The sequence below is a fragment of the Cheilinus undulatus genome, linkage group 3 (assembly GCF_018320785.1).
Source record: "Cheilinus undulatus linkage group 3, ASM1832078v1, whole genome shotgun sequence".
Taxonomy (NCBI): domain Eukaryota; kingdom Metazoa; phylum Chordata; class Actinopteri; order Labriformes; family Labridae; genus Cheilinus; species Cheilinus undulatus.
The window spans coordinates 15,132,536-15,420,893 of NC_054867.1; the positions used below are offsets into that span (position 1 = coordinate 15,132,536).

General features: G+C 38.9%; 4 protein-coding genes across 4 annotated transcripts; all 4 read left to right on the forward strand.

The window, feature by feature from the left end:
* Positions 1-1,893: 1,893 nt before the first annotated feature.
* Positions 1,894-140,545, forward strand: itpr1b (inositol 1,4,5-trisphosphate receptor, type 1b). The gene is made up of 62 exons (XM_041783677.1): positions 1,894-2,055; positions 4,068-4,181; positions 14,163-14,233; positions 24,352-24,467; positions 24,771-24,857; positions 25,695-25,853; positions 31,489-31,587; positions 31,758-31,841; positions 32,083-32,229; positions 32,464-32,568; positions 33,245-33,289; positions 33,400-33,429; positions 34,101-34,255; positions 35,975-36,074; positions 36,157-36,317; positions 38,643-38,784; positions 38,872-39,030; positions 39,117-39,289; positions 39,597-39,716; positions 39,796-39,987; positions 42,518-42,769; positions 42,855-42,996; positions 43,085-43,238; positions 43,436-43,629; positions 43,718-43,856; positions 46,618-46,672; positions 46,759-46,924; positions 47,040-47,207; positions 47,334-47,396; positions 47,484-47,621; positions 47,764-47,889; positions 48,052-48,252; positions 48,419-48,670; positions 52,750-52,875; positions 53,094-53,222; positions 54,223-54,343; positions 54,454-54,638; positions 57,947-58,095; positions 59,150-59,261; positions 60,240-60,275; positions 71,752-71,787; positions 72,670-72,717; positions 73,200-73,329; positions 80,510-80,694; positions 94,118-94,301; positions 94,620-94,882; positions 96,250-96,450; positions 98,302-98,412; positions 98,861-98,956; positions 99,049-99,183; positions 100,853-100,960; positions 101,449-101,680; positions 107,675-107,797; positions 118,007-118,182; positions 118,515-118,679; positions 119,806-119,995; positions 123,350-123,442; positions 124,363-124,511; positions 126,660-126,825; positions 127,795-127,955; positions 135,873-136,034; positions 139,323-140,545. The coding sequence occupies exons 2-62, from the start codon at positions 4,090-4,092 to the stop codon at positions 139,407-139,409; spliced, it is 8,346 nt and encodes a 2,781-aa protein (XP_041639611.1). The 5' UTR covers positions 1,894-2,055; positions 4,068-4,089; the 3' UTR covers positions 139,410-140,545.
* Positions 140,546-144,136: 3,591 nt separating this feature from the next.
* On the forward strand, positions 144,137-147,889 carry bhlhe40 (basic helix-loop-helix family, member e40). The gene is made up of 5 exons (XM_041783792.1): positions 144,137-144,540; positions 144,623-144,686; positions 144,774-144,881; positions 145,229-145,352; positions 145,470-147,889. Exons 1-5 carry the CDS (start codon positions 144,461-144,463, stop codon positions 146,318-146,320), a joined length of 1,227 nt encoding a protein of 408 aa, XP_041639726.1. The 5' UTR covers positions 144,137-144,460; the 3' UTR covers positions 146,321-147,889.
* An 11,924-nt stretch (positions 147,890-159,813) lies between these two features.
* Positions 159,814-165,384, forward strand: LOC121507025 (N-acylethanolamine-hydrolyzing acid amidase-like). The gene is made up of 11 exons (XM_041783145.1): positions 159,814-160,225; positions 160,601-160,765; positions 160,858-160,981; positions 161,129-161,219; positions 161,314-161,399; positions 161,487-161,659; positions 161,743-161,799; positions 161,875-161,941; positions 162,054-162,082; positions 162,402-162,471; positions 165,179-165,384. The coding sequence occupies exons 1-11, from the start codon at positions 160,041-160,043 to the stop codon at positions 165,194-165,196; spliced, it is 1,065 nt and encodes a 354-aa protein (XP_041639079.1). The 5' UTR covers positions 159,814-160,040; the 3' UTR covers positions 165,197-165,384.
* Positions 165,385-167,281: 1,897 nt separating this feature from the next.
* arl8bb (ADP-ribosylation factor-like 8Bb) lies at positions 167,282-177,597 on the forward strand. Its single transcript, XM_041783002.1, has 7 exons — positions 167,282-167,504; positions 171,377-171,457; positions 171,561-171,634; positions 171,905-171,998; positions 174,153-174,220; positions 175,581-175,651; positions 175,769-177,597. Exons 1-7 carry the CDS (start codon positions 167,382-167,384, stop codon positions 175,816-175,818), a joined length of 561 nt encoding a protein of 186 aa, XP_041638936.1. The 5' UTR covers positions 167,282-167,381; the 3' UTR covers positions 175,819-177,597.
* The last annotated feature ends 110,761 nt before the right edge of the window (positions 177,598-288,358 follow it).

Here is a 288,358-nt window from a genome sequence, read left to right on the forward strand (position 1 = left end):
ACAATCTGTGCATCAAACTAAAAGCTAATCTACTGATTAGTTAGGCTACAGACTGAGCGCTGCTCTTACAGTTTTTCCTCAGTCACTTTGGTGCATTTCTCACATTACTATTTACATTTGCACAACAGTTAATGCATTTCTCAAAACAATTAGTCCAAACTGCAAGTTGATAGTTGATAACAGCAAAAGCGTGTCATTTGCCCAAAATGGATAGTTTATTTCTCAAAAGCAAGTATTCATGTCAGTGAACGGGTCGGTTTCATCAAGATGAAAAGTCTTGACACCATTGTTTATGAACAAGATAGTCGAATGGCTTTGTCATGTTTTCATTATGACAGTTTACTCTGAAAGTGTTTTCCAATGCAAAAAAGTCAGATCTTGGTGACACTCCTTAAAAATGCTCAAGACAGCACTATATACTATTTACACAGCCATTTGAAAACTACAGTAAAGTTACACATTACTTTATTTAGTGAAGTAACTGAGTACAAGACACTGAATATGTATGTTTCACATTTTTACTGCATATGCTCTTTGCAATTCTAGTTTGTTCACAGCATCGTGCAAAAAATAAATTACACCCTTATTTACAACAAACATAAACTCCCTTTGGGTAGAGCTGTGCACAATTGTAAACAAAATTGCAGTACATATTGGAACTGAACATACAACATACACAGTACTGTAAATCATTCATGCACATCCAGATGTTCCTGGGCCCTCTTCCACCTCTGCAAGGTTGTCTTGCAATCCTATGTGGTGCAGAGTAAAATTACAGTAAAGATGGCACATCTTTAGTGTTACACTACTGTACACTACAATACACTAAATCTGTGCTGCAGTAAAGCTATAAGTCTAAATGTAAAATGTAAAAAGTGACAAGTTCTTGTCCCACTACAAGCAACCCCTGACACAATGACAGTAGTGCATTGCAGATTGTTTAGTGCTGAATTACTGTCCATCATACACACCCGTTCTCCTGATGAAATGTTTGAATAATTGAATTTACAGTGGTTTTCCCAACATTTGGCTGCACCCTTGACCATCCTCAGCCATTGTGAGGCTATGATTGACAACATGATCCACAATTGTGGCCCTGATTTCATCAGAAATCCACCTCTTCGTCCTCTTCCCCTGTTTTGTCCCCTTCCTCCCCGCATCCTCACCCCTCTTCCCTGAGGCCGACCTTACATTTCTGTGTCACAGTATTGTAGAAATAGTACACACTATGTCCTGCTTGGTTCATATATGCTTGTAAAGTGGGGGTTCATGGGATTCAGCTCTGAGTGACTGTGGAGAAGTGGCTTATCATTGGTTGCAACTAATGCTTCACACACCCCTTCTCATCAGTGAAAGCTGAGGTTCACCTGAGAGCAATTGTTCAATTCAGGAGACATTTTCAGGAAAAAAAAATATAAAATTTGCTTGACAGATTTTGACAACTGGTTCAACATTTTTATATGTAATGATGACTCAAGCAATGAAATGAGGATTATTAGTTTTATAGGGATTGATTATTCAGCATTCACAAGAATAGTTCATTTTGACTGACATGACATAAGCAAATTATAATGTTATAAAACAGCAGAGTTGTGTGAAAGCAATTGATGCATGTCCAAAAACATTTGCAATTTGTTGGAAGGAATGAAAAAGTGCTACTATGATGTGCACAGATGACTAAATGTTGTGGAGGTTGAACTAACTGTTGTGCAAATGTTAATAGTGATGTGATAAAATGCACCAAAACGACCGAGAAAAACTGTAACATGAATTTAAACGTCTGAAACACTACATTACCCAGAGAGCTCTGCTGCCTTATAAATAGCAACGAAAGAGGCGTTCCCTGCAGTGACATGTGGAGGAGGTAAGAAGCGGATTGTTGCCGAGGACGCATTCAGCTGTCAGAGATAACGCCGCTCAGCCTGTCCTTACCTGGAGTTTCACTAACATGGACTTAACCGAGGATAGCGCTGTGGAAATGATCCTGTGCTGACCCGTTTCTTCTCACGTTTCTTCCTCTATCTAGCTTTGACGCCTTCTGTCAGATTCTGCCAGGTAAAAATGATACCGATGTGTAGTTTTTCAGTCAGAGCATTGTTCATTTTGCCATTGAGCTGAGAGCATCCCTGTCAAGGAAGTAGCCCACGCGCTCATTTGTTGCTGTTGTTTTTGCTACAGCTCGTGCGCTGAAAAATGAGGTAGCATGAGATTAAATGTAGCTAGCAGAGAAGTTTGAGTCCCATTCGGCAACACATGTATCACTCGATGTTAGATTAACATAATGGAATGGTAGGTTTTATAGGGCAGACCTTGTCTTGTGTATGCTATTTGTCTCAGTTGGAAAGAGGAGTGTGAAGCATTTTTAACCAGGGAATTTACTGCACACGTTATAGGCTACAGAAAAAGTACAAATGAAGTCGCATATTTTAAGAAAATGTGGGCTGTTTTTGCTTTTCTTGTTTAAAGCTGGTTGGCTGGTGCTGTGAAAGTTACTTAAGCTGTTTTAGCAAAGTTGATGCTTAAATTAAGAAAAAAGCATTAAAAAGTTCATCCCAGAGATGTAACTTTGGCATGCCAAGCACCCCCATGACACTAACAGAGACCCCTCCTTAAAGAATTTCTTTACACCACAACAGCAGACTGAAACACACAACTTCTTAGCAAATGTCCATGGTAAACAGTTGCTTTATTTATTAATGTAATTAATTATATCTAGTGTACAGTCTTTTAATATTTTTGTTTTAACAATGATTAAAAAAGGTAGCATTTTGTTTAGAAATGTTCTTTTTATATCCATTTATCACATTATGTTTGTCCCTTGGTGTTGATTATACTCTTATTTAAGGATATGTGTAGAAAATTAACACATAGATTTCAAAATGCAATGATTTGTAACATCTAAAAAGACACATGTCACTGACATAAATTGTTTCTTCCCTCCCTACCCGCCAACTTTCTGTGACCCCCCAAATCCTTAAGGGGGCCTAACACCCCTACTTCGTAAAATACTGGTTTCACCAACACAGTACCTGGAGGGAAAAAACAAAGATGAATTGACACCGCGTCAAGCATAGGTTCCCCTTTGAATGGCTTTTTAGAACTTGGTTGTTTCCCTCATACTAAACCTCAAAGGTGACCAAAGAGTGGTGACCTAAATTTAAGATGTACATGTTTTGGGTCCTCACAACTACAAACACAGATACACAGGTTTTTTTTTTTTTTATTGTTTTATTTCACGTTATTTTAAATTAGTGATTTGCATATTTATTAAAATGCTTCAAACCTTACAGTAAAAAAGATTCATGTTTATAGGATTTAAACTCATATTGTGAGGCAATGAGGACAGACCCACTCATAAAATGCAAAATACCTTCACAGAAGGGCAAAATCAGAGGTTTTTTTGGCTATACTCTTTATCCTTGGTTCCTGAGCTGAGATCCAGGACCCACTAAGGGGGGTGCCAGGGATTTCAAGGGGTGCGATGCTCTGTGTCCTCTGAGTTTGTTTGAAATTAGATTTGCACCTATCAACTAAACTCACAGTACAATACTTATAAATAATTCAAACAATGGTGTTTAGGTAAGAGAATTTGTGTTTAGGGCACAATGTGTCATATTTTTTTGTGTCAGTCCTGGGGGGCTCGAATTATTCTTAGGTACGAATAGGGGGGACTCTAAGGGAACAAGTTTGGAAACCACTGCTGTAAATATTTTGTCATATGTACATTCTAGTAATTTCAAAATACATCTTAACAGTTATTTACACATGATCTTACAGTAGATGTTGCTCTGAGGATGGGCTCAAGTGATTCAGATGGTCTGAACCCAAATGACCATGACCTTTGCACTTACAAAGTTATTTACTAAAGTGTAATAACGGGCCTTCTTAGTAGCAGCTGGCACACTTTTTTGTCAATCAGAGTGTTCAGGATCATGAGGCAACAACCAACTTTGGTTTTAATGTTTGCTTGATAATTGACTCATGCTGCTATTGGGCTAACTTTCACTGAAATATTTGACATTAGTTAAAAAGTCAGAGATGATTTTGTTGTCTGTCTTTTTTTCCAGGTAGAGCTAAACCTGAGGAACCATGTCAGACAAGATGTCCAGTTTCCTCCATATTGGGGACATTTGTTCCCTTTATGCGGAGGGTTCCACAAGTGGATTTATCAGCACTTTAGGGTAAGTCTACTTACTTTTAATTTTCTTTTTCCCTTTTTGTTTGTTTATGCACATACTGCTATTTTTTTTTACAGGAAGGTCAATTAGTGAATGGACAATGTTGTCTAAAAATGCAGCATACTTAACTCAAAGAAAATACAGGCAACATAAACAATTGAACAAGATGTTTGCTGTGTTCGAGCTCACCAAACTTCTAGGGATGGGTGTCATTAATGTTTTTTTCTCGTACTGGTGCTTAACCGATAATTGGTGCCAGTGCCTAAAGAGTGTGAAGCGATACTGTTGAGATGGAAGAACGTTTGTTGAAAGTCAGCGGGAGACTAAAAGCTGTCTGGGTATCATAAATGATTCACAGAAATATCTTTATAAGGTGCCAGTTAAATAACGAAAGAAAACCAGTGTAAATTAACATGCAAATCATGCAAATTCCATGAGGATTATCTGGCCCTTCATTTGGGAATGGCAAATGAAGGGTCAATATCTGTATTATAATTTGTCATGGTAGTTATCATACATCCTGGTACCAGTATCATGCTGGTACCAGGTCTCAATACTCATCTCTACAAACTTATGTGCTGAGTCAATGCCATCATGTAACAGTTAAGATTCATCATATTAGGGATGCAAAACACTGGGCTTTTCCAATATCTAATATGCTGATATTTACAGATTTATTTTAACCAAGATCAATAGCCATATTTACGTATTTGTTTTTTACCTAAAACTTCAGTCCTTAGAACACCCGTTAAAGTTTAAGGAATGAAGAATAACCAAGAGGGACTTCAGCTAATGTGGGACTGTTAATCCTGATTGAAACTCCACAAACTTATTTGTACGTACACCAGATATTAACAGCCAACGTGGTTGTTAACATCAGCAGAAATTCTTACATCTGCTGATCTGATACCTAGATTTGTAAGGTAATTACCAATACTGATATCGTGCTGATCGTATCCTACATCATATGGATGTAACAGATGACTGGTGGAAATGATCAGTATACATTTTTCATGAATAAAAGCGTATCTGTTTTTATCTAAACCTTTTCACTAATTTTAAGATGTTTTATGAGAAAGGACAATGGAGAGAATAGGAAAAAAGATGAGAGCGGAGAGTGTCATGCGGGAAAAGAGCCACAGGTTGGATTTGAACTCAGGCAACCTGAGCACATCAGGGGTGACCTAACTGCCAGACCATCTGCACCCTTTGAACATTTTTGTCTGGAGGTGTCGTGGGACTAACTGACCGAAACACCAGTGAAGAGGGGTTCCCACGCGACAACCCCAGCAAAGTGTGGCTTCGTGCCATCAGTCGGCACAGTTGACCTGTGGAGGCAAATACTAAGGATGTAACCAGGTTTAGGGATTTCTTTGGTGGGCACTTATCCTTTCTGTAGAGCACAAGTTTCTTGAAAAAGTCTATTTAACCTTTACTGAAATGGGAGAAAAAAAAATTATTGAGTGCCCTTGCTAAGACAGGCAGTTGCACATTAAACAAAGTATCTGACAAGCTATGAGAATTCGTACATACAAATAAAATTTCAGACACATGAACACACTGAGAGACTCAGACACTTGTAAAGATTGACTACAGTTGAAGATTTATCAGCCAGAACATCCACAGGCAGCTGTCTCTGCCTCTAGGCTTTTCATTTCAAATCATCTTGTAATGAAACGAGTGAAAAAAAATTTCTGGAATTTAGAGTTAGGCAGATATAGAAATCGAATAAAACCAGTGATTAAACAAGAAATGGAAGTGAATGTTTGCAGAATACTATACTCTTTAAGAACTCACTGAAGACCTTTTTTCCTTATAGTGTATCTGAACTGAGCTCTTTGATAATTAGTGGGGATGCTGAGCATCCACACTATTGATATTTGCGTCGGCCATTTTGTTTATTATTCTTCTTCCACACCGGCTACCTCCTCCTTCATACTTTGTCGTATCAACACTGTTTAAACTTAAAAAATTCTGTTTCTTCGTCATTCAACTGCTATGACTTTTCTCATTTCTAACTTTTACGACTTTTAAAATATAGCTATCTTCATGCTATTTTCAGCTATTTATATGCTTTTTCAGCCATTGAATGCAATTTTTAGCTACTTTTGCGCCAAAATCAGCTATTTTTATGCTATTTTCAGCTATTTATATGCTTTTATAGCCATTGAATGCAATTTTCAGCTACTTTTAGGCCAAAATCAGCTATTTTTATGCTATTTTAAGGCTACTTTCAGCTATTTTTAGGCTACTTTCAGCTATTTTTATCCTTTTTTGAGCTATTGAATGCCATTTTCAGCTACTTTTATGCCATTTTATGCTATTTTTATGCTATTTTCAGCTATTTTTGTGCTTTTGGCTATTTTCAGCAGTTCTACAATTCAGCTCTCAGCATCCCCACACAATTTCAGCTGAAATTGCAATTTCGATCTAGTTCAAACTTAAGTTTCCATTTTTCCCACAGGGTCTGTTTTCTCTGCAGCACTAAGTTGTCTGCTTTGACAATGACTTTATTGCATTGTCACATTTAACACAGTTGCAACTAAATATAACATATCCTTTCCACTTGTTTTCAAATAAATCAGTACACCGAGACACTTCTTATGACTGTGCCTGCATGATGTTAAAGATGTCAAGTAGAATAAGGTAAAAAGTGACATGCAGCCATCATCACTAACCTTTTATTACTATATTGTACATTTTATGTAATACATAGGAACATTGTTTTTGCCAAAAGCTGTAAATGGTATGCTAATTGTTGCAGATATTTCCTGCTTGGTTGATACTCTAGCCTCAAATTACCTTGTCTCTTGCTGCTATTTACTTAGCAGCATTTATTTAAATCCTTGATGTCCTCCCACCTCCTTAATTGTTGGGATTAAGTTAAAGTGCATGCCATAATGGGTACTATTCAGCCAAAGCAGAGAGCTTAAGAAACGATGTAAAGAAAGAGGATATGAAAGCGTATCCTGCATGTCAAACCTATTTTTGTGGTTTTAGGTTATGAAAATTTGGTGTAACTGGTGACTTTAGTTTTAAAAACAATCTACTGTATACCTTATAACTGATATTTTGGTGACAATTATAGTATTGTTGATATCTCCAATAGTTACAGCCCTACTCAGGACTACCTTCTCTACGTGATGATTCTCTCTTCCTTCTTTTTGCTTGCTCGTATGAGCACAGCATCTCTTTCCTTCTGTTATCAAAGGACATCACTGAGTGCTGCAATCTTCCTCCTCTTGCCATATCACCCCTATTGTATTAGCCACTTACTACAGGCTGTACTGAGCCCAGCAAGCACTCAGAAACATTGCTCTTTCACAGTTTAGTGCTGTGCGTCACCCTGCATAGCAACATAGCAACAAATGTGTGCACAGCTTTGAAGACAGCAACCATGACAGAGCTCGTTTATCAAATTTCCCATCTCATACTGTCATGCCTAGCAATGAGCCACCTTCACTGCTCACTCACACACACGCTCACACACACATATCTCTCCGCTGTTGTTACTATAAATAGCTCTTTGGTACGAGGTGTTGCGTTTGCTGCCAGCGTTCTGAATGTGACCCCTGAGAGACAGCTGCATCCACCTTGAATGATGCTGGACCAACATCTTTATGCTTGGACTGAGATGAAGATATGGAGCTGAATCCTAGAATGCAATAGAAGGTTTTCTTCATGACTTTGGATACTTTTGACCCTTTAAAGATGGTGTTCTTTTTCCCCCTCTATCATCATAGTGGTCCTGTGTTGCAGTTTACACTGCATGAGCTATAAAAAGATGTAACTGACTGGACCAGCCAGAGCATCCTACGAAAGTGTTGTATTTGTGCTTCACTACTCTCAGATACTATCCCGAGGGGTTCTTCAGACTTACTCAGTATGATGTGCTATCACAGTTAAAAGAATGTTTTTAAGCATATTTTGTATATATAGAAATATAAAGACATGCCTGATTATGCTGCCACTAAGTAGTAAGATAAGTTGGCAGTGTTGCAATCTTTTAGGGTGACTGTGGTTCCCTTGTTATGTGCATGTGTCTTTCTGTTGTGCCCCAGTTAAGATATCTCTAACCTCATCCTCTCTTCTTTTGGGCAGTATTTTCTGCTGCTCTGCGTAATTATTTCCTTTGCCTCAAAATTTACCATCTTTTCCCTGATTAGAGTCAACCCTTGCTCCATAAAACTATTTTTGCCTGACCCTGTTAGGGGTACCACACAGTTGTTGGGGCCCTAAGACAGTTTTGGCAGCCTGATTTAAGCAGCCAATTCAAGTTCTATAGAGTATAAATGCTACAGCCTTCCTGTGTCTTCATCTTTGTTTTTATTGGCTATGAAATTAGGGATGTACAATGTAGGATTTTTGCCGTTATCTGATATTAGTGCATACTAATCTTTGCAAGTGATGTCATGCAATGAACTCCCCATGGGAGGCGAGCAGTGATTTCTGCATAGAGAAATGCTACCAAAAAAAGCTATGTTGAGAGCTATTCACAACTTTGCAAAAAGTTCAAAGTGCAAAAATGAAAATATTCTTAATTCTTAAAGGGACACTTCAACATTTTGGCAAATTCGCCCATTGCCATAATTCCTATAGTCTTAGTAATAGGTTCATTTCCTTTTGTTGTCAGTGCAAGCTGTTTTTAGATCTGGGGGGACCGTTAAACCAGCTGCACCGCTAACGCTATGTTAGCAGACGGAATTTTTGCTTTCCCTCATCAAACTCATCAAATACACAATCCAACAACTCCAAAACGCTCTCGTGATCAAGTTGTGACCTGCACGTTCACCACACTATGGTGAATGTGCAGGTCAGTAAAGGTGCCCCGGTACGTGATTTGCTGTCAAGCACAAGAGAAGAAGACGAAGCAGCCTCAGATCTAAGAGGCTAACAGCAGGGTGGAGTTATTCAGTATACGAGTGTCCAGTGTGGGCCCTTGGGCAAGGTCCTTAATGCCAGTAACATCTGTCCCAGATGTAAGTTGCTTTGGATAAAAGCGTCTGCTAAATAACATTGTAACATTGTAGCTAGGGATGTAATGATAACCGGTATCACTATAAACCGTGGTAAAACTTATGACGGTTAGTATTACCGTTTCAAATTTTAATAACCCTTAAAACTGTGTTACTGCACTTTGAATACTCACAGTGATACTGCTCAATTCCTGGAGAAGCTGCAGCACTCTGTGGCAGTAATGCAACTTCATGGATGCCAGCTGCTGTTAAACACCATAGAAGAAGAAGGAGCAGCGCTCTCTGAGACTCTGGTGTGCGTGCACAGTTTGAAAACATGGCGAGAGAGAGAGCGAAAGAGAGAGAGAGAGAGAGAGAGAGCAAGAGAGAGTGAAAGAGCGAGAGAGAGTGAGAGAGAGCGAGTGAGAGAGAGAGAGAGAGAGATTGCACACAAAGGTACATGAAACAGTGAAAGTGTTCTTTTTGTACCAGTTTTTCTTAGATCTGTAAGACTAGATCTAGTCTTGAACACTGAATGTAAAGAAAAGTATTTTTAGATCTTATCTACAATTTGTACAAAGTGCAGCTCCCTCTTATGGCCATAAGGTGCCATCTTTAATGCACGTTTGTATGTTTGATGTTAACATTTTAATGTTCTGCCAACAAAGTACATTGTGTTATTTTATTTTATTTAGAAAAAAAAAACTTGGTTAAATGATTTCAGTGTGTGTATAAGTACTTTTTGAACATTTTGAGTACATTTCAACAATACCGTGATAATAATGATAACTATGATAATTTTGGTTATATGAAATTTTCATATCGTTACACCCCTAATTGTAGCATAACATGTCAGTGTTTGTAAAATTTGCCTCGCAAATTTCCTGAAGAGTGGAAAAAAGTCCTCGAGTTTTAACACAACAGATCTTACATGTCACTTAAAAGTCATCATTCTAACGACATTAAAATGAAGAGGCAGTAGCCGCTAGCCTTAGCTGCGGGCATTAGGACCAAGCCAAAGGCTAATACCTTGCAGAGTGCTGATTCAGCAGGCATTTGAAATTGTAGAAAGTTTGCTAGAGCCAAAAGATGCAACGCTAATAATGACAAAAATAAGTCTCACAGTCTCCTGATCTACCGCGGCTTTCATAGACGTATCCCTGCCTTCTCTGTTTGATGTGGTTTCATCAGTCTGATCGACATTAGGAACAGAAGTTTAGCTACAGACCGCAGTGTACCTAACATTTAGTCAACAATCATTGACACAGATTAACATGTTGCATTATAGGATAATTAGCATAAGCAAAGTTTTGCTTAATTTAAGATTAGTGCATGATAAATGATTTACTATAGAGTTTGCATAAATGTGAGTCAGAAGTGTTCAGGGGGTTGGAGGTGGTAACTGTAGTTGTAAGTGTGGCACTGCTCCTGTAGGGTTCTGCTCAGTAAGGGCTCTGGGGTAAAACTGTTTCTGAACCTTGATGTTTGAGTATGCAAGAAACTCCATGTGAAAGCCAAGTGGGCTGTCATGTGTTTTGCACTGAAGAGAGGCTTCTGTCTAGCCACTCTGTTGTCCATCTGAAACTTTGTCCCACACAGGATCTATGGAGCTCAGTAAGAGTGACCAGGTTTTTGGTCACCTCTCTTACTAAGATCATTCTCCCTTGATTGCTCAGTTTTGTTGGGGGTACTGGAGCCTATCCCAGCTGTCAGTGGGCGAGAGGCGGGGTACACCCTAGACTGCATCGTCAGCTTTGAGGCCTTCTGTAGAGAGGTGTGTGCCTTCCCAAATTTCCCACAGGTGGACTCCAGTCAAGGTGTAGAAACATCTCAGCATCCTTTCAGAGAAATGGGAGGAACCTGAGCTAAATTTCAAGTGTTTTTCCAAAGGGTCTGAATATTTATGCTAATATGATGTTTGAGTTTTGTATTTTTAATACATTTGCAAAACTACTCCCCCATACTTTCATGATGTAGAATTTACCCTTCGCTTTACAAATGGCATTATTATTGACTGAAACACATCATAAATACATGAAACACAACTGTCTATACTCTGATAGACAGAAAAAGATGGCAGCTTTGCAAAGGGAAGAATTCTCCACTGCTGTATTGTAGATATACTGGTACATAAAAACCACAAATGCAAAGTTTTGGCTGGGGCTTTTCTGTTTGTAGCATTTTTAGTAATGTCCCAGGTGCTGTAAAGTGTCCACAGTGAAAAACTGTGGTTGTCTGGTGATGTTATTGAGCCATTTTGAAAAGATAGAGGATAAGATGCCGATGTTTCAGTGCCACATAGTGCTCAGTGGGTTTTATTTATTTATTTAATTTTACCCACCAGTGCAGCCAAAGAGATTTTATAGCAGGAAAACCAAACATGTTAACTCTCGTTAAGTATTATCAAACCAAATATTTTCTTTTGAACACCAATTAAACTGGTCCAGCATTTTTCCTTCCATATTAGAAGCTCTCAGCACTCATCTTTTGCACTTTCACTTGCACATTGCTGTATATTTTCATATCCTGTCACATGTAAAGCTGTGAATTTGAAACTGACACAAGATACTTTTGCCCTAAAAAAAGGTCATTGTTTGGTGAGGAAACTCCATCCTAATTCTGTCCTCATGCACTACTGATAAGTCATCTAACCTTTCATGTTGGGCTTACTAGCCACTCTTACAAAAATAGCTATGTCACTCTTAAAACCGGCCACTGTGGATTAGGGATGGGCGATATGGACTTTTTGCTGTATTTATTGTGGTAACGATAAATCACAATAAAAAATAGCACCATTCAAGACAACCGTTTTGGCTAGGTAAAAGGTATCAAATGGGCTGCTTAACTACACCAGCTACATATAAATTAGTGCTGGCTATTGCCATTGATTACCTGAATCGATTAAATTCTGATTCTTTTTCAAGGCCCTGATTCTATTCAGTTCTCGATTCAATATCAATTCATGTTGGGATGTTTTAGTAAAAAAGAAAACTAAATTGCATTTAAGGGATTCAAAGAGAAATTTAGTTGGAAATAGTACAAAGAATGTTCCAACTTGGCACATTATTAAAAAATAGGGTTTGCATTAAAAATTGACCCTAAACTACAAGTATTTACGTCACTATTTTACCTCCATGTGGCCCATCCTGGATATGGCCTCTTTTGTCCAGTTTGCCTCTGTTTTTGTAGTGTTGAAATCCAAAATACAGTCTGATATTCTTTTTTATGTCTGGAGTGTCTTCAGTGGAGCAGAGCTGCCAGGCTCCACCATGTTTGTTTTTACAGAGATAAGTCACTTACTGCAAATCCAAGTTGTAACTCTTTTTGTTAAATTGATAAAAATAAGATAAGTAAATTTGATACACTATTTTTAACTAAGTTTGATTAAGTCCATGATGTTTAATTACACTGAAGCTTATGATGTGGTAGTAGTAGTAATAGTCACATTTTCAGATATAGTGCATGCAGTGTGGTGCTTTAATGTTTATCTGTCCCTCCACCATGCACTTCTGTCTGTCTGCTGTCTGTGAGGTGTGTACTATAGATAGACACCTATGCAAATAAAAGAGAACCCACAGCGCTGATAAAAACAAACATGCATCATGTTATCTATCATATTATGTACATTGTATGTTGTTGTAAATGTTACATTATGCTGACTTTATATAAAATCTCCATGAGATGTGAGTTTATTACTCATATATTTCTAAATATTAGACTAAGCGCTCCGTTATTTCCTTGAGTAAAAGGCGGGGCTGTGCATAATTTGCATGGCTGTGAAACGGAGGAACAGAGGGTCATAAAATAAAGCACAATGTGAAAATTACCATTGTCTGCGCCACGTCTAATTTCCTGTAACCAACCCATTTCCACATAATGGAGGTAGCTCCTCTTTTAGCAACAAACTCATCCTCTATTTCAACTCCTCCTTCCACCATGTTTGTTATGCTTCTGCACGTGAGTTACAAGTGCGTCGCAGTGATGACGTATGTGTGCGCGATGGTCACAGACACATACGCAACCATAGTTTATTGTTATTATCGTTGAATGACTGTTTCTCATCGTGGAAAGTTTTTTTCCGCGGTATATCGCAAACCAACCAGCACCTCAAGGGGTTCGATCCCCAGGTCCTGCAGTCACATGTTGAAGCGTCCTTGGGTGAAACACTGAACCCAATTACTCCCATGCTGCATCAGTGGTGTATGAATGTGTAAGAATGGGACTAGCTAATTCTGATGGACAAGATACAAAACAGCCAACCCTCCACTATTGGTGTGTGAATGGATGAGTGTGACCTGTGGTGCAAAAACAATTTTTGTGGTCCAAAGACTAGAAAAGTACATTTTACCATAACAGAACCCAGCTCCATTTATCTCAGTGAGCTAGGCTGTGTCATACTATTGCACATAAGTGAGTTTGTGTTCTGGCAAAATGAAAGTCATCTATTTAATGATAAATGTTAGAATTGGTATTCTTTCTTAAAAAAGCCTGATGATATTTGATTCAACAAGCCAAATATTATTTTTCTTGCAGTCAAAGTGGACTGCCAAAGGGCTGTAAGAAATATTGGCTTTATTTGGCAGAAAATACTCTAGGTTGCAATTTCATACCCCTGTTTACATGAGTTGTGATTTTTTTTTTTAGCTGTGACATGTTGCTGATGCTGTGAGACGACAGTGTACATTCTCTAGGATTGGATATTGCAACAGTGTTTCTCTGTTGGCTCTTATTAAATTCTTGCCAACTCAATTCATTTATATTTTATTGCAGATGTTTATTACTGTATCAGACTCTGATAAAAAGTTAGATTTCAGGCTTCCAGGCTGTGTAAAGAGGCCAAATAATTCATACTGTGTGCTACTTATATTGTCCTAATTATCACCCTGATTTGCATTCATGTTCTGTTATAAAGTGAATGACAGTTTCTATCAAAATTAAACCTGTCAAACGCTGTTCAGATGTTTTAGATGAATTAAAACTGCGTGTTTCTTGAATAATAAACTCACTATACTGATGTGTGCATTTCCAGGCTTGTGGATGACCGCTGTGTGGTACAACCAGACACAGGTGACCTCAATAATCCACCCAAGAAGTTCAGAGGTAAGGCTTTAAAAACACATGCTTGCTTTACCTTGATTGTACTGTATTGATCGAACTGCTGTGGTTTTATTTTTGTAGTTTGGGAATGAGCTCTGGTTTTATCCTCATCTTTTGTCTTAAGTGCTATTCACACGGGACTAGCGTTACCTGTGGACCTCTGATAATTTTTTAATTAACCCCTGGCGTCAGTGTTTGGTGCAGTGCATTTGCACAAGATAAGCAAATTCTGTAATGTACTCAAATTTACAGTCATTTCCAGAGGAATACATAAAGGTGCTGCATGGCTGCAGCAATGAAAATGCACAGTGTATTTTTACTTCTAAAATTCATACAAAAAAAAAAAAAACGCAATTTTGTGCACATCGTGTTCTGCAGGTGACATTTCCTGCATGTGTCCCTCACATACCGAAAACCAAGTTTCCACCGGACAGCATGGGCTAGAGTGTTTTTTCCCTCTCTCTCTGTATGTATTTATTTTAACATTTTTTAAATCAGTAGAAAGCTTTCCATAATCAGTAAACTAGAGAAATACCTTTTCTAACTCTCCCATTATGCATCAAGGTTTCTGAAAGTCACCTGTGCTTATCTGCAGCTGATCAGACAGAGGAAGAGAGAGAGAGAAAGTTAAGTATCTCTCCAGTTAATGTATGAGAAAGGGAGATGTTTGATGTTAAATACTAACTTCTCCTGTTACTTCTAACGGTTTTTATGCTGTTGATGTTATTCTGTGCTCTATAATTTAGGATCGTTATGCATCCACAACAACTCTCCTTGTGCAGGTTAGCTGTTGCAGTCCAACCACTAAATATTAAAAACACTTAAAATCATAAATTGTGTTATTTTGAAATGTACAGCTAAATAAGGCTAACATAAGATCAGGCAACTGCAAAGAGAAACTGTAGAAAGCAGAGCAGAAGCACAGTGTGATGAAGAGAGTAGCAGATGCATGCACATTTGGACAGCAGAGTTTAACTTAAGTAAAATAAAATCATTTTTACACAACAACTCAGATTTGCTGAAAGAGAAGCACTTTTTATAAAAATCTCTTACACTGCCTCTATTATTTTTCAGCGTAAAGCTGTAAAAAAAACGACATAACTACCACCATGAATTACAGAGAAGCTGATTCACACAGGATTAAAATGACCTGTGGACATATGTGTGTGCTGAAAGGTAGTGTTCCCCAGAATTTTTGCTCTTCAAATTACAGACAAGGTTGATTCTCACAGGATTAAAAAAACAGACTATTACAAATTACCAGAGAACCCTAGGTAATTCTTATCCTGTGCGAATAGGGCATTAGATGTGTTTCAGGGTAAGGAGTCTGGGCTTAGACGTGTAAATTACAAGTGAGTCAATTAAATGATCACAGAAAAAATAACAGGCTAAAAAAGTTTATGCAAATTAAATGCAACCTGGTGTTTACTGTCACTGTTCATGCAAGAAGGACTTTTACTCATATCTTGACTTGATTTATTACCTGTAAGTGAGAGTATAATGCACACAGTCTGAGTGGCTTTGGATGACTGTACAACTTTAATTCTTTATCTATTTATAAAACTCGTCATGGTGCGCTAAGTAAGTTTTCAATCAGTTTGATTTCATGCACCATGTGTGTACAGCCTGGCTTGGACAGATGTTTTAATGAAACCCTTTTCAGTCACTGGGCTCTTTAAGCCCCCCCCCTCGAATGAATCATCTAAGTGTAACCTTTTTTAATATAAAGTTGAAAATATGAATTATACTGAAATGTTAGGCTGATTAGATCATACAGGCCAGAGTTAACCATGGCTGCAAACACATCTCAATACCAAAACACTGTGAATCTGTGCATAGTTGGCTGCTAATGCATCAAATACTCTTTGTTTAGCTGTCTTAGGATCCTGAGTGCAGTTCCGTCGGTTTCTTGTCTCATAGATGTTAAACCCTATGATTGCAAATGATCTTGGTTATGAGCTTCTTGAAGCTTAGTGACCTGATGTCATGATAGCAGGTTATGCTCAGAAATTTGACTCACTGCTTCATGGAATGTGACCATAATGTCAGCTGCTTTTTGTTCTGCTGGTTTTGCATTCCTCTTCTACTTCATGCTACAAGTTGAATGTCCATAAATTGCATAAGTTGCCTGTGCTGCTCACTGCAAGAAAACATAAAAAAGTGACTGTACTTCATCTCCTTGCAGTTCACAGGTTCTCCTGTTTGAGGTGAATATGGAAATTTGTAAAGAAGCAGTTTTTCTCTGACAGTCAGTCAGGGAGTCCTCTGTTCACATGATTTTATGGGTCCAGTGACTGAGCTCTGTTTGTGGTTAGTGTTGGTTCACAACAGGTTAACATTTTCCCTTCATATGTTTCAAATTATGTAACATATGAAGGGCAAATAAATGGCAGGACAACTTGTGCTGAAAATGGTGAACAGTATGTAGTGGCAGAAACTACAGTATCTTGAATACATCAATAAATCAATAAATAAGTGAACAGAATATTACAAGAAAACACAGTGGAGCAATATAAGGTATATGAAAATGTACCATACTGATGTTTCTGCTTGTGATGATAAAATTCTAAAATATCTGCACCACTTGATAGTGTATAGAAACCTACAAAAGAAGCCTACATGTAGCCCTGATCATCCAACAACATCATGATTAAACTAAATGCCACAAAGCTGCAAAGCCTTTGTAATCAGTAGACTCTAGCACTGTGATAAACACTGCAGCCCTGCAAAATGAGTCCTTTCACAATTTTCAAAGCAGTAACACGTTCATGCAGGAAAAAACAGCCACTCCAAAACAAGATAGCAGTGCTACTATGACTCAACAAAAGTTGTGATACTTAAAATTTAAAGAGCAGAGAGAATGCTTACCAGCTCCCAGAATAATCCTGAAAGGTAAGTACGCTCACAGAAGAGAAGCAAATCCATTTAAATAAAACCAGCACTCTCATTTAAAGGAAGTCTGCTAATCTAAAAATGTAATACATTTTTACTTACTTAACAACAGTTGATAATAACACTAGTCTGGGATACCTTTCATAAGTCTGTCAGCCAAAGAAATACTCAACTGCAAATTCACACTCTGCCTGTGTCTTTATAAACTCTTTCTAACGGCACAATGCTTTGTGATAGAGATGTCAGTATTCTTATCAACATAATACATTAAAAAGTTAGTTTTTGTTTTATTTTTTGGTATTGACAGACATGAAAAAAAATCCAGTTACGTTTAATTTTTTATTTTAGAAGAAAGTGTTTCTTAAAAGCCTTTTGCCATTGTTGTTTAAGGGAACGTTCCTGTAAGCCTGTCAGGAGAAGTAGTTTTAATTTGAAGGGGAAGTTTTTATATTCTAGAGTGTACAGTGCTGTTTGTAGCTCCCAAAGAGGTCAGTGAAGCTTGATTTTACTGGTACTGTTAAAATATATTTTGCACATAATGGACATTTAATCCACGGTGATTTTTTTATGTTACTGAAAATCTATATTTGAAAATCATTACTTCTGCCATTAATGACTGATTCTGATCAAATGTTGTTTGTATTTCTCTAAACATTCAGACTGTGAAGCATTTATGTCTGTATCAGTATCACTGTTTGTAGCTGAGCCATCTAAATCCTATTTAAAGCTGTGGTTTACCTCCACAAAGCCAAAGTTGCCTTAACACATTCTCACTAAATCATCCCTTTAGTCTTCTCAGTCTTCTCTTTAGTAGGTAAAATGCTCTACAGTGTTTAAGTCTGGAGATTGACATGGCCAGTCTAAAACTTTCCACTTCTTCGCTGTGTTGTTTGCCAGTGTGTTTTGGGTCATTATCTTGCTGCATGATGAAGGATCTCCCAGTCAGTTTGGTTGCATCTTTCTTTAAATTGGCAGACAAAATGTTTCTGTAGACTTCTGAGTTCATTTCTGCTGCCATCATGTGTTACACCATCAATGAAGATTAATGAGCCCGTCTCAGAAGAAGCCATGCAAGCCCATGCCATGACATTACCTCCACTGTGTTTCACAGATGAGCTTGTTTGGGATCATGAGCAGATCCTTTCTTTCTCCAAACTCAAGTCTTTCCATCACTTTATCTCATTAGTCCATAAAACTGTCCCAGAATTTATTGTTTGAATAATCAGTGTTACCAGACACACCTGGGCAACAAAAGACACCTGTCAGTCACACGTGACAATACTTTTACTCACATGAAAAATTGGTGGGTTCAAACAAAAGGTCTGTCTTCAAAGTTGTGTATCAGATCCAGATGTAAACACCTGCAAATTAAAGTTGAAATGTTCATATTTTAATGTCAAACTCAAATGTTTTCAGTCTACAGCAAAAATAAAGGAACTGGCCTAAGTGTTCCAGTACTCTTGGAGAGGAGTTTATGTCACTTATGAAGTGCCACTGCTGCTTCCATAGACAGCATCATTCAAGAACAGATAATGCCATAATAAAACGACAGAGGCAGTTTATGAGTTGGGTTGTTATTCAGAAGGTCTGTAGGTCACTTTTGGGAATGATGTGCATTCTCAACCTCTTTAGTCAGAGCGAGAAGAGCAGTAGCGAGATGAACAGCACAGGACTAAGTCCCACCGTTCCTGTTGAGTATTAATAGCACACTTAAGCTATTTAAAAGGTGTGCTGTGCTGTGCTGCAGAGTGCAGTAGCACAGCAGTTTAAACTCTGCTTCTCTCGCTCTGATACGACTGCAGGGATGTTGACAGATTTTCACTGTAGCGACCCCTGGACCCACAGGTGTGGATCTCTGTGGGTCAGGTCCCATATCAATGGAATGAGTACCCAGGAAAGTTTTTATCCTTAAGGAATAAATAATTTTGGTAATTATGTTTATATGTAAATACATATTAATATTGAAAAATATATGTTTCCTCTTTAAAATTACATTCATAAGAAGAAAAAAAGTGCTAATTTAGTCAGTGTTTTATTAATGGGTCTTGGGGTATTCACTGAGTGCTTAATTTCTTGTACAGAGAATCCAAAAACTAAGTATACCATTAAAGAGTGAACATTTTCCCCTAATTTAATCTACAAAGGGAAACTTCATTAGACCCTAGACTGATCACAGAGAAAGTTAAATATGTCAAGACTTTTTTATGTTTTAATCTTAAGCAAATAAACGATTCATATTACAGAAATGTGGAGCCTCTAGAAATGCTCATTTAACATTTACTTAGGGTTTATTTACTTATTGCATCAATGTGACGTGGCATAGAGGTGATTAGTCTGTGGTCCTACTGGGTTGTTATATGGCCAGGGTTGCTCTGATAGCAGCCTTCAGCTCATCTGTATTGCTGAGTCTGTTGTCCCTTATCTACCTCGTGTAATTTCCTTTGAGGTTCTCTCTGGGGTTCAGGTCAAACCAGACGGCTGGCCAATCAAGCACAGTAATACCACGGTCAGCAAAAAACAGTTTCTGGTAGTTTTGGCTTTGGCAAGTGCCAGTCCTGCTGTACAGGAAATCACTATCTCCATAAAACTTCTCAGCAGATGGAAGCTTGAAGGTCTTTATGTAAATCTTGGGAAAAATAATGAACATGATATTGTAATTTTTGAGATAGACCAGTATGTATTAACATATCTAGAGCCCTGTCTCTCACCATCTCCTGCTGGATTTCTGATCATTACCACCCACTCCCATAGCGCGTGCCATCCACTTTAAGCCACATCCTGCAACAGGTGTGTCAGATTCAGATTCTGATAATCCTTGATAAATATTCAGAATAACAGACAGTTCGTTCAATAATAGACAATATTGATATCTTCACTTAATCACCATGATAAAGATTCCTCTGAATAAAGGAAACCCTAAGAAAACAACCACATCCCTGCCATGTGTAACGGTGCCACACATGGTTTAAAAGCAGCTGGGGGTCTCAGACTGATTTAACTCCTGGTTAAGGCTTAGTAATAGCAATGTCAAAGTAATATTTTCCAGTCTTATTTACATAGAATTTATTTTAAAGAGGTGGAATTGTTCCCTGATCTCTGGAAAGTTTGTGTAGAATAAAAACTGTAGCACACTATTGTCAGCTCTCGTGGACATGCCGTGCTGTTACCGTTCTCATTATTAGATAGGCTACTTGATGCTATAAGGCCAATTTGCATAGAAATGGGACCCCCCCCCCAAAATAACTGCATATGGGCTCAGCATCACTGCTTGCCTCTGTGTGCGGTGATAGGCTAACAACACAATAAGGGGAGCATTAAAGCTGTGCCTTTTGACTTGTTAGTTTTAGTGCACACACTTTTTAGTGATTTCTCAGAGAATGATTCTAACACCAGTGTGTGACACATTCCCTGTATTATTTTGTTCAATATGAGCATGGAGAAGTGCTTTAAAGAGAGCTTGCTTTGATCGGGGATCATGGAGCAGGTGTATCATCTCATCCAAACATGTTTCCTTGTGGGCGTGTTTCAACAAAGTCCAGTTGTTTTCCAGTGTCCGGACTATTTCTGCAGCTTTGTCGAATATTACAAAATAATAGCAGATACCAACCCTGTCCCTCACCCTAACCATTCACCCAATGTGCACAAAGGCAAAGTAGCACGTCTTGGTAGGTAGCACCTAACACCGTCTCCACCACTCACTTACTGAGCTCGTAGCAAACGAAACGCATCCAGCTTGGGTGTGACGTCCTTCCCAGCAGCAACATCTGACCTCTGAGGTAAATGGAATGCAACAGAAATCCCTGAATGATGATTCTGCAACATTTTGGGATTTCATAGTTTCCAGTTTTGAACCAGAACACCAAAGAAGTCCTCTGAGGTATGAAGTTTAATTGGAGCAATGTTGCGACGTGCAACGAGAAATGCAGACAGACACGCCACCAATTATAATAGTAATATATTTTTTTACTTGTGCATGGTGAGCAAAGCTAACTTGAGTCAAATTCCTTGTATTTTAAATATCCCTGCAGAATAAAGTCAGTTCTGAGTGTTTCTGACTTCAGAAGCTGTTTTTCAAGTCATCCTTACTGCCTATCATCTGTTCTTGATGTGTTTATCATAATGGCTTATTGTGTAAGATGATTGAATGATTCTTTGTTTGGTTAGCAATTAGCATGGAGTCATAACACTGGAGACTAATGACAGCAGTGGTAAATTATGCAGAAGAAAAGGCTCAACAGCAGCACACAGTTCTGTCTTCATTCTCCCTTCAATGAGGTGATATTTGGTTTGGCTGTGTTTCATTGCAAGATTTGCTCACCAGTTTTCGCTTTACACATTAAACTTACCTTTTACCAAATACTTTCCAGTCTATGAATTCCCCACTCTCCATCCATAACCCCAGTTGCTCACCTGTCAGACAGACTTTCTCCCACTGCCCCATTTTCGGTTTTGACCTTGGCCTCATCTCTTCTCGTTCTCGTTTCCTCCACCCCATGTCTAATCCCTGGTGACTTGTGTGTTGGCTGTATGTCTAATGGAGGTTGCAGTAGTGGCTATTTTTATCCCACGTATAAATCACCTGTTTCCCTGCTCCAGTTTACATGTGGAGTAGTTAAGTTCACTTGGTAAAGATGATGCCTATAAATAATTCAATAATTTTAACAAATTAATATCAGGCGTGTTTAGTATGATTAATTTTTAACTGTAATCTTACATGGTATTGTTTCTTTGGGTATAAACACCAAAAGCGAACAGACAAGGTCATACAGTATTTTTATATTTATTACAACCTTGTTATAGTAATTTTATTTATTCCTGCAGAACAGCTGAACAAGTGAGAAAGCATTAATGTTTTGGTAGAATCTCTGTTGTTAAACCTTGCATCTGAAGGAATATATAAACTTGTTTGCAAACAGGCAAATTAGTAAGAGACAAAATCAGTTTTTGCAAGACTCTTCCCTGGTAAGCAGAACCAGTCTCACCTGCTCATCATGGCTTGTTCTCCCTCCTTTATCAGCTGTGATGACTCCTTGAGAGTTCAAATGAAGAATTGTGTCCTGTGGGACACATCAATGTAGTAGGGAGCCATTAGAGCAAATTCTCCTTTGGATTATTCTTTCTTTGCACAATTTGAACATTACAAGTTGAACTATTTTGCCTTGTTGTTGGACCTAAACACAGACAGTCAGATTTGTTTTTATCTAGGTGGATTGAAAGAGATGTCAACTTGAATAAACGCAGCAGTTCAGTGCTCTCCTTTCCAGTCATTCAGTTTTGTTGCACTTCTACAATGACAATAAAGTAGGGATGGGCAATTGATTAAGTTTCAGTGTCAATAATGGTTTTATCTTTCTGATCATGACAATTAGATCATCAGGATTAAGTGATTACTGTAACTCATGCTGCATTGGTCTCATTTTGTCCACAGGTTTTGTCATGTGTAATAAATATTTCAGTGTTTGTTGTCATGTATTAGCCACAAGTACATCACTGCTACCTCAAAAACATAGTTGATTTATTTTCATGTCTTTATTGTAAGTATTTAACCGGGCTTGGTAATGCCACTGATTGCCTGAATCAGTTGGATTACAATTCACAAGGTCCAGATTCGATTTGATATTTATTCATTTAGAGATATTTTAGTTACATGTTGCTTCAACATTCAAGAGATTCTCCAAGAACTTTAGTCGGATAAAAGAATGGTCTAACCAGGGACATTGTTGAAAATATCAGGGTTTGCATTAAAAATGTATGTTTGAGGAAGAGATATCCAACTTGATAACCCGCATAGATATCCAAAATAGGGCCTAATGATGATTAAGCCTAAGATTCAAACCTTAAATCTGAGTCTAAAGGCTTTTAGTAGCAAGTGCAGGTCAAGTTGCGAGCAGCATGAGTGGCGTATGTCTGAGACTGGTAGCACGAGGAGCCGCCAGGGGAAGGAAAAGATAAAAGTAGATGAAATAATTTTTAAACCCCCTTATCATCACCAACATACTCATCTAAATATATCAAGCCGAAAAGTAGCATAATTACACTTTTTTTATACCTTTGTAAGGGACCAGGGCTGGAGGCCTTATACTTTTAGGTTGTCTGTCTGTCTTTCTGTTAGTCCATCTATTTCTGTACGGTCAATTTTGTATATTTGTTTATTCATTTATTTATTCAAATGTATTTGTCTAGAGTGGCAGACGTGAAACATCAAACAAAAAAATAGATAGAAATAAAATAAAATTTTAAAAAATGCTACAAAGCACAGATTAACTAATACCGAGTCACATCAGAAAGCCATCAGTCAAAACATCTACCACCTGATGCATCTTCCTCCAGTGCCTTCAATCTACTTTTAAAACAATTTAAAGAGACTGGCTCCCCAGTAAATCCCTTTTCCCGTAGCTGATTCCAGGCTGCAGGAGCAGCATATCTGTAACTTTTTTTTTTTTTTTTACCCATCTCAAGACTTTGGGCACAGAAAGCAAAAGTAAATCTTGTGACTTAGTCCCCGAGCGAAGACTGTAGTTTCCAGAACTTTTCACATGAATAAAATCACACAAGTATGTGGTAAGCAATTTTAATAAAGCATAATAAATAAGGATATGATTTAGCCTATGTGTGGTCAAAGACGGCTAACCAACAGGATCATACAGAATACTATGGTATCTAAAGAATGCTCATGGTACACATTTTGACTCTGACAAAAGGATGAACTTATTTAAGTTTTGGTAGTCAAAGGTAAAGGTCATTTGCCCCTTTGTTAATTCTTTGCTTGTGAACACAACAACATCCTAAGAATTCTTTCCTCAAAACTTTCCCAAATGTCTCCTCTGACCCAAAGATAAACTGAGTATATTTTGGCGTTGCAAGGTCAAGATCAAACAGCTCTTCTATTTTTACCAACCACTGTCATTTCACTGTTTGGCATTCCTGGCATTTGTACATCTTGTAGTCTCGCAAGGTAACCGCCAGACAGTTGATCTACTTGTTTTAGTTTTTGTCAGACAAGCTATTACTAATAACTTCCAAGTTTGTAATCAGTAACATACAGTATGAAGTGTAAATGTTTACTGCTGGTGTACTGAAAAGATATGTTTCATGTTGGATTTTGTATTGAAGTTTTATCAAAATCTTGCTGTTGTTTTATGAGTTGTACCTTGTAATGATGCAATTCATTTGTCTGATATTACAATTTAAGACAAAGTTCTTTATGTCTGTTTTCTTTTTTTTTGCAGACTGCCTTTTCAGATTGTGTCCTATGAATCGATACTCTGCACAGAAACAGTTCTGGAAGGCAGCAAAACCTGGAGGCAACAGCACCACCGACACAGTCCTGCTCAACAAACTCCATGTAAGTCTCTTAAAAGCTGCTCTTTGAATGTTGTAATAGTGAAGGAAATGGGTGAATTTGACTTTCTTGCTGCAGCATGTTTATGTATTATTGAAATAAAAATCAAAAAGGCAGCTGTAGAATTTCAGCAAAGTCCAGTTGCATTTTGATAAAACTGTTAATTACCACAACTGGATGAGTGAGAATCTCCCAAGAGGGCCCAGGACATATTTATGTGGTAATGTTCTTTCTGTGCATTCCTGAAAAATGCTCAAATATCTGCCTGTGCTTTGAGGATCTTTGTGTTTTCCTGTTCTGTTTTAGCACGCTGCTGACCTAGAGAAGAAGCAGAATGAGTCTGAAAATCGCAAGCTGCTCGGAACGGTCATCCAGTATGGAAATGTAATACAGGTGTGTTCAGCAGAGATAAGGTGCTTTGGTAGATAGCACTGCTGCACAATGTGTGTCACTGTGTGCATAATAATCTTGTCTGTAGTTAAGGTTTTATCAAAGAAAAGTTTTGAATAATTGCTACTGCTAAAAAGTGTTAGATAAAGTTGTCTGTTTTAATTTATTATCTCCATTTGCTCTTTACAAATGAAGTTGCACACAGGCATGAGATCATGTTAAACTAAGAATAGTAGTGCATTCCTGCTGTATGATGCATGCAAAAAAAAAGACAGTGCTTACATTGTAAGGTGTCCTAGATACAATGAACTTTCATTTTATTTATAAAGGGAGCAACTCTGGGGCTTTGGTTCACCACAAAAATAGATCTAGTTTAAACTAAAGCTATTATGCTCATGCATGGGTAGTCTGTTTTCACAGTATGCTTTGCATTGAAGAAGAGATGGACACTTATTGTGCATAAAAGCTTTAAGTTGTTTGCTCTATGGTATAATGTTGGTGGTTCTGATGACTTAGATTTGAAAGTGGAGTCCCCCATAATCTAAAGAGCTTGTTTAATTCCAGAGGAGTTGTATCATAATAATAGGTATGTTTGGTCATGAGAAGGTCATTGTATTTTAGTCATGAGAAACATTTAAAGATAAGATAATTCAAGGATGTAAATATTTTGAGAGGAAAAGCACCAGAGTTGCATATTTCAGTGAGCAGTTCCCATGGGTCAAGATGTGCCAGACTGTCACATATTTCCGTCTTTCTACCATTTCTGTAATTCTTTCCACTGTGTGGATGATGTCCTTAAGAGTAGCCATGTGTAACACTACGTTTCTGTTTTGCCAACAGTTGCTGCACTTGAAAAGCAATAAATACCTGACAGTGAACAAGCGCCTACCTGCACTGTTGGAGAAAAATGCCATGAGAGTGACGCTGGACTCGGCGGGAAATGAAGGCTCCTGGTTCTACATCCAGCCCTTCTACAAGCTGCGGTCCCTGGGAGACAGTGTGGGTAGAGCGGGGTGTGGGATTCGAGATAATTATGCTCAGCAGGAGACATTAGGGATGTATTCTTAGATTTATTTCAGGGTTTGATCTTGTAAGTCCCTTTTAACTTTTTTTTCCCCTACAAATTAATCAAAGATGGAAAACATGTAGAGCCCCATCGCATGCTGCACAAAGTGTCTTGGTGTGCAGCACAGGTGTCTTTCCTGTTTTCTGCCTAAAACAGTTCATTTAGGACCACTCTTGCCATACATTAAACCATTTTTTTGCAAAATGGATGTACAGTTTTACTTGGCAGAGAAGGCTGTGGTCAAAAGATCCTCCATGGGTTAGTCAAGCACTGTTGCTTTGACTTTCCACACAGCGCATGGCTAAAAACCCCCATATGGATGGATACATTAATGACATTGTGTACTGAATACAATAAAATCAGTTCAAAAGCAATTAATCACTAGTAGTATGAATCTGAATGAGGGTGCAACAAGCTTTGTGCTATAAAGGAGGAGGCTAGGGTGGTGGAGGTTAAGCTTTACCAGCAGCAGCAGCATGGTGCATCAGCATTAATTCAAGCAGGGATTAGTGAGAGGGAAGTTTTATTTAAATACACTGCTGTGTTGAGAGAGAGAGAGCTGTGATTGATGAGTTAGGTGCAAATCTGGCATGTTCCTATCATCAGGATGCAGAAAATGACTGCACCTTAGACCACCTAAACCAAGTCTAAACTCCAAAGTCTGTGATGTAATTAAATATTTAGAGCATGCATTAGAAAGCCAGACATGCCAGCAAATTCACAACACCCCACTGATTTTGTTTCAGTTGCACAGGATGCACATAAGCATCGCTACTCCACACTTTATTAGAGGTGGGAGAAAAAAATGATTCTTAGATGCATTAGGATGTAGAGGTGGAAGTTCTGAAACAATTTATAGATGTCCAATAATCGATTATCAATATTATTTTAAATATTTAATACTCTGGAATAGCAGGAACAAAAAGGTAGAACTCTGACACGCAGTGCGTAAGAGCAAAATTTAGATTACCAGTTGTTCATCTTTGAAAAAATACATTTTTATGTATGTAATTTCAGATAATTTACAAGGAAAGGATCTGCTACCTTTGGTTCAATGCAATTGAAAATTTACAGTTTACACACATCTTCCATTAGAGGATGGTGGAAATTTGATTTTTCTCTTTTTTTCTAAATACAAATGTAATGTTTTTGTTAAATGTTTGACAAAGTGAGAACAAATGAAATGTAAAAAAAAAAAAAAAGGCATCAAAATCCATCAATAATCGATTAAGAATTGAATCGTAGCCCTGTGAATCATACTCGTAAATATTCCCACCTCTACTTAATATTAGTGCAATTATGGATGGATTTAGCCTTAATGTACAGAGGACTAAAAAAGTGAAAACCTTTGTGTTGGTTTCTGTTTTTATAAGCTCTTCTCTGTGTGTGTTTGCTTGTTTCTGTCTGATAAACACAGAAACACTCCCAGAAGCACACTCCACTGTAGCTCGCAACAGGAAGTTTGACTTATAATAAATCTTAACTTTGAGTGTCACCGACACATTTGTACATAGATATTCATACAGTCTGTATGAATATGGTGTCTCATTTTTGATTGTTTCTGATGTTTTCGGAATACTTCAGTGATTTATAACTTAAATCCTCTAACTGCATATTTTACACAGTGACTTATGTGTTTTCTGTGTGTTAACAGGCACAGTGAAAGAGTAGAGGTTACATGAGCTGACTTGGGGTTGGCATATTAAACAATAAAAACTAAAAGTAGCTAGCAGGCATACCTAGATCTTAAAGCAGGGTTAGCAACTTTTAAACCAAAATTGGCCACATTTAGCCAGTTAAACTACCAAAGGCCCAAAATGTTACAGAGTGAGACACTCTGAATTAGACATCTGTGTTATTTGTAATTTAATAAAGGAAAAAATACAGTATTTATCTTTCAACAGAATCTATTCCACATGATATGCTTAGTTTGATGACTTACACAGGATTGAGGCCAATTAAAGGTCTGTGTCCATACCTGGCTTTTTTCAGCGATGGCAGTGTCTATAACCTAGTTTTCAGAGCGCTTCTCACCAGTGTTCATTGTTGTTAGAAGAATCCCGTTTTCCTCTGTGGCTGTGTGCTTCTTATTTTCATATTTCAAGGAAATATCACACAGAAAACATGAAGACACTGTAGAGGAATCCTGTCCTGACACAGGCAGCAGCTGCAAAAGTGAAAAGGATACCCTCGAATTAAGACAAAGAGAGACTGGTCAGATCGATTCTCTTCTGCTGTTGTCAGAAGTCCTGCCCGTTCTTGATTTTGTGTGGCAAGTGAGGGAGAAGTGATGTTGACGAGCATAGCACTGCTCTGTGAGTTGAACAGTTTTTCTATCCTATTGCTTTAAGCATGGCGACAACAGCTGAGTCTGAGGGGATTTTTCTGTCCAGTGAGCTGATTGCTCAGAACGATGGACTACATCGGTTTAAAATGAAAATGAGAGCTGCTATGGTCACAGGCCCTACAGCTACTTTTTAATCTTATAAACACAGTTTTTACGGGTTTTCTAAATATATTCAACTTACTTTTCTGTTTGTTTTACAAATGAATTTAGTTATAAAATGGATTTAAATGTTTCACAAAAATATTTACAGCCATTTAAATCTACCCGTCTAACTCAGTTTTAGATCATTCATGGCAGATTTTAGCATGTTTTTTTAATGTTTACAATTTATTGAAATGACTAAGGGGCCACAGGGATTGAGGAGGGAGGCCACATGTGGCCCTCAGGCCACCAGTTGCCAACCCCTGTGTTAGAGGTAATGAGAGCTCATGTTGAGATTGTTTTTAGTGATTTTATGCTCAAAAAAGTGTATGTATAATCAAGACATGTAATCTGCTCTCTTTGCATTATGCATGGATAGAAAAATGTAGACAGTCGTAGCACCAATCACTTTGCACCATGCTTTTTTAGCTTTATGCATGACCACATCTAAACTTCTTGGCAATAAATCTTACACCGTTGAAAAGCCTGTTTATTTCCCTTTTAAATGGTGCCACATTTGTAAGGAACATGCATTTGTGGGATGAGCAGCAGAGCTGAGTATGTGGGTTGTACCCATGGAAAATGTGCGAAATCTTCCCTGCCAATGGCAAACAGCATATTTTGCTGTTGCTGTTGACTCTTGTTTTGAACTTCTGGTACCCCCAGGTGCTGCCAATCAAGTGCCTGATTGGCACTTGATTGGCAGCACCTGTGAGCATGGGCCCTGCTACAGCGGTCAGTAGGTGTCTGCTCCAAGAATTGGCATGCCACGTTTGACTGGTCTGGATAGGGCCCGTGGGATAGGGCAACTTTAAAGCTGATATTCCGCAAAACCAAGTTGCAGCATTGTTTGGAGTAAGCCCTAGTACCATCTCCAAACTTAAGGCCAAGTCCCATATAACGGGGGATGTCAGAGACAGGCCACGAAGTGGGCGTCCCAAGAAGACGACACCCCAAGAAGACTGTTTCCTCACCCTGTCAGCACTTAGGTACCGTAGGCTGTCTTCTACAGGTTTACAGTCAAGGTTTGCAGGACGATATGGATATGAACAGACTGCACGTAGCCAATCTCCAGTCTCATAGGGCTGCCAGGAGGCCTGCCATAACTGCCCTTCACCATCAGGCCTGTTTGCGCTGGTGTCGGCAACACATGCACTGGAACCTGAACATGTGGAGGAATGTTATGTTCAGCAATGAGTCCAGATTCTGCCTACAGCAGTTGGATTGTAAGGTCAAAGTGTGGAGAAGATGGGGAGAACGCTATGCTGATTGCTGCACCGATAGGGAAACATCTTTTGGTGGAGGCAGTGTTATGGTGTGGGGCGGCATCTCCCTCACTGGAAAAAATAAGGCTTATCATCATTGGAGGCAGTCTAAATGCAGAGAGATATCAGGATGAGATTCTGCAACCAGTGGCAATCCCATATCTCCACAGTCTGGGACCAAACTCTGTCCTCCAAGATGACAATGCTCGCCCCCACAGAGCAGGGTTTATCAGAGACTACCTCCAGTATTTGGGAGTGGAGAGGATGGAATGGCCTGCCAGTAGTCCGGACCTCAACCCCATTGAACACTTGTGGGATCAGCTTGGGCGTGCTGTCTGTGCCAGAGTGACCAACACAACCACGCTGGCTGACTTGCAACAAATGCTGGTTGAAGAATTGGATGCCATCCCACAGCAGTGTGTGACTGGCTGGTGACCAGCATGAGGAGGAGGAGCCAGGCTGTTGTGGCTGTGTATGGTTCTCCCACATGCTACTGATGCTCCTGTTTATTAAATGAATAAATTGTTAAGTTGCCAATATATCTTGTTTCTTCAAACTTCAATCATCCAGTCCACCAAATACCAAGCAAGAGTCAATGGCAGAATAAGCTGTTTGGCATTGGTAGAGCAGATTTGTCAAATTCTTCATGGGTGTAACCCACATACTCAGCTCTGCTGCTCATCCCATAAATGCATGTTCCTTACAAATGTGGCTCCATTTTAAAGGGAAATAAACAGGCTACCTAACGCTATAAGATTTATTGCCTAGAAACATTGTTACAACAAAGACATAATCTACCAAACACAAATTTCCTTACTTTTTGTGCTAAGTTTATGTTTGTGTACTCTCAGCAACAACTAAAGGCCCAGCAGTTTGGTTAGAATTGAAAATGGAAGTGCATTTATATTCTCTTGAGTTTGATTTTTTTTATATATAACTTGGAGGGAAACAGAAACAGAATACAAAACAGCCACTCCAAGCAAAGCTGGTTATCTACAGTCTCTCTACATTTTACTTCTAGCACACCTTGAATAAGGTGTAAGCATCATCATGGTTAACTTTCACCTTGCTTTATTGGTTGCAGGGATTGTGTTTGGCACTTAAAGATATTGAAAAATGTACAAGTGTTTATCTATGTTTGCTATATCTTGATCAATAACAGTGGGAAGAAAGTTCCTTTGATGGTAGAAATTTGTACTTTTTCTCATATAGATGTGGTACACCCATCTTTTATCTATGCCTCATACATGTTTACTTATTTATATATGAGACTAAAGTAAATTAGATTTCAATGGAAGATTGAGGTCTTCAGTTTAAACCCCTTTCTCACAAAGAAGGAAGTATTTTTTTTCCATTAGCATACCATGTTAATATTATGACAGGTGTACTTGGTGGACAGAGAAAATACAAATAATATGCAATTGACTGGAGCAAAAACATATGTTCCTTGAGCAATGGTCTGGGTCAAAGCAGCAGCTCAATGATAGTAATCCAGCTCTCTTACAGCATGGTCCACAGCTCCCTCTAGTGCTCATCCCGAGGCTAGCAGTGCTAACATATCTCTCATGCCTCTGTGTTCTGTTCACCTTGTGAGGAAGGGGAATTGCAGTGTTGAGAATGATGGCTAATATCATGGGACTTGACATACTTCTGGTATCGAGTTAAAATGGAGTTCTCCATCCAGCGCAGTGGTGTATTTATAGGACAGTTCTTGTGAAAGATACTAACAGTACCAGAATCCTGTTTATTTAATTGTATTTATCAAACATAAGGTTGTAATTTAAAAGCAACTGTTTATTTATGTTGAACCTACAGGTGGTGATTGGAGACAAAGTGGTCCTTAACCCTGTGAATGCTGGACAGCCTCTACATGCCAGCAGCCACCAGCTTGTTGACAACCCAGGATGTAATGAGGTGCAGAAACATGTGTGGCCTTACAGGGCTGTGCAAAAAATAAGACTCACAATAAACAATCATTGTTTAATTGTACAATCAATGTCAGTCTTAAATATATGATAGATTATAAGGCAAATGTAAACATTTACGTTTGTGTTGTTTGGTCAAGCACGTCTTGTGTCTTTTAGGTGAATTCTGTAAATTGCAACACCAGTTGGAAAGTTGTTCTGTTCATGAAATGGAGTGACAACAAGGAAACAATACTGAAGGGGGTAGGTGGCTTTTATGTGTGAAATCAACTTACTGTAATCTATTTTCATGAATCTTGTATGTGAAACACACCTTGATCACTCAACTTAATAAGACACATGACAAATGAGCCTATAAAATAAGTATGTAAGAAATAAATGCTATGAAAATTAAAAGAACAAGAATTTTATTGCATGTGTGAAACCGTTTTTCTTCCTGTCCTTCACATGGTCTGCATTTATGTGTTTTTGTGTGTGTTGGCAGGGTGATGTAGTCCGGCTGTTCCACGCAGAGCAAGAGAAATTTCTCACTTGCGACGACCACAGGAAAAAGCAGTATGTTTTTCTCAGAACAACAGGACGCCAGTCTGCCACCTCTGCAACCAGCAGCAAAGCACTATGGGAAGTAGAGGTTAGCAAAACATATCCTGAAAATAAAAGCTAATACACTGTTTGGTATTTGTCATTGGGCTTGTTTCTATCACCCGGTTATTTAGCTGATAAGATGAGTTGCCCTTGACATGGAGGAGGCAAAGATAATCTTTGCTGTTTTTGTTTAGCAGAAATAATCACACTGAGAAACAAAACTAAGTTCAGATGTATGCGCAGTTTATTTATACTTCTTCCATAACTTTGTCATTGCCAGGTGGTCCATCATGATCCATGCAGGGGAGGCGCAGGCTACTGGAACAGCCTGTTCAGGTTCAAACACTTGGCCACAGGGTGTTATTTAGCTGCTGAGATGGGTGAGGTATGTCAACTAACCCTCATACTGAGTTAAGATGATGGAACTAAGTCTACATTGAAAAAATCTGTGCTAACATTACTAATTTAAATTGTGTCATTTAATTTAATTTCTGTATGAAATGCAATGAAATGCCAGGTAAATGTGGTTCAACATGCATGTAACGAGATTTTTTGAAAAGAACTTAGACGAGAGCACTTGTTTAGATTTGAATTATTGCAATGTAGTTGGGATCACATACTGTATATGATCAGTCATTGGTGGTAGAAAGCTTTGATTCCCAACCTGGGGTGTGGGACCCCTGGGCAGGGCACCAAAGATCTTAAGGGGATGCAAGGCTTTGTCTGACCTGATTTGTCCGAAATCATGATAAATCTCCTATAATTCCTTTTTTTATATCAAGAGATTTTGGAAAGAAAAATATGCATAGGCCTATTTACTTGGGTTTTTATCAATGAAACAATTAAAATCAATGCTGATGATGCGTAACTTTTTTGCTGTGGGTCCTGGGGTACCTCAGCTCCTTTAAGATAAAAGTTGAGGGAGCGCTCCGAGGAAGACAGGATGGGAACCACTGGTCTAGAGCCATGTGTTGTTATAAAAAGGGAGTTAGAAACAAAGTTAGAAAATGTAGGATCATTTATGCTGAGGATGTTGATAAGGATGCCAGTGTTCTCCCCAGGTAAATCAAGACTTTGAGGAGGAGAGTGCGGAGCAGCGGTCCTCGGTAAGACCTGATCTTTATCCTGTGAGTGCTTTACAATGCCATGCCAGATGCCCCAGTGCTTTTGATTTAATCTGTTTAATTCTGTGCTGGATCTTTGCTCTTTGCTCTAGGTGGTGGACTTTACACCTTTTAATTTCCAGGTACTGTCCTAAAATAGCTGCAAAGATTACACATGATCATACTTCTGCCTCTGCTTTTTTCCTCTTTCTTTTTTATGGCACATTTACTCAGAAATATCAGTATCCTTTATAATTTAGATTGTTATCCAATGTTATTGACCTATGCATACACATCTTAACAGCAGTAGATTTCTGCATGAATTTCATTTAGTTAGATAATTTATTTCTAGATGGAAACCACAAGGTGGCAGTGTTGTCCAAACCATAATCATCCTATCCTATAAGCTGTGTTCTCCTGTAGTGGTAAAATTTATCAGGAGGCCCAACAACCTTCACAAGTTTGTTTTACTGATTTGTAGACTAAGGTGAAAGCTTATCTGTATCAGTATTGGTATCAGTCATGACAAGAAGGTTAATTTGAAAACATTTCTGTCTCATCTTATTTAAGAACACCTAAAATCATGGTCTTTATTATTTATCCAATGTAAAATTATATTGAAACAAGCATAGAGCAAGTAAACCATTGCCACACAATATAGCATTTGTAGTCTGAGCAAATTTGCAATACTCTTTGTATAGTCATACATGTCTACAAGACTGAAATCTCTTAAATGCAGCTTGTCTTTTGTAACTGTTGTTGCAGAATATAGCCTGTGCTCTGCTCCCTCTCACTGCATGTGTTCTTGCTCTAGCTTGATGCGGATAATGAAGCTTTACGAGGTCGTCTGCGAGCGCCCCAAGAGAAGATCATGTACACCCTGGTGCCAGTCCCTGATGGCATGGATATTTCCTCCATCTTTGAGCTGGATCCTACCACTCTGAGAGGAGGAGACTCCATGGTGCCCAGGTATAATCTAGATTTAATGTAATATATGGCATATAGACACACTTTACTTACAGTCCCTTTTTAAAATACACAAGATACACTTCAGGCTGAAAGCAAAAATAACAGTTCAAGCGTGAGGAAACTAATTGAAGAATAGTAATTAAGCATAGACTTTGCATGAATGTTATGCACTACATGTGTTATAGTATAACTGAATGTGCTTGTATTTCCTAGGTTTGTTTAAAATGAGTGAAATAGTGATGTATGTGACTTAGAAAAACTATTATGAAACACTTAAACTAGTTTGCAGGAAAATTATCAGTTTTATGTAAAAGCAGACTACTTGTTTAAATGTGATTGCTGGCCTGCAAACTTCTATTCTTACATTGTCTGTGCATCTTTTAAAAGGCCCTATTTTGTGTCTGACCTGGTGGTATTATGTGAGGGGATATACAGTACTTCTAAAGTTACAGAAGCACATATGTCTCTGTTGCTGCGTATGGCATTAAAACGGGCTCTTCACGTTTTTTTAGGCCTGCATTGTGTCACATCGTCAGGTGTGTGCATGCATGCTGCAGGCTACTACAGCTAGCACCTCCCATTGTTACCTGAAATAACCCTGCTCCTCTAACTGCAGCCAGGGGACTAATTATTAATGCCCAGGAGAACTGGTACACAAAGGTAAGCCTGTTAGCTTCAGTGGGCGTTTACATAACACCTGCCAAGAATATAGCTCCTGTCTGCTGTCTGTGTGTAAGTCCTGACAAGCTAAACACACACGCCTCATGTTGCACACGTGAAGAGAGTTCGACAGATGAAGCTGGCTCAGACTTTACTACTGTATGTGTAAAGGTTGAGTGCTTAATGATGGGGCCATGATACTGTGCAGGTCGCTACTGACTCACCTGTGATGTCACACACTTGGCTGAGGAAGTCATAAACAATGTCTTCCCTATCATGAAGCTTGTTTACATTTGTGTTTTTAACCTCTTATTACAGCTGTCTCATGCAATATGCAGTAAATCCTATCTTAATCTGCACGTGATCTTCATTTATTGTTTGCACCGTTTTGCGGTTTCATTATTTTATGATTGGCTTATCAACATTTATTAGGTCTTTGGAAATGTTGGTGTTGGAGGGACTTTTCTGCCCCTATTCAAGATCTAAATGTCATATTCATTGTGCATTAATACTTATAAAGAAAAAAGAAAATTAAGTCAAGATAAAGAATTTACAAATTGATGTCTTCATTTTTCTGCAAGCCTTGAATCTGTCTGGCTTTCAGCATTTTCTTGGTCATTTTCAAATTAGTCGATTAGATTGTGAGATGAACTGTGTGTTCAACTGGTACATTGGCTTGAGGATGGCTGTAGGGGATAGCACTTATATTCCATCTTAACAAAATACATGCTCGGCATATTATAGTGTTTTATGCCAAGTTTCCTTTAGAAAATTGAATAAATCTAGTAGCATCCATTCAGTCAAAGTCATCCTCTTAGCTTGTTAAACTTCTTCAGTTTCATGTGATAAAATTGAAAAATGCATGCCAAGCTATTGAAAAAAAGTGCAAAACTGGTTAACCCCCAAACTAGAATTTGATAGGATAACTAGTTAATTGCCATCCAGCTGTTTTCAGGGATGTTCACCATAACTTTCTGTCCTTCTGAAGTAAAATTGCATTGCCACCTGTAGCTTTCTTTACGATTTCTCACCCCAGACAATGCCCTCTTTTACTTCCAGGAGCTCCTATGTGAGGCTAAGACACCTTTGCACCAACACATGGGTTCACAGCACCAACCTCCCCATTGACAAAGAAGAGGAGAAACCTGTTATGTTACGGGTGAGTAGTTACTTGCTTCATCTGATTGTTTGACACTGATGTTATCTAAACAGAGAAACTTAGAGTAGTACTTATTTTCTAGATTGGAACCTCAGCAGTAAAAGAAGACAAGGAAGCTTTTGCCATTGTACCAGTGCCACCAGCAGAAGTGCGAGATTTAGATTTTGCCAATGATGCAAGTAAAGTGTTGGCATCCATCGCTGGAAAACTTGAAAAGGGCACCATTACTCAAAATGAAAGAAGGTAGGTAGGAAAATGTAAATGAAAGACTTGAAGTGTAACTTCATGCCATATAATGAGAACAATTACTGTGTGCTTTGCTATAATGATACTGTACTAGTATTTTCATTATGCCTCTGCACTGTAGAGATGTAACAGTGTTAAAATTTCATAGCAAGATCATCATGACAAAAACTAACATGGTAATCAGTATTATCAGGGAGCTGTTATAATTTGCTGAAAATCTACAAAAATTGTGGCTTCATCATTTAAAATCTTTTCATCAAGTTTGACATTAAAAAACACTCTTAAGTCTATTTAACAGCTCAGGGACTACCACACAGACTTTATGTTTGTATCGACCCTAAAAGTACACATGAAAATATTACCAAATGTACATTAAAAAGGTACTTTGTTAATAATGTTGTTGATACTTTGGTACTTTTTGATACTACATACTTTAAATCATTCATTCTCATCTGGTGGGTCGCTGAGCTATTTCCGGTGTGTCATGAATGTGTGCCTGGAGAATGCCATGCTGTCTCTGGAAAACTGAATAACAATAAAATGAAAGCATTCCCCTCTGTAAAGATGTGCCTTTTTAAACATGTTAATTATGTTTTGTTCCATCTGAGGTCCAACCTTCAATATTTTTAAATTGATAAATTTGTGTTGTTAAGAATTTTTAAACATTTGGGTCGTATATTCATGTTCATTTTCATTTCATTCTAGTCATGGTTAAGTTCACAATTTTTTCACAAGAAATATTCAACTACATTCCATTCCATAGCCAGAATGGAGCAGGGAGATGAAAAATCTTATTTAGCCTGCGCCTCACTCAAAACACAAATGTACAACAGCTGGTCTGCCAAGTTTACAATAAATGAGAGAATGACATTGCAGCAACATTCAAAACAGATATAGTAACAATTTCAAAGACTTTGACTACACCTACCCTTAGTAGTAAAATAAGAAAACAAAACAGCACCTTATTCTCCATGTTCATAATGTCTAATAAGTCTGTCTTTGTACATTCTCTGAAACTGAAGGATGTTCACACAGCTCTTCATATCAATTCTATATTTGACTCCAACCACAGAAATACACATCTGCTTTAAGGTTGTCCCTGCAAATTGATGCTTGAAATTAAATTTCCTTCTATGGTTCTCATCTGCTGAACTTAAAATAAACTTATTTTGTAAATTTTCAGGTAATGCTCAATTTTTAGCTCTTACCATAACTGTGTCTGCAACTCAATCAAATCTTAAGTTTTAACAATCCTGCCTTAATAAACAGACCATTGGTGTTCTCTCTGTAACCTGCTTTGTGAATAATTTAACAGTAGTTTTCCATTTCCCCAGATTTCCACACAATAAAAAGGTATGGCAAAATTAGAGAGCATCCTAAGGAGGTGGTGTTTGGACCTGATGCCCAAACCATTTGAGAAACAGTGTTTTAATTGGTGTATTATCCATTATTTCTAAATTTGATGGGACAGAAAAGTACCAAAATCACCAAAGACAAACACAGAATTGAATAGGGCCTGGGGCATTATGCTTTCAGGTTGTCCATCCATCCAGGCCATTCTTGTTGACACTTTCTCTCAAGAATGTTTTAAGGGATTTTCTTCAAATTGACACAAGTGTCTCTGACTCAAGGATAAACTGATTTGGAGTCCATAGGTCAAAAGTTAAGGTCACTGGACCTTATATCTATCACCTAATTCCCAGGCCATTCTTGTGAATAACATATCCCAAGAACATTTTGACAGATTTTCCTGAAGCTTGTTCCAATTGTCCTCTCTGACTCAAAGGTAAAATAGCTACAGTTTGGTTATTGGTCAAAGGAAAGTGAGCGTCATGTGCATCCTTTACTTTTGAAAGCGGTATCTCAAGAACACTTAAAAGAATTTTCTGCAATCTTTGCACAAATGTCGACTCTGACAGGATGAACTGGTTAGATTTGCGGGTCAGAGGTCAAGGTGGCTGTTTCAAGGATTCACTGAGTTTTTTTTTTTTGGTTAAATTTGACACAAACCTACAACTGGAATACAACTGGAATTGAGAGTGAACTTATTAGATTTTGGAGGTAAAATGTTAATTTTATGCATCAGTCTGACTCCCATTCACTTAACTTGCTCTCTGATCCAGAGTTTATTATAAAAATACTCCAGCCCTAATTCTTGACCCACCACTATACTTATTTTAGACCTTATAGAGGCATATAAACACATAGTAGCTCTAGCTTTTATGTATCTGATGTGAAGGATCGCTGAAGAAAGCTAAGTTGAAGTGGTCTGTTATGCTCTCCTGTTTATATTTGACTTGTATACTTATGTATTTCTTTCAGATTTGTGACCAAGCTCTTGGAAGATCTGGTTTTCTTTGTGGTGGACATCCCCAACAGTGGGCAGGATGTTTTGGAGATCATGGTTAACAAACCTGACAGGGAACGACAGAAACTCATGAGAGAGCAGAATATCCTAAAGCAGGTTGGTCTTAAACCTCAAAACTGCTTTTGGATTGATGTATTGTTATGAAAATGTTAAGGACATTAAGACTCTTAATTTCCATTTCAGATTTTCAAACTTCTCCAAGCGCCTTTCACAGACAGCGGTGATGGTCCCATGCTGCGGCTGGAGGAGCTCGGAGACCAGCGCCATGCTCCTTTTAGACATATCTGCAGACTTTGCTACAGAGTGTTACGCCATTCCCAGCAGGATTACAGGAAGAACCAGGTAGATAGGGGCAGTAATTTTACTCTAACTCCTGATCGTATGGTCTTCATGTGCAGTAATATTCCCCTCAATCTCACTCCATTCAGGAATACATCGCCAAACAGTTCCGCTTCATGCAGAAACAGATAGGATATGATGTGCTGGCTGAAGACACAATAACAGCTCTTCTTCACAACAACCGGAAGCTGCTAGAGAAACACATCACTGCCGCTGAGATAGACACATTTGTCTCTCTTGTTAGGAAGAACCGGGAACCAAGGTGAGGATTAAAGGAAAAGGCTGGCCTCAGCTGGTTTGTTTAATGGGCAAAGTTAAGCAGCTTTAGCTAGATTTGTTTGTGTAACAGTTCTTAAGAAATGTAAAGGTATGCAGATGTACTTAAATGTAGTCCAATGCAATGCTGAAATCCACTTATATATGTCGTGGCCTATATTTGAACTATTTTAGTAATTTAACAGTGTTTTCACGCCATATGCCTGCAATATAGTGACCATGAACGTTTCTTACCTCCTACTAAACTGATTAAAAATAAATGACACATTGAATGTTTTTCAACCTACCCCCAGGTTTCTGGACTATCTCTCAGATCTTTGTGTGTCAATGCAAAAGTCCATCCCTGTGACACAAGAGCTCATCTGTAATGCAGTACTGGACCCAGCCAATGCTGACATCCTCATTGAAACCAAGTGAGCTTTTTATTTTATTAATGATAATACCTGAAAAGTTGCAACTCGAATCTTGAAATGACATTTCTGTGGTCACCAGGTTAGTCCTGTCAAGGTTTGAGATCGAGACCCCTGCAAACGGAGAGAGTCCGATGGAGGCAGAGGACGAAGAAGAGGTCTGGCTTTTCTGGAAAGACAACTGTAAAGAGATCCGTAGTAAGAGTATCCGTGAGTTGGCCCAGGATGCAAAGGAAGGCCAGAAGGATGACCAAGAGGTGATTAGCTACTACAGGTGAGACATCTTTGATTCCACTAATTCAGTCTTAACATGAGCAGCCACACATATATGACTTTTTGTGAAATTAACTATTTATTTTTAAGAGTATCTAGGCAAATGTAACTGTCAGGGACCAAGCAGTAAGGCACAAGACACAAGAGTACTTATTAAGAAAATGTAGGGTTTTATTATACCCGAATCAGGGACAACCAAATTTATATTATTTTAACTTTAAGCAAACGGGACAAAAGGTAAGGTGTAAACTGAAACAAATGGGCCTGACACCATGAAGATATATAGATATATGGGTTGGGCCAAAACCAAAAGAAATACAGAGTGGTAGAAAACATGGACACCAAACTAAACTGATTTCAAAGCAAAATTGTCTAAACCCAAATCCCCCCATGACATCATGGCTGTTGGTCAGTTCCAACAAGCTGGCTGCAGCATAGAAGTCAAAGTCTGCCCTTGGCCACTCTTTGCTCAAACCAGATTCTCTCCCTCACCATCCCGGTATCTCAAAAAGAAAGAAAAAATTATTAGAACAAAAGAAATATGTTTTATCTTACACTGTACAAATTGTATGCACTAAATTTTAACAGTGTCAGATGAAATGCAAACTATGTGTAAATCATTTGGTGGTTGACTGAAATTTACCAAATTCAACTATGAAATGTAATAGTTGTTTGTTGCAAAATTACTAAGTGTTTGTGAGAAACTAATGAGGTTAGAGTGTGGGTCTAAGTGGCATTACCCTGAAACAATTTCAATTTTATTTTTTCTAATTTGATCTTTATTTTCCAGTTTGTATATTCCAGCATACATTAGCTGTCAGAGTATAAATTTCAACAATTTCAGCCTTCTTTTAATAGTTTATGTATGATTGTGAAAACATTTTATAAACAACCATTTCTCTTAATTAGTCGTTTTGTGTACAGGGTTGAAGCTGAACAGTGGGTATTCATATATGCTTTAAACACTTAACCTTGCAAAGCCAATGGATTGGCCAGATTCCATGTCATTCCATGTCAGATCCATCTGGCAAAGTTTTCTGAAAGTTTTTCCAGTCAGAGAATTAGTTGACCAATCATAGCATGGTTTAGTTTTACTGCACATTGGTAAACAATGGCTGCCGGTGAAAAGATTAGCGTGGATGCACCTATAGAGGCAGTTTATGAGAAATGGATGATTTTATTATCACAAAAAAGCAACAAACTACACTGAAAGCCTGTTTGTTGGAAAACATGTTTTCGTTTTTCTCCCAGCCAGCTTCACCATAAGTTTGATTCTCCAACTGGCTCCTCTAAGAGTAAACAGTGATAACGGCTGCATATCAAGCACGTGTCAGGTAGTTTACTCCTTAGAGAGGTGCATGCCTGCCATGTCATAAGTTTTGTTGCACAGGTATTATGTTAGTCCAATCACCCTCTGGGTGTTTTTGAAAGGTTCTGCCCCTCTCAGTCAGAGAATGTAGTGTAAGGTCTGTTTATCAGGTGGACATGAAATACATCCAGTAGAATATGCATGAAACAGCCTTATTAACAGGTTGTTTAACACTACAAACAATTCAAATTTAATAACAGTGATAGACCAAATATCTTTCTGTTTTTATACTGCCATCTTTGTGGTGACCCCATGCTAGCATTTACCAACATTTTGACCAGTTGCGATACAAATTCACTCTTCGTACTTTCCACATCAATCATTTGCCCACCAACAAGTTAACCACTGAAAAACATTGATATTGTGAGAATACAAGTAAAAAATATATTTTACACCTTTATTAAGTTAGTTATATGTAGAGTATAAGGCCATAAAACACAAGGTTATACTTGAGTGATTATCCTAGTTTTGTCCCCTCATTAGGACAATGATTCCTACAGGATATAAACATTTAAAATAATATAAAAGATAAATAACATGAAATAAGAAATAACTAAAACAATTGAAATTAATTTAATTAAAAAAAAAAAAAAAAGAAATGATAATAAGAAACAGTGACACCAAAAATGCATTGGAAAACTACTTTTAACATGGTTAATTATTGAGAAGGAAAGTCTAAATATGATCACATCACAAGTTCAACATTGTGCTGAAGTCTCAGACCAGCCTTAGATTTGTTTTTTTAGTAATGTTTGTGTCATTCATCATGCTATTCTTTCTGGAAAATACCTGATTAGGAACAGTTGTATTTTTTAGCATGGCAATGACCTTAAGTATGCTGTTGTAGTGAAATCATATTTGGGTAGAAAATAAGCTGGTAAAACACCTGCAGCCAGATGTAAATTTCTTGTTATCTGCTCTTATCTTAATAAAAAGACTGAGCAATAAGTATGGATGGTCATTAAGACTTTGCTTTAACGGCAGATCTGGTGGTAGTTGACCTATGAATGTTGAACAGTGCTGGAGAAACTTTGATATAAAATTTGACCATCTAACTAGCCAGCTCATGTGTTATATGTCTTTACATTTATACATTTAACTTTAGATGTCAGGTAGGACTCTAATCCCTATTCATTCCTCATATTTCCTTGCATCCTTGCAGGTGTCAGCTAAACCTTTTTGCAAGGATGTGTCTGGACCGTCAGTACCTGGCCATCAACAAGATCTCTGGCCAGCTGGATGTGGATTTGATCCTGCGCTGCATGTCTGACGAAGACCTCCCTTTTGACCTGCGGGCGTCTTTCTGCCGCCTGATGCTGCACATGCATGTGGACCGGGATCCTCAGGAGCAGGTCACTCCTGTCAAATATGCCCGCCTTTGGTCTGAGATTCCTTCAAAGATTGCCATTGATGAGTGAGTTTCTCTCAACACCTTACATGTGCTGGTGTAATATCTCTAAAGACAACACAGAGATGCATTTTTCCCTCTAATTATCCAGCTATGACAACGATGGAACCACCAGGGATGAGATCAAAGAGCGGTTCTGTCTCACAATGGACTTTGTGGAGAACTACCTGAGAGAGGTGGTGTCACAGAACATTCCCTTCTCTGACAAGGAGAAAAACAAGCTTACCTTTGAGGTAACTCCTCTTTGTGGATGATGACAGGCAAGAAATCACATCGGTTTAGTGTAACTATAAATCATGCCTTTGATTCTCTCGTCCACAGGTAGTGAACCTGGCAAGGAACCTCATATACTTTGGTTTCTACAACTTTAGTGACCTACTCCGACTGACAAAGATCTTACTGAACATTTTAGACTGTGTTCATGTCAGCACCATTTATCCCATCAACAAGATTGAAAAAGGAGAGGAAAACAAAGGTAAACACTCAGCTGCTCAGGTGGGATTCATTTGACTGTACACCAGTGAAGAGTGCTACTGTAATGTCAAAGTTTTAATCTGTTAAAATATGATTTTTTTGGTCATATTTTTTTATTGTGACCTCTCATACCTAAAATAAATAATCATGATCATATGTTACTATCTATGTGTATCACTATTTCTGCATGATCTAAAGCTGGCAGTAACGTAATGAAGTCCATTCACGGAGTCGGGGAGTTGATGACCCAAGTAGTGCTGCGAGGAGGCGGATTGCTGCCCACCACACCTACTCATCAGCCAGAGGGAGATGTGGTTAAAACACAGACTGAACCAGAGAGAGAAGACATCATGGTCATGGACACTAAGCTCAAGGTCATTGAGATTCTCCAGGTAGGAAATCAGGAAACTGTTCATTTCTTTGACACAAAGTTAGGTCTCACGTTCATACTCCATTCATACATGGTCTTTTGTTCCCTAGTTCATTCTGAATGTACGGCTGGACTACAGGATCTCCTGCTTGCTTTGCATTTTTAAAAGCGAGTTTGATGAGAACAACCCACAAGGCGACATCAGTGCCAGTCAGAATGGATCCAATAATGTCACCAGTCAGATGCCAGGTAGGATAGTACTGTGTAATTTGAAAGAATTCTTCAACAGTAGATATTGTGACTTTGTATTTGAAAAAACAGAGATTTATTTGATTACCTAAATGAGCACATTTTACACAGATGACCTAGTTTCAGACCCCTGGTTTTGATGCTGGAAGACTTCGAGTAACTGAGCCATCATTAACAACATTGTTTCAACCATGCTTTTCCCAATCTAAACAGTTTAAATTGTCGGCTGTGAAGAAAAGGCTTAAAATAACATATCAGTGTTATTGTTTAGATCAGTGGTCCTCAACTGGTCTAGCCTCAGAACTAGAGATGCACTGATTGTAAGAATTAAGGCTGATACAAAGTTTAAGATAAGAGTTTAGCTGAAGGCTGATGCCAATGTTTTTGTCATCCCTTATTTGTTGCAAAACTCCCACTGTACCAACATTTTTTCTCTTGGTTGATAATTACAGTTTGTCTCCTTCTGCCCTATAAAAAATAGATATTTATCTCAGGATGCCACATTATTTGCTGATGGTTGATGTTTGTCAACAGAGCTGATGTTGGCTCATACACTGATGTTGAATGGACACATTTCTGCATCCCTGCCATCACCTTCTTTTTTTTGCAATCAATTGTTTTTTTATTTAGCAAAGAGAAGAGCATAACATATTTCAAGGCAGTAGTGTAGCAGGTAGTGAGCACTTCCCTTTAGCAAACCCTCTAGAAGAACTTCCCCCACAAACTGGCGACATCACCCCTCCCTCCTTATCCCATCAAGATTTTCTATATTGTTACATAGGGTATATAGGTAATACAGTACATAATACAAAAGTCTCGTCAGTGTTAAGTAGGCCAAGATAAGAAAAACATAATGATAATAAAATAGAATAAATAAAATAAAAAATAAAACACACACAAAGATAAACAGAAAGTCACAAATAAGTATACATTCCTCATTCCAGTAAGTTTTTAACCCCTGCAGCAGCAGAGGTCCAGGTTCGGATTGTTTTCTGACCAGCCCCATGCATTTTTGCTACAGATAACTCCAAGTAGAGTATGGTCAAGAATGTTTGCAGCCACTGGGTACGTGTGAGTGTGTGGGGAGGCTTCCAGCGCAAGGCTAGCATTTTTTTTAGCTGCAGTCAACCCCGCTAAAAGAACGTGGGTTTGAGTGGAGGACAGGCTCAGTGATGAGGTGTCGTTAAGGAGCAGCACTCTAGGCAGACATGGTATGTCCATCTTTAACAAATCTGATAGAGTGAAAGATACTGCTTTCCAAAAGGACACCACATCAGGGCACTCCCAGTACATGTGCAAGAAAGATTGCACATGGCCCAGAGAGCATAGATCACAAATAGGAGAGGGTGTGAGCTTCATGAGGTATCGCTTTCTTGGCGTAAGGTACATTCTATGTATGAATTTAAAGTGTATAAGTTTATGATTAAGATTTTTTGATGTTTTGTCTAGATTATCCCAGACAGTTGACCAACATATCTCGTCACTGGATAGACCAAGGTCTCTGGTCCACACTTGATGGCCTGCCATCACCTTCTTAATGACAAATAATGACTGAAGTTTTCAACCTCTCAAACTGATTTGATGCACACTGTTTTAGTTTGAATCTTAGACTGGACTAAACATGATTGAACAAAGACACAGGATAAAACAAAGAGAACTGATACAAATGCCCTGATATGTATGCATGCATAGTTTTTATTTTACTCCAGCTTCCTGTGGTAACCCTCAAATTTAACAACTTAGTTTTCCATACATTATTGCTTATCAAGTCTGCCTTTTGAGCCATTACTCAGCTGGTTGGTTATGCTCATGGCCAGTGCTAGCTTGGACAACTTGAACCTGTTTTGTACTTTTTTCCTTTTCACCAATTTTTCTGCCACATTTGCCACTTTTTGACCATTTTTGTCAGCTTTAACTTTAGTCCATTTTTTTCACCACTTAGATTGTGGCTCATGCAAAACTATTTTTTCAACAATTTGGCTCTTCGGTTGAGCAGGGTTAAGTAACACTGTCTTCAACAAATGGACAGGAAGTGACATCTTCCCTACAACCACCTGTGACACTTGGAGTTGTAGTCCTTTAATTCCCAGGCTTCACCCAATACAACGTAAAACATAGCTGCTGCATCTCTGTTTACCACCAGCTCATAGTTTTAAAGGAAAACTGATCCGTAACACAAGCATCAATAACATGACTTCAGCTCTTTTACCATCCAGTGCTGGTAGAGTCTTGTATTGTGTCTTATATTATGGGGGAGAGGTTGAGTGTTATAGGGTGGAGCCCTCCATGTGGCTATATTGTGTACTGCAGACGTAAACGTCCTATTAAATATTGTAGCAAAGAAATAGTGACTCCCCCAAAAAAATCTCCCGCAACTCAACCATGGGACCCAGACTGTGGGAATGAATGTTCTAAAGACCTTGAAGTATCAACACATTACAATGGGAAAGCCAGCTTTGTTGTGACAGGATAAGAACATAGATAAATCAAGATCTCAAAAAAACAGCTATAATTTACACATAACATGCCAAATGGGGTAAAGTTAAATATATAAATGTATGACTGCTTAAGGCTTTTTTTTAAATCACAGACTTTTTTCCATGTTTTTTTTTTCCTGGCAAAAATTCGTAACCCCCTGAAAACAGCCCAACCCACTTTTGGGTTCAGACCCACCATTTGAGAACCACTGGTTTAGATAATTTTTCAGTAACAGAAATGTCTAAATCTGATTTCTTGTATTATTATGTTCTAAAAATCCTAGGAAATCTTAACTTTGAGAACATTGAAGAGCAAGCTGAGGGGATTTTTGGTGGAAGGTAATACATATTTTGCTTATCTTTTGTAAGCTAATGTAAAGCAAGATACCAGGATTCTTATTCATTTCCATCCTGTTGATATTCAGTGAGGAGAACACTCCACTAGACCTGGATGACCATGGTGGTCGTACCTTCCTGAGAGTCCTTCTCCACCTGACTATGCATGATTACCCTCCTCTCGTGTCTGGAGCACTTCACTTGCTCTTCAGACACTTCAGCCAGAGACAGGAGGTTCTCATGGCTTTCAAACAAGTAGGGCTTTTTGCTTTATAATCCAAATAAAGCTTATTACACAAGTGTAAAATTATAATATCAGAAATTAAAGGATTCCTGAGATTAAAATTGATATAATGTTCTTTATTTATAGGTGCAACTATTGGTGACCAGTCAGGATGTGGATAATTACAAGCAGATCAAGTCAGATCTGGACCAGCTGCGCTCTATCGTGGAGAAGTCTGAACTGTGGGTGTATAAGAGGCAAGGAGAGGATGGAATGGATGGAGATGGACCATCAGAGTCTGACAACAAAAAGAAGGCACAGTGGAATATTCAACATTCATTTAAATGTTTTAAAAATTCATCAAGAAGCTAAAATGCCTTCAGATAGACTGTATAAGTCACGCTATAAGAACTGTTCACCTTATTGTGGCTTATTTTGCAGGGAGACTCAGACAAGAAGAAAACAGAAAGCACCAGCAGTTACAACTACCGGGTTGTTAAAGAGGTATGCTCTTTTTTGTTTCATTTTGCATTCTTATGTTTTTGATTTGTCTCTTCTAATTATAATCCTGCTGTGTTTGTGAATGCACAGATCTTGCTCCGTCTCAGCAAGCTATGTGTTCAGGAGGGGAGCTCAGGGAGGAAGAGTAAGAAACAGCAGCAGAGGCTGCTGAGGAACATGGGGGCTCACAGTGTGGTGCTGGAACTCCTACAGATCCCCTACGAGAAGGTGCAGCATTGAAATTCAGTCTTATATAACATTCACAGCAGTAAAATATTATCAAAGCTCTTGATGTCTCTCAGGCATTGAAAGTTTACCCTTAATTGAAAGTAAATAAAAAAAGAGTCTGACTCTGTTTTCTCTTAATCAGGGTGAAGATGTGCGAATGCAGGAGATTATGAAACTGGCTCATGAGTTCCTGCAGAATTTCTGTGCAGGGAATCAGCAGAATCAGGCTCTTCTCCACAAACATATCAACCTGTTTCTCAACCCAGGGGTGAGTAGTATTAGGAAAATAAGTGTAAATCTAGGAATTGTTTTCTAAAGTTAAGGCATTTATGTTGTGAAAACCCTCTTTTAAGAAAGAGAAAGTCGAAAGTAACATGTAATAAGCTTGCACAAACTGATCTTTTTTTGATTCCTCATCCAACCCTCTCAGATCCTAGAGGCGATCACTATGCAGCACATCTTCATGAACAACTTCCAGCTGTGCAGTGAGATCAATGAGAGAGTGGTTCAACACTTTGTTCACTGTACTGAGAGTCATGGTAGACATGTGCAATACCTCAAGTTCCTGCAGACCATTGTAAAAGCTGAGAACAAGTTCATCAAGAAGTGTCAGGACATCGTCATGGCTGAGGTTAGATTTGATATTATCTACTACCATATTGATGGTGTTCAAACATACCAGAAAGATGTAATCTGAAATTTTATGTGGATAATGACACTTACTGACTGATTTATTGTTGTAACAAAAGAAGTTGGAAATAAGACTGTTCCCTCTGCTGGGACTCTTCCTCACTCAGCTTGTGAACTCCGGCGAGGACGTCCTGGTCTTCTACAATGATCGTGCCTCATTCCAGACGCTAGTCCAAATGATGCGTTCAGAGCGGGATCGCATGGATGAAAACAGCCCCCTCATGTACCACATCCACCTGGTGGAACTGCTGGCTGTGTGCACTGAGGGCAAGAACGTCTACACTGAGATTAAGTGCAATTCTCTGCTGCCCCTGGATGACATTGTACGGGTCGTTACCCATGAAGACTGCATCCCTGAGGTTTGGACTATGAGTTTTGTTTCATTCTGTTGTCCTGAAATTATCTTTTATAAATTTATATATTTCACATTTGATAAAGGCGAGGTGAAGAGAGGTGTGAAGGGCTTGGAACATACAAAAGGGTGTACATTTACTTGTTTTTGCTCTACACTTGAGATCTTTGGAACGGCTAAGATGACTAAAAAACAATACTAGAGTGAAGCCAGTGCATGTTATAAACAAATATTTAATGAAAATTAGAATAAATAAATAAGACAACCATCAGAGCTTTTACCTAAATATTTAAGATGCCCCTTTCACTGCTATTTTAGAAACAAGAAAATACAAATAAAACCTTGATCACTTTTACTCTGTTGTAAAAGCTCTGACAATCATACAGTAAAACGCAATAATTTGGTTTCCTATAAAGCATAGGCAATAACACTGCACTAGTCTTTACTGATAACCCTTAGTCTGTGAACCTGAGTCAAACTGATTGGAAATTGGATCCCGAGTAGTCACTACCAAAGTAGCAACTAATCTTCCTAAGGTCCACATAGACAAACACTAAAAATCCATACAGATTACCATGATAATGATGATGATATCATACTATGATATGATATTACTATGATAAAAGCCCAAACAGGAGAAACATAGAGATGTAAGACTGAATAAAACAGGGGTTATGATAACACTACAATTACAGTTACAATAGACATAAATAAAACCAAGATGAACCTACTGGCAGCCAAATATATAAAATATATCACACCAGGGAGTTTAACTTTTTCAACTTGTTCAGTGGACACATCTTCAGTGGATATATTTAACTGAGGATTGTCTTTTAATTCAAAATTTGATCCAAACACAATAGTGCTTGTTTTTTAAGAACAAACTTAATACTCCATACCCAATTAACGACAGCTTGTAGTTCCTCATCAAAAGCACTCAGCAATACCCTAACTGATCCTGCTGGTAAATAAAGAGTTGTCTCATCTGTGTGCAGAACCTCTCTCGCTTGATTTTTGGCAAGAGGACGGTCACCGGTGATGATAGAGAAAAGTAGTCGCCCCAAGCAGCTTACCTGTGGTACACCACCTTAGAAAGCATAGAGAGAAGTTAGGAGACTGTTACCAGTGCTTTGTCTTTGTGTTTTAGTTTAGTCAAGTATATTTGTCATTGGAACTGGCTTTATCATCATAATCTGTTAGGTATTCATAATCTGGTGTCCTGTGTATTTACTTATTCACTTATGACCAGCTGGTGTAGCCCTTTAAGACCCACAGTAGCGCCAGCAATCCCAGTCATTTCTATCTTTAACCGCGGGTGGAATTGCAACCAAATGAGACAGAGCAATAATTATTTTTGCATATAAAACCAGAGGAGTAACACTAACATATCACACCTTCAATGAGTCCCAGAGTACTGTTTCCTTCCAGAAATATCCTTCCTTCTTTTGCAGAAATGTCGTACTAAGCGCACACATCAAAAACAATATAATATAATATAATTTGGACCGTTACCTTTCACAGCTCTTCCTACTTTATGTCCACATGATGACTTATGATGACGTTTTGACTGCATGAAACCTGTCGTGTTGTTTTCTTGCAGGTCATGAATCGCACTTGTTTTTGTTTCAACATGGTCTTCTGCCAACATATGTATGCTCAAAAGTATCTGGCACACTTAGAGACTTGATTGCACTACTGTGAATAGTTTACTTTTTATAAACATGCAGTCTTTTTGCAAATTGAGAACAATTTCATTTTATCTTTGTTTTTGCCTTCTATGGTAGGTTGTAAAGGGTTAACTTCTTTCCACATTCATGCGTTCAGTGGCTGAGTAAGTTGTCTTTCATGTGGAAGGACAGGAGTTTGATCCCAGCTACTACAGTCACACTGAAGCATTAAATCTGTCCCCAAATTGCTCCCACTGCTGCGTGAGTGCTGTGTGAATGTGTCTGCAGTGATTCCCATAGAATGACACTTTACTCTGGCAGTTGGGATGGCCATTCCGCCTTTCCTCGGTCTGTACCTTTCTGTTTCTTGTTTCTGCTCTTTTCTAGCAGCAGTGTGTTGTGTAATCATGCTCAAATAACATTACCTGCCTCTTGAAATATTTCACTAGATATTACATAATCATAGCAGGTGAGCAGTGTGAATAAAGACTTATTGTTGATGAGATAACAAACCACAACCATCATCCTTAAGTACAGGAATATAGGGTTACAGCAAGAAGCTGGGGGAAATGATGAAGAATGATGATCTAAAACTTCATTTTTAAAGTAAGACATTTCACCTCATTCAATGCATTTACATAAGGGATGTACTATATTTGAATTTTGGTCATTTGATTGTATGTGAATTTTACAATAAGAAAAAATGTGCTCTGTAAATATGTAACCCAGATTCCAAAAACATTGGGGTGCTATGTAAAATGTAAATCAAAACAGAATGCATGATTTTTAGACCTATAAACCTATATTTTATTCATGATAGAACATAAACAACTTATCTAATGTTGAAACCTAGACATTTCAACATTTTATGAAAATATTAGTTCAATTTGAATTTGATGGCAGCATCACATCTTAAGACAGCAGGGATAGGGCCACGTTTACGATTGTGTAGCATGGATTTTGCCCTTTTATGATGTGCCAAATGTTTTCTCTTGGTGAAAAGTCTGGACTTCAAGTAGGCTAGTTCAGCACCCAAACTCTTCTGCTGCAAAGCCATGCCGTTGTGATGGATGCAGTATATGGTTTAGCACTGTCTTGCTGAAATATGCAAAGCCTTCCCTGAAAGAGACGTTGTCTGGATGGTAGCATATGTTGCTCTAAAACCTCTGTCTGTTTTTCAGTATTGACAGTGACTTTCTAGACGTGTATCCTGATCATACCATAGGCAACCCTATACAAACAGAATTACAGGTTTTTGAATTATGCACTGATAACAAGGTGGATAGTCCCTCTCCTTTTTAATCCACAGGACACAACATCTGTGGTTCCCAAAAACAATGTCACATTTTGATTCTTGTGACCACAGAACAGTTTTCCATTTTGCCTCAGTCTTTTTTGATTGAGCTTTTCCAAGAGAAAATTGTTGCATTTCCTGATTGTGTTCTCATATGGCTTCTTCTTTACAGTTTTAACTTGCACTTGTGGATGTAACAGTCATGATGGCCTACAGAGAAATCAGAGATTTCTCTAGATTTTTTAATCTTTTGACGATATTATGTACTGTAGATGGTGGAATATTCAAAGTCTTAGCAATTTTACATTGAGGAACATTTTTTGAAATTATTCCACAATTTTTAGATGCAGTTTTTCACAAATAGGTGAACCTCTTTCCATCTTTACTTCTGAGAGACCTTGCCCCTCTAAGATGCTCCTTTTATACCCAGTCATGTTACTGACATGCTGTCAATTAACCCAATAAGTTGGAAAATGCTCCTCCAGCTGGTTTTCATTTGTACCACTTACTTTTTTAGCCTTCTTATTGCCCCATCCCTACTTTTTTGAGATGTGTTGCTACCATCAAATTCAAAATGAGCTAATATTTTTAAAGAAATATAAATTTCAACATCTCATATGCTGTTTATGTTCTCTTGTGAATATAATATGGGTTTATGAGCTTTGTAAATCATTGCATTCTGTTTTTATTTACATTTTGCACAGTGACCCAACTTTTTTGAAATTGGGTAAGTGATGTAAAAAGAGCTTTGAGGGGTCAGATGTCTACAAAACCACAGTACAAGTCCATTTAATATTGGTCCTGTTTTAAAATGCTAAAAAAAAGAGTTATCTTTTCTGAAGATCTTTTCAAACAAGGATCCAAGGTGAGATATGACACCATAAAAGACTGATAGCAGCAGGCTATACAAATGAATGGGTTAATTTTTGATGCCGGCTTCAGTTTTCTGCGTTAGACCTCACAATCTTCAGATGCAGCAAAAGCTGCAGACAAACTTTTGAGGAATGATCACATCCTGCTAAACATGGTGAAGGAAAGATGTGTGTTCCCTGGAGGCTCTCAGAGCCTGCTGCTGTCAGTGTCTCTTCTGTTGCTTTTAAAGTTTGTTTGTTTGGCTCCCAATAGGTGAAGATTGCCTACATCAACTTCTTGAACCACTGCTATGTTGACACAGAGGTGGAGATGAAAGAGATTTATACCTCCAACCACATGTGGAAGCTGTTTGAAAACTTCCTGGTGGACATTTGTCGGGTAAGCCACTGCGTATTTGACATCTCAGACTGAGACTTGAGATAGATTCAAGGATCAATAGACAGGTAGAGAATGCTACCCTGCTTTATGTTGCGTCATGGGTTTAGGTGATTATGTCAACCCAGCGTGAAGTGACCATATGTTACCTGTCGCCCACATGCAGGAAGTGTGATCCAGTGGCTCGGCATGATGCTTATATCTTCTCTGTCCTTACCTAGGTGTGCAACAATACCAGTGACAGGAAGCATGCGGATACCACGCTGGAGCGTTATGTAACAGAGACAGTCATGAGCATTGTCACATGTTTTTTTAGCTCTCCTTTCTCTGACCAGAGCACAAGCCTGCAGGTAATCTAGATTGAGAATGAAAGCTTTCACAAAACATACAGTATTTCCCACAGTCTTACAACTGCTATTTCCTTTATTTTAGTTTTTTGTAGAGAAAAACCTTAAATATGTAACTGTACACTGTAAAATATGGTTCTTCCCTCTGCAAAGATGGCACGTCATATGTATGTAAGTATTTGTGACTCCCCCACAGTTGTTTCCCAACTTCGGTGCTTACCAGCAGTCTCTGAATGTTTCAGAGTATCTTCTCTGAGTGGGTTTTCGACATTGTAATAGCTTAGTCAGCAGGCAGACTCTGTTTTCCCAGGCTGTGGGTGTGTTGCACAAGTTTCTATAGGGATATAGAAATGATGTATGCAAGCATTGTGGTCACTTGAATTCTTAGATATTAATGTAGCAATGTCCTGTCACCCCACAAACTTCCTGGTAAACCCAAAGCAGTACCCTTTATAGTTTACCAAATTCCTGACAGTGAGTTTGTGGTATTGTATTTAAAACTTCTGCTTACTTTAAACTCTGTTCATAATCTGTCCCGAATCGGCCCCAGTAGAAATAGGTCATTTTTTATGTAAACCTTTGCAAATTGTGATAATTCTGCATGCTACAGTACAAACCTCTTTCTTTCAAAACAGGCAGCCATTCTTGGAAAGATAACTGAGGTATTTATTGTACTCTAGGGCTGCGGCTATGCAGCTGATCTTTCTTGGTAGCATCTCTTTATTTATGGTGGTAGAAATCAGTTATACCTGCTGTAAAACTGGGCTTGTGTGATATTTTGGGACTGTAGGTTTGTTAACAGCTGACCTTGTTGAATTAGAAGTGTAGACCCTTCCACTTTAGGTGCTGTAGTATCCTCACACTGACATTTCTCCCACACATTGGGTTTGGAGTTCCACCTGTTTTGGGGACAATAATTGTCTCCTTTTGGTTATAGGATTATGATTTACAGTTATCTGCTCACTACGTTTTCAGTATAATGTTATCTTTATCTGTCTTACAGACCCGTCAGCCGGTATTTGTACAGCTACTACAGGGAGTTTTCAGGGTGTACCACTGTAACTGGCTTAACCCTGTTCAGAAGGCCTCAGTGGAGGCTTGCATTAAGGTGCTCTCAGACGTGGGTAAGATACATGGCCAACACTAACCACCAAACTCTTATCACCCCTATAAATGGCAACTGAGCACATAATAAAGCTTTAATATCAACATTTACATTCTGATCTGTTTACAGCCAAAAGCAGGGCCATTGCCATTCCAGTGGACTTGGACAGCCAAGTGAACAACTTATTTGTGAAGTCCAATAATGTTGTTCAGAAAAGCATCCTCAGCTGGAGACTTTCTGCAAAGAACACGTCAAGACGAGACTCTGGACTGACGACCTGCAAAGACTACAGAAACATTATTGAAAGACTACAGGTGGGTAGCAAAACATCTTTTTTATAATGTAATGCTGTATTAAATTTGACTTTTCTATTTATTTTATTTCATTTTAAAATTTGGGTTATTTATTCAATGAATAAAAATAAATTGATTGAGCAGGAACAGCAGCTATGATAACAATGTTCCTTCATACAGTTTTTGGATATCTGAGTATCTCCTGTCAGATTTGTATCTGAAGAACAGTCTGCGGAGAATAAACACTTGAAGAAGATTAAACTACAGTCTTTTAAGACACCAAATTCTTTTAGTACTGTAAGAAAGACCCACCAGTGCCATAGTCATCAGCAGAGAAGAACTTTATATTTTTATTTATTTAACTTTATAAGTAAAGAAGTTAAATCATGTGTTTCTCCAGTCCGCAAGATACAGACAGCAAAAATGTCTTTTCAAGGCAAGACCATTCTTGTCAGTCTTTAACATCAGTATGCCAGTGAGCTGGAGTTGATTTTTTTCATTGCTCAGAGTCCTCGTAAGGATCTACAGTATATACGGTAGGCCTGTTTTCAATGAAGAAAGTGCAAGTTCTTTAGCCAGCCACTGCACAGCATGTCCATTCTGCTTTTCTTGGTCTTTGTAATGACTTCCAGAACCAAAGGACCCAAAAGCAAACTCCCAGGAGACAAGGTAAAAAGTCAAAATTCATTTAATCAGTCAAATGTGTTTAGTAACAGGAGGTCAATCAGAAAATCAGGTAGAAGTACAAAATCAGCAGGCAACACACATGCAGGAAACAGAACTTGAAATGAGACACAAAGGCAAGTAAAGCAAAATAAAACAGGAAATGACAAAACTGGGAAAACATGAAGGAAAAACAAAAGGGATTTATCAGAGTCAACCGGGGGCGTTACAGTTTTACACTGATAACATTAATCGATGGAGGAAAACCTAGTTGCCCTGTGCTTGCTCTATTCATTGAATTGGAGCTACATTAGGGCACAAATATCACAGTCAAAGGCTAAATGGTTCAATCAAAATCCCTGACATGTATGACTTGATAGATATTAAATCATCTCTGACCTTTTTCTATTTAATTCAGCTTGTATTTAAATTTTAGATGAAAAGCCAGGGTTTTAGACAAAGAGATAAATATTTTTCTATTAATCTAAACCAATGAAGTTAAAATGTTTTCATAGACTTCTTGTTTTTTTCCAGTAGAGTACATATTTGTTGTGTTTCAACACTTTGCATTGTCTGTCATGTTTCTTTCACTCACATGTAAATCTTTTTGGTCCACACCTCACAAAACAGCCCACACAATGCACCGTTAGAACTGCCTAACGGCCTTAATGATGCAACTACACTTATTTACATATTTTCACATTTTATTACCGTTTGGGCAGAAAGCATATAGAGAAGTGAGAAATGTTTGTGTGGCATATGAATCATTTTCATTTTTGAAGTACACTGCTTGTTAAATGTTGCTGTCTGGTCCTCTTATTTATTCATAAAGCAACCTTGAAAATATTTTATCATAGCAGTTCCATGTTTTCAGAAAGTGTAAATATTGGATGTAAAAGAAATATGGAGACAAAAGTCAGAAGTTGGAATGCCATGAGAGTAATGTTTATCTCTACAGCAAACATTTCTCCTAACTACTATTTTAAGAATCAGCACTAATGATGGTACAGCTGGATTCAGACATCTATCGCTAGTTTAGATAAACCTCCTTTTACATATTCTGTTTCATTATTACCAAGTTTGTTCCCTTAAAAACTGCAGGCTAAATATTACACACTGTACCGTTAAACCCTTATTATTATATAAAACTTTCATAGTTGTTTTAAGGTAAGCAACAAACAGGAAAATACAGAAACTGTAAAACCTGGGCATTTCAAAAAATTATGGGCCCTGGACACAAGTACTCTCTATGGACACTTGTCTGCATTGATGGCCATTTATAGCTTTGTATTCATGGGCATCTTTACCATGAGGGATCTGTATACTGAGAACTATTTCTCCCACTGACACAGCCCTCACTGGATATTCAGATTGATCCAGCCCCTACCTTTATTAACAAATTCAGAATAATACATTAGGCCTCTGGACTCATCAGCATTCAATATGTATGGTAACGAAGTCATACACTATTGTCAGCACCAACTTATAACACAATGCAGCTGCTTCCTCTATTATCCGGAAATGATAACTGTGATTCAGCACTTCAGTCCTAATGTGGCCTGTCAGGTGACTGGAGGCAAATTCTGGGGAAAGCTCAACTATCTGGCATTCTCAGATGATATCACTAACTGGATGTTATCAGGCCTGTCATCTTAATCTCTGAAACTGTGCCTTGAATGTCTTACATTTGCTGGTTTTCAGTTAGTTTAAAGGAGAGTCTCATGTTACCCCTTTTTTTCTGTTGCTGCTGACAAGCCTGAAGACTCAGAGTCAGAGTTCCTCCCACAGCAGGCATTATTTACAATTCAGCATTGATTTTTCTTTTCAGGAAAGACAAGTTAATCATTTAGTTGATCTGAACGGCAGCCAGTGAGCATGTCATCTCAAGATGTCAGTGCTAGCTCACCCTGCTCCTTCAGATGCTTCATGCCTCTCCACAAGCCTGTTTGTATGTCATCTGTAAAACACTAGTAACAAGCAGTAGGAGGAAAATCGGTATCAGTACCATCACCATTATCTTTTCTGCCACAAAACAGATTTTTGCAGTGCAGTCAGCACCAGTTTTTTTAGCACGTTATTCTGTGTGCACACACAAGGCATAAAAGTTGCAACCAATAGCTCCAGCTACTAGTCACAGTGGTGGGTAAATAAAAGTATTTTACTACTTTCAAAGTGATATGTGATGGACTCCAGCTCAGTTTGAGTCCCATCAGTAGCATGTGTTGCTCTGGCATTAAGCTTAGCCAGGAAACTAACTGAATGTTATCCAACTTTAACAGTGTAACTAAGGTGCAGCACAGTAATCAGGAGAAGTGAGCGTTCTTCCTCTCCCAGTTAGATGTGTGTAATAACAGTAACATAAAGCCAGTAGCTTGCTTTGCACAGTGTCTCTGTGGCCCTGTTGACTTGGTTTAACTGAGCCAACTGCAGTAATGATTTGCAATATAATGGCGTTAACAACTTTTTAAAGGTGTGTTTTAGCTAATAACTTGCTTGTTTTAAACTTTTTCAGTCAGAAGAAGCCTACGTGGATTGGTTGGCAAAGTACATTATACCATGCTCTTATTAAATGTGTTGATGTGAAGACTTAACATAAACCTGTCTTAAACCTTTTCATTAAGATGGGATTTGTCTAAGCTCTTTCTCTATTTCACAATGCTCTGTAGGACATAGTATCAGCGCTGGAGGACCGTCTAAGGCCTCTTGTCCAGGCGGAGCTCTCAGTGCTTGTGGATGTTCTGCATCGTCCAGAGCTGCTCTTCCCTGAGAACACCGACGCTCGCAAGAAATGTGAAAGTGGTGGATTCATATCAAAGTGAGTATGAACGTCCATGGACCAAGATATGATCTTGAGTTAGATTTTTTCAGAACTGAACTGATATTACGTTTTGCTACAAGTAATACATTTTTAGTGCATCCACATCCACATCATAATCGGGGTTGTCGCCATTTTTTTTGTTTTCTGAAATACCACTGTAGCCATCATTTTTGTCACTGTTAGACTTTAAAAACCCTGTCATCCTTCAGCTTTTCTGTAAAGAGGCTAAGATCAAGATGTTTTTAATCCCATCTGCTTTCCAGCATAGATTTTAGTTAACTGCATTGCAGTTCGTCAGTCATGTCTTAAAAACAAAAAGCTCATCCTAAATGCACTGACATCATATCAGGTCTTGAGGGTAAAGGACACAAATGTTACATCAGGTCTGAATGGGTTAACAAAGGATGTGACCCCTCAGAGGTAATGCTGATTAAAAAGCTGACCAGGGTGGTAATTCAATCCCATGTTTGTGTTTGATTCTATTAGTTTTAGACATTGAGCTCACCGTAATTATCATGATATAAAACTTTGCAGATTTTTATTTTCAAATTTTCATTTAATTTGCCAAATTGTGCAGAACTCTTTTAGGTCTTTTTAATGATAAGTTAGATTTTTTAATAGAGAACTGAACAAACTGTGGAAACATGAAAAAGTTATACTGAGATTCTCTGGAACATCCCTATAAATAGGAAGATTGCATTTTTTTTTTTTTTTAGATTTATTTTTGGGCATTTTTGTGCCTTTATTAGATAGAGGAGGACAGTGGATAGAGTCGTAAACAGGGTCAAGAGTGGGGGAGAGACATGCGGTAAAGGGCCTCAGGCCAGATTCGAACCCGGGCTGCCCGCGTACATGAGGAGCGCTTTTAACCACTAGGTCACCTGCTCCCCAGGAAGATAGCATTTTTTAAAAAATGATTAACTACCATTGAAATTATGGGAAGTAGTGTGCTGTATTTAGTGATACTATGCTGTAGGACACGGAGTAATTATCAGTGCAGGGGCTTTCATTACTCTGTATGTAATTAAGCTTTATTTTTTCTCCTGCCCAGACTGATCAAACACACAAAGCAGTTACTGGAGGAGAATGAGGAGCGTCTGTGCATCAAAGTCTTGCAGACACTCAGGGAAATGATGAGCAAAGACCGTGGCTATGGGGAGAAGGTATGTACCCTCTGTTCTGTTTTACATCATAGGTTTGTTTTTGTGCCCAAGATTCACCAACACAAAAGACAAAACACTTAATTCATATATCAGGATACAGCATCCCTGTCCCACTGCAGTAAACTCACTGGAAGAAAAACACTTTCATGAAAAGATGCATAAAGGCAGAGGTTTTGGTATGTATGTATGTATGTATGAACTGAATAGGTCAATACATGTATTAGAAATCACGGCAGCCAGGACAGTTTGTTGAGACTAAGGGTCTTTTTAAATTTAGAAATTGATATCTTTGTCCTTGTCTTTCCCAAGTTCCTTGTTAATTAGTAAGTAAATAAATGAAGTGATGAATATTAACATTACTGACAAAATTAACAACATGCTTGCACTCACTGTCATTCAACTATTTAACATGATATTCATTTGAAAACTAATCATCTGAAGGATTGCATGATCTTGATTATTTCAGCAGCAAGGTCAAACCATGGCTGAACCATAGTCCGATATTTTAAGGACAATTATTTTAAATGCTAATGTAAATGCTCATGTTATTAGCCTCTGATTTAGGAAATTGAATGAAAACTACTACTGGATTATGACAGTGATACTTTTTGACCATGCTGACCTATTTACCACCTTTGGTGTACGTTTGGTTGGTTGGTTGCCAAGTCAAACAAGACATCACAAGTGAAACATATAGATTATATGTTTGAAATAACAACTGTACATGGAGATTTACTACAAGCTTCTTTTATTGATAAAAAAAGATTTTTTTTTTTAACAATTATTAATTATCATCCCCAATAATATAGGTGAAAAATTTAGTTTTTGAGCTTAAACATGCAAACCTTTCACTGTTTGCACTAATCTGACATGCTTTTTGTGCATTTGTAACAAGCTCTATGTTTGCACTCTAACCAAGCTTTGACTAACTACTCAGGCTCTGCTAACTCTCTGCTCCCTATACTTCTTCTCTTGCAGCTGATTGCCTTTGATGATGAAATGGATGTGGCTGAGGTTGATCATTTTCTTATTATTGACGTGCATTTGACTAGTCTCCCACTAACAGCATAGACATGCTTGTGCTGCAAGTAGAGTTTTCCAGCATCCCATCCTCATCTGTGACATGTGTCAGTAGATCAGTCCATCCCTCCCTGTTGTTTGCCTGTAGGAGTTGTTCCTAAGCTCATTGTTAAAACGTAGCATATTGGTAGCATGTCTGGCTCATATTAGTCAATATGCTTGCCTGTTGTGCCTGTATGGTCATGTTGGTCATGTACTTACTTTTTTATTAGAATGCATTATTCAAGGGAAATTTAGTAGTGAGGAGAATTTTAATTTAACTTTTAGTGTGATTGAAATGTTGAACATACAAAAAAAAACAGAGTAATGACAGTCTGAACCAGAACAAGACAAATCTGTTACAGAATCTATTGTACTGTTGGGCTTTGGAGTATCTGTGGAGGGGAAAGACGGTCATTTTTTCTTTCTCTTTAGTGCGAACTTTTACTTTTATTGTTCATTATAACCACAAGATTGAATCCTTTCACTATGAATTTCATTCTTCTGTCCTAAATTTCATACTATACCAGTCACTCTCTAATCTTTCAGAATATACCAGTTTGGTAAATGTTATATTATCATACTCTGATAATCAGAGGTGGGCACAGTTAGACAAAAAATGCTAACCTTTAATCCAATAACACAGACGTCAGCATCAGTAGCAGATAATCAGTCCATTTTGTTCAAAATCAACAGAATTTGATAGTAATGGTAATGTTAAAACCTTCTCAAAGTCTCATGGCTGGCTGTCGGTGTGTTTTCTTGTTATTTTGATTATTTCTAAATATTATCCCATAAAAAAATTGAAAACAAAAATCATAGCCAGAAATTTTTTGGAACTGAAATGTTTATTTCACTTTCTACTGAAATCCCAAAAATCAAAATTTCCATAAAATTTAACATATATATTTTTTGTATCTTATTTGATACATTAGGTGTTTTTGGTAACTGATAATCCACTTGAGGTCATTTTTATCATTTATCAGATCGTATTGAGAAGGTTTTTTAGTCATTTATGATCATATTGATTAGATAGAGGTATCATAAAAGCATGTATCAAATATGATACAACAGGCTTTAAGGGGTTAAGATTCTTGTGATACTAATTATTTTAAGGTCCAGTTGACATTAGCATCATCAACCTTAGACCACAAACAGGCAAATAACAACCTATAGTCATTTTAAGCTCTCCTTTACATCCAATTTCCACATACAATGCGATCTGCCGGTAAAAGACATTAGGGAGCAAATTGCTCCCTCTCTAGTCAATTGGAGCAGTTCCCCTTCCCACGCTCTGGTCCGGCTCCAACTTGTCCCAGAAGCGCTACTCTGCTTCATTCGAAACATGCAGCAGATCTTTGTTCAGTGCCTGCTGCTGCCAAACCCCGTCAGTCCATGTAGAGCAGATTGATCCAAACAGCCAGAAAACCTGCAAACCATTTGGTTGGCTTCAAAATACACAATGCCGGACCCAAGATCGTAAATCATCACTGTGTCAACATTATGTCTCATTCTACAGCGCGAGTAAAAGGTTATCGGGAGGCACAAAGCTACAAAGGTGCCACTGATGGTGCCATTAACTTTTGAGGTAGAAAACCACAGAAGTTTAAATGAAACCACACATCCTTTGTAGCAAACATGAACCATTTATCTTCAAAATGTACTCACCCATGGCAGAAGCAATAAATTGTGGGATCATGTCGAAATGAAAGGCAGATCAACTGCAAAAAGCAACTTGGCTTTGCTCTGAGCAAAACGCGGCGCAGAAGAGTGCGGCGCAGCAGGTGTATGAGGAAATTTTGGTCTCATTGTAATATTTAAACCTAAGTGGTCATTCTGCAGCAGGGAAGCATCCCAGTCAAGGTTACGATAGTTTGGGATTTTTTAATTAGTTTTTATTTTGTTATCTCCTTTGTTTTCAATTTTGGTTTCATTTAACAAAAATGCTTCATTATAATATTGTTTTTATTAGTTTTAGTGTTATTTTTAGTTTTTCACTAATATGGGGTACTTGTCGGGGCAAGATTTCCAAAGGGCCTAAAAAGGTACAATTTATAAACCTTTAGAAATAAATTCAAATAGGCTTCTTTTCTCTAGTCATTTTTTTAATTAAAATTTGATACTTAAATGCAATTCAGGACATAAAATTATCACAGTTTGAAGTCTTGACTGATCAAATCAGGCCTTTTTACACTCCCCAAAGAAAGTAGGCAGCTGGGGACAGGGTTGAGTGGCCCAACATGCTACCTTTAATGCTAGAGGTTAAAATAAATATGATTATTGGAGATAGGCTGTAATTACAAACAATTCACTTATTTGTGAATGCAAACTTGATGCCACTCCTGCTTAAGTCGACAGGTCAGTGTTCAAGGTGTTCCTTAGTTCTTAAAAGAGTTAAAGAATATTGTTTGAGAAAAGACCTTTTCTAACTTCTGCAATTAACATATTCAACCAAAAGTAAATCCATGCATCTGAGACAAATTAAGACTAGCACTAAAGCTATGGATATTTGGTCTCGAATGCCATTTCATTTAACTTTGTTTTGTAAATATTAAACACACTTTTTGAAATTTTGTACAGATTTGTTTTTATTGTACTTTAAGTTAACTAAAAAGATTTGTACATTTTAGTTTTAGTTATTCTGCTGGTTTTTAAGGGATGCACAATTTTGGATTTATGCAGTTATGAGCTGATATCGATTTAAAAATACCTAAAACTTAAGTCCATAAAACACACTTTAAACACATTTTCATTTTTCATTTTAACATTCAAATTATGAACCAGATAAAGCAAAGCCAATAATGAACAATCAATGTGCTCAGCTCCACTAATAATAACTACAGTATATATTCATATATTTTTTGTTTCTATTATTCAGTTTCCTCAGTCTACCGCTTGGTCTATTATGATAGATGGTGTTGAGAGAGTGTATTCTTTTAAGCCTTTTGCCAACATTACAAGAGCAGCTGTGAGTGTATATATAGTAGGGGGTACTCCATCTAACAGATACCTCATAACACAGCGGCTCAACTGTGCTGTGGCGTGAGTGTCATGCCTGGGTATTACAAATATATGTTTGTGGTCGTGATCTTTGGCCTTAAGGAAGTGGATGAAGCAGGTTTCTCCTTTCTGTTTGTGATAATGAGTAGTCACAGGAATTGTGGGTGTGACTTCACAGGAACTGTATCTCACATGTCACTGCTGACTAATATCATAAGATGAGAGCTACCCCACACAGATCTATTTAGAGTTTGTAGGGGATTTGTTTACGTGACATTCAGTTAAAGTGTCATTTTGTCACTGGTCCCTTTTTGCCTTTTGCTCTTTTGAAGTGAAGTTTTCATTTATAAATCCCTGATTGGACGTTCTCCTTCTTATACAACATCTATGCTGAACTGGACTGCTGGATATTACAATACTCACTCTACTGACTGTTTAATGCTGCAGCTCCCAAGGGTTTACTCTGAATTTGGGAAATCTGCTTTTAGCTTTTATGCCCCTAAAATGTGGAACAGTTTACAGGAAACTCTCATTTTAGTTTCTCTTGGGCAATTTAGGAAAAGGTTCTCAAATCATTTCACCACAGTGATCATTCATCTGTTTTGATTGTGTTTTTTTGTGTCTATCTGTATCTTGACATCATTGTAAATGAGGGAATCTCAATGATTTTCAAGACTTAAATAATGGTTAAATAAACAAATGAAATAAGTGTAAAGTCAACCAAACAGTTTTAAATGTTTAGGATCCTGGGAAATTAATCCATAATCTTTATTTTAGGATTTTTTTCCTGAAGCTTTGACCTGTAATTCGGGGTCTTTGAACATTTCTTTAGTTGGACAGTAGCTGGTTTACAGCACCTTTTGTTATTTTTATTCTGAAGGCACTTCAGAATAAAAAGGACATAAAGGCACAAGACCTTTATGACCTTTATGTGTTAAGGTAAATCATAGCAGCTACTTTACTTAAACTGAAAGACTGATCTTCATGACTACTGAGTGAATCTGAGCAAAAACCATCCACTGATGAGAAACTAAAAATGAAGAGTGTTTATATTTTTCAGATCAGGCAACCTCTTGCAGACTTTTTATAAAAAACGAACATTTACATTTTTACGTGCAATGTAAACATGGTCTGTAGAAATTATTAGACAAAACCTGAGTGTCAACAGCCTTGTGCTTACTGAAGAAGGCTTTTGAAGCCATCTGTGGCAGCCCCCTTTTTTGAAAACGCCATCTCAAGATAACTCCAGATCAACCAAGTAACAGACAAAGAGGTGGAGCTACAGCAGGTCTTTAGCATGTAGTCCTATACACCATGCCCCATATTATGCATAACAGTGTGTGCCCATAAAGACCACTGTTGGGTAGCATTACTTTAAAGGTAACATGTTGGAGTTCATAACCAAGAACTGAAAGCGTACAACTTCTTGCTCGACTTTGGTTATACAAACAGTATGTGGCTGACTGTATGTCAGTCTTTAAATGTGTGGGCTCTATTGTCCTTCTAAAGCCTAGTTAATGGCCCATAATCTGTAACTCTAAAGCCTCATAACGTCACCAACAGGCATATAATCTTTTACAGTTATTTAATATACTCAATAGAAACTGGGCTGAGAAATATAGCGTTATGCAAAGGCTGTGTGTGATACTTTATGCCTCACTCGAACAGCTGCACAGCTGTTTAATCAAAGCAATACAACATCAGCATGTGAACTTGTCATTCACAGTGATGTAGTTCTTGTCCCTTTTTGTCAAAAATTCAACATAGTTGTGATATTTCCACAGCATTATGCTGTCTTCTGTGCCATCTCACTTCCTCAATAAGATGGCTCTGCAGACGCTCTGTCAAAGCTACGATTACTTTCCACACAGCTATGTGCCAAAAACCACTAACTACTACTTACTTGATTGCGTTCCCACAACTTAACATACCCATGCTTGGGATGCAGGGATATAACAGTCAAATTAATTGATTGAAATCAAGACATTTAAATGGCATGTTTTGTGTCACCTTGTGTCTACCTTTACCACTGTCACTTAAGTCAACAGACTTGTGTGTAGTTCCACCTTTTAGGGTCTGATAGATACGCTTGGTACCACAATAGAAGGATGCAAAAAATGAGTGCAGCACTGTACAGTACAGATAATTTATGTTGGTGTCTTTCCTAACTTTTAGAGTGGAAACATAAATATTTGCATAGGCTACTGTACCAGTTCAAACTGAACTAGACTGCTTGGTAAAAAGGCACCAAGGCCGTCATTTTGACTGTTTTCACATTAACATGACTTAAAATTTTGCTGAAACAAAAGTTACATTGCTGATAATCCCTGACGTATCCTAAAATGGTCTATATTTTGATTCAGATATTTCAACAAACTGGCAAAGGCAAAGAAAATATGATCACTTCTACACAGAGAGACCACATGCTGTCATTTTGACTGCACAGATCTTTCTGTTCATAAATTGCAGACAGGAAAATATCAAATAAACTTGATTGAAAAATAACATCAGCAAAAATTGTAATAAAAAAGTAATAGTAAATGAAAATACACCTTGATGTACCAAGTGTATTTTGCCATAATGCTGTAGCTTACAGGATGTATCTATGGAAAACTTACTGATTTCCAGGTTATTAGCAAGAAACCATCTTATCCACAGAAAAACCCCACAGCAAATCGCTCTGTGTTGTCGAAGTGAAAATATTGTTGAAACTGATGAGAGTAGGCGGTAACTGCACTCTAGCATAATATATAACTATCTACTATCAACTATAACTATCAGAAGTCAGTTTTAGATACTAAGACATTATTATTCTATTATAAAAGGGGATTAAGATTAAATAATTATAAATCCAATGAGATGGAACCACCTTTTATTTTCTTGTTCTGAGTTATGTTAGATCAGGGGTGTCAAACTCAAGGCCCGGGAGCCAAATCTGGCCCATGGTGCAGTTATACCCGGCCCACCAGATCATATGATATTTTGTTAAAAATGGCCCACCGGTATGAGGTTTGCAGATTTCCGCCAATATAAAAATGTAAACTTAACCTTGATGATTTATGATCTTCTTGTTGAGTCATAAAAATTAGAAAAAGTAAACAGTAAAAATAATTTGATTAAAAGTCAGTAACATAGGAGAAATTTGTGTTTTCTCTATATTTTCAATTTTACACCTCACAGTTATGACTAAAAGTATGGTTTTCACTTTTTATTTTATATTTTAATTGTTAAATCTCATAACTTTTAATTGTATCTCATACTTTTACCTTTTGAATCAAAATTTGAAATTTAATTCCCTATTTTGACCTTTTGAAGTCATGATTTAGACTTTTATCTCATATTTACCTTTGAAACTCATCATTTTAAATTTTATTTCATATTTCAACTTTTAAAACTCATGATTTTTAAATTTAATTCATATTTTGACTTTTAAAACTCAAGAATTTGGTTGATTTTATTTCATTTTTTTGACTGTTAGAATCATGGTTTCAGTATTCTATCTCATATTTTGCCTTTTAAAAACGTTATTTTGGTTTTAAAGGTAATATTTTTGCCTTTAAAACTTATTAATTTCACTTTTTATCTCAGATTTTAAGTTTTTAACTAATTATGTTGACCTTTAAATCTCCAAATAATTTAGGCTGACACTAAATGGTTAAATGTTGACCCTCTTAGGCCCTTAGGTTAGACCCAAATTCAGAATCCGGTCCCTGGTGTGGTTGAGTTGACACTCCTGCGTTAGATGAATTGTTTATTGAAAGATTCTGGTGTTTTCATATGGAACGGTTACAGTTAACTGAATGTGATGGCTAACTATAGTGAAAGTCTTCTAGATAAACTTGTTAAAATGAACATTTTTGTGTTATTCTATTTTTAAAAAGATAGCCTAACAAAATTAAGTGTTTTTGTTTATATCAGTTGTCTATCTTACGAATAATCCACCAGTCAAAATGACCTCATGGTTCTTTAGTAGGTTTGAGATTCTGGCTTTTCTAGTGGTAAACTGTATGTACACATTTCACTGCAGGAGAGTGTGTTAATGGAACAGTGAAGGGTGTAAAACAAAACACCACTTAGGGTGAGAGGAGTAGAAGGGAAGTGAACTGTGGTGTTAATTTGGAAAATGGAGAAATTGCAAGGGTCTTTCCAAAGTTGCCAGGAAGCATCACTCACTGCTTTTGTCTGTTATGTCTGTCTTTTTTCACTCCTCCCTCTTTCCTTATACATTCTTCTTTGTACTGTAGCAATGGAAATCCCCGACTTCCACAAAAACAGTGCTGTTCTCATAGAGCAGGGCATTGTTCCAACTACTTCTCTCTTGTGCATTTTAAGAATGTACACATACTGCCTCACCCCTGCAGCACATGCTGTGTGTCACTCATTCATGCACACTCTCTCGTTTACGACAGACAGCACCCTGACTGTTGGCTGGCAGAGTGACTGTGCATAAGATTCAGATGGGAGGCCAAAACCCCAACATCCTCTCAGCAGCAGCAGCAGCAAGATAAACTGCCATGATAGCTGTTATGTAACCCCAGTATTTAGCCTGCTGCTGCTCTCTGACCCGCGCTGCACCTCCCTCTCTGCAGCTGTCAGTTTCATTGCTGTTTGACAGACCCTATCATACTTCCAGTTCTTGCATGCCTAGTCTGCGGGATTGTTTGTGCTCGTTTATGTATGTGAGCCCGAGCATCCAGGGAAAGTGATGAGAGAGCAGAATAAAGCGGAGTGACGGTTCCCCTGTTATCAGAGGGCGTCTCACTCATCCAGAAATAGAAATATGATAAAAATGTGAACCAGGGGAGACAAGGCGTGATCAGAACGGTCCGCCTCGCATTGTATGGCCTGATCATGTCACTCACTGCGTGTGTCTGTGTTTCCTTCTCATGCATGTGAACTTCTATGTCAGAGGGATCATGAGGGGTTGAAGAGGTCAGGTGGAGATGATGTCTCTGTCTTATTCTGGTGATGTAATATGCTTTTCTGAGGATGGTGCTGAGCAGTAAGCACGTAACCCATACATGTAGTTCAAGTTATATAAGGGACTATTTCTATGCCAGTGTGGTGGTCTTTGTGTGTAGTGCAGAGGGAATGGTGTCTTTGAGCTCACATATATGTGTGTTTATGCAATCTGATTACAGTTACACCAACCAGGTGACTTTTTTTTTTTTTTTTTTTTTAGCTAGGGAGCTCTAGATAACTCTTTCTTTTAGCATTTCCTTGACTACCTCCCTACCAGTACTCTCAGAAATCCTTAGTTTTGTCCATTCACTTTCACTTTCCATGCTTTTTTCCTTCAACTTTCCTTCGTTTCTTGAAACTTTGCCAACATGTAAACCAGCTGCCACTCCCATCACTAACTGCCAAACTACCTCAGAAAGACTCTGCTTATCCTGGTTTATCCTTCCCTTTGCTACTGTGGATGAAGACGGGGGGGGGGGGGGGACACCCGGTAGTTTTCCTGTCGACCAACAGGGGGCACTGCAGACATTCTTCACCACATGCAGCGGCAGTGTCCCAGTTTCCTTAACTTAATACTGCACGATTCTTGGACTCTAGCCAGCTCTCGGGAAGCAGTTACATAAGAGCAAGCAATTTCTCTCTTTTTTTCTGCATTTTCCTGGAATTTGAAATGCTTCACTTATATTTGACCTTCAGTGGAAATCAGCAATACAAGTTAAGCAGGGATCTCTTCTAGGAGACAGTGGCAGTGATGAAACTCTATCCAGTCAATGCAAGTCAGATGAAAGGGCTGTGTGAAATTTATCATAGGTTGCAGTCCAGTCGACAGAACACCTATTTGAGGTCTATCTCTGTCAGAGGCTGATTTCCATATGGCACATTATCTTTAGTCATGCACTGACGGTTTATTTTATGACTTCCCTGTAGGGCTGACTGTTAAGGGGAGTAAGTTCATGATGTAAGTCATGATGTGGCACACAGAAGATTGACAAATTGCAACAGGAACAAGCTCTCAGGAAGGTTAAATGATTTTTCTTTCTAAGATAAATAACTAAGAGTGAATCACATGACTTTCATGTCTTTCTATGCTCAGATGGTCTGATATGATTTGTCTTGAAATTACTATATGGAGATATTGTCAGAAATTATGTGGATCATAAGCAGTGGAACTGATTTTGAGAAATATGGAGTTGCCATTATCTACTAGATGTTTTTATTTGCCAGTGCGACTTAATCAAACTTTTTGTGAAAGTCAGATGCATTAGCTATGGAGTTGCATAAGTGGTGCATCACCAATTTCTGTGGAAATCAATTTGTTGACGTACTAGGGGCTTTATGCAGGGAAATTCCTCCCCAGTTGCACAATTAATCAGCATAAACCCCCGCAGGCAGCAGAGGAATACAAATGCCCATTTTAGGCTGATGTATATTTTTAAGTTTGTTATGTTCACTGCTTTCTCTCCGGAGAGGTTTCCAGTATGAGTGTGTGAGTGGATATGTACAGTGCATTCAGAAAGTAGTCAGACCCCCGTCACTTTTTTCAAGTTTGCTATATTGCAGCCTCATGCTAGAGTAAAAAAAAAACAAAAAAAAAAATTTATTCTCATCAATCTACACTCAATCAATACCCCATCACGGCAAAGGTAAAACAGAAATTTAGACAAATTGCAAATTGATTAAAATGAAAAACTGAAATATCACATTGACATAAGTACTCAGTCCCTTTGCAACAACACTCCCCATTTCTATTGATCTTTGCCAAGACGTTTCTACACCTTGATTGGAGTCAACCTGAAATTTTTTGGACGTGATTTGGAGAGGCACGCACCTCACCTCACAGCTGACAGTGCATATCAGAGCAAAAACCAAGCTATGAGGTCAAAGGAACTGCCTGCAGAGCTCAGAGACAGGATTGTTTCAAGGCACAGATCTAGGGAAGGCTACAAAAATGTTCTGCTGCACTGAAAGTTCCCAAGAGCACAGTGGCACATCTGGGACTCTTCAAGGAGCTTTTACCCAGCCAAACTAAGCAATCAGAGGAGAAGGGCCTTAGTAAGAGAGGTGACCAAGAACCTGATGGTCACTCTGACTGAGCTCCAGAGATCCTATGTGGAGAAAGGACAAAGTTCCAGATGGACAACCATCACTGCAGCCCATCACCGCTCTCAGCTTTATGACAGAGTGGTTAAATGGATGCCTCTCCTCAGTGCAGATCACATGGAAACCTGCTTGGCTTTCATTTGAAGTTTTTTGCAAACTCCAATTGGAGAAGTGGGAGTATTGTGAACTCAATTTTAAGAGTTTTGCAAAGGGTCTGAATACCTATGAAAATGTGAAATTTCAGGGTTTTTTAAATTTTCTATAAATTTGCACAAGTTGCAACCTGTTATTTGCCTTGTCATAATGGAGTGCTGAGTCTAGATTAATGAGAATTTTTCAACTGTGGCATCAGCCTGCAACATTCAAAATTGAAAAAAGTGAGGGAGGTCTGAGAACTTTCTAAAAGCACTGTATTTATATATGCTATAGTGTATATGAGTAGGTAGCTCTTGAACAACTAGTTTAAATGATTCAGAGGTCTCTATAAAAGCATCCTATTTCACTGATTTACATTTCTGACAGTTCCTTTTTTTCTATAAATTGAGGAACTTAATTTCCCTAGAAAATTTGAACCTTTTCATGCATCTCATATTTTGTTTTTTTTTTCTTTATTTTCACAAAGTCCAATTTAATCATATACTTTACACTTATGTACTATTTGAGTAATTATTTTACCACTGTCTACAAACGAAGTTAAAGACAAATTTTTTTCCAGCTGTACCCTTTCTATTTTCTTTTTAACCTTTTTCAAACTATGTGTTTGAGGAATGCCAAAAACAGCCCTCTTTAAGACAGACAAATAGTAAACAATTTGCAGTCAGATTAATACTTAGTGGTGTGGGATGTGTCAGACACGTATTGCTGCCTGTCTAGGGAAAGGCAGCGGCACTTTGCAGTGAACCACAGAATACTAAACACAGTGCAGGGTAGCACTGCAGCCATAGTTTTAAGTATGAAGAATGCAGAGCAATATTTGAAGATTAGTTTATCTCATGCATTGTTTTTTCTTTTTTTGATAGTTTAATTTTGCTCAGTACCATTTAGGTCTTAACAGTGCAGCTTAATGAAACCATAGCACACTAATTAATCTTTTAATCTTTTGTAAATCACCATGTTCACAGAGAGCAACATGTTTTTTTGTCTGCTTTCTCCCGTGCCTGCCCTTTGCAGTCTTGAGCATTTATAATGTGCAGTTTGCATGTGACCTGCAGTCTAAGTGAGCAGTATACAGCAAGGCTTTAGTACATAGCAGCTTTTACGGAAATCAGGTTTGTTTAGTTGCATTTTAAGTCAGGGTGGTACGCTTTGGAGGAAGAAACAACATAACTAATCAAACTTTGACTAACATCATCCTTCTATTTCCAATCAGCTGGCACCTCCGCCCGAGCCTGAAGTCCCTGCTGAGGTGTGTTTAAGACCCATATTGCCTCACTGCCCGCCTATATGGGTCACTGCTGATCAGAGATCATGTCATATGCTAACTCCATTACAGTCATGTTAAGATTAAACTTCTCTAAATCAAAACAGATAAGGGTAAAACACATCCTTGTTGTATTTTTTTTCCTTTAAAGACTCTTTTGTAGATCTTAAATCATGCTTCATATAAGCCGTTGTTTGTGCACCTCCCTTCTGCGTTGTATCTGGGCAAAGTCCAATACCCTGACCTTCTTTTAGTGGGAAACAGGGGTGGTGGGGGGTTGTCATGGCTGAGGTGTTTTTCCATGTCAGATTGGTGCTTACAGTGTGTGTCAGTAGCTCACGGCTACATTATGTATTATGTAACCCGGACAGGGCTCTTTTTTTTTCCTCATGGCTTGTGTTTCTCTCCCCCTGGCAGCTTGTCATTCTCTTATGTAAATAATTTGTGCTCCTTTGCCACTGTGACTGTAATCAGGGAGCCACCAAATGCTGGGATATTTGAGGTTTTCCATGCTGGATAGTCACGAGTTTCATTCAAGTCATCAACGTTTTCATATGTTAAGAAAATGTGAAAAAATTCTGCTTTATTCTGAATTACTACATAGGTATAAGATGCTTTATAAACTGTCCTTTATTGCATGAACCATTGCATGGTCTTGAGTAAACTTCGCACCCTCCTTGACACAGCCACTTCCTTTTTAACTGCATGATCTAATTTGAACCTATTTTCTGCATGCTTGTGTAATAACTAATTTGCACTGTATTAACCCTGATTTTATTTCCATTTTCTTTTCCGATTTTCTTTCCCACTTTTTTATGTAATGTTTCCTTTTTTTATTGCTTTCTGCTTACTTACCTCACGTTTAAGGAGCTTGATCCCAATCAGCCACAGAAGCAACTGGAGGATCAAAGGAGGGTAGGTACTGAGTTTGGGTTTGCCACGGTCTAGTCCAGGTCTATCAATGCTCAACAACTCACTAACTGCTGTGATGCTCTCACAGTCACTCTGCTTCACAGCATGGCAACCTTTTCCTCTCTTGTGTAGAAGTTTGTAACATGAGGCATATTACCGGATTGGGCTATTCCCTCTTCTTTCATGATATGTGACATATTTGACCTGGAGAGTCCATTTACGGACTTTGCTTACTCCAAACTGCTCAAGAGACTACAGTGAAGAGTGCATATTATCGCTTTTGAACTTCACATGCTGGGGTCAGAGGGTAAATAAGAAGATGGTGTGTGTGAGTGATGAAGCTCTTTCAAGGGGGGGTATTTTTAATCAATTCCTAAGAGGAAGTGATGAGAAATTTACAAACAGATATGTGTTTTAAAGTTATTTTTCCTCAAAACGCTCAATTTTGTTTTGCCAACCTTACCAGCATCCATTTTCACAAACAGGGTGAAGCTCTGAGGCAGATCCTGGTCAATCGATACTATGGGAACATCAAACCTGGCCAGAGGAGAGAGAGTCTCACCCCTTTCAGCAATGGTCCGCTTGCTCCTGGAGCTCAGGGAAAAGCACCAACAGGTCTGCGTGACAAAACAACATTGGTGTCTTTACTTTTTTTCTTAAAGAGAGATAAGGCACTTTTGTGAAATGATTAAATCTGAGGAACTGCGGTGCTGCACCAGATTTTATGCACAACATAAACATTAGTAGTAGTTTATTTCAATCAGCATTTGAAAAGAATCCCCAGTAGAATACATTAGGATATTTACCTATATTAGAAACAAAAATACAGTGAATATATAAGGATTTTTAATTGCATTTTTGCACATGAGATATGCACTGTTACAATGTCATTTAGCTGATGATTTTGTACAAAGTGACATACATTAGAGAGTAAGTACAACACAAGCAAAGATCTAGACAAGATGTACAATTTGTTGTGACATTAAAAGATATTTCACAGAGAAAGAGTGAAGTGAGGAATGTGCTGGTGATGTAGGAAACTGAAAGGGCTTATAATTAAATCTCGCCATACCATGATAAGACTTTGGACCAAAGAATATACTCAAAAAGACATTGTGATAAAAAAAGAAGCATAAGAAGAGAGAAGCAAAAGAAAAACTCTCAAAAATCTGTGTCAAGGTGGCTCTCCTCTGGCAAAAACAAGGTAGACAGTCAACCTCATTGCAACGCAATGCATACTAGGGCTGTAGCAATTGATTCTTTTTGTAGTCGAGTACTCTGTCGATTCTTCTGGCGATTAATCGAGTACGCTAATAAGAAATATTTCATTTTTTTAAATCAGTCACTTTTGCTTTTTTCAAGAGAAGTAGTACTAGACAAATGAGAAAAGAAGATTGGTCCCTTAAATGAACTACGTCTGTATTAAAAATTGGTATTAACAAGTTCTCTAAAGAAAATACATTTTACAAAGTGCAATGAAGTTCTGATGACAATTTATATTTCTTAAACTTAAAAGGAAAGGAAGTTAAATAATTACATAAGATTATGCCATATTTGAGGTTTTAGGGATCCTAGGAAATTTTTGGTGCCAACACATTTCTTTCATTGTAGTTTATATTTATTTTCCAATTTGCCATTCAAGTAAAGGGACACTTAATCATTTTAATATCCTCTACTTTATGCATGAATGTAATATTTCACATTCTTGCAAGAATAAAGTTTCATCAGTCACATAGTGGTCTGTTGATGTCTGAAAGGTGAACATTTAGATTACAGGGATACAGTCTATTTTTCAAAGAGAGTTTACTTTTAATTCTTGCACATTTTTGTTTGTGAGTTCATCCACCATAAAAATATGACCTTTTAAGACCATCCACTGACCTGGAGAACACATTTTAAGAGATAAGGCTGCTTCTATGACCTGTTGAATCCTGACTGTATGACGATGAACTTTAACCTATTTAGTCTCTCTCTCAGTCACTGTCTGTGACAACAGAGTGCTTCTATTTAATTGGTGTCAATTCATTATCAATATAAGTCTTATCAGATCATTCAGGATGCTCTAACATTTTGAAAATACGCCGTAATCAAGACGTCAGTGTGCTGAATATTATATAATACATTTTATAGATAATTTATAATTAAATGTATAATGTGCTTACACAGAAGAGAGAGACAGAGGGGGAAAGCACAAAAACAGGACTTGAATCGTGAAGCCTGACTGTCTCCTGTGAAACTATCAGGTCAATCAGAGAAGTTTATGAAATTCCCTGAAGTCTGCAGACACAAACTGAGTGCTGATTCACACCAGCGAGTCAGGCAGGCAGGGTGTAAACTCCGAGATCTGCGTAGGTTCACCTGTGCAGGCATAGTGCCATATCTCCCATGAAGCCACGGCCAGTGGATGCGTAAAAACTCAGGATGCATGCCTGTCAACATCAATGCGACAACTTCTCTTCCCTCGTGATTTTCACATCTCACATCATGCATGTTACGTTATAGTAACAGCGAAAACAAGTGCAATGTGCCACACAAATAGCCATCCATCCAAGCTTACAGCATGGACGTATATGGATACATGACTGATTTAAGTGAAGCCTTGAGGCAGATAATTTGCCTCGAAGATTTTTTTTTTTTATCAAATCACCCAGATAATTCAACTGTGCTTTTTTTAGGAGCACCAAAGTCACAGGCAGGAACTCTAACTCAGTGTATAGCTTCACTCACTGTGCAACTGTGTCTCACATCAATATCAACATCAATGAGAAATATGAGCAAAAGAACCCCAGATCACTGTACAACAGGCAACATCTAAACACTGCCCAAGGGCATGATGGGAAACGCCGCCCACTCATCCACCCAGAGGTTAGATAAATTGACTCTCTACAGAGTAAAACTAACACTGGTGGATCAACACTGTCAAGTAATTCCAACACAAAACCATATAACTCCAATGAAAGGCCATATAACTAAAAATGAAGTTAAAATCAACTTTGAGTTGTTTGACCCTGAGATATCAACACTCCAGTTTTTGCTGTTTTATGATGCAATGTAGAATCATTCTCTCTCTACGTGCTACTGTGTAGTCAACAGAGGTGGCAAGAGTATTGTACTCAAGAAAATTACAGTTACTTTGGTTAGAGCTTACTAGTGGAAGTACTAGTACTGATCTAAAAAAACTACTCAATTACAGTTATTTAAGTAAACGTGTTTAGTTACTTTCCATCCCTGCATTTACATCCACACGTTTCTTAAACATGCATGTCAGCATGAAATAATAGATTTGTATCTGTTATTAACACACACCATATATATATCTTAAATAACATCAACTTTGGTATTTCTAATAGTATCATTGTCAACACCATATTTTATCATCGCCAACCTTTCACTTCGTCACATCATTTTAAATAAATGGTATCACTATTACTACTAGTGTTGCTGTTATTATTACTATCAATACTTGTTACTATTAATAATATCATAGTTATGGTCATAATTGTAAACATTTTCATTATTGCTATAATATATGTTATTAATACATATTCACAGTTTTGGTCACTACATGTTTTTCCACTTTCATATTTATTATTTAGTGAGCTTAACCTGTGAACCTACCTTTTTGCAGAACACATTTAGCCAGGCAACTCTTCACTTTATGATTTGAGTCACATCATAACATTTCTGAACAAATCTTTAAAACGTCTTAAAAAAAAAAGAAAAAAAAAAGAAAGAAAAGTTCCACATGATAATCAAACACAACCAGGACTTTCAGTATTTTCATTATTACTCTTCTTAACACCTAATCTTAATATCTTTTCATTACTTTATTTTTAAACATTTTGTAAATGAAAAAAAGTGAACTGCATATTTTCGATTATTTGTTACAGCTATTCCAATCTTAACCTGATTTATATTTGCTTCTGCAGGATTTTTTTTCTGAAAAAGTCTCTTTCCCTTTGTTCATACTGACTTATTCTGGTTTTCAACAGTTTCTGATTGCTGCACCAGAATAGGTTGTTGGGTTTGTACATTCATTAAGGGCCTGTAAACAAATTTTCATTATTAATGAAATCATTTTGACAGCTATAATTCAAATATGTAATTACAGGGTTCCTGCAGGTTCTTAAAAAGTCTTGCATTGGACTTTTTAAATGTAAGGCCATAAAAAGTCTTTAAAAAGTCTTATTTTTCATGGTAAGTGGTCTTAAATATAAGAAAGCGCTTTGACTTTGACACATTCAGTTGATTTTAGTCATTCTTTTTTGAGTGTATGCTTATGCATATGTGGGGATAAATATCCTTTAACCCTATATTGATCAAAAAGAGGCATTAAATGTGCCAAAAATAATCAAACTTGGGTGTTTATTAACAAAAATCTCTTTGTCCTGTGTCAATTTTCATTTTAATAACAGTGTATTTAACCAGATAATTCTGCTCTGTGTACAGAGACATCTCATATGCCTTTAATTTTTGACCATTTCCTGCACAAAATATGGTATTAATTTTATCAGCTCAGGCATGAAATAGGCTTAAATGTGATTGTTTAAAGTGTGTAGGAACCCTGTAATTAGATGGATGGATGGATAGCCGTGTTTGTGTATCCATTTGAAATGAAAGGACAGGCTTACCGGTTGTGTAACAGTTTGTCAAAAGTTGAAATTCTGTTTCAAAAAGTATAAACACTGCATCAGACACTCTCTAATGTAGGAATATTTGTGCATAGCTCACACAGATTACAGAGTAGTCATAATTACTCATTTAACTGACAATTTCCACTCAGTCACAGAAAACAAAGGAAAGCTTTCATGTGGGTCTGCATCGCCCACCTGTAAACCACGTAACAGAAGGTTGTCGATACGTGCAGGAACAGTTGTCATTATTAAACACCTTTTTTCCATATAGCATTCTCTTTGTAGTCAGTAAAGAAACACATTTCACAAATGTAGCTGATAGTTTTAAACTTATATTTTATTCAGTCTGAAGACTCACTTTGTGTGTCTGATCACAGCTATGACTCATCCTTAATCTCTAATTCCTCAGAGAGGAGGAAATATGATCTTATTCACAGTCATGGCCTTGTACCCATTTAAGCCCTTAGACCTCAGCTCAGCTATTGAGTATACTGTAGACCGTGTTGTTGCCATGCGACCAGAGAGCCAAGCTCCCTCTAGAATGGGATGTGTTGTTGATTCAGTGGCTTGCCCAGCCAGAGACGGCTCTGACGGGTGCTGTTATCTCACCACTACTTCCCTGACTCATTACAGTAGCCAGCAGCAACAGGAGTTGAAGTACCATCCCAGGTTACAGACACATCTGATGCTCTTTTACTGAAAGGATAGAAAAGATAACTGAGGCTTATTACATGCATCACAAAGTACTTTTTATGTAATGCTTGGTATGCAAATGAAAGCATGTCTTCAGTGAAAGATAAGCTTTATTGGGAAGATTAAATAGAGAGGGGATGGAATAGTGTCCGTTTTTGCTGTCTTTAAAATGTTAATACTTTTGGGGGTTTTATTGCATTTTGACTAAAATGCCATTGGGCGGCATTGGACTTCCTACTGTTAAATTACTAGCATGGCATTAAATATATATGTATTTTACACTGCAAGATAATTTAGTCTTGAAATTTCCTTTGATGTAAATTTATTGCCTCATTAAAAGTTGTTTGTGTTGCCATATAACATAATAATTAAATCGAGTTTTCATGTTTTGTTGTAAGCTCTCATGCCAGTTGTGTTGTTGCATTTTCCTCATAGAGACAAAAGATTTTTTCAATGCCTCAAATTTGGCAACCTAGGGCCAAAATGTTTTTTAATATAAACATTTACAATTGTAAATGAAGCCTCTAGTATGATGTAAACTAAACTTAAAAGCTTAAAATTCATTACTGTAGCATTGTATGTCCATATTTGGTAATGTACTGGTGGCAAAGCTTTTATTTTGTGTCTGGACAAAGAAAACATCAATATTGCAACAACATAAATGATTATTGTTATGTCCATAGTCAACCTGTCTGAAACCAGAAAATAACAATATGTGGATGATATTAATGCATACCTCCAGGGTGGCCAACCTGTCTGAAATCAGAACACATCAATATGTCCGTGATTTTAATCCACTTTTGTTTTAGCCTTGATCCATTTCCAGTTCATCATACCTGATATGAAATCTGATATGATTTCTTTTCAAATCCTGATTAACATTCATATTGTTTTTAGTGATATTTGTGTAAGGCTACACAAAACTTAAGTAAACTTCAAACTGTATTTCTTATTCAAAGATCAGAACATGTTTTAAAATGTATAGAACTGCATAAACTGTATTTATTTAAACTTTGTGCTGGCTTTATGTAGAAACATGTAGCAGCAACCAATGTAATGTTTTCAAAAAAATGTTTACAATTGTTGCTGCTATTTTTACAGTGCACTGAAATTTCAGACAACCATCTGCAGCACAGGGCAACTGCAGCAAACGGACTGTTTAAAATAATGAGGAAACACTGAATAAAAAGTGCATATGTAGAAATACATACCAACAAAAAACATCTTGGAGTCTCTTGGCTTTGAAGTATAAAGCCAATGATTTAACTAAATTTATACAACACATATCAGGGGACTATTGCAGATGGAAGCAACAGATTGACAGACTTAAAATTGACAAATAAAAGCAAGCTCCCACTGAAAACACTATTTCCTAATGTGGGCGTTTGCTATAAAAGCTCTCGGGGAAAACAACACCTACAGACTTTTATTGTGAAAGATTTGTTGGAAGTACCATGTTTACCATTTGTCTAACTTTGCCGCTACCACCGTAGTTCCAGTCAGCCTCGCTGTCTTTATTGTGGTGTCTCCAATCCCACTAAACACCACAGCCTGCTTCTTTGAATCATCGTAGTAGTCGATGTGTAAAAACACACCTTTAAACAGTTGTTAAAGCTGTGGTTGCTCCAGCTATTAAAACCAGCTATAGGTAGACTGAGAAGACTCCTTCATGTTGCAGTTAACACAGTCATCAAACTCAGAGAGGAGAAAAAGCACATTTTGCATGCTTACCATGCTTTACGTTAATCATACTGACATAAACAGATCACATTTGGGTTTTCAGACAGGTCTTTAGTGTAGGAGTAAATATGATAATGATGAGTCGACTCAGACTGAGCTGCTGTCTCTCACATAGCTCACCGCTAAGCTAGCAGTGGTGCCTCGAGTGAGCGTGTGCTGTGTTCACAGCCCAGTGACTGCTTCACAATTTTGATTGATAACATGTATGCCATCAGTCCAAGCTACAATATTTTAAAAGATTGTAAATATTTGACCTGGCACCGACATTGTTTGGATCTGGCCCATGCCCAATATTAATGTGTACTCCTGTACCCAAGGTGATTAAACCTGTCTAAAATCAGAGAATAGCAATATGTCCATGGTATCAGTGTTTACAATACAGTTGTCAATCTGTTTGAAATCAGAGAGCACTGATATTTAGACGATGTTAATGTTAACTTCTGTACATAGTATTTTAAACCTGTCTAAAATCAGAGAACATCAATATGTCAATGATATTAATGTTTACTACACAGTGGTCAGTCTGTTTGAAATCAGAGAAAATTGATATGTAGATGATTTAAATTTAAACTGCAGTACACAGAGTATTTTAAACCTGTCTGAAATCAGAGAACATCAATATGTCGATGATATTAATGTTTACTTCTGTACCTATGGGGTTTTGACCCATCTGAAATCAGAAAAGAGCAATATGTTGATGACTTTCATGTTTACATTTTTTCCTACAGTGGTCAGCTCTGGGGTAGGAGGTCGAGGGGAGCTCAGTTTGGCGGAGGTCCAGTGCCACTTGGACAAAGAAGGGGCTTCTGATCTAGTCATTGACCTCATAATGAATGCCACCAGTGACCGGATCTTCCAGGAGAGCATACTGTTGGCCATTGCATTACTGGAGGGTGGAAACACGGTCATACAGGTAAGCTTGGGTCACTGAGTTCAAGAAGACATGGCACAAACAGAGCAGACGGGGCTTGGTGTGAAGTGGAAATGAGGCACAACACTCACACATCCAGCCTGTAATTAACTGGGACTAGTAAAACCGTTCCCTTCAAAGAAGCATGAGCAGAATCTCAAAAGGGTGATGTTATCTCAGTGGTTTGAAGTTGCAGCGTGAATTATTTAAATCATTACCCTCCAGTGCGATCAAAGAAGAAAAATGACGTTACTGAGCCTGACCTTAACGTGACAAGGGAAATTCTTTATGAGTATGAGTTCACAGTTGGGTGCAGAAAGCTACCTGACTAGTTTGAACTTATTGACATTCTGAGTTGTATAACAAGGGAAAGTTCGTAGCTTGCATGCAAGTGGAGGAGAAAAAGGGAAGTTAGAAAGGAAGAGGAACGGTCTGCTGGAAGAGGTCAAAGCTATGCAGCCAAACACGTCATCACCACCCCACAGCAGGCAGGGGTTGCTAAGGCAACTCTTTGCAAACCTCCCAGGAAGGAGGTTGAGAAGGGACATAGCTGCTTCATTATTTCAGCTCTGCTGGGTGGTGTGGGTATGTTAGTGTGTATGCGTGCACGCATCTGCATGCCTTGGTGACGTATGTGTATAGTATATGGCTTTGAATCTACTGCTTGTAAGCCATCTATTGGTGTATTTTGGTTTTGTGGTTTCATGTGTGCTCTGGTGTGTTGTCTTGCATAAACAAGCCTGTTGCATAATCGGCTCTTATTTGCATTGCGTTACAAAGGGTGGAATCTTTGGGATTACTATTCCCACAGTTTGATATAACATCAGATCTTGATTTACACACTGAAACTTTCACTTGGAAGTATTGTAAAACCTGACTATATAACTAGAAAGTCAACTGAGTTAGCCAACAGGCCATAATTAAGGGTTCTTTCTGACTGACAAAGAAACCTACAAAGAAAAGTGTGAATTTAGGCTTTTTAAAACTCAATTGCATTGATTTTTAAGCATTCAGTAAGAATGTGAACATGATTTTTATATTGAATCACCATTGAAAATGTCCTCAAAACATTAAAAGATGTAATTTTCATCCAGCAAACAAAGTTTAACTTAAAGGTAACTCTAGCATATGATTGCAGTGGAACCAGGACTCGTATTTGCTCTAGTTTCCACATTGATTTATGAGTAGAAATCCTGTTTCTCATATGAAACAACTCAGCCCTATCAACCCAGCAAGGCCTGACCTCCCAGAGTGTACACAAAGGCACTCACATGACTCCTGTTACATAAAGTGCTGGTGCCTTTCTTCCTGGGTGAATATTGCCCTGAGTCCTGGGCCTCCTGACATTCCAGTTGGACTCTTAACTGGGTCATGTTTTTGCTCTTGAAAAGGGCCACAAAAAAGCACAACCTCTCACAGGCCTTACAGGAGATTCCAAAGGTTTCAGTCATTGTGTAAAGCTACCTGGGAGAAAAGCCACTCCCAGTAACCTCCATGAGAAGGGATTAGCTCATCTAATTTGTCGACTCAGCTTTCTTTTCATGTGCTGTGTGACCTGTTTTAAGGTCGATGCATGACGACGAAGCTCAGAGTCTAATGCTGAAAGTAGCTTGTGGTCCACACGTTCCACAGATCCTGGAACTATACTGGTTTGATTTAGTAAGTAGTATTTATAAGTGCTTTGGATATGATCTTAAGACCTTCTTTAAAGTTGTTGTGCTGTCTAGATTTATCAAGTTGCACTTATAACAAATAATCTTCAGGTACTATGTCTGTTCTACATTTTATTCCATACTGCAGCAAGGACATTTTTACTTTCATATTCTCTCAAAGTGAACCTAATGAGCAAATAAATTTCAGTGCAAAAAGTAGAATGAAAGACAATTGTAAAGAAGCTTCTTGTGTCATTTTTTTTACTATTTAACTTACTTTTGTTCACAAGTTACAAGGACAAGTGAGCTCTGTTAAAAGATCATGCGTGATCCAGGGTGAATTCACAACTTATCAGCAGATGCACCACATTTCCCTCTCTTACATAACCATGGGTTGCCTGCCCCCTTTTCAGGACAGAAGGGTTTCTGTTGTCTAAATGAAAAGCAGGACAAAAACATGCCCACAGTTTTTCCAAGCAGTCAGTTTGTGTTTGAGGTAATCCAGGGTCATAGCCTAGTCAACAATATTACTTGGAAAAACAAGCATAATGTTGTCAGTGAATTAAGCTGGGCGCCTAGCTCTGTGCTAGGTGGTCTTCATATGAGGGGCTCTTGATAAGTGTTATTAAAAGACTGAGACAATTAAAGTGTAACTCAGTGTGCTTTCACACCTGGAGAGGTTGTTCAAAATCAAAGGCCGTTCCCTGTTTGGCTTGGTTTGTTCGGACCTACAGCATGTTTTAGACAATTGAACTCTGTTTTGGTACAAACAGCTAGGATCACTTGGAAAAGGTGGTCTCTGCCCACTTTCAATCAGACTCTGGAGCCATTCATCTGCAGTGTGAACGCAATCAGCAGGAACTAATCACTGGTTGGCTCATTACGCTCCAGTAGAATAAGCAGCAGCAGCAGCAGTTCACCTGTCAGGCAACTCTGTTTACATCTGATGATAAAATAATGATCATTGGCAATCCCATAGGGTCTTCACAAGCTTTTGGTGTTTGTGCACGAATTAGCATCAAAATAGCGGCACACTAACATGACTCACTGTCTCATCAGCAGACCATCAGAGGACTGAACATCAGTTGGATCAGCAACTAGCTCAATTCCCCGAATTTTATCCAGTTCATTAAACCAGAGGAATTTATCCTTCTCATCATTAAAAGCTCAGCTTTATTCCTTTAAACACTGCTATAAATGCTTCTCTACTGACTCAAACAGGTTTTATGGTTTAAAGAAATGCTTCATTCACATCATTCTTACTTCTATTATCATTATCTTGAACAGTGAAATTATATATATATATATATATATATATTAAATTTTAGTTCTTTCTGTTTCATTACTATCCTAGCTGCTAATGCTAATACTGCATTCATCTGTTTTCTATCAGTCACAGCTGTTAGTGCTAATTTTTCACATATTTACACCATCATCAATAAGGTTTTAGCAAATTTCTACAAAACTGGATAAAAGTTTATGGCCACAACTGCCATATATTTGTCTTTCATTTGTTGTTTTTTTTGTTTCTCTTGCTCCTATCCTAATCCTGCTTTTCTCCCACCCCTACTGCCTCCTACTAGTCCTTATATACATATATATATATATATATATATATAAATATAAATTTTTTTTTTTTTTTTTTTTTTTTTTTTTTTTTGCTGCCACTGTAACAGGGCTTAATACTGCTGGTGCTGTGCTCCTGGTGATTAATGCTGGTCTTTATTATAATAGAGTATAGTTTTTACTATATTGATAAATACTGCTCTATTATAATAGGCCACAACAGACAGTACGGCCTAAATCTGCCCACTTTGTTAAGTGTCTCGAGATAACTTCAGTCATGAATTGGCGCTTGATTGATTGACTGACTGACTATAAATAGTTAATACAAATGTTGAAAAATTCATGAAAACACCAGTCAGCATGGTTACAAATTAAACGGTAACACCAGCTGAGCGATGAAAGCCCCTCTTGTTCATGCGCTGAGTTTGCTAACTTGCAGTTTTGTGAGTGGTGTCAAACTTTTGATAAATATGGCCACCGAGTGGCTCAGTGGATGGAGCAGGCACCCGTAGGCTGTGGTCCTCGGCACACTGGTTGCAGGATTGATTAAAGGTTTCAGTGATGTTTGATGTGTGTCTTCCTCCCAGTCTCTTTCCATGTTTCCTGTCTCTCTTTGTCTGTCTTATCTAGGTAGATGGGCTTTTTTGATAAATTTGCACATCTTCCTTCATGTCGATGTGGCATTTACAATCCTCACTACTGCAGGTCTACCCACATAGCATTGTGAATGCAAAGTGTGCCTAGAAAGGGAGACATGGCATTTGTTGTTGGCGTAACGGTGCAAGGACAGCCCGTCATTCAGCCCACTTTAGAATAATGTAGTGTGAAAACAAAATTACATTCTCATCACATGAATTGAAACAAAGAATACAAGCTATAGGTGTGAAGGCATCCTTACTGAGCAGGCCCCCATGACACCCCACAGAGATGTTAATCTGCTAACAGAACTACCACCATGATGGCTCACTGGTCCAGGTAAAGACTGAAATATAAGATTCAACAACATGTTTCATAAAGATGTCATTGACAACTACAACTTTTATATGTTGCTTTTGTTAATAAAAATTACAGTTACATATGAAGAGTACACCAGATGTTCTTTAAGAAGTATCAAGAATGTATTTTGGTTGCACTAAAACCTTGGTTAAAAACAGCTGATGTCAGGGCATGCTACAAAAAGTGTTTCTAAACTGGGAATTGGAGCTGACATGCTAACCAGAGAAGCACGAGAGCATGCATGGTCCTGCAGCAGGTAAATGAAAACTTAAACTCTAGTATAAAATGGGATGGTCTCTTTAATCACATAAAATACAGGCTACCAGTGAAACCAATGGGATTTTTATTTTCAAACAGATGGTAATGTGCTGCTCAATGGCATATTTTAATAGATTTTGGCAGAAGATTGCAGGTTATGCAAGGTTGCTGCATCTAAAGCTATTAATTGACCCACATAATTTTCTGTAAATATTCACCACCAACTTCAAGTGTGATGAGCATGATAGCTTCTGCAGCACCCTCATGCTCGTTCACTGGTATACAAGCATTAACTTGGGAAACTTACTTAAGAAGGCCTTAAGCACACACTGTGTATCACAGTATCAAACTGCACTGATGTAAACTTATCCGTACACACCATCAGCACATGCACAAACACACGGATACACTCCTGGATAAACTTAGAGGCTAGAAAGCTCATTCCAAAAACAGCCCTCAGAGAGAGAGTGTGTGCCTGTATTATGTAAGAGAAGAAGTGCAGAAGCTCTGCTCCTTCCAGCCCACCATCCATCTAGCCGACGCTGTCTTCATGACCTCAGATCCTTAACTGTCACAGGAGCAAACAGGTGCCACCACTCTTACTCAACAGGCTTGTCGTGGCACGCTGCTACCCTCAGACCCTTCCAAACATGATTTACTCCCTCCAGCCCTGCTCGGCTCAGGTTCTAGTGATGGGAATTATGGCTCGTTATAGTGATACGGATCATTTGGCTCAACTTAGTGGCAGACTGCTCTTTTGGCTCTTCAGTTGGTGCTGCTCTGACATTTATTAAATCAACCAAATTTAGCAAAGATTTATCCTGCAGCTGATATGTGTTAGAGATAGGGTTTTATAGTAACTTAATTACTTGAGTACTTGCTTGACCTTATGAATGCTAATTACATAAAAAAACAAATACATTGTGCACAGACCTGCTGGTGGTATGCTGCTATCAGTACTTCAAATCCCAGTAATAAAAAGGTTATTAAGGTTCTTGTTACCTCCGCCAAGGAGGTTATTTGATCGGGTGGGTTTGTTCGTTTGTTGGCAACATAACTAAAAAAGTTGTAGACGGATTTTGTCGAAATTTTCAGGAAATATCAGAAATGGCGCAAGGAAGAACTGATTATGGGAGTGATTTTGGGAGTGATCCGGATCACCGTCTGGATTCAGGATTTTTTTTAAGGATTCTGTACTATTGGGAGATAGGGCTAATGGTGGAGGTCTGCGCTGTTACCACTTTACACCAGGAGATGGCAGACATGAGTAATTTCAATCCCAGCAGCATTTTGGGTGTGTTTCTATTCAAAGTTTTAGAGTTCATAGACCTTGAAAGATGCACGCCCGGTCAAGGAGACGAGTCGGAGCGTAACAGAGAGAAAGACAGCAAATTGTAGGGAGAATACTCACAATGCTGGGAGGATTAGAGGAACATTCACCCTCTGCTATGACTTCCAGTCGTCCAGTGAGACCATGGGTGAGACTGTCAGTGCATCTGTTGTCACCAGCAGGCAATGCTTCTGCCATGACAGTCTGCCCATAGCAAAGGCAATGCTTTGCCTAACCGTGTTTCCACCCCTCCGGGGATGGAGTAGTTGGCGAATGCTGTGGTGGGGGGCACGGTGGACAGATCCTGGAACTTTTAAAAGGATTCTTCACTATTGGGAGATAGGGCTAATGGTGGAGGTCTGCGCTATCCAAGTGCTTTTCAAGTTTGTGATTAAACCATATAAATATAATTAAAGCATTAATATGAAGCTTTGCAGTATGAAAGTGATGGTACAGACTTTTTCCATGGACCAAAACATGCTCCTCTGAGACAAATTAGCTAACAGTAACATATGACTTCATGGAGAAATCTGTCCACTTGTCTGTAGTCACAGATAAGCACTTAGCTCTGCTGCCCTTTTACTCTGGTTGGATAAATACCATCAACTTGCTGAAGCCTTCTCCTTTCACAGAACTGAGCATGAGCCTATTTTAAGTCCTTATTTTTTATTATTAGCAGGCTACCCTTCTCTACTCTGGTGTCATCACTGCTAACCAGTGCTAACTTAAGGCCTTATTATTCATTTGCCTTTTGAGTCATATCTCCCTTTAGACTAGAGATAGATACCAAAAACCAATATGATACCGGTAGAGCTGGGTGATGTAGCCTAAAACCAATATCCCAATGTTTTTAGGCTGTATAGTGATTTTGAAATCTCCTCTAAATTACAGTATAAATGTTTAATTCAGCCATTCGTTGTATAAAATGGCACCAATATGATAATTAAAGTAAACCCTTCTGTAAGATTTTTTAAGATCTGTATTTTTAAAGGGTAAAATCAATATTAAGTTAAATTTGCACATTTTTAAAAGATAAAATATATCACTTGCAACCTTTTACTAATAGAAATGAAAGATACCATAACAGGCCTTCAGCTAAAACAATCATGAAATACTCTCTCAGTCTTTTATTGTTAATGGAAAGTTATGAAATTTTTTCTCTGTTATTTTACTATTATTGGTTATGAAAAAACACATTATGTTCCTCAATAAGGGTGCAGCAAACCTACACAAATACTCACCAATCACAAGATGCACCCAATGGCAAAAACTCTTGTTGACCTGTTCAGGCAGGTGCTGATGAACACCTGAGGATTTTCTGACAAGTTCCATGATATGAAATTGTGAAAGCTCACTTAGAGGAACAAACATTTTCACTAGTTGTCAAAGTTATCATCTGTCAGGTTGAGACCACAGATCTGTAGTTTTGGAGAAGCCACATTTGTTGGCTGCTTGTTTTCTTATCTACGTGTACAAACCTGGCAGGGAGTTTCCAGCAAAAAAAAAAAAAAAAGTGGTATATTTTGATTAAGTTTCTTTGAGATTTTTAAATCCTGGGTTTTTAACACTTACTGGCACCAAGTCTTTGGTGATTTATACTTTTACTACAGTTGTTATCTCAGTGTGATCTTGCTGCATATTTTATAAAATTTTGCCTTTTCTTTGAGGTCTTCCGTTTGAAATCTGAACCACTGCCAGATGACAGATTCACTGCTAAACCATGGCAAAACTGTCCTGAACCAAACCGGACCAATTCGTGGAAACAGACCATACATGAGCGACCATACATGTGACTTTGCTCGTCCAGGCTCTAGACATAGTTTTTTTTTTTTTTTAATTCCTGCCTGCTGCCATTTCTCCATGAGCTTTTTAAAACTTTGTTTTGCCTGATTATTTCACTACTTTGAGGACACAAAAGAAGCTTAAGACTTAAGAATGTTTATATTTTCACACTTTAAATGCTTGGCGTAGTCATTAACAGCTCAAAACATGGCCTTTTTGGTCTTAGAAATCATTAATTACCCCCCAAGGAAAATTCTCTGCTGCTGTGTGGTGCCCTCTGCAAAGAACCAATAGTGATGGCCATATCCAGTACTCGAGTACTGGAATACTCATACCCATCCCTGCAAAACATTAGAAAAATTTGAGTGAAATACATGCATACATTTCAAATACTTGGAAATCTCATTTGACTATTTTTCAACAATGATTCATCACCCTTCAATGTCTTGTGGGCAGGATGAAACCTGCTATTGGGCTGAGTTTTGACACTTCTGGAATGAAATAATATTTCAAACTATTGAGTACTAATTCTCTGTGCTTGGTGCACCTGTGGCTGAAAACGTAGAAGAAAAGATTATTCCCTTAAATAACAACAGTAGGAAAAAGGCAGCTGATAGACCAACAGGAACTGGCTCCTGTCGCTTACATGAAAAAGTCGGTTCTTTGTATCGACTCGTTCATGAACGACTCGTCGCTATCAGGCTCATTTTACAGCTGCCTCCTGGAAAGCTTTAAAAAGGCTCTGCATGAGTTTCCAGGCATCATTGTCAACAACATACCAGCTCTCACTCAGCTACAAAGAGAGCTCTGACACTCTCCTTTTCAAATTCAGTTTATAGTTTGTAGAATTTAATTTGTAGTCCAGGCCTGTACAGCCATTGGATGACTGGTTTTTAATTTTTTGTTGTTGTTACAACAGAGACAACTTAGACTTTGCTTTGCTGGATTTCTTCTCAGAATCTCAACAGCTCAAGTCATTTTTTCATTCTTTTTATAACCTCAATCGTCTTTTTGAAATTTTAGCTGTATCTTCAGACCAAATCTGTGGTTTCCAGTTGAGGCTGGGCGTGAAGTACGCCGCTGAGGCCCTCCAATGAGAACAGAGATAGCTTTGTCACTCACAAAGGTGTCAGCCTGAAGAGGCGGGAGACGTATAAAGAGAGAAAGTGAGCTGGTGGTATAAACAGGCCTTACATAACTGGCCCATGTTGATGCCAGGAGCCTGGGTGGCAGCTGACAGGGAATATAGAGAAAAGTAAAAGCATAGAATAATCAGAGAGGAAGCCCAGCTGTGCCACCATGTTGAATCTGTCGGGAGGGAGAATGAATTACAGCCAACCTTAACCTGCTGTGCTGAACATGAATGGCAGCCGCAGGATCAGGACGGCTCCCAGGGGGCTTAGTGGATCTGTAGTCGGGCACGTAAAGGGCTAAGCCGCCTCAGGGGGGAGAGCTGTGGCTGACTGACCATTTTCTTTAAAGAATGACTCAGCAGTTGTTGTTGAGAAATGTGGACTAAATCCAGTATTGTCTAAAGTGGTTGTTTTACAAACTTGTTTGTTATGTGATCACTGATCACTGTATCAAATCGCGTATCAGCTTCGCCACCAATAAGGGAAAAGAGAATAGCAAGAAAAATGTAAGAGTCTGTTTCAGAACTTCTATGTCTATGAACCTGTGCTCTTACCTGCTCACTACAGACCATCTTTACTACTTTACTATTTATTTTTGGTATGAATTAACAAGAGAAGCCAAGGCTTTTTCAAGCTTGTGGCATTATTTTGCAGTAATGCTAATACAGTACATGCAACAATATTTGCATCATCTTTCCAGTATTTTGAAATGTTAAACAGGCAGCCATGCAGAAATCCAGCCTGAAACAGACAAAACATTGTTAAATCCTGTTATCTAAAGAAGCAGAGTAACTTTCTGCACATGCACTGAAGCTGTCTAAAAAGTTTCACATTACTGAGGGTTATTTCTGCAGAAAGAGCCAAGGGAATAGGAGCTGTTTGTCACTCCTTTTTCCTTCTGCATATTCTCTCAGACAAGTGTTGACAGTGTAATTCCATTTGCATCAGTGAAGAAATTGAGTTTTTATGGCCACAGTCATGAGTTCTATTTAATATTGTAACCTTGTAAAACTGCTGTCCTCAAGCTGTTGTCTCTGTTTGGAAAAGTCAGCCAGCTTATATAAGTCTTCTGCTGACTCTTAATCAGATCACTATCAATGAATGACCCTATCTTGTCAACAGCATGTTAACATCTTGAAAAACAAGAGAGAAGAACTGTTGCATAAAAAGAGAAGGAAAACAACTCTAAATGCTTTTAGTGTTCTGCCTCCCTCAGGACTTGAGTCAGGTGACGCTGCAAAGATTATCACTGAATAGGTTTCTTATTTTCGAGATTTTCCAAACAGATAACGTCACCTCAGTCCCCTTGCACGGTGCTTGCATGTTACCTCTTTGTTTGCATGTCTTCCCCTCATTCAGAAACTTAATGGAGTTATGCTGAACCTGAAAGAGAGTTACATAACATGGTTTCAGAAGTGCCCCGGAATCAATCTATGTGATAAGTCCTGCTTGCATCAAACCCTCCTACCTTCTTTACCACTTTTGGACCCTCCCTCTCACACCACACGCTCACTTCGTGCCGTTCTGGCACTGAAAAGTAGGGCAGGGTTTTCCTCCCTCCCTCTCTCACTCTCCAGTGCTCACCCTCTGTGGACTGATGTAACAGTGTTAGAGCTGAGGCGCTGTATGCCCTGACTGTAACCACTCAGCTGATTACAGGTCTTATGTAAGGAGGGATTGTCGAGAGAAAATGGGACAGAACATATGAGCCTGTTGCAGGAAAACAACAGCTCCAGGCTTACAAGCCTTTAAAACAAGATTTTTGCTCACAGTCCAGTTACAGGTAGAGCTTTCACTTCCTCACCTGATCTCTACAAACCTCATAGTCATGCTGAATAAAGCTCCATTGTTACATAATTAAAAAACATCACACTCTTGCTGAATGAAGCCCTGCTGTTGCAAAGTTCAAAAGCTCATAAAAGCAACAATGTTTGATCTGCTGTAACTCATACTTGGTAGATTCTATTTTTCAATGTGCTGTAATGACACACCTTTGTTTGTACAGATGCACATGCATCCTGGTGAAGTTGTGCATGTTCTCTAGTGCATGTGTGGTTATGTCTGCAGAAGTAAATTTGTTTGGCCTTGGCTGCAAGATAGCCTTCAATTTTGTCGTCTGTTTTGCATGTGTTAACACAGTGCATAGTCGTCAGGGTGCCAAAACCATGTAACGCCAAGGGTGCAGAGAGCAGATGGTGTAAAATCAGGTGAGCGTGGTGAGGCCTTGCAGCGTGTTTTCCTAGGGCTGTGAGGAGTCTTATATAACTTTTCTGTTAGAGTCACTGGCTTTCTGCATTGCTAAGAAAGTGTGAGAAAAACAACACGGAAATGTTTAGAAAAGAGAGGACAACATGTTACAAAATTTAAAAAAGACTGACATCTGACCTTTTAAAAAGATTTTTTTTTCTTTTTTTAAATAAATGTTGAATCCTAATTCTGGCAAGGCAAAAGTTTATGGTATGAAAAGTGTGACAGCAGAAAGCATTTTTTAAACTGACTTGTTTCTGATCTTTTAGAAACTCGAAAGGGTTAACAAATGTAAATATAGGGCTGGGAAATATCTCAGTTTTGTCAATATATTGAGACATTTTTAAACCTGATATAGGGTAATACAATATTGCTAATGTTGCAGTTCAAGGGTGGGCAATGTAACACTTTCAAGATCATTTTTATAACAGCATTTATCATTTTTAAACTCAAGTGCAAATAGAAATTGTTATTTTATTGAGCCAGACAAAGACTTAGAACAAATTTAAGCTACCTTTCAATGCAGTGAACATACAAATTTTATTTGCATATCAATTTTTTAAGGTAAAGATGCATTTAGTGATGCATATAAAAAGTTATATATCCTTTAATTTCTTGAAAAGATCTAAACACAAAGAAAAATGTGCGCTATCAGCAGATAAACTTAATCTATGACAGTGTCCTCCTTGAACCCTCCTGGTAGTCGAAATGAACTTTAAACTAAGCATTTCAGGCCGTTAAAGCATAGCAGATAATTTCTTAATGTTTTCATTTTTTTTGTCATATTTATAATGGTAATAGTAAAGGCTGGCTTGCTTTCTGCAGGTTGGGGCGTTAAGAAAAAATTTCAGGGAGCATGACACATTTCTGCCCATCTCCCTTGCTATCTGTCTATAACAGACGCTAACATTTACATGTGCATTTAACAAGATCTAAAGGGATTTAATAAACATATTTGCTGACCGTGGCTAGTGGAGAAAAGGCTGTGATGGAGAGTGGAGCAGCGAGAGTGGAGCAGGGAGGACCAAACCCTGGTCCTCCCTGCACATTCATGTCAGCCTGTTTCCGAGTTTTTCCCAAAAAGCATTGCTACTAAGAAATAAAAAGGAAATAATACCTGATTTACCTGCATCTACCAGCACTCACTCTTTCTTGATCTTACATGTCTGCATGCTCCCTTTCTTTCTCCCTCTCTTTTTCATCGACCAGAAAATCAACAAACCAAACAGAGGGTGTCAGCCCAAAAGCACAAAAACATTATCAAAATTCAGAAAAAATAAGTAAAACTGGTGAGGAGGAAGAGCAATTAACATTTTGCACAGTGTTCCAACTTTTTTGAAAAGAAGCTTTGTCCTAGGCCAGGGTTCATCAGTTAAAGTTCTTGGAGGTCCGAGTTGACAAAATTTCCTTGAGCGAAGTTCCAGCATATCATCTAATCTGTTATATACATAAAAAAAAATACATGGTTCACATAAAAAAGCTTAATTTAGAAAAATTGAATAAAAGACAAAGTGTTGGTTCTCTCTCTGTTTTTTTCTAGATAGCAAAGCAAGTGTTTAAATAAAAAAAAAAAAATCAAAACATTAAATCAGCTCTAAATTTGTCTTTTCTCTGTCTCTGCCTCCTGTTCATCCTGTGCGTAGCATTTTAAATCTAAGCTGAAATCAGGCCTTTACCAGAAAATCCTGGAGTAATTAAGGGGTTAACATTTTGACCTGAAGCTAAAACACCTTTAAGGGAGCATCATTGGTCAGGAATGACTGTCATTGATCTGATCAGGCTATGGATGTTTATTTTCCACTTCCTCAGATCAGATATCAGTGTGGTTGTTAAAAAACGTGTGCTTTGACTCAGTTATATTTGACATAACCACATTTAATGATTGCAAGTGTACTGAAGTATACGAGGCATGCTAGTTTTAATCTGCCTGCGTGAGGAATGGACGCCAAACCCAATTTCAATGTCTCCACTCTTCTGTAAGCCACTTGCTCTGCTGTGTTTCTGAAACTTCCCCTGCCTCTCTGTGCATCTTTGCAGCTGCAGGCTGCTCACCCACCTGCCGTCTTCACCGGCAGTGCCTCCTCTGAGTGAAGTGTCTGATTGGCTGAGTAGTGTCGCATGTAGCTACTGCACAGACAAGAGAAGCTTGGCTTGGTTAAAAGAGATCCAGTAAATGTAAAAAAGCTGCACAGGGTGAGAGAGGAGTGGTCATCAGAATGATATGGAAAGGACGCACGAGTCTAGATCTGGACCACAGTCCGCTAATTAGTGGCCTCAGTCCTAGACTCATATCAAAGTTTCGAGCTCTGGTATTGTGACAAGCATTTGTCATTTCTTAGAGAAAAAATATTGAGATGTATGTATCGTGTCATTCAGCTAAAAAACATTGAAATATGATTTTTGGTTCACATGGCCCAGCCCTACCTAATGGTGTGTTTACCTTTCTTTTAATGTTTCTCCAGAGATCCTTCTACAACCGTTTAACGGGGGACAACAAGTCAGAAAAATTCTTCAAAGTGTTCTATGAGCGCATGAAGCTGGCTCAGCAGGAGATTAAAGCCACTGTGACTGTAAATACGAGTGACCTGGGCAGCAAGAAGAAGGATGAGGAACCTCCAGACAAAGACATGCCAGCACGCAAGAAAGGTGAAGGGTCAAGAGTTGAGGTCATGACATCATGGATATACCTTTGTTTAATTTTAATAAATGACATGCACTCAACTTAAAAGCTGAGATTTCCATTGTTTATTGTTGGTTTGTTGTTTTTCTTGCACTTTATGTACCCTTTTTTTCTTAAACCATGTCTTGGTTAAAAAAAAAAAAAAAAAAAAAAAAAAAGATTAAAGTGCCTATGAATGATCCATGCCATTGAGTTATGATGCTTATCAGCATATATGTATTTATTGAGTGAGCATTGTGTGTTAAGTTTAACAGGTTTCTGACTAGATCTTTACCTGTGCTCAGTCAAAGATGTTCCAGTGGTGGCAGTAGTGACAGAGGAGGTGAAGGAGCAGCTGGTGGAGGCTTCTGCAGTCACTAAGAAAGCCTTTAACACCTATCGCCGCGAGGTGGAAGCGGAAGAGCATCAAGCAGCTGCCGAAGGTACTCCTGTCCCGACTGCTGATAAGGGCCAGGAGGAAGGCGAGATGAGCGTCAACATCACCATCATGCAGCCCATCCTGCGGCTCATGCAGCTGCTCTGTGAAAACCACAACAGAGATCTGCAGGTCAGCCATTACACCCACTTGTTGTCTCTGTAGGGTTTTGTTTTCTGTCCTAAACACCCGCTCTCCTACCTCACCCCTGACATTTTGTGACCTGTGCTCTGAATTTCTATCACCACACTCAATTATACAGAAACGAAACAGTGTAGAAAATAGGCATGGAACTTCCTGATGCAGCTGTTTCCATATCTGGTGTGTCTTGGTCTGGTTTCACTATGAGGAGTGTGTCGGTGTTTAGTAATGGCAAGCTCCAGCAGCACAGACAGACGACTTCCTTTTTGCTCTGATTTTGTTTACATCTCAAACCGCTGCAGACCTTCATTAATGTAGCACTTGCCTCTGCTGAATCACTCTGTCTCTGCCATGACCCTGTGTGGGTGCAAGATATTGATTTTCTGCCGGCCAGGCAGCACAGATGATCAATTCATTGAGATGTAGCTGTTCCTTCCGGAGACATGGAGTAAATTGTCTGGCAGCTGTAGACGAAAACAAAAGTAGATTGAAGCATTTACCTTAGAACTGATAAATGTCTCCCCTCAGAGAAAGAAAGTACAAGTAAGGAAAAACTGCATCTTGGATTTCATTTGTTGAAGCCTCCAGAAATACTATGATAAATCCTGACAAATAAGCTGCCTTCAGCTCTCTGGTCATTATTTCCTAGACCTCAAGCTTATCAGTTTTGTTTCATTACTTGTAGTCTAGAATACTGGTTCAAAACTACAATCACTTTATCAGGCACATAAACGCAATTATGCCAGTAATGCACTGCTAATCACATGGCAGCAACCAATGTATTTTGGTATGTAGACAAGATATTGAGAGAGTTTTACATTTACGCTTGAGGATTATTAAGAGATAAAACATTGGACTAGAACCTGTGGTCAGTCCAATCTAATACCCTGTTTTGGGAGCAATCAACTTCTATTAATCTTTATCTGTGAAAATATTGGTGTCATCAGCATAGAGAATCAATTTTGATATTAAAGGGAAGTCATTAGTGACGGTCACATGAGAAGTTTTTCTAAAAATTAATTCTGATCAGAGACTTAAACTTCTCTGTTCACATGGACACTAAAAGGTACAGTCCAATTCAAATATGCATGCTGGACTATGTTCACTGTGAATGCTAGCGATGGTGGCACATGAAAATCCCAGAAGTTTCTGAAATACACAGACAAGCCCATGTGGCACCAACAACCATGGTACTTTCACTTAAATCCCCTTTCTTCCTCATTCTGATGCTTAGTGTGAACTTCAGCAGATCATCTTGGCCATATCTACACACTTTCATGTATTGGTTGCTGCCGTGAGATTGACTGATTAGACAGCAGTAATTATGACAGTATCATTAATATGTTTTCCATCTCCAGAACTTTCTGCGCAACCAGAATAACAAGAACAACTATAATCTGGTGTGTGAGACACTTCAGTTCCTGGACTGTATCTGTGGCAGCACCACAGGGGGGCTCGGTCTGCTGGGTCTCTACATCAATGAGAAGAACGTAGGGCTCATCAACCAGACTGTGGAGAGCCTGACCGAGTACTGCCAAGGTCCCTGTCATGAGAACCAGGTGATGCATGTGAACATACATCATGAGTGTTGAAGCTTACACTTTAAAACTGTTTTAGCAGAGCCTGCAGTTTCTTTGCATTTTAATTTTCCTTCATATGACTGCTTTAACAGTGCAGAGCTTCCTTCTCATTTTGATCTTAAGTTGTTTGCTTTTATTCAAACTCTGTCATTTTCAGTTTTTTTCAGAGTGGCCTTTTCATCTCAAAAATCATACCTTATCCACCACAAGCAGGATTCTCTTCATGCCCAGTTTCAGTTATAGCACTTAAAAAGTTGCAGTGTCACACCACCAGCTTATTCTGGGCATTGAACCCAGAATAAACTGGATTGTTTCTTGATATGGATTAGCTTTGCTTCTCACATGATGGTGGCATCATCTGTTTGGGCTGATGTGGGGTCATTTCTTGGCAAATGTCTAACTGGCATGACTAAACAATTAACAGTCATAATGCAGTCCCTGTTTGAACTCAGTACCCCAAAACATTGGTAGAAGGGGAGTGCCAGACTAAACAAATGCTTGGCTCTTGCCCCTTTTCAAAAGACAAAAACAGACTTGCTGGAATTACACATTTGTGTTTGTTTGTGTGATAAATGGTGGCTCTTGTAAACACGAGCTTTGCCCTTTTACTCTAAGCCAGTCAGTGTGGGAGCTTGTGTTATTTTATTGTCACTACCTCCAGTACATTATTATTAAATAAGAAATATAAGACGATTCTTTCTATAAATTGGTATCAGTTGACCCCTTTGTCAACCCCCTCAATATTTTCAGTTGTCTAAATGGTACAGAACCCATGGAGGTTTGATTAGCTAAAGTAACTGGGAGGATGGAGCTTGAGTACAGTGTTGTAAAGGAGCGCTCTCTGATTGGTGGGTCAGCAAACCAATCAGAGGATCAGTAAAGGGCCAATTGAATTTTTTTGGTGTAATGGTGTATATATAGTTAAATTTAAATACTTGGCTATGCAAAGTTGTTCACAGAACTAAAGAAAACTTACATCACCAACAACTATGAAAAATGGCCTAGCACATTAGTTTATGGCCGTGCACAGTTGTTAAAATTAACAAATTGGATCGTCACAGGGTTCAACTGAAGAAAAAAATGCCTGTTACAATATTAAAATTACTAACTTAACACATGCACATGCATGCCAAATTTAAGACTTCAGAGACAAATACTTAGGGAAACAAAACATCTCTACTTAAGTCGTTTCAGGGCATGACTGGTGCCTGCCGGAGTAGACACATGCAGCAGCTGCATGCAGCAAAACACTCTGCCAGTCTTCAATAGGTATAATGCTAATGCTTGGTTGTTTAGTGCAAGCATCCTTGTTTTGACTTCATTTTGTTGAACACTTCATCAGCAAGGATGCTGATGGCCTAGTGGTTTGATTACAACCCATGAGCAGAAGATAGTATTCCAAGCAGGCGGCCTAAGTTCACAACTGACCTTGGTTGCCTTCCCCGCTCAATCTCCCTGATTTCCTACACTATCAACCATTCTGTCCTCTCCGATTAAAGGCTAAAAATGTCCCCAAAAATCTTAAGAGAAAAAAAAGAATATAACTGGTAAGACTGTGACAGCATGTTCATTTTTCTTGAAGTCTTGGACATTTTTGCTTCGAAAAGGTCTTTCAAACATTCATATAAGTCATGTTGTTTAATTTATACTGAAATTCAAGAGTCTGACTGCTAGATTAAAGGTTAATATGTCTTAAAACCTAAACTGCATCAGAAGATTTGAAATATAAGTGACAGTATTTCCAGTTACCAGCATGTTGTCACTGGTTATTAACACTTGAAACCTTCCTATTCCAACATAATCTTGAAATGAATTTCATTTGATCCTCAGAACTGCATTGCCACTCATGAGTGTAACGGTATAGACATCATAATCGCACTCATCCTCAATGACATCAACCCCCTCGGCAAGAAGAGGATTGACCTGGTGCTGGAACTCAAAGTGAGTAATTATTGTTTGGTTCATGGAGAACAACACTTCAACACACTTGCAGTTGATATAAGATATCAGTACATTTTTGCAACCTTTTATTCACAGTGTTGAACCACTCTTATACGGATGTTTAATCTACAATCACTGAGTGTTCAATGTAAACAATAGAGAAAACTAACAAATAATTAACAAATAAATGATATAATTGAAGTGGATCTTAAAAGTCTTGAACTTTATGCAGCAATATTTCTCTCAGTGCATAATTAGCAATGTCTTCAAGAATTTCAGCCAAGCCCAGTTGACTTTTGGATCAACTTTTGAATTCTCATGACCTGAATGGTTGAGAATCTTCACAGACAAAAACATTTGATCACACTGTTGGTTAGTTCAACTCACAGTACACAAATGAAACCTGAGTTAATTATGGTCTTTTACCTGCACTCTCATCTTTCTACAGAATAATGCCTCCAAGCTTCTCCTTGCAATCATGGAGAGCCGCCATGACAGTGAGAATGCTGAGAGGATACTGTACAACATGAGGCCTAAAGAGTTGGTGTGTAACTTACCATATAAACTATAACACATGCTTGGGTCGATGTGATCTGCAATCACATGCTTGAGTCGATGTGTTCTGCAATCTTGCAGGTGGAGGTGATCAAAAAAGCTTACATGCAGGGGGAGATCGAGGTGGAGGAGCCACAGGAGGGTGAGGATGGAGAAGAGGAGCGATCTGCATCGCCACGAAATGTTGGCCACAATATCTACATCTTAGCCCATCAAGTAAGCTTGACACTGAGACAGACACATTAACAATACTGTGGCACACGTACAGTCACATATGAATGTTTTGAATGTCTTACCATTCCTGCATGTTTGTGTACTGACATGTGATACCTGCTTTTCTACATTCTGTGTGCTGCTCCACCATGATTTAGGTTAATGACAGTAATAAGTTATGCAACAACAATAGTCAATCCAAATGCTTCAGCCTTGGGCCTAAGAAAGCAAATGTCTTGCATTCGAAGAAAGAACAAACTGCATGTACTGTGGCCGGTTGTTTAAAACCAGTCATGCTGGCTAAATGATTCAGCACATCTCAACTGATCACATAATCAGATTTAAGTAAGAAAGTCAAGTTAAGAGTAGCTTTTACAGAGCAAGTCACCATAAATTGCTTTTTAAAACAACCAAACAGTAACAACATCGACAAAAAATATGGAATACAACACAATAACTGTACTCATAGTAATATGAAATCAGGTGGTCATAAGCAAATCTGAAAAAAAAAAATGTATTGGACTGTTTTTTTGTTTGTTTGTTTGTTTTTTTAAGTGTCAGTCAATACCACAGAGTGTAGATTTAAAGGAAGAGTGTTTCAAAGAGTCTTGGCCATCAAACGTCTGATCTGGTTTTTAGACGATGGACAAGTGCACAAAGTGGGTTCATACTGAGAGGAACTACAAGCACACTCAAAACCATCCAAGAATTGAGCGTGGTTGGGGAGCTAATGTGCTAGTAGCAAGGGTGTCACATTTCAGTTGTCATTTAAGGCAAAATAAGTTTATCTTTGAGGGAATCATGTCAAAATAAAATCCAACTTAAATGAATTCAATAGTGGTTGGAAATAACTTTCAAATTCTGATGATTATTGCAAAACGTCTGTTTGCAATATGCTTTTAAAACAGAAGTAGAAGAAACAAAGGAGACGGTTAAACTGAATTCACTTCTGCTAAGAACAGCCCAATTTTAGACAACAATATCCTGTCTAGAATCATGCTGTGTATTGTGGTGAAGTATACTAACAGAACATGAGATTTGGTGCACAGTTACTGAGCCAGGTAAAAAGGGAATTGCAATAATCAAGGCAGAAAGATACAGCATGACTTAACATTAAGTTATTGGCTTGTGCAGCAATATCCTTTACTTTAGCAATGTTTCCTAAATGAAAGAAATGCAAAAGGGTTAATGTCTGGTCAGTAATCACTTCAAGGATTTTAGATTTGATCTCAACATTGAACAGACCTAAATACAGTTAGAGGCAATTGTGCCTGAGGCAGCAATAAGGACCTCTGTTTAAGTGTCAGTTTGAAGAAAATGTTGATCATCAGCAGACATTCAGTTTAGTCTGTTAGTCTGTGTCATCAAGTTTAAGAGAAATCTGCATCTAAAAGTCATCTGTGTAAAAATCAGCCTATAAAATGTCCTGATGGAAGCACATACAGAGAAAATAAAATCAGCCCTAGGACAGAACCTAGAGGCACACCACAGGACAGAATAGAATATTAAGATAAGTAAGGGCCACTTGGCATGGAAAAAACCTATCTGAAGGTAGAGATGACCTTTTGCAGTGAAACCCAATCTTTGTGCTGATGATCATAGAAACACGATTGCAAAAATAAAATCTGTCATTACTCTTGTTTCAGTAATTTGATGATGTTTGACTTTCCAGCTGGCCCGCCACAACAAGGAACTGCAGGCCATGTTGAAGCCAGGAGGGACTTATGGAGAGGGAGACGAGGCCCTGGAGTTTTATGCCAAACACACAGCTCAGATTGAGGTTGGTTATTAGATCTGTGTAAGACCTATACCCCACCTGATTTTTCTGTTTTTTTTCTCTTTTTTGTTTTAAATTGTTCTCTTACTATTCAACAACAGGCCCTTTTTTTATATCTGCATAATAACTCACATTTATCATAAGAAATATTATGACATTATTATTGGCTTTTTGCATGCAGAGGTATTTTTCTTGGCTTTCTTTGAGTCTCATTATGTAACTTGACAGTATGACTTTGCATGTTTGCATGTTTCCTTGTGTGCACCTAGCAAGAGGAAGGTATGCAGATTATTAAAAGCATTCTGACTGAAGTTGTTGGCTCGGTTTATCAGCCCCTTTAAAAAAACAACTTCTCCCTTTGTTTCAGATCAGAGCAGTCACACCATTTAAATGAATGTTGTTTTTAAGTGCTTGACTTTATAGAAGGTGTTAATGAAGCTGTATTTCCCTACTACAATGGATAAAATGGTGGCTACTTCTGTTGCATCCAGATTGTACGACTGGATCGCACCATGGAACAAATTGTTTTCCCTGTGCCGAACATCTGTGAGTTCCTCACCCAAGAATCCAAGCTGCGTGTTTACTACACAACAGAGCGGGATGAGCAAGGCAGTAAAATCAATGACTTCTTCCTGCGCTCTGAGGACCTTTTCAATGAAATGAACTGGCAGAAGAAGCTCCGAGGTACTCAAGAGGCTACTGGTAACAAAAACACCGTCCCCTGTGCGTTTTTCTCCTCTATTCTTTTATCTCTTAGTTCCTGGTTTGCATGTTTTACCCTTGCATTCCTCCAGGCCCCCTGCTTCCTGATCACCCTGAATTTGATGCAGACACTAGAGCATCTTTGGCAGATATACTCAAGAAATGTTAGATTAGCTGCATAATAAGTCATGTTGACGCAAATTATTGTTTTTATATGAACATGGTACAAAGACACATACTACATGCCTACATTTCAAAGAAATATTAAAAAAGTTTGGCATGTAGACTGTCATCTTTGACGACAATTTCTAAGTGCAGTTTCAGTGAAGACAATAAGGGAGAAGTTACTTTGATGTAAATCCAGGTGGGTTCAGTCCAAATGATGTTGGAAGAAGAACAATGCGGTCTATTGACATCAATACCCAGAGTGCATGGAGAAATAAAGGCAGCCTAACTGTGAATGTATTTCATAAAATTTCTCAAAAAATGTCAAAACCTGATTAGTTTCTTTGTACCACATACATATAATAGACAGTAATGTGAAGTTAATAGGGTCAGTATGTCTTATCATGCAGGATTCCTTTTAAGTAAAAACCTATGTGAAAAAGAACTAACAAAAATTCCCCTGGAAATTTCTCAAATGGAAACTTGTCAAAACCTTCCTTCACATCTTTAGTGTGATTGAGTCATAACAAGCAACACAATGAAGGTGAACAGGTTCAGCCACAAAAGTGGAAATGAAACATCATTAGTGGACGTTATTAGATTCCTCTAAAGCTATTTATTTACTGTGTATGCTCAATGCAATGGACAGCAGCTGTATGCCTGGCATATTATTTGACTTTTAACTGGGAATCATCATAATAGACGAGGCTAATTTAAGAAAAAAATGTTTTGACATCTAGATAATGACTGAAAAATGGTTAATGTTAGAACTGTAGGACTATTGTTCTAGCCTGCTACCAGTCTGAATTAGGCAAAAGCATGTACAAGTCACAAAATAATTGTCCTTTAGCCGGCCTTAAATAGATCACTCTACTGACTTATTGTTCTTTTCTTCTTGGGCTGAGTGAACCAGCTGCGTGTAAATGAAGCCGGTCTTATCTCCCATGTCCGACTTTGCTACGACTGACTTTGTGGCTTAATTTTACACTGACAGCATCAAGTATAACATAGAGCAAGTGGCTTAACCCAGTCTTACATGAGCATTCATGTGAGCATTCTCAAAGAGGTGAGTTTTGCCGAGTAACACACTTCACTCCTGGTCTAACTTCTAGAAACAATCGACTGAAAATTATGATAACACAAACCTAAAGATAAGTCATAATTTCCGAAGAACCTTCTTATAGCCCAGCATGATATTAATGTGTCTTTCACTGGCCCTCATTTATCAAACTTACATAGAAATCAGTGCAAATTTGGGTATGGAAATCATCTTATGACAAGGCCCATGTGTGATATATGAATCATTTCTCAGTCACAGCATACGAATGAGTGGGCATTAATAAAATACAGAGGCTGAAAACAATCATAATTTAAATAACACCCCCGCCTCGCTCTCAGAATGTACAACATGGAGGTACCTAATACAGCAATGACGGCTGCCCTTATCACGGTTTCAGTCTCCAAGTCAGAGAAATAAAAGAAAATTAATAATTTGTTTTTTTTAGCCTTAACCCCTGAAAACACAAGTATTAGCCAGAAAATTCTGTTTTTTCGGAAATTAAATGTTTATTTCACTTTTTACTGAAATTTAAAAAAAAAACAACAAAATTTCCATAAAATTTAACATGTATATTTTTGTATATCATTTGATACTTTAGGTGTTTTTTGGTTATTGATAATCCACTTGAGGGCATTTTTATCATTTTTCAGATTGTATTGAGAAGTTTTTTTTAGTACTTTATGATCATATTAATTAGTATTTATCAAATATGTGACAACAGGCTTTAAGGGATTAAAAGGGACATTAAAGAAAATCAGAAGCACCACATGTGGAAGGAAATCACTGCTGTGGTTACCAGCGTTGTTGTGGATAACCAAACTCCAGCTGATATTTTGATATGTAATTATAAGCCTACATCTGTGATAAGTAACTTGTATGTGATATTATCACATTGCTCATATTCATGTTCATATTGTATTATAATCAATATTCTTTACATTCAGGTTTTAAGAAAACGTGGTCATCCCTTAAGATATCAACAAAAAAACATGACACACAGAGAGAAAAGATTTACAAATGTCGGTTCTCTCAGCAATCAACACCTGCAGGGCGTGGACAGCTCCATGTTTTTACCTGACACATCTAATAATGAGGGGATATTACTCAGTTTATTTAGAGTTTGCTAAAATTAAATCTTTCTATTATCTGACTGCCAGAGTAAACTTCTAGGTGTATAGTCTGATCTCAGATGATTCTCCGCCTCTCTCATCTTCAGGTCTTTTCATTGATAAATTTGTATCAAGATTTGCTTCCATTGTTTTATACATTTCATGATCTTCTCTATAGCCTGCATTTTACATTCATAAGTCTGACATTTGGAACGTACGCCTGCTCCATCCTAGGCGTATTAATTTCACCTAGGTGTAACATAAATAGAGCTTAACTGCACAGGGTATAACTTTAAGTTAGTCATAGTGTCTAGCTTTAAGTCAGATAAAAAGTTATGCCCAGGCATATGACCAGCTGGTGCACTCAGCCCCCAAACGCCTACTATAAGTGCCACTTCTGCCTCATGGCCAAAAGAATATTCGAAATGACTGATCCATCTGTAATGGTCATGCATATCTGCAAAAGTTTTTGAAAGATCTCAATCGAAGTCCACTGCTGATAACTGAATCCAGCAATATTCCAGCTTCAGTCATTGAGAGGGGATGCACTCTTCTCCCCCAACTTCAAATCCTGGAGGCATGGAAGTGGAGAAAGCATGTGAACCTTGATAAGCAACTTATGTCAATACAGTTTAAGTGTATTAAAGGCTGAGATCTCATTATGAAACATGTTCTTTGATGATGGAGAGAGTGCTGTCAGTTCTGAGCGTGATGTAATGGATTTTGTCCATGTAATATTTGGTAAGGAGATTACTGAACTGTGTCAGGTCCCTAGAGTTTGTTTCTTTGGGAAAGGGGAAACGGACCGGCAAAGGCAAACAAAAGTTTTCTTGCATGATTCCCCCATTTTGTCCCGTGCTACTGTGGAGGCTGATTTTAAGATAAAATTCTGAACTTGCCAGCGTGAACAATGGATAACTTGTGTTTGAGAAGTCATGAGTGTTAAATGGAATTATTATCTCTGGGAGAAAAGGGTTTGGTGTGAAGCCATCACCCTGCGTTTAATTTAAATAAGATGGCCCAAAGACGATGGCTTTGAAAAGGTGTATTCACGAAGTGTGGTCCTTGGGCAGGAAGATCTGAAAGTCAAAACAACACACAGACACTAAGGAAGTACAAACTGTGGGCATGTGATCACAGTCTTTGGCTTGTCTGTTTTAGCTGGCTGAAAGGCAACTTCCAATTTAATGCGATTAATGAACCTACAAATTTTACTTTCTTGTTGATTTGATGTAATGCTCCTACATTCAGTGCCTCTAATTTTGTGAATTCTAGAAACAGCAAGCCAGGAAGAAAGGGGAAAAAAAGCAGTGATGTCCTACAGACAGCTCACTTCTTAACCCAAACAGATACACAACAGTCATTCTGATCACAATACTACTTCCCCTTTGGCAGTCCCTGATTAACCCCTGACTGATTGTCTCTCAGCTATTAGAAGGAAGTGACTGGTTAGGAGCATGTTTTGGCCCGTCTCATGGGCAGGCTTTAAAGAAGATTGTTTATAGCATGATAACACGTGATGGCAGCTATCTCTTTCCTATCTGAATGAATCAGCGCAGCTGGAGGAGGTATTTTTCCATTGGCGTTTACCACTTCTGAAGTGCCTTGTATTGCTAAAAATCCCCGACCACAGTTCCACTTTTCAAAAAAATAACTCTGAGGCCCAAAATAGCATTGACCACAATTCTGATCTCCTGACCAGGGTCTGAGCAGCCTGAGTGACTATTTGTGTGTGTGTGTGTGCATGTTGAGCTGTATCAAGACAGTTAGAAATGTACAAGTTTGCTTGATGTTTATCAGCACTTTCCTTTTAGAGTGACAGTTTTGGAGTGAATACACCATGTTCCAAATTATTATGCATATACTGCTTTTTGCTCATTTTTTCTTAGTCTGTATAATTAGCAGTCAAGAGGATGTTTCATTCCTCGACAGCTATGTTGTAATCTGAATGTTATTCACCAAAATTACCAATGATGGCAATGGCTTTTTTTTTTTTTTTTTTTTGCAAAATAACTTTAATGCAGTGTTCCAAGTTATTAAGCAAAGCAGAGTTTCAAAACACTCAATGGTTTCTAAAGGAAAACAGAAATTTGTTGTATTTTTGCATTAGGAGGTATTTTTTCTTCAAGCTGTTTTAATCAAAACATCTTTTCAGATCAAGTTCCTTATTAAAATAGGAGCCCTTCTTTGATACCATGTTAACAACTCTCTCATCCATTAAACTTGTAAGTGCAGTTATAGTTTCTGCCTGTATTTCCTTTGCAATGCCAGAATTGCCTCCCAGAGCTGCTGTTTTGAAGTAAACTGCCATTCACCCTCATAGAGCTTTCTTTTAAGGATGCTCCACAGGTTCTCAATAGAGTTGAGGTTAGAGGATGATGGTGGCCACACCAGGATTTTTTTCTCCCTTTATGCCCATAGTAGCCAAGGTCTCAGTGGTATTTTTTTCGCAGCATGGTATTGTGCGTCGTCCTGCATGAAAATGATTTCACCCTGGAAGGCAGGGTTCTTCTTTTTATACCATGGCAGGAAATGGGCCGTTAGGAACTCCACATATTTTGCTGAGGTCATTTTGACACCTTTAGGCACCTTAAAGGGGCCTAGCCACTCACTTCCTGTGATTCCAGCCCAAAACATCACTCCACCACTTCCTTGCTGATGTTACAGACTTGATGGGACATGGTGGCCATCCACCAACCATCTAGAACTCCATCCATTGTAGAACAATATTTATCAGTTTACCCACATCAGCAAGCCTTGAAGATCCTGCATCGAGAGGTTTTTGGGACTCCAGAGGCACCAGCAGCTCCAAATACCTGTTTGCTACTCTTCAGTGGAATATGCCTTACATAAACTTTCCTTAATATGCCTTTTAACTGAACAAATTTGATGAGCTCTCTTAATTTTTCAGAATATATCCAGTGTGTTCATACCTTTTGCAAGGTACTATTTCAATATTTTACCTGCAGAAAGATCTCTTTTCCCCCACATTGCATGAAACCTGACTTGCTTAATATGTGGAGCAACCTCCTCAAGTAGTTTCCCTTTAATTAGGCTCACCTGGCAAACTAATCAATCCTGTCTGAGATTGATGTCAGTTATGGAAACTGACAGAGAAAGCAGCACAATTTAAAACGTTAATTGAAAAACTAAAATTCAAATGTTTGTTTAATTGGAATAGTATTTGCATATTAATTTGGAACAGAGTGTAGTTTGACTTAAATCCACACAGAAGCCTTCTGCTCTTGTTTGATAAATGTGTTTCACACCAAATTTATTTTTTTTAAATCTCTAAAAGTAATCTCCTCTCAACACTGAAGGGATAAGAATTATTTAAAAAATGTTTATCTTGTGGGGAAACCCATTAAAATTACAACAATGGAATTATTTATTTCTATTATAGAATGATATATTCACATAATTTTGTTGCTTATGATTATATTTTTCTTTGCCTGAGCTTTGAATGAAATTAGATGCATATTTAATTAAAAGCAAAAATTCTCCACTCTTCCTTTATTCTTGGTGTGAAGCACTGATCAACCAAAGCCCATTCCACTTTCATGGTGGAAGTTTTGTTTTGAGAAGTTACTGCATGAACTGTTTTTTGTTTATGTGCTGCTACGGTACATATTTTGCTTCCTTTGATGTAAAAGTAACCTGTGTTACAATTTTGTCCTCCAGCTCAGCCCATCCTTTACTGGTGCTCCAGGAACATGTCATTCTGGAGCAGCATTTCCTTTAACTTGGCTGTGCTCATGAACCTACTTGTAGCTTTCTTCTACCCGCTGGAAGGAGTCCGTGGAGGTAAGTCTGCTAACGGGACAAGACTGGTACAGGTGAAACCCTTGAAAATGCTTCAGTCTTAATGTTGTGATTACAAGTTTTGTGAGTGCTTTGATTTTGGGTTAAGTGCTTGCTTGTAATTGCATGCCTCTTGTGATAATAGTTGCTATCTAACCGAACAGGTCACTTATTAGTTAGAAAAACAGAATAAGGTAGCGAGGCTTTCCCGTAAAACAATGATAAAGTACATGATTAAAGAGATAATAATAGATATTTTTGAAGGTGGTATGTATGTGGTACTTGGCAATACTAGTGGCATTAGCCTCCAGTGATTTCAGTGACTGTTGCCCCTACAAACAGGACGTGCTTGGAGAAGCTAGGCTATTCAGTGTAGCAGACGGGTATGGTTTCTACACATTATTTTAGCATGTTTTTAGGTACAAATGGCCCCCAAAACTGCGTTGGCTACATTGTATGCTATGTTGAAAAGTTTTTGAGGTGTTGTGTTTTTCATCTGTGTTCAGCACTATTTTGCAATGCAAGCTTCATGCTTTTCCACTTAAGCTTTTCTGAACAGCTGTTTGAATCTGCCTGTTTCGTCAAAAGAAGCAAGTATCTAAACTAAAAAATGTTAGTTAAGCTCAGTTTTCCACTTCACCAGCTGACAGTGTTTTCATAAAGTAAACATATCTAACCGACTGTAGATTGTCTAATTATGAGGCATTAAAAGAATAAAGGGGCAGCCATAAACTAAGTTACCTTATACAACCAAACCTCAAAAATACTGAAATGTCCCTGTAAGTCAGTGATTTCAAACTTTTTTTTTGCTCTAGGCACACCTGAGATCAAGCCAAAATCTCAAGGTGCGTAATCTTCATATCAATGCAACATTGCCTCTTTAAATTTTCTTACAATAACTTTAGTTGATGCATAGCATCGTTAATTAGCATAGTTAATTAATTAATTAATTAGCATAGCATAGTTAATTTTGGCAGCTATTTTTAATTAAGGCTTAGTCTTTAGACGAAATGTCTTTTAGTTTTAATCCAATTCTGGTCATTTCTACCCTTTTTAGTTTTAGTCTAGTTTTAGTTGATGAAAACTCAAGACATTTTAGTCTAGTTTTAGTCCATAAAAAAGTCCTCACCTTTTAGTCTTTACTTTTAGAACAAGCATTTAATTTTCTTGCCTAAATCTGGTATCAGATCATGGTAGTGTGTTCTGTGCACTCTGCCAAACCTGGGGTCCCTGCTTTCTACAGCTGAGAGACAGAATAGATACAGCTGCATTGTTTTTTTTACAGATTTACCACCAGTGGAGAAATATCATGGATGCAAAATGTCCGACGTAAAACTAAATTACATTTTAGCCCAGTTTTAGTCATCTTGATGATAACTAAACTTACTTTTTGTCAGTTTTAGTCATTACAGATCTATTTTTCTTAGTCTTAGTTTAGTTTTTGTTAGGGAAAATAAGGCTGTCGACAAACATTTTTAGTCAGTTTTAGTCAATGAAATTAACACTGATGCATAGTTAGTGTAAGAATGCATGGTTGTTCAAATTCATAATGGTACACTGTTAGGGAATAACTTAAATACACAAGTACATGCTAGAATGTAAATTTTGCAGCATACTTTTCAGCCATATCAGCCTTATTTACAATTCTTGATAAAAGCGATCTATAGTAACAAATCCAAAACTTTTTGTACCTGATGCAAGCCATTTTTACATCAAATTATTAAAAAAGATGCATCTGAAATAAAGGCCACTGCTGTATGGTTGAGAGGAAGAATGGACTAGAAATACTACAGAAAACTCTAGTTTTCTAAGAGGTTTCCAATTTTTTTAATTGTTGTTTAGTCATTGTAATCACACATGGTTGAACAAATTTCCAGAGTACACCTTGAATTACATTGCCACACCATTTGAGAACCACTGCTTTAAGTAACATCAGGTCAAAAAAAATCTCTAGCAGCATATCAGGCAGTAACCATGACAAATAACAGTATAGGTAATCCTTTTTCACAAGTCATCATGTTCATGTTTTCATAAAGACTCTATTTAAATTGAGCAGGGTTTTCTTGGGCAAATTATTCATATGGACGTAGTTTTGTTTTCCATTAATGTCATCCATCCAAAGACTGCAAGTAAAAAACGTAACTTGGTTTTTTAGAGAATAATATCTGTTTTGAAATGATAATGAAGTAGAAATTTCAAATGTATTTGTATGAATATTGCATTTGCCACAGCTTAAAGATGAGGGAAAAGCATGAAAATGCAGCCTGCAAATGCTTACTTTGACTTTGATGAAGACCGTTAATTCAAGAGAAGAGTTCATACTAATATGAACTACTATGGAAATTCTTTTCATGTAAGTCTGACAGCAGTAGAGCTGTCCGTTACTGGGAGAATAATAGTGTTATGTGTGGGAAAGTTTCTGAAAAAATAAAATGACAAACACCAACTTTCTGCAGAACTTGCCAGGTGTGAAAATGAGCACACCTCTAACAAAACCACACTTTTCTATGCCAACGGCAAAAATACAACATGTTAGATTTAAAAAACAAAAGAAAGAAAAAAGAGGGTGCAGTTTTTCCTTATTTGACCCAAATGCAAACTGTGTTGTCAGTGAAGCACTGCAGCGCAGGTAGAAGCACTGCTCTATGAGAACTACCGTACGTATAAGCATTCAGCAGTGGTTCTCAACATGTGTAACCTCATGACTCACCACCACTTAGAGAAATTGCCACCTTAAATTAAGAAAAAAATCAATCAAAGCAAATGAAAAAAAATGCAGTTTGGACCTTCAATACAGCAAAAAATATGATTGAATAATGAGAGAGGACAAAACAAACGTGTTTTAAAAGTAGAACATTATGTAAACCCTGGGGGGATATGAATCAATCCGGATGATTTTGATCTGTTTTACCGTGAAAACAAATAGATTTATGTTTTCTTTGAATCTTAAGAAAATAACATCATTAAAGAAATGCTTTGTTGTTCCAAAAAATCAAGATAAGTTAAAATCTCAAGAAACATCCAAATTGCAACTATTGCAGTTAAAAAAAAAAAAAACATATGGATGTACTGTATATCCACCAAGGACTTCTATACATCAAAGGCTCGTGCCTTTATTTGTTTCCAGGCACATATTCACGACCCACTGAAGGCATTTCTGAAACCCACATTTGGGTCCTGACCCACCATTTAAAACCACTGACCTTGCATGAACTGTGCCAAGTGTGGTGCAGCCATCCAGCTCATGACTTGAGTCAATTAAATTTGGGTCTGATGATACAAATCTAAAGAAAAGAACAGCATCTGTGTTTGTGTGGCAAGAAAAGTCTTATAGGACTTATGTAGCTGCTCCTCAATATGAAGCTTACAGAAACATCATACTTATTGAAGCGACTTTAACAATTCACTTGTTGTCTGGGTTGAACCATAATCATAACATAACCAGAACCATAGCTTTGGTTATGCTTCGTATATTGTTTTTTCCTCTCTAACTGAAGTCTAGTCAGTTCAGAAGGCACAATGCTAAACCAGTGCAGTTACTAATTTAAGGATTCTTTGCCCCATCAACTTTAACTTTTCATTGGCTTAAAGCCCACTTTGGAAAACAAAATCCAAAAGCGGAGTGCATTCCCCACTAGAAGCTTTGTTGCTTGAATGCGTTCTTAAGTGATTCAGCATTCACATGCCAACATGCGTAGTTGCACATTTATTCATAGCCGAGTTAAGTGTATAAAGTTTTCACAGGACTAAAGAGAACGCTCTGTGCTCCCGTGCTTGTGGTTTGGGTGTCGCCTCACACCTCTCTAACCAGACTGTTTCATTAAAGTGGTGTGTGAAGAACGTAATCCTAGCGAAGAGATTTGGATCTCAGGCTGCAGTGCTGTCACAAAAGACCAAGATGGATTTGTTCTATAAGGGCCTGACCTGTTTACTGATACTTTAGTTTACCTGAGCTTCACTCTGACATGGCTTAACATGTTATCAGATATCTAGTGTCTCATGCTCTCAATCTTCTTTTACAGAAGTACTACTTCTGATAATTTATTTTGTGCTTCTGAGTGTCTTGTTTGCGTGCATATATGTAAATATATGCGGGTTTCCCACGAGGTAGAAGGTGCAGTAAAATGCTTATCATGGTGGAATATAAAACCACTGAAAGTAGCACCCATTTGAGAGGATGCAGATACCCACACGCAACAAAAACTCACTAGTTTGATGATTGTCAGAATATACCGCAGTATTTCAATTCTTAATCAGTTTTTATTTGTATAGTGTCGGTTTGTAACAAATGTTAACCCCAGTCGCTTTACAGAAAGACCAGGTCTAGACCATTGGTTTTCAACTGGTCTAGTAAAGGAAGATCCAGCACCCCTTCCTTAATGAGAAATCGTGACTCAAATTTCCACAATGTTCAACCACTCACACTTATTTAATTAAAAACTGTGCAGTTTGATGACCAATGAAGGAAGAATGCCTATAAACAAAGAGAAATAAAGAAAAGCCTGTTTCAAAAGTGAACGATTACAGATACCCTGGGAGGACATGCATGCATCTTTTTCATTTTATTCCATTTTCAGATGACAGTGTACTTTTTAAAAATTTTCTAGAGCTCTCAAGGAATATCTTATCATCACAGGAAAAGCAACTTTAGCATCTGGTAAAAATGAGATAAATACAGGGCTGTGAAAAACAATTCCCCCCTTTGTCTTGTCTAAATGTTTCAGGCCATCAAACAAATTTTAATCTTAAACAAAGATCACCTAATTAAATAAGCCATCCAAACCTGCCTGTCCCTATGGGAAAAGGTAATCACCACCCCTTTGTTAAATAATGAATTAACTTATAAGAAACAATATCATTGACATCTATCTGTCTGGTAAGGTTTACAAACCATTTCTAAGGCTTTGGGACACAGCGAACCACAGTGAGAGCCATTATCCAAGCCATTATCTAACTTTGAACAGTGGTGAACCTTTCTAGGAGTGGCCAACCTAGCAAAATGACTCCAAGAGCACATGAATGACTCAGACAAGATGTCATAAAAGAACCCAGAACAACATCTAAAGGCCTGCAGGTCTCACTTGACTCAGTTCAGGTCAATGTTCATGATTTAGAAACAAGAAAGAACTGGGCAGTTATGACATCTGTGAGAGAGTTCCAAGGCGAAAACCACTGCTGTTCAAATAGAACACTTGTCACATGCTTTTCCACAAACATTTTGATGATCCCCAAGACTTCTGGTGAAATATTCTGTGAACTGACAAGACTAAAGTTGAACATTTACAGGGGTGTACGTCCTGTTACATCTGGCGTGAAACTAACACAGCATATCATGAAGAAGAACATCATACCAGCAGTCAAACATGGTGGTGGTAATGTGATGGTCTGGGGTTGCTTTTGCTGCTTCAGGACCTGGATGACTTGCTGTAATTGTTGGAACCATGAATTGTGGTCTCAGCCATAAAATCCTGACAGAGGATGAGTTTCAGTTCATGATCTCGAGCTCGTCGCATTTTGGTTATGCAGCAAGACAGTCATCCAAAACACACAAGCAAGTCCACCTTTGAATGGTTTAAAAAATAAAATGAAGGTTTCGGAGTAGCCTAGTCAAAGTGCAGACTTACGTAAATCCAACTGAAATGCTGTGGCATGACTTTTAACAGGCTGTTTATGCTCAAAAACTCTGCATTTATGCTCAAAAGCACTGTGGCTGAATTAAAACAATTTTGCAAAGAAGAGTGGGCCAAAATTCCTCCACAGTGATTCTTTTAATTAATGAAGTTAAAAATTGTTTGATGATCTGGGGCGCACCGGTAGTCGAGTGGTTAAGGCACGCACCATATACGCAGGCGACCTGGGTTTGAATCCGGCCCCATGGCACTATTTCCTGCATGTCCCTCCCCGCCCTCTTCCCTGTTTCTGACTCTATCCACTGTCCTCTCTCTAATAAAGACACAAAAAAGCCCAAAAATAAATCTTTAAAAAAAATTTGTTTGATGATCTGATCTGAAACATTTAAGTGAGACAAATGTGCAAAAAAAAAAATAAGGGAGGGGAGCGAAATCTTGAGGAGATGAAATTCTTGTCATAAGAAAAACACAATGAAATAGAACATAGGGACGTAAATCCATTTAAAGCTTTCAAACATTATAGACTTCATGCAAAATTTCTTTGTCTTCCAGGCACACATTTACAACTCGCTTGAAGAGTTCTGTGACCCACTTTTGGGTCCCAACCCACAAGTTCAACCACTAGATTAACATGTTATTTAGTCCACATTTGGTGCATTCACATGCAGTTAGAAAAAAGCTGAATTATTATATTTGCATGGATTAAACTGGACTTCAAAATAAAATACATGCACAAAGTATGGTATTAGCAGGAACAAGAATGAGAATCATCTGATAGTAGAAGTCTGTTAAAGCTGAATTAGACTATGTTACAACTTCAAACCTCAACATTATATCTGTTTGAAATTTTTAGCCTCTGATAAAATGTGATGTATATTGATTTCTCTCATCATCAAGGACATTGAAAGGTCAGTGTTTCTCAATAATCAGTTAACTAAGAAGGGGTAGAGCATGCAACAAATTCTTAGTTTGACTCCCTGTTATAGAGATAAATTGGTTCCTTTGTAGGGTCTACATATTTGACCTTGTACCCCACACCATATTAACCTCTGGTCAGGACGTGTCATGTGCCCTACATTTAAAGGTTTAAGGTTTGGGAAAATCTGTCTGGAGTTGAGTCACAAGGTATGACAGATTAAATTTAAGGCAAAATATTCCTTCACGGGGATATGTCTATGTGATCCTTAATTCTGTCTGACAGGAGACTTCTACTAGCCAAAGGAATGAGTGACAGACCTAAGCACCACTTTATTTGCAGTTTCATTTTTCTGTTTGTTTTGCTGTCTCTAATTCCCTTTGGTTTCTCTCATTTCTCCTTGAGGGCAGTATTTGTGGGGATGTGAAAAGCCGCTGCCGTTAAGGCCTGCATTGTTCTAGTGCAGTGTAGCACAGAGAAGACACACATTGTGATTCACATACACTTTCAATTGTTCTGTGTGGGGTCAGACGGCGAGGTCCCTTTTGTGCTAACTTCCTAACAACAGAAGAGACAAAAAGAGGTTGTTAGCTAAGCTTTAGAAACTCCATGTGGTTTTCAGTGTCAAAGGTCTTCTGAGAGCTCAGAAGTTCATTCCAGGTCACTCTAATGTTGGCTGGAAACTGAAGGCAGTCCTATAGCTAAGGAAAAAAATGCAGCTACAGCTAAGATAATATTTGATGGCTATGCAAGGCTTCATGACCAAGAGGGAACTTTAATGAAGTAGGCATGAGGCTAATGGAATTATAGTCATCAGTTTAGAAATAGCTAATCATTGCTATGCACAATTGGCCTGTCAGAATCAAGTATTTGACCCGCCAGTGTGGTAGATTTTATATAACCCACACACTCAGATTAGATAATAGCAGAAAATTAAGTGTCGTTATGGACTGGTTTGATTTCAACGTCAGCAGGTTGTCATGCTGTGCTAAATTCTTCTAACAGGCCTTCCAAGAGATCTTTTCTCCAGCTTCTTTCTAAGTAAAGATGTCATTTTATTAGAGTAAGACGTCAGCACTAATATGAAGGTATCAGTGTCTGTGCTTACTGACCTAGCTGGTTAACAGGTTTATCTAATAGGGCTGCCGTCAACCAAAGGAGACTTGGTCAACCAAAATTATACCCACACACCAACCAATCCACTGGTGGTTCAGGTAACCCAAAGAGAGAGAGAAACCTTCCTTTTATCTCAACATCAGCTTAGTCTGTGTTGTTACACCTTTTTTGATTGTCTAAATATCTTAAAAATTAAAATAATATTTATGAAGTATTATTTTGTTGTACATTAATAGCAGCTGACACAGAGATGATCAGCATGCACCTGCCTTTAACCGTATGATTTCCATGATCATTGCACCAGTTTTTGAATGAAACACAAGATACTTGTGCACTATAAAGAGGATCAGCGCTCAGAGGGAAATTCAGGAAAAAAATCCCTAATCCATTACTATCTGCCTCCACAAGTCAACCGTGCAGACTGATGGGTAGTAAGAAACCCGCACTTCACAGGGGTTGTCAAGTGGGAACCCTCCTTCATCAGTGTTTCGTCCAGTTAGTCCCATGACACCTCCATTATTCCAGTTAATTAGTATCATAAAGACTACAAAATACCCTCTGATAATTGTTTGTATTAATTCATAATCATAACTATTAACATGAGCACTCGCTGTCATTACATCCTCGTGTTGCTTTAAGTGACAGTTTACAGAAGAGTTTGTGTTATGCCTCTAAAAAAAATGTGTCCTTGTGTCTTGCATCCATGCATGTTAAGTGGGAGGCACTAGGGAAAGAATGCAAGTGAGCAATGCATTGATGCAATTAAAGTAACTTGGATGCACTTATTTGCAAACTTAATACACTGTGTTCTGGATTCTTCCACACAAAATTCTCTCATCTATAATCAAGCTCAGTGCTTGCAAACCTGTATTAAGCAAATGTATTTCTTTGTCATGTCAGGGCTTTGGCATGACAAGCACTTTTGGCAAATTTGACACCAAGACAGTGATGTAGGTTAAATGCATGCTTGGTTTTTCATTTCAAACCTCATTCAACATCGTTGTATCTACTGCACGCCTCACTCATGTCTATCAGTGGGTGTATCCTTTAGCTTGTTTGTTTGAAGATGGTTGCAAACTTCTCACAGTTGGATAGATATGATCTAGTCATAAAAAAAACACCTTAAATAACTCCAGGCTGTGAATGACATATGTATGCTGTTTTTGTCATGGGAAAGTCATATAAGTGTTTAAACAATACTAGCAAAATCACTACAGTTTCCACATGATCATGAGCGTGCAAATTGCTGCAGACTCCAGATCTCCAAAGCTCAGTTTCCAACGGTGATTTAAACCTCACACATCAGCCTGTGTTTGCAGAATAAAGCTAAATTCAAACTGAAGTCATTCAGTGAAATGACTGGCCCATCTATCCCCTAGTTAAAAGAGAGGTGAATGGTCAGGGACTGTAGGTGTGTGGCGTCCAAGCTGCCGTGTCTGGGTTGGCTGCCAAGTCCAAGTGCACAGGCAGCCTGTTACGTTGCAGGACCATCCCTGATGAATTTAGCTGGAGCCCAGAGTATTTTTAGCCAACTGGGTTATGTAACGAGTACCTGTCATGTGATGTGTACACAGCAAGGCAAGAAAAAGACATCGGGGAGGGGGGGTCACTATAGTCATTTCATAGGAAAATTAAAATCTGATAGACCTCCTTTGATGATTGATAAATGCATTCATGTGAGAAACACAAAGAATGTGATTAATGTCATTGCAGTAACGCAGCCTTTGCAATGCATGCTGGTCCAGACTTGGCACAGAGCCAGTGACTGGTGAGCTAATGATAACGCATTGCTGACCTACAATAATGGATGTTAAAAGGCTAACTGTTATGTAAAAACAACACATGCTCACACACTCATGCTCACACATGGATACACACATAAACTTCTGGCTTTATAACAGGGACTGGAGTATTTTTGCAGCTGTAACACTTAATTTAGCAACACTCGTTAGAAAGGGGTTTAATTCTGATTTCCCTGCCTGTGTAATCTCTGTTTAATCTCAGTTTATTGTAATTTTGTGTAAGGAAAGTGTATATTTCAGAGTGTTGCCTGCCTCTACTGTGCATTCAGAAAGTATTAAGACTCCCTGCCCTTTTTTCAATTTTATTATGTTGCAGCCTGATGCTGCAGCTGCAAAATTTATTTTTTGTATTTCATGAATTTTCCAAAATGTCTTAAACTCTGTTTCTAATTTGACATGATGGGGCACTGAGTGTAGACTAATGAAATTTTTTTTCCTACTGTAGCATCAGCAACAAAGCAAAATTAAAAAAAAGGGAAGGGGGTCTGAAGACTTTCTGACTGCACTGTATGTCTCCTCAACCCATTCATTCATGTGTCCCTGCACTGATGTCAGATTCTGCTATAGGAAGTGTCTAGCTGCCCCTGAGTGCTTACCTCATCCAGAGGCTGATAGATATGATTTCATGGGCACCCAGGAGTCCAATGTCTTATTTTGTGTAATTGAATAAGCAAATCAGATAACACTTATTATATTGTAATAATTAAAGTAAATGTTCTATAAATAGCTGACTGCGTCATGTTTGCAGGTACCCTGGAGCCCCACCTGTCTGCTCTGCTGTGGATGGCCATGCTGGTTTCTCTGGCTATAGTAATAGTCCTGCCTCAGCCTCATGGCATTCGGGCGCTTATTGCCTCCACCATCCTGCGCCTGATCTTCTCCGTTGGCCTTGAGCCCACTTTGCTCCTGCTGGGTGGTTTCAATGTAAGTGTGCATCTCTGTCCTTATGGATATAACTATTTTAAGCTTTGATATAAAATCAAATTATTTTATGCTTCATTACCAAGAAGTTTATAAGGATTTTACTTTGCAAATAAACCATGTCACAAACCAGACATTAATTAAATAACACACTAGCTGACACACAACGTTCCACCTCATTTTTGATGCTCCTCACTAAGAGCATGTGAAAATCCAACATAAACATGCTATGATAGCCATGTTAGCCTTTCCTGTCTTATTTTAACAGCTATGTACTCCACTGTAAAAGGGCTGCGTTACCTAGCTTGTCTTCTCTGTGATTCTTTATTCTTTAGTTTCTTAATAAGGTCATCTTCCTCATGAGTTTTGTTGGAAACCGTGGTACCTTCACACGTGGTTACAAAGCCATGATCATGGACGTGGAGTTCCTTTACCACTTGCTCTACCTGATTATCTGCGGCCTGGGGGTCTTTGTCCACGTCTTCTTTTACAGCCTGCTGGTAAGTGGGTACACACAAAGGGTCTGAACCACACATACTGTATTTTTACTAATGGACAGCAGTGTTGAACTTGCCATCAAAAAATAAGACAACAGCACAGTGTACATTTAAACACTTAGTTTTTACTTTGACACAGAGAAATTTACAACCCTAATTCCAAAAGGGTTAGAACACTGTGTATAATTTGTTAGAAAAACAAAATGCAATGATTTGCAAATCTCACTCTCATCCAATCTTACCCATTTTTATTTATAGTTGAAAATAAAGAACATTATCAGATGTTGAAACTATAACGTTTTGCCCTTTTATAAAAAATGTTAGCTCATTTTGAATTTGATGGCAGTAACACATCTCCTAAAAGGAGGGTCAAGATAACAAAAGGCTGGAAATTAAGTGGCAGTAATGAAAAACGGCTGGAGGAGCATTCTGCAACTAATTAGGTAAATAAGCAACAGGTCAGTAACATGACTTGGTATAAAAGGAGCATTTTAAAGAAGCAACGCCTCTCAGAAGAAATGTTGGACAGAGGTCCAACTGCATCTAAAAGTTGTGAAAGAATTTAAGAAAAATATTCCTCAATATATATTGCAAAGACTTAGGTATCGCCATCATCTGCAGAACATGATACCATCAAAATCAAGCAAAGAAGACACAGGACTGTTGAGCAGCTAGAATCCAACATCAGACAAGAATGGAACAACATTCCTCTCCCATAACTCCAGCAACTGGTCTCCTCACTTCACAGATTTTTACAGACTGTTATTAAAATAAAAAGGGATGCTACACAATGGTGAAAATGGCCCTATCCCTGCTTTTTAGAGGCACTTTGCTGCCATCAAAATTCAAAATGAGCTAAAACTTTTCATGAAATGCTTAAATCTGATAGGTTGTTTATGTTCTATGTTAAGTAGAATGTGGTGTATGAGATTTGTAAATTAGTCAGTTTTTTTTTACACAGTGCTCAATTTTTTTAATTTGGTCTGTAAGATTTTAAAGGATTTAAAACAAATAAATCCTTTGTCCACTGTGGCCTTTATTAGTCAGCATTGTCACATTAACACACAATGTTCTCTCCTATTCTTGCCTTTTTTTCACAAGCACATCACTGAATGTTCTGTCTTTGCAGCTCTTTGATCTGGTTTACCGAGAAGAAACTTTACTGAACGTGATAAAGAGTGTGACCCGAAACGGTCGCTCCATTGTTCTGACAGCCGTGCTGGCTCTCATCCTCGTCTACCTCTTCTCAATTGTGGGCTATATCTTCTTCAAAGATGATTTCATTTTGGCTGTGGACAGGATACCCAACAAAACATTAGGTATGTTGAACTACTTTGCTAACTGAATAAACCTGCAGTGCCAGACTCAGTCAGTCATCATCCACGCAAACACTCACACCACTTGTTGGTAAATTGGATAAATATACCAGGTTAGTTCACGTGTATTTACTTGATGACAATGCTTGCCTTGCTTTTGACACCACTAATCAGTCACCATAAAATTGCATCAAAAATTGTTGTTAAGTTTCTGTTTACAGTGCATTGACAGGGATGTTATATTTATCTTTCAAGCATTTGGATAATGCTTAGTGGGAACAATCTGATAGCTCGGATTGCACTCAGAGGCGGTCTGTTGAAGCCTTCATCTGGGTTGTTTTGGTAGTGTAGATGCAACACTTAATAGCATGTATTGAGATCACCCTGTCACCTAACGTGATCTCTGCCTGTAAACAAAAGCACCACTCTATTTATAACCACCCTGCCTTGCTTGGATTGATGGGAACTTGTGGCTCTTTTAAGAGATGCAGATTATATGACTAAGTTAAGCAATAAGAGCTGGGGTCCATTCAAAAAGTTGAAAAAAAAGACTCCAGAAGTCCTTTCCTATACACATTTCCTAAACCCTGAAGAAAAACATCACATGATAAAGGGAAGGTGGGAGTTGAAGATAGTAAAGGGGAACTACGGTGATGAGGGAACCTGACTGCTATTTACCCAGATGGAAGTTACAGATATGACATGGATTAACTGTGGAAAAACTATGATTTTACGTTGATGGACTACAAAATGAGCATGTGTTGCTTGTGCTCTGTGTTGTTTAGTGTCCCAAATAAAACAAGATAGCCTTGATGATAAATATGAGCTTATCAAGGCTTTTATAGCGTATGTCTCTTAAAGAAGAGGCATTGTGATTGTGAGCATCTAGAACAGCTGAAAGGTTTAATATCGCTTAATCTGAGCCTTCTTTATTGTCAGTATGAATAGATTAATGATATTCAAGTCCTTATATTCTTAAACAGTACTCTAATTGGCGGCTTATCTGTATGTCTGTCTGTTTTGATTTACACGCCATACCCTTGCTCCAATTGTCCTTGATACCTCTCAGAAGACTTCTTGGGTGCACTGTTTCGACACTGGTGCCATGAAAAAAATCATAAATATGTACACATTTTCTAAAAAATCCAAAAATGTTGTGCAGAGCCATCATTTGAGGACTTCTGCGGCGTTCCATTTACCTCAGAATTCAGAGCTGGGATGACACCACAACCATGTTCAATACGTTCCATTCACTATGAGCTCTAAAGAGTAAGTGACAGAGCCGTTAAACAACTGAGCTTTGTTGAAACACACCCATAGGGAAACATATGGATGAGATGATACACCTGCTCCAAGATTCCTGACCAATGTTAGCTCTCTTTAAAGTACTACTCTGTGTTTAGCTTAAATAAGATAATACAGGAGATGTCGTTGTCGTAAACATGTTTGAATGTGGGTCTGTCGCCACATAGCAAGCATCAAGCAGCAGGTGGGTTGCATGATGCTTTTTACATCAAAAAGTCAAAAGGCACTGCTTTGATGCTTCCCTAATTGTGTTGTAGGTCTATCACCACACATATGCACTGGGGCACAGAGACGCTGATCAATTGTGTAGTTATTTGTGGGAATAAAAACCTTTCCATGCAAATTGGCCTTCTTGCATTGGGCATCTAATGACGAGGACCTTAACAGCTCAGCATAAATAGAGTAAAGATAAGTCTACCATCTGTGAGAACTGATAGAAGTGTGCTGCAGTTTCTGTGAGACACAAACTTTCCAGAGATCAGGGAGTAATTTCACCTCTGACATATTATGCAAAAATCACTTTTTCAGGCTTTTCTAACAGAAATATGTGCCCCTGACCTGTCCACTCCCCTCAAGTACCAGAAAAATTCCTTTACCTCCACCCCCTCTTTCTCCACCTTTCAGAAAATGTGTGCTGAAACAAGCCGTTCTCAGATTTTACCCTCATGATGTCATTTGGGAGTTAGCTCCACCCCCCAGGTTTAGTTGGCCCTCCCCTCCCGCTTGGAAGAAAGTCCCACGCTCCTCTGCTGATCTTCCTCTCAGATGGCAGCTGAGATGCTGAATAGCTCAGTGGTTTACCCTGCTGATTCTTATCTGGGAGATTGATGGTTCAAATCCCAGCCAGGTCCCAACTTTGGATAAAAGTGTCTGTAACATTGTAACATCAGGAGTGCCACATCCATTTCCTGGGAGGGGTGCATCAGGGGTGGAGTCAGACAGCTAATTACCATTCAAAGCCACAGACACAGAAATGGCTTGTTCTGAGATGGGCTGAAACAGAGTGGTTTTTAGACATGCAAAATATCCTATACTGGAGTGTTTTTTCAGCAACTTCACAGGCATGTTTTGGGGACCTCTGAGAACAATATAAACTTGTCTTAAAAGGCTAAAATATTTCCCTTTTAAAATACATGATATGTAAATAAAGTTGGAAAATATTACTTTGACATTGATATTACTAAACCATAACCAGGAGATTTCAGTGTGAGACTTTTTTAATCCATGTGTGACACCATTACACATAGCAAGACTGTGGTTGTTTTCTTACCATTTCCTTCATTCAAAGAGAAAACTTGATCAAAGGGGAACTTAAGTGTACACATCAATATTGCCTTTAACTTAACGCACTATTCTTCTTTAACATGGATTGTCAGAATCCGTGTAGGTTGTGGGCAGGATTTGACACACCTGTCAATGGTGCGGGGAGGAGTGGACACTAAAATACACTACATACTCCCAGAGCATTTGACTCACTTAGGAACCTTCCTAAGCAAAAAGGACTAGTCAAACAGACCCTTGTTCTTTTGAGCCCTATAGGATTCTTACTTTGGTAGCATTTTGCGTTTTTTTTTTTTTTTGTTTGTTTGTAAAACAAAAATGAAAAAAGGAAACTGTCTCACCGACTGAAGCCAGCTCCCCTAGTTCACAAAGGACCAGCTAATTTGTCATCTTGAATTAGGTTGGCATTTCAGTCTAACCAATACCCCGCAGGGTTCATTTACTAGATAGTAAACTTTGAAAATGTTTACAAAGAATGTTAAAGAGGCACCAAAAGCCTCTTAGCTCATAGCTAAAAGTGTATCAGCGGCCTGCACTGCACACAACATGCAGGGATACAAACCTGAAGTAAGATAGCTACAGAAGTGATGTATGGGCCGTTGTTGCATAACAGGTGTGAGAGTGACTTCTGATACCAGGCTGTCGCAGAAAACTCATTTTTAATGCATAGCATGAATGGAAGCACTGAAGTGCTGTCACTTGGTATCTTAATGCTCAAAACATATTTTTGTTACAACAGGATGATGATATCATGTCTTTCTAACTGAACAGAGCATGCAGCCAGTATGGTCGGAGAGTTCTTCTCTGGTGGAGTCTGCCAGAAAGAAAATGGGGAGAACTGTTCCACTGAGGCCATGATGGATGGTAGGTTGACAGAAGTTAAAAGTTAATTTGTGTGAAAATGTATGTTTGTGTGTGACAGAGCAATGGGGGGGTTAAACAAAGAGGTCAAAGGGTTCTTTAAGCTGGAATTCACGTGTTTGTGCATGCATGTGTGTCGGGAATTTCAGGTGTCTGTGTGGGACTAGGTACTTATGTCTGTCTGTGTGAGAGCCAGCTTGTACGCAAGGGTCTTTATGTCCTGGCAGACGACTGACTCAGCCGGAGGAGATTCGTCCCACTGAGCTGTAAATCTGGGCAGCCGGTTGGTCATGGGATTAAACCTGGCGGGGGCAAACGGGGTCTTTCAGGGTGCTCTGTGAAACCTTGTTGGAGTTTATACTCCTTGTACTCAATGCGCATCTAAGGGGACAGGGCCAAAGAACTGATGTAGGGGCCCATGGGTGAAAGTTCATGGATTAATAACCATAAGGTAGGAGCAGGTCAATGGGTCCACTTGGGGTGGCTCAAGTGACTTCTCACAGCTAGTTCTCGCAAACCTGCTGACCTCGATGGGAAAGAAGCTCCAATCATTCACAGCCATGCTGCACCTTAAAATTGATCAGCCAACCATGCAGAATCCCTAAACTGCTGGGGGGCTGACCTTGTCTACCCCCCTCCCATCCCCACACAGACATCACCAGCAGCTCAGCCTGTGATGGGCGTCTGGTGACTTTTTTTAAGGAAACTCTCAGCCCCCGAGCCCTCACAAAACTCTTAATTGGATCAGTTCAATTAACCTATATTAAAGCATAAAATGAGAGGTCAAATGCATGTATAATGCCATTTGTACATGGAATCTGAGGTTTTTAGGTGCATCCCTGTTTCAGTTTGAAGGCTGTATTTGCAGGTAGAAGCACTGCAGCTGCAAAGACATGACTAACTGTGTTTGTGTGCCTCTACAGCTTCCCTTTCTGTCCAACCTTCAGCAGTGGTGATTGAGGACAAGGAAAGAACCTGTGACTCCCTGCTCATGTGCATCGTGACAGTATTGAGTCATGGTCTCAGAAGTGGAGGAGGTGTTGGGGATGTCCTGCGGAAGCCATCTAAAGAGGTAAACAGCACAGAAATTGAGAAAAAAAGGTGACAGATGGCACAAAAGTCAGTCAGAATGGTCCTATTTTCTTTGATCTGCTGTAAGAAGGTAGTCCACAATATAATAGATCAAAGTTGAATGAGGGCATCTTACTATTTAAGTAAGTGGAGTAAGTCCATGTTTTTATTTAATTTCCTCAAACTTCAAAAGCTGCCTGATGTATTTGAACCGAAAAGCAATTGGTTGATAAATTTAATCTCCCAAGAATGAGATAGTTTTCATATAATGAAATAAAGACTTGAAGACATGAAGCCTCAGCAAGTAAAGGTCATAGAGGTTAAACTTGGGGCTTTCATAACCCCCAATATGCCAGAAAAGCATTAAAGGTACTTATCCAGGATGAAGGCAATCTTGTACACCGCCATAATGTGTGTTAAAAATGAGAGCCTGAAACATAGAATGGGGCCATAACTCATTCATACTTACATGAACTTCAGCCATCATCCTTGAGAATTCTCTGCATAACACCGTGTATGCATGGAGCATGCTGTGAGTCTCTAAACTTTTTATTTAATTAAATATCTACAATCTCCTTTTAAATTCATGTCAACTTAACTGCTAATTTATTTATGCAATAGATCATGTAATGTTACATATCAAATTCTCACATACAGTTGTTCCAAATATTTCCAATAAGTTTTAGATATATATAGGGCCAATAAAAAGTATTAACCCTCTTGGATGTTTTACCGTTTTATTGATTTTAGAAATCAATCATGGTCGATATAATTTGGCTTTTTGATACAAAAGTACAAAAAAAGAAACCTTTGTTGTTGAAGTTAAAAACAGATTTATAAAAATAACAACAAAAATACTTAATGTAGAATAAGTGATTGCATAAATATTCACCCCTTTAAAGTGACTGACCTTAATTCAACAGAGGGCAAGTCAAAAGGTGTAAGTTGTCTCAGTTAGTGAAATGGGGATCACCTGAGTGTAGTGAATGTACCTCAAGTAACTGTAGTATAAAGATACCTATGTCTAGAAAGTCCATTCACTGGTTAGTCAGTGTTCCTGGCTACCATTACACCATGAAAATAAAAGAACACTCCAAGCAACTCACAGAAAAGGTTATGAAGAAGTGTAAGTCAGAGGGTGCAGTCAGTGGGTACAAAAAAAAACAATTATATTGATCATAACTGATTTAACAAAATCAATAAAAGGGAAAAAACGTCAAAAAGGGGGAATCAGGGGAATTAAAGGCTCTGTATGTATACATGAATGATGAAATTGTAAACTAAGATTTTGACAGTGATCTTGATAATGTAAACAAGTAAGAGATTTTCTTTTTTTTTTTTCTTCACACATTTTCAGAGAATTCTCACCTACAAGAATTTTTAGTGTAAAGGTTTGTCTCTTAAAATAATGTCAGCTTAAGTTTTTTTTTTCTTTATGGATTCCATAAAAAGCTTTTCTTTTTTTTCTTTTTTTTTTGTAATTTGTATAAGAAGAAAATTTATTTTTTGACATATTTTGAGTAAAAGTAAAAAAAAAAAAACAGAAGTACTTTGAAGCAAACACAGATATTTTTGCTTTAAAGTAGAGTTTCCTTGTAAGCAGAGGTGCACAAATGCATCAATTTAACATTGATATCAGCCTTTTAGACAGACATTGGCATCTGGAAAAGGATGTGGGCATGAACCAAAGTCAGTAGCAGATGTCTGTTTCTTCTGTCTGGTCAATGTAGTGCTGATATTTAACACACCTAGTTGCTGATTTAGAGAAGAGATTCATTATTGGGCTGAAGATATGACCTGTTGGACAAAATGTGATCAGTTTTCATGGTGTTTTAGTTCTTACTATCCAAATCTTGGTTAAAAAAAGTGGGGGCAACTTGACTTGCTTGAAGTTCTTATAGAATCTCAAGGACTTCAATCAAATACAGCCACTCTACTGTGGGGCAGGATGTGGATATTTTCATGGCCAAACATGAGAGAAAAAGTGCAAGTCTTGACACCAAAAGCCATACTGATAAATCGCTCATTTCAGCCATCAGTTAACTCGTTGTTTTAAATCATCTGTATTTTTACTTTCAGTGCAGCTCTACTCATAAGACACCAGCTGGTACCGTTATCCTGTATGTTTTCATCTTTCTGCCTTCTACAGGAGCCCCTTTTTGCAGCCAGGGTGATATACGACCTGCTCTTCTTCTTCATGGTCATCATTATTGTCCTCAACCTCATCTTTGGTGTCATCATTGATACATTTGCTGACCTGAGGAGTGAGAAGCAGAAAAAAGAGGAAATCCTGAAGACAACATGTTTTATTTGTGGTGAGAAAAATAAAATCATAATGCATGTTGTCGTGCTTGCTTTTAGACTTATTTTTATTGAACAGTTTAATCTCTTCCTCGGTCACATTTTGTCTTAGTACTGATGCCATTCTGCAAACTCAGTGATCGGCTAAAAGCAGACATTATTTCAACAATGCAATGTGACTCATGACCTTTGACACATGTTTCCTGTCCTTTTCCCATTATTGATGTAAAGTTGTCATACTCCCTTCGTAGAACTAAACAAAAAGGAAATGCCTTACAGTCCATGTGACTCAAAGCTGCGGGAGAGGCATCTCTTTTGCAATACAATCAGCAAGTGTGAATGCAGTGGCTATGATGTGAAATTAAGAGAAATCAAATGCAGGGCCCGCTCTTGTATTAGCATGTTAACGTAGCATTGCAGCTGCGCTTCAGGTGTCTGTGCATAATGGGGGCTGTGTTTCTGGGTAGTATGAACAACTGAACGCCTCCTCTTCCCAGAATGAATCGTTAGTCATGTTAGGTGCTGCTGTGGAGGAGGAGTGTGTCTTCCTGTTGCCATATGGGGCTTGACCATGTTAGACACTATGCTCACTCACTGTATCAAAGACATGAGCCGTATCCATCATGAAGCAGACAATTACAGGCATTTCATCCAAACAACCACCAGTCACCTCTGGTCATTCTCAGTATTTTGGGTTGAGAAACTCTAAGAAGGGTTATTCCTCTTTTGCAAATCCAATTCTGGGATTTGGTGTGAGAGAATGTCATGACCAAATGAAGCCAATCAGAATTCTGATGTTTTATCTGCCCATCACCTTGTGACCCAATTCAGGTTTTTTTCAGTAACCCTGATGTAGGTCACAAGAACAGTCACATCATTTTACCACGAAACTGTGTATTTCTTCACCCTTCCAAGGAAATGAGGACACTTTGTTTATTCAGTGTGTGTGTGTGTGTGTGGGGGCTGTTTTCTTTCATTATCAGGTTTGGAGAGAGACAAGTTCGACAATAAGACAGTTACCTTTGAAGAGCACATCAAGGTAGAGCACAACATGTGGCACTACTTGTTCTTCATCGTCCTGGTGAAGGTGAAGGATTCCACCGAGTACACGGGTCCAGAGAGCTATGTGGCTGAAATGATCAGGGTAAGGATGTTGGAATAATCATGCTTGGAATAAGGAAGCAGCATGAACCCATGCATCAGTAGCAGTTAGTCTGTCCTAAGGTTAAAGCTTCCCTTTTAACAACCCTCTATGTGTGGAACTCCATTATCCTAAATCATCTGCTTTGCACTGTGTTTCTTGTTTTTACCTCGTCTGCCCCAGACTTCCAGGACTGAGTTATGCAATCCCTGCCTCTATGACTTTGAATCCTGCCAAAGTAATAACACATCAGTCAGCTTTGTGAATGGAGAATTAACTTTCAGACAATATCTGCCAGCATCATGAAATGTGTTAATCCCCTGAAGCAGCCATGCTTTGCTTAAATCATTGAACACACTTGCACACAAACACAGGACTCACTTATCACCTCAAGCATATATCTGCACTGAAATAACCTGATTGCCTTGTTTTACTGCAATGTAATTAAAATTTTATTATCAGCAGCTCTTTAAACACATTTCATGATTTGTCTCCTATGACTGAAAGTATAAATTTTATGAAATAAGTTAAAAAGAAAGTCATAAATTAACATTAAAATGCCAATAGAGGTATTTTTATTGTTCAGATTTTCCATTTGTATTAAAAGAATAACTGACATCAATGTACATGAATAGAACAAAACATGCTTGCAGGTATTTCAGCTCAGCATTTCCATGTATTTGTTGCACACATTAAATCTGTTTTTTGTTTCAAATGATTCAACACAAAAGATGGAAACATAACAAAGAACTGAAAAATAAAATCTATGTTTTTACTGGTCGGTTGCTGCATCATACTCATAGCCTGTGCGCAATTAGAAAGTGTTTTAACTGAAAAAGGAAAGCCCCTTCTTCTGAAGTGGTTGCTTTCCTGACGCACTTGTACTGCTGTCACTTTCTGACATATTTTCTCACTCGGTGCCACTCAGCCCACTCGGGTTTCTCTAACCTTGATCTGCTACACTCAGTCTTGTGAGGAACCACCTGATTTGGGATTAACCCCCATCCTCTTTCCTATTAACCTTGCACCCCGCTGAGCCAAAATGAGTTTGGCAAGAGTGTGTGCTGACCATTGGGTTGTTGGGGGCAGGCTGAACAGAGAGAGCACACATGGTGCGAAAGACCCCGATGACCTGTCAGCTGACCCAGTCATCCTTAACATTACCACTTAGCTTCACATGCTAGTGTTTTTGTAAGGGGCCATCGTGTCCGTTTGTCTGAGTCGTCCACAAAGGCTGCAGTGTTTACTGCAAAAGCCATAACAACAATCACTCAAGTTACTTAATTCAGGAAATGCAATGAGGAAGAGAGAGGGGTTATCTTTTTATTTAAATTAGAATAATAATTAAATAAACCTGCATGCAAATATGCAATGCAAAATTTGTAGATAACTAAATTGATGTTTTGGACATAAGTAAACTTGGCAAAAAATAAATCTACACGATGAAAACAAAGACTATGAATGTACTGCATGAAACTTTGTGTTTTAAGAAAGATATTTCTGACAAGTGTGCCCAGTGGTTTTTATCAGAGTACACGGCCCTGCTCACCTTTCAAGGTTTGGTTTTGAACAGGAGATTATAAAAATAAGAAGTTGTGTTGTAAATCAATTTTGAAAATGAATGTAATTAATTTGTAATTAACTAACTGTATTTTAGTGTATATATACTTTTTTATTGAACAGAAAAGCCTGAACATATACATGGAGGATGCAGGCAGGAACAGAAGAAGGAGAGATCAGGGGCAGATTGCCCTCTTACTAATGCATCTCACATTGTGTTTATCTTGGGGAAAGATGAATAATAGAAACTAAGAGCAAAGGAACTTGCATTGGTTCTCATCAAATTTACAAAGCTACTGTGGACCAGTGTGTGAGGATGTCAAAGTGTGATTAATCTGCGTATAATGTCAGCCCCCCCCGTCTGATTTTACTAAGAATTAAAGTTTGATGAGCTGTGATAAGATAAAGTAGGGCGAGATTCACTTGTTAAATCAACTTTAAGGTATCAAAGTGAACAGTATGAAGTGATAAAGTTGAGATCTGATGAAATACTTGTGTGTATGTACCTGTGGCCAGTTTTAGTCACTTGACTGATAAACTACACCATGATTCATTGAAGTACACTTGTGCAACAGTGCAGTTTCTCAGGAAACCCTCAGGTTTTAGGAGATTGTTTTCAGTTTAGGTTTAAGAGGGCTTTTTAAGGCAGCCTTGGGTCTAAATGGGTTCAATGAACATCAGTAATAACATTAGATTATATATTAGGGCAGGGCAGTAAATCTATTTGATTGATAAATCAAGTTTTTAGACAGTTGAAAATTTAGATTTTCTTTTAAACTTCACTACAGTAATACCAAAAGAAAAAACTTATGTTAAACACTAGTCTTTATGTTAGTTCTGCTAACCTAGTCAACAAAATGTTACATCTTTTACTTACATGCTGCTCATGTGTAATGAGTATTCTCAGACCCAAGAAATACAAAATCAATCACATCACTCACTCTGGGTCCTTTTTAGAGATATTGAAATTAAATGTTCTTTTGGTCTACATTTCAAAATTTTCATCCAACACTAAATCTTTGGCAGAGATGTCAAGCAGTCAAATACAAATAAAGAAATAATTAATGTTCTTCTGATGGTCTTGTTTACTTGCATAGATCATGGAGAGTAATCAGCATTACTTTCAGTCTGTTTCTTAAGCAGATAAAAACCTTCATAGCCCGAGTGTTAATGTAAATAACCCCCCATAGTAAAATTTACGCTTTAGAGGAACACAGTTTACTTTTGTTACATGTTATTGATAAAAAATATAACCTGTTTGAGTTTTTTGGTTTTCTTTTGAAAAAAAAAAAAAAATCGTAAATTAAGATTGGTGAGAAAAAAAATCTGAGTCAGATTTTTTAACCATATTTCCCAGCCCAAATGTTTACAAGCGCGCACACATTGCATTCAGAAGGTATTCAGACTCCCTTCACTTTTTTCAATTTGTTATGTTGCAGCCTGATGCTAGAGTCAAAAGAAATAATTTTTATTCTCCTAAATCTACATTCAGTGCCCCATCATGACAAAGAGAACACCAAACTCTAAAAATGTTTGCAAATTAGTTAAAAAAAAAAACCTGAAATATACCATTGATATAATTATTTAACCCTCTTTCAAAAACACTTGAAATGTTGTCCAGGATCCTCCCACTTCTCTGGATCTTGGGGAAAAGGGCCTTAGTATGAGAGGTGACCAAGGACCCAATGGTCACTCTGAGCTCCAGAGGTCCTGAATGGAGATGGGACAAAGTTCCAGGACAACTTTCACTGCAGCCCTCAGATCATCATGGCAGAGTGGCTAGACAGAAGCCTCTCCTCAGTGTAAAACACATGAGAGCCTGCTTGGAGTTTGCAAAAATATGTACATATACACCTTAATTTTTTTTAATTTCACTTTAACTAAAACTCTCAGACACCTCAGTGGACATATCAATGGTCCTCAGCATGTTGTGCTATCAAAATAACTTTTTCTTTCCGTTAATTTTACTTTTTAATCCATAGCAAGTTCATTTTTCCTAAAGTCATAATTTTAATTACTCTACTTATTTACTATACAAAATATCCTTGGTTCAAGAAATAAGATTTTAAATATTAACAAAAACAGTGGAATTTAAAAATGCAACTTAAAAGGGTTAAATGCAATCTACTACAGAACATGTGTGATTTATTAGAAGAATTGATGATCACTATTAGGTATAAGGTTCAACTCCTCTTTAATGCAAATACTGAATCAGTCAATCACATGGCAGCAACCAATGCCTTTAAGCATGTAGACATGGTCAAGATGATCTGCTTAAGTTCAAAAGAAGCATCTGAACGTTGAAGAAAGATGATTTATGTGGTGTTTTTTATAAACCTTTAACTTTATCTCTCTTTTCTTCTGTGTTAGATGTTTCTGCTCTGCTGCAGTTTAAGCCTTAAATAACTGTATGCTGTATTCAGTATTTTGATTTACATCAGTAATTTTGTCATAGCCTTCTTCTGTTCAGCTTAAAGGGTCTCTCTCCCACAGTCTTTGATTTTATTTAAAGATAAGACGGAGGAAGCATCAAGACACAAGGGGGTGTTGAAGTCAGGCTACTCTTACAATGACTAGGACTGACGTCAGTAATGGAGGGCTCTGAGGTAGAAGTGTCAATTCTAAGATGTGGAATGATGAGTCTTAATTCACACTCATCACCCTCATACTTTTGTCCTTTGAAGCAGAGCAGGATATCTCCGTCTCATGCTCAGATTTTACACACCTGCATTCATAAACACTCAAAATATTTATTTAAGAGAATATCTTAGTATAGAAAGATATGCTACCTCTGCCTGATGAGCGGTGTGTTGCGTTTATGAGTTGATTTATTTGCATATTCTTTGACTGAGTCGGCTCATCAGGTGTCTTGTGGCGTGAATGTGACGTTTTATGTTGCTGTTTTAACCACACAGCATCCTGTTTCTCTGTTATGGCAACGTGGTTTTAATAATGAAAGATGTACTTCCGTCATTTCCATTGAACCAGTGTCAAGTAGAATTTTTAGTCGTGACTGCACTTCTCAGTTTACTGGAAGGGCTTTCGCTTGTAAACACTGAGGTTGGAAAGAGGGCAGGGTTGCTGGTGACAAAGTCGTCAAACAAACGTGCACTTTTGGTTTGCAGGCAAAAATCCAAAATGGGGAAATGACCTCAATATTTTAGCTCACATTTTTCTACAGCACATGACCCTAAATGTGTGCATGGAGTGACAGACAGAGGTCAGAGGAGACTTTGTGAGATAAATTTAACCACCTCAAACTGCTCATTCCTACTTTGTGTAACACACAAGCGTGACGATCATAAACTTTTACTTATTAAAGTAAGGGTACTGTAATGCATAGTGGAGGGGGTGAGCTAGGTAAACACAGCCTCTGTCAGCCTGCATTCAGGAAGTGGAACCTGCTCACAGCAGTCCTCTCCTCCTTTCAGAATGACTGTGTGAATTTCATCATTTTAGTCTTGTGTGATTCCCCTTGTGCTGCCTTCTGACCCAGAACTGGTTTGTGGTTTGGACGGCCAACTCACTCAACCATCTGTCTCCAAGTTAACCGCTGAAACCAAGGGGCTTTTTTAGCCAGGGGCCTGAAGGGCCACACAGCATCCTCCTCTCTCAATTCAAGCTGTTATTAAACTGATAGCGATGCAGACTGGGGGCATATGATAGAGTAATAGCTTTGTATTATGTTTGCTGATACTGTAAAGGCATTCAGAGTGTACTAAAGAAAACTTTTCTAAAACATCTGGAGGAGTTTGAGTGATTGACTGAAAAAGAATAGGCTAGGATTCCTCAGGAGATGTTTCTGAGACTTGCTGAAAACTACTGACCTTGCAAAGCAGATGGATACACCCGTTTCCGTGTTTCTCACTGGCAAATCCATCTCGCAAAGCTCCCATCTGAACCGTTTGGGCCCAGTTAGAAAGTGACAAGACCAATCAGCGTCGAGGGGCAGTACTCTCAGGCGCAGCAGAGTCGTGACGTAAAATAGCAGTAACAAGAGAGCGGTGAAATTATGGCAGAAGACATTGGCATGGATGCTGCTAAAGCGTTCGTTTTATCAGAAATTTACAACATGTCATCATTAAAATAAGAACAAAGAACAGCATTGAGTTGTTTTCTTTTCAAAAACGACAAAAGTCGTGTACTGACATGTCTACAGTTGCCATGGTTCGCGTCATGTACCGTAATTTCCGGACTATAAGCTGCTACTTTTTTCCCATGCTTTGAACCCTGCGGCCTATACAACAATGCGGCTAATCTATGGATTTCTACATAGATTAGTTACAGCTAACGGCCACTAGGGGACCTTCTAAATCTATGGATTTTACAGGTTACGGTCCCCCACCTTTAAACTCTATGGGCTCTATGGCCGGTCCACATCCCCCACCTTTAAGAGGCGGGCTCCAGCAGGAAATGCTGGAGGCTGGAAAAGAGTGAGACAGGCAGTTTGCGCAAACAACGAAAGCAAAAGTGGAACCAAATGCAGTACAAGAGACAGAATGAGAGCAAGACAGACATTATGAGAGCGAGACAGTTTGCGCAAAGGAAGTTTTCATGCACAAACCCTCATTATGGAAAACAAATGAAGAAATGCATATGATACAGCTTTTAAGTTAAAGGCAGTCGATCTGGCTGTCAAAGAAGGAAATAGAGCTGCTGCACGTACCCTTGGCATCAGTGAATCAATGGTGAGACGTTGGAGATGCCAGCGTGAAGAACTGGCTCAATGCAAAAAGACAAAAAAAGCTTTCAGAGGTAATAAAAGCAGATGGCCCGAACTTGAAGACTTTCTTGAAGATTGGCTGAACACACAGAGAGCAGACGGTGGAGGTGTTTCCACCGTGCCACCGTGCCACCTTTCCACCTGCGGCTTATAGTCCAGTGCGGCTTGTATATGTACACATTTGGTTTTTTCCCTAAATTTAGCTGGTGCAGCTTACATCCAGGTGCGCTTTATAGTCTGGAAATTACGGTAGTTCTTTATGGAGTTTACTCCTTCGGTAGGGGCGCAGGTGCAGCTCGGTAGCGGCTATGTCACATGTTTTGTTGCTCTGATTGGCCCGTAAAGATGTGACAGACAGAACCTTCATCCAATCACCCTCCGAGTTTTTTTTTTCAAAGGTTCTGCCCTTTCCCAAACGCTGTCTGTGAGTGTTTTTCCAGATGGATGTGTGAAACAAATCCCTCTGGTGTGCCAGGTTAGAAAACTACAACAAAAGACTGCAGGCTGTTGTCCAGCAAAAAAGAGACACAACTGACTATTAGCATCAGAGGGGCTAATAATTAAGACCCTGGCGGTATTTGTTTTTGTGAGATAATTTTGTTTAGAAATTTAGTTGAAAATTCCTTGCTTTGTCAACAGCACTTGGAAACTATTGTAAAAAAAAAACTAAATTTTTATTGGGGTTAATAAATTTGTCCTCATCTGTAGGTCATCTTATTGAGACACAAGATAAAACAAGATTTTTAAGTCTGCACTGTTTCACAATTTCAGTAATCTCCTAACACACATAATCGCGTCATTTCAGCTAAAATCTCTCATCAGCCTAGTTTTTGAGTACCAGCTGATTAATGTAATTAATTTTAGAGTTTAATTTAAAAAAAAAAGGTGCTTATTGCTGCTTTGAATTTGTTAAAGCTTTAAAGGAGCATCCAAGAACTACATTTTAAGCAGCTCCATCTTTGTGCCTCCGCTGGTTTTTGTGAGGCAATGCATGCTCACTCTCAAAAGAAAATGTGGACCTAATAAAAAGAAATTCAATTCAGTTTATGCAACTCAAGTTAAGTTGTAACTTGTTAACTTGAGTTGAATAGATTTAATTCAGTTGACTGTTGTCAAATGGAGCCATTTTATTTTTAATCAGATTCTGCCTTAAAAGTATGTTTCAGAGGCTTAGATGGCCAAAAGGTTAGGTCAAGCCCCACATATAGAGGCTGTAGTCTCCAAAGCAGGTCCAAATCCAACCCACAGCTCCTGTTCTGCTCGTCATTCCCCACTCTCTCCCTCTCTGATGTCCTTCTCTGTCCACTGTCCTGACTCTTAAATAAAGGCATGAAAACTCTAAATAAATCTTTATAAATGTAAGCTTCAGGCCATTGCATACAGTTAGAAACCACACCTGTGGTGTGAAATGTAACTCAAAGTGGGCTGCATGTACTCCTAGACATCTGAATTATGTGAAGCATTTCATCGGTGCTGAATGATAAAAGCTTATTTTACTAAATAAGATTAAGAATATGCAATCATCACTTCTTGAATATTGCAAAAGTTACTGACGATTAAAAAAGTATCTGAATAAATGTGAAGCATCTTTATGTGTTCATAGACCTGGCATAACTGTTGACATTCTTTTTTACCAGGAGCACAACTTGGACTGGTTCCCCCGAATGCGGGCCATGTCGCTGGTCAGTAGTGATGCTGATGGGGAGCAGAATGAGATCAGAAATCTGCAGGAAAAGCTGGAGTCCACCATGAAACTGGTATCCAACCTGTCAGGCCAGCTGACCGAGCTGAAAGATCAGGTTGGTAAAACAAAGGGGGAAACACTATCGGAGTACATCCTGTTAAAGCGTGGGAGACACTTAACCTCTCAGGCATTACTGTAGGTTTGTTTGCTGCTCATTGCCCTTTAGATGCAGAGATTAGTAAGTGCAGAAGGTGATGAGTCATAGTTCAGAGCTCTTGACTTTGTCAACCTGATTTAATTTTCAACATGAAGCTTTGGCCAAAATTCTAGTGTTTTATAAAATCTGTTCAGTGTTTTTTTTTTATTATTCATGACTATTGAAACTGGCTAAAGAAGGAAGGAAAACACTGTGCCAGGATAATTTTACAAGACAGCTGAAGTCTTTGGAAGTTGTGTAAAAATACCTTTTGCTGAAATTGCATATAAAGGCAAACAAGACATCAGTGTGTTGCACAATTGTTGCAATCCACTGTTTCTAGTAAACAGAATTGTAAAAATGTCTCTACTCTTGAAATGAGAACCCTCAGTGAGGAAGTGAATGTAACCAAGACATTTTGACCCAGACAGGAGGAAATGATTTTTGTGTTGCTGAAAGCTACGAAGAGCCCATAATAGTGGTGAGAGTCCCATTTGATGCAACATTTGTAAGGTCATGTTAGAGTTATTTTATTATCTGTAAAAAATAAAAAATGTGCTCTAAAGTGTCAACATGGAATTAAATTCTTAATCTGAAATTTATTGAAAGTTGAGCACATTCAGAAAAAACTGCTAAAATTTTTATTTGTTTTGTGTCATTCCAGAGAAAAACGGCCCAATGTGTAATTGTTGAGGATGGGGCTTTCCACAAACACTAGCTGTCAGCCAAGAAGCTGACTAGTCAGTTAATCACACAGCTACTTTTTACAGTTTGAACGGTTAAAAAGGTTTAAAAGTTGCAACACAATTTGACATGCATGCTAATTCACCTGAACTCTGGAGTCAGCTCACTCAAGTAGTTATGTAAATAACATAACCTTATATGTTTTATCAAATAAAGGCCACAATCTTAATATGAAGAAGCAGATGAACACACCTGGCTTCTTGCCTAATATTCTCATTATTCAGTGCATGTGAACTGTTTGATCTGTTTCTTCTGTTAGTTTATCTGGGCATGAGTATGTGGTCAGAAGTGGAAGAAGAAGTAAAAAGCATGGGGAAGCAGCACTTGTAGAGTGATGTTGAAATGCTAAGTGGAATAAAGGATATGAAAATTCTCATCTCCTAGATGGGAGAAAATATAGAAATAGCAAAATACAAAAGAAAGCTTCTATAAAAATGGCCAAGGAGGATTTTACGAGAAATACATAACAGCTTGTCTGCTGCTCTCTCTCCATTCTCCATCTTGTACATGAGAACTCCTTGAACACAACTACCTTCTTAATTTGTATCCAGCCAGCACAGGATGCTAGCACGGAGAATGTAACTGAGGCCAAAAGTAGATGCTTGCTGAGTTAAAGCTTGTTGCTGTTTCCTGGTCAGAGACACAATGCCATCAAAGAGAGCAATAAAGCATTATTGAACGCAATACAACTTCCACAAACAGGTGCATCTCAAAAAGTTAGAAAGTCATGAAAAAGTTGTTCATTTACTTTAATTAAATGCAGTGATACTCCCACATATAGCAGATTCATCATGCACAAAGTGAAATATTTAAGACAGTTTTAATGTCGGTGCTTACAACTCACAAAAACTCCTTATCAACTTTCTATGCTTTGATACAGCCTCTGAGAACAGCCTGCCCTTTCAGCACTGACCTTCTGTGGCTTACCCTCCTTGTTGAGGGTGTCAATGAATGTTTTTTAGACAAATGTCAAAACAGCAGTCTGTGGTTGTGTATAAAATAACAGAGTAAGAGAATAAAAGATCAGAAAACCTTTGAAGGAGTTTGAGTCAATGGGCTGATTAGAGCTCTTTTCAGGAGTGAAATAACTGACAAGAAATTTGAATGTTTTGAGCTAATGGGATTTTTTGTGGGTTAAAAGATGTAATGATGTAAACTTTTCACTTTGTGTGTGCTAAATCTAACACACAGTACTGTGCAGTACTTTTAGGCATGTTTGGGACAGAAACTGAGGCTGAAATAGTGCCTGTAATGCAGGTAAGCCCCCTTTAGGGCACCATAGAGAGGAGGATTGACACAACTCCCATCGTGATCTGGATGTCCTTGCTATTACCAGGGGCATGAGAAAATAATCTGTTGAAAAAATTACAAAGTTTAAACCTTTAGGGCACAGAAAGGGCTGGATGTGGAGAGCAAACACAGCCTAAGGTACTCTTAGGCAGGTAGTAGGATTGCAACAAGACCAATGTTGGGCTGTGAACTTCCCAAAGGCCTGAAAACCGCCAGTGGTCCCTGGGCGTATCACTACTCCGGCAGCCAACGCCCCTCTATCTCTCCAGCCCTGGGTTGTGGCACATAAGGGGCCTTATGATTAATCCTGAGCACCCTACGTGCCTATTTTTTTTATTTAAATATGGGAAAAACATGAACCTAAGTTTTTATTCTTTCTTCTCCTAAAGGTTTTTTTTTTTTACAATTTTTTTATTGCTTTCACCAACACCATCAGATTTTTTGAAAATAAAAACATTACCTAATTATTCTCAACTATCATATTAATGTGAAATCAACTTTAAATAAAGCAGTTTAGATTAAACATTTTTCTTTGCAGCATGAAAATAAATCTCTTAATTGGTGAAATCACTCTTGAAAGATAGATTTTAAACACTGAAATTCTCTGTTTTAAATGTTGAAAACTATCTTTACTAGCCATCTAAGTTGATGGCTGTTAATGATATTTCTCTCCAACGTATCCTTTTGCTCAGAATTATTTCTCTAAGAACAATCATTACAAGAACATTTAGTCTCACTATTAATGTTGTATTGTTTCAGTGTAGAGGTTAAAACCACTACATTACGTTAGTTAAAGTCAATTCTTTGCAGAAAATACATTCTCAAATACATTCTACATGCTGATATAAAGGTTAAGACGTGCATTATGACTCATGAGCTTTGCTTGATCTCTCTAAATTTGTTTAGACAGAGTTTCAGTATTAGTAGTTTGTGTTCTGCTGCTTTCGTCAGAAGACGCCACGATGTGGATGACACAGCTGGGAGAACTTCAAAAGTCACTCCAGCATGGTGCAGAGTTTGCGCCGCATTTATTTTCTGTAAATGAAAAGAAAGAAACAATAAATGGATGATATAAAAGCACAAGAGGCTGCCAGTGGATTCAGCAGAGGAGGACAGGCGTGCAGGAGAGGTACAAGGTGAATATTTTTTTACGAACTTGTCTTTTCCTTACAGATGACAGAACAGAGAAAACAGAAGCAACGGATTGGCTTGTTGGGACACCCACAGCACATGAACGTTAACCCTCAGCAGCCCGCGTAAAGTCAACTTGCAGCGCCCTGAAGCAGCTACGTCGACAGCCCACTGAGTCGAAGTTTAACTTAAAATGGTAGGAAAGCACTGTACCATAGTTAGGATTAATGCAATGTGTAGCTTAACACCACAGTACTACTCACCCACCTCATTGTGTTCAGTTTAAATTGGTGCCAAATGTTTTCTACGTAACGATTGGATAGATTTCTCCTCACATGGCCTTTACAGGTTGAACTTGAAACATGATGAAGCTGACTGGACAGGCTGAATTAGATTTGTTTTTCATTTTTTATTTTCATGTTTTCTGTTTCTGGCATAAAAAGCAGTATTACATGTCTTATTTTTGTATGTTGTGCAATACATTAACTTAAATATGCAACATTGCGTGGAGATTTAAGTTCCATTATTTATGTCTTATCTCAAAGTGGGCCAATGTTTTTGTTTGTACCTTATTGCCACTTAATAGAGTAGGGAGTAAACAGTTGTATTTACTTACATAAATATAGAAAGTATATCAATGAGCTGACTTTCTCTTTTTTATTTTATTTCACTAAAATGTGCATATTTCTTGAATGTCAGCTGCACTAAGTAAAGGTAGTATATTGTGTGAAAGCAATATATCCAGATAGTTTCCTTACATGTAAAAGTCCAATGTTGTCACATCGCAGTGCTATCTTGTTATACGATCCATTTTATTTCTAATGAATTTCTAAGGGACTTTAGGAGTGTTTGTCTCATGGGTCAGATATGCTGTGTAATTTATTCAGGTTCACTCATGCTACTGCAGTTAGCTCAGGAGTTATGTAACCTTTAATAAAAACCATGAGTTTGATTTTTCTGTTTGCAGCAAACATGTTCCATTTGTGCCTGTTTGGCTTCATTTAAGTCTCATACAAGTCTTCTGCTTGTGCAGAGGCACTTTGTTTTTCTTGACATCTTCACTGAAATGATTTTCATGCTACTGTTAGATCTTTTTGACTACTCTGTGTACAGAAAGTTTGTTGCTTATCTTTGCTTTTGTATAGAAAATGAGAGTGAGAAAACACTGTTGCTCATGTTTGTTAAGAATAACAAATAATGTAAGCACTGTCAAATTTGTACATTAAAGTAGAATTATTTATTAAAATTGATGTATTTATCCTTTACCTGTTCTTTTATTGTTGTGTTTTCATTTTGGGTTGATAAAACAGAATTATTTTTAGAGAATGATGACATAATTCAACCTCAAATATACTTAATTGTTTAAAGAGGTTAAGTCTTGCTCTACCATTCTCAGTTACTTCTTGTACTTAGCCAAAAGAATTGTGCATATTCCTCTGACAGGAAATGATTTAGTATATGCAGCTTCTACTGTTAGAATTACAGTAATATTTAGAGGACATGCATGCTGTAAAGTCACAACTACATAGGCCCATATTATCTGTATCCAACTTGGCAATATATTCTTAATTTAAATCTAGGAAATGTATTTACCTACTAAAACTGATTTTTTCCTAAACCTCTTCAGAGTAACTACTCTAAATCTTTAAACAGGAAATATTCATGCTTTGAACATTTCAACAGCAGTGACGTGGATTTAATGTGAAATAGAATGCATCCTCATTAGTGGTTAACACTTTGCCTGCAGTGTTAAGAAAGTTCTTTTTCAGTCAGATGAGTTTATCTCGATCTACCTTAATCTCATGAGATGTTTACAGCAGACTATTCTGACTTGTAAATGACAATTGTTAGTAAGCATCATTCTGTAAAAAAAAATGTTTTGTTTTTAAATTTTATTCTTATGATTTAGGAGAACTTTTTTTTATTACAGTACATATATCTGTTCAAGAAGACAGCTAATCAGTATGGCACTTAAGATCTGATCACAGCTTTGACTCTTTCAAATCAGTGCAGTGTGAAACTTCACACACTAAATCCTAACAGGTTTGCTCATCATATGAATACACCTGCTGTGGTGTAAATTATTGCCAACTAGAACAACCTTCACCAGGATGTACGGACAGTATGTATGTTGCAGAGATAAAAAAAACAATGGAGTCCTACTCGATGGGTAAAAATGGGCCAACTTTCTTAGTCAGAAAGTGTGCCAAGGACAACATTTTAACTACTATTTTTTTTTGTGACTGGGAGCACTCCGTCCAAAAAACATAGAAGTCCTGCTACAAGATACTTACAATATAGTAAGATGGTTAATACGGCCAGAGGTTACAAGCACATTATGTGCATTTACTGAGGTAAGACTCCAACCTTACAGTTTAGGCAATTTTTTATGTACTCTTTAATACATTTTAGAGGAAAAAATATTTTTTTAAATCATTACAAAAACATCTTACAAAGACGATTAGAGGCGTAGAGAAAAAATGTGAGGTTTTAAAAGCAAGTAGTATAATAAATAGTGCTGTCAGTCAATGAATGATTTAATCATAATTAATTACAGGCTTTGTGATTACTTTCTATTGATTAATTGCATTAATAATGTAAGAATGATTTCATTACAGAAATACCTACTGCATCAACCTGTTTCTACATGGTTATTTCTATATGGTAGGTTTTCATCGTAGTCTGTTCTCCACCGTATCAAGACACGATTCAGAAAACACTTCAGTCTTTAATTACATATTCTGTCCCAGATGATGGTGCTCTGTAGATTAAATAATTAAATAAGTAATTGGGAAAAATGAACAAGGAACTTAGACGACTTGTAGTTTAAAATACTTCAGATGTTTGTATGATCAGTGTTGACAGCATTAGTAATATTTCATTGATATCACAATGTAGCCTACTGTAATATAATAATATGATATGATGTCAACATTTTTGAAAATGCTGCTTGCAGTACAGCAGTGTGTCTACTTTTGGAATAGTCTTTATTATGATGTAACATAATTTTAAAAATATGTATATTATGACATAATGAAATGCAATATAATGTCAACAGTTTCACAATAAAACTTTAGTACAGGAAAGTATATGTTCTTTTTGAATAAAATTCAACATAATTTAAACATTATAATATGATAAAATACATAACAATATCAATATTTTTGACAATATCACTTGCATTGCAGCTTAGTATGGCTACTATTGGAAAAGTAATATAATATAGTAATATAATATAATAATATAACATAGTATAATATCTACATTTTTGACAGTATAACTTGCAATACAGTCTAGTAAGGCAACTTTTACAATAATTATTTCGAAATAAAATAATAGGATTCATATGATATAATATAATACAATATAATAATGTAATATAATATAATATGAATATCAACATTTTTGACGATATAGTTTGCAATACAGCCAAGTATGTCTTCTTTTGAATATAATATAATATAATATAATATAATATAATATAATATAATATAATATAATATAATATAATTGATACAGATACATGACAATGTCTCACCTAATTCAATATAACCTACATGTTGACCTGAACCGTAAATAAACAAACGAATAAATAAAAAATAAATAAATAAATGTTTAAAGACTATCTATTAGCTGTCTCTCTCCATGGACCAACAGGCACACTGTTCCTCTGAAGCGGGAGGCTTGTTTGTATTTTCTTCCACATCTTATCGACTGCACAGAAAAGTGTTGACAGAGACCCCCTTCCCGCCGAGCCGTTTCCTTGTTTTGGGACTGTTTCTATCTATAGTCTCAGGCTGCTTCGGGACGTCGGCGGGTGGAACCGACCGACCAGTCGGGCACTCTCGGTTGATTGCGCGGATGACGTCACCGACAGGGATCTGCTCCACAGCTCTCTCCCGGCCATGAGGAGCTCAACGTGACAGCCCGCTGGGTACAAGCAGGTTTAATACTATCAGTACAGCAGCCGGTAGCCTATAAAAAAGAAAACAAAACACGGCGCTCCCGCGACACTCATCCCGCTGCAGGTGCACGTGCGGAGCGGAGATCGGGAACAGTGTGAAATTACACGGTGTCCGTGCTCAGCGCATGACATGCCAGACGGAATATTTGCCCAGTTGGCAACAATGAGACACTATAGTGTGTAAGTCACTGTAGTTGCTTATTGTTTGACTCACTGCTTACTACATGGCTCGAATAATTAAGACATGATTGGTCACGTTTATATTGCGATAAGGATAATGTTATTAAAAGTATTTAAAATGGGCTTTAAAAATACAATAATAATAGGCTAATAATAATAATAATAATAACAACATCAATAATAATAATAATAATTTGTGGAAGGTTTTTACTTTTTTTGATATAGATTTACTTTTATTTAAAACACTTGTTATTGTATTCTTTCAACTTAAAAAGATATAATAAATTATATACTTGAGACAAGTCTGCGCGCTGAAATTATTCTCGAGGGTCATTACTGCATTGTTTAGTGTCTCTAGTTGCACTAAATTTTGGAGGTTTACTTTTATTCATTGTCTCGCGCCTCCGGAAATTTGGTGTTTTTAGTCATAAATAACGCCCCATTAAAGTCTGCCTTATGTGCAGTCAGCGAAATAATAATTCCCGGTCTCAAAACTGTCGCCGAAGACATTGTTGCTCCACTTTTTGTCTTTGTAAACACGGTCTGCTCTAGAAGAGCCGGAGCATGGTGGTACACGGGACTCAGCCCCAGCGGAGGAGTACTACACAAATGGGCTGTACTCTGTGGCAGCGCGAAGGGAGGAGGCGTATGTGTGCGGGGAGGGTGAGGAGTTGAAAGCGCCGTCCAACACGTGAGGCTCATGTGACGGTGTCTGTAGCCGAGAGACGTGCCCGCAGTCACAGGGTTTAACACGTAGTCAAAACCCACCCAGCTCTCACACATTGTGCCGCGCGTGGAGCCTCCCTAGACATACTACTGAGCTCGGACCTCAGGGTGACAACACTGTGCCGTGCTCAACTCCTGCTCGCAGCGGGAAACACAGACACACTGGATAACAGGGGATACTTTTCTACTTTATTTTTCTGTTTCTGTTTTGGATTATCTTTTCTCGTGTCGACGTGCCACAGCGGAGACTCATTTCGAACAATTTTAAAGGTTTTTTGAAGTCATTTTTCGGGTTTTACACTTAAGCGACATGGAGAGGATCACAAGTGCGCAACCACCTCCCTGCATGCCAAAACACCCATCATCATTGGATATAGCTGAAATGCAAGGGTAAGATTTTTTTTTAATTGTCTTCTGTATTTATTTCAAAATAATATCATGCAACTTAACTAATTTTAACATCTCTCCAAAGGGTTGATTTTCCAATTTATGTGTACAAATCCAGAAGGGGCATGAAGCGTGGGGAAGAGAGCAAGGTAAATTGAACTTGAGCATTATAATATTGCCACATTTGCCGTATTAGAGTGCATTGATGTAACTGACAGCACTTCATCTCTCCCCAGGAGACTTACAAGTTGCCACACCGCCTGATTGAAAAGAAAAGGCGAGACAGAATAAATGAGTGCATTGCTCAGCTGAAGGATTTGCTGCCAGAACATCTAAAGCTTACAGTGAGTATTGCCTTCTACATTTTTGACACTTATGCCAGGGAATGTGATATGCCACGATTCATCAGATAACTTTGTTTGCTCCTGACTTCAGATTCAGTTTCAATGTGCCCAAAGCAAAAGTTTAGGACTTAAGTGGGAGCACAGGGACTATTTTTGTCAGTTATGTAATTTTATAAAGATGTTGTCATAATACAAACAGGGTTTTAGTTTTAAATTGTTGTCCAGATTCCTTTGTGTGCATGTGGATTGCATGACTTCCCGGGTGTTTGAGGCTTGTCCTCTATTCAGCTGTAGAATGTGTTACATAAGAAAGATCAACATGCTTATCGAAGGTCTTCCTGTTTTAGACGCTGGGTCATTTGGAGAAAGCCGTGGTGCTGGAACTCACTCTGAAGCATGTGAAAGCCCTAAGTACCCTCCTGGAGCAGCAGCAGCAGAAAATTATTGCACTACAGAAGGACCTGCAAATCAGTAAGTTCCATAAATGCATGAAGCAAAACTGAGAGTTTTGCAATTTCTTGCATCTATTGTAAGTAATTTGAGGAAAATTGTGGATTTTCTCTTAAACTTGTCGTTCTTTGTCATCAGGTGATCATGGAGGTGAAGAGAGCAGCGAGGAGATGTTCCGCTCCGGCTTCCACTTGTGCGCGAAAGAGGTCCTCCACTATCTGGCCAGCCAAGAGAGCAGCCGGGACCTGACTCCGTCCCATGTCATCAGCCACATCCAAAAGGTGGCAGCCGAAGTCCTGCATCATCAAAGCAGTCTGAACCCGGACGAGTCCACCCCTCAGCCTTCAGAGAAACTGAAGAAACCTGCTGCACAGCCTCAAAGGGCTTCTGAGACCCCGGCTAAGAACTGCGTCCCTGTTATTCAAAGGACTTACCCTCATGGCATGGGGGAGCAGAGCGGCAGTGATACAGACACTGACAGCGGCTATGGGGGAGAGCATGAAAAGCGCGACCCTAAAGCTCAGTGGTCAGAGAGCAATGCAAAGGAGGGAGAGTTCAAGCAGGCCGGGTCTGAGAAGAAAACCGGGTCTATCAAGCAGGAGGGCGATGAGCCTCAGGCCAAGAAGTTGAGGTCTGACTCTTTGGAGGATGAGATCCTCCCTGGTCACATGGTGGGAAGCCCAGGCAGTTACTTCCCCCCTAACCAGCACCCGTTTTGTCTCCCCTTCTACCTCATCCCACCTTCAGCTGCAACAGCCGCAGCGTATCTACCAATGCTGGAGAAATGCTGGTACCCTGGCAGTATGCCCGTAATGTATCCAGGCATGAGCGGCTCAGCCGCGAGTTTGCATCCAGAGACACTTCCATCATCTTTGGTGATGTCCCAGAGAGCAGGGTCTCCTGTCCCCCACCAGGGCCCCATGGACTCCCCCTCACTTCACAAAGCTTTAAAGCAGGTCCCCCCACTTAACCTGGAAACCAAAGACTGAATGGACATGTTTCTGTTTGAAACCCTGCCCCTTGAATGTTGACATGGTTAAATAGTTGGAACACTGATAAGAGGGTGAATGGACAGAGTCGCACTGGTACCCCTTCAAACCGCAGCTGTTATTTAGCCTTTTAAAATTTGGACCCCATCAAAACACCTCAAATAGCCATGATGTTTCTCGAAAGGTCCTTGCACATTGAAACTTTTATGGGCAGCATGGACCGCTCATGTGAAGGCTTGTAACTTGTCACTGATCGCATGGCTCTAAGACACTGTGAAGATCAGTTTTGGTTTTAAGGTGGCGAGTGCGCTAGTAATCAAGAGGGATTTTTTTTTTTGGAAGTCTTGTCTTCTGTGCACTCTGTGATGAATGTCAGAGGTCAGCTCAGAATGTAAGGCAAAGATAAGCCCAGCTCCCTTCCCCCCAAAAAGTATTTGGACCTACTTTCTTTGCACACACAGTCTGTCATGAATGTAAAGGTTGAACAACAGCCCCTTGTAGATGCTGCTTCTTGAACTATTATTACCTGCTGTAGGTCTGAGAGTGGAGGATCTACCTTCAGCAGGAGTCGCTCTTGTAACTGCAACAAACCATTGTTTAAAATATTACCAAAAAAAAAAAAGGTTCATGATGACATGAGGTGTCACAAATACCCTCAAATACCCTGGAGCTTAAGTGAGGACAAGTGTGCACGATGTTTAAAGAATTCAGGGCGTTGTCATCATACGAGGTGTGTCACACGTCTGTTGAAGAGTAATGTGGCCATACGCGCTTTTATGATTTGATGTGTGACTCATGACTATTTGTGTATTTAGATGGAGTTCTTCTTCAGTCATGTCATGTAATTATTTTTGATTTTACTACTTGTACATCTCTATTTTTGATAAGTGACCCACTGAGTGTATTTGTATCGCTACCAGGCGAGGGTTGAGGTAGTTATTTGCTGTATCCCAGAGAGCGTGTACAGTACATAGCGTTGTTCTCAGCCACATTTGCATCTTTTTCCCCGTCATGGTAAGGCCTGACCTTAGCTCATGCTGTTGCCTTTACTCGATTAACGCAGACACAACAGAATTGCAGGTTTTTAAATGTATTTTGCTTTAAATGTTGTGTCTGTGGCAAAAAGAGTGAATGTAAAGTTCAACTAAAATAATAGTTTTGTATAGAAAGAGGTACTTGGGATTTTTATTTTGAAATGTAACAAAAGGATGTTTGTTGTACATATTTTGTAAATAAATTATTATTGATATATATATTAAATATTAATAAAGGTTTTTTTCCCACATTAATTTTGCGTTTCACTGCCTCATGGCTTAAACGTCTTGTCGGCAGCCAACCTGACAGCTCCTCACAACAACACATACTTACATAACACTTACATAACCCATAAAGCAGCAGAGCCTGTGTAAATCAATAGCTTGTCTTAGATTGCAGGCTGTAAACATTTACACTTCTAAAACCTTTTTAAAGGTTTTGACTGGTTTATTGGAGTAAACTTTGCAAAAACATACATTTATAAATCTTTGGCTTGATTACAATGTGTAACTAGTCATAACAGGGATGATCCTGGAAGGCTTTACTTCCTTTATTACTATCATAACTACAGCATACTTATAATAACCTCACCTATAATTGACTGTGAAACTAGGCATGGAAACATATGAGTACATTTAATGTAAATACAAGAAAATGCAAATGAACTGAAAATCCTGGTTCTGTTTGATTCATTAGTTTCTGTACAGTTTATGAGGTTCCCACGCTGTGACTCAGCACTTGAAATAAAATAAAGTGACTGCTGAGTATGAGCAAAAAACAAAAAGTGCATAATATCTCCAGCTTTATCACTGAGGTTTGAAATGCATCTCAATGCAGAGGAGGAAAGGTGACGTGTGCTTCCTGCCCAACAAGCCTCCCTGATATTTTTAGATGGCTTTATCTCTCTCTCATATCAAGAAGTTTTCTGCCTTTTGGATTGTTGATCTGTAAAATTTTCCAACATCTCATTTTCAGACTGACTTTTGAGAGATAGGTTGAAGGTGCTAATGTGCTCAAAAATGCAGCACAAGCGCCACCTAGTGGTATTAGTGACGTACTGGCTAAATGTCCACAATAAGTAGGCTTGCATTACACTGTCGACCCTCCAGACTCACATAAATCAAGTAAGCTTTACTTGATGTTCAAGTCTATGTATTTTTTACTATATTTTTATCAAGTAATATCTAATTGCAGCAAGAAAGAAACCGTTTAACTGTTGTTTTAATAAAGTCAACTTAAAATAGAGGTGGTAACGTTAAAGTGCTGGGCTGCCAATTTTCTGATTCACACCACTGTCCAGTAGGTGGCAGTAAACAGGTTAAAGGAACACTCAAATAAGCAGAAAAAAGATTACATTTTATAGTTTTAGCCATCTGAGCATGTGCCTAATCCAAGTTTACCCCACTGTAAACAGAAGTGAGGACAACACAACATTTCTGTGATTTCGACTCTGGACAAAGTGAGGCCCTATGCAGACAGGTATGATGCCCCCTACACTGCCACCCCCTCCCTCCCCGAATTTGTATTAAGTCTGATATAGTTGCATAAAAGAAGCAGTTCTTACTTACAATTAAGTCATCATCAAGGACATCAAACAAAGTACAATTACAGACGTGTGTGTTTCAGCAAAAATGACTATTAACTAGAAAAAAGTAACAAAAATGATCATTATATTTATATCTTTGATAATGAAGATAATGTCTCAATATTAAATTTATATCTTTAATAATGAAGATAATATCTTTCCTTCTGTGTCTTTTATGTAAAAAAAATTCATCACTGTGGGTAAGTTGTTTTCATCATAGAATTATTCCCAATTTATTAGCTGTCCACTTATTGGTGTCTTAAAAATAAAAATAAAAAAACTAAATCCATTTTGCTTCTTTCTCTTCCTCACTGTGTTTCTGCATTAGTGTTATCACCAGAAGCCTTTCTTCGATGAAGCCACTTTAAAATAAGCATTGTCATTATTTGTTTTCAACCTATTGAGTTGACATGGTGAAAGGTTCTAACATAATAAAACAACAATAATTCACCAAGATTAGCAAAGGAATCCCAGCAGGAATCATTGTTCAACATGCAACATTTAAACAAATCTATACACATATTGATACCATCTACATCAAAACACTGGGCCCACAGGTATAATGGGAAAATCCTGCCCCCCAGAGTTGAAATGGCAGTGGGCAGAGCTTAGATCAGTTGACACTGTCACTGGGTAAGAGGAGAGGTACACCCCAGGACTGGATTCCAGTCAATCAGGGGGCTGACTACAAACAGACACATTCACACCTACAGGCAATTCAGAGTCACCAGTTAACCTAACGAACATGTCTTCAGCCTGTGGGAGGAAGACAAAGCATCCAGGAAGAAAGCACACGTGCACAGGAGGAATGTCTAAACTCCACATATAAATACCCTGTCTGACCAGTAACTGAACCAGCAACTCTTGTACTGTGAGGTAACATTGCTACAACCACACTGTGAAACAGAACAAGTTGAAACTACTCAAAATTTTTCTTGAAACCGATTACGTCAAAGTTTTTCCTGAGTAATCCTGACTCAGATATTTATACACAGGTTAAACTGCTCTGTGGAAACTGCACCTAAAATTGTGCTCTTATCCCACCAAAAACATGTTTAGGAACTTTCCATAAAACTACACTGGCTCCTTCCACTGCAGTAATCCCTCAGTTCAATTACATAGTTTAATTTTATCTTAAAACATTTATGCCACAAGGTGGTGCAGTTTAAGAAACCATTAGTGACAATAAGTGAAATATGCATGCAATGTCAAGATGTCCTCCTTTAGCTGTATCAGTATATCATCCATTCCCTCAGTAATACAGTTGCATTCTACATGCTGAACCAATCTCACCGAGTCAGTTACTTTACTCATGGTGCAAAAGTGTCTAATGCCCAAATGCATTCCGGGAACAGTGACAAAAAAAAAAAAAAACACTTCCAATGATTGAGTACTGTTTACTTACAACTAAAAATGTGTTCAATCAGCTCAAAAAAAAAAAAAAAAAAAAAAAAAAGTAGAGGTGAAATAGCTCTTTTGGATTTTTAAGTAAACACAACTTGCTTTTTAACAATCTTCAACTGTTCGGTCTCACAGTGCACTGCACCACCTTGCACTTCCTGTTGATCATCAGATCATGGTGGTTAGATTCGGCCAGGGCTTTTAAAGACATTAAAACGTACAGTTGATTATTTTTCTTTAAAGAATATTTTAAGAGACATCCCCGTTAAACTTCTCTGCCTGTTTAGCTTAAAAAAAAAAAAAAGTCAGTAACAATAAAGCAAACCTATGCCAAAATATTTTTTTTCTTATTGGTTTTTTGTTGTCCAGTTGTGTGTGTATAATGGAAAAAAAATCTGCACTTATTTTTTTTTTTTTTTTGCCGTCATATCAACATGCCATCAAATTAGTACATGCATGAAACCCTAAGTCATGCTTTCATTTCCTCCAGACTGTGGTGTTTATTTTGTATTGAATATTTTACTTTGTGGTACTTCCGGTTTCCGGAGCTGGTTGCTGGCTGCTAACTTGACTCTGTTTCTCCTGAGGCGTTCACCCTGCCCCCCTGGTGCTGTGGAGAGGCACACCTGCAGCGAATCCTCTAATCACACCTGCTATTTAAGACTGGCTGCAGCTCTCTACAGCGCCTGAGTCTTGTCTACATTACCTCACGGTAAACGTCGTCTCCGGGCTCCTTCTCGTGATCCTTCAGAGAAGTTCTTTGTGCTTTTGATGATTCCAGTGATCTCTAGTGTTTGCATTTTGGTGTACATTGTCGCTAACGTGCCTCTCCTCCTTTTTTCCAGTGCCTCCTGCTCAATTCACCACAGCCAGCTCCAGCACTCCCTCACTCCCTCCTGGACTCTTGGAATCCCCTTCCCTGGTGCACTTATCCTCACAATAAAACTGTTAAAACTGCTTCCGTCTCCGCACCTGAGTTCAACCCTTACACAAAACATCACAGAAGACTCAGGCCAGAAATGGACTCAGCGGAATCAGACACCCTCAAAACGGCCATCACCCACCAAGGACAACGTCTAGGACATCACGAGTCCATGTTAAAAGGTATCATGCAATCTCTTCAGACTCTCAACACCCAGGTCTCCAGCATATCCGAGCAGTTACTCTCAGTCACTCAGCCTCACCACCCCACTCCTGAGCCTCCACCTGTCAGTGTTCAGCCACCCGCAGTAGATCCCTCACCTTCTCCTCCCCTCCCCCACTATAGAGAGCCTCATGTACCTCACCCTGATTTCTTCTCAGGAGAAATAGGTAGCGCTAGTGGGTTTTTGTTAAGATGTTCCCTTGTGTTTGACCAGCAGCCCCTGAGTTACCCCACGGACAGGGCCAAGATAGCTTTTGTAATTAATTTGTTACGTGGGAAAGCCTCCCGCTGGGCCACTTCTGTTTGGGAGAGAGAATCCCCAGTGTTAGCTTCTTACTCGTTATTTTCTAGTGAACTATGTCGGATTTTTGATCATCCCCTCCAGGGCCAAGAAGCAGCCAAACGTTTATTTTCCCTCTACCAAGGTAACCAATCAGTAGCTGATTTCTCCATTGATTTTCGTATTGTAGCCTCCGAGAGCGGGTGGGGGGAGACCGAGCTCAAAGGGGTTTTTCTTAAGAGTCTTTCTAGTGAGCTTAAGGATGAACTCGCTTCCCGGGATGAACCTGACTCCCTTGAGGGTTTAATTTCACTAGCCATTCGCATTGACAACCGTTTGAGAGAAAGACGCAGAGAGAGGAGTCAGCAAAGGCCCTCCAGCTCCCGTCCCGTAGCTCCCCCCTCTGGTCAGTCTGCTCTTCAGTCTCCTGAACACACTAGGTCTTCCCGTGACTTTTCCCCCACTCCTGTTGATGAACCCATGCAGTTAGGCCGCACCCGACTAACCCCCAGTGAGCGCCAAAGACGCTTTAACCTTAGACTGTGTATCTACTGTGGTCAGACAGGTCACTTTCTCGCTACGTGTCCCCAGACGCCAAAAGACAGGGCTCACCCGTGAACGAGGGCACTCGGGTGAGCCAGACCTCTTCCTCCTCTAGCCCTCCCCTGCGCATAGCCGTTCCCTCTAGTGTCCTCTGGGGGCGCGATTCCGTGCCCATTAGTGCGCTTGTTGACTCCGGAGCTGACGACAACTTTATTCAGGACACGTTAGCTCAACAGCTCCAACTCCCCCTTGAACCCTTACCGACTCCTAAGAACATCACCGCCTTAGACGGCAGGTTGCTTGCTAAGGTTACTCACCGGACAGCCCCCATAACCCTCATTATCTCGGGTAATCACAGTGAAAAAATTCGGCTGTTTGTTATTCCGTCCCCTCACGCTCCCGTTGTTTTAGGTCTCCCCTGGCTCCAATTACATAATCCTCAGATCAATTGGAAAACCGCTACCATAACCAATTGGAGCGTACACTGCCACTCTCACTGCTTGCGTTCAGCCAGTCCACCGGTCAGTCGCCCTTCCGTCACTCCCACTCCTCCTGATTTATCCAATGTCCTCAGGAGTACCATGATTTAGCCCGGTCTTCAGCAAGGACCTAGCCGTCTCTCCCTCCTCACCGTCCCTATGACTGTGCGATCGATTTGCTCCCTGGCGCGTCCCTGCCCAGTAGTCGCCTGTACAACCTCTCCGCCCCGGAGAGGGCGGCCATGGAGACTTACATTCATGATTCGTTAGCCACAGGTCTCATCCGTCCCTCCTCGTCTCCTCTAGGAGCTGGTTTCTTTTTCGTCAAAAAGAAAGACTCCACACTCCGCCCCTGTATCGATTTCAGAGGACTTAATGACATCACTGTTAAGAACAAATACTCACTTCCCCTCATTGACCCCTCTTTCGAGCCTCTCTGTTCAGCCCAGGTCTTCTCCAAGCTAGATTTAAGAAATGCCTATCACCTCATCAGAGTTAGAGAGGGAGGCGAATGGAAAACAGCCTTTAAGACCCCTATTGGCCACTTCGAATACCAGGTCATGCCTTTTGGTCTCACTAACGCCCCTGCAGTTTTTCAGGCTCTCATTAATGATGTGCTCAGGGACATGCTCAATCGCTTCGTGTTCGTATATCTTGACGATATACTCATCTTCTCCAGGTCACTCCAGGAACACCAGCAACATGTTCGTTTAGTCCTCCAGAGGCTACTAGAGAACAGACTTTATGTCAAACCCGAGAAATGTGAGTTTCACACCCCATCAGTCAGTTTTCTAGGTTTTATCATTGCCCAGGGCCAATTACAACCCGATCCTGCTAAGATCAGAGCAGTCACTGATTGGCCCGTCCCAGGTAACCGTAAGGAACTCCAGCGATTTCTAGGCTTCGCAAACTTTTATAGAAGGTTCATTAGAGATTACAGTAGGGTGGCTGCTCCCCTCACTAGGCTCACCTCCCCTAGTTCCCCCTACCGGTGGTCACCTGAGGCTGCTGAGGCATTCACCAGGCTCAAGACTCTGTTCACGTCAGCTCCGTCCTCAAGCACCCTGACTCCTCCCTCCACGTGGTGGAGGTGGACGCCTCGGAGACGGGCCGGGCTGTTCTGTCGCAAAGAGACCCCGTTACGAAGAAGCTTCACCCTTGTGCCTTCTTCTCTCGTCGTTTGTCCCCGTCCGAGAGCAATTACGACGTGGGAAACCGAGAGCTGCTGGCTGTGGTGTGGGCATTACAAGAATGGAGGCACTGGCTGGAGGGCACGCGACAGCCCTTCATCATTTGGACTGACCACAAGAACCTCGCCTATCTGCGCACGGCGCGCAGACTCAACTCCCGTCAAGCCCGGTGGGCTCTTTTTCTCAGTCGTTTCCACTTCACCCTCTCCTACAGGCCAGGCTCCAGAAACACTAAACCTGATGCCCTTTCTCGTTTGGACTCCCCTTCTCGTGAGAGTGTTGAGCGGACCTGATTCTTCCCCCTCCTGTATCGTCGGTGCTGCCACATGGGACATCATCCAGGCAGTCAAAGACGCCCAGAAAGCCCAACCGGACCCCGAACTGGACCCCCAGACCGTCTCTTCGTCCCGGACTCAGCTCGCTCTCCAGTGCTCCATTGGGCTCACGCATCAAAACTCACCTGCCACCCGGTTTCCAGAGGACCCTCGGGTTCCTACAGCAGAGTTTCTGGTGGCCGGGCATGACCAGAGACACCCGTGAATTCGTGGCTGCTTGCTCCACCTGTGCCAGAGGAAAATCCTCTCATCAACCCCTGCTGGCCTTCTGCGTCCCCTGTCCACTCCTGGTCGTCCCTGGTCGCACATAGCCTTGGACCGTCACCGGTCTCCCACCTTCTGAGGAAACACAGTCATCCTGACCATAGTGGACCGGTTCTCCAAAGCGTCCATTACGTCCCTCTCCCCAAGCTCCCCTCTGCCTTGGAGACGGCTCACCTGTTGGTCCTCCATGTCTTCCGTATCCATGGAATTCCTAGCGACCTCGTGTCGGACCCCAGTTTGTATCACGTGTATGGAAAGAGTTCTGCAAGGAGCTGGGGCCACTGTCAGCCTATCCTCTGGGTACCACCCACAGAGCAACGGCCAGACTGAAAGGGCCAATCAGAGTCTGGAGGCGGCCTTACGTTGTGTTGCTGCCCATCATCCCTCTACCTGGAGCTCTCACCTCCCCTGGATTGAATATGCCCACAACTCTCTCACCTGCGCTGCTACCGGCATGTCTCCGTTCATGTGTTGCCTCGGGTATCAACCCCCCCTGTTTCCCGAACAGGAGATCTCGGTCTCCGTCCCTTCCGTGCAGCACCATCTCCAGCGCGTCAGAGAGGTGTGGCGGACAGCCAAGCGGCACTCTCGCGCGCGCGGCTGAGCGCAATAAAAGACTGGCTGACGCCACCGCACTCCTGCCCGGAATATCTCCCTGGCCAGAAGGTCTGGCTCTCCTCCAGAGATCTACCCTCGAGACAGAATCCAAGAAATTGACCCCCCGCTACGTTGGACCTTTTGAGATCACCAAAATCATCAACCCCTCGGCAGTACAGCTCAAACTTCCTGAATCCATGAAGATCCATCCCACCTTTCATGTGTCACTACTCAAGCCGGTCTCCTCCAGTGATCTGAGCCCTCCTACCGTCGCCCCTCCTCCCCCCCGGATCATCGATGACCATCCCGCCTTCACCGTTTCCAAGATTCTGGACGTTAGACCTCGAGGCCGGGGTTACCAGTTTCTGGTAGATTGGGAGGGGTACGGCCCGGAGGAGCGCTCCTGGATTTCCAGAAAACTAATTTTAGACGACAACCTTCTTCGGGATTTCTACAAGGCGCACCCGGACAAGCCTGGCAGGACGCCAGGAGGCGTCCGTTGAGAGGGGGGTACTGTGGTGTTTATTTTGTATTGAATATTTTACTTTGTGGTACTTCCGGTTTCCGGAGCTGGTTGCTGGCTGCTAACTTGACTCTGTTTCTCCTGAGGCGTTCACCCTGCCCCCCTGGTGCTGTGGAGAGGCACACCTGCAGCGAATCCTCTAATCACACCTGCTATTTAAGACTGGCTGCAGCTCTCTACAGCGCCTGAGTCTTGTCTACATTACCTCACGGTAAACGTCGTCTCCGGGCTCCTTCTCGTGATCCTTCAGAGAAGTTCTTTGTGCTTTTGATGATTCCAGTGATCTCTAGTGTTTGCATTTTGGTGTACATTGTCGCTAACGTGCCTCTCCTCCTTTTTTCCAGTGCCTCCTGCTCAATTCACCACAGCCAGCTCCAGCACTCCCTCACTCCCTCCTGGACTCTTGGAATCCCCTTCCCTGGTGCACTTATCCTCACAATAAAACTGTTAAAACTGCTTCCGTCTCCGCACCTGAGTTCAACCCTTACACAAAACATCACACAGACTTGACAACTGCAATAGCATTCTTTACAGTAAATCATCCTAAATCCTCAGTAAATGTCATTTTTAGTCTTCTGTATGCTTCCTAACCTACCAGGGTAGGTTCAAGAAATTTAGGAGCTACAGGCAAAATAATCATAGCTGGTGAAGAAAATTTTTGAGGCATTTATTTCCATTGAAAAAAGCTAAAAATAAATAAATAAAACAAGCATAACTACAGGGCATGTCCTAATGTGAGCAGGCATTGGTTGCTCGCCACCTCCTCTGAGTAGCAATATAACTCAATATCTCCACTTTCCAGTAGTTAAACACGTCCTCAGGCAAGGTGTCACTCATAGAAATAAACAAAAAAAATATATGTGCATAACATTTAAAATCAGTTCTGACATAAATTTTAAATCATTTTACCACATATTGTCCAATATATAATGGATCTGATATCTTGATTTTGCTCTACCTGGCTACAAATACTACTACAAATAGAACTACCACTACTACTACTACTACTACTACTACTACTACTACTACTAATAATAATAATAGAAGCAACAGCATCTTAATGCATTTACAGGGTGTTTTGATCCCCAAAAATGCTCCGATTAAGGTAAATAATGGTTTAAAATTCTCAACAGAACAAAGATAACTGATATTGAGCAGGAGGCCCTGCCATCTACTAAAGTACATGGCGAGCTTCTAGGAAACAAAGGACATGAGCCCCATGTCAAAACCCATCAAATGTTGGGGGCACGATGAATCATCATCTTGACTTAACTTTATCCCACGGCAGCCTTGATTCTACTACATCAGCCTTTCCCACACTTCAGTTTCAAACCATGACACCTACTCTGTACATGAGACAAAATAAAAAGGCATTTTAATGTAAAGTCAGGTATTTTACAATCATTTAAATCATTGTTTTATTCTTAATTATGTTGATGGTTTAAAAGATCTCTCACGACCCACCTGCAGTACCAGCAGGGCCCACCAGTGGGCCTCAGCTCACACTTTGAGAGGCCCTGCACTACACAATCCTAAACTGAGACCAATGTTTCTTTGGTTGGATATCTTTGATTGTTTATTTTTTAAACTAATGTTTTTTTCCTGTCATCTTCAGTTCTTAGTCTAATGCATTAGCAGATTGAACACAGGCAGGATGTAGCCTCCTATGAGAGTCTTATTGTCACAAGTAACACAGTAGGTATTTATTTCAGCTTCTTTCAAAGTGCATGAAGGACGTGAAAAAAGTCTTGAAGGAAAGAGGAAACTTCAGCAACACTTGTAGTTTAGAGAACAACTTCATCAAGGGTGTTTTTGATGAAAGCCAAATAAAGTTCTCTAAACTACAAGTGTTATTGGAGCTTTCTGTTTCCTTTACTACCAGTAATGACCCCAAGGGCCTCTGCAGCAAACCCTAACACCAGTGTAAAGAGGAAGCAGAAGAGATGTCACGAGATTAAGACAAAAACATTTCCCCAGTGAGCACTGAAATGTGATACTAAAGGAGAAGATGGCTGTGTTGAATGTGAAACTTGTTTTGAAGATATGTCCACTGTAGTTATAGCTGATGGGAGGAGTTTACTGTGAGGGCTAAAAGCTCAAATACTACGTGACTCATCAGTGAGAAGGATTGCCTCAAAAAACAAGAGATCCACAAACTGCCACTCATCCTGCCATATGACTTACTGAAGCCTGACAACCTGATCAACTTCTTCAATCTGAGACAATGTTGATGGTTCAGAAGCTGTCATGTGATGCTAATCTATTACGCATTCTGAAAAAAAAAACATGTCTGATTAGCTGCTTCTAAACATAAATAAGTAATTTAGCTTATAGGTAACACTTTAACATTCATTTAAATGTAAGATATCAAAATATATCACACACATATGTTTATGAACCCTAAATAAGTCTTTTTTTATTGATTTTTTTTTTTCATTTATTGACATAATTTTATACAGAGTGATTTTTAGCCACTTCATTTAGATCAGGGGTGTCAAACTCAATCACAGCCAGAGCCGGATTTTGGATTCAGGTCCAACCTGAGGGCCTAACAGGGTCAACTTTTTAACCATAAACTCTCAACCTCATTTCACTGGTAAAAAATGTGAAAAAACCCACCTGAAGCACTGATGACAAATGATTTTAAAATAGGAAAAGAAGCACTGATGAAAAATGATTTTAAAATTAAAAAAGAAGCACTGATGAAAAATGATTTTGAAATAAAAAAGAGAAAAGTAAATTTATTAGTCCAAAACATGAAATTGAAAAATAATTCTTTTAAAAGGCAAATATACTAGAAAGAAAGTCAAAATCATGAAATTAAAAGTCAAAGTCATGATTCAATTTTTTTTAAGTGGGTGTCTAAAAGGTCAAACTGTGGGATTAAGAAGTCAAAGTTAGGAGTTGAAATATGAGATGAAAAAAAAATAATTAGTTAAAAAGGTCAAAATACGACTTAAGCTTTAAATTATAAATCTAAAAGTTCAAAATATTATATAGCAAGTCAAAATTATGCATTGAAATGCTCAAAGCACAAAAGAAAAAGTCTGAACCCTAAGTGTGAGTCCTGATTGTGAGATGTAAAATTGAAAATGTGAAGTTAAAAACAAATTAATTTCTTTTCCAATATTCCTGACTTTTTTTGTACATATTTTTACTCCTTACTTTTTCAGATAGTGTGACTTAACAGGATGTCTTAAATCATCAAGGATAGGTGTACATTTTGATACTTCTGCAGACCTCATACTGATGGGCCAGTTATAACAGAAGTATGACAGAATCTTGCGGGCCAGATTTAACTGTTCCACGGGCCTGATTTAGCCCCCAGGCCTTGAGTTCGATACCCCTGATTTAGATGGACCCTATTAAAAGGACCCTGTTTATCACACCAGGGAGATTTTATACCTCTAATCAAACTGAAAGAAAATCTGACTTTTTTTGTTTTTACTTTGGAGAGATAAAGCCCATTACAGTGTAAATAAAACTTTTAAATTGTTGTGAATATTAACACTTTTTGCATTTTCATTTTCATTAATAAGTCTACAGTGGCAAAACCCTTTAATTGACTTTATAAATCTTTCATGGTCAATTCAGTTTGGCTTTTTTGACAACAACAAAAAAAATCCTTATGTAAAAGTGAAAACCAATTACTAAGTAGTGCCAACTAAATAATAAAATGTAATGATTTCATTTGGACCGATGAGATCAAAATGGCGCCTTTTGGCCATCGGACAAAACAAAAACACTATGTTTGGTGGTCGCATCACCAAAAACACACCAGACCCGCTGTGACGCATGACAATCAGTAAAGGGGGGGCTTTTAGAGCTCTGTTGCAAAAGACTGACGCAAAATAAGCCTAATGTTTATTGCAGAAAAACCAGGATAGGCTATTGGCTATGGGTGAAATTAACTATGACTTATGTGAAAATAAGTAATTTGGAGTACAGTTACTGTAGCTGTCGTTGGTTTAGGGATTTGAAAGACAGACTTTAAGGGGGAAACACAACTCCTGTTTTCAAAAGTAGGCTGTCTTACTAATGAGGAACCGTGCAACGTAACATGAATCTCATTTATACTTTACCAAAGTTCCTCTTTCAGTTTTCTGGTTACTTAAACAAAATACTCGGGGCAGCTGAGCCAGTTCTTCTTCACCTTGTTGTTGTTCTTTTTATTATTTGTACGCTGTTATTATAGTCACAGACGTCGTCAGCTTTTATTCTGAAAAACGCAAAGCGGAAGTGTAGTTTTGTTCTTTCCCATAAACCAGAAAGCCAGGTTCGTGAACACGATTATAGTCCGGTCTTCAGTGTCAGGCTGAGGCTGTCTCGGTCTGGACCGGCTGTATGGTGACCATGGTGACGGGGGCTGCAGTGCTGCTGCTCGGACTCGTCGTGTGCTCGTGCCGGGCAGAGTTCGCTCCACCAACACTGAATATCAGCCTTGACGATGATCCAGAGGTGCGATGGGCACCTCTTACGAAAGTCTTTGACGTAGACTTTCTGAACAAAGCTGCTGCAGAGATTATTGAGTAAGTGTTATACAGGTTAATTCCCTCATATCATGATGCTACATAATGGGGATTTGCTGTGAATTATGTAATCTATAAAGGATTTAATTAATGTGGGGATGCATTAAATATGTTCCTAAAGCCCGGCTTTACACGTAGCTGCTTTATTAACTTGATACTAATGTCATTATAACTTTTCAAGCATTGTCATTTGTAGCAAACATCACATAAATGATCATAATCAAGTGTCATAACTGCAGAGAGCAAAATAATTCTTTTGGGTTATGATAACATAATGCAAACATATTGTTTTTATTAGGTAAGTAACTTTTGGTTATGTGATCATTATGCAACTGTATCTTGTGGTATTAAAAACGGAACTTTTTTCCCTCTCAGCAAAACTGTTCCAAAATGGGTGCACCATGCCGTCAAACCAATTGTAATGGCTTTGGAAAAGTACATTCCCCAGCCATATGCAGGAGAGATCCGTGGCCTTGCAGAACACTTCGGAGGAAGTCTTTCAGATGTCATTATTCTCAACTTTGCCTATGAAGTGTCTGCGTATGTATGCTTAAAAATCTAATTAGACTCTTAATTTGTGTAGCGCCACATTGTGACAAACAAGTATTAAGGCAAACACTTTGTGTTTCCAGATTTTGCACCAGCATCATAACTCAAGATGTAAAGGGGAACTTATACCATGGCAGGAACCTTGACTATCCTCACTCTGTTTTGAGGGATATGACTGTCAACTTAGTTTTCCTTAAAAATGGAAAGGTATAATTTTTATTTAAAGCTAAATATTTGTATTTAATATATCTGTCAGATTTATCCAGAATCACCTTTCTGGTGAAATTAATGTATGTGAATGGATAGTTGACATCATTTCAAACTATTGATCACTGTTTATTATAAATCACTCAGGTGGCCTACTATGGAACTTCATTTGCTGGCTATGTTGGCCTGTGGACAGGACAGAGTCCGAACAAGTTTACTGTGTCTGGTGACCAGAGAGGTAAAGCCACATTCCTCAGTGCCATATTTGTTTTCTAACACTTAGTAGTCCCATTTGAATGTCTCTTTTGGGTTTCTGTTTGTGTGATCATCAGGCACAGATCGTTGGTATAACTGGTGGAAGAACGTGGTGTCTGCTTTTATCTATCGGAGATCCCCTGTTAGCTGGCTAGTAAGGGAGGTGAGTTAGTTACAGAAATTAGCATAATGAGGATTTTTTTCTCAATGAGGAAATGAAACTTCGTGTGATTAAATGCAACCTTTGCAGACACTGGAGGATGCAGAAAATTTCCAAGATGCAGTGATCCGTCTGTCAAAAATCCCACTCATCACTGGGGTGTATTACATTGTGGGTGGTGTGCGACCAGGGGAAGGGGCGGTCATTACCCGAGACCGCACCGGCCCGGCTGATATCTGGCCACTGGATCCTGTGAATGGAGAGTAAGAAGCTATAAATCTAGTCTGTATCTGGTTGTATATTGTAATAACTTCAATCAAGAATAACATTTTACTTTCTGTTCAAGGTGGTTCAGAGTGGAGACAAACTTTGACCACTGGCGTCCTTCCAAAGATCATCGAAGGTGAGTCATCTCACATGATAGATATGCAATAACACAGCTGTTACAGTGTTTTTGAACTGTTGTTTTATTTTATAGAGAAGCAGCAGTCATAGCACTGAATGCAACAGGCCAGGAGCACATAAACATGAAGACACTTTATCAGGCAAGTGTTGATCAATAAATCAAAATGTCAGAGGGCCAAAGTACACAGGATGTCACTGCATATTTCATATTCTCAGACAATGTAAAGATTTGTAACAGATTCTTGCTTCCAGGTTTTGTCGCTGTTTCCAGTGTGTAACGGGTAAGTAGCTGACTGTTCATTCATCACATGACTGTTATTGATGCTGAGATGGGCCAGTTTTGTGCATTCCAGTTCCTATTCCCTCAGCCCCACTTCAGCAAAATGCTGTCAATAGGCCTTTGTTTTAGACCATACCTCAACACATTGTAGGTAGCATATAGAGCAGCTAGTGCCCAAATTCAATTAAAACAGCCAAGGTGTTTAAAATAGTGAGAGCATGCTGTACAGACCAACAGACTTCATACATAACTATTGTTCATGCTTCTGTTTTAAAGAACAATTATACATAGCAATGCTTTCTGTGTTGATAATCCTCCAGAATAACAGTGTACACAACAACAATGAGTGCAGCAGTTCCCGAGGAGTACAGTACACATGTCTGGCAAAAGGTAATTATATTCCCTTGAATGCTTAAACCTAGCACAACAAGTAAGGAAATTTGTGTTTGGTAGATTATTTCTTCTAACAATGTTGTAATGTCTGTTTATTTCCCTTTTAAATGGTACTACATTTTAAGGAACATGCCTTTGCGGGATGAGCAGCAAAGCTGAGTTTGTCGTTTGTGACCTTGGAAAAAAATTGCCAATCTTCTCTGCCAATGCCAAACAGCTGATTCTACCATTAATTCTGGTTTGGTGGATTGGATGATTGAAGTCTGAAAAAACAGACAATTTATTCATTTAAAAAACAGGAGCATCAGTAGCATATGGAAGAACCAAACACAGCCACAACAGCCTGGTACCCCCTCCTCATGCTGGTCACCAGCCTGGTCACACACTGCTGTGGGATGGCATCCCATTCTTCAGCTAGCATTTGTCGCAAGTCAGCCAATGTGGTTGTGTTGGTCACAAGCTGATCCCACAAGTATTCAGTGGGGTTGAGTTCAGGACTGCTGGCTTGCCATTCTATCCGCTCCACTCCCAAATTCTAGAGCTAGTCTCTGATAAACCCTGAGCTGTGGGGGTGAGTGTTGTCATCTTGGAGCATAGAGTTCAGTCCCAGACTTTGAAAACATGGGGTTGCCACTGGTTGCAGAATCTCATCTTGATATCTGTCTGCATTGAGATTTCCTCCAATTATGGCAAGCTTTGGTTTTCCAGTGAGGGCGATGCCACCCCAAACCATCATACTGCCTCCACCAAAAGATGTTACTCTACAGGTGCAATAACCAGAACAGCGCTCTCTGTGACTTCTACACACTTGTACCCTACGGCACTCATTGCAGTTCCCCTGTCAGCCCTATGAGACTGAAGATTGGCCGCCTGCGGTCTGGTCTGGATTGTCTAGGCAGATGCAACTTGATTTTGTAGAACACCGGCTTTAAGTTGCCCTTATGTGCAGGCCTTATCCAGATCAGTCAAATGTGACATGCTGATTCATGGAGCAGGCACCGACTGACCATTGTAGCAGGGTCCATCTCCCAGGTGCTGACAATTGTATGACAATAGTATGTGTCTGCAGGGGTGTAGATCTAGGACGCATGTTTCCTGCTTGAGTTGACGCAACTTTGGCAGAAATTTAAAGTTTACCTGAACTACTTTTTGTGATATTATTAGTTTTTTCCCTTAATTTTATATCACTGTTTTATGCATGTTTAGTTGTGCAGGTACGTTTGTGTCCCCACTAACATTATGACTGCTTGCTAAGTACAGGCTATATAAGAATGTTTTTGGATACAGACTCTAAATTTTTACAAATTCCATAAATATATTTATGTCCTTAAAATAAATAAATGCCATTCCCAATACGAATTCCTTTACTTTTAGTTGTAATTTTTTTTTTTAGTCTAACAATTTTTTTCTAGCTTTATTTTTTTTAATCAAAACACCTCATTCTGAAGGACATTTTGTCCCTTCTCTCAAGAAAATTAAATTATATGTGTGTGTGTGTGTATATATATATATATATATATATATATATAATAAGTTATAAACCAAGCACTTTCAATGTGCCCATGTCTGATTTAAACACTTTTAAAGTCTTAAATCGCCCACCAAATTCACAGTCTTTTCCCAAACTTTTCTGTATTTTCCACTAAATTAAACACATATACAGATAAACAGAACATAAAGAACAGAACTGGGGGACAAGAGGGGAACAGGGCTTGCCAAAGGCTTCAGGGACTCCTGCGGGAGGCAGAAATGTAAGGGAACAATATTAAAAACAGAGCCACTGTTTAAAGTTAAACATTTACACATTGACAGTAATATATGATTTGATATAAGACAGACAAGGCTTTACTATATAATTTCAGATAACCAGACAGATCGTCACATGCATTAATCTTTGGAAATGTATGTACTGAATAGAATAAAGCTAAGAGCTTTGTACTTTTTACATCAACAGTAAATATATAAATAATACAGTTGGGCTTGGCAATACAGAGCCATGTTTTTACTGAAGAACTGTGAGCTACTGTTGGGCTGTTTGTTTTGCATGGCTGTAAGCTAGTGTTATTAGTTAGGGTAAAGTTAGCTAATTTTTAATGGCATTAGTTCCCTTAATACCAGTATTTTTATCTCATCAATAATGTTACACATTGTTACAATGTTAAAAAGATCAAACTTAACTCATGAAATAGTTCCACTTTGATTGTTATCCAGCGCTGTCGTGAATAGTAGCAATGCTCAAAAATGCTCATAAACAACACGCATATGCACAAGCGGGGTCCTAGATCTATGGTCCTGAATCTGTGACCCTTCTCAGTCAGGTGCCTGCCAGCACCTGGGGGTACCAGAAGCTCAAAACCAAAGTCAAACGCAAAAGTCAAATAATCTGTTTGGCACTGGCAGAGAAGATTTAGTAATTTTTTCATGTGCGCAACCCACATACTCAGCTCTGCTGCTCATCCCACAAATGCATGTTCCTTACAAGTGTGGCACCATTTAAAAGGGAAATAAACAGGCTTTCAAACAGTATAAGATTTATTGCCAAGAAGTATTGTTACAACAGAGACATTATGTACCAAACTCAAATTTGCTTACTTTTGTGCAAAGCGTGTATGTTTAATTCTAAAGAAGTAATAAAGCAATGATGATTTGATATATATCAGAGAAGATATTAGATGCTCACACACCCTTATTATTATCTTTCCAGGGCTGCGGAATAAACTGACAAAGAGCAGTCAACGTGCAGTTCGTTGCTGCAGTACTCATCTGTATCTGAACTTTAAACTCTTCACTAATCTGCAGGTTTCATGATAATGTGGAGATACTAAAGTAAATAATGAAAGGGGCTGGTTTTATTTTTTTAGAATGACAGTTCTTCATCACTTCTAATAAAAATTACATTTTCTAAACCTTTTTTCATGTGGATCTGCAATTTATATGCCAACTTTTTCAAGCTGACTTATCAGAAGTTACATTTTATGTTAATTTTGGTGTTTTTCTGCCTCTATTGTCCATAAGGAGAGAGGACAGAAAGAGAGGTGTAACATGGGGGAAAGGAGCCACAGGATAGATTTACACCCTGCCCACCTGCATTGAAAATAAAATCCTCTGCAATCGGGGTGCATGGACACAACCACTAGGCTACAGGCACCCCAGTGATAATTTCTGAAGGGGGAAAGGGCACTGTAATACAGAAGAACTTCAAATATGCTGAGGGAAACAAAGCAAACTTGATTCCTTTTATTCTAACCAGTTAATTATCCCCTTGTCCTATAATTAGGGTTCCTAAATTTCAACATCAAGAGTTTTAAAAATGCAGGCAAGATGCAAAAGAAATGTGAAAATAGAAGGGACTGCTTGTGCCACAAACACTTAGGCCAAATGAAGAAATCAAAGGACTACAGGTTGGCCATTCATTTTTTTTTTTTTTTTTTTTGTCATTTTGACAGTATGCAATTCTTTATTCTTTATAGTCCTGCAGTCATAAACTATTTCATTAAGTGATTCTAATCAGGATTTGTAGAAAAAACAACACCCTGTAACAATAATGCATCCACAATAAAAGTATCCCTTTTCTCCTGATTTTGGAGAGTGAAACTTCACCATTTCTTTCCTTCTTTAACCAGTTTTAAAAACTGTACTGCCTTAACTTCTTACTTTTGGGCAAAAGGGCCTTAAAGAAAGTATCAGTCAAACAATACAACATTACCAACCTATTACAGCAAATCAAAGCAGGATTACTTGTTATGTAAGCTAAGTACCTATTTTTCTAAACCCATTACGCACATAATTATATCACCAGTTTGTGTTAACATCATTTTCAGTTTGACATAACCCTGTTAAGCCTAAAAATAGAACAAATCACGAAAGAAAATAGATGTTTGGTGGACCATGTAATGCAGGGCTTAGTACTGAATTGATATAGAAAACTGAATTTAGACATCAGGATTTCTTTTAAAGGGGCTGCATGTGTTGTGCCACTCAGTACTGGGAGTAGATTAATGAGAATAAAAATGTTTCGTTTTTACTTAAGTATCGGCCTGAAACAACAACAATGAAAAACTGAAGGGGGTCTAAATACTTTCTGAATGCACGGTCTGAATGATAAATCCCTTTTCATTCATCACAGACTGTCATTAGTGGTCTTTGGTTGGTCCAGGATTGTCACTGCAGGTAAGCCTGTATGATTGGTTCTCTCTTTGTTGTTGTGAATGATCAAGTGTTCTATGTAGGTTTGGTTTAGTAAATAACCTTACAGTATCCTTAAATGTTGCACAAGACCGTCTGTCTGGACAGTCAACTCCTTTATCTTTGTATAGCACATACTTTTGCTGTTTAACACGTAACAAGTATTTGACTGGTTAACTAATGGTGTATAGCAACTATTGTGGTAATAGTGTAACAGGTTTTACTGGTAAAAACCCCAATAATAAGTTAAACAGAAACAAACTTAAGGTACAAAAGAGAACAGCTCAAAGTACGAGGTGTAAATGCATCCTCATGATGCAGCTGGCGCCATTGTTCTCAGAGAGTTCACACTAGGTGAGCTTCTTCCTGTACTCAGGTAAAGGGATCTGTTCCTTTAAAGCGCTTGGCGTTGATGTTTAATGACGTGGCGGGTTTCTACCGAACAGTTAAAGTTTTAAACGCATTTCTAATCCCTATAAACATCACAACTTACTTGCAAAAGAAATCTATTCCTGATGTGGTACTCGAGGTTGGTTGGGGTCTAACCTGGTGTCACTGCGCGCGCTCCCGCTACGCTCGAGCCCTCGCGGTGAGCACCAGGACCAGCGGCACTTGTCTGCAGATCACATGATGTGACAAAGCAAGTCGCTACTTCCTGTTTAGCGTGCTTTCTAGTTCACATCCAGACGGCCGCAGACAGTGCGACTACTGTACCATCCAAGATGCTGGCCCTCATAAACAGGCTTTTAGACTGGTTCAGGTCCCTGTTCTGGAAAGAGGAGATGGAGCTAACACTGGTGGGACTGCAGTACTCCGGGAAAACCACGTTCGTCAACGTGATTGCAGTAAGTAGCTAGCAAGCACTGTCAGTCTGGGCCCAGGCTACTACCGGGGAATGTTTTCTTGAATATGTTACAAATTTAATGGGATTGACGCAGCATTTATGGCTTATTATCTAAGAATTTATATAGTTGATTGCTTGACTCGACGGTGCTGTTCCCCTACAATAACACAGCTCTGTGTAACCAGAGCTGGTTTGTCTCAGTTGTTTAGCAGGCTAGAATGACGAAGTTCTTGGTATGACTCTGCGCCTACTTATGAAAGCAGTCATGTGAATGGACTTGTCATTGCTCAGTGATAGCTACCGGTGTGTCAACATCAAGGCTATGTTGACAACACAGACAACTTGTTAACTTTGTAAACACTAGACTTGTCTACGTCATGTAGCCAGGGTGAGTTTATCAGACGAGGCCTGAAGTCACGGCAGACAAAGGTTGTAGGCTGTTTAATTATTCTAACAGATTATTAGGAAAATGTTATTATAATCTGATATATATTGGGGTTTTGGGATTATTTTCTGTGTTGTAGTTCTGTTTCTGTCTTTGTCTCTGTTGACAGACCACTCAATGGTTTAGAAATTAGCTAAGCTATAATTATAGTATGCCTTATCGTCGACAGGGAGCTACATACTAAATAGTATGTGCTTAAGGTAAGCTAACTCCTGTGTTTATTACACAGGTAGCACTATTTCTTACTGACATGGTCATCTGTAATTAGGTTAAAAGAAACCTACAGCCACTGTAAAGGCTGTCAGGATCAGCCTGTACACAGGTGACACAGCAAAGGCTTTCAGAGTCAACAACCATGTTTCATATACCGCTATGCTTATTAGATTACCAGGCAGGGTGGGTATGATAATGCTGTAGGTAGTGAATTCCAGGGCAGTTTACACTGGCTTTAGAGTTAGGTGACCCCACCTTTAGGATTATGTTGCATCTAAAGCCTTAGGAATGTTAAGGTTCCTAAGCACCACTTGGCTGAAAGCATGACTGGACATTATTGTATGCTGATGTAGTAGTGGCATCATCTAAGTATAACTCATGAAATTACATACAAGCATTCAGCTACAGATACCAAACTAGGGCTGGGCAATCTGGACCAAAGAAAGAAGAAGAAATAACAAATAGTGGTCATGATAAGGGATGCACCAATACCAGTATTGGATATCAATGCCAATACTAGGTTTAAGCACTTGTACTTGTACTCATTAAACATTTGAGGTACTGTCCTCAGTATGAAGCATGATGTCATCTTCTCATTATGTGAGTATATAGTCAAGTTGAAACCATGTCTGCTGATATTTTAACATAAATGGGAATGAGAAAAGTAGAGGAGAATAAAAGTACCTACTCATAAACTCTCGAGAGGAGAGATGAAGACCATCTGATGAAAATAAATAAACATCAATATAATTTTAAGAACAGTGATGGTATTATTATTAAGTACTCATATTTACTTGGTATCAGTGAATACCCAAATGTCATGCACACTTGTACTTGGTCTGGAAAAATGTGGTGCGGTGGCATCTCTGTCATAATACCATGATTACTAACTTGGATATAAGTGTAGTGAAAATCAACTTATTGTAAAACCTGTTGATATCACAAAAACAAAATATAGACAGATATTTTTTTTTACCATCAATAATTGCAGAAAAATCTACACACTGTTTAATTTATAGAATGGAGCAAGAAACATTGGCAATGTTTCCATATATTATGGTTGTCAGCATTTCCCACTCTCTTAAATACCGTGTGTTTTAAAAAAAGATACACTTTCCTTTATTACACTGATAAGTGGTATCAAAAGTTACTGAAACATTCTGATCTTTAGTCATACTTTTGACCCAAAAGGAGAGAGCACTGGCTGAGAATTACAAAGACATTGGCAAAATTTTGGAAAAGTGGGTGGAACTGGTGAAGAATGAGGGTCTCCACCCATGAGTTTCACCCATTTTTCCAGTTTCCAGTTTAGACAGTGTGCAAGAGATTGCTTGTGACTTGTGATAATCCAATAAATCACCAGTGTCTAGGGCTTCTGTTTTCGTTGCTGTTGAATCACAGGCATCAGTGCCATTAAATTTGTTCTAGTAATATAAAAACTCCTCATAGGATGAATAAAACGATTCCCAATCCTATTTCTAAACATTTCAAAAGATTATCTCGTGGTCAATAAGCATGTCACTGTAAGTGTTTTTTGTTTTAAACCAGTCTTCCCAAAATTTACGGTGCTGCAGCCCAATTTGCGACCTGAAACTCTTCTGGGGCCCGCCAAAACCCTCCTACAGACATAACACGAGAGAAATATTTAGCTCTATTTAGAATGATATTGTGTCATTAATAGGGAATTTCAGTGCAAATGCTTTGCTCTCAGACACTAACATTACTCAGAAAGTGTTTGTAGGGTCACAAAGTACAATTATTGAGCCACTGACATTTATTTTAATCAGGCAAAAGTCACTTTAATTTTCTTTTCTAATATTTATCTCTGTGAATGTATTTACGGGGCCCAGCAAATTCTTCCCAAGTAGCATTAATGTGTCACAGGGCACTAATCAAATCTTAAAATTAAGAGGTGAGCAGCATAGTGGAATTTTAACATTGTCACCAGTTAATCCAACATAGGGCTGGGCAATCAATTGCAAATTCGATTAAATCGCAATTTGGCATGCTGCAGTTGTCAAATCGCAGAGAGTGCAATATTTCTTCAACCTGAAAAGTGTCATAATACCAGTTTGATATGATCTTTTTTATGCTTTACACATTGTTCAAACATTGAAGTGTCTTTCTTATTGTTAATATTATTTTTTTTTACAAAAATCCTACTTATCTTTCTTATGCATTTATTTCCTTCATCAAAATGAGAATAATATGAGAAAAGGTCATCCCCTTCAATATAGCAATTGATATCAAATTGTCTATACATGCCAAAATCTCAATAAGATATTTTTTCTTAATTGTTTGTCTCTAGTTTAACTTATTTTATATTATGCTTGTTATAATATAGATATATAATATGATTTCTTGCTTATGTTTGTTGAACAACACATAAAACGAAGAACCTAAATAATCACATATTAAATCGCAATCGCAATATTGCGGGAAAAAAATTGCAATTAGATTATTTTCACAAATCGTTCAGCCCTATTCCAACACCAGTTCTACCTGGACACTGGCTGTGTACATTAGACAAAATTACTGATTAAAAGGTGACAAGTTAAAACTTCTGGATGTGTTTTCTGACTTTTTAAATAACATTTCATCAAGTATCTTTTGATCATTAAAAACACAAATTAAATTTCTAAAATTTAAATGATATTAAGTTATTGTAAATGACCTCTCGTGCCCACCTACAGTACCTCTTGGGCCCTTCGGTGGGCCCTGGCCCACACTTAAGGAAGCACAATCTTCTTGCTGAGCATTAGCCCTGCCATGTTTTTTAATTTTTTTGAAATTTAAATCAACAAAAACTATATCGAGACAAACAATATTGTCTTACCCTATGTCTCATTTGAGAATATGATGATATATCTCACAACCAGCCCAACCGGAGATTCCTTGTAATGAAATCATATCTTATTTAATTAAAACCAGAATGATTCTCAGTGGACTTAGATCATCTTGTGACTTCTGAATTAGATGAATACTGTGTAGACCTGAATGTCTGGATAGATTTATATATGGATGTACTGATTGACAACATAATGTCCTTACACAGCCTGAAGGAATTAAATGATACTGTCCCTCCATACTATGCAACATAAAAAAGGACTGGTTATATAAATGTACATTTAATTATTCACATCATCTTATTTGTTTTAATAGCAATGTAACATGCAGTATTCACCGACATGAAAACTTGTGTTGCCCTCTTCCAGTCTGGCCAGTTCAGTGAAGACATGATCCCCACGGTGGGTTTCAACATGCGAAAGGTCACTAAAGGCAATGTGACAATAAAGGTAAATGAATTTTACACAATACCATAATCAGGTTTTAGTGTTATATTCTGCTTATATTTGTTTATAACCATATTGTGAATTTTTATTTTTGTTTTAACCTCAGATATGGGACATAGGTGGACAGCCCCGCTTCAGAAGCATGTGGGAGCGCTACTGTCGAGGAGTCAATGCTATCGTGTAAGTTTTTCTCTATATTAAACCAAGTTGCCTTTTTGATGTACCACAGACAGTTTCCTGAAGTTTTTGATGATCAGTGGAAATCGTTTGCATGTAATTCAATCCGTTTTCAGTATGCTGTTGTATGTTTAAGCTTCTCTCCTTATAATTACATCCTTCACAAGAGGAAGCATATGGAGGAATGTTTTTTCCAAAGACTCTAGTTGTATTTTAGTGGAACAGAGATTTTGTTGCTGCATCATTTTATTAAGATTTTCTGTCTATTTGCAGTTACATGGTGGATGCTGCAGACAGAGAGAAGATAGAAGCTTCCAGAAATGAACTGCACAACCTTTTAGACAAACCACAGCTACAAGGAATTCCTGTAAGAGGCCAATAGTAATCTTTGGGCCAAAAGCCCATGATGTTACAGCTGTAATGAGGTTCATCACATTGATTTTTAAGGCTCTTGTGACTCTGGTCACAAGCACTAATTAAACTTACATTTGGTAATCATGGCAGCTAATGGGTACCACTGGCTCAGGCTCGATGACATTAAAAGAAGTGGTCACTGAATCTTAGCCAAGATTTTTTTTAATGAGTCTTCAGTATCTCAGCTTGGGTGATAATTGACCTATAAAGGTTTTCCATGCTGACTAGATAGGCTGCTGAGATTTGACTTTACACTGTTTATTTTGTCTTAAAAGGATGTAGAGAGATAATCTCAAGGCTCATTTCCACTTAGGTATGCATTTGGAGGCAAGTCAAGCAGAAGTCCAGTCATTTCTTTTGGAATCTCTTTGATACTTAATGTTCCTGTGAAACTCCTCTCCATAATGTTTTCATCCAGAATATTCCAGATAAAGATTAAAAATTAAACTTTTGAGGGGATTTTGGAGGGATTGTGTGATAGTGTGTGCTAGCTTAGCTGACAGGCTATTTCCTTTGATTCCTTTGAGTGTGAAGTGAGTCTGTAGGAATAACAAGAACTTGTTGATCTAGTTTTACCAAGCTGTAAATCTGTCATGTTGTCCTTCTAAAATACATTATATACACTCAAGCGTGGAAAGTAACTAATTACATTTCCTCAAAATTACTGTAATTGAGTAGTTTTTTGGGGTGCTTATACTTTTTTTGAGTACATTTTGAAATCGGTACTTTTACTTCTACTTAAACACATTTTACACAGCTGCTCCACGTAGCAAAAAATAAGTGTTGATATCTCAGGGTTAATTATTTCTGAGTTGATTTTAACCCAGGAAGTGTTAATTCATCTCCATGATGGTTTTGATCCATCAGTGTTAGTTCAGCTGGTGAACTGTGGTTGTTTTTGAAGTGAGATGCATTTGCACCATGGGTGAGGTTATCCACTGAGTTAAGAGTTTCCATCTGTGACTTTAGGTGCTACTAAAGTATCACAGTGGGTTTGTTTCATCAGTATGCATTGCCTTGCTATGAAGTTGACTCTTTGCTGTATTCTTGCCATACCACAGATTTTCAAGAGTAACTGCAGCTCGGTCAAACTGTGAAGTATTTTAACACTTTCAAACATGTAGCTTAACTATATGTAGTGTGGACCAATATACAGTAGACAGTTTGTTAAATTTAACTATGCATGAGCTCAATTAACACTGTTGATTTTGCTTTGTTTTAATTTATCATAAATCAGATCAAACATCATATTTTATTGTACAACTACTCAGTAGCTACTTAGTATTTAAAATACACTTTAAATGAAATACTTATTTTAGATTTGTGTAGATTTATAAACCTGTACTTTTCTGTTACTTTAGTCAGATTTATCAGAGTAACTTTACTTTTACTTACACGCAACAGCCTTTTTCCCACCTCTGGTCACATCTATTAGTTTGATATGGAATACAGTCTGTATGTTGTGTAGTTAGTTAGTTAGTTATAAATTTAGGTAAGAAGGTAGAGGGTGTGAAAAGGCCAAAACAAGTAAGCAAAAATATGTTGCTAGAATTCAAGCAAAACCATTGGTTCAGCCAGTGCATCATTTTAAATGAAATATTTTGCAAAATGTGCTTCGTTTATGGCAGGCCAACATCCTTGCCTTAAAAAGGGGGAAACCAGGCACTCCAAACATGAAAAAAATGTATTTAAAAAAAAAAAAAAAAGGAAGAAAATACTTCCTTCCTCATTTCTTTAACATTTTTCATGTTTGGGGTGCCTGGTTTTCTCTTTTTCTCTTTTGTTGCAACGTAATATTTGTCCTGTTTTTGTCCCATTAATTCTCAAACACATTTTCTAAACCTCTGAGTGGCAGAGTGGCAAATTAGCCTCCCTCTTGACTGCAAGAACTGTCTTTTAGGTTTCTATCCATCTGTAAAGAATTGCACTTCCCCATGTTGAACACTTGGAGGCATCATTCATTTATATTTACAGACCAACAAAAATTGAAACAAGACATCAGGGCGAAGGAAAGTCCTTCTAGTTGTCTGACTGAGCTGTGTGATAATGTTGATACATTGCCTTGTGGGTATTCATCATTTCTTTACTGTGTCATACATGTTTTAAGGTTCTAGTTCTGGGTAACAAGCGAGACCTTCCCAACGCACTCGATGAGAAGCAGCTCATTGAAAAAATGTAAGGCACTCAAGAATTTTGTGTTTCTGTTGATAATCCTTCACAAACATCAGCGATTTCTTCACTCTCCAATATTTAGGAGTGACAATAATAACAAGTCTATGATTAATTAGTAACATATGGGTCTTTCCTTCAACTTTCTGATCATAAGTTCTGATTTTAGTTCAAATTTACTGTTTTACAAAAAACAGAAAAAAATGTAAAACACATTATTTTTTCTTGATTAAGATACCAAATAATAGTTGATTTTTACAGTCATACCATTACCAGCTGCACTGTACTCTCCTGATCATAATACTTCAACAAAAATGGGCCTGCTGCATCTGAAGTGGTCCCTGTGGTCTTAATCCAGTCAAAGACTTAATCCAAACAAATCATTATATTAGCCTAAGCTTCTGAAGATTGCGGCAAAAATACAAATAATAGCAACTTTTACATATTTTATATATTAACAGGCTTTGTAAGTTTAAAATCCATGTAGGTAATGCAGCATTTTACAATAAAAGCAAGTACAGGAGGTGGAATGGTATGGTGGCATTAACTTGAACAGCCTTTCCCAAATGTTAGTCTGCTACGCCCCATTTTGAGTACTGAAAGACTTCTGGGCTCCATCAAAACCTTTATTAAACCTTGACATAAAATTAAAAGTATGTATCTTCTTACTTTTTTTCATGAACAGATGATTTCAAGAAAATGCCCGGTTTTCAAAGACATTAATGCCACAAGAAAACTTTGGTGTAGCTAGCAGCATTTATTTTGTTTAAACAGGCATCTGCAAAGTCACCACTATTTTCTTTTCTTTTAATCTCTTAAGATGTAGGTCATGACTCCATAAACTCTTTACCAGTGATGTTAGTGCAGCATAGTTGAATGTTTAATGGAGCATCACCAGTTAACTCAGCACCAGTCAAACTCTGACACCCACTCTGTACATCACACAAATAAATATTGAAAGGGTGATGTGTTAGTTAGATACTCTGCATTTTTTACTTTCTTGGACTTTCAAAAAACATTTTAATATGTTTTCAAGTATTTTATGATCATTTAAAACTTGATTTTAATCTTTAAATCTATGTTTATGGTTAAAAGGCCTCGCACGGCCCACCCACAGTACCTACAGGGCCCATCAGTGGGCCTGGCACTCACTTTGGGAAGCACCTAGAAAAGTAAACATTAATGGAAAATGAATTTAACCAAAGTTAATGGTTTCACTAATCAAATTAACGTCCACAATAAACATAATTAAAAACTTTTATGTCATTGCCAGCAAATAACGATTGACTTTTGTTAAGCTTTCAGTGTTTGTACGATTTACACATTTTTCAAAATTTGACTTTGTATTTTCCATGCACCCTTACAGGAATCTATCTGCCATTCAGGACCGAGAGATCTGCTGCTACTCTGTCTCCTGCAAAGAGAAAGACAATATAGGTGAGGAACAGATCCAAGTTTAGATACTTCTACACCAGTCATTGTGTTGGACAGTAGAAACAGTAGACTCAGTCCCTCTGAGGTCACAAAAATGTCCACATTGTTTCCTCTCTTCAGATATCACACTGCAGTGGCTCATCCAGCATTCAAAGTCACGGAGAAGCTGAAAGTGAAGTCCCCCATTTGCAGCTATGGCCTCAGCCCCCCCTAATGGTCATGGGTCCTCAACAGCCATCCCTTTCACTGCCTCTGTGAAGTAATCCAGCTCTCTGCTCACTACCATCTCTAACTGCGCCACCCCAGTACACTACCATAGATGTGTAGCCCCTGTACAGCACTACCGCCACCCCAACTGTCTGGAGCCTTGAAAATTTGTGTCACTGCTGTGCTGAAAGGTGGATTGTCCATACCCATCAAGCCTTATCTATCGCACGTCATAGCGAACATGCTATCTGTCTGTGTACATCAAGGATTTTTTTTCTCCTTACAACACAAGTATCTAATGATGTTACAGTGCAATGCACCCTGGCTACACTAGGATGAAGCTCCTCTAAACCCCTATTCTTTTGTCTGTCAACTCTCGGTGTTTCTGTGACAAGGTTGTGATTGTAGATTTAACCATGACTTGCCAAATAATGATGGTTGCTCATGCTAATGCCTTCAGTTCCTGAAAAACTCATAGATAATGTAGCCTGCATTTTATTTGCTGGCGTATGAAAGTATCTATTTTCTTAAGTGACTTAAATTAACGTTTACACAAAACATAATGATACGTAGAAGGGGAGACTAAAGTGATTGTGTCTGAGGCAAAATCCTAAAATAGTTCAGCAAAATTTCAAGTGCCTTTGGCGAAGTGAGTACTCCAACCAGATATTGCCCAATGCAACTTAAACCCCACTTGGTAACGACTCAATATAAATCACTTTACTGCATCTAACACCACCCCTTTGACAATCTTTTATGTTTATAATCACATAAATGAATTATGATGTCCAAGGAAAAACCATGAATGAAGTGATGAATGATAGGGTTGTAAGGCTAATGAGAAATGTTACATTTAGTTTGGTTGAAGGGTAATTTGAATGCTGTTTCACTTGTAGCCTGTGACTATTTATGTAGCTTGAAATGTAGGCGTACTTGCTTGCAGCTCTCAGGTTGTTGGTGGATTTAAAAAAAAGTCTCAACACTTATGGGTGTGCCCTAGTGCTTGATTTTTAATCTTTGTGTTGTTTGGCTTGGATAAAAGAAAGCCAGTGTTAGTCATGATGACTGCGCTCCAAGAAAACAGAAGACAGCCTAATGTTTCAAAGCACTGGATACTTGATGTCATCCATGCCTTGCCACACATTTTTCTGTTTCCTGATGTTTTTGTTAAAAACCCTCACAGTCAGGGATCAAGGCTGTCTCTAAAAAGCGATACACAGATCAACCCCTCTTTTCCTCTCAGCAACACGACAATGATTTCTCACAGGATTGACCATTGTATAGTTATCTGCTACCTGCTTGGCCAGTGCATTTAATCAGTTTGATTTCTTTTCCATGTGTGAGTGTTGCTGGATCAGGGCTACAATACTGTACGAAGGCCTTCATGGCTTCTACATTTCACTGTAATGTCTATAAAATCCACCACACGCCCTCTGTTATCTCACGTCGTTCTGTGTCTGTTGGTGATCGTCGTAATCCTAAATGTTAATTTTGGGACCACAGCGGCAGCAGTGAGGGGCTGTAAAATGTGGGTGACTGTGTGGGAAATTTGGGGAAAGCTTTGTTACTTGTGTAATAATATAGCCTATTTGCAATTTGTATGTGCATGTGCTGAATTTATTCACATTCAATTGCAGACTTTGTACATAAGAAGTTAGCATTTTTATTCCAACAAATGCTCCCGTAGATGTCATGTATTCTTCCCCTGTGATTGCTAATAAATTTGTTTTTATTTTTAAGGATTTCATGTGTGGTGTCCAATTTCCTTGAAATGTTGTTTGTTTAGTTTTTCCCCACCAGGTGGCAGCAGAGAACTTCCAAGGACAGAAGTCTCAGGGTATCCATGAACCCTCTTTTTTGTGGTGATGATGGCAGAAAGTAGAACTTTAGAGCCACACTAATTACATATCTTAAAGGACTCTATGACAGCTGCCGTCTGTTGTCCTGATAGTTCTGTCAAGCATTCTCATTCATGGAGAATTTCATCATTGCGCACATCAGGCTACTCACCTGAACCCTCCCTTACCATTCTCTCTACAGTGTTATCTCTGTCCTCCCTTTTGAGGGTACTTATCCCTCTGTATTTTCTTATAACCTGCTTTTGTTACTACTAGAGGTCTGCCCACAGAATTTGCCCAGAGGGCCCAGTGAATGGGCCCTCCCCAGTCATGGTTTACTGATAATATCATTACATGTGAGCTGGATCAGCATTGAGGCTTGGGTCTTGACTAACAGTTACTTCATTTTGGAGCTTAGAAGAATGTCAGGCTATTATTGGCTTCTGATTTTTAAATGATTTATTTGGCTTCTGCTCATTTTTGCAACTTTTTTTTACTCATTTTTGCCTCTTTTTTAAGCCTTTTTACTACTTCATCTGGTCATTTTTGTAACTTTTTTGCCACTATCCAAATTTTGCCACTTTTTTTTCTATTACCACCTCTTTAACCCATTTATGCCAGTTTTCACTCATTTTTGCCACTTTTTAACCATTTTTCACCATGTCCCAACCATTTTGCTTTTGTTACCAATTTTTGCCTCTTTTAACCTCTTTACACCACTTTTTTCATTTTTGAAACTTTAATCCATTTCAGTCATCTCATGTTTGTAATTGGTTCTAGGATTATTATGGCTACAAAAACATTTGGCGTCAGGCTCTGATTGCATCACTCCTCATTTGAGATGCAGAATTTGAGGAGTAATGAGGTAAAAAACTTAAACCCTCTAATCAAAGCCAACGGGTGGATGCTGGGGTGGAGGTGGGTTAAACGTGAGAGCACAGTGCTGATCCAGGGCAGAGCAGAGGAAGAGACCAGAAATCTCTCGGTTTAAGTAGACCACTGAATTAGGAGGATGTGTGTCATGTGGTCTGATGCATGTCAGGTGAGACTCATTGGGCTGGAGATGACTACCTGAATAAACCTACGGGTGTTGTTACAGTTTTACTACTCTATCCTTCTATTTTTGAACTTTTTTGTCACTTCTAACCTATTTTTGCTTATTTTTTGCCCAATTTAACCCCAATTTCTACTAATTTTTGCCATCTGTAGCCCATTTTTGTGACTTTTAGAAGTATTTTTCTAAGTTTTGTTTGCATTTTTGTAATGCATTTTTGCAACCTTTGACACATTTTTTCCTCTTTTTGTTGAATTTTCTCTTCTTTAACCCATTTATAACAATTTCCACCCATTTTTGCAACCACTCAACCAATTTTGCCCCATTTTAAGCTCTTTTAACCATTTTCCAACAATTTTTTTTCATTTTTGTAACCCCTTTTTGCCTCTTTTAACCTTTTTCATCACTTTTTCTTTTTTTTTTTTTTTTTTTTACAACTTTTACACTTTCTTGCATGTGTTACTCATTTTTGCAATTTTTTGTTGCCCATTTTTGCCTCTTTAACCCATTTATGCCAAATTTCACTAATTGTTCCCACTTTTAACCCATTTTGACTGTATTTTTAACCACTTATCACTTTTTTCAACCCAATCTTACATTTTTGCAACCCTTTTGCCACTTTAAGTTAATTTTTTGCCAGTTTTTTTTTTTTTTTTTTTACTTTTTCCTACAAATTTTTGGCCACATTTATCCTATTGTTGCCTCTTGTAACCTCTTCACCACTTTTGTTCACCATTTTTGCCAATTTCAAGCATTTTTTTTTTGCCAATTTTTGCAATTATTTTCTCCTTATGTTGTCTCAGTTCCTTCTACTTTATTTCTGGCATCCTTAAGTGAGTAGACGCCCACTCCAGCAGATTACTAGAGCAGGAAAGCAGAGCAGAAAAAGGGAGACACCAATAGTTTTACATGTATATTGATATGTTTACATGTTGATGAGTATCATGAAGGGCAATGGGGGCTTGAAAAAAATGTTGATCTGCCATAGGGCAGAAAAAAATTTGGGATCTACTTCTCTAAAGCTGGGTGTATTCTTACAGCTGGAGGTTGCAGATCCTTCAGAGAGCAGACCTGTGCTGTTCAAGGAGAAAACCTTTAGTAATCTCATTTCTTAAAGAGCTTTTAATGAACAGCTGCTTGAATTTATTGTATACCAGGGCAGGCATAAGAGTGTGTGGACAGATCCAGGTGTTATCCGACAAATTCCATGGGTCACTTAAGACTGAGGCATGTGTGCCCCTTTGGGAACATCTCTAAGTGTGTGCGTGTGTGTGTGGTTTACAATCACTGTGACTGCAAGTGGTCACAAATCTGTTGCAGGGGTTTATGGGAGGGGGTCACAGACAAGACCCAAAGGCGTGACACATAATTAATGTAGTTACACTCCATTACCAACAGGCTCATTATGCAATGCAGCATGTTTAGTGACTCCCACCTGCCACATGCGCCCTATTTGCCCCTTTTTAAGTGTTCAAACCATTAGACTGTAGAAAATACGGGACCATGTCTGGATGATGTCAGCAATTTGATTACTGAAGGAGGCTTATGAAGCCAATCTGAGGTGGTAACTATATTTCAATGCTGTCTCAAACTGACTTCAGATCAACCTCCATACATTTAATCATTAGTCAGCTAAACTGTGACAGCCTTAAACTTAATAAGTCTTCTCTAAAACCTTGACTAATGATTTAAATGAACAGGACAAAACTCAACTTTCAACAGGACTGCTCAAGGAGGAAGACTTTCCCAGTGAGTCTGTGGAGACAGGGAGTTTAAATTCAATCTCAAATTGAAATGAGTCAGTTCATTTGTCACATTTTGGGTAACTTTTACTTTGAAACTCCTCAACAGATCCTGATAATGTTTTGCATTGTGGGGATATGAACTGTTAATCATTTTAAATGCATCTGTGGAAATAGGGAGTTTAAATTCAATCTCAAATTGAAATGAGCCAGAACAACAGCTCATTTGTCACATTTCGGATGGTTTTATTTTGAAATTCCTCAACAGATTATCCTGATAATGTTTCACATCGTGCAGATGTGAACTGTTAACCTCAATTTAGTTAAATCTGTGGAAGTTTATTTGTAATCTCAATTTTAATTCTGACAGAAATATACTTAATTCTTGAAAGTTCAAATGGATTTTATTTTGAAATTCCACATCAGATCCACACCATCCCCTGATATTGGCTGGATTACACTGTGTAATTGTAAACTTCCAATCTCATTTGAAATGTGTGTGTGGACACAACGAGTTTATTAGTAATCTCAGATTAAGAAATTTGGCCCAATGTCATAATCTAAAAGGCTTTTATTTTGAAACCAACCAGTTCAGAATTTCCTTTATAAATCAGTGGAAAAGGGGATGCCAAATTGTAATCTTAAATTAAATTCAAATTGATAATTTGTCAAAATTTAAATGACTTTATTTTGAAATTTAACATTAGAATGTCCTGATATTGGCAGGATTATATTTTGACATCATAATCTACCAATCTGATATTAGAAGAGTCTGTTAAACCTGGGGAGTTCATTTAACATCTCCAATTTAAATGAGCTAGATTTATTTCAGATTACTTTTATTTTGAAATTCCAAATCAGACTGCCTTTATATTTCCCGGATGACACTGTTTGGTTGTGAACTTCCAATCTCCATGGAAATGTATGTGTGGAAGCAAACAATTTAATTGTAAACATAAATTAAGAAACTTATTAAAGAACTTATTTTGAAATTCCTTATTAGATTATTGTGATATTGGCTGGATAGGTGTAACCTATCAATCTGTATTTCAAGGAGTCTTTGGAAAGAGGAAGTCTATTTGTAATCTCGATTAAATTCAGACAGATTTATGGCTAATTCGTCAAAAATCAAATGGCTTTTATTTTGAAATTCAGCATCATAAATTGGCAGGATCACTTTAAAAAAAAAAAAATGAAATCAACCAATTTCAACTCAAAAGAGTCTTCCAAAACTGGAAGTTTGTTTTAAATCTTAATTTCAGGTTACTTTTATTGTGAAATTCATGATCAGATTGCCTTGTTATTGGCTGGATCAAACTGTGAGGATGTCAGCTGTCAGTCTACTCAAAGGAGTGTGGAAACAGGAGTTGGAGTTCAGTATCAGGCTAATCTTTATTTAGCTGCAATATATTCTAACTTGTTATTTTAAAGGGCTCTTATTTTGATAATTCGTAGTTTTATGCATCCTTGTTTTGCTTGTTAGTCTTTTGATCTATCAAGCTATACTCAAATAAGTCTGTGGAAACAGGAATCTCAAGTTTAGTATCTGGCTAATCTGAAATTAGCTGCAATATTTATTCATTTCTGTTATTTTAACATGCTTTTATTTTGAAAATTTATAGATTTCCACAACCTTGTTTGCTTGTTAGTCAACTGACCAATCTATATCTAAATGAGTCTGTGGAAACAGCAAGTCCATTTGTAATCTCAAATTAAATTCAGACAGGTATAAAGCTAATTCTTCACATTTCAAACATTTATCCTGGTTCATTCTGGATACAGACTGCAAGCACCACTGATCCATCCCTGTACAGGCCCCACTTCTCTTCTTCTCCATCCTGTTCCACTTATAAAGAATATTAGTATCATTCAGGCTGTGAAAATATTTAGTCCACTTCTACCATTTAGACTTTCAGGTCATAATGTTTATGATGTACAACATTTACAGAGCACTGATAGAGCTTCTCATCAAATCTCAGCTGTGAACACGTGCCTTTAAAGGTGAAGGTCACTTTATGTCAGATTTACAGCCTCTGACTTTAAAAACAGCCACATATGAAACAGAGCCGAGGATGACAAAACGGAAACAAGCAGACTTAGTGGAATCCAAAATTGAAGCACGGGTGGAGTCACTTTCTCTGCAACAGATTAAACTCAGTGCTTCCATAATAAAAACAGCCATCTATATTAAAGACATGAATTCACCCGGGACGGTGCACACGCTTGTTTATTTAACAGTGTTTGCCAAAATGTCCATCATAATAATGAGGCAGTGATGACACCAGAGCAGCCTCGTCTTATGTTAGCCATCTTTAGAGAGATTTGTCCCAACAATTGAAGCTCTATCTAAATATATATTCAGAGTTGTAAAACTTAAGTTCAGGGGTCAGATGCTTGAAACTTCAGCAGTGACAAGCACCTGCAAACACTTCATTTTAGTCCCTGTGTGGACGCTAATTTGGCAATAATCACTAAGTGTGGAATGTCACATAATGATTACAGAGCTGCATGGCACATATCACCCTCTTTTACTGTTTTGCACCCTGTAAAAGACAGATGGCTGCACACACACACACCTTATAATACTACAAATTATAAGGCTCTATGGAGGAACACATTCCTCAACTTATCTGGTTTAGATCGGCCATGTATTTTTACTAAGTGCCCATACACCCATGAGAGGGATTAACTCATGGGCTGTGTCCCAAACCATATACTGTCACACTGTTTATACTAAATCTGATGTCACCCTGAGTTTCAAATACCATATTCATAGTATGTAATTTTCTATATGGGAGAAATTCTTGGATGCATCTGAGATCACACAGATTGTTCTGTCCAGCCCTGCATGGATGGCAAAACTTGCATGTTTCACACTAGGTGCAAGTGCTAAATAAATACTCCTCTCCACAAATTCCCCACAGTGGTCTGTGTAGTGCAGATTTTGTACACAGAAAGCTTGAAACGTCAGTTTTAGAGTCCTGCAAATCATTTTATGAAGTGTTAAACAAAGCCTTTTCAGTGAATATGGAGTTTTCCATTGTGTAAGTAGGGGGCACTCTGAGGAAAATATAAAATTTCAAGGTTTAAAATGTTCCAAAATCTAAGAGGTAGACAGGAGTGTATACAACGTACAGAGTAGTGTGCGCAGACTTTATGTTAGCCGGTAATTTAGGCAGCCAATATTCCTGTGGTTTGTGAAATTTCATCCTTCAACCTGGATATTCCACAGCCAATGAGTGGGGCACATGGTGCATAAGTCACCAACGCTCTGCTGATTCCATAGCTGAAGAGATCTGAACTTCCACTGGCATGTAATGTAAGCACAGTGGAGTGCAGTGGGAGCTGAATGGTATGGGTTTCCATGGCTGAGCAACTGCATGCAAACCTCACATCACCAAGTCCAATGTCAAGTGTCGGATCGAGTGGTGTAAAGCCCAACGACACTGGACTGTGGAGCAGTGGAAACGTGTTCTGTGGAGTGATGAGTCACGCTTTCCTCTTTGGCTGTCAGATGGTCAACATTACCTGTCTGACTGCATTGTGCCAAATGTGAAGATTGTTGGAGGAGGGATAATGACATTGGGTGGTTTTTCAGGGTCTGGGCCCTTATCTCCATTGAAGGGTAATCTTAATACTCCAGCATACCAAGATATTTTGGACAATGCTATGCTTCCAACTTTGTGGAAACAGTTTGGGGAAGGCCATTTTCTATTCCAACATGACTGCTCCAGTGCACAAAGCAAGGACTATAAAGACATGGTTTCATGAGTTCAGTGTGGAAGACCTTAACTGACCCGGGCAGAACATTGACCTTAACCCCATCGAGCACCTTTGGGATGAACTGGAATGGAAATTATGAGCCAGTCCTTTTTGTCCAACATCAGTGCTCATAAAAGCTCTACAGAATGAATGGGGACAAAATCCCTCAAAACACTCCAAACTCTTGTGGAAAGCCTTCCATGAATTATACTTTTGTCCTAACAGTGTAGCTTTGATTAGCTTATTCTGTGAAACACAGTGTCTAATACAATTAGACATTAAGAGATTTGCAGGATTGCATGCACAAAATGACTCAATGACATCCAGTGATCCCAAGTTACTGTAAACTTTTTGGGGGTTTAGTTGCCTTCTCAGTGTAAGTTACCATTTTAAGATAAGAGATTTTAACCACTGTGTTTCAATATTTTACTTGGTAAATTATCTTAAAGTAAGAGTACTCTGCTTCCAGCTTGGCTAAAATTCTTTTTAATTTTGAAAGAAAATCAGGAACTTCTGATGGGCCAAAAGTTACAAATCAGCTAAACCAGGAAAAAAAATTCACTATAGATTAAAACATGAAAGGAAAAAGGCTAAAAGGTATGATAAGTGAAAGTTTGTTATCATAATGTGAAGAGACAAATGTCTGACAGTAAAGATAATGTCCTTTAGGTGGAGTAATTTCAGCCTCAGAAGCAGGCAGAGGATTTTGGATTATGTGGCCATTTGAAATCTCCTTGAATAGTCGAAAACCACTCAAACTTTATCACGTTTAATATATTCTAGTCAGAAAACAGAGGATTTCAGTAGTCATTACTTTAGTCTGAGTGGCTGTGCTCTCAGAGAAAAACACCATTTGAGAGTCAAACTAGAGAGTTTTATTTTTATTTGACGTCAACCATGACTTTCTCTTCTTTTTGGTGATTGTGGGAGTGCAAAAAAAAAAAAGCTGCTGAGACCTCTAAATGCAATAATTCCATTTTCACTGAGTGAGAAATCTGTCAGGTCCTTTCTGTTATCCGGTGTCCTCTCAGATAGCCGGCTCTCCTGTGAGCGCTTTCATACTCTCACCTCTGTGGCTCAGCTCAGACTCTCTCCTCTCCTCAGATTCCATTAAAAAGCAGAACTTCAGCTCCTGGGGCTCTGATCAAATACGGCTGCTAATGCATTTTTCCTGCATTTTGATTTTTTTACCAGTGTACCTCATATTTACATATAGATTGAGTATTTATCAGTCTGCATTTTAAGGATGATTCACTGTAGTCCACTTTATTAAACCATGTTGGATTTATGTATTTTTAATGAAAAGTTGATGTAGGGAGTGTAATTCTTTGAACAAGGAAGTGTACTTGGTATGTGGGATGAATAGTAATGCAGTAACTGTGGACAACAAACTTTAGCCTTTAAATGTCTTTGCTGTGTTGGTCAGGTTTTGTTTTTTAGGACTTTTCTCTCGGTAGAAACAAATACGTGTCTTCCTAAACAATGTCAGACCAGAGAGGAAAAATATCATTCTTCTGTGTCCTTTTATTGCTTGGAGAGCAGATGGAAATGAGTTAGATCATTAGCAACACTACAGTAGTTATACAGGCTGGAGCAGGTTTACTATGATTCATATTCCCTTAGGTAGCCTGCTGTCTTTCCCTCACTGGGATGCCAACCAGATCAGGATCAAAGAAAAGGTTATTATCAATACAAATGTAAAAAGAAAAAACTAAACATGTTTGGAAATGTCTATTTCTTATTAACAAGAAACAGGATGGAAGTAACACTATTATCTCTGTTGATTATAAAATTAAAGCCAGTAGGCTTTTGCATTGCCAAGAACTACAAACATCTTCCTATGGTCTCCAGTGGTAGACAGTTAGGACCATTTCAGATGAAAGTAAATTTTGAATTTTATTTGGGCATGAAGGTCCAAGAGTCTGGAAAAAATCAGAGAGGTATGAAGTCCAAGGAGCTTGAAGTCCAGAGTTCAGTTTCAACAGTCAGTGATGGTTTGAGGTGGAATGCCATCTGGCTGTTGCTCCACTGTGCTTTATCAAGTCCAAAGTCAACGCTGTCAGCCATCTACCAGGAGATTTTAGAGCCCTTCAATCTTCCATCTGCTAAGAAGCTTTTTGGAGGTTCTGATTTCCTTTTCCAGCTGGACTTAGCACCTGTCCACAGGGAGGCCAAAACTACTAGAAACTGGTTTATTAACCATGGTATTACTGTGGTTGATCTGCCAGCCAACGGGCCTCAACTATCCTGACATGCCAGATGAATTTGTTTCACAAATCCATCTGGAAAACCTTCCATAGATGGTGTTTAGGAAAGAGCACAGCCATTGAAAAAAAAAAATTTGGAGGATGTTTGGATGAATGTTCTGTGTGTCACATCTTTACGGGCCAATCAGAGCAACAAAACGTGATGTCGTAGCCGTTACCGAGGTGCGCCCCTACCGAAGGAGTAAACTCCATAAAGAACTTCATTACACGAGCCATGGTGACTGTAGACATGTCAGTACTCGACTTTTGTCATTTTTGAAAAGAAAACGACTCAATGCTGTTTCTTCTTATTTTAACGAAGAAATGTCATCAAGTTCTGATAAAACTGGTGTATTAGCAGCATCCACGCTAATGTCTTCCGCCATAATTGCACCAGCCTCTTGTCGCTACTTGCTTACCTCCCGACTCTGCTGTGCCCGAAAGTGCTGCCGCTTGACGCTGATTGGTCCTGTCACTTTCAAACCGGGCCCAAATGGTTCAGACGGGAGCTTTGTAAGATGGATTCGCCAGTGAGAAACACAGAATCAACCCTAACCCTCCATCTGCTTTGCAAGGTTAGGCCTGACCTGAATCCCGTAGAGAATCTCTGGGGAAATATCAAGAGAAAGATGAGAGACACCAGACTCACCAATACAGACAAGCTGAAGGCTGCTATCAGAGCAACCTGGGCTTCATAACACCCCAGCAGTGCCACGGACTGATGGCTCCATGCCATGTCACATAGATGCAGTGATTTGTGCAAAAGGACCTCCAACCATGTACTGAGTGAATTAATGAGCATAATTTTCCAGAAGGTTAACATTTCTGTATTTAAAAAAAAAAAATTTTTGGACTTATTTTTTGTGAAATTCTAATATTTTGAGGTAATGGATTTTTGATTTTCATGAATCATAAGCCATAATCATTAAGAATAATACAGAGTCTTGAAATATTTGACTTTGTATGAGATGCATCTAGAATATATAGAAGTCTATCTTAACTTGAACATTTTTTTTCTAAGATGCACCCATACATGTGGTTTGATTTCTCACTTCTGTTGTTCTTTACTCCTTAACAGCTCTACTCAGCTTGGATTGTAGAGCTTTAACATATTTCAGTGAATTGATTTTTATAAAGCTTATTTTTTTTATTGTGCCTTGATTTATTATTGTACCCCTCTGATCATTTTTTTAAATCAAGCCAAGCTCACTAAAGCCAGACAGGATTATCCTTCAACAAACCAAACCCCTGGAGTTCTGTACAAGGCTGCTGTAAAAGGAGGGAAAAACTCCATGCCTCTTAGAGTGTATCTCTCTGATAAATGTTGTTTAAATCCCTACAAAGGATGTCCTCACGCTGTTCTTGCAGCCTCCCTGGTTGGAGTGTTGAGGAATCTGCCACCCTTTGTTTGCATGCAGCATCAGGTATGAGTGTGTTCGGGGGACTTTACAGGCGCTGTGTGAGTTCTTTATCCTCCAGTCATCGTGGCTTCAGGTTGACAATGGCTGAAAACCCCGTGGGCTGTGAAAGGAGAGGCTCACAGGACAAATGGTGCTCTGCAGGCTGGAATGTCAGAGAAATGATTAACAATAGGGTACAAATAATGTAGTGCCAACAATGTTGCAACCTAAAGGCTTAATTTTGAATGGCATTTTGAGTTTAAGTGGGCTTCTCATGGTTTTGTTTTGCAGGAGACGTTTAGAGAAATACTGACTGACGTCTGAGGGATGAACCAGACAGCCAGAAAGAGTTAAACGTCTTTTAGCACTTCTCCTCTTTATCAGACCTCAATGAGACTTTGGATCCAGTTCAATGGGATTGACAGATGGTCCCTCGGGCCAGATGGACTGGAAACCTGGGGACAGCTGGATCCTGACCAGGTAACTTGCCTTTGATATTAGCAGAACTTTCCTCTGTAGGTAGCTGGCCTCGGCAGACAACATAAGGCCAATCAGATGGAAGAAAAGCTTTACCTTGGTTTGATCCCGTGCCAGAACACCTCCTGTGACTTTCCCAGAGTCAGAGCAGACACAAGGTGATCAGACTTTCATCCTGGCTGTGCATCACGCTGCATGTGCAGCAATGATAGAGGTAGCAAAGGTCCAGATGGGAGTTGATTTGCGAAGAGATTTCCAGTATGTGATGTTATCTTGAGAGACAGGCTCAGATCTGCGGCTCTTCCTCTGACTTAATCCTTTTCAATACATGTGATTTTTTTTTAATAGATGTTGGAAAGCTTTGACCATGATTTACTGTTGCTCACACAGTGGAAGCTGTTTCCCCTGTGGGTTTATGCATTAAGGGAGCCGAGGTTTTAGTGATGACTTAAGCTTCCTCTGTCACGAAAAAAGAAAAATAGCACTTTGGCAAGTTTTAACCACCTGTCTTAACACCCTTTTCAGCTCAGCCTGCAGAGAGAAACACAGCCCTGTGCACTGTATTACTAATGCAAACTAGATACTTACTTTCCTTTTCCTTCACATAAACATGCTCATGTTTTCCACACTGCATTTAATGAATTGTCCATTCGAATTTCAATGAATTGCCTGCAATTGTTTCCAAAGGGCACTTTGACTTCAGTATGTTATCGTTGAGACATTTCCAAAGCAAACTTTCCAGTCATCAAGTCTGTTGCCATGTTCTGTGTCAGGAATTGCCAACCCAACCACCTCTACGTGTTAGGGTGTAATTAAAAAATTGTTTCAACGTGATCTGACAAATGAAAAGACTTTGAATACACAGGAAAGGAGATCAGGCATGACAACCTGAGCTGGAGGAGGAATGACATTCTTTAATACAGTTAGCACGTCAGTAACACTCACTCTGCTGCCGTGTTAAAGCTGAAAGCATGATTAAAGGTTACTTATAGAACAACACTGGAGCACAGCGTATCCTCAAAGTTCTTTAAAGAAGCGTGACACAGCAGGACTGGAATGCTATTGTTTTTTAAGGAATGCCGTTTCCTTGCTGTTGGCATTTGACTCTGAAATGAGGACGACTTACTATTTCTGGGTGAGCATGACACCAGGTTATTATGCCACGCTAAAGTGAGCAAAATCCCCCGGTGAATGTGACAATTAGGTGGTGGTACACAATAACCTGCATGGCGTCCTAGGATACCCAAAAAAGGACTCAATTAAAAGCCAGTTCTCACTGAGAAGTCAAGACTGGCTGGAACTAGACAGCCACAGATGAGTGATCCCACAGTTTGACACCCTCTGGTAGCCTTGTTGAAAGAACAGAGACACGCTTTAATGTGTATGATAACGATTGAATTATATGCGTGGTCTTTCCAGGCTTGTTATACTACGCTCTCCACCATCGCTGTCAAACCACCATATGAAGAAAAAATCTTCTGGAAGCATGGTGTTCAGGTTTTGGGTAAAGCTCCAGAGATCGTTGATTTAGTCTCTTTATTACTGGCATAAATAGAAAAAACTGAAAGGATGCTACCCACTGATTTAATTCTCATAAAGCAATGAGAACATTTACATGATCACAAGGCGATAACTGGGAATTATCAGGTGAGGGTAATAGTATGATTTTATGTTTTCACATGTTCTGCCAATAGTTGTAAAACAGCAAAACCACAGCTGCCTTTTTTGTCTTTGTAGCCTCTCTACCCTATGGAAACAGGTCCATTAGTTCTGACATGTTAGCTAGCGATCAGCATCAGTAATATGCAGTAAAACCTTATTGTTTTTGTCTAAGACCCTCTTTATACTGTGAATTAACCCTTAGAGGTCCACTGGCTCTTTTTGCCATTTTGTTAAATTTCTTTTGACAAATAAACCACTCAGAAAATGTTCACCATGCTCATGTTTGGTATGATCTTTATCGGCACTATACTTCAACTTTATATTATGAAAACTATATTTCCTTAAGTTTAATAAACTGTATTAGATATAGGGCCTTCAAAACACGACACCCCACAACAACTGATTTTTAAAAAATTATTTTAAACTATATTGTCATTTTTAAAAAGAAATTACAATATGCTGAAATTATGAAAAAATACCTGTGCCTGTCCTGTATTGCATGGTCCACTGTCCCCTATGTGTAACATTCATTTTTATATAAAATTAAAATGATCTTATTTCCTGTTTTACTTGGGCTATTGACATCAAACAAAAACTGAAAGAAAGCTTAAAGATCATGCTTCCTACATGAAGTGATTGCAGTGCAAAATGTGGCTTTGTTTTCATGCTGTCATGTTACAAAAGTAGCACATGTTGAAATTATGCTGCCGTGATCGTAGACCCCTAAGAGTTAACAGGGATTCTATCCATTTTGGGCATTTGGATACCAAATTTAAATCCTTAATGCTTTGTGTTGATGCACCTCAGTTCATTTTGAAATGGTTTGATATCCAATAACTCAGGCTGCATAAAGAGGTGGTCTGGGACACCCTTGTCTGATTTGGATAGGACTGGCTGTGTAGACACAGTGCATAATGACACACATTAAAGACCAGCCCATTAACTAATGTGATCCTTTGTATTCCACCAGTACAGAAAGCTTGGCTTTATTTGTATGAACATCCATTCTCGCTCAGAGTGGCTGTTTTAGAGATATACATGTTTTTTCTCAGCAAGGAGCCAGTGTTTTGGCTTGCAAATTGCTCCCCATCTGCTACCATATTGTCTTTTATAATGTAAAAGTGCATCACAAAAAATTCAATATAAGTAAAAGTTATTTTCCATGATTTACTTCAGAGAGTTAAATTTCCATATATTTAAGATTCATCTCATACAAAGTAAAACATTTTAAGACTTTCTCTTTAATTTAACCTTGATGCTTACAGCTCATGACATCCAAAACCTACTATCTCAAAATATTAGCATACTGTGGAAAAGTCCAATATGTTAACGTTTCTTGAGCCTTTATTCTCTCACTCTGGTTCAGTACACACAACCACAATCATGGAGAAGACTGCTGACATGATAGGTGTCTACAATACAGTCACTGACATCCTTCACACGGAGGGTAAGCCTCATAAGGTCATTGCTGAAAGGGTAGGCTGTTCTCAGAGCAGGGACAGTTGAATGGAAGAGAAAAGAGTGTCAAGAAAAAGAGCATGAGCAACAGTGACTGAGGTGAAAGCACCATGAAAATCATGTAACGCAGCCAACACAGGTTTTGTAAGCTCTGTAGATAATGTAGCTATATAGCCAACATAGCTACTTAGCTAATGTAGTGACAGCTAACCTCACAAAGCAACTATGTGAGCTACGTTAGCTATGTTTGCTAACGCTAACGTTGCCAAAGCTAACACAGCTAGATTTGCTTGTGCAATAACATTAATTATGAAGCTAGCATAGCTATGTTAGCTTTGACTAAAGCTAACGACACTAAGGCCCTGTCAACACGGAGACGAAAATGATATATTGCCATTTCGAAAAAGTTTTCCGTAAAGATGGGGTAGTTTCAGGAAATATCCACGTAAACACGGAACCTCTGAAACTGACTGAAAACGCTGTAGTGCATATGCCAAGCCTCTACATGGCACTGTATTGCTGCCACGGAAATGCACCAAAAGAGAGAAGAAGATCACACGAAAGATCACGGAAAACTGACACACACTTTCTTCTAGTTGCCCATCTGGTTGTTCTCCGCGTTGGATTTAAGAACACGTGGTGTGTGCGTTTCGCGGTGGTGGTAAAGGAGCATCAGATTTTGCTGTAAAAGCCACAACAAGCTCAGTAGCTTCTGCATTACAAACACAACCCTGTAATCAACCATTGTTGTTTTGTCCGGACCTGCGCAGGCGTCTTCAGAGCACTACGCTATGTGTGACGTAATTGTTTCAATAATGATGCGGCTGGCCGTCCATATGGAGACGAAACAGTAGTCGTTTACGGATTTATGCACTCTGTGACCCGTTTTCAAAAAGTATTGGTTACAGTCACCCAAAACGCTGTTTCCATGTGGATGAAATGCCATACTAAAAAACTTTTGAGTATACTCCTGAATTCGTCTCCATGTGGACGGGGCCTAAAGCGAGCAACCCATTGTGTGGCTACTTCTAAAATGGGTCTATACATAACTAATCTTGGGTTAGACCCCTGATTTCTTTCTCTATTTATGTAATGTCTGTAATGTTCTCAAAGGGTTTTTTCACAAATGTAAATGCCAGACTGTTTATGAATAAAATTTCCTAAGCAAGAAAGAAAGAGAAAAAAAGAAAGCTGAAAATTATTTGTACCTGCAAATTATGGCAGCGATGAATGGTCTGTAGCCAGACTGTAGATTATTGGGCAAAAATTTGGCATTCTGGATCATACTGTTTACATGTGTACTTTGAATTGTCAGGCAACTTCAGACGTCATTTAACTGGTGTATGAGTGTGCATGTAATGGCACTCAGTTTTGAAAAGTATTTCCCAGGACATATGCAATGTTGAACTGCTCCTTTAACTGTTAAAACTGGTACAAAAACAGTGTGATGTGTTTTTTCAATGACAGTCAAAACGACATACACCAGATGCCAGCAACAGCAACACTTTCACAGCCACACACTTCCAGTTCTTCACCTTATCAGAAACATTAAGCAGATGTACACTGAAGCAAACAGTGAGCTCATTTACTTGAAACCCCCTCCAAACAAACATGTTACAGTGCCACTGGTGTTGTTATTATATTTCATGCATGGAAATCAGTTACATGCTTGAAATATATTCAAATTCTCTCTCAACTGCATCAAAGCTCAGTCCTTAACCAGTGCAGCCCTGCACCTTCCTGTCACATGCATCTCCAGGAGGCAAATTCTAAGCAAACAGGAGGGGGAAATGATTGTTTGTTCTTGTGAAATTGGTTGTATTTTCATTGGAGCCAAACACAGACAAGTTCCTGGCTTAAGACCATGACACAAAGATGCATGGGTGTACACAGAGCAGAGAGCTTGAGAGGCTGTCAACACAGGAGGGAGTGTAGTGGCTTTTCCAGGGGATGTTTGCACTGAATAATTTCATTTACAGGTCTGTGTACTCATAACATTCTTGGCAATTTAAAATGTCCAGGTAGGGGGTTTTGTGCATCCAGCTCTGTGGCTTGAATCCAAAATTACATTTCTGCTTGTTCCACTCATCTGATTTAAAGGGGGCTTGCTATTTTCTTTATTGCTGACTGACACTACCTTTGTTTGCCTTTGCAAAGGCTTGACATGTGGAATGTATTGTGTGACATTTGCAGTTTTCCATGGCTTATTGCTTTCCCATTAAGGTATGAAGCTTCTCTAGTGTTGTCCCGCTCTCTGCAGTTGTGGTGGTCTTGTCAATTGGAGACACGTTGCGCCCTAGCTATTGTCAACCAACATCTACACCCTTTCACTCAGAGACGAGGCACCTCTACCTTTTAACAGGCTACGCATCACACACTCCCGCTAATCTCTATGCATGATTCCTCCAGAGGGAGTTTTGTTCCTCCCACTGCTGCCTCTTGAGAGCAGGAGGCACCGTGCATTCCAGCGGCGGCTGGTCATTGAGTCGTTTCCATTGAGGCGGGAGAGCGAGGGTCCAGCTCCCTGTCTCAGGACTGATGGATTGCCTGTCTGACTTTATCTGGGCAGGACGGACACTGCGTTGGCTGGGGCCCAGAGATTGTCACTACTGACTGCTTTATCAGGGCCTGACTTACAGAGCTGTCATCCTCTTAGAGCAAGGTTCCCAGGCACCTCGTTCAGCTACCCCCCCTCCTTTCTGTCATGCTGCCATCCAGGGACCTTGGCCTGTCTGCCTGAGTGGCCTGACGCCTGCCCCCCCGCCCACCCACGGACAGATTCTTTAACGAACTTGTCTTGATTTATCAGCTCCACCCTTGGTTGTTAGGCAGCCTCTTGTAAGAGCCGCTCTTTTGCCAAGTGGTATTAAGTCCAGATGAGGTGTGGACGTTCTTATTTTAGATTTAGATTAGCATTAATGGGGAATAAATGGCACAATCGAGTGTGCTATGAACACTCCTTTTCTTGATCGCACTTTTAGACAAAATAACTTATGTTTCTATATCTAGTGTTCACAGAAAAGGAAAAAATCTGAATGAAAAAAAATCAAATATGGCAATTTTTCAAACATCCTCTAGAAGGCTGAGCCCATGTTTGGGCTTGCCATAGAACCACAGAGGAGTTCCTTCCTTATTCTCACTTTGATGAGCCATTGGAGAGCTTGGGAGGACGCCAAACGTAGTCTGGGGCCTCTTGCACATTCTGATGTTTTGTTTCAAACAGAGCAGCTTTGTTCAACTGTCAGAAATGAAGCCATTTGTAGTGTGTCAGTGTGTTTAGTAACCACAATCACATGGCGTGTGGTATTTTTGATTGAATGTTCAGAGAGGTTATATGGATGCCAGTAGATGTGTTTCATACTGTTTCAGTGGATATCATCAATCATGATATGATAGGAGATTTATTGTGTACTTGCAGACTGTAATAAGTCAAAAGCCTTTTGATACAGAGACAGCTTTTGTGAGTTTTTTCTTGTGCACTAGATGAGACAAGGAGGAAAAATGCGGCTCCAGCGTGCAAGTGAACATAGCATGCTGGCATTTACGGTAAGACAAATGTAACATAACTTTGAACTTGTAGATTGCCACATTCAGCAGACCATACTTAATGCACCTACTCATTCAAAGGTCGCATTCACACCTGTTCGGTCTGCTTATACAAACTTGAGTCCCTTTCTCTTGAAAGTCTGGTTCATTTAGAGTGGTGTGAAAGCTCATTCGGACTCTGGTGTGGACCAAACCAGGGGTTCTCAACCTTTTCAGCCTGCGACCCCAAAAATAAAGGTGCCAGAGACCGGGGACCCCCACTGTACCGGAAGGTGGTTGGACAGCCCTGCACAATCAAGAATAATCATGGGCTGACAAGGCTGCCCATAAGGGGGATAAATGGGGCCCCGCCAAACTGGGGGCCCATGGAGGTCAACAAAATCATAGTCCATTGTAAACTTAAGCTGTGACATCCATATTTTATATTTAACCTGAAAAAATAACCACTCTTATCAAAGAAACATATATATTTTTTAAATCATTTATGTAGTAAAAAACCTTCTTAAAAATTTAAATCAATTTACAATTTTAACCCAAATGTAAAAATGGATTACAATTGCTCAAATGGTTAATAATGGCAAAAAATGGAGGAATATGTGGTGAAAATGGGTTTTAAAAGTAGCAAAAATGGGTTGGAAGTGGCAAAAATGACATTAAAATGGCAAAAATTAAAAAAAGTGGCAAAAGGGGATGAAGTGGCAGAAATAGGCATACATAGTGGTAAAAAATAATTAAACTGTGTCTGAAATAGCTTTCAATTGGAAAAAATGTGTGGAAATTTGGTGAAGTGGGATGAAAAATTGATATAAACTAGCAAGTAAGGGCTAAGTGAGAAAGAAGAACTAGGCAGTGAAATTGGTTAAACTGGCAAATGGGCAGATCAAAGAGTGAAATGTGGTTAAAACAGGAAAAATTGGGCATAAAAAGTGGGTTAAAGGGTTAATAGTGGCAATACTGCTTCAACAGAGGCAACATTAGACTTAAGTGGCAAGAATTGTTTTAGAAGTGGTGGGCTGGGTTGAAAATGGACAAAAATATGTGTTAAATGGCAAAAATATGTGAAAGGCATCTGGAGATCCTTTGTGTCTCACGACCCCCAAGAGGGTCCCCATCCCGAGGTTGAGAACCACTGGACTAAACAAGTATACTGGTTGGCCTAAAAACAAGGGGTCTCAGTTCACTTCCAAATGGACCTTAGTGCAATTTGTTTGCAGTGTGAAAGCAAAGCAAGCCAACAGGAAACAGTTGCAGATATATTCATGTCATTTAATACACTTGCTGTTTGTGTAACCATGGCAATGCTACTTTTTTGCTCTCAATTTTGGCACATCTTCATCGGTTCATTGTGCTGGACAGCTCGCTGCCTCGCTGGCTGCTTATAATGACACCAAAGCAAAAGCAGAAATCCCGAGACAGCAGAAATTTACTGTTGTTTCATTGACTATGTGGTAAAAAAAAAAAAAAAAAAAGGCAGAAGGAGATGGTTTCCAGTTACATCTTGTGTTGTCTGGTGGCGTTCGTCACTTTCAGTGGTTGCCTTTGCTAAATTTGTGGGATGGCTTGCTTAACTTTGATGGGCAGGCTTTATTTTGTTTGGGCACTAAGTTAATAGTTGCAGCAAATTCAGATAGCTGATGACAGTCCATTGTTGTCAGCTGAGTGGCATAAACAGCCAATGCTGTGAGTACTTTAAGTCATTATATAGATGTCAGAAAAATATTTTTTTGAAGATATTCCTTGAAATGGTTTTGCGATTAGTTTTGTTTTGTGTGCACTTGAGATGCAATTCTTGTGAAACAGAGCGAACGCTGAATGTTTTATATTTTGCAGTTTTCACCATTGTATTAATGTGTAAATGGGAGAAATCTTACTACGACTCTGTCTTCATTGACAGGCACGTCTTTTTCTACATCTTCTTTTCTTCTTCACTGCTGTTTGTTTGGGGCGACCATGCCACAAACCACATGTTGCATGGAGCTTTGAACCAAACTGAGTCCTGCAGACTATCAAGTGTGGAAACAACCTGACTTCTTTCATTTTTGTATCGAACACTGAGAGGGAATAACATAACAGTGCCATCTTGCATGCAGATGGATTGGCAAGACTCTATGTCTGTCATCAGGCAAATCAACCTTGCAAAACTCCAAACTACAATGTTTCTGCCAAACCAAAGACAGTTCAGACCAATTAGGGTCATTTGAGGTGACATTAGCAATTAGCTCTTAAATAGCTTTTGTATAGCAGCAGTTTTTTCAGAACTTGACCATATTTCTTTATCAAATAAAGAGCAAAGAATAGCTCTGAAAATTTTCGCCCTTCTCCCAGCCTGCTCTGACATGAGTTTAAGAGAGTTATAGCTGGGACTGAGTTTTACTGTAAGCTGTTGTATATGACCAGGTTAGCAATTAGCTTGGCTGTAGCTGTAGAAGAGTGGCAGATTAATCAGACCTTGACCATATTTTTTATTAAAACAAGAACAAAGAGCAACACCAAAAACTTCTCTTAGCAGAGATGTTTTTGCTCGTCTCCAGACAGGCTGAGTTTTAACCACTATTAAGCCCACCATTAAGTTTAAACACTACCGCAGCGCTAGCCTGAATAGCTCAGGTCTGGAGCTTCACATGTCTGCTGCCACATTTTGTCTTGTCACTCTGATTGGTCCATCATGAATGTGACGGATAGAATTTTCATCTGATCCCATTTTGAGAATTTTTTTTTAAAAGTCTTGCTGTTCCCAAAAACTTTGCATTGGAGGTTTCCAGGATGAATGTGAAATATATCCTCAACCAGAGATATACTGTATATGAAACAGTCTACCTGGGGTGTCAGGTATCAGTATCAAACTTGAAAACCTGGAATGCAGGTGAATGAGCTAACCTCAAGGTAACATTCTGGATGTGCCACTGGTCACCGGCCTTTGACCACAGCCTCTGTACAAGGCCAATGTAGTCCAGTGTTTTCAGTGCTAGGTGTCCTGATATCTGATGCTCATACTCTGTGATGACATTGAGTAGGGTTAACGTAGGGATTAGTGTGACTTTACACCGGAAAGTAAGACAGAATTCACACATGGTGCATCAGGCCACAGGTAGTTTCTCTTGAGGACTGAATTGGATTAATCTGTTCTCAGAGTTGAGTGTCTTCTGGAAATAGGCCTGGAGAGACTGGAAGGACTTAAAAGGCAAATTAAAGAGCACATTGGTTATTTTTGTTCTCAAGCAAGGGTCAAGAGTATACAAGTAAAAATAGAGATGATTTTGTTTCCACATTCTTCTTTGAACCTATCTATCTTATCCTTGGAATGAACGGTAACAACTTCAGTGATCTTCTAGCTTTAATAATCTGGTAATCCTGTTTGTCTTTTTAGTATTCTGCTGTTTATTGACAATTTATTTCTAGTAACACACCTGTAAGATTTACTATGGGTTTAAGTTGCAGGTTTATATTAGCAAAAATGCTCACCATGATTATTATTATGGTAGCTAAACATCAGTGTTGATCTCTGAATACCCCTGTGTTTACGTATAACCTCACTGAGCAAATACACTACCTGTAGACTGTTATAAGCTGTGTCCAGAACCGCTCATTTACCCTCTATAGTGCATTATGTTATTCCTCCACCATCTTTCCTCTGTGTTTGCTGTACTCAGAAGTTTCCACAAAGAGTAGTTAGACTTACATTTGTGGTGTGTATAATTCCTTTTGCTAACATTTTCACATTTTGTCATGTTTTGATGATTTGAAAAATCAAGGCAGTTTGTTATCTTATAGTCAGAAATGACTCTCAGTGAAGGTGTTTGTTAAATGCCCATGATCTGTACACTGCATATGGGAAGCTGTAAAATAGATTTTGGAGAAATGTTTGTTCTGGTGTTTATCTAAACATGTGTAGATGCAATAAACACTTTAGCATACAGCAGCTCTGGGATCATCAGCATAAATGCTGATTGCGACCATCTAAACTGAGACAACAGGGACTCATTAAGATCACTCAGCATATTTTACCCAGATGTCAGCTCACCAGAGATCCTCTGAATTTTTTCCCCAGGAGGATGATGGGAGTGTTTATGCAGAATGTATAAGAGAAGGAGTGTTAATGCAATTATATCACTTACAGGTTGACTTACAAGGTACCATATGCAAAGATTGTGCATTTTTCTCTGAAAACAAAACAAAAAAAGTGAAAATATTTTTGTTTTTATTGGTGTATACATTACTTCGCCTTTTTCCCAACAATTTTAAATGCCATGGAAATCCTTAACTTTTGTCGTTATAATGGGCTGCCATGACAAAACATGTGATCTTCAATACTAATACTAACCAAACCGATCGCCATTTCTCAAGGTCTTTAGGTCTGTTATTTTTGGATGTGTTTTTTTTCGGATCTGTAATATGTAATCTACACAGTCACTGACTTTTTTTTCTTACTAATGATTTACTGGTTTAAAACTTGCTTTTTGACTTTTTTTAAGCTTAGAAATTCTAATAATAGAGAAGCAAGCTGTGTAATTTCATGTTATTTGAAGGTAAACACGAGTCCCTTAAAAGCCAAGCAACATCTGCCTGGATTATCACCAGTGAATTTAACACTGGCACAACAGGCCATCTTTGGGTACATTGATTGTGTAGCAATAATACATGCAGATAGCACAGTGTGGTGGCTCATACTTTAACATAACATTGTCTCATTCTGTTAAACAAGAAGCCCATTTGGATCAGGGGGCTGGGGGTAAGAGAAACAGTCACTCCCGCGATTCCCGGCTACCCTTGGTGCTACCTTTTCTTATTGTTTTGTTTGAAAGCATCCCAGTGGTGGGATTTACCGGGAGTTAAATATAGCCTTTTGTCAATCCATCCATTCTAATTTGAGAAGAGGATATCCTTTGTTAATCTTTTAAAGGGAGATTCCATGTTTTATACTCTGTTGCTTTTATGTTCTTCACAGGCTTAAATACATGCACATGTACATGTGGACATGGACTAATGGAGAAATGTCAGGGTGAGGGCTGCTGCCTACAGAGAGGTGCAGTAGGGGTCTGATTGCTGAAGGGCATCATTGCAGTACTCAGGAAGTAAACAGGCGCCTCTCCTGCTACCAGACCAACGTCCAGATTTGGTCTGACTGCGAGTTGAATCCTCCAGTTCCCTCTCAAGGTCCTTGCAGACTGAGCCTAGATTAACATGGGGGTGTTAAGATTACAAAGTGTTTTTTTTTTGCATCGGATGAGCACCAATCATGAATCTCCAATGGTATGTAGAAATCTTGGATTTTAAATCAAAAATTAATTTGCACATCAAGTCTCAGCTATGTGGGTCACTGGGTCATCATAAAACCCTTGTAAATATACTAAGACCTTTCTGTTAAAAATACAACATTAGATCACACTCTGACAAGCAGGAATCAGATAAAGACAAGGTTTGGGTAATACCTGTGGAGGGGCTGAGAATGGACGGTAAAATGAGGCCAGTATGTCAGCCAGAGACATTCTAATAAATCTGAAGTCTTTCCTGCAGCCCCTTACACATCCCTGCTTCCATTCATCCTGAATGATACACCTTAGTGTCACTTTTAGGAGTGAGATGTACCTGTTATTGTTTCTCTGTGAAACATGACATAGTAGATGAAAATACATATTTGTTAGAATTACACAATGCCCTCTGCTGATTTATGATGTCTCTGGTGGGTCAATATCGCTCACACATTTCATATAGGCTAGTTTTTCATTAAGTTGTTGTGTCACTGACACCCTTGACTGCACTGTACATATTAGCTCTGGGAATTCAAGACCAAATGTAAACAGAGCAATGAGGCTTTAATAAATCATACACAATGACTGTGCGCTGTCATAATGTTTACATTTGAGTGATAGCCAAACTAATGAACTCATAAAAGAAGAATACCAAAAGTCAACAGACTTAAAGTGTTTTTTTACTCAAACTAAGACACAGAAGGGCTTTAAGTAAATTTGAATGTCTGCAGTGCTAACTTTCTTACTTTGCTAACATGCTAATGGTTAACATTGACCATATTCACCATCTTAGACTGGTTTTACAATAGGGACCCATATTCAGAAATGACTATACTTGACTCCAAAGTCATTTGATCAGTGTGAACACAACTGTAAAGGTGGTCTCGATTGTTTAGGTAGACTTGAGCATGGTCTGAGGGAGATGGGATGTGCTTGAGTAGGGGGTACTCATCAGCTAGTTGAGTTTTAAAGGCAATTCTAAACATCTTCTGTCCTTCAAAACCAGTGGATCTATTTCATCCTCTGTACTGCACAGTATAAATGGAAGAAGAAAGATGGTTGTTGCTGGCTTGGTTTCTAAAAAATAAAACCCTCTGTACCGGCAGGATGGGCTCTATTGTTCACATAGAGCATAAACAAGTGTTTAACAAGTGTGATGCTTCTTCTTCTTTCTTCTTCTTGCAGGATTTGCAAACCAACTACATGCATACAACCACCATTTTATCAGACTGTGTACATACACATACATACGAGTGCTGATGTACAGAAAAATATATATTGGCAATTTAATCAATTTGAAGGCCCCTGGCAAAGACCAATATCCCATCCTCTTCCCATTTTGGCAAAAGAGATCAAAGCAAGTGAGCAAAGTATTTCGTAGAATTTATTTTTAAGTTACAGCCAGGAGCATCAGGACCCAATTCTGAGCTATACTATAAATACCCAAAAGTAGCTGATCACCTCTTAGAGGAGCATCATGATTCAAACTAATCCCATCTGAATATTTTAGTAAATGTAGGACCACTTTTAGGATATCATCCTTTCCTCGAAGACAAATGATTGAACTTCATTTACTTCATACCATTTTACTAAAAGGTATCCACAAATTCATAGCATTTTCTTGCCTGATGGTAAAACTGTCAATGAAGAAGTCACTAATGTTAAAGAAGACAATCAGAAATCATGCACAGGGACGGTACAAAATAACACACAAAAGTGTGGTACTGTTATAGGATGGTACCTTTGCAATAGGAGGGTTTGTGAAATTTTATCCCTGATGGATCTGCCACAGTCAGCTGTAAATGATATTATTAGAAAGTGGTAGCATTTAGGAACAACAGCAAGCCAGCCATACTGTGGAAGACCAAGTAAAATCACAGAGCAGTGTCAGCAACTGCTAAGGTGCATGGTGCGTAAAAGTTGCCAACGCTCTGCTGATTCCAAACCTGAAGTTTCTAAACTTCCACTATCATTAATGTAAGCACACAAACTGTGAAGCAGGAGCTTCATGGAATGGGTTCCCATGGCCAAGCAGCTGCAAAGCACACTCCTATTGGACTGTGGAGCAGTGGAAACATGTTCAGTTGAGTGACAAATGAGGCTTCTCTGTTTGGCAATCAGAAGGGTGTGTCTGGGTTTGGTGGATGCTGGGAGAGCATTACCTGCCTGACTGCATTGTGCCAACTATGAGTTTTAGTGGAGGAGGGATAATGGTTAGGGCTGTTTTTCAGGGTTTGGTCGAGACCCCTCATCTCGAGTGAAGGCCAATCTTAATGCTTCAGCAAACCAAGACATTTTAGACAATGCTATTCTTCCAACATTGAGGCAAAACTTTTCTGTTCCAACATGACTGTGCCCCAGCGCACAAAGCAAGGACTATAAAGACATGGTTTGATGAGTTCAGTGTGGAAGAACTTGATTGGCTTGCACAGAGTCCTGACCTCAACCCCACTGAGCCTCTTTGGGATGAACTGGAATGGAGATTGTAAACCAGGTCTTCTCGTCCGACATCAGTGCCTGACCTCATAAATGCTGTACAGAATGAATGACCACACATTGCAGTGGAAACACTCCAGTCTTGTGGAAAGGTCTTACAAGAAGAGGGGAGGCTTAAAGCTGAAAAAGGGGGCCAACTCCATAATAAAGTACATGTATTTGAATATAATGACAGTCATGACAGGTCCTGTTGGTGTAATGGTCAGGTGGCTGAATACTTTTGTCTATATATATAGTGTAGATCTGCTGAGCTGATCAAGGACATACATCTATTATCCTGGGGGACTGAAATATCAAAGATGGGCAAAAGTAGATTAATTTAGTTGCCTTCATCCTTCCTTCTCTCTCGCTCTCAAAGATAAGTTTCTATTTTATTTCAGGTGTTGTTCAATGACATTTAAAGACTCAAATTATCTGTAGTCTCACAGATCTCATTCTAAATCACATTAGAGAATAGAGGTGTTACCTGAAAGATGATGATGAAATATATGCACTTTAACTAAACACAAGACAGAAATCTGGAAGTCAGTCCACTCATTACTAGTGATTCAAAATTTTACTGTAGTTTTCCAAAATGTAGTCATAATTGTACCTACTTTCTGACATTGTATCGTAAGTTTATGTGACTGTGAGTTTCAAAGTATTTGTGCCTGTTCCTGTCGCTCTTTTATTTGTTATGGCTTCCAGCTTTTTGGCTTTCATTAAGCTCACAGATGCATGATATTGATCTCCATCTCAATGAGAGTCAATGAAGCGAGATGAAATCATTTATTGTGATTGCCTCCAGTAAAATTTTAGTGTGAAAGAAATGAAAATCCATGAGCAGAAAGTCCTTGTACAAGAAGATTATAAATAATAAAGCATTTAGTTTCATTGGTTGTGTTACAGTATGTACTCAGTCAATCTAGGCTGCTGGCACATTCTGTGTTAGCGCTGATATCAGAGTCTAATAAACTCATAGACTGTATTTAAAACATTTATCAAAGACATAGGGGATAACAGAGATACTAAGTTTGATTTCTTTCCATTATTTAAAATGTAGCACCTAAAACAGCAATGCTAACAATGCTTTCTTTCTAAGTGTATTTACACCACCTATTTTAGTATTTGTCTCCATCAGCATCTTCATGCAGAGGCTGTTTGTCCGTCCACAGCTTCAACCTGTGTGACCTGGCAGAGCGCCCAGGCAGAGAGTGCCACCCTCTGCCAAGGTGACCTGTCACCACAGGCTTTTACACCGGCCTGCCGTGGGGCTTAAGTTGCCCCGGGGAGCTGTAAAAGTGTTAACACCATGCTCACTCCGAGGGCTGATATTAGGGAAAGGCCCTGCTACAGGAATAGCACCTGTTCCTTTTTGGTCCGGGATGACTGCCGCCACTGTCCCCAAAGACCCCACTCCCACCACAGAAACACACTGAGAGGAATGTCAAAGCAAAACAAACACTTCCCTGTGGTCCGCAGAAGATTTTCATTCGTAGATTGGCACTTGAAGTAAGTGTCTAAGTCAGATCAGTCAAGTTAATAACAGAAAAGATAAAGCTTTTGTATTAAGAACACAAAAAGTGTCTCCTTTTTTCTATTTTATCACAGAGGAACCTGACATTAAAAAGAATAAGAGCAAAATATTTTTAAAATCTTCTGAATCCAAAATAAAATGTGAAAAAAAATTGATTAAACAGAGTTGTAGCATCACCAGCTATCTACAGTACCTTAGCAGGGTAGATGTTAGCTTTTTATAGCTTTTTTTTTTTGGATGAGAATAAATCTCAATTTTCAATCCTTTAACACTCTTTCCAGGCCACAAATTCAAAGCAAATTTGACCTTTCTTTTCAGTGTTGATACTTCCATAGCATGTGCTGTGATTCCATCTCTGGTGCATGTTTGCTTGCAGAGTCACTGCCACCACTCCTCAAGGTTGCAGCTCAGTTCTGTGAGGGTTGCAACAAGAGCATTTTAGAACATCTCAGTGGACAGTTGCAGCTTTGTGAACTGAGCTGTTGCAGCTTGAATAAGGCAGGATGATGGTTTAGCTGCCACAGAATGTGTCAAATCTGTTTTTGAACTTTGCAGGCGAGGGAATTGGAAATATAAGCCTATATAATATAAACAGAATATTTCACTAGATAAAAATATGCTGTGAGATTTTTTAGAGACAAACTTTTCAAATAAATACATTAAATCTAATAGACCTTCCTGTCCCCTCTATCATCTGACCTCATTAATGCTGTACAGAATTAAAGCAAATTCCTACAAAAACAATTAGTGATCACTCACCCTCATGCAGGAATCATGTAGTACTGTCCCACTTGCAGAGGCAGATTAATGATTGAGTGATTGTGAGAGTTGTTACTATGAAAGTGTTAAGTCTCTACCCGTTGCAGTGGTGCAAACTGACAGGCTTTCAGAATTTTACAGCTGCCCACTGCAAGCGGCATAATCTTTGGTTTGAAATGGGCTTTACAGAGCAGGTCAACCCAAACAGGAAGTCAAACACAGAGGATCTGGTCAATTTCAAAATAAAACACCAGGCACAGACACTCTATTGTTTATCCCATTACAATATTAACACTGTGCCAAAACAGGAAGCACATTGTTTTATCCTTGGAATGGTAAGGTAACATGCTGTTTTATGCTCTCTTTACTCCTGCAAGATCTTATGAACCCAGCAGCTCTGGGCTGTGCTCCCCTCTGCTCCGCTTTATTTCAGAAGCAGACCCAGTGGACAAGGGTGCACGCCATCCACCTGAGCAGAGCCATGGTTTGAACGGGACGCTGTGGACATGGCACCAGCGGAAATTGTGGAAAGTTTACAATCCAGCAAGCCAAGCTAACATTGCCAGGTACTGTTTGCCAAACATGTTGATTAGCTGACTTTGTAAGAGCCATTACTCTTGTAATATTAGAACTGTAAACATGTTGTGGGGCAGTAGCAACAAGTGCATTTAAGAATAGCCAAACCTCAAATGAGGTTATGTTACAGTGAAAAAAGTGACAGTCTGCAGGGAAGTTTGTTAGTTTCATAGCTACCACTGAGTAAATCATTGCTGGGATCATCAGTGAGCATTGAAGACTACAGTGTCTTATGTTTGGGAGAAACGTTAAGAGACAGCAGTCAACCTGAGACCTTTTCTGCTCTTTTCAGATTAATGTAAACTGATGTCAACTTTAACAATACTGTCATACTTGTGACTTTAAACTACATACTCTCAGTAAAGCAGATAACAGTTTAACATCCAAGGAGAAAGTTCCCAGAAAAGATATATCACAGTGGTTGTAGAAGACCTGAGTGCTGCCATCCCCCTCCTCCTCCCAGCTCACATAAACACAAACGTGCTCATCATGTTTCATGTAGACAGCTGCGACAACAGACAGATGTTGGCAGAACCTCTCGCCACTGAATTAACAAGTAAATTGTTTCCATTACCTTCTCAAAATAAAGATTGTGAGCTGTGTTTATTTTATGCATGATGGCTGATTATGAGAGCGGCGGTGAGGGATGTCTATTTAGATGTATGACTAGAGCCTACAGCAGGATTTCCTGACTGTTCTGGGTGTTTATTATTTTAGACACTTCATTATGTTATTGAGCTGTTTGTACAATCTGATCAGTGTTTTATAGATTGATGAAGCTGCTTTTAATAGTTCAAAGTCATATTCAAGTATTTGAATATCTATAATCATTATTAGTCATAGAGGTCAGCTTTCAATATTTCTATCATCATTGATGAAAAAAAACATTCTGGAGCACTTTCTCTTTACCTGGCAGGCCAGATGGACTGTTTCATATATCTTTTTCATGGAATATGTTTTATATCCATCTGGGTGCATTTCTGAATGTCAGAAATGTCTGGGAGGGTGTTTGGACGAACTTTCTGTCTGCCAAATTCATTACGGGCCAATCAGAGCAACAAATCATAAGACTTAGTGGGCCATTGCTGCATCAAACTACATAACGTGAGTTCAACAAGCAGCCATTATCATTGTTCAAAACCATTGGAGCCAGCTGATGAATCAAATCATGAACAAGCCTGTGCTACAAAAATGGCTCTTTAGTTAGCTTGCATTTGAGTGCCAGTTTCCTTTCCTCCAACCTTTGCTGTTATTGAATCCACATTTAAAAGCCAAACTGAGGCAGAATTTGGAGAAGTTTGGGAGCCAAACAAACCATGGGAAAACTGTTCTGAATCAAACCAAACCCCTTTGTGGACCATAAACAAGCATTGTGTGACACTGCTTGTCCAGGTGTTTTTAATTCATATTGAGAGATAATACCACAATAACACTGATGCTTTTCTTGCCTGAATGTTTAACTACTTTCAGGGCTCAAAAGGAGGATTTTTTAAAATTCATTTTCACACTTTGAACATACATAGTCATGAACAGCTCAAAACACAGCTTTTTTCATAGCATTTCTCTGTGCAGAAATCACCACTTGGCCCCTAAGAGGAGTTCTCAACTACTGCATGACGTCATTTGCCAGTAACCTTAAGGACTAATAATCAAATCCGCTATAGACAAAATGAAAATGAATTTTGCTTCCAGAACCAGACTGTTGAGCTCTTTACTCATGAGATATGACATACAGTATCTGTTCCTCTCAGCAATGTGTCATTCTTCAAAAACACTCAAACTTTCTAAATACAGGAGTGAGATTTTGCTGACTTAGCTGGACACTTTAACTCTCTGTTGTTTAAATAAAAGGACTTGAGGGTCTGGGTGTGAGCAGGAGAGTGCAGTCCATTTTAGATCCCAGGATCTGGGGCCAATGTCATCTTTACTGCAGCTGTTGGTGGAGGCTTTCCTTTATAGCCTATTACCTCATCATAACCGGGTTATGAAAATATCACCCTCCATGCCTGAGCACGAGGACAGACAGGGGCGCTGGACTCAACTTTACAGGACTGATGGATCCTCATGATGCCAGCTGTTAGCTCAATATGTCATATACAAGAAAGCTTAAACAGCTATGTGCAGCAGTGATTGTAGATTATGTTTACCTTCTTCATTTCCATTTGTTTATTATCGTTCATCATGCTGAATCCTGTATCACCCTTTAAGAAGATGATGTCACTCACATTTTCTTTTTACACTCTCATTTTTCTTACTCCATGCTGCAGATGAAGCCAAAATCCTGCACTCACAGAAACACTCTGTTTACAGAATTGTGTCTAAGAGGAGGTCCCAGATGCACTGTTTGAAGAGGTAATTATGTCAAAACAGAATATGTTTTATAAAAAATATCTTCTTAGTTTTTCAGCAGCTGTCGAGGCTAATTATGGCTCCAGCAACAGCAGAATAAGATGGAAACAGAGAGAAGGTAATGGGCCCGGGAGTCTTGTTTGGGGAAGTGTAATGCATTACAATATACAGCATGAAGACTTTAAAATAGCATCTGTTAGCTATAGTGCATCACTGCTTTTCTGCAAGCCTGTTCTCCACACTTGTATCTGGAACAAACCATTTAAATCTTGAAGAATGCTCCAGACTCTCGCTTCCCATACTAATGAATGTCAATACGTCATCACTATTTGTCTCCTGAGGCTCCAAATTAAAGACTTAGCCTCTCCTCTCTGCTCTGGAGGACTTTCAAAACATCTTTTGAGGAGAAAAAAAATTCAGACCTTATTGTAGGTTAAGTGTCAAACCTCTAAAGCCCCATCAGCAGCAACCACATAAACAACATAAGCAGGCACGTGGCTACCAGCACAGTGGAACATAAATAAGACAGAGGTTGTGATCTGGGGCCCTGAGGTCAGTTGGCCCATGGGAGTGAATGTGTTGGTGTAGAGGTGAGTAATAGATTGTCCAGAGGTGGAGAGAGAGAGGGGTCAGAGGGTGCAGTGGCTATACGAGTTAATAACGTAAGTGTGGTAACCAAACAGTTAAAGGCATTTAGGCCTTCAGCTTTTTCTCATGTCAGAAGCACAGACATACATCCATGTTTCTAGCACTTATAAGCTTCTGTTTATTTCTTTGTCAAACTCTTTTAACATCAAACTATAAATGTACACAGCAGTTATAAAGAGTTTTGCAATGTGGCAAACAAGATAAATGAACAGTCACCGGAGAGCAAAATCACCTTTATGGAAAAGGTCAAGTGAAAGTGTGATATTTACAGTAAAAGCCCAAACAACAAGCCTGCTCTTTAAACATATAACCTGTGAAAGAGCAATAAAGATGCTTGAACTTTGAGCTCTACAGAGGTCAAACTTCAAACTGCAATTCCAAAAAAGATGTGTAAAATTTGAATAATATTCATTTAATTTGAATACATTTGTTTTACAGAATGGATTCACTGATGTTAGACTTGTCAGCTAAATGCAATTATATTTTATGTATAATTAAATAGAGAATAATATGCCTAGGAACTTCACCAGGATGTGGCTTGGCATTGTCTAATTGAAATAAGCAGGGATGTCTCTGAATAAAAGATGTATGGATTAGGGGTGGGAATCACTCTTTTATTGCGATTTTAAACATTTTCCAACACACAGAGTACTGCAATACCATATATTGTGATATACTGCTATCCATAACATTTTTACTACTGTTTTGCAGATTTAGCATCAGCCTTGCCTTCATTCTTATCGTATTACCGCAGTATTTTCTATTCATGCGGCACTCCTTGCGAACCCCATGTGTCATGTCCATGTTGTTCGTGCCTGCTTGCATTCCTAATGTCCTTTCCCTGGTGCTGCCATATTGGTTGTACTAACTTTCTCCAGCTGATCTTCACCTCTGCTGACCTCACTGGACAAAGGGCGAAACAGCATCATCATCAAGTGGACAGAAAAGCAACTGATGCTATTTATTTCCACCAATTATTAAACAGTAATTGGTGGATGATACAGTACAATATATCACAATACTATGCTGTATCATTTTTTTCCCTCACCCCAGTTATGGATGGAGGCAAAACCTGTATGTGCCTATAGTCTTAATGGTGTCTTCACAGATGTGCAAGTTACCTCTGCCCTGGGCACTAATACACCCCCACAGATACTGGCTTTTGGCCTATGCATTGATAATAAGATACAGTCCAGAGGTCTTGATTCTCAATCATTTTTTTAAACAATCTGAAATGTTACAACACAGCACACTATTTTACTTTTGGTCGGCCTTTCTCAGACAAGATTGGATCCAGAAAGTCAGTGGATGTTTTTGCTATCTGGCTTTCACTTTGCATGGTCGAGCCTTGATGTAAATTTGTAGATACAGCAGCGTACTGACGTTTTCTGATAAATGTTGTATTTTTGGTCTAATTCTGTTTATGTCTCTTCTTTAACTGTCTGTCATCAGGCCACTTGTGTCTAAGCAGCTAAAATGGCCCACTCAGCATTGCATTATACTCATATAACTCCTTCTGAGGATCACACAGTTAGGAGAGCTCTAGGACGGGACATCTGAGCATCAAGTCTGTGCCTCTCTTATCAGATTGTGGCTCCAGCTATGACTTCCATGTCCCCCTACGACGTGACATAGTTTGCACATTATGTCACCAACCACAAAGAAGCTAACATGACGACATGCTGTAATGTCATCATGGTGGCGTCTTTGCGTAATTATAATACTCCATAATAACTTTTAGTTTATTCCAAAATATCCTGTGTTGTGGAAGTGGAAGCTTCCAAAAAGACCATCTCTTTCTGCATCACTTGTTCTTCTAAATAAGATCCAGCATCTCACAGCGCTATCCATCCAACATGAACATTTATCTGATGCTTCCACTCAAAATGTTTGTTTGTTTTAAGATCCAACAAAACAAGATTGACATCTTTTTCACATGATGTCACTGAAGTCCAAAGTGGTTCGACCTCACGGCTTTGTTCTCTTCAGCTCCGCAGACAGAAAGGTTACGTGATTTCAATCTTAGCGTGCATCTTGATTTCAAAGAGGGAGAATCTAGTCTTTCATCATGATAAATGACAAGAAGCTGGCATGGATGTCTTTGGGATCAGCACCACCGTCGCGGTCATGCGATGGTTTTGTTCTGTCTGCTGGAGTGTTTGCCTGTTTATCTGAATCTCTATCTGTCTGTCTGCTCCTGTCATTCAGACGAGTGTTTTACATGACAACATCTAGCCCTCTGGATCTGATACCCTCACGACAGCTGATTGCTTGTGTCACCACTTTGGAGTACATGAAGACAGAAGTCACAAAAGTCAAACAAAACAGACGGGAAATGTCTGGAAAATGATGCATGTAGGGCCTCCTGCCCAAGGCCGCCCATAAGGGGGAATAAAGGGGAGAGCTTTCTCGTGCCCCATCAGTGGGGGGTCCATGAAAGTCCACAAAACCATGGTCTACTGTAAAATTGAATTGTGATAACTGTATTTAATTTTTAACCTGAATAATAATCACTCTTATCAAAGCAACAAACAACGAGTTTTATTCATTAATGCTTTTTTACAAAATAGCCTTCTCAAAAATGTTAGCACCCGTTCTTAAAACAGAACGACCTTTTTAATGGGCAAAACGTGGGAAACAAAATGAAAACGCATAAAAAAGGGTTAAAAGTATTAAAAAGAAGTTGCAGAAATGGGGTAAGAAACCAGAACCATCATTCAAAAGTGGCAAAATTGGGTAAAGTACAAGAAAAATGGGTTAAAAGTTGCAAAGATGAAGCAGCACATAAGGTGAAAAGTTAAAAAAAAGGGTCAAAATGGGTCAAATGTGGTGGAAAAATTTCAAGCAGATGCAAAATAGGCTTAAAGAAGCAAAAGTTGGTTAAAAGTGGCAAAAATGGAAAACAATTGCAAGAAAGAAAGTACAGGTTAAAGTGGCAAAAAGAAGTGGCAAAATGGGGGGAAAGCAGATGAAAGGGTTAAAAGAGGCCAAACAGTGTAAAAAAGAGTCAAAAACAACAAAAATGAGATAGCAAAAATGGGCCACAATTTGCAAAATGTGACGAAAAAGGGGAAAAAATTGGTTAATTGTGGACAAAAAAGTGGAAAACAAGTGAAAAATCACCCGAAAATGGGTTGAAAGTTGCAAAATAAAGTGTCACGGACGCTAGCACCAAATGCTATTGATCCAACACACATGCATTGATATAATCAATAAATCCTGAGTGGGGAAGGCTCATTCTCAGGGCTTTTCAGGGGCTCAGCCAACTCTGTGGGCAGGCCTGCTCATGCCAATTATAAAGTCATTACTTTAACAGGTTTTAATGCCATAAACTTATGGTCTCATTGTCTATAAAGCTGTGATGCTATCATAAGAAATAAAAAAAAATCATAAAACTTCTATGAAAGTCTTCCAGCGGTCTAATTTTGAGAGTCAGAACTCAAGTAGATGACATTAAACTCACATTTACAGCTACTTTTACAGACTCTTTGTCATCTTTTTCCATTTTAAAATCATGTCGTTGTGTAATTATGGTTATACCCTTGTTAAACTCATGGATGTTTAATTGCCACACAGCAGGGATAAAACATTTCCTAAAGTTAGCAATCCTAGAAACCCAGTTAGACATAGTGGTGTGTAAAATGTCATTTTGTTTGTCCCCTGTAACCTGCGATTACATATTCCAGAGCCAGGCACTGAACAGGACCAGTTTTCAGAAACGTTTCCAGGAGAGGCACTGCAATTTAGCTTTATTAAGCCTTAAAGTTAGAGGAGAAGAGGGATTGTATTTCCCTCATACTGGGGGACCAGTGCCAGGCATGACTAACTCTGGGTCATTTAAAGAGCTCGCTCTGTGTGTGAACACATTATGCGCACATACACTAGCACCAACATGCACATATGCGCCTTGAACCACACTACAAACAGCATTATTTTCCTTCTCACACACTTTGCACGCACACCCCAAGCAGTTGTCTTCTCTTTGAAATCCTAATTAGGGCTGTCTGAAAACTGCACTCATGTATATAGGTTAAAAAGAGTTTCAAATCTTCAATATATAACAACAGTCACTATGACCTTTTCAAACTGACAAGCTGTTTCTGCCACACCTACACTTGAAAGGAAGCCAGCACACTCTCCTCCCATTTTTAGAACAAATCTTACACGCTTTAATTTAAACGTCAAAGCAAGTGATAAAAGAGAAGAAAAAGAGGTCCTGCCATTAACAGAAGACGCTTTTTCATAAAGAATTAATCCTCAGATTTGATCTTTCAACATAGATTTCCACATCTCAAACATGTCAAAGCAGTGTTATGGAGGGATAAAATCATATTCCACAAATCCAAACCAACACATGAAATAATCTGTAATGCACTCCTCCCAGCCCCCTGCTTGCAGGCTATTAGACTAAATAAAATTGACAGGCTAGAGTCATGGCCTCTGCCTCTCCTTGTTAGGGTGTTTGGTTCTCTGCACACTGCTGTTTTGAATAAGTGCACATAGAAGTACTGAGCCATTGGAAGCCTGACCTCACCATGTATCCAGGCCCTTTACTGCATTCCTCCCAGACTTTCTGTTAGCTAGTATTTACTGGTGTTTGTCTGATTTCACAGATGAATGTCCACCAGATAAGAATATGAACAGCCAAAGTGTCCGGCTGGAAAATAAGCCGATTAACAAATAAGTAAATAGTGAATAATTACGTTAACAACTTATGTTGTCAAGAATTATTTTATACAAACTCAAAGTAATGTCACTATGACCTACATCCTGTTTGGTGCTGAGGTTGTTTATCTATGTAACACATCACATGGCTAAATTAGGTGGTGAATATTCATGTAATCAGTAGGGTGATCAACAGTATGGAAGGGTTTGATTATACTGATGCAGAGAACAAGAAAGCCATTAAAGGGGACTGAGCAGCACAAACACAGAGGCCAGAATGAGGATAGGTCAGCGCTGAGCAGGATAGTAGAGGACTTCAAAGAGTGGATAAATCTACCTGTGACTAATTCACAGATGAACTGTATTAAAGGGAAACGTCAACATTTTGGCAAATTCGCCCATTGCCATAATTCCTATAGTCCAAGTAATAGGTCCGTTTCCTTTAGTTGTCGGTGCAAGCTGTTTCTAGATCGGGGGGGGGGGGGGGTTTTAAACCAGCTGTACAGCTAACGCTATGTTAGCAGATGGAATTTTTGCTTTCCCTCATCAAACTCGTTCAATATACAATCCAACAACTCCAAAACGCTCTCGTGGACAAGTTGTGACGTGTACATTCACCACGCTATGAAATAACCATGGAACACTACGAGACTGAGATGTTTTAAAGCTAAATGCAAAGCCGGAACTACACTCCAGACATGGCTGCTGCTCTGTGTCACTCCGCCCAGTGGTTCGCTCAAGAAATAGTTCCGAGTATTTGCTTCATGTGTCGTAATGTTACATAATAATACGTTATTATTTCATAGCATGGTGAATGTGCAGGTCACAACTTTTGGAGTTGTTGGATTGTGAATGTGATGAGTTTGATGAGGGAAAGCAAAAATTCCGGCTGCTAACATAGTGTTAGCTGTGCAGCTGGTTTAACGGTCCCCCCAGATCTAGAAACAGCTTGCACGGACAACTAAAGGAAACGGACCTATTACTAAGACTGTAGGAATTATGGCAATGGGTGAATTTGCCAAAATGTTGAAGTATCCCTTTAACACAGGATCACATCTTGCAGAAGGGCATGATCATTTGGGCTGGTGGCAAGACCACCGTCTCACCTCTCCGTAGCTGGGAGTACTAGCTCCAGGCGTCCTGGCTGATCCAGCCTATAGTAACAACAGAAAACATGACTTCAGCTGCAGGGAAGAGCCGTCGATGAGAGGAGGGCTGTCCTAAACTACACCTGGCGATCTCTAACAGTACAGTAGAGTACCGCGGTACAGTGGTTGAAAATCAGTGGCCTAGCCCATCGCTTACACTGATAGCAACATTATTTCAGAAAAAGGGCATATTACACATTTTTGATTCTTTTACACCAGGATAGCTATTAATAGCTATAAACATATTCATAGTAATTCTTGGTTAAATCTAAAGCACTTTGAAGGGACTCTTGATGATGGGAAAAAGCACCCCAGGGTGCTGTGGCATCCTGACTGGGAAAGGCTGGTTTATGGGACTAATTATGGGACAATAAGACTCACTTTGTACTTCAGTTTTAATGTGGTTAACAGACCACTGGTTAGGTATTTGTTGTGATGAATAGTTGGTGTTCTCTATGGAGGATGTTACTTGACTGTTGTAATCTGCTAATTAATGGTAGCAGCCAATGTGCTAACATGCTAACTTAGAGCTATTGGAGCTTATGCGACACTAAGTGCTATTGTTGTTATGTGTTAAAAGTAGGCAAATATTATGTGACAGAACAGCTCACAGCTCTCATACATACAGATGGATAAAATAATGTTTTTGCGGTCATTTCCAAGGTCGGGTCATGAGTAATATGTCAGGCAGGCTGTAATAACAGGGTAACAATGATGCTGGTTTACTGTTAGGCTGTTAGGCTGAACAGTGGGGCGTTGATCAGATTCCGACAATTCATGTTTCCTCAGTCCCGCTTTAACATGGACATAAAGCTATATCCAGATGTTTCTATTTTAGTTTGCCTTATTGCTATTAAATGCTTGTTATTGTTCACATATGGCTATATAGAGTAAATTCCTGTAGTTGTTCCAAATTGCTGGAATTCTTGCTGGTCGTATTCATCAGCTTAAACCAGTCTTGTCACTCTCATCTGCCATCAGGAAGGCATTTTGTCTCGAGAAGAGTATTGTACAAAAAACCTCAGTGCCGACAGCAGGCTGTTTCTTCCTGAACATTGTGAATATCATTATCGTTTTTCTCAGTGAACAAAGAACCATGCCTACACCACAGCCATGTTCATGTGTGCACTTTGACATTTAAGCTTTAATTAGGTGTTGTTACTGATCAAAAAATGGCAGCCAGCAGAAATGCCAAACACATAACATTAAAATTAATTATTCTTGTGGAATACACCAGCTGCATGTAGAGAAAAACGCCTGAGACTCTTGGTAAAAGGAAAAACATTTATCTGAGGAGAAAATTTGCTTAATTGCTTTGAAAGTTAGCTTTGGTTTGGTGGTTTTCTGACAGTTTCTTAATTGCTTGCTGCAGAGAAGATAACCTCTGCATGTGCCTGAAATAACTATTATTATTTTTTGATCCAAACCTCACTGGCCAGAGGTGAGGGAAGCTTTGGCTTTGTTGCTGCTCTGGATATCAACAGGATGTTTCTGGATTCAGTCACAGCTGACTGAAAAAGCTGCACCACCCAGAAAGGAACATCATCTCCGCCCTTTATTCATAGATGTGTTAAAGATGTTCAGTGAAGGATTCAGAGTTCATGAGAAGTTTGGTAAAACTAGCAGAGAAGAATTAGTAGAAACTCACAGCTTATCAGGTTGTGGGTTTAGCTTCAAAATGGTTTAAGACAAATCTTTCCTCATGTTCACTGTGATGGAAGAATTGTGTCACCCGTTCACAACTCTATTTTTGTTTTTTTGTTTTTTTGCATTCATGGCAATCAAGTCAGCAGACTGTACGTAGTGTGAGTGTGTTCAGCCGAGCATACACTGTGAGTTTTCCAGCTGATTCAGACACATTTTTTTGTGTCACACATCTCACTTAGTAAATTTGGTACCCAGTGTGTGTAGAAATGACCTGATGTCATAAGCCCAGTTCACAGTGCATTTTTAAGCTGTGATATTTACGCCCCTGTGAAGTTTCCTCCACATAACAAAGAACCTGGAGGAATGAAGGGTTGACAAGGTACCCCCTTTTAACAGAGGCATAAAATATTGCGGAGCAGAGAAGCCTTACTGTGTGAGTAAGTGGGGTGCCTGCTGTGCTGTGCTCTCCTCTGCACTGTGATCAGTGCCATCATGGTATCAGTTTGAATGCCACAAGGTGTAAAAATGGCAAAGCTTTTTTACTTTACCTTGAAAACACCTATTGTTTGAGGCCCCAAACGATGCTCTGACTTTAGCTGGTGACCTTCTGCTTCCCAAGCTGAGTCCCTACAGAACACTTATCTGTCTTTTTCTATCCCACTCCCAAAATGCCCCCTTGTTTCATCCACGTACATGTCCTGTCTGCAGATGTCAGACACAGGAGGTTTAAGGGCTCCACACTCTGTTACCTGCTGACACTAATCTACACTGAAAGTCTCCAGCCGCTACAAGACCCAACAGCTAGTTGCAAAAAGCTTTTCAGGTCCCTCTGTATGTTCTTTTATTTCTAACTGAGTGGACATACACAAGACTCTAGTGGGGCTTACATGTCTGTGACCTGGAGGAAGTTCTCACTGTGTGCATGAGGACACTGGAAATGATCGTTTTTTTTTTTCCTTCAGATGACTTATTCAGATGGTGGAAGCCTTTGTGCAAAGTACATAAGAGTTGGAAATCCCATTGATAGACCAACAAAACTGCATAATTTTTATGCATATCATGAATCTATATGATCTGAAATATTGCAAATAAACAAGATAATTATGAGCTTGGCTATTTTTTAGTCAATATTTCCCTCTGACATGAAACAAACTTCTTAAATCGCTGTTGCATAACTGCTGAGTAACATTCAACAGGGGTCAAAGAGTGAAAGCACAAGTTGTGTTTCCACTTGGGAGAGCTGGCAGCCTGTTATGAAAAGCCCTCACTTTTAAACCCCTAAGAACACTTCAGAAACTTCCATGAGAGTTGTAAATATTTCAGTGCGCACAAGTGGTGCTCATAAGCATCAGGGGAAGAGTCAACCCTGATGAAAGAGCAGAAAACACTGCCATCCATCAAGTCCATGTTATGTCATCACTGTTTCAAAGGGTTTTGTGTCTCTATTTACAAAATCTTTATCAAATAACCTCAGGCTATTATTTGGTTTGCCGGCTCAAAAAACAATCTTTTTTTTTAATACTGAAAGCAACAGCATGTCAATATAATAAACAGAAATGATGAGATCTTCATGTTCTTTACCAATCAGAGTCACGGCATAACAAAACGTGAGCTTATGTGAGCTGACAGAAAGCGGATGCGTGTTTTATTTTCATTGATTGAGATCATTTCATTGAGGAATTTCAGCTCAGCTGAAAAAGATTTGGGCTGGTGATGACATATTTATCTAAAACGGCTGTGTGACTTCTGCAAAAGAGATAAACACCACAAAGTCAGTTATCCAGTTTTTCTACAACTGTTTACGGGGCGACTATGGCTCAGTAGAGGAGTAGGATATATCTTGACCAGAAGGTCGGGGTCAATCCCTGGCTCCTGCAGGTATGCATGGAAGTGTCCTTGGGCAAGACACTAAACCACAGTCTGCTGTGCACAGTGCATTCAGAAAGTATTCACACCCCCTTTAGTCTTTTTTTATGTTACATCCTGATGCTACAGTAAAACAAAACAAAAAAAAATCAGTTTTATTCCCAATAATCTACACTCAGTCCTCCATCATGTCAAAGTGAAAACAGAAGTTAAAAGATTTTTTAAACTTTGCTTTGGCTCTGTGTTCATTGTACAATTGAGTACAACTGTAAGGCCAAAATATTAAACATGCCAGAAGTGAATCCTGCTAGCCAGTGGCAGTTAAATGGGCTGTGATTGGCTGTTGTGTTCCTTCCATACATTGCACAACAAACAACACACCATCAATACTGAATTTGTCTCAAATAAACCTGAATTTACATTATGCTAAGCCTTACAGATTGATAGTATGACAAAATATAAACACTAAGAAAGTCATTTTTGATACATCATTTTGGCATATTTTTTGTCTCCTCCAAATATAAAGAAGATGAGAAAAATAACAGGATATTTTAAGTAAATTAAATTAAAATAAAATGACTGTTTGGAACTGAAGCAATCCATTTTGTAAACAAATGAAAACACAATATAAGAATGTCACGACAAAGCAGAAGAGATTTTAGATGAAAAAGCATATGTCTGCAGGCTTTGCAGCAATTACAGTCTAATTTGTCAAAGCAGAGCTCAGTCATGTCAGGCAGAGGTAAAGCCATATGTACCTCATACTTACAACTGAATGCTCCACCTCTCTAATAAGTCCAAACACAGTGAAACAGCTTCCATCTATAAGCAGTCCTGGTAATTAAAAATGACTGACAAGCAACCAGGTTGATTTAGCAATCCCAGCCTTGCATAAAATGTCCCCCTGAGCTGTTTAAGGCCTGGCTCCGGTCCACCTAGCTCCTGAGCACATGTGGCCTCCAGATGTGGCTCCTGGGATGGATGCAGTCAGGCACGTGGAGGACTTTGTGAAGAACGACCCTTAGTACAGGTACAGAGGTTTCAACACAGACACAGTCACAATGGTCATGGGTTTCCCATCAGAGACTTTTTAAAACAGAGGTCATGTACACTGTTTGAAAAACGGCTGCTGATGTACATTAACCGAATTAACCTGTGAGCAGGAGAAATGTTTCTCATCAGAAACCACTGATAAAATGTCATGTAATGTAATGTCTTATGCTAGACTGACTGAAACGTATTTTTTTTTATTTCTAAAGATTTACTTTGGGCATTTTGTGCCTTTATTTGACTGAGGAGGACAATGGATAGAGTCGGAAACAGGGACGAGAGCGGGGTAGAGACATGCAGAAAAGGGCCTCAGGCTGGACTTGAATCTGGGCTGGCCGGGTACAGGGGGCGCACCTTAAACCACTAGGCCACCAGCGCCCCTGACTCAAACATCTTTAAAACATTAATATTAATTTGTGCTGTATGTATGTGCACACGCACAAAATATACACAATATGTTATCTGCACTGTGAGCTAATCAGTGCCGCAATCATCACAGTCTTGTGGCCATGGTTCTTTATTTACAGTGACTTTTAAACTAAACTAACTTAGTAACTAAGCTTCCAGCCGTGTAGGGGACAATGAAGTTATCGTTGATCCTAATCAACCTAATCAAGTGTAGATTAATTTCCTCTACTTTGATATGTTATGGAAAATTTGAAAACTACATTTTCTCATTTGTATTTTTTCTTCAGTCAAGTATTTTTTTCAGTTTTAATGTTACTTTCTGACTCAAAAAACCCTGCAAATGTTTCATGTTCAGTACAGTGGAAAAGTTAAACGGAGAATATATCTTTTGGAATAAAGAAAAAGTCATTTTCAACTATTCACATATGAAATAAACAAAGCAAAATATGAAAAAAGGTAATTTCCTTTTAATTATTTTCAGGGTAACCGTGCAGCTTATGTTCCTGGCTTTAAATTAACATGTTTTGTTAGCCTTTAGCAATGTAAACTTCAGTAAACATAGTTAATGCTACTGTAGCAACATAACTACATAGCTAATGTAGCTAAGGTATCTTAAGCAAATGTGGCATAGAACTACATTAGCTATGTAGCTATTTTACATGAATCAAATGTCGGTTTATGAGATTTGCAAAACTATAGTCTTAAGCTATGTTACCTACGTAGCTAATGTAGCTTCATTAGCTTTGGCCTTAGCTAAAGGCTTGGCTACATTAGCTGTGTTTATTCAGTAGCCTGTTTATATAGCTTAATTAAGTCCTACCCTAACCCTTACCTTAACCCTTACCCTAACCCTAACCGGAAGTCTACATAGCTACTGTAGCTAAGTTATTTTAAGCAAATGTAGCATAAAACTACATTAGCTATGTAGCTATTTTACATGAATCAAATGTTGATTTATGAGATTTGCAAACTACAGACTTCAGCTATGTTTTCTAAGCAGCTAAAATAGCTTCCTTAGCTTTAGCCTTAGCTAAAGGCTTGGCTACATTAGCTGTGTTTATTCAGCAGACTGTTTATACAGCTTAATTACTTGTTTTGTAACTGTCAGGTTTTTGACTTTTAATTTTTGGCGACCCTAACCCTTACCTAACCCCTAACTGGAAGTCAGATCCGATTTTATTTTGAAAGTTTTAGCATTTATTTACATTCTGACAGCTGTTGTGTCTGAAATTGGAGGTCTGTATGAGGGAGTGTCTGAGAGCTGTGGTCTGCAGCCAGACTGTCTTGCTTAAAGATGGTGGATTGATGTGTGTTGACTTCCCATGACATATACTCAGAGGGATTTTTTGGGGGAGGTTACTGGGCACAGAGGGACTAAACATTGTCAAAATCTAAAATCTCCCATATTTATGAGGAAACATTCATGATATTTTGTTGACTATGTAGCCAAAACCTCTTAATTAGAAAAGTACAGGTTTTCTCTGTGGTCTGCCACAAGAAACTCTCCACTGTGTCTGTTTTGAACAGAGGGTGACAGAATATACTTGCGCATAAATAATCCCAGATAAAGTGGTTAAAAAGTGGTTATGGTTCCATGAGTGTGATGTTTCTCTGAGCAGCCCTTTGAAACATTCCTCCTTTGGGGCTGACATGAAAAGATGCTGCAGAGACAGAAAGCTTTGCTGTCATCCATCCATGCAATGAGAGCATTGCAAGCAACTTCAGAGTTTGGACAACTGGACAGTACTCTCAAGTTAGACTCTACAGCTCTGTTTGATCATTTCATGCAGTTTTTAGTTAACCCTGGAAAGAATCCTTGCCACGTGGGTGCATGCGAATTGGAGCGAAAAGAGTGCACATATCTCTGATCTTGACAGAAATCCCCAGAGAACAGGTTTTCATCTCTTTTCCTGATAAATCTCTGAACAAAAACAAGAGGTTCTGATATTCTTCAAAGGAAGCTGAGAAAAATCTATAACCCGTCAGGGCGGAGTCTTTCATCAATATCATATGAGGATCTCACACCACTCTCATGTGAAGCCGCCAATGAGGTTTTGTTTTTCTTCTGCAGCTCTGACCACAGAAGGCTGGCTTTTTGTCTGGAGCTGTGGGAACATGGCAGTAGAAGATGCAGTGTAGACACTGAAAACAAAGTAGGTCTTGACAGGTCGAAGGCCCGGCACAATGAGGGGATTGTGGGAGTTTGCTCACTGCTGCAGATGTTTTAATTGGCTGAGGCTGGACAGCAGCAAGAGAAGCAGTAACTTCTAAGAGAAGAAACAAGCAGTGCCTGGACCAGTTATTTGTTAGATGGATGGATGGATGGATAAATGGATAAATGGATGGATGGATGGATGGATGGATGTATGTATGTATGTATGTATGGATGGATGGATAAATGTATGGTTGAATGGATGTATGTATGGTTGGATGGATGGATGGATGGATGGTTGAATGGATGTATGGATGTATGTATGGATGGATGGATTGATTTGGATAGATAAATGTATGGTTGAATGGATGTATGGATGGATGGATAAATGTATGGTTGAATGGATGGATGGATGGATGGATGGATGGATGGATGGATGGATGGATATATGTATGGTTGAATGGATGGATGGGTGGATGGATGGATGGATGGATGAATGAATGGATGGATGGATGGATGGACGGATGGATAGATAAATGGATGGATGGATGGATGGATGGATGGATGATGGATGGATGAATGAATGGATGGATGGATGGATGGATGGATGGATGGATGGATAGATAAATGGATGGATGGATGGATGGATGGATGGATGGATGATGGATGGATGAATGAATGGATGGATGGATGGATGGATGGACGGATGGATAGATAAATGGATGGATTGATGGATGGATGGATGGAAAAATGGATGGATGGATGGATGGATGGATGGATGGATGGATGGATGGATAAATGTATGGTTGAATGGATGGATGGGTGGATGGATGGATGGATGGATGGATGGATGGATGGATGGTTGAATGGATGGATGGATAAATGGATGGATGGATGGATGGAAAAGTGACGTGTTCCTCCTGTGGAACTGTCCCCAGTTTCCTGCTCCAGTGCTTCTAAGAAAGAGGCAGAACTCCACAACCACGTGCAGCTCAATCAGAGAAACATGAAACATTCACATGCACAGTAGAGGAAAATATTTCCTTTAGTTGGCAGAAACAAAATGACTACAGCCACACTGGTGGCAGTATGGAACAATTTGGCAATTAAAATCCAATCACGCACCACAGTTATCAAAACAGAAAATTAGGAAAATCTTTATTAATGATGTTATAATTATTCCAATGAAATTCAGAAGAAGGCTATCCTGTTTATGCTGGATGGTAATCAGCACTGTGTTTGTGTAAATGATAAAATCTAACTTTTTTTTAACAAACACAAAGTTTGCAAGGGCATATTTTTTCCTTTGTTTGTTTTTCTTTAATGACTTTCAGGTCTCTAATAGGCATTAGGAACAAGCTTCAGTCTCAGCAATAACAAATTATTTTTTTTTATATATTATGGAAACTTTTTCCTAGGACCTGCAGAGCAAATATGGGCCTGTATTAGCTATAACTATATGTCTATAATGGCTTTATATATCAGCCTGTAATATTAGTAAATAAAAGCCTGTATCGGCTTTAATTATAGGCCTGTATCAGCTGTTAATATCAGCCTATATTGCCCATATACTGTATATTCCTCTATATTGGCTGGAGATAAAGGCCTATATCAGCTAAAAATATTAGCTTATAATAGCTTTATATATCAAAATAAATATCGGTAAATATGGGTCTATTGTGGCAATAAAGTCTGCCTTGATTGGCTATAAATATTGTCCTAAAATGGTTGTAAATATCAGCCTTTTTTTGGCAAAAAATAAAGACCTGTCTTGACTGTTAATATCAGCCTCTATCGGCTGTAAATATTAGTCTATATTTGACAGAAATATAGGCCTATATTGGCTGTAAATATTAGTCTATATTTGACAGAAATATAGGCCTATATTGGCTGTAAATATTAGTCTATATTTGCTAGAAATATAGACCTATATCGGCTGTAAATATTAGTCTATATTTGACAGAAATATAGGCCTATATTGGCTGTAAATATTAGTCTATATTTGACAGAAATATAGGCCTATATTGGCTGCTAATATTAGTCTATATTTGCAAGAAACAGGCCTTTATACGCTGTGGATTTTAGGCTTTATTTGCTAGAAATATAGCCCTAAATCCGCTGTAAATCTTAGTCTATCTTTGCTAGAAATATAGGCCTACATCGGCAGTGAATTTCAGCCTTTATTGGCTGTAAACACTGGTCTATATCGGCTGTAAACATTGGTCTATATTGGCTGTAAACATTGGTCTATATTGGCTGTAAACATTGGTCTATATTGGCTGTAAACATTGGTCTATATCGGCTGTAAACATTGGTCTATATTGGCTGTAAACATTGGCCTATAAAGGCTGTAAATATTGGCCTTATCAGTTGTAAATATGGCCAATATCAGCTGTAATTGTTCATGATAGGCCTATGTATTGGCTGTAAGAATCTGCTTGTATCAGCAGAAAATATTGTCCATATGTTCAAATATTTTTTTGGAGTTTAGTCAGGACCAACAGACCTACATCAGCTGAAGTTGTTTTTTTGGTTATTTATCATAACTTGGAGTGTCTGTAAGGCCTGAGGTTTTAGGTCAGAACTACATATTTAAATTTCAGTATTGTCTAAAGTGAATCCGAGTGTTTTAGCATATGGGATATCGACAAAATCCAATACTGTGCATCCCTACCAAATATACTATAGCATAGGTTTGTTTTTCAGGTGTTCCTTGAACAAAAAAGTTTGAAAACCACTGGTATAAATACTGTGTTACTGAACTTGTGAAGAGGGGAAGTTACTGGACAAAATCTATTGTTATGTTTTTGATAAGATGTTTTTAAAACTCACACGCCAAGGAAGCAACTTTGATCCATCTACTCTGTTTATGTAATTCTATGACTTATACCCTTAAAGGGATATTTTGGTATTTTTGAAGTTGGGTTGTTCTTAATAATAGTAATTATATTAGTCACAGGAGATTTCAGTCTGCACTAAGGGCATTGGCGAGGACACTGTGTAAACAGTGCTACAAACTTTTGATCAAAAAAGGGCAAAAATCAAAGTTGGATTAAATTTACACTATACAGAGAAATTTTGAAGCCTTTTCCTTGTACACCAGAGAGACTCAGTGTTTGGCTTGAGATGGGAAGCCCTGCATCTGGGAAAGATGATGTTTTGTTCTATAGCAGCAACTGTCACAGTCACTCATTTCAAAGGAGTTTAGTTTGAGATGACTTTGCAACCAATTTGTCTCTGCAAGAGGGCAGTAATGCACATTCATTAATGTGCTCATACCTGTGCACACACAGATCTGAAGTTGTAGACCACTGTGCTTTCTCTCTCTCACAGAGCATGGGTGGCTGTGGCTCAGGAGGTAGGGTCTGTTGTCCATTAACTGGAGAGACAAGGGTTTGATCCCCAGCTTCTGCAGTCACATGTCGATGCCTCTTTGGGCAAGACACTTAACCATAAATTGTTCCCACTGTTGGGTTAGTGACTTGTGAATGTATGGATGAATATGAAAGGGATACAATACTGGTGGTCTACCTACAAAGCAACCTTTACCTTGTGGAAATGTGGAGTGAATGTGTAGATGTAAACTGCAGTGTGGTCAAACGACCTATAAAAGTGCTAAACAAGCTCAACATTTTTTTGGCCACTTTTTGCCCAATTTTGCCAATTCTTCATGCCATTTCAACCAATTATGCCGCTTCTCATCTCTTTTTACAATTATTCAGTCCTTATTATTAAAGTTGTTTTATTATCTTCTACTTAATTTTTTGGCATCCTGATGGTTCTGTACATTATAGCCTCATAATGAAACCAGACGTTACTTTCCTGATAGTTTAGGTCAGTGTGCCCATCAACATTGTTAACATAACCAATACAAAGGTATTTCTCTTTTAAGATTTTAACATTTTTAGGAAGGCTATATTGTACTAACCTGACTACCGGATAGACAGTTCCATATAAACGCTGCACAGATATATTTGGGAAGTGTTTGGGGAGGGCAGGACTTTTCAAAAGATTGTTGAAAGGTGATTGGAGGAGCACTCTGTCTGTCATATTCATGACGGGCCAATCGGAGCAACAGGACAAAATGCAGTTGTGCTCATGTGCTTTTCCTGAGCAGACAGGATACTGCTACCAAAGCTGTGAATGGTGGAGCTCTTATGTGAATGAATTCATGCCAAGGCCAGTCAGCAGTTGTGCATAAACATCTTCTCTGCCAAGACGAGCTTTCAGTGTAACAGCAAGAAAAATGTGGTCCAGTTGGGGTTACACTGCTGTTTTCCTACAGCTACATCCGAGCTAATAGCTACTGCAGCAGCAGCCGTTGTATACATCAGTAAACCCCACCCATAACGATTGCAAACCCATGCCAAAGCAGACCAGGAGATGAGCGAAAACATCTTTTCCATAACAAAAAGCTTTCAGTGTGGCTCTTTCCCTGTTTTAATGGAGAAATGTTGTCCAGCTCGGACAAAATTGCAACTTTGACTAAGTCCAAGCTAATCACACCATTAGCAGCCATTGTATATAACCAGTCACAGTGCAACTAACCACACCCAGAGCGATAACAAACGTATGCTGAAGCAAGTCAGAAGAAGAGTGAAAACATATTTTCCATCATGAAGAACTTTGAGTATTGGTTTACACTTTATTTCATACAGAAACGTGGTCCAGTTCTGATATAACTGCTGCTATGTTTTTCCCCTCAAATAATGCCAATTAATATTGTAACAAAGCATGAATAAATAAGACAATTTTTGTTGTTGCTTTGATAAAAGTGGTTATTATTAGGTTAAAAATTAAATATAGGGGCGCAGGTGGCAGAATGGATAAGGTGCGCGCCCCATGTACGTGGGCGGCCCAGGTTTGGCCTGAGACCCTTTACCGCATGTCTCTCCCCGCTCTCCTCCCTGTTTCCGACTCTATCCACTGTCCTCTCCTCTTTCAAATAAAAGCACAAAATATCCAAAAATAAACCAGGCTGAATAGTTTCCATGTAAATATTTGATTTATAAAGTGATTTTTTCTAATAAAATATTCTGATTTGAAGCAGTATTTTTTGTCATTAAACCTTTTAAACAGGTTTTCTATTACACAGATTTAGGTAGATAATCTGCTGGAAACAGTCCAAAACCAGATGTTGGCGACTTGATAAACTTTATGAACATTAATGAACTGCAGGCAGCATTGTCAGCTGGCCTAGTTTAAACTGCAAAAGCTCAGTTGGGACAGCTGCCACTGTCCTAAACCAGTCTTGTTGCATGGTGAATCTTTGGTCTGAGCCCGTCTTTGACAGTCCTTGCTTGTTGTCGTACTCCACCTGTCTGACTTTGATCTCTCCCTTTAACCTGTTGGCCCTCCAGAGGTCGTATATTATCTCTCTGTTCAGACATGGCTGCACTTTTTATCAACTGCAGCCACACCTGCGTGTCTGTCAGTGCTCTGACCTTCATGCAGCCCCTCAGGTATACACAAAGACATGCACTGTATGACCCAGCATGCACAGAACAGATAACTTTGTTCATCTGCGCTCACTCTCCACCGTTGCTGGTCTCCTTCCGCCACGTCTTGGACACCAAAAGATCAGTGTCATTATGTGGTGGAGGGTTAAATGAGCCATTGCTGACAAAGATGAAAATCAGAACAAATCTCTGGTTACAGGAAGCAACACTCCACTGGACTAGTCTTGCAGGAAGGACATTCTGGTTGGTTGACCTAAAACTGTTCATGTTCAGGGGGACAGTGGGAATGGAAAGCCTTACAGAAACAGTTACTGAGAGTGGCGGAAAGACATTTTGCAGATTTGCACTGCGATGGTGAACACTCACATTGTAAGAGATCCTTAAGTCCTTCTGCTTCACAACACTTCCTGGAATAACCTCTACGCTCCAGTGTCCACATTGTCACCTAGCAGATTAAACATGGAAAGAAAAACAGCACCTGGTCACTCATCACTGGCTGTATCACTTGCCTGGTACCGTCTATTTTTTCCTTGCTTCAGAGGGTGAGAACAGAGAGCATCGGCCTTCTTCTGGATGAGCAGAGTGTGGTATGTGCAGAATTTCCACCGAGATTTCTACGTCTGAGCTGTGGCTTGACCTCCCTCTCTGTCTCATCAGGCGCCTCTCAGCCTGAAAGCAGGAGGCAGGAGGGGACCGGCGCTTCACCCTGGAGGAAATGAAGGAGGCAAAGGTACAAAGTCCCCACTGACCTCTCTCCCTTTACATTGTCACTCAGAATGACCTCAGAGAACTTACCTACAACTTTGCATGTCTGTCAAAGAGGCCCCCCTCTGCATGGTTTAAATACTTAACAGTTGCTCATTTAAAACACTTGTAGCACACTGTGGTGCTTTCAGAAGACCTGGATGGGCGGAACAAGTCTGCTGTCTATCAAAATGAACATTTCCTTTCTCAGTTTGACACCTGACAAAGTAACACCTGTGTGATATAAAACAGATGCCGATGTTTTTTCAAACTCGTGACTGCTAAAGCTGTTTGGATTTCACGGTTGTGTACAAACTGAACACATGAAGAGTACTTTAACTTCTGCTTTTATCATATGATGCATGATGACCCAAAAGCAAAGGTCTGGTTGTAAAATGATAAATCTCTCTGAGCATAACAACACTGGAGGTCAAACAGCATGGCCAGTGGAGGTCACAGATACTCATGCTCTCAACCAACTTCTCCATATTTGGGCCCAAATATGGAGAAGCCCGGGGAAAGCCAAGGATGTTTTCTCATTATCTGAGCCCAAGGGATAACAAACACTGAACGAATTAATCTTTGCATGTAGACCCCTGTCCCTGTGCTGTGATATTTTCAGATAAGATTTAATTTGTCCTGTGCTGACCCCTGCTTTGCAAGTCTTGTTCAGACTGTGCATTATTAGTGACCTGTTTTGGGCATTCAGGTAACACTGCACTTTAGCGTTTAGGTCCACACTATGCATTAACAAAAGGTTGACCTGGTTTCACAATTTCCTTGACCATTTCCTGTGCAAACAGCCCATGCATCATCTTTATGGCTGTCTTACTGTGGCTTGGAATCTGCATGCTGTTTTCAGGGAAGCCATTGGCAATACATCATGCTTTTTTTAAGGATACTGGGATATATTGTTCAGCACAATAGTTCTTAACTGGTGGATCGGGACCCAAAAGTGGGTTGCAAAGCTCTTTCTAGTGTGCCAGGGGGAAAAAATAGTTACAAAAACTCCATCTACAGAAGCTCTAAGTGGACATGCAGTAATTTTATACATGTATTTTTTGTAAGTTTTTTCTATGAATAAGAGTAAAATTCAGTATTTTTCTCCATTTTGTTGGGAAATAAAGCTGTTTACCCAAGATTACAAGGAAATTCTTAGAGAAATTACCAAATTTCCATGCCATCTCTGTATACATGCAAATCTATCTGCAATGATGTGCATTTCTAACATGCTTGTTTTGTCCCATCTCTTTGTTCAATATGCTTTTCTATTTGATATCCAAATATTTATGTTTTTTACAAAATTAACATAATAATAATAATATTATTCCAAAATATTTGAAGTGTTCTTTTGTCTGTAATGGCAGCCAAGAACATTGATTAACACTCATGAATTATAAATTAAGATACATGCATATATATATATTAAAATTTGGGTCATGATTATTCTTTAAAGTCAAACATCATGCAAAATACACTTTTCCAGGCTTTTCTAAAAAAAAAAAGGGGGCTGGCCTGTCCACAATCCCCTCCAAGAATCAGAAAAAAAATCCATTCCCTCCCTCTCTATCTTTCTCCACATTTTAGAAAATGTGTGCTGAAATCAGCCGTTCTCAGACTTTCCCCTCATGATGTCATGTGGGGAGTTATCCCTGCCACCAGGTTCGGTTGGCCCTCCACGCTTGGAAGAAAGTTCCACTTTCCTCTCCTGATCCTCTTCTAAGCTGGCGGCTGAGAGGAGGATCAGGACCCACATCCCTCAAGCCAGAGATAAAGATTGATAAAGATCCATTTCCTGAGAGGGGTGTGGTCAGGGGGCGTGGCCAGACAGCTATTTTAAGTTTAAAGCTATAGTCAGAGAAACAGCTCTTTCTGAGCAGGGCTGAAACAGAGTGGTTTTTTAGACATGCAAAAATCCAATACTGGAGTGTTTTTTTCAGTGACAGACTTCACAGGCATGTTTTGGGGACCTCTGAGACCAATATATACTTGTCTTAACACACATAAGATGGGGGGACACTAAGACAACTGTGGAAGGGCACAAACTGCCATTCATAATTATGATACCCATTCATATGTTTTCCACTGACAACGTAATTAATATCCCTTTTAAACATGCTGCAATTTTATGTTTCATGCACGCAAGGACCAGTGCCACCCCCTAATGAAAGCCACGCCTCTCTTTTTTCATTTTCCTCACACTCTTTTCATCTGCGCATCCCATGCTTTCTGCCCAAAGCCATCCAGAAGTGCATAACTGAACAGTAAGGATGGATTGAAGGTAGTGAAAATCAAATGGCAAACATTGTACAGAAAAGTACCAGAACATGAGAAAGGCAAGGAGAAAGCCGCAGTGCTATTGAAAATGGAAATTTCTAATAATACACATAAATGTAATATAGCTAAAGTAAATAATATTTCTTATTTATATTGGGATAATAATAATAATAATAATAATAATAATAATAATAATAATAACTAGAAAAGCACTCGGACAGCGCAGACCTCCACCTTTAGCCCTATCTCCCAATAGTAAAGAATAATTTGAAAATTTCCTGGATCCAGATGGTGATCTGGATCACTCCCAAAATCTAATCAGTTCTTCCTTATGCCATTTCTGACATTTCCTGAAAATTTCATCAAAATCCATCCATAACTTTTTGAGTTATGTTGCAAACAAACTAACAAATAAACTAACAAACTAACTAACAAACCCTGCCGATCACATAACCTCCTTGGCGTAGGTAATAATAATGTTCTGTTAAAAAGCCAAACTATTCTTCTTTAGAAATATGAGTAATTAGATATAGCCTATTGTAGATTAGTTAGAATAAAAAAGTAAGCTGATGGTTCTCTGACTTATTCTACTTCACAATCCAAAGCCTACAAGGTTTGTGTGATGAATTTAGCAACAGTTGGTCATAGTTAAGAGTCATAATGCTTAGCTTAGATCTTTGTAGTAGCTATCGTAGATCATAGCGATGATCAAATAGCATTTATCAGCATTCTGTGTAAGTACCATAATGAGTCAGGTAAAGTAAACACACCACGGCTCCTGTTTGGTGTCACAGGGTGAGGGTTGTGCAACAAAGGGGGTGAAATGAGCCAATGGTCTTTCTATGTGTGTCCCTGAGTAAACATGGAGTCATTAGCCACTTCCTCCTGTGTCTCCTTGGCTTGGCAATGGCCACTTGACCCTCATAAAAGTGATGAAAAGTGTGTCTAGAAATGCTTACTTTTGTTAACACTTTAAAACCAAGCCCGGTTGGACTTTCACCTTTATGAGCACCTTTTACTATGGGCTCTTACTAGATTGACAAAGACATACAATAACTTCTCAAAGTCACATGACCTGTCTCTCAGTGCCTCCTCCAATCAGTATTTAAAAGCTCTCCTGCTGTCTCAGAGTCATGAATGGGTTTTAAGACATCTCAGTGCAGAGCGGCCTGTCGCTCACTAAACATATGACATTAGTTAAAACGCAGCCGGCGTAGTTTCATGGGGTTCACTGTAATGCTACACCACAAGTTGGAGCGCATTAACCCTGCTTGTGTGACTTTAATGGAAACGAGGGAAAGAAAAACCTCCACCTACGAGGCTTCAGCTCTCCTGTGTGTTCACTAACATGTCTGTTCAAACATTTTCCTTCCGTCCTCATAGAGACGTACATTTCCTCTGCTAAGTGACTGCTAACAATGACTTTTATATAGTTGTCAGGTGACTGATTTGTACAGTGATTTGCCTCATTTTTTTAAAGCCTGCCATGTGATATGGACTGATGTGGTTAATGTTTACATTATATTATGGAGAGATGTAACCTAAGCAACATGTTAGACATAGTATGTACAGTGAAATTAAAAAATAACTGCTCCTTGGCTGAACCCTGATCCTATACTTACACCTGATATGCCTGTCAAGCTTTTTATTCTCACACAGCACATACTTTATAATAATCATGATGGCTTAGCTCTTACACTATGTATGGTCATTTTAATCATATTTTATTGGCTTCATGAACCAGTGAAGTAAATGTGAGGAGCCAAATATATCAGACACCTTTATCTCTGATCCGAAAGCATTAATTTCTGTTGAATTGACTAACTGTGTCATGTGATGAAGTTGCTGACACTGATTGAAAAATACATTTTCATAGCTATGCCAACAAAGGCGGGTAAGATGAACACATACACTCCAGCTGACTGTGATCAGCAGCGTCTGAGAAGCAAGGTTGAGTTTAAAACTTTATTTTCAAAGTAATAGAGTAAGATCAAATAAAGGCACAGCACACCTAATATCAGACATCTAAAACAATAAGCTCATAAAAAGTATGCAAAATGCTACCCTTTTAAAAATATATGTAGAGGACATTTATGGATATGACATGTAGCCATTTTGTCTTTAAATTGTTAAAATTGCAGACATGACAAAACAGATTGTTTTTCCATCATTGTGCACACATTGAGGTATTTTAGTTGTCAACATAAAATTAATCAAAGATGTTTGATAATCCTTGCGGATACAGCAGCATAAGCAGACATTTTTCTAGAATTTATAGTTTAGATTTTAATATTCTTCACAACTCTTAACCCTTTCAGCCTGGCGTTGCTGTAAGTAATACAGGTTATTAAAAGGTAAATAACTTTTAAACCAAAAGTCTAAGCTTCTTCTTGCTCTTGAAGCTAAAGCGTCATTCCAATAGTGCTGTCTATGCCTTTGAATCCCTTATGTAAGATATTTTAGTGAGCCTGGAGCTTCGATTTCTTTTCTGGTTCCTGAAGATTTAAATCTGGTATTGAATGTCTTTTTTAATCCTTTTTTTGATCACTTTTTCTGCTAAGCTAACACCACTTTTTTCTCCCCAGCATGCTTTGTGGGGGGGGGGGGGGGGCTGTCAACCAATGGCAGACTGTTCCATTGTCGCATCATTCTGTGTTAAACTGCACATGCCTTAACTCTTTGATCATTAAAGAGACAGTCTGAGTAGCTCATTTTAGAAAGGAAGAGAGCGCGTGATGTGGCCATCTTTGTCACTGCAGACAGGAACTACTTTGAGTAATGGCACAAAGAGAGCCAACACAAAAAAGTGCAAGGACTTTTCTCTAAATATGTGGGTATTTTGAAAACCTCAGAATGATTTTGTTTTTAATTTTTCAGTCCCCAACAGATGGGAGAACAAGTTTATGCAATCCAGATGGATGTGTGAAACACATCCATCTGGAAAACCTTCAGTACTAAGCGTTTGGGAAAGGGCAGAGGATTTGAAAAAACTTGGAGTATGACTGGATGAACGTTCTGTCTGTCACATCTTTATGGGCCAATCAGAGCAACAAAACACATGATGAAGTCACAACTGAGGTGTGCGGGCACAGCTATCGAGGAATAATGCAAACTCTGGCGACTGTGGACATGTCAGTACGCAACTTTTGTTGTTTTTGAAAAGAAAACAACTTGTCTCTGATTGGTCCTATCACTTTCTAACCGGGCCCTAACGGTTCAGACAGGAGCTTTGCAAGATGGATTCACCAGTGAGAAACACAGAAACGGGTGTATCCATCTGCTTTGCAGGGTTAAAAGTTTTCTGTATGTCACACATGAAAATATTCAAGTTCCAATTTCCATTTATCATTTTTTCTTTTGTCTCTTTCAATTTAAGTGAAATTACTGCAGCACTCATATTCTATAAGGATTAGCTGTGCACCACAGAGGTGATGTTTTACAAGCTTTTTAAAACTGTAAGTCCCGGCGTGACACAATGGTTAAAAGTAGCTTCGGGCTAGAAAGGTTCGACAACTTCCAAGAGAGAAAGACTTTACATGAATGGCAGGATACAGAAACACAATCATGCTGAAATGAGTGAAATGAAAGCTACACTAGCTCTAATGTAATTCAGTTTACCTGTAAAAAAGTGTGATGAACTCTGCAGACTGTAGTGTTTGTTAGTAGACTGATGCTATCACACATAAACAGCTTTGATGTTCATTTTAGTCATAAGTGTGGGAACTTAGGCTGTGAAGTATGAGCACATAAATCTCGAATTTTGGTTGTATGTCATGAACGTTTTAATTAAACAGTGAATGCTGAGATTAGACCACACAGGTGGTACACATTCAGGGACAGCATTGGCAGAGATGAAAATTTATCATCAGAGAGTGGAATCTCAGAACCAGAAAGCCCCCCATCCTTCTGGAATTTTGCACCAAGAATGGCCATACTTTTTTTTATCCTCTACATTAAATGAATTTCTCCTTACTGCATGGCTCATTATGAACTATAACTACTAAATGAACTTGTTAGGTCTTCTGTTGCATGGTGGACTGCTGTTAATCATTATAGGAAGATAAATCCTCAACACTGAAACTGATTCATCCATCCATCCATCCATCCATCCATCCATCTTTTTCTACTTATCTAGGGTCAGGTCACAGTGGTAGCAGACTAACTAAGTCAGACCAGACATCCCTCTCTCCAGCAACATTTTCCCTCACCTCCTGGGGGTTCTGGTGTTCCCAGGCCTGGTGGATTATATAATCCCTTCACTGAGTTCTGGTTCTACCCCAGCAATGAGGATGCATCCTGATCAGATGCCTGACCCACTTCATCGAAGACCTTGCGATGTGAAGAAGCAGTAGCTTTACTCTACATTTCCCTGAATGTCAGAGTTCTATTTCACCTTATCTCTAAGGCTGAGCCCAGCCGTCATCCTGAGGAATCTTATTTTTGTTGTCTGGCCAGGACTGCCTTGTAAAAGAGATGCTTGTATCTCAATGGGAATAACCCTAGTTTTTAAAGGTTAAATAAAAATGAATAAAAACAAAAACCTCTTGTATCGCTGATCTCATTCAGTCACTAGGTAATCAACACTGACTAATTTGTGAATATTTTCACAAGCACAAGAAAAAAAGAACAATTGTTTGAGGAGTGTAAATCTGCTTTTACACCTGAGACAACATTTTGGAGAGTGGCCCCACTGAATTCCAGTTTAACAGCAGTAAACAAAACACTGACCTTAATTATTTATGTTATAAACATTACAACACCATATTTAATTCTGCATACCTTATGAACAGTTTGATTTAATATATAGAGAGCAAAAGATAGGCGCAGGGAACATTTGCGAGTCATTGTGCGTCATCCATCAGAATTATTGTCATCCCCTCATCTAATTTAACCCCGTTCAGCAGCCAGCCAGCATGGTGGCAGACAGCCTGCACCATCTACACCTTAATTGCCATCCATCACTTTAACGGCAGAGTAACTTAACACTAAACAGCTTAGCTAATAAAGCATTCCCGCCCTTACCTGTTCCAGTAAGCTAGCAATGGTAGGAGGGCTCATTATGGCTCACATGGGGCACAGTGTCATACCACAACTCATAAAAAACATGCTGGAGCAGCTGTGGGGGCTAGGCAGCTCACTTACACTGCCATTATTTATGCTGGTGGTGTGCATAGAGTAGTAAGAGCAGTTTGGTGAACTGTCTGTCACGCTGCTGGAGGGCTCCAACCTGGGCTTCTTTTTATAAGCCTTCGGTGCCAGGGGCCCCGGCTCTCGCTGGCGTGGGAAAAGAGGTTAACCGTCAGGTTATGTGGATGCTTTTTATGATGCATTGTCCAAAGCCAGAGGAAGAGGCCCCCAGACCATGACCTTGTAACTTTCATATAAAGTTTAAAACGGTTACATCCACTGATTGCTCATAACCACAAACGGAAAATGTCTCATTCCTCTGTTGATTGTATCATTAGCAGATGACATAACCTATTGAATCCTTCGTCTTGTTGCTCATCTTGCTCTTGTATCAGATGTATTCAGCTGATGTTTGTGCAATGAGCAACAAATCGGTGGTCTTTAGAAGTCCACATCCCAGCCCCACTCAAACACTGAGTCATCCCTCTTTTGGTGCATGATGCAGCAGTGAGCAAAATTTTGGTATGTGAACTTAAAACCTACATTTCAGTACAAAATAGTGAGTCATTTCTCATCATGAACAGTCACAGCAGTAGCTCAAACATCATCCATTATCTACATATACTGTGTATCCAGTTTAGGGTCACAAAGAGACTGGAGCCAGTCTCTGCTGTCCTTGGGTGAGAGGTTGGCACCAAAGGGCTAGCTTAAATAGCTAGCATAGTTTAAAAGACAACACATGTTTCTGCTCTTCCTGTGCCAATAAGGAAAGCCTGAGGTAGGGAAAGAAGCAGCAAAAAACCCAGGGCAGAGCATGCATCAATTACAACAGAATGACATTGATTAAGTCAGGCTGGATAAAGGAGGAGCTGGGGTGGAGGAGGGTAGCAAAAAGTGGTTTGCGGAGAGGGCAGCAGGGAGAGCCAGGATAGAGCAGTTTAAATAAGGCAGCCTGAGTGTAATGAGCCAATAGCGTGCTTTAAAGCAAATCAGCTGGCTGTCAGCTGATGAGGCTGCAGCAAATCTCAATTATATGGCAGCGCTTGACTCTCTTACTTGCCTGAACAAGCAATCAAATTTTGGACCATGGGAGGAAGTCAAAGTAAAGAGAACCCGTACATGCACAGGGAGAGAACTTGTAAAATCTTTAAAAATGGAGTGAGTGAGGATTCAGCTTTAACCCCTGCACCCCAGCTCAAACATGATCAGAAATATAATTTTCAAAAACATTTTAACCCTCTCTTGTTTACAGTCCCATGCTAAAATTCCATATCAAAATCTAAAATGCATGTTCAATTGGAGTCCTGCTGCAACCAGCCTTTATGTAATTCATGTCTGACCCTTTCTGATATTAAGAGAGAGGGGACAGGGCATATCTTGTCTTCCAGATGGTGTGTCCCATGTGTCCACTCCGTCAAAGCTTTACATTTGACTGGGCTTCCCTGCACTTATGGAAGAGCACAGATACAGTGAGGTTCCCAGGGTGCAGCATGAAATAGCCTTCAGCAGTTTCCATGCACCTGTCAGGGACACAGTGGAGCATTTGTGTGTGTACTGTCAGTGTGTGCATGTGTTCATGATAGAATACTCTGAAAGCAGGTTGAAGACCAGTGGAGGATATTTATAGCCTATTAGATTTTTGATGTTTTAAGTTCTTGAAGCATTTGGAGTACTACTTTCTTGTAGTCAGAAACATAATTTAATTAGTATAATAATAATAATATTTCAGATGTCTACCACTTTAATTTCTCACTTAACTGATAAATGTTGGTTATAAAAAGACATTTCTGAAGTGAAGGGCAGAGTGGAGCAAGTTTATGTCGAGATGAAGAGCACACAAAAAGCATGTTACCTTGCCTGTCTGAGGCTGACTTCACATTTGTTTTTTCTTGTTTTGATGTAGATTTGATTTTGTGAGAGAATAAATGATTGGCGGTCTGTACTAGGTTTTGTTTTTTTAATTGCTCTATGCACTATGAATCCCAGCATGGGCCAATCAAGGGGTGGTTTATGTGGCTTATGCCAAGAATGTCTTCTTAAAAGCGCCGAATCTTTCAGGCTGGTTAGCATGTTGCTTTGTGTTGTTATAGACACATCGAAAAGAAATAAGTGATAAATAATTGGGCCTCACTGATCTAAAGATGGAATTTAACTCTTAATGCCAAACTTAATAAAATAAAGATTTTTTTTTAACCTTTAAGAAATTTGGTGCTCACTTCAGTATAAAAAGTACTTCTAATGTTCTGCAAATAGAGTTTTTGGTATTTTTGTGAATAAATCAATATCTGTAACCCCAACTGGTTTTTATACTCTCTGTTTAAAAATGCAAAGTTCAATTGTAAACCCTGTGATGAGTAAATTGTGAAATAAACTTCAGACAACATAGTGTATCAGGATTTTAGAATATTCATGACTCTTTTAGTGCAGATAGATTAAGAAAAAAATATGTAAGTAATGAAGTATTTTTTTTAGGTTTAACAGCTTAATTTTTGCCCCTATGAAGCGAAGATTTGTTGCCATTTTAAAAGGTAATTTTTTTTGTGTGAAATTGTAAAAAACAAATGCATGCAACTGTCTCGTAGGCATAAGTATTCTTGGGTAACGCCCTCCTGGGCCGTCCTTTGTTCAGGCTTAGCCTCGGATATTTAATATGTCTGACTCTGCCCCTGAGTTTAGTGATGAACTTCCTGTGCTGGCAGCAGCTCTATCTCAAGTAGGCACTTTTCCCTCATCTTTGCCAATGCTTTGACACTTAAAACCATTTATGTCACTTGTTTTTGGCACTTTTATCCCAATTTTGCCATTTGTTAACCACATTTGCCACTGTTTTGCTACCTTAGGTCCATTTTTGCCACTTCTTTTTGCCAGTGTTTTTATTGCCAGTTTTTAGGAGTTTTGCCTCTTTAACCCAGTTTTGCTGTTTTCACCCTTTACCATTTTTGCCACTTTGAACCTTTTTTTTTTTTTTTTTAGTTTTCTTGCCCTCTTTTACCTTTTAACACCATTTTTGCCACTTCTATCCCATTTCTGCCATTTTTACAACTATTTTTGAACATTTTTATCCTTATTTGCCAATGTTAACCAATTTTGCAGTATTTTGGGTCATTTTTGTCCCTTTCATGCCAATTTGAGTCCACTTCTGTCATTTTGTGCCTATTTTGTGCCTTTTTTCACTATTCAGCAATGATTTTGCTTTGAAATTGTCTCCATTTTTTCTACTCTAATGTTCTGGCATCCTGAGGTTTGTGCACATCATGGCTTAGCTATAAAGTCTGACATGACTTTCCTAATTGCTTAGTTTTGGAGTAAAGCCTAGTGGTTTAAAGCGTACCCTATGTGCATGGTTGGCCCGGGTCCGAAACTGACCTGTGGCACTTTCCTGCATGTCTCTCCTCAGCTCTCTCATCCCTGTTTCTGATTCTGTCCACTGTCCTCTTCTATCAATAAAGGCATAAAAAGACAAAAAAAAAAAAAAAAGAAAAATCTTCTAATTGCTCAGTCTAATGTCCCCATCCACATTGTTATCTTATTACTGGGGAATTTCCACCCTATTTTTGATAAATTACTAGATAATTAGTGGTGTGACAATAAAATCACAGGTTATTAGGATCCGCTGAATTAAAGCGCTACCTATTCCTTTTTTATTGCAGGTTCTTTGATTAGTTAGCCCGACATCATCCACAGGAGTTCTCTTATCCCTTTAACAGCATCTTCACTCACAGGCAGCTGGAAACTGATACACATTCAAAGGGCATCTATTATAAACATGCGCTCATTAAACAGCACCATGCTTATGATTATAATTAAAGTGACTGCAGTTATTTTTAAATAACTTGGGATACTGTATTACAGCATTGCACTGAGCAGGGGGAGTGGCGTTTCTAGCACAGACTATGAGGCGCAGATAGAGTACTGTGCAGACAGACGTGTGGAAATTGAAGGTAATATTTGCTTATGTAAAATATCCTATTTTATAACCAGTGACATGTTTTTAGAAAAAAACGCTTATTTTTTCTAAAATAGACTTTTTAAATTGTTTTTTAATCACAAACTTAATTTCCTTTTCTTTTATATGATACATTTGTCTTCTCTGCTGATTTATAATTCTCCCCACTGCCACTTATCCATTCTATGCATCGAACAACCAAAGACACCCCTGAGCTTTCAATTCATCCATGATGCATCATGGGATACATCTGGGACCAGTTGTTTTTGGCATTTGAAGCCTCCCAGTGAGCAGAAGGAACCTGAGACCATGCATGTTCCCTTGAGTTCATGATGTACTTCATCTTTCTTTCTCTGCCATGCTGCTGAGCTCAAAGCGCAGCAGATGTTATTGAGTGCACATTTGTAAATATTTACCCTGCTGTGGAGCCGATGGAACTGAGGGAGGTTCTCAGTCAGCGGGGACGCCAACAAAACGGCAGATATTGGCCTCTTAATATGCTGTGTTTTTAATCTCAGAGGTTGTATTGAAAAGGCCCTGCAGCAACAGCACAGAGAAAGCTGAAAATCAAACTATACAAGGCAGATATTAAGTTTAGGTGTGAACGTGGTATTAATATCCTCTGAACTGATGCCCATAGCAGGAGCGATAGAAGTGGAGTAAGTAATAAGCTCAAGCTAAGTAGTTTTAAATCCCCCTTGCAATGATTTCACATCACTGTGTTCCCCGCTGAGCTTTGAGTGGTTGGCTAACTGATAGTTACTGTATCAGACCAACTCAACAGTTCATCACTGTTGGTTTGCATGGCTGCACAGTGGTGCAGTGGTTAGTGCTGTTCCTGTATCAAAGCATATTAAGAAAAAGTGACTGGAAGAGAAAAAGTGTGATATGAAAAGGTGCAAAGATAACAAGTATTAGATCAGCCTCATTGTCAAAGAAGATTCAAGGACTTAGGGGAGCTTAACAAGGAGTAGACTGTGACTGGAGTCCGTGGATCAAGAGCCACCACACAAGTCCAGGAAGTGAGCTACGACTGTTGTGTTCCTCCTGTCAAGCCAGTCCTGAACCACAGACGATGCTGTAAATGTCTCATGTGGGCTAAGGAGAAAATGGACTGGACTGTTGCTAAGTGGTCCAACATGTTTCAGATGAAAGCTAATTTTAAATTTCATATGGAAATCAAGGTTCCAGTGTCTGGAAGGAGAGAGGAGAGGCACAGAATCCAAGGTGTTTGGAATCCAGTTTTTTTTTTCAGTTTCCACAGTCAGTCATAGTTTTAGCTGCCATGCCATCTGCTGCTGTTGGTCCACTCTGCTTTATCAAGTCCAGAGTCAACGCTGTCAGCCATCTTCCAGGAAATTATAGAGCACTGGCACTTTTGGAGAGGAAATTAATGCCAGACTTCAAAGCACAAATGCCAGGATGCCAGAAAATAAAGCAGAAAAAAGAGAGACAAAAAAGGGCAACCCTTTCCTTTAAACAATTGAGAAAATAGGCAAAATAAGTGAAAAGTGTCAAAATTTGGTTATAGGGGGCAAAAAGTAGCAGAAACGGGCAAAAATTGGCAAAAAAAAGTTAAAAATTCCAAAAAGAAGTTGCAAAAAATAGGTTGAAAGTGACAAAAATTGGCAAAATCTTTCAAAAATCATAACAATAGATAAAAACAAAACAAAAAAATATAAAAGAACAGCCAAAAAGAGGGTTATGCAAAAATATGTTTAAACTGGCAGAAAGCGGACAATATTTGGGTTAAAGTGCCAAAAAAAGAGTGGCAAAATGGTAACCTGACATGCCAGATGGATTTGTTTCACACATCCATCTGGAAAATCTTTGATAGACAGCATTTGGGAAAAGGCAGATCCTTTGAAAAAATAACTCGGAGGGTGATTGGATGAACGTTCTGTCTGTCACATCTTTATGGGCCAATCAGAGCAGCAAAACACATCAGCGCTGCGACCGAGGAATAAACTCTATATAGAACCATAACATGAACCATGGCATCAGTCAGTCATGTCAGTACACGGCTGTTGTTGTTTTTTAAAAGAAACAACTCACTGCTGTTCTTAGTTCTTGTTTTAACGAAGAAATGTCATCAAGTTCTGATGAAACTGGCGCTTTAGCAGCATCCACGCTAATGTCTTCTGCCATTATTGCACCAGCCTGTTGCTGCTGCTTGCTACAACTCCGCCGTGCCTGAAAGTCCTGCCCCTAGTCGCTGATTGGTCCTATCACTTTCTAACCGGGCCCAAACGGTTCAGACAGGAGCTTTGCAAGATGAATTCGCCAGTGAGAAATAAGGAAGCGGGCGTATCCATCTGCTTATAAAGGTTGGCAAAATTGTATTAAAGTGAATAAAAAACTGACAAAACTGAAAGTAGCAAAATGTTGTAAAAAGCAGCAAAATGGATTAAAAGTGGCAAAATGGATTAAAAGTGGCAAAATGGATTAAAAGTGGCAAAATGGGCAAAATGTGGTGAAAAGGGTTAAAATTTACATGAATAATGAATATCTTAGTAGACTGAGTATGTGGAATTTGAGGGATAGGCTTAAGTCCCTTGTGGCCCTACATGACTCTACAAGTCTGGATGCCAGAAAATAAAGCTGGAAAAACTAAGACGACTTAAAGAGGCTATGTAACTTTACTGCTTTCACACTTCCCATTTTTGAGTACATTCTGTTAAAAAGTAGCCCTAATATAAATAATTCCAACATTAGTAGACTGCGTTTGTGGAATTTGAGGGCTAGGCTTTCATCTTTGTAACTGTACATGGGACAAGTCAGGATGCCAAAACTGAGACACCTGAATGGAAAACATCAAAATAGTTGTGACAAGATTGTGACAAAATTAAAATTTGTGAAAATTAGTTTGAAGTGGCAAGAAAGTGGCAAAAGCAGCAAAAATGAGGCAAAAAGTGTCAAAAAAGGAGCTGCATTATAACGACAAAACAGTTGCAAAACTGGCAATTAAGTGGCTACAATATGGCCAAAAATTGGTTAAAAGTAGCAAAAATTGGAAACAAGCATTAAAGAATAAAGAAGTTGCAAAAATGAGCTAAAAAGTTGAGAAAATGGGTTAAAAACAGCATGAACTAGAAAAGCACTCAGAGAGCGCAGACCTCCGCCATCAGCCCTATCTCCCAATAGGGAAGAATCCTTTCAAAACATTTCTGGATCCAGACGGTGATCCAGATCACTCCCAAAATCTAAATCGCCTATTACTCCGTCCCCGGTGGGGTGGAGACATAGTGAGGCAAAGCATTGGCTTTGCTACAGGTGGAAGTCATGGCAGAGGGTGAATATTCCTCTATTCCTCCCAGCATTGTGGGTATTCTCTCTACAATTTGCTGTCTTTGTCTCTGTTACGCTCCGACTCATGTCTCTATAACCTCCATAACTTTGTATAAGTTACTCATGTCCGCCATCTCCTGGTGTAAAGTGGTAACAGCGCAGACCTCTGCCATTAGCCCTATTTCCCAATAGTGCAGAATCCTTTAAAACAGTCCTGGATCCAGACGGTGATCTGGATCAGTCCCAAAATCTAATCAGTTCTTCTTTATGCCATTTCTGACATATCCTGAAAATGTCATCAAAATCCGTCCATGACTTTTTGAATTATGTTGCAAACTGACAAACGAACAAACAAACAAACAAACGAACTCACCCGATCACATAACCTCTGGTAATAAATATTTCCATCATCAGTAGATGGAGTATGTGTTATTTGAAGGATATGCTTCAGCCTCTTGTGGCCCTACATGGGACAAGTGGAATTGATAATGGATCAGTGTTGGTTTACAATCATTTTTAATCACTTAAATTCGAAACTATTAGGCAGCTAAGTAAATTCTTTAACTTCCTTAAAGAGAGCACCAAGGAATCCTGGGGTTTAGGAAGGAAAGGAAGGAAAAACTTTCAGTGGGATTAAATAAATCCTGTCCTGCTGCTAAGTGATGTTTCCCAGGAGAAAGGGGTCAAACGTGCCTCGCTGCTTACAGCCCCCCTCCTTTAAATGATGATAAAACAGGCATGCTGCACCACAGTCTGCCTGGATGCAAGCCATTACCACAGCTAATTGGTCATTACCAGATTAATCAGTGAAGGAGGAACCTTTAAATCAAGGCAGGTTTTTCCAATTGTAGAAGTTCAATTTGTAATCCTTGCTGATTTGGTGCAAGTTGAAAACACAAAGCAGCTGCTTAAAAAGCAATTTTGTTTATACCGCTAAACATCAATAAATATTTAATGGAAAGAAAGGAAACGCACACTTGGTCTTTTAAGTATTAGCGGTTCACATGTGCTTCCATGTATGTAGTTTCACAGAAGAGAGTCCTGCATGCCACAGGAATGTTCTGAACATTTCTAAAGTGCCTACATGGGGTCAGACATGATCTTGCATGTTGAGTCCATGTAGGCTACAGAAACCCTCGGCTTGCCAACATTAAACTCCAGAGGGGAATTAAACCATTAATTATACATTATTTGAATGATTATACAAGCATAGAAGATTAAGAAGTGCAGTGATCTTCGGTGTTTCAATAACAGCCTGTCTATGTTGGTACAGCATGCCTCATTAGCACCATTCCCACAGCTGGATGTGGGCTAACCAGATAGCAGACATTCACTCTCTAATTAGCTCCTCTGGTACCCCGCGTTCCCCTCTCGGAGCTCGGCGCTACCAGGGCCTCGCTTTGCTTTGCCATGCAGGGGGTGAGAGATATTGATTGTGCCTCTTTAATGATAAATTCCCTTTGTGCTGCGGAAGCCAGTTAGCGAGGTCTGTAGGCCTGGGCAGACATTTTCTCTGTGAAATGTATTCTGTAAAAGAAAAACAACAGGAATATCCTTGGAGTTGTGAATCAGGGGAATCTGAGGAACATCTCTGGTGTCTGGAATTGGCCTTGACTTTTGCAGCAAAGCAGAAGTGAAGGGAGCAGGGTCAATAGTTTGCTTGTGCAAACCGTGCAGAAAATTCAGTGAAATCTCAAAAATGAAAAATTCACATCCTTATCACTAAGACTGAGACGTTCCTACTACAGCACCTTTCATGCATCCTTGTTAGTGGGCGACTGTGCTAGTTAGGAAGCTTTTGTCGGCAGGTCAAAGGCAGCAATAAGGAAAAGAGGCATGAGAAGCTGCAGAGGGAAAAAGGGAATGAAGGGGTTAAGAGGGCACAGTGAGGGTCAAAAATTTGGTGCCGTGAACAACTTGGGGTGAGCAACCCTTTCAGCCATGGTGTAGGGTTGCTTCACGCAACATGCCAGCGTTTATTTAGCACCAGGCAACAAGTTGTAGGGAAACCCTATCTCCTTGCTTGCAGTGGGCCGCTCCTCCTTCAGAAAGGGCCGCCCTGATCTTCATGGCGTCTCAGCACTCTCCTGTCTGTCTTTCCCTGCATGAAGTCTCCTGAGAGGTGACGTACAGAGCCTCTTTTAGCCCCCCACTCCAGTTTTTTTAAACCATTAGAGTTGCCATGTCTTGTGTAACATGGGTTGTTTGTTACGCTTATAATGATGGCTGATGGGCAGATGCAACACTCTGTGAAATTGTTAGTGTGCATGAAGATAACTTCTAAGAAAGCTTGTGGAAATACTCCAAAGAAAGGGGAGCCTCTGATGGACCTTCCTGTTTTAATTCAGGACCACTTTTAGAATATGCAACTGGATCGTACTCGTGTAACTACAGGTTTAAGTCTTTGGCACTGATCATAGAACTGAGGGATGGTTTTCAAATGATCTGTGTCTTATTATAGAGGTCGGAAGGTGACTTCTTATGTGCACTTCATCTAAAAATTGTTCACATAGCTAACATTCATGATAGATTACATAATAGAGTAAAAGGTGAAAATATCTCATTCAGTTAAATGGAAAAAGTGCCATCTGTAAATGGTGATTTCCATCATTCAACATTAATTATAAAAAGAGAACATAAATGTAAACTGGCTACCCAACCTCTGGCAGGAATGACCTTTCTGCTCCTCTCATCTCATCAGCATTGATTAAGAATTATCTGTGTGGTATTTGCACACATGACTGTAGCATGGTGTTGTTTGAGGTAACATGTCAGTCACATGCAGAGTGGAGTCTGGTCGGCTTGATTAATGATGGGAAAGGTCACCCACACAAGCTCTCTGGTTCTCCATTTCCAGACAACAACCAGGGGTGTGGGGTTCACTGCTTTCAATCAGCGCAGGATTTATCAGGACTGTGTTATCACGGCTGCATGTTGTAAGTCTCAAGACCAACGATGTGGCTGTAAGCGGTGCCCCTAAATGGACTTTTTTGAATTAAATCTGATAAACACACTAAAACTTAGGTGGCCTGGTATTATTTCAAAACTGTCACGTTCAGATAGATAATTTGTGATTAAGAACACAGTGTTTAAAAAAAAAACAACAACAAAAAAAAAACATACTTTATCAAGCATTGAAGTGACATGGAGAGAAGCTGCTATGAAATCAGAGACAAACACATTAAGGTCTTGGCTTATTATTTAAATTTATATTGTTCCTCCTTTTCCATTTTAGTACCTTGTAGACAGATACTGCAGACAGCCACTACTGTGAGATGTCACATCTATCAGAATGAAAAGGAGGTATTTTGCTGGTACAATGTATTAGAAGTTTTTCTTTTAAAGCTAAACCTAATTCAGAAACAAAGTCTGGCACTTATATTAATGAAATAACCACATTGCAAATACTACCCATTAAGAAACATTTCATCCGTGTAAAAAGAAAAAAGTCAGATATCTAATCTGGAATAAAATGATGCATGGACCTGTTTTAGAAGTAGTAATGCTAACAGTGGCTAGCTTTAGCTTTGCTAGCTAACACAGCTTTGCTAGCTACGTGGTATATATTCCTATGTAGGCCAGTGTATGGTAACTTTAACTAAAGCTAACAAGGCTAAAGCAAGCCACTTTTTGCACCACTACTTCTAAAAAGAGTCCAATGTAGCATAATCTAATGTAGCTATTTTTGCTTTTGATTTAGCTATATTAATTATGTATCTAAATACCTCTGTAGCTTACAAAGTTAACTTAGCTTTGTTAGCTATAGGTTAAGCTATGTAACTACATAACCTATTTAGCAAACTTAGCTTTTTAGATTGATGCAGCTATGCAACCTATGTAGCACACATAGCTAACTTAGCTTGTTTAGCTTTATATTGAGCTGCACTGCTACTTACCATACATAACAAATGTAGCTAACATAGCTTTGCTAGCTTTAAAATTAGGTACATTATCAACATAGCTATGTTATCTATGTAGCTAACATAGCTTGCTAGCTTTAGATTTAGGTACGTTATCTACATGGCTATGTTAGTTACGTTGCTAACATAGCTTTGCTAGCTTTAGATTAAGGTACATTATTTACATAGCTATGTTATCTATGTAGCTAACATAGCTTTGTTAGCTTTAGATTTAGGTACATTATCTACATAGCTACATTATCTACATACTAACATAGCTTTGTTAGCTTTAAATTTAGGTACATTGTCTATATAGCTATGTTATCTACATAGCTAACATAGCTTTGTTAGCTTCAGACATAGGTCCATTATCTACATAGCTACATTATCTACATAGCTAACATAGCTTTGCTAGCTTTATATTTAGGTATATTATCTACATGGCTATGTTATCTACGTAGCTAACATAGCTTTGTTAACTTTAGATTTAGGTACCTTATCTACATAGCTATGCTAGTTATGTTACTAACATAGTTTTGTTAGCTTTAGATTTAGGTGCATTATCTATGTAGCTATGTTATCTACGTAGCTAACAAAGCCTTGTTAGCTTAAGCCTTATCAATGTTAGCTGTCAGATTTAGGTAGGCTTTAGATTTAGGTACATTATCTATGTAGCTATGTTATCAATGTAGCTAACATAGCCTTGTAAGCTTAAGCCTTAGCATGTTAGCTGTCAGAGTAGTTTCATGGAGGACGAGCCTTTTTCCAGTCAGTAGACGGCTTAAATGTTTTGTTAAAACATAAATGATCTGTTTTTGACTTTTAAGTAAATTTTGTAGTCTAACCTTTTTCTTTTGCCCTCGTAGATCAAGGAGAGACACAGAAGAGAAGTGACACAAGTTAAATAACTTTTGAACCATACATCATAGCCACTTACCTTGTTTCCTCTGAAAGCCTTCCATTGTGTTGTTCTAATGAGACTATGCATGCCTTTGTAACCTTACAGAGGCTTTTCTGTCTGGAACATGGGTGACTTTCCAGTATATCTGTTTGATTAATAAAATAGAAAGATGACATAAATGAGTTGTGTTGGAGGGCTATATTACATAGCTTAATTTTTAATTCTGAAGTTAATGAAATTAATCCCATTTTATTAGCATCAGCATCACGTTTGTGATAGTTTTAAAATACTTGCACACAGATATGAGTTCAAGATAATGGTAAAGGAAACATAACTGTCGAGTATGTTTATGCTGTCTTTTTGTGTGTATGTGAAATTTAAAGTATGCCTCATTTCCCATGTTTTTGGCACCCTGGCAAAATTTTTCAATCCCAAACATCAATGATGGATGGCCCTATGAGACAAGTCCTCATTAGAGGTTTGGTGTCAAAATATAGAAAATATAATGTATAAAATACCCCATGCAGTGATAATAATAATTAAAGCTGATGATTTATTCCTGCTGTCTTAAATTTATTTTTGCGTTGATTTCCCACGCTGTACAACAGATGGTTGCCATATTGTGTTGAACCTTGTACAGTCATGGTATTTTTTTCTTACTAGAAGGTGACACCTCATCAGCAGCTTGTTATATGAATTATATGAATTCTACTTTCACCTGCTAATCTCTTAAGCAACTAGCCATTTGCAGATTTTGAGTGGAGACCTGATACTGAGAAGGTCTGCGAAAAATCAAGTGCAAACAGCTTTGAGATGAGAAGCAGATGTACAGAAACAAAAAAAGCATGCTGTAAAGATGATGTACTATGTGGCAAAGCCCTTGTGGTCATATGACCCATGTGACGGACTTACAGTCAGAGCTTCTTCCGAGGATAACTGAGAGGCTGTGAGGTTCTTACGGGTCTGCAGACAGTGCGTGAGCGGTTCGGTCAGACAGGCTCCATGTGCCAGTGATAAAAAGTATAAAACCATCCAAACAAAAGGACATATGAGATGACATCTCTATCTGTGAAGACCTCAACATTCCCAGAGAAATGATAAGAACAGGCCCCATGAGTCTACATCAGACTGTGGTCAACTTGATGACAAAAGCCCACATAGTCACATGGTCATCCAAATACAAAATCTGACACTAAAATTTGTCTGATGACCATTTCAGTCTTACAAGGAATATAACTTGCATGAGTATTTAGGATGAAGAGAATTAGTTGTTTCTTGCCCTTAAAGTACTGCTGCTCCAGGCAGAAAGCTGCAGCTCATGGTGGGTAGCCACAGCCCACAGGCAATCATAGAGATCTAAGTCAAATACCCCTATTCCCCACCATGGAACAACAAAGGTTTTCCCAGCAGCCACTTGGTATTCCGTGCGGAGAAGTTGCGTGAAAATGCCTCGACCCACAGCAGGGTGAAGCCTCCCCTCCTTTATATCAGCCATTGTTTTACATACGTCTGTCTTTTGTTTTGGAGTCCAGAGATTAAGTTCTGTCAGGAACAATGCAGGTAATCCTCAAAGCAAAACAGGCAATTAAGGGGATTACAAGATAAGATCCATTTATGAAATGTGCTTGTTTAATGTCACTTATCTCTGGGGATATAACAGAAGGCCCCTGAGATAAGCAGGTAATTAACCGGGCATGATGTGTGTAAACACCAATCGGGCACATGGGAAACACACACAGATAGAGCTGTGACTTATTCATTCACTCATGCTGTTGTGATGCACAGCAGACTTAATAAAGCATATGCAGATTTACTTTCAACAGACATGCAAACATCAGGATTGGCAACTTTTTCTCCCATGATTATAAAGATCATTTGAGATCATTTTTCCAGAAATCTTCAGATTTCCTCCCACAGATCTGACATATCTGACAGTAAATCATACCAAAATGCTGCATCACTGTTGGGTGATCAAGCAAACAGCGTCCCACCCTTATTTGCTCTACTGGGTGCAGTCCAAGTTTGTGCAACACACATTATAAATTTAGTCAACTATTTCTAAAATGAATAAATAAATAATTATCAGTAAAGATCTACAGTATATACAATCATGCACACGTATTTTAGGCATACAGGGTTCTAAGGATTCATCACTGGGCCCTATGTACCATAACCTGGGGCAGGTCTGCCCACGGAATTAGCTGGGCCTCTGACAAATCCAGAGAGTGGGCCCGCCCCAGTTGTGATTTATTGATAGTAATAACATGTGTGTTGGCTCAGGATCCCTGATGTTTGTATCCTGGCTAACAATTGCTTCATGTTAAAAAGTTTGCCAAACTATTATTGGGTTCTCATGTTAAAAATATGTGTTTGTGCCACTTCATATCCCTTTTTAACCCATTATCAACCAAATTTTTGCCACTTTTAATGAATTTAGTGATTGTTACCCAGTTTTGCCTGTTTTTACCCATTTTTGGGGACTTCAAGGCAATTATCTTTGTCACATTTCAATCCCTTTTCATACTTTTTTCCACCTTTAACTTATTTTTGCCACTTTGAATCAATTTTGCTAATTTTTAAAAATTCCATTTCACCCCCTTTTCTGCCCACTTTTGCTACTTTATACCCATTTTTCCTCTTTTAAACTATTTGCCGCTTTTTCACCCCATTTTACCTCACTTTCTTCTCATTTTTTCCACTTCGAATTTTTGCCTCTATCCACCTGTTGTTGCCTTTGTTCACCCTTTTCCCACAAATAACCTCTTTTCATCACTCTTAGCCATAGACTGTAAAAAGAATTGGACAAAACCTGTGTGATATCAGCGGTCTGCTTACAATAGGTGGACTCAAACTGCTTTTGAAGCCAAAATACATAAGAATTCAGACCCTTTTACAACAACACTCAGCTCATTCTCCTTCCATGTCTCTTGATCTTTGCTGAGATGTTTCTACACTTTGATTTTGGTAACTAAATTGACCGGACATGGTCTGGAAAGGCACACGTCTCTATATTAGAAGGTCTCACAGCTGAAAATGCATATCAGAGAAAAGAACAGCCATGAGGCAGAGCTTAAAGACAGGATTGTTACAAAACACAGATCTGGGCAAGGCCACAAAAAATTTCAGCCCCACTGAGGGTTCCCAAGAGCACAGTGGCCTCCATAATTCTTAAATGAAAGAAGTTTGGCACAACCAGGACTCTCCCAAGAGCCGGTCACTAAAGCTGTTGGAACGAATTTCAGGGTTCAAATATCATTCGAATATTTAAGAACTCATTAATATTTGAAAGCTGAAGCTGTTATTCGAGCGTGTTTTTTCAATATTTCTGCTGTTTATAATCATTCTCAAGTCTCTCCCCTCTCTCCTTGGACTCTACTTCACCCATAAGTAGGTGCAGGAACCAAATATTTTGTCACATGACACATGACATGATGAACAATAAAGTTTTCACACCAAAACACAGGGGGGCAGCAATGGCTGCCATTGGAGATGTTTGGGGATGTTTATCGCCAAGGTGGTGCACACGCTGGTGGTGATTTGGCAAGTAGAGCTTTGCCAAATCAACAAGAGATGCTGATGTACGAGAGTAAAACTGAGATGCCCACCAACAGTAACCCGCTGTAGAGGTGTACAACGTTCAGGTTTAACTACACAGCGATTTAATTAACTTAACGTTTTATATACATATTATTAAAAAAATGTGCATAAATATTCAAATATTATTCAAAAATTGTAAAAAAAAACAAAAAAAACAAAAACTGTGTGGATTCGCTTGGTGTTTGCAAGAAAGCACCTGAAGGACTCTCAGACTGTAAGAAACAAGATTATCTGGTCTGATTTAACCAAGATTGAACTCAGTAAAATTCATCAGTAGCACTCAGGACCTCAGACTGGGCTGAAGGTTCCCCCTCCAACATGATAAAAAACTTGAGGCTGTGATTGCTGCCAAAGGTGCTTCAGCTAAGTACTGAGTAAAGAGTCTGAATACTAATGTCAGTGTGATATTTCAGTCTTTTTTTCTTTTTCATAAATTTGCAAATTTTCCACAATTCAGTTTTCTCTTTGTCATGATGGGGCACTGAGTGTAGATTATGGAGATCAGAAATGAATTCAAATGATTGAAGCATCAGGCTGCAACATAGCAATGCTGAAAAAATGAAGGGAGTCCGAATACTTTCAGTGTGCACATGTATATGTGCACATATATGCATGCTTTTCATTAACGTGTAGGTTGTTTTGCCTTGGCTGATAGAGGGGAGAGATTGCAGCTGTGATAGTGAGACCTGTACTCACAATTTAGAGTTCAGTGAGTTCCACTAAGCTATGAAAACTTAGCAAAGGACAGTTTAGACCAGTCAGTAGATTTAGATGAGGAGGAGTAATGCCAACTGGGGTCAAAAACAAAGGTTGATGAAAGCCCTTAACTCCTCTATTCATTAATGTTTCATAATCTGTTCTGTTCTCTTTCCCCTCATGAAAATGAGATGAGGGGGTAGGGGGAGGTAGAGCGCCGACACACCAAGCGGAGGTGTTTGCCCATGTCAGGGCACCTCACCTTGAGCTCTGCTTCCCTTAACCCTTTGGGGGAAGCATTTTATATGTAATGTTTGTACCAGGAATAGTTGTCTTGTAGCTGTAATTGCAGGTGGTATTACAAAATGCAGTAACAGCATTGTCACTACCTGGAGCTTGTGTGTATGGAGCCTGGGAAGATGTTGAAGATGGCATTGCTGTTTAGGCCTAGTGTGCCATGTGGTAAGATAGGTAAGATGATGTCTCCGTGTTGGCATGGTATGTGGGGAGAGCTGGCGTGGACGGGGGTGGCTCTGGGATGCTGGAGATCACTGTTCAGCCCTCTGAAGGTGTCGTGGGACTAACTGGTGGAAACACTGATGAAGGAGGGTTCATACTTGACAACCCTGGCAAAGTGGTGGTTTCTTACTACCCATCGGTCTGCACGAGTAACTTGTGGAAGCAAAGAGAAATGGATTGGGGATTTCTTCACTAAGCACTAAAACTTTTTGTAGGGCACAAGTATCTTGTGTTTTTTTTCAGAATCTACATTTCTGTTTTCTTTGTCATGATGTGGTGCTGAGTGCAGAATAATGAGATAATAATGGTTGTAGCATTAGACTGCAACAAAACAAAATTGAAAAAAGTGAAGATGGCCTCTAAGTGCACATATATACAAATATATGCATGCTATTCATTAATGTGTTGTTTTGCCTTTAGTGTGCGCCTGGCTAATATAGTGGAGAGATGGCAGCTGTGATAGTCAGACCTGTACTCCCAGTATAGAGTTCACTGAGTTCCACTCAGTGATAAAGACTGAACTGGTCAAACTGAAAACATGTTTTGACTCCCTATAATTGCCTTTTTTCCATTTCAAATTTATGGAGAAAACTCAACCAGATTCTTATTTCATGTTTTGGTCATCATCTTCATCTGGTAACTTGTTTTTTAAAGAAATCCTGCTGTGCTCATTTAAGTTGAACCAAAAAGGTTTTCTTCCATTTGTCTGAACTGAATGACTTTGACGACTGTTCTCAATCTTAGATGCCACATCTGTTTTTAAGCTGGGGTTCTCAATACACCTACAAACTATGCAAAGCAACAACGCCCTTGTAGTTGTGATTAAGCAGAATTGCAGAATGGGACTTCTGACTCTTCTAAGGGTATGAATACACTGAAAACAATTTGAAACAGTTTACGGCCCTCCTTGCAGCTTAAAATCTAATATACTTGTGATGATCAACTTATAAAGTAGAGTTGTTACTAGTTAGTTTTATCTGTGCTGCTTGAGATATAATCCACCTGCTGAGCTGGTTTACATCCAGATAGTAGAGCAGGGAGACGAGGCCCTTTGCAGGATATTCATGCGCTTTAAGACACCCTGTTAGTGAATGAAAGAAGGTAATGAAATGAACGATCTGCAGTAATCTGCAGGACCTTGTAACTACAGACTTTTACTTAAGAACTGTCAGTACAAAGTCATAATTAACTAGAATGGCCATCTGAGGCGGCAGACCCACACCTAAGCAGCGCCACCGAGGAACTCATGCTTCCATTGATTACTATGGTGTTCAAAATTTCGAAGTACGAGAAAAACCGAAAGGGTGCGCGGATCATCATCAAGATCTAATCGATTCTTCCCTGTCACTATCCTAATATTCCCTGAAAGTTTGGTGAAGATCCGACTTTCTGTTCTCGAGTTATCTTGTACACATACAAACAATCAAAGATACAGAACCCTTTACATAACCCCCTGCTGATTTCATCGGCGTGGGTAATAAATAAACCTCAGAGCTCCTAGGATGCCTCAATAACAGAACATTTAGGCACTACTGCAACTCTACCTTTCCCTTCCTAATGCCGTTGCAGTATTTACCTTAGGTGAGTATACTGTTATCAGAACTGATAGGAATAATGGTTGAAACCATGATTAAGACCCAAATACACTGAAGTTTGTTGCTAAACTGTTGGTGGAGTTTAGAAAAAGAAACCTAGAGCCGTGGGGTACCACATACTCTATATGACTTAGTCAAACTTACACACCTCAGTTTAAGGGCAGACTAACACTCTCACAGTGGTTCCCAAAAAACAGAACAAAAAGGTCAGAGGTCAAACCCAGATTCAATTATGTATCAACCAGTTTAGAAGTAGATACACGAACAGTGGCTCACTTAAGCTTTGTTAGCTTTAGCTGAAGCTAACATAGTTTCACTAGCTAGGTAATAAACATTACTACATAAGCTAATGTAACTAAATTAGCTTTAGCAATGTGAGCTTTAGCAAATGTAGCTAAAGCTAGTATAGCTATGTGGCTGATGTAGCTGCTTTGTGAGCTTAGCTTTATCCATGTTAGCTACACATCTACATTAGCTATGTAGCTACAGTACCTATACAGCTAACAGAGCAATGTAAGCTACTCTTGCTGTGTTAAGACTCATTTTTGCTCGTCACATGCATGAAAATAGATCTGTTTGTTTGTTTTTCATCCATCCAGAGTTTGGACAAAAAGGTTCATCTGTATCCAGTTCATAGAGCATAAATGAGCCTTTAGACTGTTTTCATGGAGGACAAGCTTTTTTACTTGATCTTATCAAATGTTTGTTTTTGCCTTTTGTAGGCCAGGTTTTTAGCTTTTATCTTTTGGTATTCTAACCTTTACGTTGTCCCTTGCTATAACCCTAAATGTAAGTTTAATAGAATTTTATTTTTAGTGTGTTTTTCAATTCTGACACAAACTGCAACTGACAAACAGTCTGCAAGAGGAGCCATCAGAGATATGCACTCTGTAGACAGACTCATCTCAACACAGTCATGATTTCTGCTCACAAATTGCTGTTTTTTTAAATTCACCATGAAACCTCAAAATGTGGTATAAATAACAACCATCATTTTAAACAGAGATTTTAAAATCTGACTTTCTGAAGATGAGTGATTTCCTGAAAATAAAAACTGAGTAATCAAGATTTATACACCTAGACCAACAGTCATTCCAGGGACTAGCCTCGACTTATCTTGCCGCCACAGATCTTCTCAAGTCTTGGGCGCGTCTGTGAGACTGCCACTCTCTGTTCATTTTCAGTGTCCAGTTTTAATCTGTAATTTGTCTTGATTGAGGCAAAGCAGAAATACCTATCTTACACAGGTAGGATGTTGCAAAAAGAAACAGTGTGGCTAGGGCTCTCATGCCTAGTAGTGGGTATTCCTCACTAATGCAGACAATGTGTTGGACCTGAATGGCAACCATATCATTGAATCTGACATCAATGGCTTGATTCTCTTCTGCTTTGCTAGTCATCAGCTGGTGTTTCCCCCCTGTTATGACATCACACCCCCCTGGAAGGCCCACAGCCCACTTTGAGAGGCCCCACACTAAGGCCAGTTCCCCATACCATGTAGAGGCACGATTGTACCCTGCTGGTTTGCACTCACATTGCTTCAGGTCCTATCAGTTGTACATAGTCAGCAAAAAAATAAAAAATACACTGAAAACTTGACAGTAACTTTTCTCAATTTGTGACTTATTTTGAGTTGTTTAGGTCAGATACTTCTCTGTTAAGAGGAAATCCTATCAGTTACATGTCACATGTATGTTGGGGATTCATGCTTATGCACATGATTAAGACATTGTCATGTACCAAAGTCCACCTGTTCCATCTGTGCCAGGGCTACAGAAGTTCACCCAGCTTTAGTGCATTATAAAGCACTCACACTGGTCAAACAAACTGGACTTTTGGGGTCAAGTGTGCTTGGGCATGGTATGGATTACCGTGTATGAGCGGGCCCTAAGTTTGCTCTTGGAATGTCATTTACTTTACTCATGATTGAAATATGCATTATTAAGTAGAAGACCCCCATATGCAAGCCTTTGCAAATACTTCTAAGGTGGCAAGGATGGTGTGTTTTGCTCAACAAAATGGAGAATGATTTAGTTCCCCTAAGAAATGTGAAAAGATCTTTGTGTGCATTGGTGTTTTCTCCCCTTGTGTATGCACATGTCTGATTGAATGAGCGTGTATTAAACAGGCCCTTTGGCTTGACAAGTCTCCTTTAGAGGCAGTCTGCAAAATCAGGGGGTGGGAAAACAGCGACCAAGGCCTGTCACAGTGCATTCAACTGCCACCAGCTTACACTCAAGTCAGCCAAACCCAGCTCCACATCGGTAAACCGCAGCAGACTACACCCAAGGTCAAAGTCCAAAAACCAGGTATCCGCCTCACTGTAACGTGACGGACAAGAAGGAACATCTCCAACTTTCCTGTAAGTGTTTCACACGGGGAAAGCTTCTAGAAACACTAGAAGGGCTTCATGCTTCTTCTTTGATTAAAGTTGGATGTGGCACCGAACTCATCTAAATGCTGGGTCAGGCCTCCACCACCAGGACCTTTTTTCCACCCGTCTCCTCATCGTGACCTGGCGCTTTCCCAGAACTCACTTCTTTAAATCTTTTCAATGAGCCTCTGCTGGCATGAAGCGATTGGACCCCTGCTCCAGATCACACATTGAAGCTTGCCCTGCAAAGTATCCATTTATAGCTTTTGGGGCCCCTTATGTTGTCCTTTACCTTCTTTTCCTAATCATGCTGTGTTGTTTTGCCTGCGGTAGTGCTTCTCTACATCTGTTTCTGATTCCTTGCGGCAAAGCTGGAAAAAAAAAGATTGCTTTGCTATCAGTAAAGATTTAGTGGGAAAGGGTAATTGAGATATGGGGATTTGAGTATCATATAACTCCTTTAAAAGCTTTTATTTCAAGAAAGAGTAATGGCATGCTCAAAACGTATTTTCTCCTCATTTTGATGTATGAATAGTGTTTGTAAGGCATTTTGTTTAACATGCTTTTTTTCACCCTTTATTCTGTAGAATCAAACCATAACATAGTAAATTACTTCGTTGACATTTTCACATTTGGGGTCATGTATAGCTGATGCAATTGAGAGAGACTGTATCTTGAATGTAAAGACTTTTTGGGGATTTTAAGGTTGGCGAAGGATTGTAGAAGAAGCTATTGATTTGAAACTGGCATAATATTGCCACTAAAAGAGGTTTTATCATGCAGTTATCAAAAAAAATCATTGCCTCTTTACCTAGGTCATGTATGAGTGTTCATTTTTCTTTTAGCTCCTCTAGGTCCATGCATCTTGAGAATAGTCAGTATGTTTACATGCTAATATCAATTTATTGACAATAGTCCATCTGCTTCTTCTGTGATAGATAGATAGTGATATGCCCCTTTGTTCACCTTTCTAATAAGTTAGCAAGCAGCTAAATAACTGGACTTGGAAAACATGGACAGATTGTATAGCTCTGTGCATCCATGCTTCTCTCTTGGTCTGAATGAGATGAACGCAATCCCTTTAGTTCAAGTTGCTATCTGGACAGGACTCCATCTATGCTTAGAATTTATGCTTTGGACTTTTTACTGAGATGTGGGACCAGGACCCTTGTGGGAAAGCATCCTTAAGGCCGGCCTTACACCAGAGGACTTTGCAAAAACTCTTAAAAGCCTCTAAAAGACTGACATCTGAGACCTTCTCACAGTTAAAGACAATTTGTCGGTAAACTATTGAGTTTTTGGTCAATGCAAAGACTGTGGGTCACTAACTACAAGACTAGAATACGATTCCTTTTGATATTATTTCCCACCATGTATCTGGTGGAAATTCAAAACAACATTTTTTGAGCAGAGAACAAGATGTAGAAGGCGATGGAGATCACATTTGAGTTAATATCTCCTATAATCTGATGCTTTAAATCATTTACATCAGGTAGAAATGAAAGGAAAGTTAAACACCAAAGCACCTTTGAATGTTACTGCAACAACCAAGGAGCTATTACAAAAAACACTTCAGAAAAAAAGTACTGAATTATTATCATCTCCCAGAGAAACAAACTGATTGGGCTTTTACTTTGAAAATCCTATGGCGGTTTACCGTACCTGTCATGTTACAAGCGCAGAGATCTGACAGCAGCTCTGAGCAGAAAAGTTTTTCAATCTCTTGAGGTCTGAACAGACATTCAGCGGCTCTAGAATGATCTACGCTGATGTTCATATTTTAAAGAATGAAGTTAATTCATGTGCTTTACACACAACACCAGCTTCCAATGGTCATGGATGGCGAACACGTCACGGAGAAACACAATTTGAATACAACCAGACTTAAGACTTAAGACAATATCAAACATGTTTGATATTATCGTAACGCCAAGACTGAAGAAAGAGCGCCTTAAAAACACTAAAAATTATGACCACCTTACACCTAACAACTGAGCCAACAGGAGACAGCTGCGACTTTAGCAAGACTCCTATGATTTTATTTCGACTTTGGAATTTTGTCTGCGACTTTGAAATCTGAGGAAAAGTGGTTAGGTGTAAGGCCACCTTAAGTAACAGTTTGACACAAATCCTACACTATATTTCACATTTTTGCTTTTTAAAGAATTCTTGTACCTGTGTGTTTTGAGAAATTTCAAGTGCATGCATGTGAAGGGAAAGGTGCATACATGTGCAGTTTCCCCGTTGACCATGTGTCCGGCATTGCCAGAGGCAAGATACTTGTTTCAGACCAAGAACACCCAACACAACTCATGGATTTCTTTATTCCTGTTCATCACTGCAGTTACTACAGCATGAAGTTCAGATAGAAATCCACGGTCAGTCTGCTGGTTGGTCATTCACAACTCTGAATACATTTGTCACTCTCATGTAGATTCAAACCCCAGTTTGAGCTAAAAAAAAAAAAAAAACTCACTGAGCTATAAATGTTTATAAGTTTATATATTTGACCCCCAGGACAGTGAAAAAACATTAAACACATTGGGAAGTGACTGATATTAGACGCCACACAGACTGCACTTTTTAGTGGGATTAAACAATCCAAAAGATCTCCTCATGGGCTAACTCATAATTCAACTCATGCCACAAGTCCCAGAGGTCTTGACTTCAACCTTTTATTTTTGCTTTTTCACCTATAAATACAGTAGAATATATAAAAACTGCCATCAAAAGAAGATCTTCACCTCCTGTGCTCCTCTCTATCCCTCTAACTTCTTTTTAAAATGACTTATGGACTCACAAACTTGAGTTGGCAGAAATGACAGAGGTCAGGGTTTCTTGCAACAATCAGCATGTGGGAAACCGGGAAGAAAGCGAGGTCTTTCTTTGAAAGACTCTGTTGTGCATCAGCCAAAGTGATGGTGAAATGTTGCAGAATGAAAACCAGCTCCACCCCTCACTGTGAATGTTTGATCTGAGTCAGCTCTACAGCACTGGTACTTTAACTTAACACCAAGATTAACAATCATTACCTTATTTGTATTCTTACCTCAGTTGTTATTGTATTTGGAGAACTGATGACTAAAATCTCTGGTATCAATGAACCATCCTGCAAGATTCACAAGTTCCACTGAAAGCATTATCTGTAACACCAAATACACTACTAATCCAGAACTACACAACTGGTAATCATTAGTTATAAGCTTTATCTTATCAATTATATTTTGATGTGGACTTTAACTTGAAAATCAGTGAACAAAACCTTCAGCTTCTGATTGATTCAGTTTCCATTAGTGCCATTTAAGCTTCAGAAAACACCTTGGCTCACTCAGTCTGCATTTACCTGAGACAAAAGGAGGATCCAATACCTGCTCTACCGAGAAGGTCAGACTACACACTCTATTTGTTGGTCAGTGTGTCAGATTAGACATCACAGAGCCGTAAATTCAGACATGACAAGACTACACACTGGCAATCATCTTGACTGATGTGTTGTTACTGGGATGAAGAGGGGCTGGGCTAGATGACACCCAGAATGATGACCTCAGACAAAGATATTGTTTATATTGCACTATACTGCATGTGATAATCTAAGATGATAAACAACCTAGCATCATGAAAATGATGCAGTTGCTCGCTGTGTAACTGAAATATATTTGGCATTTCTTGACATTTTTTTTCTCAGTTTGTTGTTGTTGTTCCAGACGACATATAGGGTAGGGATTTTGTTGCCAGAGCTCCACAGACCTTTAGTTGGTCTCATCAATCCTCCACTTTATCAATCCTCTTTTATTCTGCCATTTGACTAAAACGAATGTTTGTTGATCTTCTTTGAAATGGCATATAGTGTTAACCTTGCCAAGCAAATGGATTGGCTAGACTCTATGTCCGTAATCAGGCTAATCCATCCTGCAAAGCTTTAAACTACAACATTTGTGCCGGACCTAAAAAAACATTTCTGACTGATCAGCATCATTTGAAGAGAATGGTAGCTACAGGTTGGGTTTTGATGTACTGGAAGGCTGCCACAGGTGTAGCAATTAGCTTAGCTGTAGCTAATGTACAGTGGAGGTTTTATCAGAACTAGACCACTTTTCTACATTAAAACAAGAACAAAGAGCCACGCTCAAGTTTTTTTTTTAAAGAAAAGATGTCTTCGCTTTTCCCTGACCCGCTTCAGCATGAGTTTGTGATCATTACTAATGGGGTTAAGTTGCACTGTAAACCTAAACAATGGATGCTACAGCTGTAGCAATTAGCGTCGATGTAGCTGTAGAAAGCATCAGTTTAATCAGACCTTGACCACATTTCTTTTTAAAACAAGAGCAAAGAGACACACCAGAGGCTTCTCTCGGAGGGAAGAGGTTTTTACATGTCTCCCAATAAGCTTAGGCATGAGTTTCATCCAACAACAAGCTCCGCTGTTCAGACACTGCAGCAGCACTAACTCTGTTAGTACTGCAGCTGCGAATGTCTACTTCCCCTTTTTGTCTTGTCTCTCTGATTGGACCTTCATCAATTAGACAGACAGAACGTTTATCCAATCACCCTCAGAGAATATTTTGAAAAGTCCTGCTCTTTTCAAACACTTCGTATGTGAAATGTATCTATGCAATGGATTTATGAAACGGTCTATCTGGCATGCAGGTTAACATAGTATAATCCAAAGGAGATACTTTGCTGCATTTATGCAAGGTTCAAGGAATGGGATAACATATACTTAATTACTTAGCTTACTTTAATACCATTTGACCAATTTTCTAATTTGTAATTGTATTAATTTTAATAAAACCAAAAGAAAATCAGAATTTATAACACTTTCCAATAGAGGTCTACAAGTGACAGCCTATACCATTGCATTGTGCAGCTTTGGGAAGTGGGATGGCTCATGGTGTTGGAGGGCAGAGCTTTGCAATAACACCGTCCATCCATTTTCTACACTACTTATCCTTGGGGGTGTGAGGGGGCTGGAGTCTATCCCAGCTGTAGGGTTAGAGGCGAGGTACGACCTGGACAGGTCCCCAGTCAATTGCAGGGCGTATTGAGAGACAAACAGGCACCAATTAGTGTCAGCAATTCACCTAAAGAGCATGTCTTTGTTGATGAGAGGAAACCAGAATACCTGTAGAGAACCCACGCATGCATGGTGAGAACATGACCAGGAAGCAAACTAGGGACCTTCTTGCTGTTAGGCAAAAGCACTAACCCCTGCGCCAATGTGCAGCACTGCAATAATGTCAGTTGTGCTTAAAATGCATAGTCTGACCTGAAAATGAGCCACTGCCCCTGTACTGTAAAGAGCTTCTTGAATAACAGACTTAAATACCCATCTCTGCTCTGTGTGCTTTTATTGTGAAATGCTGACAAATCTACCTTAAGTAAGTACTTCATTTTTACAACACTGACATCATCTTATTGTTAACATCAATGTTAAATTCAGATAATTACATACAGTCAGTGGATCTACTGCTATTAAAGTTAAAGGATCAGTGGTTAATGCAGTAAAATGTTTGATTATCTGTGCCCACCTCTGAAAACCACACTGCTCATAACTTAAACTCAACAGTCATCGCCCTGCCACCACATGCACATCTGTATTCGATGGTGCTCTCTGGCTGAGTTCAAGGTAAGGTCACTACAAATTACAAGAAAGGTCACTACATTTTATTGCAGAACGACAACTGGTATTTTAACTGAAGACTGTGAATTATAGCTTAGGATCCCAGAAAGGAGACAGGTATTCCTCTTAGAGATACTGTGTTATCTTTGATGGTTTAAAGACCAAACACTGATTTTATCCTACAATAATTCCTCCCACATATTTCATCAGAAAAGAAGCTGTAGTAAACACAGACCCTTGACAGTAACTATCATGTGAAACTTACCGTGTGGGACTAGGGTGGCTTCTAAATGTTCCCAGAAGTGTGGGTGAATGAGGGGACTGAATGGAGCGGTGTAGGTTGGTGCCCACAAACAAGTCAGTTAAGATGACATCAGCTTGTTCATTTTAATTACCCATAATCCCCTCGTCTTTGAATAAGGCTCATGCTAAGCCTAGAGGTAATGGGCTGTCATAAGCAAGAGCAGACAAGCTTTGGACTTGTTCCGGTAATCAACCAGCTGATGAAGAGTGGAAAATCCAAGAAAAACACACAGGAGTTTCTGTTCAGCCACTATCAAGGCGTGCAGAGTTTCACTCTACCCTGAGTGAGGGTAAAGAGGACATAGTGTATATATACAGTGCTTAACAAATTTATTGGACCACCACCCAAAGTAAGGTTTATGCCACAGCTGCCCTAAATTAACAGTATTGGTAATTACCAAAATCATTTTAAATGTTTCTGCAATGGTTCATACACCAATATGTAGAAGCTCTTTAACCCAAATGACATTTTTAATGCTAAAATATAATTATTATTGTTATCCATGAATTTTCAAATTTACTGATTTACAAAAAACTGAAAAAATAAATTGGGTATAAAAAGGTGAATTCAGTTTGAAATTCCTCATTCCTGTTCAAAATGGTAAAATTTGGAGAGCTCACTGAAAATGAAAGAGTCTGTATTAAAGCACTTCATGATGCTGGATGGTCTCTGAGACAAATATGACGGATGGTCTAATAAATTTGTTAAGCACTGTATATCTAAAAACTGTGGTATCTAATAAGTAATTCTTCTATGACCAATACAAGTAAACAAACTATGAGCATAAAGATGGACTCTATGTAATTATTTTTCATAAGTGACACATTTCACAATTAAAAGACCGTAGATTGAGATTTTTCATCAGAAACATGACTTTCACATGTACACAATACGATTTGCAAGGGGCACCAAGATCAACACAGAACAATAGTTTCTCAGAGCAGCTTTAAAGGGATATTTCAGTATTTTGTAAGTCGATTTGTACAAGGTACTTGGTGATACTAGTGGCATCCTCCTCCAGTGATGTCAGTGAGCGTTGCCTCTTCAAACAGGACATGCTGGAGGAAGCTGTAGACCATACAGTGTTGCAGACAGGTATAGCTGCTCCATATAATTTATCCAGTATAAGGTAAAATGGGCCAAAAAAAAAACCCAAAACAATGCTGGCTCAATTGTACCCTATAAGTAAACATAAGTGAAGTAAACATACATTGTCAACATATCCTCTAATTATCAGCCATTTGAAGAATAAAGCAACAGCCATAAACTTACCAGGATGACAAATTTCCATTCAGCTCTTCTGATCAGGGTCGGTTCCTCCAACTTATCTTTAGAAAGTTGAAGAAGGTCCATAAAATACTAGCGTTCAGTTACACATGGAACTCTGGCTGGGTAGTGATGCAGGCCGCAGGCATCTGCAAGCTGCCATACTTGATCAGAAATGTCCTGAAAAAGAGTTGATAAGTCCCGCTCATGACAGCAGCAGCTCCCTATGGGCCCTGGCTCACAGTTGGCACACTCACACCATCAGGTGGCTTGGGATCTCTTCTGCCAACCAGCCTCCACTGATGTTTCTCTTCTCTCTGCTCACTGAGTCTCCATCTCCAGAAGTTCTTCCTTTGTGCATGCTGGCTCATAAAAGTATCCTGTTGTATTCACAATCTTCACATCATCATCATCAAGAGGCTCATTTTAGGTTGTTTTTTTTGACTCAGTTTGCTACTGTCTCAATCAAAGCATGCAGACACAAAGCGCTGTTCAGATACACTGAGGTGGAAGACGTATCTGGTTGCAAAACTGTGCAAAAGACAGAGCGTTTCTGGATGAAAAATATAAAACAATTTAACCATTTTGCGATGGGTCTGGCTGCGGACTATACATCTCTGATGGCCACTCACAGATAGTGCTGTAATTATCCGTTACATTTTTCCATCCATCCATTTTCTTTACCACTTATCCCGTTGGGGGTCGCGGAGGGGCTGGATCCTATGCCAGCTGTCATTGGGCAAGAGGTAGAGTAGGTAAAGTACACCCTGGACTGGTCGCCAGTCAATCTCAGGGCTAACATATGGAGACAGACAAGCGGGCACACCCACATTCACACCTACAGCCAATTAAGAGTCACTAATTAACCTAACGAGCATGTTAGGTACATAGCTGCTTTGTGAGCTTAGCTTTAGCAGTGTAGCTACATTAGAATTATAAAGTATCTCAAATGGACTGTCTGCAGTCAGACTGTCTTGAAGAAACTGAGAAACTGAGCCAAGATTGTTCTTAGGCTTTTTTTTTTTTTTTCTTACTTGCTCTGCTACGTTGTTTGGCTTGCTTCTGCAATCACGTCCTGTTTGAAGGGACAAAAGTCACTAAAATCACTGGAGACTGATGCCACTTGTTTTGCCAAGTACCTTACATAATCTTACTTCAAATATTCTGAAATATCCCTTCAACACATTAATTCATTAAAAATCCCTGCAGAGCAAAGATGGTCCCAGTGATGCTATGATAATAATAATAAAAAAACATACATGTTGAAAGAACTGATATAGATGGGATCAAATATTTAATTTCTTCTAATTGTGTCTTTTTCATTTTGTTATTTGAAATCATACTTGCATGCATGAATTCCTTGAGCTTGTGCAGACAGTTGGTTCAGTGCATGACATTTCAGTCATGCAAACTGCAATATTTGGCTGTATAAATATTTATTGTAAATACCTTTATTGGTGGGGGGTGGGGTGTCAAGGTCTTTAGAGTGGAAATCTGAATGTTAGATCTCTAATTCAGGCTTGTCATAAAATAAACTGATATTATGATAATCAACATCAACCTATGGTCCTAAAAAAGGTCAAATTCCTGCATTTTACTTGTGTCTCAGTTGCATTTGAGCACTATGAGAAACAGCTGCAGAGACACATCTCAGTGGTGAGTTCATATTCAAACTGTATGCAAATTTTGATTTATTTTTAAATCTTGCACAAAGAGGTTTAATTGCAGAGCTCTGCTAGGCTCTGTTATGTAAAATGCTTATTATCATGAATAAATCAACAGTGTTAAAAACACCTACAAGAAATTACCTTTGGGTTTAGAAAAGCTTTACCCATTTTGCTTTATTATAGAGCACTGCAGCTTCTAATACAAAAAACATTTGAAATAGCAGGATACAGGTGAGATGAGAGCCTGGTACTGTACTTTCTGATGATGAAAACTATGATGCAGCACTCCATAAAGAACTCATGCAGCTCCTGTGACTGTTGCAGATGAGAAGTTTTAGTTTAATATGGCATAGGTATGGTAGAAATGTGAAATGACTGTGATTTGTAATGTAAAAGCTCTTGAAATGACCCGTTCTTTAATAATAAAGCTGAAATTTGATGTTGGCAAAATAAGTTTGTTTTTAGTACATCTCGATTTCTTTATAGCTGTACAGCATGTGCAGGCAGAATAACCTTTTTTACTTACTCTGCTCAGTCTCTTTAACCCTCTGAAGCACTGAATAATGACAAAAATGTTGTGTTGACTGAAGAGCCAGAAAAGCACAAAACATCTAGTGAAATTTGGAATTTGACCCCTTGGAGGTGTTCACCTCCGATGATATAACACCTGTATTCATCCTCAGAGTGAAAATGTGAGAGCTTGGCTCTTTTGAAGTGTGACGGCTAGAGCCAGTTAGGCTTTGGAGGTCAAAGTAATTACAGAGCAGTTTGAAAACAGAGGCCAGGGGGTCAGAGAAAAAGGCCTGTTCAAGCCTACTATTACTACCTGCTACAGACTCACTCTGCTCCAGAGGTGACTCTTCTCACTCCTCATGGTGAAAACATGTTAGGTGTTGTAACTATCATGATGTGGCTTGCTTTGACATGAAGGAGAAGATGATATTTGATTACATGTTGCTCTTACTAAAGTCAACCTTTATCCATAATGAGTAAAGACAGGATGTGCTAACTTCATGTAGCTGGGAGAGAGCGTTCCCATCAGATCTGGAGAGTTTGACTGTTGATCAACTAGACAAAGCCAAGTATTGTTTGAAAGTTACATATTTTGTTTGATTTGCTTCATGTTTTTGTTTGCATGTGATGGTCTCATATTATACCAGACATTAGCAATACAAAACAGATGTTTTCAATAACTCTAAATGATTCCTGAAGTTAACTTAGGACAAAAGCTGATTCTTTTTAGAAAATAAGATTTCTGACAAAAGACAGCACATATAAAAAGCAATTTTGTTAAGTTTATGGTTTGATGAATAATCAAATGACAATCAGAAGACACACCAGGTCTGACAGATCTTGATGGTCATCTTTTTAGGCACACCTAGGATCAAGCCAAAATTTCAAGACACACCAAAACCATATCTATGCAAAATAGCCTCTGACATGTTACAATAAACCAAGCATATAGCGTTAGCTGAGGCAGGCCATGGAGTCCAGAGCTGCCATATAATTAAGATCAGCTGAGCTCACTCAAGCCCTCATCAGATAAAAGCCACCTGATTCACTCTAAGTGTGCTACTGGCAAATCACATTCATGCTGCCACATTTAAACTGCTCTTGACTGGCTACTCTGCTGCTCCCTCTGCAAGCTGCATTTTACAACCTGCCTCCACTCCAGCTCCTCTTTTATTCTACCTCTGACCTTATCAGTATCATTCTGTTGTTATTGATGCCAGCTCTGCTCTGAGTTTTTTTGTTGCTTCTCTCCCTGTCCCAAGCTTTCCTCTTATGCACAGTAAAGGCAGGAACGTGTTCTGTTCATTTCTTTCCTGTTTTCCATGAAGGCTCATGGAAGGGCTGGGAGATCTTTGTCGAAAATGACAAAAGTCGTGTACTGACATGTCTACAGTCACCATGGTTCCATTATGCAGTTCTTTATAGAGTTTAGTCCTTTGGTATGGGCCCAGGCGCTACGTCACATGTTTTGTTGCTCTGATTGGCCCATAAAGATATGACAGACAGAGCGTTCATGGAAACACCCTCCAAGTTTTTTTTCAAAGGCTCTGCCCTTTCCCAAACGTTGTCTGTGAGTGGTTTTCTAGATTGATGTGTGAAACACATCCATCTGATGTGCCAGGTTAGGTTGATATGGGACAGTTGGCAATGTCAGGTTAGGGTCATAAGATTTTTGACACACAGTGAATCTTCTGTGTGAGCATTTGTTTAAAAAAAAGGAGGATAGATTTTATTTGGTTTTAGAAAAATTCAGACAAGGGCAGGTATATTACTAATAGGGAAGTTAGAGAATAAAATGACTACGTAACACAAGAGGTGTAACGGTTCGGTTCGTACATCAGTTTTGGGGTCATGATTGGGTAATAAAAACAGAAAACGTCCCAGATTTATTATTCTAGATGTTCTATAATTATATTATTATTAATATTATTATTATTATTATTGTTATTATTATTATTATTATTTATTTTTTTTTTTTACAAATGTTAGTGCAGCTTATACTTTTCTTACATGTTAACAGACAACTTTTCTTCTTCGTGTGTTTAAAAATGACGGCCACTTCCTCTTGTTTGCTGGTGGTTTAATAGCAGTTAGCGAACCCTTTTCAGCATTGCTGCCATTAAGATTGGCTGGTAAATAGTGTAGTTTTTTTCTCTTTTTTTTCCTTTTCTTTTCTTTTCTTTTCTTTAAGTAGTTCAGACATATTTGTAATGGTATTACATACACCAAACCCAGATGGACAAATACAACCGTTACACCCCTATATAACACTGCTAGAAATATAATTTGCATTTTTTTTTTAGCTTTAAGAAAGACATAGGAACAGGTCAGTTAGGAAGTGACTGATTTCAGCAGTGTTTCGTGCGTAAAGGCAGTCCTACTGTGATGTGTGACAGAGCTGCTGCTTCACAGCTGTCTCCTGACTTTAAGACTGTATGATAAAACGCTGGAACATTTGTGCCAACCATGAGGTCAGTGTGTGGGAAAGCATGTCGGTCAGGGTGTGAATGTGTGTGATAGGTCATAACCCTACACTGGCCCAGATACCAGGAATAGCCCTGAGACAAGCAGCATTTTGGCACAAATATAAATCATTGTTAAATTAATACCATGCTCTTTGTTAACATCATTTTTTACTGTTTCCTCTATTGTTTTGCGTCAACGCTTAAATGTTATATTTGTCCAGTATTTCTGGGCCGAATCCAAAGAAACGAGCTTCCCTTTCTGATTATGATCTCAGTATTGGGCAGACAGCCAGGTGACATGTGTCACCATTGCAGAATAGATATTGTGTACTCTCCATCTCTTTATCTACAGCTCTCTATGTTGGACTGAGACCCCTACAGAAGGAGCAGGTCTGGGCCTGAGATGAAAGGAGATGTCAATCAGCATCCACCACAAAGCTATCCACCTGCTCCAAATACCACACAGCCACATAGCTAATGAGATACCTGCCTGGATTAGAGAGATGCTGGAATACAGTATTTCATTAAGGGTCACTGCTGGTTGGCTGACTCTCAGCCCGGCTCTGGTGTGGAGCGGCGGCAGGGCCCGGATGAAGCACAATGAGGTGATTATCTGTCACTCGGTAACGCTGCCAAATACCAGCAATGCCATGTTGATTGAGCCGCTATCAAATGCCAGGATCTGTGGCTCAAGGGAACAGGTGGTAAATGCTTATCAGAGCCTCAAGAGACCCCTCCCAGGTTCCCCCAGTGTGCAGATGCTTATCTCATATAATATGTAACTACTCTGCTTTATTCTGAAATGGACTTTTGCCTCAGGGGTGGTGGTAACCTTGAATTTTGACCAAACACAGTTAGGAAATAACAGAATATCTCAATAGTATATCCTCACACTTGAAAATAATCATTTAAAAAAACATCATCATATTTTTTCTGGTACTCCAGCGTTTTGTACCTGGACATTACCTGCAAAGTGGCTTTAGCATTTTCTGAACACTACCAATATACTGTATGTCATAAGACAGGTATGCAGGATATGAGTTAGTTAACCAAAAAATAACTCTAAGAAATGTGCAAAAATACATTTGAAGGTGGGGTTTTAGTACAGGAAAAACTGACTTAAAATACATTCCTTTGCCATAAATATATTTTTGCAACTGTGCATTATTTACTTTAAATTGTGAATTTGGTCATGCATATCCTATAAGAGTCCTCAAAGAATTAACAAAAGAAGGTTTGTAGGATGGCACCCAGTTTTTCTATTTTCGAAGTAATACACAGGGATATAACATCCATTTGATACTATCCCTTTAGCAGCAGCCAATATTTAAACTACTTTTATTCCTCTGTATGTGCTCACAAACTTTATGCAACTCCTTCAAAAATGTCTGCCAGTGATAGCCCAATGACTCAGTAATTCATAAATTTTACGTGTTACTAATTTTCATCACTGCTATGCAGTAGCAGACTCAGGGTGTTTGAGGGGCAGGACATTATAAAGAACATTTTAAAAAGGGCACCTGCTGTGTGCAAGAAAATGTCATTTATTGTTTTATTTGTAGTGAAATAGTTAGAAATCCTGCTTAAGACTTAAAATTTATTATTTTGATTATACCAACTACAACCCCTGTAAAAAAAAAAGACAAGAAATGACAAACCACCTTAGTATTAATTCAACCGAGACACTGAAGGAGCTTACAGCCCCGATGCATTTACTCCACTCTTGGAAATGCAGTTTTGTCCACTGAGAGGAAACCCTGCAGACTGGACTACAAACCCTGAAGGGCAATTTATAACTAAGTCCACTGGAAGGTTAGCATGGAGAGCAATTTATCCCTTGAGTCCACTGAGAGGGCAGCGTGGAGGGTGGTTTATTATATGATGTCCATTTAAAAGGCAACCTATGTATAGACACTTTGAATTGTCCACTAAGAGTGTACTTCAGATTTTTCAATTTTTTTCTATTGAGAGGATATTTCTGAGAAAACTTGAAAACTTTTGTCCACTGTGAGGGCACTAAAGAAGGCACTTCAGTTAATTTTGTCTTTTTAGAGGGCCTTTAAGCGGAGTATAAGAATATTTCTATTTGGAGCCACTTCAGAGGCAATGGGTCAAATTTTGTCCACTGAGAAGGTGCTTTATTAATGTTTGCTATTTTGAAGGCACCACTGAGGGCTGTTTGGTTAATTTTGTCTATTTAGAGAGCCCTTAAGAGGGCACTTAGTCAAATTTTGCCCACTGTGAGGGCACTTAAGAGGGTGTTTTGTATAATTTTGCCTATTTAGAGGGCCCTTGTGTTGGCTTTTTGTCGGATTTTGTCTCTTTGGAGGGCACTATGTCAACTTTAGTCTATTTAGAGAGCACCAGTTAGAGTTCTCTGACATTTTCCTATTTAGAGGGCCCTTAATAAGCATTTTTGTTCACTTAGAGGTTTTTTTTTAAAAATCAAATTCTGTCTATCTAGAGGGTACCTAAGAGGGCACCAGTGATGGCTCTTTGCCAATTTTTTCGCGGGTACTTAGGAGTTCACATAGTCAATTTTTGTTTACTTACAGGGCACTAAATTTAGCACTTTATCTTGTTATTCTACTTAAGTGACACACAATAACACACGTTTATGGGGATTTTGAAACATTAGGGCACCAATAGGGCAAACATCCCCCCTTGAGTCCACCAGTTCTGCTTTATAATAAAATTCTTATAGTAAAAAATAAACCATTTCATTCTTTAAATGATTCCACTATCTTCATAAGCACATTATTCAGACATTAATAATTCGTACCAGATGTACTGCAGTCTGATAGGAGCTGAAGTAACAGATGCCACAGAAGTAGGATGATTTTTCAACTGATGTAATCTGAAACAATGAGTGACCAAAACTGAATTCTTATCATTACTTATCAAAAATTCAAATCAATATTCCCCCAAAATTAATTTAAATTGGAGGTAGGTTTCTTGCATGGGGCACAAGAGTGCTTTCACTTTAAGTTCATTTTTTATTGTAAAATAGCTCATTCATTAACTGTATTCAATCCAAATTTAGACTTAAGTTTGAAATAAAAAAATGTGGCAGTCTCATTGACCTGCTAATTTTGGTAATTTTGCTGATCATACAAACCAATATAGGGTCAATCTAATGGTTAATGTTTGTTACAGGCACAGGGCTAAAAATCAGAGCTGTGGTGAGTGGAGGTAATATTTCTGAGAGTCACATTAGCATGGCTCTGATCTAGCACATGAAAGCGAGACTCGCCACACTTGCTTCACCCAATCGGAGACACTTGCTCGGTCTAGACACACAATGCTGGCAGTGAATCCCTCCCTTTAACTATGGATGGTCACCATGGATACCACATATCCAACACCAATTTCTATTACTCTCCACATGGCACTGTGTGAAGGCCACACCACCTCAGAAATCCAACTCAAAACATCAAAAATGAAAGCTTTTTCCTGGTGAACTATCGCAGGATGGAGGTCATGATCAAACTGACTGTTATCATCAACATCCTGTCAGGTACGAGCCATGAGAACGATCTGAAATACAGCAAAGACATAAACAGGAGCAGGAAGGATTTGAAATTGACTCTAATCAGATGGATGCTACCTCCACAGAGCACCCTCAGTATAAGAGTCACTGTGATATATCAATCCTACATACACACATTCATTCACAAAGCCTTCTACATAAACTATACATAAAATTATATGCACATACTATAATAGAAAAGTGTCTCAATAATTCAAAGCCCTAAGTTTCTCTGCCTGTTTCTGCTCTCTGTTTTTATCAGATATTCCTTTTGCTTGGTTGCTCTCCAGGGAGCAGCATTGCAGGGCTGGAGAATTTCAATCTGGTTTATTCATTTCCCCCTTTTCCATCTCTAGGTCTGTCTACATCAAACTGTGGCATCCTGTCAGCTACAGCTAACCAAACCTGCCATAACCTTTTTTTTTTCCTGAAAAGTTCTGGCAGTTTTAAAGTATCAGATTTAAAGGCACACATGTAGAACTATTTTGGTGCTGAAATGTTGACGTTAGTTTAAAAAAGACTATGGTACTGTTTTAGTTGAGATCTTGCATTCCTTAAAGTATTTCCAAAGTTTCCAAAGCCTGAGAAATCCTTCAATTTTTAAGTTTCAATGGGACATGGCTTATAATGGCAGCCAACATGCCAGATCCACCATGACCAAATATGGCATGTTAATCATTGCAATGGAAACATTGGATGTTTCATCAAAGCCTGCTACTTAAGGAAGTGGGAAATGCTAGTGGATTGCTGTTGCTGTGTCTCATTCAAAATTTATACTTTGCACTTTGTTGTATAATCCCCCACTTAAATGCTTAACTTCATCTCCTACCCCCTGTGTTGCTGTGGCCCAACTAGACATTTCCAGACATGATAGAGAGACACTACTCAGCCCCACCCCGCTGCTATAACAGACTACACGCTTCTTTGAAGGCTTTCCACAAGATTTTGGAACTTTTTTTTTTTTGTGGGAATATGTGCCCATTCACTCTGTAGAAATGAATGGGCCTGGCTTGTAAACTCCATTCCAGTTCATCTTAGAGGTGCTTGATGTGGTTGAGGTCAGGACTCTGTGCAGGCCAGTCAAGTTCTTCTGCTCCAAACCCATCAAACCATGTCTTTACAGTGCTTGCTTTGTGCACTGGGGCACAGTCATGTTGGAAGGGAAAAGGAACATCCCCAGACTGTTGCCATAATGTTGGAAGCATAGCATGGTCAAAAATATCTTGATATGCTGAAGCATTAAGATTACCCTTCACTGGAGATAAGGGGCATAGCCCAAACCAAACAGCCCTATCCCTCCTCCAAACTTCACAGCTGGCCCAGTGCAGTCAGGCAGGTGATGTTCTGCTAGCATCCACCAATCCCAGATTGCCCATCTGACTGCCAAACAGAGGAGCGTGATTTGTCATTACAAAGATAACGTGTCTACTGTTCAGCAGTCCCGTGTCAGAGTGCTTTACTTCATCCAGCGCTTGGCATTGGACGTGATGATGTGAGGCATGCATACAGCTGGCCATGGAAGCCCATTCCATGAAGCTCCCATTGCACAGTTTTGTGATTACAGTGGGAGTTCAGAACTCTTCAGCTATGGAACAGGGTGTTGGTGGCTTTACACACCATGCAACTTTCTACTTTTATACTGGGATAACACTACAGAGACTTTTTTATGTTTGATTTACTTTTCAAAGGAGTGTTTAAATTCAAGTTATGTAAAGAATTTCTTTTGGCACCATGTTCACATGGCTATACTGAGATGTTGGCCCAGAGATAGACTTTGATAGTTTCTGAACTGTTATTTACAATACTCCATTTCCTACAGTGACAGGCCATTTCCTTATCAATGAACCACCACAATCCTGCAGCCGCTTGTGATGTAAATATACTCAGCAGGAAGCCCTCGAGGTAAGTTACAGGTAGCTGTAAAACTAGTGTGTGTTTGCATGATGTGTGTGAATGCTTTGCATGAATTTGCTTGAGAAAGACACAAAGACAGAGAGGAGAAATGGGTCAAAGAGAGAGCAAGATTTCTGTCATGCAGAGTTATGTGAGTCACATCAGGCCAGGTCAGAGTTCACTGAGCAGAACTCTCACGACAACCTCTGGTGAGGTTTGAAAGTGTTTGCATTGGCTCTAGTAAATGATTTCCTGACACATAATTGACTCTTGTTATAAAGTGCAGGATTTAGTTTTATGAGCAGGTCTGATAATTTATCCAACTATGTTGTTAAATTGTTAAATTGGCAGCCAACTTTATAAATCCTATTCAAGGGCAAAACTTCAGCAGGGTTTCAGCATGGTGTTAGCATACAAAAGCAGGCCAGGGAGAAATAAAATCACAAATGCCTCATGTTTAATGATGTGCTGTGGCGCTGTAGTGGTTGGTGATGCCTCGCAGCAAGAATGTCCCTGTTTGAAACTCTGTTGGACAGGGAATTTCTGTTCACGTTCTGCCTGTGCATGAGGGATTCAAGGCTTGTTGCAACCAATTATTTGTCCAAACAATCTTCAAGTTTGTTTTATCAGTGGGATAATTTCCCTGCTCCTGACTGAATCAAAGGCAAACCATTCTGGAGTCATATCTACTAACCAGATCAATCTTTCTCTGACAGAATATTCTCAATGAGAGCGAGCAGACTGGGAAGCACCACCATCTGGATGTTGCATATTTTCACAGCATGGCAGCAACATAAACACAACTGCATACTAAGCCAATACTGAAAAAGCTTGTGTAATTAACAAGAGGCCTTTATAATGCCTAATGCAAGATAAATTAAAACACAGCCAATGGAAATCATCCTCTATTTTTCTTTGTCTTTTGAAGTCACATTTGATAATGCAAGTTTCTGTGAGACCTCAGCTCAGTCTCAGCCCTGCCTCTCCCGTTAAGCTCTACACTCAGGGTGTCCTGATTCTTGCTGGACTGATTTGAAGTAGACACAAGATACTTGTGTCCTACTGAAAGGGTAAGTACTAAGTGCAGAGATCCCTAATCACAGTTAAACACTTAATATTGGCCCCACAGCTCAACTGTGCAGACTGATGGGTAACCAGCCTTTTGCCAGGATTGTTAGGTGGGAACCCTCCCATCTGGCAACATGGCCAATCACAGCCCAAAGAGCATTTCAAACTTCAACAGATCCTGGCTTTGTGCAAGCTCCAGATGGGGAAAATGCTAATACCTAACCCAGCACAGCTCATAGCTGCAACCACTAAAAGATACCTATTCCCGGTGCCAGCATTACACATGAAACTGCTCTGAGAGGAGAAGAGACTTAGCCAGAGGATAGGGAAGGCAGGGCAAGCACTGACCAAAAATGATGTCCACAAACCTCCTGAAGGCCCTGTTTCTGCAGAAAATAAGCACTGAATAGGTTTTTGAGCTGATGTTTTGGCTGTATGTCGGCCAGCTAGTCAGTTGTTGGGGGTCTTCAGTCAGTCAGAAATGTTGTCAGTCATTGAGAGTGGGACAGTGGAGTCGTTTTAATGATGGACCACAAGGCCTTGTCCAGGCCAAGCATGAACAATATTTCAGTAAGAGTTCTTTGAATTTGTCTTTTTAAAATTTCACACCAATTCCCTATCATTTCAAAGAACTTACCTAAAATTTCAGTAAAAATTCTTAAACTCCTTTTTAAGATTAAATAGTACCCCCAAAGTTCTTCAAATATTTCTTGAATGTTTTGGGGAAAGTTTAACAGAAGCCTACACATTCCACTAAATATCTTCCAAAAGTCTCAAGGTAAATTTTCCCAAAATTTATAAATACATCCAACAAAATTCCATGAAAATGACAGAAAATTCCCCAAAATTGAAATGAAATAAAGTAAATGAATAAAAACGAAATTGTTAAATATTACATTTTTCTATCCAAATTCCAATGAAAATGTCAAGAAAAAAATTCAACACAGATTTTCTCCAAACATCCAAACAAATTTCCAAAAGTCCCATGAAATTGCAAAGATATTTTGAAGCAAATTTCCTGCAAACATGCAAATACATTTGGAAAAATTCCCACCAACCCCCACCAACCCCCCAAAAAGAAAAAAAAAAATCAAAGCAAATTTAAAAAAAAATTCCCATGAAAATCCTTAAATTTTCAAAGTAATAGGCCACAAACTTCCAAATTCCTGTAAAATTGCAAAATTCAAAGCCAATCCTCTCCAACATCTAAACAATTTTCCAAAATTGATATTAGAATGCGAAAAAAACAATCAAGGTAAAAAATTCCTCACAACTTCCAATGACACATCCGAAATACACAAATAAATCCTTAAATTTTCCTGGATAGACGTGAAAATTTCCAAGCAAATTCCCCCGAATTTCCTTAAATATTCCTGAACATTTTACAACAAATTCTCCCAACATTTTTAGGAAATCATTTAAATTTTAATGGACAGTTATCCAAATAAATACAATATCAGAACTTGCTACATTGCAAAGAAGCCAAAATGTAATATCATCATATAATCTGAGGAGGTTAAGGTCATCCCATTTTGTATGGGGATGATTTCACTACTTATCACCGTAACTCTTTTCAAGGGGCAAAGGAGACATTTGAAATCTAGGGGTAGTGGTAAAAGTTAGATGAGACTGAGCTTTAGTGACTGTGGGAACACTATAGTGAAATCATTACTACAATAGCAGGTACATTACAATCTTAACTTGTTTGTGTTCTGGTATTTTTTTTTTTTTTTATTCTTGATAAAAAACCATTTCAAACATCCCTATCTCTACTTTACCCATGTAGTCTTTTGAAGAATGCATGTAATGAAACAAAAACACAACGCAACAATATGTCTACTCTACCTCTTTTGTTGTCAGACTCATGTTTAATCCCCTCGTCTCCTATCTCCTCTCTCTTATCTCTTAGCTCTGTGTCACTATCCAGACCTCCATCATAAAGGTGCTCGCTAATACCTGAGTATGCTGCTGGCTGCCTGCTGGGATAGGGGGATTATCAGATCACCTGTTCCATGCTGCATTCCCCCTCTCTATCTTTGAGAGGTGCTGCTTTCAGTTGCAGGTGTTTTTTTCCTGTTCAGCTCTTCCTCTGTGATATGTTTGGTCATTACTTTGTCTCTCCTAAAGTCACCAGAGTTGCTATTACGTCCATAAATCTGCATGCATCCCTGCAGGTATCAAGAACACTTCTGATACAAGAAGTCCTACTATGGAGGGATTTCTTTAACCTGAAACTCAAACAAAAGATCCTTTTATCCTTTCTTATTCGAGAGGGGAATAGTGTGTGCCCTGGAGATATTTGCTAACACTTTCCTGCTGCAGGTCATTTCCTTCTGCAGCACTCCAATAAAGACAAATCAGCTGTATGTGAAACCCAGACGGCAAACTATGGCGTTGTAGCCATAACAATAGCCCGGTCTTCCAACTCTGCTGCAGAAAGCGATGCTCAGTACATGTCTGCTCTGTTCACAGTGGGACACTTGCAATTTTGAAACATGCAAAAACAGTGATCCTGACTTCAATGAGAACCAGACCAACATGTTCTGCCTTTGGCTTCAGCCGCCACCGCTGCAAGCTGCTCATCAATCACACAATGACTCAAATGTAGAACCAGCGCCGTCTCTCTTCACAGCTGATTTATTCTTTCCTTTCAGTTTAACTTTTTATAAAACTATAATGAAGACTGATCTGCCTGTCATCAGTTTTGCCTCAGAGAACTTAAAGCAACAGATCCACCCTTGGAAATAAGTTTGGTTCCATCTGTGGCCTGTTTTAATGATATGGCACAGGTCCAACTGGGTGACATGCTTACAATGTCCTCAAACTCCCTTCACTCCATATACCGTAATTAGACATAAACTCCTGAGGCGGCTACACAACGATCTTTTCCTTCTGCAAAACCACTTTAACTCACAAGCAAAAGATTTTCAAACTGTGGGTGAAAGGTTGTTTTTTGAGTGTGAGTCATGCTAACGTGCCAAAAGTCTTAGTAAATTTCGTGCATCGGGCTAATGTTTGATGCCAGGGAGCAGATTCCTGCTGGAAAACCCTCCAGAGGTGACACTGCCAGTGGGTCATGTAAGGAGAGCACAATGGGTTTAAGGGGAGGACAGAAATCCAGCCAAGCCTAGAAACTAAAACAGTTTGTAGCTCAAAGGGGTCATGCAGAGTGCTGTTTGTTGAAGTCTCTTGCTGCTGTTTTGAAAGAAATGAAAGCCAGTGTCATTTCAAACAGCGAGCAAACAACAGGATTGATGTGTTAATGCTGAAGTGAAAACTATTAAAGGACATGACAGATGGTGTTTGGGGGAGTATGGGTGGCCTGGTTGGCCCAGGCTGTCATCAGACTGGCTCATAAATCTTCTTAATAAAATTTGATACATTCACTCACACTTGGCATGATCAAACTAATCACCAATAAAGCAGCAATCAATAATTGAAGTCCATAAAACCCAATGCCTTTGTCTCCTGTCAACCTTGGAAATGACATCTGTGGCATAGGAGCAGTAGTGACATCTGATCCTGATCCCTTTTCCACTGTTTGCTGTGTCATCCACTCACATCTTAACTAACCTTATACAAATCAGTCATGGTCAATATCATGCAGCTTTTTTGACCAAAAAAATTGACAGAAAAACTCCAATGCTCATGCCAATGAAACAAAAACATGTAATGCAAAATATGTGACTGCATAAATATTCAACCCCTTTAAATTGACTGACCTAATTCAACAATAGTTCAGCCAACTGGTGCTAGTAGTCTCACAATTAGTGAAATGGGGATCTTCATAGTACAGTGATTGTATTATAAAGACACCTGTGTCTGGAAGGTCCAGTCAGTGGTTAATTGGTATTCCTGGCTATTATTGCACCATGAAGACAAAAGAAATCCTTTTAAAGACACGAAGGTGAATGTTCTGAAGTTGCCAAGTCAAAGCCCAGACCTCAATCCAATACAGAATTTGTGGCTAGACCTGAAAAGAGATGTTCACGCTGCATCCCCGTGCAACCTGACAGAGTTTGAGAAGTTTTGCAAAGAAGAATGGAGTAAAACTGCAGTGTCCAGATGTGCAAGCCTGGCTGAGACCTATCCACACAGACTCAGTGCTGTGATTGCTGCCAAAGGTGCACTGAACACTGACTTGAAGTTGGCGAATATTTATCCAGTCACTTATTTTACATTATATATTTTTAGTTAATTTACAATGCTTTGTAGATATCTATTTCCACTTTGACATTAAAGAAGATTTTGGTGTTATTTTCTTGTCATAAAAGACAAATTTTATTGACTACGATTGATTTATAAAATCAATAAAAGGGTAAAACATCAAAGGGGTGGATACTCTATACAGGTACTGTGATGACCTCTTATATCAAAATGATATCACTGGTTGTGTTTATCGGTCTAGTTTATGTCAATGCAATAAAAAAAGGAATGGGGGGGGGGGGGCTTTTGTTTTTAACATAAATGGCATCCATCCATACAGATGGTTTTATTTGTACAAGTTTTGAGATTTGTGTTGCCATGCCAACACGGCAGCAACAACTCGCATGTGAGGCTCACATCCTCTACACTAAGTACATTCAAATGATTAAACACAACGCTGAGTTGTTCTATGGAAGATTATATATACACACTTAATATCAAGTCAAATGTTTCAGACTTGGAGGATTCTGGCAGCATTGTCAGCAGAAGAGGAGTTCAGCTTTTCCCCCTAAAAACAGAGATTACGCATTTGGGGTCAGTGGAAACAACATTTACATACCATGAATGTTTCGACTGAGGAAAAAAGAACTTAGGGGCTTGAAGGCTGCACTGAAAAAGTAAAACATTGGTCGAACTTAAAAAAAAAATTGAAGTAATCAATCACACGAAACATTTTTAATTTAATCAATTAATTTTTTTTAAATTAGGTAAATGTAAATTTTTAAGTTCATTGAAACCTAATTATTTTAGATTGTCCTAAAAAATTTTTTTCCCCTTAATCAACTGATATAAATATTCCACTCATCTGAGCTTAAAATGTTTAAGTTCATATAACCATTTTATAACGGGTGGTGGGGGCTGGAGCTTATCCCAGCCAATTTAGAGTCACCATTCCCCCCGCGAGCTCGAGGGGAACATGCTAACTCAGAAAAGGCCCAGACCTGGAAGTGAACCAGCACCCTTCTTGCTGTGAGGCAACAGCGCTAACTCCTGCTCCACCATGCCTCCTACAAGTCGCAAAAGTCAACTCAACACATTTTTCCTGAAAACTCCTGTTACTTTGGCCCGATGGGAGAACAGAAATGTATTAAAAGGACACATTTTGCTCTTTAAGACAATTTTATATCTGTCTCAGAGGTCCCCAAGACATGCCTGTGAAGTTTATATCTGAAAAAACAGTTGTATAGGATTCTTGCAGGAAATGGATGTGGCTTTCCTGATGTTTCAGGCACTTCTATCCAAAGTTTAGGACCTGATTTGGATTCCAACCATCAATCTCCCAGTCAAAAGTCAGCAGGGTAACCCATTGAGCTAAACTGGAAGCAGGAAGGTCAGCATTAAAAATGTCCATTTTAACATTCATTCAGGCATAACAGGCCACAAAGGACGCGTTTCGACACGTAGGTCAACGCTGGATGCCTGTGCTGGAGTGTAGAGGGAGAGCCACTCAGAAAGTGACAGCCGCTGTTGCTTCAAGTGTTTTTTGAATCCACTCAGGACCTACGGGATGTTGTTACAAATGTGTATGCGCACAGCAGGCTTAATGCAATAAAAATACATTGATCCAATTTAATTTGGTGTCCAGCTGCCAGTTTAAGCAAAAAAATATAGGTTCAACCATTAAGATAATTTAGAAGATTTAGATTTAATGAACAAATCAATAATTTTAGGCTGTTATAAAACCAAAACCGCAACAGCATTGTTTTACTTTTTTTCAGTGTGTTGTAATCACAAAGTTGTTCAGTCATTTATTGCAATCATGTTTCTAGTCTCCAGGCAGATGTTAGGCAAGGGTATGTAGGGCTATATCAGAGTGGAAGAATTGAGATTCCCCTTGAGGGATTCAAAAGCAAAATCTGTTTTTTAAAGGTCAGCTGATTTATTGCTTTCACACATACAGCTTGATTTTATTAAAAAAAAAAAAGCATTAACACAGACCCAGAGCAACAGATGGAATTATGCTATTGTGCCGATTCTAACATGTTTCCATTGATGTGTATTGCATATATGCTGATTAATGTGTGCTGTCCTAAATTATTACACTTAATGAATAAACATCTCCTGAACAGTGTCATGATAGGCTGGAGATTGTATGACATGTTATGACTTTACCATGATACTTAGCAATCAAACTCACATGTTTATGGCATAAACTGCCCTCTTTGGATTATATTTGATGCCACCTGAAGTAGCATACAAACTCAAAGACAGACTGATAATTCTGTATCACGTGTGAAATACTGAAGACATCCAAGGACACAATGTTCAGCTCTGGAGCCACTCCCATGACATCATCATTCCCAGTGGGTTTAGCTCACACCCAAACACAATCAAGGATTAATGTATTGAAAGGCTTGATTTTGTTTGTGTAAAGTCCGTGGAAGTGAATGGTTGGGATTAAGAATTGATCTTTACTTGAACCTTTTAAAGTATGTCTATCTCTTAGCAATGTTGACAGTGTTCCTGGTTCCCAACGACATTAATTCAATCCAGGCTTTGGCCTTTAGTGCTGTTGGCGCTGTGTAGTCTAGAAACTGAGAGACCGAGCAGTCCAGACATGCAGGGCCAAAAGGCCCTCCCGCCTAACAGCAGAGAGCAATATCTCACACAGAGACCAGGAGGGTTCTAAGTACAGGTATGAAACTGCTACGTATCCTCTTTATCTTCAGAACATCTGTTAAGACATTGTTCAATATTACTGCCATTCTATACATCTGCAATATGGGGTTATTTTGCACAAATGCTCTAATCCAGATCATATTTACCAAATTCCACCCTGGTAACTAATTAGTGTTTCTGATTCTTATAACTGCTGTATTAAAGGATCTTTTCAACAAATATTTTGAGGCTGTACATGCCGTCATTTTCAGCTGGCAGTCTTCATTGGGATCTAGTAGAGAAAGATTTAAGGGTCGTACACCGCGTTCCAAATTATTACACAAATTATATTTTTCAAGGATTTTCCTAGATAGTCAATGCAAATGACAATCAGTATAATTTTCAAGTCATCAACCAGTAGAGCATAATTCAAATTTTATTGATCAAACAGAGCTGTAGTTTAGATGTGAACTGCCTCCCACCCTCATAGATCTTTAGCTTGAGGATGCTCCAAAGGTTCTCAATAGGGTTGAGGTCAGGGGAGGATGGGGGCCACACCATGAGTTTCTCTCCTTTTATGCCCATAGCAGCCAATGACACAGAGGTATTCTTTGCAGTATGAGATGGTGCATTGTCACGCATCAGGATAATTTTGCTACACAGTTCTTCTGACACGGTTCTTCTTTTTGTACCATAAAAGAAAGTAGTTAGTCAGAAACTCTTTATACTTTGCTGAAGTCAGTTTCACACCTTCAGGGACTCTTAAGTGGCCTACCAGCTCTCTCCCCATGATTCCAGCCCAAAACATCACTCCACCTCCTTTTTGCAGACGTCGCAGCCTTGTTGGGACATGGTGGCCATCCATCAGCCATCCACTACTCCATCCATCTGGACCATCCAGGGTTGCACGGCAGACTGTTTGAAAATGAGTCTTCTTGTATTTCTGGGCCCACTGCAACTGTCTCTGCTTGTGAGCATTGGATAGAGGTGGCTGAATAGTAGGTTTATACATGACTGCAAGCCTCTGGAGGATCCTACACCTTGAGGTTCTTGGGACTCCAGAGGCACCAGCAGCTTCAAATACCTGTTTTGTAGGTGCTGCTTTGTAATGGCATTTTAGCAGTAGAGAAACCTTTCTCATTTTGCCTTTATCTGCATGAACCCATCTGTGCTCTGAATCAGCCACAAATTTCTTCACAGTATGATGATCACGCTTAAGTTTTTGTGAAATATCTGTTTTCCTTCCTTGTCCATGGCATTGCACTATTTGACGCTTTTTGGCAGCAGAGAGATCCTTTTTCTTTTCCATATTACTTGAAACCTATGGCCTACTCAATTCTCCACTGTGTTGGAGGTTCAAAAATTTTCCGCAGTCCTGCTTTAGTGCAGACATGAAGCTGTAGTTGTTCTAAATGGCCAGAATTCTTGAGGAATGCCGACCTATTTGGCTTGTAACAAAAAAGTCTAGCGGAAACTCTGCCACAGTTGAATCAATCTATCAGTCATCACATGCCCATACATGTAGCTGAACAAATTCACTCTTTAAGCTCATAAATGTCAACCCTCTTTGTGTTAACTTTGCAAACAAGATAGGAAGCAGATAACTGTCAAAAGGAGAAAACACTGTCTATAGTTCACTATAAGTACAGATAAAATGAACACCATACTTCTATGTTATAGAGATATCCCAAGCCAGATGACAATTTGACTTCTGTTATGTTTAGCATTTGTGCCATTTACATTCTGGGTCAAAGCCAGGACTTTGGACTACACCCAGACGATAGAGCACGTGCACAACGACCAGTCTAGTCTGGTCTGATTAAAGTTCAGAGAAAATCCATCCCTCAGCCTGTGTTAGCATAACTTAAAGATATTTGTTAAGTATAATTTTAGTCAGACTAACGTGTTTACGTGCACTTTAAAAGCGCAGTTTTAGTCAGACTAACACAATGATTAGACTTTTTTTCACTGCATGTCAACACACTGGCAGTAAAAACGCAGCAGCAAAGAATTCATGAGTCAGCCTATACTTACAGAGGGGTGAAATAGGAGTAATATTCATCCTGGTTGGTGATCATGCCCACTACTGTTTTGTAAGGCACACCCTTAAATACTGAAACTGTAACCATGACGCTGTTATCCTGTGAGGAAAAAGGCCAACGTCAGCATGGGAGGAGATACAGGGAGGGTAGATCAGCATCCTTCCTTCTTTGTCAATCCGTGATGTGATAGAAGAGTCAAAGTTTGAAGTTTAGTCTGATTTTCTGTGTTCTAACAGATTGAGCTGTATTTGTACAATGCATGGTGTTTCCAACATTTCTAGAAGTTTTAACCTTTAAAGGTCCCTTCATAGCCCTAAAATAATTAAAATATTAGCAAATATAGATAATTAGGGCGTTACTCTTTGAGCATCATAATTGTGGACTGGGTGAGGGTGTGGGAGAGGAAGTTAGTATTCCGTCCCGTCAGGAACAATAGTTGTACAGGCTGGTTTTGGGACTTTGTAGGATTAGTTCCCATGGAGACTTTAAGATAACCTCTCAGCCAAAGCAGTGGGAAACTCCCAACACCTCCACCAGGCGGGTTTAGATGGTTGGCATGGAAATAACACTGAAAACAAAAGTGGCACCACAGTTGGTTTCGCCACATGAGTTCATTCCAGTTTAATTTGTCTTAAAGATTTCAGTGTTTACCCTTCCCTCAACTCCTTTAAAATACAACTAGCAGGTTATTTAGTTTGCATCATTACTAAACCTTGTTTGATAATTGCTTTTGTATAAGCCAGTCCTTATTTTAAATGTTTTACAACAAAAAAGTCATACATTTAGTGGAAATGTGGCTATTTTCAGTGAAGCTGCTTTTTTATTTCAATCATTTAGCATCAGCCACTAAAGGGACCCCTGTTCTTCCACCAGGCCTTATTTACCAGGCAGAAGTAGTTTGTAGTGAGTCATGTGTTTGTGTCAGTTACACTAATTCTATCTTCACATGTCAAACAGATGTTGCCCAAATAGGAAAAGGAAGAGCTAATTCCAGAACCAACACCCAGTTTCTGCAGTGGTCACAAACAGGGATGGAAAGTAGCATCCGGCAGATGTTGACTTTAGAAGTCAACATGTGCCAGACAAATTAAAATTTTCTGGACTGTTGTATTCTTATAAATAAAAATTTTGTGCATTAAAATTGGAAAGACCTACATTATGATCTATGTTTATTAATGTCTGACATAACGTGGTGGGATTCCTTCAGTTACAGTGGGTATAAAACATTTTCATCCCTTTAAATATTTCACCCTTTTTTGATTTTATAAATCAATCATAGTCAATATGATTTGGCTCTTCTAACAAAAATATGTAACATTAAAAACATCCTTGATGTTAGAGTGAAAACAGGTGTCTACAAAGCAATGCCAATTATATAAAAATATGTAGTATTTAATAAGTGGCTGCATAAAGATTAACCCCCTTAGAGTCATAATTTAGTTGCTTCAATCACAGCACTGAGTCTGTCTGGATAGGTCTCAGCCAGGCTTGCACATCTGGACACTACAATTTTACTCTGTTCTTCATTGAAAAACTGCTCAAGCTCTGTCAGGTTGCACAGGGATCGGCTGTGAACAACCATTTTCAAGTCCAGCCACAAAATCTCTATTGGACTGATGTCTGGGCTTTGACTCGGCCACTCCAGAACATTCACTTTGTCATTGAACCATTTTTGTGTCACTTTTGCTGTATGCTTCAGGCCATTACAAGCCTTCCAAGGCCAGCTATCAAGAAAGATCCCCACAGCATGATGCTGCCACCACTGTGCTTCACAGTAGGGATGATGTGTTCGTGGTGATGTGCGGTGTTTGGTGTCCACCAAACATACGGACAGTGTAGCTGTCCTTGTGGGGGACTCTTAACTTGCTGGGTGAGGAGGCTCAAGTGTTGGGAAAGCACGTCTCCTGGGCCAAAACAAAGATCCACGCATAAGGGATGCCTTGGATGCTGCCATCGAACATGTGTCTGTGAACGGTGAGAGTGTGGGGGTTGTAGGGCAGTTCACTACCAATGGGTCGACGGATTCACAGAGCAAGACAGGGGGGTGTGCCAGGGGGCCTGGCACAGGCCTGGAAGATGTCCATCAGGAGGCCAGTGCAGTACAGGGCCAAGGGTGATGCACCTGATCTGACTTTTTAAACAACCCTCTACTGTTTAGTCTTACAGAGTACATTCAGACTGTAATTATCATAATTTTTTATTCCAGGTCAATCATTTTTGTAATTTCACAACCCACATTTTGTGACTCAAAAACACAATCAGAGTAGCGCCTGTTGCATGCCTTGCAATTTACTAATCACCGAGTACTTGAACTCCTGCCTCATGATTGAGTCCTGCACTTATGGGCTATCCAACATCACCTACCACTTAAAGGAGACTTTCTCTACTGGCAAGATAAGACTTGTCTCAATGTATCAAGAGAAAAATATGTACTGGCTATCCTTCCAGTAGCATTTGAAGAACAAATGTGGTAACATGTCAAGAAAATTAGCCCAGTTAGCTCCCTATGCTTGCTTTGATGTATGTAAAAAAGAAAAAAAAAAAAAAAGATACCTGGAGAGAAAACAGATCGGGTGTGGAAGTGACATTTTAGAATTTTCCACACACGATGTACTTTATCTCCGGGTATCTTTAAAGCTAACATAGGGAGCTAACTGAGCACAAAAACATGTTTAATGATGCTGTCAATGGAGCAAATGCTGTCATACTGGAAAGCACCAGGACACACAAATCCTGACATGCCAGTTTTGCCAAATCTAGACCACTGGACACATCATTGATTATGTCACACTACAAGAGCATTTATTGTTCCCAATGGGCCCAACGTTTAAGGATGGACTGTAACAATGCAATTGTGCCAAAATCTACCTAAATCTAAGTAGTCTGACCCAGGCATTATATGTCCAATGTTTCCTGATTCATTTTGCAGACAGTGAACAGTATTTTTATAGACTGACATGTCAACTTTGAACATTTTGTAATTATTCATTAGCAGACATTATAAAATAGAACTGGCCCCTGAGTGATCGCATTTCTAACTGATACTCAAATCTTGTACCATGTCAACAAAAATCATGGCATGGAGTTTCCATCCCATCAGTCTTGTCTAATAATGTCTAGAATCAAATCAAGACTTGCTCAAATGTGCAACAAGATGAGCAGGTTTGAACAGTTTTTGCCACATATACTGCTAATGCAAACATGAAGGGAGCTCAGTACAAGGTTAGACTGATGGGGTCATGACCCCTGTGTCCTATCGAAAGACAGGAAATAAATAGAGCTCAAGAGGAAGTACTGAGCTCTTACCAAGTAAAATTCCGAGACATCCTCAGGAAGCATCCTCAGCACTATGCAGAGCCAAAACAACAGCAGGATAGATAAGAGCAGGACGGAGTTTGTTCTACATATCACTGTTTCCACCTCAACAAAAGCTGCTTCAGTGGCATCAGCCTGTTTAACTCCATAAAGGAAAGTTCATGGCCAGGATCGCTGCTTTTCTGTAAATCTAACTGTCATCCTGCGGTAAAGTGTAGTAAAGACTGCTGACATGGGCAGAATCTCTGGCAGAGGGTATGAATGAATCAATGAGTCATTTATCGCAGGTCCCCATGCGTACAGGTCATAGTTATTCAAGGCCTGATCCGAAAGGCAACTGTGATCATAGTAACTGTATAAATTGAATCAGCACCCCAAAAGGGTGATTTGCCGGCAAATCACCCTTGTGCTGCATACAACTATGAAGAAAATTACAGCATCCTAAAGCTAAGTACAATGTCTGATTAATGTTATAGAATAAAAGACATGAATGACAAATCATTCTCAGAGGATGTGGAACTGTCACTGGGTTGGCAGTTTCCACTCTGATCTGGTCAGATTTTGGAGGTCAGAGGTCAAGATAATTGGGCCTAATGGACTTTCAGTTTCCTGCCATTGTATGAGGCTTATGATCACCAGTTGGTGGTTGCACTTTTATTTTATTGTAAGCATATATCACTCTGGGATGGTAGCAGGGTCTCTCAAAAAGGACATGTACAGTATTAGTTCAGGCAGGCCATGGAGTCACCGACTGCCATATGAGATAAGTTGATCTCACGCAAGCCCTCATCATCTGACTGCCAGTTGGTTTGTTTCTAAGTATGCAATTACCTAATTGCACTCATACTGCCTTTTTTAAGCTTTCCTCACTCTGCTAACCCCTTTTTGCAAACCCTCCTCCACCCCAGCTCCTCCTTGTTCTGCGTCTGACTTAATCAGCATCATTCTGTTGTCATTGTTTGCTCTGCTCAAAGTTTTTTGCTGCTTCTCTCCCCAGCTCAGAATTTCCTTGTCTGCACAGGAAGAGCAGGAACCCGTGCTGTTCCTGCCTGATGATTTCCACATATACCCGTGGAAGGGCAGGGGGATCCCAGAACAGCCACACTGCTATAACGGCAATAAGTGCAAACTAGAAACTGCTAATAAAAAGAAAATGTTTAGAACTGCAAATCATGTGTGTGTCTTGACAAAGTTGCCCTGACTGAAACTCTGATATGTAATCAGTGGATGTGTGAGTGATTTCTGCCACTTCAGAGATTGAGTGATGTAATTCAGTTTTTACCTCTCCCAAACGTCCTCCAAGCACAACGTAAACTTTGTCCCTGTTCTGTACCTCCCAGAAACTTGGTGTGAACAGGAAGTATGACACATACTCAGTATGAATCATAAATGACCCACCTAGAAGACTTGGTTGTGTTTCTTTTTTTTATAATCAGACCCAGTCCTCTGCTGAATGAAATCACCATTCAAACTTGGGTCGATGGATTATTTGTTCAAATTTTAGCACTCAGCTTTACAGTGACAGCCAAAAAAGAGGCCAGACGGCATGCCTGGGAGAACAGAGGTTTATTGTGAAATCTCAAAGTGGGCCGGTTATTTCTCCCCAGGCTGATGTCTCGGTTTGTGATTTTATTCAATTACGCAGTATTTACCTTTCACATTATGTCAACACTGATGTAGAGCAGCGGAGGGGGGAAATTAACTCACCTGTTCCCCTACACACACCTTTTATTGTGTCCAACACACACACATAATTTAAACATCGGTGACATACATGCAAGCGTACACAGTCTCACACCGGAGCATGCGTTTGTTTATCCAGCTCGGTCAAAAACCAGCGTTTGCTGCTCATTCCCTTTCCCATTTGATGTGTGAAAAGTG

Excerpts from the sequence above, each read along its gene's own strand:
- bhlhe40 (XM_041783792.1), top strand. The coding sequence starts at position 144,461 with ATGGAGAGGATCACAAGTGCGCAACCACCTCCCTGCATGCCAAAACAC. Across the intron at positions 144,541-144,622 it reads GATATAGCTGAAATGCAAGG|GGTTGATTTTCCAATTTATG; the intron begins GTAAGATTTTTT and ends ATCTCTCCAAAG. Across the intron at positions 144,687-144,773 it reads AGCGTGGGGAAGAGAGCAAG|GAGACTTACAAGTTGCCACA; the intron begins GTAAATTGAACT and ends ATCTCTCCCCAG.
- arl8bb (XM_041783002.1), top strand. The coding sequence starts at position 167,382 with ATGCTGGCCCTCATAAACAGGCTTTTAGACTGGTTCAGGTCCCTGTTC. Across the intron at positions 174,221-175,580 it reads AAGCAGCTCATTGAAAAAAT|GAATCTATCTGCCATTCAGG; the intron begins GTAAGGCACTCA and ends GCACCCTTACAG. Across the intron at positions 175,652-175,768 it reads CAAAGAGAAAGACAATATAG|ATATCACACTGCAGTGGCTC; the intron begins GTGAGGAACAGA and ends TCCTCTCTTCAG.
- itpr1b (XM_041783677.1), top strand. The coding sequence starts at position 4,090 with ATGTCAGACAAGATGTCCAGTTTCCTCCATATTGGGGACATTTGTTCC. Across the intron at positions 42,770-42,854 it reads TCAAAGATTGCCATTGATGA|CTATGACAACGATGGAACCA; the intron begins GTGAGTTTCTCT and ends CTAATTATCCAG. Across the intron at positions 136,035-139,322 it reads TGACCGAGCTGAAAGATCAG|ATGACAGAACAGAGAAAACA; the intron begins GTTGGTAAAACA and ends TTTTCCTTACAG.
- LOC121507025 (XM_041783145.1), top strand. The coding sequence starts at position 160,041 with ATGGTGACCATGGTGACGGGGGCTGCAGTGCTGCTGCTCGGACTCGTC. Across the intron at positions 160,982-161,128 it reads TTTTCCTTAAAAATGGAAAG|GTGGCCTACTATGGAACTTC; the intron begins GTATAATTTTTA and ends TAAATCACTCAG. Across the intron at positions 161,942-162,053 it reads ACATGAAGACACTTTATCAG|GTTTTGTCGCTGTTTCCAGT; the intron begins GCAAGTGTTGAT and ends TCTTGCTTCCAG.